Here is a 288,358-nt window from a genome sequence, read left to right as displayed (position 1 = left end):
GGCTCTATAGCTAACTCGCAAATGTCAAGGAAAAGATCTAGCAGTGATAGTGCGTCCAATGGTCCCTTGTGTTCATCTTCATTAATCATGCATTCACAGATTCATGATCGTGACAGTTCTTTAGTTCTGTATTCAGACTACCTCCAGCAAAAAGCAGGCAGAAATGGTGCTGGTAAGGTAAGTTTGTTATGTTCACTTCGAAACAAAATTTCACATGAAAATTCATTTGAAATGTAAGCATGCATAATGATGTGGACTCTATAACTTAAAGAGCAAACATCCCGGGGGAACATTGTGCAGCAATCATGGCAGTTGACCTCTTAAGGGACTACTTTAACTTTGTTAGCACAAATCAGTATGAAAAGCAATCCTGAAGTTACCACACTTCTCTGCTTCTTGATAGTTGAGATACAGACTGCATGGAGAACTAACATAACTAATTGAACTTGAGGCCAAAGAACACAATCAAGTAATTTGGTTATTTTTTAAAGGTTCTTGATATATTCTGCTCCTAGTTGCCTGCTTCTCTAGAAATAGAAAGCTTGCGGAAAATCATCTAGGCGCCACTGCTATGCATGTGTTTTCGTTACGCATATACTCTTTCACTGCTTCTATATCTTCAGATCTTAGATGCCAATTCCACATGGGCCTCAGTGATTTGTGAATTTTAGCTATCGCTTTATTTCACAATAGCTCTGTACACCTGTACCACCTTTGAAATTCTTCAAAATTAATAGCATTTGGTCAAGGGAAAACCTTGACAGATAAAGAGAACTCCTTACCCTTCTTTAAATTTAAAGTAAATTTCACAAAACTACAACTATTTGCATCCAACTAAGAAAACCAACAACTATTGTGACCAATTGTAATTGTGTGTTGCTAGGGCACAATTTTAGTTTTGTGAAACTGATTCAGTAGTTATAGATGTCTGATAGTTGGTGATGAGTAGTTTTAGTGTTGTGAAATTAGTTGTAAATTTAATCAACCACCTAGAGCACATAACATCAGCCTCTGATTTAAACATTTATAGCACATGCGAGATGCATTTCGTATGTTTATGCATGGATGATTCCATCCTATACACCTAACCTGATTATATGCATGTGTAAACATTACTTTTTAGGAGAATGGTATTTGCACTCCTATAGGCATATATCCAACTTAATCACTCTTTGCAGGTTGAAGATAATGACAGTGAAGATAGTGGTGCGAGTATCTCTAGGCCATCCAAGAGAGCTGCTTAGCAGTAACGTGTGTGACAACGGAATTGTAAATCTGTAATGAGAAATCTTTGCTGTCACAAGTTTACAATTAGCATGACACTTGATACCTTTATACAGCTGTAGCACGCAACTTTTTGTTCAGTGATAGTACTTGAGCTGGAGGACATGGCAAGTTTTGGGTCAGTGTATGTGTGAGTTCTGGGGTTGTGATGAAAGGGTTTCTTCTGCTGGTGTCGGTAGTATTCCAAATCTATTAGGGACTCTTCAGAATGCATGATTGTCAAAACAAAGGAATCATAAAAACATAGGATTTGAGGGTGCAAGCAATTGGAATCCTACAGGATCTTGAGTACATGAAAGACACAAAACATGTGTTTGGAAGTTGCACAGGGAGAAACACAGGAATCCTAAGACATAACTTGTGCTCATTTCCCCCAAAAATTGTTGTGGAAGTTCAAAGGAATCGGTAGGATTCAATCTTTGGTTCCAAAGTTATCGTAGGAACATTTCCTATTGGCCCCGTTTGGAACGAAGGTTTCTCATAGGAATTCACAGGAAAGTGCTTCCTTCATTTTGCTGACGTCACATGCCGTTTGGAACAAAGGAACGATTCCTTTGGTTCCGGCGGAACAGCTGGCGTTCCTCCGTAAAACACAGGAACGAAAACATCTAGTCCGACTCAAATTTTTCGCTGAGGCCCGAAGCACACGGGTGACAGAAACGAGAGCGAGCTCAGGCACAGAAGCTGGACGAAATCGCCAGATGCAGTCATGCAAGCCGGCATGGTAGTTGCCACCGCCATTGCTCAAGCTATTGCTGCTGGGATGCCGCACGGACGAGCGCGGGCCTGCACTAGTGCCCTGCACCTCTTTTCATCCGAGCAAGCCCTGCTGCAGGATGCAGCACATGGCTCTAGTAGCCCCATGAAGGAGATGAGCGGGTGGAGTATCAAACCTCAGCAGCGAATCGCAGAACAGATAGAGCATGCAAGAGAGGAAGAAGATAAGCAGTATTTGGGTGCCTGGCCAGTGGCCCCATGTCTCTGGTTGGCCTACCCATCAATGAACTTAATTGGTTCTGTTATAATACTGTATTTTTTCTAATTTCTTTTTACTCATATTTTCATTCATGTGTTCCAAAAACCACTTCATGTATCTTTCCTGTGTTTTCACATTCCTCTGTTTTGCTACGTCAATCCTTCCTCTTTCCTGTGTTTCCTACCTTCCATAATTCTTCTACTTCCCTTCAATCTATGGGTATCTTTGGAACCTAAGATTCTCATAACGTAGAATAGGGAAAACATAGGACTGGAGTTGCACGAAACATAATATCCTACGTGAATTCAAAATACAGGAAAGTTTGTAAAGTAGCCCGTGGATGCAACACGGGAAAGGCATAGGAATTCGAAGAGAGAGATAGACATAAAGGAAAGTTTCCATGAGATCCAACCTCATGTTAATTTTACTAAAAAAATTTATGGATTCATAAATCCCTTAGGAATCCTAAGGAATTTCATAAGGGGCAATCCTTTGTTCCAAAGGTTCACATAGGAATTTTTCTACAATATTTGAATGGTCCAAAAATCAGATGATCTTCCTTTGTTTCAAAGGGGGCGTAAGGCTTTGTCCTAAGTCAAATATCTCTAACTTTGATCAAGCTTGTAGAAAAATATATTAATTTAGACAATATTAAATAAATACACTATCAATACATGGATTTAATAAACAACTAATTTGATATTGTAGATGTTTTGATTTTACTTGACTAAGAATATCTCCAAAAGGCTCCTTAAAACTTTCGACTCGGTAAAGAAAAAACGTCTGTCAATCCCCGTTCCGATGGGACTCGCCTTCTTTCGACCAAAGGCAGTATGCCCCACTTTATTGAAAGCGTAACGAGCATATTACAAACGGTCGAAGGCTGGGAAAGTACCAGCAACGTTTCCACGGGGTCACTGAAATAACCCAGCACAGAACCCAGCGAAGGAGGGTTTAGCCAAGAACAAGGTCAACCCAGGACCTGACAGACTCTACCAAGACGACAGAAGACTCTAACCACAATAGGGGACGCAGACTCCACCAATAACCCAAAAAGAAACGCAAAAAGACGGGGGATCACATGCCCTGACCACACGCCTGACTAAGCTCCAGGATCATCCGCTCCACCTGGTCTCTCTGGTTTTCACCCAGCAGTATTGTCCAGCTCTTCAGAAGGGCCACCAGCTTGTACACCACCACCAACGGGGACGGGATCAACTTGTTATTAAACACGAAGTTGTTTCTTGTCTTCCAAAAGTACACATCACCCCTGCACACACAAAAAGGAGGTTGGTTTTGATCGCCCCTTTCATTTTAAACAACACCAAGTTTAGTAACTCTGCTCTCGATGAGAAGGCCTTTGCCAGCCCAGTGTCTCTTTAAGGAAGACCCACACAAACACTGCAATTGGGCAACTAAACAAAATGTGATCCGTTGTCTCTAATGAGGAACGAGAGTACTCTATCCTGCCTGTGATGAGTGAATTGTCAATCGTGCGGTGTGATCGTGCGCTTGGTCTTTGGATTGCAGGTACATGGGCGTCGAGTGTCGACGGGGAGCTGCCGTGGAGGTGCTGTGGCCGATGGACCGTACGGTGGACGGCGGTGAAGTGCAGCCAGGGCCGGAGCTTGGACCGGGCGGCAGCTGTGGCGTCACTCCTGAATCGAGGGCGCAAGCGGCGACGGAAGGCGGGTTTCTTGGTTTGCGCCACAAAACCAAGGAGGCGGACGGCGGTTGAAGACGCCAAGTCGTGGAGGTGACGGGCATCGGTCTCAGGACTGACGGAGGCGACGGGCGTCGACGGCGTCTAGGGCCTCACTGCGGGCGAGGAGGTGACGGGTGTCGGGCGGCGTCTAGGGCCGTCAGAAGGCCGAGGCGGGAACGGCGTCTAGGGCCACGGCGTGGAGGCGGGAATCTATTTCCTGCGAGATAACCATGAGAGAGGACACATAGACTTGATCCATGTCCCTTCAGAGAGGCAAACCGCAGATATTCTAACCAAACTGCTAGAGCAGGACACCTTTGCTCGCTTGCGAGGGGAGTTTGGGTTTGTTACCCCTTTTGATCACTGACTTTTCTTTGGTTAGCTTTGTAGGTCTTGTTTGCTCTTCTTTTTGTTTTCTAGGTTTGGTAGTTGCATTGTGCATATGTATTGTAGATGTTTGCATTTTGCATTGTCTCACTTGCACTAGCATTCTTGTATACATTGCTATGATCTTCTAGTGCCTGCTAGTGTGAGTTGATAAACTTGATCATGTATAGCTTGCTCCACTGTGTATATGACATCATCTGAGTTAAGCTATTTTGATTTGAAAAATCTGAAAACATGATCACCCTGTCTTGGCTACTAGCATGTTAGGGCGTGTTGATGTGCTTTGCTATCTTATTCATGCTAGTGTAGCCTTTCGTTTAGCAATTCATACTTGAAATGATCTAAATCTGATAAAATTGCTTGAACTGTTCTTGAAATGGATTGAAAAGATCCAGGTGGGATTGCTTGTCGCACTGATCGAGCTTTCGGGACGGCTCACTTTGCACTTGTGAGAACCTGGGCAAGGCTGTGCATGACTGAAACGATTGCTTTAAGCTTCTGATTGTCTTTGACATAGGCTTGGCCTCGTTGCTAAGTAAAGCATGACAAACTTTCAACCCCTGGCATTAAGAATTAATTGCTATAATTTTAATTGAAAAATGGATGTTGGCAACTTGTTTTGGCTGCTTTGGATCACCTGTATGAGTTTGAGTAGCACTGCTTTCTATTCCCTACTTGTTAGTGCTAGATCATGGGTGATGCTTTTATTTCTCCTAAACTGAACTTGCCTAGCTCTAAACTGAGTTGATATACCCTGTTGAGTTAGATGCAGGTCCTGTTTATGGATGCACACGTGCTTGAGACTAGATGTTGCTCATATCATTGTATCCCTGAATGCTTTCACTTACACCTCCTGCATTGCATTCTTTGCATAGCATCTGTTTAGGGGGAGTCTCAGCTTCAGGGGGAGCTTTATGTCTTTTTAGGCTTGATGTGTGCATGTGCCAACAAGGGGGAGAATTTTGAGAGAAGTGATCGAACAAGGGGGAGACTTGTTTGATTTTAGAAAAACCTGTTGTTGATTTTTGAAAAACCTGTTGTGCACAGGGCTTTGAGAGTGCATCATTTTGGGAGAGTTGCACTTGTGAGAGGGAAAAGGTTTGCTTGGGGAGTTTCTGCTTTGTTCTTGGCTCCTGGTTTTGGTTTTCCTCGTTTTCCCTCTGCTTCTTGCATGACTGCGTCGAGCGTTACCTCTGTCTTTGAGGAGTCATGTTTTGGCTTTTAATCGATTGCGTCGAGCCGTTGCCCTTGTCTTAGGGAATCGATCTGTGCTTGAGTAAGTGACTATTCTTGACTTTCAGAGCTTTTCTGGCACTTGCTTGAGTTCTTCGCTTTCTTGTTACTCTTTTTATCACTTCTCTGCTTTCAGGTGGTGTGTTGACAATGCACTCATCAAGGGGGAGATTGAGGAACGAGAGTACTCTATCCTGCCTGTGATGAGTGAATTGTCAACCGTGCGGTGTGATCGTGCGCTTGGTCTTTGGATTGCAGGTACACGGGCGTCGAGTGTCGACGGGGAGCTGCCGTGGAGGTGCTGTGGCCGATGGACCGTGCAGTGGACGGCGGTGAAGGGCAGCCCGGACCGGAGCTCGGACCGGGCGGCAGCTGTGGCGTCCACTCCTGGATCGAGGGCGCAAGCGGCGACGGAAGGCGGGTTTCTTGGTTTGCTCCACAAAACCAAGGAGGCGGACGGCGGTTGAAGACGCCAAGTCGGGGAGGTGACGGGCGTCAGTCTCGGGACTGACAGAGGCGACGGGCGTCGACGACGTCTAGGCCTCACTGCGGGCGAGGAGGTGACGGGCGTCGGGCAGCGTCTAGGGCCGTCAGAAGGCCGAGGCGGGAACGGCATCTAGGGCCATGGCGTGGAGGCGGGAATCTTCCTGCGCGTGAGGTTTTGGCGGTTTTCTCAAAATCGGCCACCTACCCGGGTTTCGCGGACCCCTCAAAACCGCAGACCTGATCTTCATCAAGATGGCGGCATCGCGGAGAAGACTTTGTTTCGAAGAAAGAACCTCGGCCGTCGGATGAGATCGTGTACAGGGGGTGCTGCAGGCCAACCGGTCTGACCGGTCCCTGGCACCGGTCTGACTGGTCTAACCAACCGGTCTGACCGGTCCAGCGTACCGGTCTGACCGGTCCCGCGGGTATAAATACCCCTTCACTTGTGTTAGGTTAAGAGTGGCTTTTGTAATCTATTCTTGGACTCCTCTGTTCTCCAGGCCGCTGCCCCTGCATCTCCCTCCCTCTGTTCTTCTCTTTAGAGTAGATTTGTTATGGAATTGTGAGACTTTGTATTGGATTTGATTGGGAAAGGAGGCCCCATCCTCCTTGTGCCCTCTGGGCTTTTTGAATCAATCCAATCCCCTCGTTTTGTGCCCTTGTGTGATGGATTTCGATTTCGTTTTTGGTGCACATGATTGCGAGGATTCCACGAGCTCTTTGTTGTGATTCTCGTGCTTCTAATCCTGTCCCAAACCCTCTGGAATCACGAGCTCTTTTGAATTGGATTTATTGAGTTTTTGAGAAAACCCCAATCCTTCTTGATCTCTCCTCGAATTCTCAAGATTTGTTGATCTTTAGGACGAGGTCTCTTAGGGATATGTTCACGGGGTAGTGGCGAAGCTATCCCCCAAGTTTCATCGATTTTCGTGGTCGTTTGGTTGAGATTCATCGTTTGAATCCAAGTTTTCGGGGGTTTTCTGGGTGCCACCGGTCAGACCGGTAGGCAATACCGGTCAGACCGGTCTGCTAGTTTTTGAACAGCCGCGACCGGTCAGACCGGTCCAGTGCACCGATCAGACCGGTCCTGACAGATCAATTCTGCAGTTTTCCCGATTCGCTTCCGATCTGCTTCGTGGTTTTGCTCGCTCGTTCGAGGCCTTTTGTGTTGGTTTAGCTTTTCCATAGCTAATCCAAACTCTGGTCAGAACGCTTGAGGGCTTGGGTGATTTTCGGGAGTTAGGCCGACGATTCGAATTTCGAAGAAATTTTGATCGGCTCCCATTCACCCCCCCTCTGGTCGCCGGCTTCGGTCCCTCAATTGGTATCAGAGCTCGGTTGAGGTTTTCAGTACCTTAATCAGTTCGAAAACCACTCGGCGACCATGGCGAGTCTTGGTAAGATCCCGGTGTTTTCCGGCGAGGACTATGCCTACTGGAAGGTTCGCATGAGAGCCTTCCTGCAGAGCATGGGAGCCGATGTCTGGGAGATTACCACAAACCAACTTTACGAGGTGCTTGCTGTTCGGACCACACCTCTCCAGGTGACCCTGCACGAGCCTAACGCCAAGGTCGTCAATGCCTTGTTCGCTGGTGTTTCTCGTGCGGAGTTCTCACGCGTCCAGGGTTTTCAGGAAGCCCACAAAATTTGGACGTGCCTTGAGAACTACCACGAGGGTACACCTCAGGTGAAGGCCAGACTGTTCGAGACTCACCGGCGTGAGTACGAGAACTTCACACAGGAGCCGGGTGAGAGCATTGACTTGATGTTCAGTCGTTTTCAGTCGATTGTGAACAAAGTCAATGCGAACAGATCTGCTGGTGCCCTTGAGTACACTGAGCACGAGAAGGCTCTCAAGTTGCTCTACGCACTTGACCGCTCTGTGTGGGATCTCAAGGTGAACACGATCATTGAGTCTGCAGGTTATGAGACTCTGACCGTGAACGAGCTTTTCAGCAAGCTCAAGGCCACGGAGGTGGATAACCAGACACGAGCCAAGCTCAATGGTGCCCCTCCTTCCAAGAGCGTCGCTCTTGTGACTGGCCTAGGTGGATCGAGCTCTAACGCTAACTCTGCTCTTGGCTTTTCTCTTGCCTCTTTGCCTTCTGTTTCAGATGAGCAGCTGGAGACGCTGGGCGACGACGACTTGTGCATCCTGATCAGCAAGTTCCAGCGCGTCTACCACAACAGGCAGAGGAAGAAGAACCCCGGGTGCTACAACTGCGGCGATCTGAACCACTTCGTCGCCGATTGCCCCAAGAAGTCCGGCGGTGGCTAGAACAACTCCTTCGACTACTACCGCCACCGCGACCGCGACGAGGGAGGCTCCAACAAGGAGCGTCGGCGCCACAAGCACCGCAGTCATGACCGGGGAGGACGCTTCGACAAGAAGTCGCTCAAGAAGCGCTTCCAGTACAAGGCCAAGAAGCGGGAGAAGGCCTTCCTGGCGCATCTCAGCGACCTCGACAAGAGCTCCGACACCGACCGCTCTTATTCACCGACCTCCGACGACGACGACAAGAAGAAGAAGAAGTGGGACAAGGAAGCTACCGGCTTCATCGGCCTTTGCTTGACGGCCGGTCGGCGCAAGAGCTTCTGCACCATGGCGGGCGAAGCCGATGGTGCTCGTGCGTCTTCGGGTGGATATGCTACACCGACACACTCCAGCTCTTCTCCTGGATCCGAGAGCGATTCAGAGGTGAACTCCACGATCGACCTGCTTGATACAGAGGTTAGGGAGTTGTACGCCACTCTCGACAACCAGAAGAGGCTGCTTAAGGAAGCAGCTAGAAAGCGTAGAAAGCTTAGGGCTGAGCTGGCTTGTGCTAGGGAGAAATCTAGTAAGGATGAGTGCGCTGGCTGCATATCTCACATGAATGATCTTGTTGCTCTCCGTGCCAAGCATGATGAGAACGTCGCGAACTTAGATGTTGCTAAGACTTCGCTTTCTGACGTGTCTCACGAGCTAGCCAAGGCCAAGCATGAGCTTGAACTTGTCAAGGACACTCCCATTGTTAGTGATGTGCTTGAATGCGATGAGTATCCTATCTTCAAGTCTGATCTAGCTTCTTTGCAGTCCAAGTTTGCTACTGTTGTTTGTGAACTAGAGGAGCTTAGATCTAGGCCTGCTTTGCTTGGTGCTTGTAAGCTTTGTCCCACGCTTAGGTTGGAGCTAGAGGAGAAGAACACTTTGATCAAGTCTTTTGGAAAGACTAAGGTCATAGAGTCTAGCCCACCTATTGACTGCTCTGTTTTCCCTAGTTTGATCTCTGATTTAGATAATCTTGCGGTAGAGAAAGCCAACTTGGAGAATGAGAACACATACCTTAGGGCGATTCTGAGTTGGGTTTCTAGCAGTGAGCCGCAGTTGGGCATGATGATTGAGCAGTTCAAGCGTGGTGATGGGTTTGGGGTCGGTTACACATACATGAAGTCAGACTTTGACAGGTTGTATAGTAAGATTGGTAAGGCTGTTGGAAACACTGCTAGCACGAGCACGCAGCCTTCGCTTATTGATCCCGGGGATGGTGTGCTTAAAGAACCACCGAAAGCACCTCCGCAGAAGCAGGTTTGGGTTCCAAAGCCCAATGCGCTGAGGAATCCCCTCGACACGCTCCCTGCTGCCACAGCCTAGGTTGCCCAGAAGAAGAGGGCTGCTCCTCCTCGTCCGCAGGCTAGGCCTCCACCTCCAAGCATGAGGTGAGGTACCACTGCGGGTTCTGTGACAGGGAAGGTCACCTGGAGGAGTTTTGCTTCAGGAGGAAGCGGGCTGTGAGGAGAGAGCAGGAGAGACGGAACGCGGACATGTACTCTGCTCGGGTGCATGGTCCTTCTCGGTGTGGTGGTAGGCAAGATGCGAGGGCGCGCCGTGTAGGTGGAGGTCAGGGAGACGGTGGTGGTTACCGTGCTCCAGCGGGTGGTCGCTTTGCCGGCCGTGCTCCTGGTCGTTTTCAGTACGGCTATGGACCACGTGACCGAGGCTTTGGAAGAGGTTTTGAGGCTCCACGCTTTCCTCGCGGTGGTGTTCGTCAGTCCCGCGGTAGACAGGACGGGGGATACACTTTGTCTGGTTTTGCTAACCCTTCTGTAGAGCAAATGGCTCGACACTGGTTTGCTTCTCACTTTGCTAACCCCAGTGTTGAGACATTTGCTCACCCTTTGTCTCACTACTAATGTGCAGGTCGGAGGCTTGGAGAACAGGTGGATCATGGACTCCGGTTGTTCGCGCCACATGACCGGAAATGACAAATGGTTCTCCAGCCTCACCCCGATGCGCTCAAAGGAGTACATTGTGTTCGGGGATAATGGAAGAGGAAAGGTACGTGGACTTGGCGCTGTTCGAGTTTCTGATCGCTTTACCCTGAGAGAAGTTGCTTTGGTTTCGAATCTTGGCTTTAATTTGCTCTCTGTTTCGCAACTTCTTGATGAGGGGTTTGAGGTTCGCTTCAAGGAGGGCTGTTCGCGTGTTCTTGATTCCAGAGGAGATTTGGTTTGTCGGATTATACCTCGCGATCGGGTTTTCTTGGTTGACTTCTCTGGAACTCCTCCTGGCCCTTCTCGTTGCTTGTTGGCTGGTCCTTCTTCTGATCTGTGGAAGTGGAATAGGAGACTTGGACATTTGAGCTTTGACTTGTTGTCGAGACTGAGCTTACTTGGCCTGATCCGAGGATTGCCCAAATTGAAGTTTGAAAAGGACCTTGTTTGCCATCCGTGTCGCCACGGGAAGATGATTGCCACTCCACATCCGCCTGTTAATCAGGTGATGACCTCTCACCCTGGAGAGTTGTTACACATGGACACTGTCGGTCCTTCTCGGGTGATGTCTGTTGGTGGGAAGTGGTACGTTCTTGTGATTGTGGACGACTTTTCTCGCTATTCTTGGGTCTTTTTCATGAGAACCAAGGATGAGGCTTTCGAGTTTGTTCGAGACTTGATCTTGAGGTTGAAAAACGAGTTACCCCAGGCCATGAGAGCGATCCGCAGTGACAATGGCACAGAATTCAAAAACGCTCGTTTTGACGCCTTTTGCAGTGATCAAGGGCTTAAACACCAGTATTCTTCTCCGTACACTCCACAGCAGAATGGAGTTGTAGAGCGGAAGAATCGGACGTTGGTTGAGATGGCGAGGACGATGCTCGATGAGCATAGGACTCCTCGCAAATACTGGGCTGAGGCGGTTAACACCGCTTGTTACGTGTCCAACCGCATTTTCTTGCGTGCTTTCATGCACAGGACTTCTTATGAGTTGCGGTTTGGACGCCAGCCCCGTGTTGACCATCTCAGAGTTTTCGGTTGCCGGTGCTTTGTGCTGAAAGATGGAAATCTTGATAAGTTTGAGTCTCGCTCGTCTGACGGTATTTTTCTCGGTTATGCTTCTCACTCTAGAGTGTATCGTGTGCTGATTATTGATACTAACATCGTCAGAGAGACTTGTGAAGTCACTTTCGACGAGACTGCACCGTGCAATTCTTCTGTCTTTGATGTTGCAGGAGATGATGAGCTCGGCACCTCCATCTTTGAAGATGAGGAGGAAGAAGCTGCAGATGGCGACGCTGAGGCTACCACGCGTGCTGTGGACCCAGTTATCTCTGCCACGAGCTCGGATGATGACGACGGCCCCGACCCGACTACGTCTACTTCCCGGGGGCTGTTCGAGGAGGTGACTCAGGCTTCACCAGCTGCACCTGAGGAGACACTAGCTTTGGTTGAGGAGGAGGCGACTTCGACACGGGAAGCACCGCGACACATTCAGCGTCGCCATCCACCTCAACAGATGCTAGGTGATCTCAACGAGCGAGTCACCAAGTCCAAGGTAACAAGTATCGCTGGCTTTGCTCATTCAGCATTTGTTGCCTCTTTTGAGCCCAAAGATATTGGACACGCTCTTTCTGGTTCTAATTGGGTCAATGCCATGCATGAGGAACTTGAAAATTTTGAAAGAAACCAAGTTTGGGTCTTAGTCGAGCCTCCACCTGCTTGTAATCCCATCGGAACGAAGTGGGTTTTCAAAAACAAGCAGGGTGAGGATGGTTTGGTTGTTCAAAACAAGGCTCGTCTTGTTGCCCAGGGGTTTTGCCAAAAAGAGGGTATTGATTTTGAGGAGATTTTTGCCCATGTTACTCGTTTGGAAGATATTTGAATCTTTCTTGCATTTGCTGCTTCCAAGGGTTTTAAAGTTTTCCAAATGGATGTTAAATCTGCCTTCTTGAATGGTTTTATTGAAGAAGAGGTTTATGTGAAGCAACCCCCTGGTTTCGAAAATCCCAAGTTTCCAAATCGTGTTTATAAACATCAAAAAGCTCTTTACGGTTTGAAACAGGCACCTAGAGCTTGGTATGATAGATTGAAAACCTTTTTGCTGGCTCAGGGCTTTAAAATGGGATGTGTTGATAAAACTTTGTTCCTCATGCGATCTGGCACTGATTTTCTTTTAGTTCAGATATATGTCGATGATATTATCTTTGGTGGCTCTTCTCACGCTCTTGTCTCCAAGTTTTCTGAGCAGATGTCCAGGGAGTTCGAGATGAGCATGATGGGTGAGTTGCAGTTCTTCCTCGGGCTGCAGATCAAGCAAACTCCTCAGGGCACTTTTGTCCATCAAGCCAAGTACACTAGAGACTTGCTACGGAAGTTCGACATGAGTGACTTGTCTCCTCAGCCGACTCCGATAAGCACATCTACGGTGCTTGATGAGGACTTGGACGGCGAGGCGGTGGACCAGAAGGAGTACAGGAGCATGATCGGCTCTCTCCTGTACCTGACGGTGACGCGACCGGACATCTAGTTCGGCGTCTGCCTCTATGCGCGGTATCAGGCTTCGCCGCGCACCTCCCACAGGTAGGTGGTGAAACGCATCTTCAGGTATCTGAAATTCACCCCTGAATTTGGTCTTTGGTACTCTGCGGACTCTTCTCTGGTTTTGGTGGGCTTTTCTGATGCCGATTTCGGTGGGTGTCGGTTGGATCGCAAGTCGACATCCGACACTTGTCAATTTCTCGGTACATCTTTGGTGTCTTGGTCCTCTCGCAAGCAGGCTAGCGTAGCGCTTTCCTCCATAGAAGCTGAGTATGTTCCCGCTGCTAGCTGCTGCTCCCAGATACTTTGGATGAAACAAACCTTGCAGGATTATGGCTTGAGTTTCGGTAGGGTTCCCATCTTTGTAGACAACATGTCTGCTATTAGCATTGCAAAGAACCATGTCCTACACTCCAGAACCAAACACATAGATATCTGATTCCATTTCCTGCGAGATAACCATGAGAGAGGACACATAGACTTGATCCATGTCCCTTCAGAGAGGCAAACCGCAGATATTCTAACCAAACTGCTAGAGCAGGACACCTTTGCTCGCTTGCGAGGGGAGTTTGGGTTTGTTACCCCTTTTGATCGCTGACTTTTCTTTGGTTAGCTTTGTAGGTCTTGTTTGCTCTTCTTTTTGTTTTCTAGGTTTGGTAGTTGCATTGTGCATATGTATTGTACATGTTTGCATTTTGCATTGTCTCACTTGCACTAGCATTCTTGTATACATTGCTATGATCTTCTAGTGCCTGCTAGTGTGAGTTGATAAACTTGATCATGTATAGCTTGCTCCACTGTGTATATGACATCATCTGAGTTAAGCTATTTTGATTTGAAAAATCTGAAAACATGATCACCCTGTCTTGGCTACTAGCATGTTAGGGCGTGTTGATGTGCTTTGCTATCTTATTCATGCTAGTGTAGCCTTTCATTCAGCAATTCATACTTGAAATGATCTAAATCTGATAAAATTGCTTGAACTGTTCTTGAAATGGATTGAAAAGATCCAGGTGGGATTGCTTGTCGCACTGATCGAGCTTTCGGGACGGCTCACTTTGCACTTGTGAGAACCTGGGCAAGGCTGTGCATGACTGAAACGATTGCTTTAAGCTTCTGATTGTCTTTGACATAGGCTTGGCCTCGTTGCTAAGTAAAGCATGATAAACTTTCAACCCCTGGCATTAAGAATTAATTGCTATAATTTTAATTGAAAAATGGATGTTGGCAACTTGTTTTGGCTGCTTTGGATCACCTGTATGAGTTTGAGTAGCACTGCTTTCTATTCCCTACTTGTTAGTGCTAGATCATGGGTGATGCTTTTATTTATCCTAAACTGAACTTGCCTAGCTCTAGACTGAGTTGATATACCCTGTTGAGTTAGATGCAGGTCCTGTTTATGGATGCACACGTGCTTGAGACTAGATGTTGCTCATATCATTGTATCCCTGAATGCTTTCACTTACACCTCCTGCATTGCATTCTTTGCATAGCATCTGTTCAGGGGGAGTCTCAGCTTCAGGGGGAGTTTTAGGTCTTTTTAGGCTTGATGTGTGCATGTGGCAACAAGGGGGAGAATTTTGAGAGAAGTGATTGAACAAGGGGGAGACTTGTTTGATTTTAGAAAAACCTGTTGTTGATTTTTGAAAAACTTGTTGTGCACAGGGCTTTGAGAGTGCATCATTTTGGGAGAGTTGCAGTTGTGAGATAGAAAAGCTTTGCTTGGGGAGTTTCTGCTTTGTTCTTGGCTCCTGGTTTTGGTTTTCCTCGTTTTCCCTCTGCTTCTTGCATGACTGCGTCGAGCGTTACCTCTGTCTTTGAGGAGTTTTGGCTTTTAATCGATTGCGTCGAGCCGTTGCCCTTGTCTTAGGGAATCGATCTGTGCTTGAGTAAGTGACTATTCTTGACTTTCAGAGCTTTTCTGTCACTTGCTTGAGTTCTTCGCTTTCTTGTTTCTCTTTTTATCACTTCTCTGCTTTCAGGTGGTGTGTTGACAATGCACTCATCAAGGGGGAGACTGAGGAACGAGAGTACTCTATCCTGCCTGTAATGAGTGAATTGTCAACCGTGCGGTGTGATCGTGCGCTTGGTCTTTGGATTGTAGGTACATGGGCGTCGAGTGTCGACGGGGAGCTGCCGTGGAGGTGCTGTGGCCAATGGACCGTGCGGTGGACGGCGGTGAAGGGTAGCCGGGACCGGAGCTCGGACCGGGCGGCAGCTGTGGCGTCCACTCCTGGATCGAGGGCGCAAGCGGCGATGGAAGGTGGGTTTCTTGGTTTGCTCCACAAAACCAAGGAGGCGGACGGCGGTTGAAGACGCCAAGTCGTGGAGGTGACGGGCGTCGGTCTCGGGACTGACAGAGGCGACGGGCGTCGACGGCGTCTAGGGCCTCGCTGTGGGCGAGGAGGTGACGGGCGTCAGGTGGCGTCTAGGGCCATCAGAAGGCCGAGGCGGGAACGGCGTCTAGGGCCACGGCGTGGAGGCGGGAATCTTCCTGCGCGTGAGGTTTTGGCGGTTTTCTCAAAACCGGCCACCTACCCGGGTTTCGCGGACCCCTCAAAACCGCAGACCTGATCTTCATCAAGATGGCGGCATCGCGGAGAAGACTTCGTTTCGAAGAAAGAACCTCGGCCGTCGGATGAGATCGTGTATAGGGGGTGCTGCAGGCCAACCGGTCTGACCGGTCCCTGGCTCCGGTCTGACCGGTCTAACCAATCGGTCTGACCGGTCCAGCGTACCGGTCTGACCGGTCCCGCGGGTATAAATACCCCTTCACTTGTGTTAGGTTAAGAGTGGCTTTTGTAATCTATTCTTGGACTCCTCTGTTCTCCAGGCCGCCGCCCCTGCATCTCCCTCCCTCTGTTCTTCTCTTGTATTGGATTTGATTGGGAAAGGAGGCCCCATCCTCTTTGTGCCCTCTGGGCTTTTTGAATCAATCCAATCCCCTCGTTTTGTGCCCTTGTGTGATGGATTTCGATTTCGTTTTTGGTGCACATGATTGCGAGGATTCCACGAGCTCTTTGTTATGATTCTCGTGCTTCTAATCCTGTCCCAAACCCTCTGGAATCACGACCTCTTTTGAATTGGATTTATTGAGTTTTTGAGAAAACCCCAATCCTTCTTGATCTCTCCTCGAATTCTCAAGATTTGTTGATCTTTAGGACTAGATCTCTTAGGGATGTGTTCACGGGGTAGTGGCGAAGCTATCCCCCAAGTTTCATCGATTTTCGTGGTCGTTTGGTTGAGATTCATCGTTTGAATCCAAGTTTTCGGGGGTTTTCTGGGTGCCACCGGTCAGACCGGTAGGCAATACCGGTCAGACCGGTCTACTAGTTTTTGAACAGCCACGACCGGTCAGACCGGTCCAGTGCACCGGTCAGACCGGTCCTGACATATCAATTCTGCAGTTTTCCCGATTCGCTTCCGATCTGCTTCGTGGTTTTGCTCGCTCGTTCGAGGCCTTTTGTGTTGGTTTAGCTTTTCCATAGCTAATCCAAACTCTGGTCAGAATGCTTGAGGGCTTGGGTGATTTTCGGGACTTAGGCCGACGATTCGAATTTCGAAGAAATTTTGATCGGCTCCCATTCACCCCCCCTCTGGTCGCCGGCTTCGGTCCCTCATCTAACTCTCTACATAGTTTACAATCAGGGTCCCCGGCCCATTTTCTCTTCTTCAGTTGAACCGGAGATTGGATACGGTCTTGAAATGCCATCCAAAGGAAAATTTGAACTTTGAGGGGGATTTTGCATTTCCATATATCTGACATAGCTGAGTCCACAACACCCCCAAAGGTCAACGATCTGGTTAGAGATTTCATAGTAAAAGTCTTATTGTTCTCTAGAGCCCATATCATCTTATCACGACAATCCACTAAGTGTATTTCTGTCAACAGTAGGGAAATGTTCTTGTTGACGCCTACCAACGTCACCACTGGAAATCAGCAATGGCATCCGCAGACGTCAATGGGGTGGCAGGTATTGCATGGGCCACGAATAAATCCGCAAGCGCACGGAGTACCGCCGTAGCATTTTACCCGAGAGTAACCCGGGGTGTCATTTATATTTCCGCAGGGAAGGCGACGGTGTGTAGAATTTAGTTAAGTTAAGAGAAACCACTATGGATTAATGTCAATGATCCGAACAGAGAGATAATGTTTATGATAAAAGGGGTAGTGAACACACAAGCAAACTGGATAACCTGTCTAGGACATCGGAGAAGAAAGAGCAAGATCAAGGGCAACTAGAGCTATAATCTATCGTACTCTCATGAGCAAGCTGGAATGAGTCGTTCATACACAAAGGGAAAAGCTTGATCGATGGACTAGGGAGACCGCATCCAGATGAACAGGAGGAGCCTGAACATCCGATGGCTTTATGTACCTCCTAGTCCTCTATCCGAACGTGGAGGATTACTAGGGCTCGAACAGGGCTGTCACCACCTGCTAGCTACCTCTACAAACCGTGGGATAGAGTTGCATTCAAATGTGATTATCAACCCAGGCACCACGCCTGCACTAACAAGCACCACTCTAGCCTTGCGCAAGGACACACCCTTGTCTATCCGGGGCCTTAGTTCTAGAGCGCCCAAATAAGGAAGATGAAACAAAGCCATGATATACGAACTAGTCTACGCATATGAATCACACCAGGCAAGCATAAATCACGAGAAGGATCACATACACAACATGAGCAAATGAAACAAAGTACTGAATAAATAAATAAGCATCTAGTGCAAACTCAGAGTATTACATAAAGAGAAGGTAAAAGACATACCAGACTCTCCATGAAGGCTCTAAGACCTTGAACTACGACTCGAACCCGAACTCCTTGTCAGACCCGGGGCGACAGGACTGCTCACGGGCGCAGAATATTCTAGAGTAGGGAGTACCACATGGGTACATCCTACCTCTACTGTAACTACTCATACAACGATAGGACTAGCCTAAGTAGAAGGAAACTACCCGACCCACTCGGAGTAGGACTCTAAACGTACTCGGCTAGGACTTTCCATGTAACACTGTTCCCCGGGACTATATAAGGGCGAACAGGGACCCCTCCAAAACATCGAACAATACTAGAGGGAATACAAACCACAACATAGGACGTAGGGTATTATGCTCCGGCGGCCCGAACCTGTCTAAATCCTTGTGTTCCTTGCACCATCGCATTCTGATCTCTGCGAGTCCCTACTCATAACCACTCTCCTCGGGATACCCCTCGGAGAACCCGACGGTAAAACACCGACAGCTGGCGCCCACCGTGGGGCATCTCGCCAAAGATGAACAGAAGAATTCGATGGCTTCCTTCGAATTCAGCTTCCCGGCGATCGACACCGGCAAGCCATCTGATCAACCCCGCGAGCACAGAGACGCCCCGGCAAGAACAACTCGGCGAGATCACTTCCGCCGAAATCATTCTCCCCGGAAATGCTAAGGGAATCGAGAACTTGTCCTTTTCGGACTCAACACCAACTCGATTCCCCTTCGGACTGAAGAATTCGGCCATGTCGTATTCAACACTTTCCCGCCAATGGGACCAGACTGGGACTCGGACTCCTCCCCTGTTCGACGCCTACCCAGATTCAGACGATGACTTCGATCTCGATTCGGATTCTCTCGATTGCCAAAGTCTGACCATCATGGCTACACCTCAAAGCCGAGTCATCTTCTGGAAGAACTCTGAATCCACCGATGACGTCAACAATGCACGGATGGTAGCTTGCCTACGGGATTTGCCCTATCAGCCAGGCAGACCTCTTTCTCCAGCTAGAGGAGAGGAAGTCGGCGACACTGCTCTGGTCGATTACAGCATGACTCACTCGACCCCAGACAGACAAGTGTACGTTTCACTTCATGGAGATGAAAGTGCACTTGGCTCTCAGGCTGATTGGTACGCCAACGAGAGTCTAGATCAAATTTCAGACGACGAGCTGTCAGTCAACGCTCCGCAAGACGAGTCCCAACAAGACAAGGAAAGCCGGCGACAATGCAACCGCCGCCTGCCACTCGCAGAAAAAACGCGACTACTCAAGCTCAGCGCACTCCGGCTCCGCACGGACCGCGAAACCTACAGCAAGACCTGGACGAAGCAGCCGACAATGTTTTTGATAGTCCTCTGATCAACCTAGCTGAGGCAGCTATATTGATGCAAGCCTTGCCAGACACTCCTCAAATTCGCGAAATTCAGCACTTGACCAGAAATGCCTTGCGTCAGATTGGGAGACAAAACTCGGCTCCATCGGTTTCCCACAACAGCCGGACCCCTGCCAAACAGAAGGGACATCAGGAATCAAACCAAGGCAACCACCCGCGTGGCCAACCCCGGCTAGGTACCAGGATGAGAGCTGTCATACCGGTCCTTCAAGAAGCCATGATCGATACCCTAATGACGCTTGGGACATCATTAACGCCAAACAACATGGACGACCTGCGGATGAAACTGATCAATTCCCAGCCTTCAGCCAGAACATAAATTACGCCGAGTACCCGATTGGTTTCAACCCGGTAAACATGCAAAATCTGAAAAAGTACGACGGCAAGCAGGATCCCAAACAATGATTACGGATCTACTCGACTGCTATCGAAGTAGCAGGAAGCACAAATTCTACTAAAGTCATATACTTCCCTATGGCTCTGGAATCCACCCCCCTGACATGGCTCGAAAGCTTAAGACACAACTCGATCCACTCGTGGGAGGACTTGAAAAAGATCTTCATCGACAACTTCCAAGGCTCAATCCATCGCCCAGCCACTCGCCATGACTTACGACTGTTCAAACAGGAGTGAGGTGAAGCCCTGAGGACATACATAAAGAGATTTTTCGATACCCGAGCCACCATCGCCAACATAGCAGACGACGACATGATCGACTGTTTGCACAATGGTCTCGCCGCGCAACAGCTATACCGAGACTTCGGGTGAAACAGACCCCGTTCGGTTGTAGCATTGCGAGACATGATGCTTGCATGGGCCGACCAAGAAGAAGAAGAACGCGATTGCTTCCCCCGACGCGAGGATAACAATCAGAAACGCAACGGAGACTCGCGGACAGATAAGGGGCAGTGCAACTTCAACAAGAAGCGAAAGACGGAGGGTACAGTAGCTACAATGGAACGGGGACAGAAAGGCAAGAAAGGAAACCTGCGAGACAATTTCTAGAAACTACTTGATAGACCTTGCCCTTTACATCCTAAAGGAAACACACAATCCTCGAATGTGTCAGCCTTCGCAAGTCTCTCCAACAACGTCAATTAGAAGAATACAAAAAGAAGAAAGATAAACAAGACGATGAAGATGGCGACAAAGATGGAACCATGGGATTCCAGCAACCCGCCAACAGGGTCAACATGATCTATGGAGGAAACTCTTCTTTCAACAGGAGAAACCAGAAACTGATCTGGCGTGAAATACTGAAGATGGAACCAGCAGTCCAGAAACCACTAAGGCACAGTGAAACACCCATAACCTTCTCAAGAGAGGATCAATGGATCAGCTTTTCTGAACCCAGAAAATTTCCACTCGTACTGGACTCAGTGGTAGCCGGTTCCATTCTTACTCGGGTACTAATCGACGGAGGCAGTGGACTAAACCTCATCTTCATGAGTACAATCACTAAGATGGGACTTGATATATCCGACAAACTGAAACCAAGCAAAGCACCCTTCTACGGCATCGTCCCAGGGACGCTTCTTTCCCAGTTGGAACCGTGGTGCTCCCAGTCACCTTCGGTATACCAGATAACTACTGAATGGAACTCATCAAGTTCGAGGTAGCAGACTTTGAGTATTCATATCATTCCATTCTCGGACGGCCAGCATTGGACAAATTCATGGCAGTTCCCCACTACGTCTACCTTCTGCTGAAGTTGCCGGGTAAAACAGGAGTCCTCACCTTCCGCGGAGACCTTCAAAGATCCTTTGAATGTGAAAAGGAAGCTATAACTTATACCTCCACAAATTGACTTCCGAATACCACAGGAGAAGTACTGGCAGCAGCCCAGCAGTACTCGGCGTCCGGATAAGAGATCCCAACAAAGAAGACAAACCGCTCTGCCCCAAAGCCACCCGACAATGTCAGGGTCAAGACAATTCAACTGCAAAAAGACGACCCGTCGAAGACAGCCTTGATCGGGATAGGGCTTTCTGACAAATAGGAAAGCGCACTCGTCAACTTCCTTAGGGCCAACCACGACATATTTGCATGGAAACCAGCCGACATGCCCGGTGTCCCAAAGGAGTTGATCGAGCACTCCCTGAACGTCAACCCTACCGCTACTCCAAAGAAGCAAAGGCTACGAAGATTCTCAGCAGAGAAAAGAGAAGCCATCAAGAAAGAACTCGCCAAGCTGCTCGCGGTCGGATTCATCAAAGAAATTTACCACCCCGAATGGCTGACGAATCCAGTATTCGTTCTCAAAAAGAACAATGAGTGGAGGATGTGCGTCGACTACATAGACCTCAACAAGCATTGCCCTAAGGATCCCTTTGGGCTCCCTCGCATCGACCAAGTCATCGACTCGATGGCCAGATGCGTACTGCTATCCTTCCTGGACTGTTACTCGGGCTATCATCAAATAGCTCTCAAGGAAGAAGACCAGATCAAAACGGCGTTCATCACTCCATTTGGCGCATACGCTTATAAGACTATGTCCTTTGGACTGAAGAATGCTGGAGCGACTTATCAGCACGCCATACAGTTATGCTTCACCAAACAGCTTCATCGCAATGTGGAAGCCTACGTCGATGATGTGGTCATGAAAACAAAAGAATTCGACTCCTTTATCCCCGACCTAGAAGAAACCTTCAACAATTTGCGAAGCTTAAGGTGGAAATTGAACCCGACCAAGTGCATTTTCGGTGTACCATCCGGAAAACTACTCGGCTTCATTGTCAGCCACCGAGGAATCGAAGCAAACCCGGAGAAAATTAACGCCATCTTGAACATGGAAGCTCCAGTGTCCATCAAAGATGTTCAAAAGCTCACAGGATGCATGGCTGCTCTAAACAGATTCTTATCAAGACTCGGAGAAAGAGCCTTCCTTTATTTAAGCTGCTCAAGAAACAAGACAAATTCAAATGGTCTCAAGAAGCAGCCGACGCTCTCAAAGATCTCAAGCAGTACCTCCAGTCTCCTCCCACCCTCACTTTTCCTCTATATTGCAGCCACCACACACGTTGTCAGCGCGGCAATTGTGGTAGAATGCAAAGAAGAAGGTCACGCCTATGGTGTCCAAAGACCAGTCTACTTCATAAGTGAAGTACTCTCTGAATCAAAGGTGCGATACCCACCGATTTAGAAACTACTCTACGCGATACTGATCACCTCAAGGAAGCTGCGACATTACTTCGACGAGTACAAGATATCGATCATCAGGGATTTCCCACTGGGAGAAATCTTACACAACCGAGACACGATTGGTCGCATCTCAAAGTGGGCAGTCGAACTAGGGGCACTCGAGCTGAAATTCACGCCAAGAATAGCAATCAAGTCCCAGGCTCTAGTCAACTTCCTAGCTAAATGGAGAGAAAACCAAGTACCTACCCCACCATCCATATCACATCACTGGACCATGTACTTCGACGGCTCATTGAAATTGGGTGGAGGAGGAGCAAGCGTACTTTTCATCTCTCCAAAAGGCGAGCAACTCAAGTATGTTTTCCAAATCCTCTTTGAAGTATCCAACAACGAAGTAGAATATGAAGCCCTCCTACATGGCCTCCGACTGGCCATCTCACTTGGCATCAAGCGACTACTCGTCTACGGAGACTCCCTCCTTGTGGTTCAACAAGTAAACAAGGAATGTGACATCAACAAAGAGACCATGGATGCCTACATTGTAGAGATCAGGAAACTTGAAAACAAGTTTACAGGACTAGAAATCGACCACGTTGTCCGCGACAACAATGTGGCTACAGACGTCCTCTCAAAACTTGGCTCTGACCGAGCAGAAGTCCTTCCAGGAATCTTCGTCCATGAGCTTCATCACCCCTCAATCAATATCTCCACCCCAATGGAAGTCGACCCGGTTCCCCAAGAAACCAGTCGAGAGGTAATGATGTTTGAAGCTGATTGGCGCACCACGTTTATCGACTACATCAAGGACAAAGTACTCCCACCGGGAATAAAAAAAGACGACACAGAAGCAGTTCGCGTCATGCGCCGCAGCAAGAATTACGTCCTCGTCGACAACAAACTCTACAAGTGAGGCGCAGGATCAGGAATCCTAATTAAGTGCGTCACAACAGAAGAAGGAAAAGGAATCCTATAGGAAGCTCATGAAGGCACATGTGGAAACCACGCGGCTTCACACACGCTGGTCGGAAAAGTCTTCAGATCAGTATTCTATTGGTCCACAGCATTATCAGACACAGAATTACTCGTCAAACGATGCCCAGGATGCAATTACTTCACCAAACAGAGTCACTTGCCTGCTCACAACTTGATAACCATACCTCCATCGTGGCCGTTCACTTGCTGGAGCCTTGACATGATAGGACCACTCCCAACAGCGCCAGGAGGATTCACACACATCCTGGTGGCAGTCGACAAGTTTACCAAATGGGTCGAAGTCAAACCAATCAAGAAGATCTCATCAGATCGTGCAGTCGAGTTCGTAAGTGAAATACTCCACAGATTCGGTTTCCCCAATACAATCATAACCGATCTTGGATCAAACTTCACTTCGCAAGAATTCTGGGATTACTGCGAGAACTCCTGCATCGACATCAAATATGTATCAGTCACACACCCAAGAGCTAATGGCCAAGTGGAATGCATCAACGGACTGATTATTGACGGCTTAAAAAGGATCTTCGATTCCACAAGCAAGAAAGGAGGCAAATGGCTAGCCGAAATACCAATGGTAATCTGGGGGCTACGCACCCAACCCAGCAAGGCAACAGGACAAACTCCTTTCTTCTTGGTATACGGTTCCGAAGCAATACTACCGGCAGACATCATGTGGAAGTCACCTCGACTAGAGATGCATGATCTAGTAGTAGCTGATGGAAGCTGACAACTAGAACTGGACTCACTCGATGAGATGAGATGCAATGCACTCCTATGATCAACTCGGTATCTCCAAAACATGCGAAGATATCACGATCGCAACATCCAGTCAAGATCTTTCAACATCGGAGACATGGTCCTTCGCAGAATACAAGACGAGACAGGCCTCCACAAACTCAACTCAAGATGGGAAGGACCCTTCATTGTCACCAAAGTCACAGGACCAGGATCCTATCGACTAATCTACACGGATGGACTAGAAGTCCCCAACTCTTGGAACATCGAGTATCTTCGGAAGTTTTACTCATAAGCTGTCAGAAGGCCTCCTCCCGGATTTCAAATTTCAATAAAGAAACATGGTCCTTCGGAGTTCAATTCGAGCACCCAAGACAGCTTCAGGAGTCGTTACTCCATCGGCTACCTCGAATACCAACCTTTCTTTGTTCACTCAAAGGCACGGCGAATCGAGTAGTCGGGGCTAAGAGCCATGAGCCTTGCGGCCCTAGAGACAAGTTCTCTGCCTTCTTCAGGAGTCGTTACTCCATCGGCTACCTCGAATACCAACCTTTCTTTGTTCACTCAAAGTCAAAGGCATGGCGAATCGAGTAGTCGGGGCTAGGGGCCATGAGCCTTGCGGCCCTAGAGACAAGTTCTTTGCCTTCTTCAGGAATCGATACTCCATCAGGCTACCTCGAGTACCAACCTTTCTTTATTGACTCAAAGTCAAAGGCACGGAAAATCGAGTAGTCGGGGCTAAGGGCCATGAGCCTTGTGGCCCTAGAGACAAGTTCTCTACTCTTTCATCCATGAGACGATGAATTATTCGACTACTGCGGTACTCGATCTCCGGATGGGACATGCTCCCTATTTTTCCCATCCATGAGACGACAACTTATTCGACTACTGTGGTACTCGATCTCCGAATGGGAAATTCTCCCTATTTTTCACGTCCACGAGATGACAACTATCGACTACTACGGTACTCGATCTGAAAAGAGACATCTCAAGAAGGGTTACTCATCCACAAGGTGGAAGTCAAGGAAGAGACAAGATCTCTACATCCACACAAGACTGTCAATCCAAAAAAAAGTTCTCACAAAAAGAACTTACCAACTCATTGACCAAAAAAGTTACATTTACATGGCAAAGAGAAGATACAGTACATCCTACTGATCTATCAGCTTTACAATCTGGTCGCCCACAGGTTCCGCCTCCTCTACAAACTTGACAAATTGGTCATGATCACAAGTCTAACACATGCCATCGCCAAGGACACCTATCTTGGCTCGAGGCTAGTACGATTTGACAAGACCAAGGGCCTGCGCTACACAATTCCTAGAAGCTTCGGCCAAGTACTCGGCAAACTTCTGAGGAACCTTCTGCAGCCGGTTAGCCAAACTGCCATCAGACTCTCCGGCGGAACCTAAAGACTCGACAACAGTCTGAGCAGCCACCCGAAGTTCTTTCAACTCCTTCTGGTGTTCCTCAGCACCGTTTGCAGCAACAACAAAAAGACATAAGCACATGTATGATCAAAAAGGAAAGCATCCGAACTCAAGACAAGAGATCACCTCGGTTCTTCTGGATCGCCTCCTTCGGCATCCTGACCCTCTGCTCGAGCGCGGCTTTGTCTTTCTTCAAAGTAGCATTCTCCGCTTCCAGCAGAGAAATCTTCTGGTGATCCACCTCAGTCTCTTTCAGCTTCTGAGACTTCAGATATGACGGATTGGCCATTTGCTGCAACAACAAAGTCAACCCACAGAAAATTCTGCACAAGGAAAAAGTACTCGACAATAGTACTTACCAAAGAGAACATGGTGAATTCCCGCACAACAGCCTGGAACTTCTTCATATTTCCAGCCGTCAACTGCGGATCATCCTCAAGCTGCTCGCCATGATAACTTTCCAAGGGAGAAGGAGACGCCCTAATCTCCTCCAGTAGGCTATCACTCGACTCCTCCACCCCCTCAGCATCTGGCGAGACACCTATTGTCGTACCCGCGTGAAGCAGTTGAGCAACTGGAAGAACCTTCGAACCATTGTAAGGAGGAACGATGGGCTCACCAACTGGAATCTCCTCCGAAGACTGCAACCCCACCCCACCATCCCTCCTCGAAGACTCCGCCACATCATAAGGAATAGCAGCGGCAGGAGCCCTCTCCTCAACGACTCGCCTGTGCTTAGGCACATGATCAGGGCTAAAATCAGAGGCAAAGATGTCAGGCAGCAAAAATCAAGAGTGAGACAAAAACCACCCGACTGGTTACCTGACATCGTCGCTAGCCCTTCTCTTCCGCATAGTTGTCCTCGGCTTCTTAGGATAACTAATGTCGGCTTCGGGTCCCGGACTCCCCTCACGAGCCAAAAGCTCAACTCCTCCCATCTTACCCTTCATCAAGTCGGCAAGTGTAGCACGATCATCAGAGTTAGAACTTGACAGAGTCTCCGAAACAGTTGGATCCAAATCCGGACGATAATCATGGGGCTGCAAATGAGCACTAGGCATCATATGGCTCGGCCGATGAACCTCTGGCAACGGGGGATCACTCCGATAAATCAACAAATCATCCTACAAAAGACAGAGTCAGCCAAAGCACAAAAGGATAGTTCAGAAAACCACTCGATGATAGAGAACCATACCTGTTTCGGAGGATTACTCGCTCGAAATAAATCCGGAAGCTCAGGCAGGGAAGTAACACCCTCAAAGAGATTATAAAGAAGGACCATAGCCTCATCTCGACGGGTTTTCTCCGAAGAAAACCGAGAGGGATCGTGCAATCCCGTATACTCGAATCTAGGACGAGTGCGGCACTGCAAGGGCTGAATCTGCCTCCTAAGCCAGGACGAGACAACTGTAGCCCCAGTCACCCCCTCCCTTCGTAGCCTAGCAATTCGCTTCAGAAGCTCCCCCACCTGATCAGCATTACCAGCAGGCACACACCACTCGTGATGCGGCGTCGGTGGTCCAGGAGTCCTCTCCGGAAGAGCAGGAGCATGGTTATCGATATAAAACCACTCTGCTTTCCAATCCCCAATCTGACGGCGCAGAGAATACGTGATATACTTCTCCGCCATGCTAGAACGGAACTAGAGATCAAGACCCCCACCCTGGCAATACTCCTAAGATTGGGGTACGGATTCAAGGAAAAGAGACTTTTGAAGAGATCAAAATGGGGATAAATCCCAAGAAACGCCTCACATAGCTGAACAAAAATAGCTATATGGAGGATCGAGTCAGGGGTTATGTGATGAAGCTGAATATCCCAGAAGAAAAGGAGACCCCACAAAAAGTCGCAGGCCGGAATGGCAAGGCCACGCTCAACAAAGGCTTTGAAAGGAACAATTTCAGAAGTTTTTTCAAATGGCCTCCCATGACCTTCGGCTGGCTGCCACTGGATCAAAGTTCTGGATTGCAAAAGACAGCGGCTAACAAGAGACAAGATCGCAGCTTCAAACAACTTACTCTTCTTCCACCCATCAGCCATAGTTGCCTCCTTCTCCAACATTTGGCGCTTGGACTTCTTCGGCGCCATCCGGAAGGTCACGAGCCTCTTCTCACACATATGCTCGGGGATTGAGAAATCAAAGGAAGATAGAAGACGAAACCTAAAACAAAAAGGCTATGGAAAGGGCAGGAGGCAAGAGGAGATGAAAACACAGATCGGATCTCTGCTGATCAAATAAACAGGAAAATGGCATTTCTGGAATTACTGGGAAAACCAAAGGTCACATAGAACGCCTCAGTTTGGGAACCTTAACCCCAAATTGAGGGATTTTAAGTCAAGGCTCGGGGGCTGCGAGACATGTGTCATAAACAGCAAACTTTTTTCAAAAACAGACCTGAAGACAGAAATGACCCTCAGCCTGATCCACCGGTTCAACCTAAGGCTCGGGGGCTACTCCATATGGAGCGCGAGTACGTCGCGCACCATATCAGAAGGAGAAATTCAGGGCTAGAGCACCTCATAGCCTCGATGTAGCCAGGGAAGTACTCAGAAGACTACTCGAGGCTCTTGAAGAATTCCAAGCCTGAGCAATGGATTCCAAAAGCACTCGATGATCGTCTTCAGAAGCACTCGACGCCTGCGGGACTCGCCTACGAAGAGCTCGGGGGCTTGTCAGACCCGGGGTGATAGGACTGCTCACCGGCGCGGAATATTCTAGAGTAGGGAGTACCACATGGGTACATCCTACCTCTACTATAACTACTCATACTGTGATAGGACTAGCCTAAGTACAAGGAAACTACCCGACCCACTTGGAGTAGGACTCTAAACGTACTCGGCTAGGACTTTCCATGTAACCCTTTTCCCCCGGACTATATAAGGGTGAACAGGGACCCCTCCAAAACATCGAACAATACCAGAGGGAATATAAACCACCACACAGGACGTAGGGTATTATGCTCCGACGGCCCGAACCTGTCTAAATCCTTGTGTTCCTTGCACCATCGCGTTCTGATCTCGGCGAGTCCATACTCATAACCACTCTCCTTGGGATACCCCTCGGAGAACCCGACGATAAAACTTACACTCCTCTAGTCCTAAGACCTCTACAAATGGAGACAAACTACATCTTGTGAGAGTAGCGCTTTCATCCATCTCCATCACATCGTGAAATGGAGTCCCTCCCCTCATATTTATAGAGGGGAGCCACCCTTTGCTCGGCCAGAAAATGGGCATGGAACCCCTTGAACCGACTTCATCATCCAATGAGGAGCTGTCACATCAAAACCGGAAGGCGGTGGGGCCCATGGGCTGGTCGACCGACCACCCCACTGGGCCCACCGACCTTCTCCTTCTTCGGTTGGGCTGCTCTTGGGGTCCACTTGTCAATGGTCGAAGTTTGGGTCCTTGTTATGTTGAATTTCTTCTTTGGTGGGCCTTTCGATCCATGTGAAGCTCATGTGATGGTGTTTGATCGGACAGCGTCTTGCTCTTTAGCTGAAAAGGGTATGATTGCCCTTCATTTCCAGCTAAAACCTGCACTCATAGAAATCTAGAGTGACATGTGGAATTCGGTGATTTATTAGTAGCATGAGTGTAAGAAATGCAAGTTCATCCATTTGTTGTGGTTATATTGACGCTCAGAAATGGTCGTTAGTGAGCGTCAACAGTTCCTCCACTCTTCCAACTCGGCCGGAGTAAGCAATCTTCTGAAAGGAATATACCACTCACCGTTTCTGCAAGCTTGAGACACACACATCTCTTGATCTCTATAAAAACTATAGAGTTGACGGAATGTTATCTTCAGAGGGCATTCACCAAGCCAGACATCTAACTAGAATCGAGTTTGTTGCCCACTTTTCACCTTCGTAACTCTACCCCACTGGAACCACTGTCTTGTCGAGAGCAAGCCTCTCCAAAACAGCGACTCAGAGATCCTCTTTATCTGGAAGATACTTTTGTTGCAAAGATATTTTTTCCTTAACAACTCACAACAAATACTAAGGTCATTGGCCTCCAATCTGGCAAACCATTTGACCACCAGGCAAGTATTCATCACTCTAACGTCTGTGAATCCGAGACCACCAAAATCTTTTGGCCTATTTAGGGCTTCCCACTTCACCATGTGGTACTTCCTTTTCTTGCTCGTCCCTTGCCAGAAAAATTTGGACCTAGCAGAATCCAAAGCTTGATAAATACCTTCATACAAGATGTACACCCCCACAGTGTACATAGGAATACTCGAAAGGCGAGAGTTGATGAGCACTGTTTTTCCCCCCAGAGGAGAGGTTATCGCATTGCCACAGACTCAGCCTTTTTTTGACTCTATCAGCTACATAGCTCAACTGGGCTTTTGATAGTTTACAGTCACTAACAGGAAGGCCCAAGTATGTGATGGGGAAAGAGCAGGTTTTGCATCCAAAAATCTCAGCGACCCTTTGCTGCTCTGGAGGCTCTAATCCTACAGAGAAAACTTCACTCTTCTCATAATTAATTTTCAGCCCTGACATAGCCTCAAAGCAGTATAGGATGAATTTCATATTCCTAATATTGAGGTCATAGTGTACCAGGAAGATAATTGTGTCATCCACGTATTGTAGGTGTGTAAGACCTCCTTCAACCAAGTCTGGCATAACACCCTGGATATCCCCAACTCTACTAGCAGAATTCAGCATGGTTGATAGGGCGTCGGCAACTAGGTTGAACAGGATAGGTGATAGGGGGTCACCCTGCCTGAGCCCTTTGAAACTTCTGAAGAATTCGCCTCTCACACCATTTATGTCAATGGCTACTCTGCCCCCTTTTACAGCTTGCACTATCCACTTAACCCAAGTTGGGGCAAAATTTCTAGTGGTCATGACTTCTTCCAAGAAAGACCAGCTCACTCTGTCATATGCTTTCTCAAAGTCCAGTTTGAGGATGATTCCTTTTTCTTTCTTGTGCTTGAAAGAATGCAGGACTTCGTGGAGGATCACCACCCCATCTAAGATATTTCTACCAGGGATAAAGGCTATCTGATGCTGGCTAATAACTCTACTTGCAACTTTGGTCATCCTTAGTGTGAGGACCTTGGTAATGATCTTATAGATAATGTTCAACAAACATATTGGCCTAAATTGTTTGATGTTATTTGGCAGTTTCAGCTTGGGAAGTAAGATAATCACCCCATAGTTGAGCCTCCACAAATCCAAGTTTCCTGCATGTAGTTCATCCAGCATCTCTTTGACAACATTTTTGATTTGTGGCCAGAATTCCTTGAAAAACTCAATCGAAAGACCATCTGGTCCAGGAGCAGTGCCGCTCTTCATATCCTTTATTGCTATGTCAGACCCGGGGTAGCGAGACTGCTCACAGGCGTGGAATATTCTAGAGTAGGGAATAGCACATGGATATGCCTTACCTCTACTGTAACTACTCGTACAGAAGTAGAACTAGCCGGAGTATAAGGAAACTACCCGACCTACTCGGAGTAGGACTCTACTGGTACTCGGCTAGGACTTTCCATGTAACCCTATCCCCCTGGACAATTTAAGGGCGGGCAGGGATCCCTTCAAAACATCGAACAACACCTAAGGCAATACAAACCACCACCCAGGATGTAGGGAATTATGCTCCGGCGGCCTGAACCTGTCTAAATCTTTGTGTTCCTTGTACCATCGCGTTCTGATCTCGGCGAGTCTCTGCCTACAATCAATCTCCTCGGGTTATACCTCAGAGAGCTTGCCGGTAAAACCCCGATGGCTGGTGCGCCAGGTAGGGGAGCTCGCCAACGATCAACAGAAGAATTCGATGGCCTCCTTCAATTTCAACGTCCCGGCAATAAACGCCGGAACCACCTTCGTCTTCGGCTCATGGGTCTGCACCACTGTTGGGAATTTTGGCGTCACGAATAAATCCGCAAGCGCACGGATACCGTTGTAGCTTTTATCTCAGAGTATTCCAAGGGTTATCAACTCCATAGGGAATGCATGTGCACTCTCTTCTATTCTAATCGATCCAAGGACACACCAAGAGAGGTAGAAGGGTAAAGAGGATTCCTAAGATAGCGCTACTGCTGTGTTAAAGGTCGATCTCTCGGGCACAATACTCACTTCGGGCACTGGCTTACAACTGGTCTGCCAGTCGACTCCGGCCAACAGCTCTACGCTATATCCAAACGTGGAGGATTACGAAGGACCAATAGGGCTGTCACCTCCTACGACCTACCTCTAGTAAACCGTGGGATATAAGGCAAACGAAGGATAACCCCTAGCCTTGACACCACGTCTACGCTATTGATTACTACTGCAATCTAACTACGTGTATGAATACAGAGCGACAAACCCGCGAGTAAGAGAACTGATCTCACTCAACTACAAGCACTACTAGCATACACTAAATCAAGTATTATACTAGAGATAGGAACCACAAATACTTACTAAACACTGAAGAATGTAGCAGCATCCGTAGAGGTACAAGCTGGGGCAGAGTGCCGACACCCCGGCATTTCTTCGAACTACTCTCTCACTCTCGTAGAGGTACAAAATAGAGAAGAGCGCCGAAGACCGGCGCCCCTCCTGAGTACCTCTACCCTCTCCCTACTCTAAGACAACTCTAAACCAGAGAAGGCTTGAGAGAGCACTAGGATGGATGTGTTCTTCATTTAAGCCCCCTCCCCTCATTTATATAGGGGGGAACCACCAGCCTCTTGCCCGGGAATTGAGTCAAACCGCCATGGAGCACCAACCACAAGACTCCACGTGTCATCTGAGAGTCGGTGGGGCCCGTGGGCCACCACCACATGGTCGGCCGGCCATACAAGGTGTCCGTTCAGCCCAAATCTTGGTCTGGACACTGCTAGATGGGCCCTCATGTTATGTATGTGGGTCATGGCTTGTCTTGAGGTGGTTTGGATGCTCTGGTGTGCCCGTAGATCCTCGTGAACGCGCTTGATTCATCGAGAAGATTTTACTTCGGATCGATGATGTGTCACCTTGCTTGTGGGTTGCATTCCTTCTCATGTGAGGCTATCTAGTGGGCCATTTGATCCTTGTACGTAGTGGTGCATTTTGCCTTAATCTATGGAGTGTGTTTCCCTGCTCATGAAGTGTGTTTTCTCTATTAATTCACCTACATACAAATATTTACCAACACTCGCGGAAATGGTCAGTAATATGCCCCTACCACTATGTTGATGTTTACATTTTATGTATTTATACAGGAGTTGACGGCCGAAAATTGGTACTTAGCAGCCGTCAACAACACCCCCACACTTAGCCTTTGCTCGTCCTCGAGTAAAGGAGAAAGGACTAAGGTGGAACTTGACTTCCAAAGATATGAAGCGAGCATAAGAGATATTCCAACCCATACCTTGCACTTGTGAATTTTGACGTGTCTATCATGCCATCTTGGGTAGTTGAGGAATGGAATGGTCTTGAATCAAATCACTTCTGCTCCTCATGTCAAGTAGCTTGGGATTTTTCAATAAGTTTGCAAAACAAACCTTACTTAGCTCCACATTTGATTCTCTCGGATCGCTCAATGTGTACATGTCCTCGCCAAGTGTTGACGCTCACTAACGATCATTTCTAGGCATCAACTTGATCAGAAAATAATGAGAGTTTGCATTTCTTACACGTACTTATATTCAATAAAGTCCCTAAACAACACTTTACCTTCTAGAATATGCAAGTTGTGTTTTTGAGCTAATATGCAGGTTGCAAGCACACTTTGTCCCAGCAGAAAATCACAGAAAATATCAGAGTACCGATTCAGGCTCAAATGGACCAAGTGTAGCCCAAGAACCGAAGCAAAACAAGTCAAGACAGGCCAACCCCAGCGTGGATCAGACAAAGAGGCCCAGACAGGCCCAACCCCAAGCAGTTGGGGGCGGTTGGCGGCCAGGGCAGGCCGGCCGACCTATAGGTAGGCCGACCAGACCCATGGGTCCCACCGCCTCACCTTTGGCACATGGCGCCTCCCTATTGCTCCTTTAGGTCGGTTTGGGGTGCTGCGGCCGGTGGCTCCCTCCTATAAATACAAGGGAGGGGGTAGAGAATAGGACACACACACACACACACCCCACACTTCACTCACCTCTCAAGTTCCTTCTTGCATAGTCTTTAGGCTTAGTGGAGTTTAGGAGAAGTCTAGGAGTCATCGAGTCGCCGGTGTTGCTCGAGAGTCTGGTATGGGTTCATCTCTAGTTCTCTCTTGTAATATTCGGTTGTTTGTAATAGAATTAGACTATGGTTACCTACATCTGCTTGAAGTATATTCTGAGTTATCGAGTATATGCTTCTTGTCATGGTTGCGTTATCATTCTATGCTTGCATTGTATGATTGCCCTGTGCTGGAGATGGTTAGTCTTTTGTTATTAGAACTCTATCAAATGCTCCAGTATTCGTATGACTGCTCTAGTGTGATGTCTGTCCATCCGAAGCGTGGGGGCTCCACGCTGGACACTAGAGTATCCCTTACTACTGTAGACATGGTGTCTAGATTAGCTAAGTGTTGCTCGATGTCAACTATACCCATGGTTTGTAGATGTAGCCGGCAGGTGGTGACAGCCCTGTCCGAGCCTTTTAGTAATCCTCCACGTTCAGTATGGGAGGTAGGAGGTACATAAAGTCGCCGGGGTGTACGGGCTCCTCCTGTCGCTTCGATACCGATTTCCCTGTTGTGTAGTTTAATCTCTGACGAGCTAACTAATGAGAAAGTGTAGATATAGCTAGCCTAGCACAGCTGACTCGAGCTCTGACTTTTTTCTTGCTCCCGGCCTAAAGCAATCTTTATCTTTTATTTATCCGAGAGGGTAGTTTGTGTGTGTGTCACACTACCTCCTACCACGTTATTATCTTACCCCTATTTATGCATGAGAATATCCAATATAGATAGAGTTCACCCACTAATCTATATATTCTCTCACTCACCGCCTTCCCTACGGAAATATAAATGACACCCCGGTATACTCCCGGGTAAAATGCTACAGCGGTATTTCGTGCGCTTGCGGATTTATTCGTGGTTCATGAAATACTTCTACCCCAAATTGGTGTCTGCGGGCATCATCGCTGGTGACGTTGGTAGGTGCCAGCAAGCATTTTTTGCGCCATTGCCGGGGAAGGCACAGAGTGAAATATATAGATAAAAGTTGTGAACAAAATCGAAATTGGTATTCGCTTGCTATACAGGCTAACTTGGCTTTGTTTTCTTGTCTTTGTTGATATGAAAACAGGGTAGTGTATGACCGGTTTCGATCTGCCGCAAAACTTTCATTCCGATCCAGAGTCACTTTTGAGGAGGGCGCGAGCTCGTGTCATATCACCTCGGAGATCACTCTCGGCAGTCAATCCAGTCATCGCATCATCGTCAGCTCCTAGAGCTATGGCCCAGAAGACACTCCGTGATTATTCTGCTCCGTCTGCTAATCAGGTCCCTACCGGGCCCGAGGTTAACACCGGAGGAGAAAATTCCGAGATCAAGACGGGTCTCATTACGATGGTGCAGGCCAGCCCATTCTGTGGCAAGGCCCATGAGGATGCTAGCGCTCATCTCCAGCAGTTCCTAGAGCTCTGCAGTACTTTTGTTATCAAGAGTGTATCGCAATATGCTATCTGGCTCCGTCTGTTTCCGTTCTCTCTCTTGGGGAGAGCGAAGCAATGGTTTTATGCTAACAAAGCTGCTGTGGATACTTGGAACAAATGTGCCAAAGCATTCCTCTCGAAGTTCTTCCCAACGGGCAAAACCAATGCTCTTCGTGGTCGGATTTCGAACTTCCAGCAGGCATCAAATGAGTCAATTCCGGAAGCTTGGGAGAGGCTTCAGGAGTACATTTTTGCGTGTCCGTACCATGGAAGGGATAATTGGCTCATTCTACAGAACTTCTACAACGGGTTGACACAGTCATTCCGTGATCATGTGGATGCCGCTGCGGGTGGAGCTTTCTTCTCGCTAACCATTGAAAGAGCTACATCATTGATCGAGAAGATGGTTTCCAACCAAGGTTGGAGTGATGATCGCTTCCAACCGCGCCAGTGAGGTATGCACTTCGTTAAGGAGGCCGACATGCTCGCTATGAAGATTGATCTCCTCCTCAAGAAATTTGAGGATTATTCCCAAGATAAGGCTCAATTGCAAACACTTGAAGCCTTGGAGACTCGCATGACGTGCGAGGTCTGCGGGAATGTTGGACATTCGGGCGATAATTGCCCAGAAACCCAAGAAGAAGCTCTATTCCTCAATGGTAGCAATGGGTTTCGTCCACAAGGAGGTCAGGGGTGGAATCAACCATGCCCATACTACCAAGGAGGTAATGGGAATTCGAATTCTTTCGGTCCTAACCAGCCTACCTTGAGAGATCTTGTCTACGGCCAAGTGAAGATCAATGAGTTCCTTCAAAAGAAGTTGGCCATTATAGACAAATCTATGGAGACTATCCATGCCAAGATGGATGGATTCTCCACTGCCATCAAGAACCAGTTGAGTTTCAAGAAGATGATTGAGACTCAACTAGCTCAAGTGGCTGCTACCATGCCCCCTGATTTGGAGAACGTTAAGGCGATAACCACACGAGGAGGTAAAACTACTCAAGACCCACCTTATCATAACCATGTTAATAGGAAGAAGGCAAGCCCGGTGGCAGAAGAACCACCTCGGGAGGAGGAACCCGAGAAGGGTCATGAAGGGAAGACGGCTCCGCATGAATTCTATGACACTCAAGTATTGCCATTCCCTATGAGGGCAAAGAAGTCAAGTACAGACGAGCAGTTCAGCCGCTTTGTTGAGATAATACAACAAGTGAACATCAATGTACCCTTGATGGATGCGATGAAGGTTCCGACCTATGCTCGCTATATCAAGGACATAATCAACAACAAGCGACCGCTGCCAACTACCGAAGTAATCAAGCTCACTGAGGCATGCAGTGCAGCTATACTTCAATAATTGCCCGAGAAGAAAAATGATCCAGGATTCCCCACTATCAGATGTTCAATAGGGACACAGAACTTCGACAAAGCCTTATGTGATTTGGGGGCCAGTGTTAGTGTGATGCCGAAGGCGGTATTTGACCAACTCAACTATACAGAGTTGACACCAACACCCATGCAATTGCAATTGGCTGATTCTTCAGTTCGGCACCCAGATGGAATCGCTGAGGATGTCCCAGTGAGAGTTCGGGATTGTTTCGTCCCAGTCGACTTTGTGGTACTTGATATGGATAATCAGAAAGAGACTACTCTTATTCTAGGACGGCTACTTGATATGGATAATCAGAAAGAGACTACTCTTATTCTAGGACGGCCATTCCTCAATACAGCAGATGCACATATTGATGTTGGGGCCGGAGAAATCCGACTCCATATCAATGGTAAAGAGGAGAAATTTGACTTCCGACCCAAGAGAGAGCAATGCTTGATAATCCGAGTCAAATTTGGGCCAAACCCTCAGAAAATCAAAGAAGTCAAAGTCACACCCTCTCAGAAAGATAGTCTTATACCTTTTATGAAGACACTTATGAAAGAAGATCCAACGAGCTCAAACAGGTCTAAGAAGAAGGGTAAACCAAGGGCTACTACGCTCGAGGATCCTGTTTCTGCGCCGCCTACGCCACCAAAGAAGACCAAGAAGGTGTGGCGCAAGAAGAACAAGATGTCATCGACCGCTACTACTTCTCCAGGTATGGACGAAACGACCTCAACCTGATCAGGTATGGAGAAAGGTCCCGCTTTTCGACCCTAACCAAGAGCTAGCTTGGGGGAGGTTCCCTCCCCTAAGTCAACTGTATCCCTTTATTTGCTTTTAATAAAATTTGATAAAAAACTTTTGAAGACTAAATAAAAATTTATTGCTTTATTTCCCTTTTTCATGATGCGCGGTAAGAATGTTTTAACTCCTTTTGATAAGTTGAAAGGATGAGTTTTACTTTGCTCTATCATGTCTGTTGTGCCTAGTTTGAAAATAAGACTTCTCTTGAGTTTTAATCTGCTGGTTATGTAAATATCTTGTCAATGAACCTGAAAGTTCCGTGGGTTGCATATGTTTGATTCAAGTCTAAGTTGTTGCGAGTTCAGATATGGTAAATAAGGTTGTGCAAGCTTGTTCTAGTGATGCTTGAAGTCTGGAGTTGTTTTCAAAAATTCTAAAAGAGGCAAGTTCCCCAGCGATATGTAATGTCCTACCAAAGCCATATGTCATGTTCCATGAAAAACCCTTTACACATATGCTGCTTGATATTCTGTTGAGTTTTGTCAAATTGTGTGACCCTAGTGAGATGCTTTTTATGTTTTCTCGATCATAAGCACGTACATGTCCCATCCAATTACTACATTCCTACACTGGGAATTGGCACCACCACCTATTCATTCCACATAATAAGTGCTCCATGTCTTGGTGATCTCTCTCGTAGAACATCCCTGAAATAAAATAAAGTCAGATTATGGTTGCCCCAAAAAGAGAAAAGATGGCATGCCAAAGAAGCATGACCCAAAAAAAAGAGAAAAAAGGGGTAGCCATGTCTCAAAAAAAGAGAGAGAAGAGACATAGGGATGATTCGAGAGAGAAAAGCCATTACCTCAAGGAGTAAGTCATATCCATCCATCCATCCACTCATACACTTGCACCTTTTGATCGAGATTGCATGACTTGTTTCTCCATGGATCCTCTCTTTGACTTTACAATAAATAGAATACAAGTGTGCCCTGTTCTTATCCTACCTTGAGCTCCATAAAGGCTTGTAGTAGTAGGGAAGATCAAAGGCAGATACTGCCCTGGTAAGGAAATACAAGATGAGTGCCTCGAGAGAGTTATCCTGGGAGTTTTGCCATGTTTTCAAAAATTCTTTCAAAAAAAAAGTATCTCCAGATGGATTGCGGATCTATGAACAAGTATCACTCTATGCACCATTCTGACTTTCAACAGCCCAAGACAAGGAGATAGCTAAAAAGCCCCATGAAGGAGTAAGGTAATTGAGCAAGGTATGCTAACCGACTTATTTAAGCTTATAGATGAATCCCTTTGCTTCAGACTATGACATGACAGGTAAGGTACGAGTCAAAGTGATTTTTCTGATCAACAACCTGATTTGTCCTACTTTGCTCAGGACGAGCAAAGAACAGCATGGGGGATCTTGTCGACGCTCACTAACAATCATTTCTAGGTGTCAACTTGATCAGAAAATCATGAGAGCTTGCATTTCTTACACGTACTTATATTCAATAAAGTCCCTAAACAACACTTTACCTTCTAGAATATGCAAGTTGTGTTTTTGAGCTAATATGCAGGTTGCAAGCACACTTTGGCCCAGTAGAAAATCAAAGAAAATATCAAAGTACCGATTCAGGCTCAAATGGACCAAGTGTAGCCCAAGAACCAAAGCAAAACAAGTCAAGATAGGCCAACCCTAGCGTGGATCAGACAAAGAGGCCCAGACAAGCCCAACCCCCAGCAGTTGGGGGCGGTTGGCAGCCAGGGCAGGCCGGCCGACCTATAGGTCGGCCGACCAGGCCCATGGGTCTCACCGCCTCACCTTTGCCACGTGGCGCCTCCCTATTGCTCCTTTAGGTCGGTTTGGGGTGCTGCGGCCGGTGGCTCCCTCCTATAAATACAAGGGAGGAGTAGAGAATAGGACACACACACACACACCACACTTCACTCACCTCTCAAGTTCCTTCTTGCATAGTCTTTAGGCTTAGTGGAGTTTAGGAGAAGTCTAGGAGTCATCGAGTCGCCGGTGTTGCTCGAGAGTTTGGTATGGGTTAATCTCTAGTTCTCTCTTGTAATATTCGGTTGTTTGTAATAGAATTAGACTATGATTACCGATATCTGCTTAAAGTATATTCTGAGTTATCAAGTATATGCTTCTTGTCATGGTTGCGTTATCATTCTATGCTTGCATTGTATGATTGCCCTGTGCTGGAGATGGTTAGTCTTTTGTTATTAGAACTCTATCAAATGCTCCAGTATTCGTATGACTGCTCTAGTGTGATGTCTGTCCATCCGAAGCGTGGGGGCTCCACGCTGGACACTAGAGTATCCCTTACTACTGTAGACATGGTGTCTAGATTAGCTAAGTGTTGCTCGATGTCAACTATACCCATGGTTTGTAGATGTAGCCGGCAGGTGGTGACAGCCCTGTCCGAGCCTTTTAGTAATCCTCCACGTTCAGTATGGGGGCTAGGAGGTACATAAAGTCGCCGGTGTGTACGGGCTCCACCTGTAGCTTCGATAGCGATCTCCCTGTTGTGTAGTTTAATCTCTGACGAGCTAACTAATGAGAAAGTGTAGATATAGCTAGCCTAGCACAGCTGACTCGAGCTCTGACTTTTTCCTTGCTCCCGGCCTAAAGCAATCTTTATCTTTTATTTATCCGAGAGGGTAGTTTGTGTGTGTGTCACACTACCTCCTACCATGTTATTATCTTACCCATGTTTATGCATGAGAATATCCAATCTAGATAGAGTTCACCCACTAATCTATATATTCTCTCACTCACCACCTTCCCTGCGGAAATATAAATGACACCCCGGTATACTCCCGGGTAAAATGCTACAGCGGTATTCCGTGCGCTTGCGGATTTATTCGTGGTTCATGAAATACTGCCACCCCAAATTGGCGTCTGCGGGCGTCATCGCTGGTGATGTTGGTAGGCGCCAACACCAAGGCATTTGACTTGCCTTTTCTTCATCCTACTTCTACAGATGGATATATGTGGAGCTCAAGGTAGGGTATGGAAGATACGACATACTTGTATCACATATATTGCAAAGTCAAAGACCGGATCCAAAGAGAAAAAAACAAGTCATACAATCAGATCAAGATGTGCACGTGTATGGATTGTGGTGGATGGAATGGAAACTCCTTTTGTATGATCTCTCTCCCTATATAAATTCTTTTGAGAGCATGGCTATTTTTTTCTTTTTTTTTCATTGGCCTTCATGTGCCCACATTTTTTTTCTTTTTTTCAATACTTGGACCTTTATGCGTCCATATTTTTTTTTCTCGATAGCCCATGCCTCTCTTTTTTTAACAAAAACTCGGGAGAGAGACCAACACATATAGTGGAGCATTTATTTTGTGGAATGAGTGGATGGTACAATGCTAACTTCTCAAAGAAGCATAGCAAGGGGGTATATTGTATGCACGTGAATCTTGATCATGAAAGCATGAAAAAGAATTCTCTCAAGGGTCACAATAATTTGACAAAGCTCAATGCAAAAACAAGCAGCATATGTGTATATGGTTTTCAAGAAGTATCATCATATGGCTTTCGTAGGACTTTGGCATATCAAAGAGGAGCTTTGCAAGGGTTTTAAAAAATTTCAAAATAAATTTCCCAAGCACTTAAACAATAAAGACCGAAGATCATATCATTCAAACCATATCTCAAACGTCAAGTGCTTAGATAAGCATGCTTTCCTAATGATTTTTTTGTTCAAAAGCATCAAGGTGATAAGCATGGAATAAAACATATGGAAGCCAACCATAGGAAACATGTAGAGCAGGCGAATACACTGTTTCATTTTGAGTGTGATTTAATGAGTCAGATTTAAAAGTCATTCAAACTCATGAATCAAAGAGAGTTGAGAGGTAGAGGATGCACATACTATCGCTCTTTAAGAAGGTAGGGATCAAGGCGGTGATGATTCTGCCAAACCACTAGGTGGCTGGCTGAATTTGGTGTCCTTGCCTTGTCTCTTTTCATGTTGGTGCAGACGATGTTGTGCGATGCATCTATGGGAGATCTCGAATGTGTTTGACAATGATGATCTTGAGAGATCTCCCCCACACTTGTACTTGTACCTGGTGCTGTATTCAACAAGATAGTGGAAACAAAATAATGGCTCTGTTGGTTTTAAGAACCAGGGAGCTCTAGAATTTATTCAAACTAAACTTTACTCTCACCATGAGACTTACTCTGGCGATCCTCGGGCGACCTCTCGGCAGGACTTTGTTTAATGTCAAAAGCAGGACAATGAGAGTACTTACCATGGCGTTTTGTTGATGAGAACTCAATATTACCACCATGGCAACTCCTCTCATATTTTTTTGAATTTTATGTATTTTTTAAGGAGCAAGATGCGAGGACTAGAACCAATTCAAAAATAAGATATGGATTGAGAAAGAACTTACTTGGGGGCACTCACATACCTCCCCCACACTTCTATAGTTTCCTTCTGTATCGAGGGGTTGTAGTTGGTGTAGCTCTCATGTTCGTAGGTGTTACTTGTCCGTCATTCTTCTTGATCTTCCCCTGGAAAGGTTAGCGACCAAAAATACCCGAAGGAAAAATACATCCTAGAACATGCTCTTGCTTTTATTGAAGGGAAATAAATAAATGATAGTCCGGGCTATCTCCCGGCAGTGCTTTGTTTTTGTGGTCATAAGCTCGACCATGAGAACCCTTGTAGCCATTATTGGTGATGGGTCATTGTTTCACCACCAATTGTTGCAGCTAGCTACCAAATTAGTGCCACGGTGCACCCGCGAAATCTGCAATGTTTCCGATAAACATATACATCTAAAACCAACCTCCTGAAAGTTTTACAGAAGAGGACCATAAGGTGGTTGTAGTCCTCGTGTGTGCATGGTGCACTAAGCATGTCTGACTCTGGAGTTGCATTGAATGAGCATGGTATTTCAAAGATGACGGTCCCATGCTCATTTGTGGAATCCTTTTCATTAGACTCCAGAGTCGGTGGCTCAAAAAATTCCATGGCCCAATGATTCTCCATCTCAAGAGATTCATCGTGGGAAATCATAGTTGAATCTCGATCATGGTCGAGAACAACTTCCTCGGGGCCAGAGGGAAGAGGCTCAAACTCGCTCAAGGGAGATAATAATCGTTCATCTTCACAAAAGTGAAGAGTAATTTTTGAGTCGTACTCTTCGGAAGTAGCAGATTTTGCAACCTCAAAGAGAATGGACTCAGATGGTATGAATGGAGATTCATGCATCATTTCCTTGAGCTGGTTTGGCTAGGAAAAATGCTTCGCCATAGAATTTTCTAAGCAAGAGACAGTGGCAGAAGCGGTTTTTCTAAGCTTTTTATCTAGACTCCCTTGAGATGTGAGAAGTTTTTCAAACGGGAAGCCTAGGAGAAGATCAAAATCGAGGATATCGAAGATATGGAAATCTAAATCGACCTCAATTTTGTCTATTATGAGCGGTATGGCACATGCAACCCCATGACATTTAAGGATGTGTCCCGAGGGACAACTCTTTAAGAGCGTGTCGGATGGTCTTAGCATAACATTGCCCAAAAGTGTGTATGCTAAGTGCCATGGAAAAACATTAATCTCCATGATGGGGTTAATGTGGGCTTCTACGGTAGTTCCCCTTATAGAACAAGGAGTGATCATGGAGGGTGAACTAATCCAAATTTCTTCAGAAAAGCATTTCTCTCCATCTAACCATTCCTCCTTCATGGCTTCCTCGAGGGGTGCTTCATTACGGGGATTAGGAGGAGAAGGAGATACCATAGGCCTAAGGGAAGGTTCTGTCAAGAGATCTCTAGATTGATCGGTGTGGACAGAGGAAGGTTCCTTCCCTAAATGGGCATCTATGAGATTCGAGGTGTTTCTATGGTTTCCCGTTGATTCATCCTCAAATCTAGAAGAGAACTTCGGGGGGTGAATCTCTTCTCCCTCCGATGTTCCTGGTTCGGGCGAGGTTTCTAGAGCTGAATCTAAGGATGTGGAAGATGAAAGATTGGATTTAACTGCTAGAAGATCCTCTGGGTTCAACTTGCATATTTTCCGGAGGACTTCGGGCATGATTGTGAAGGTGATAGAATCTATGATATCATACAAGAATTTCCTACCTTCAGCTAGAGTCATACGGGAAAATGGTCCTCCAGAAACAACGTCGAGATGAAAGGCGGAGTACTTGTCGAGGCCCTCATAAAAGTTGCGAAGTAACAAGGATTCGGGTATCGATAGTACATTCCTGATTCTATCAAACTCAAGAATCTGTACCAGGCCGCTCTAATGCATTCCCTCTCATTATGTTGGAAAGAGCGGATATCCCTATGTAAAGCAATGATACGGGACATCAGGAAGAACTCAAGACAAAACTTGTGTTTAAGCTCATCCCAGTTGTCGTGTTCAGCCTTCCCTATAAGAGAGAAAGGGAACAATTTCCACTTAAGGGTATATTGTGTCATGCCTGCAATGGCAAACAATGAATACACATGCTCAAAATCCGACAAACGGTGGTATGGGTTTTCACTTTCTAACCCAGAGAAGGAAGGCTTCCAAACCAGAGTGATAAGATCGGGAAAGAGTTCACAGTCGGATGTGAGAATTATTCGTGTAGATAATGGTGGGTCTAGGAGCTCCTCCCTAGGGGCAGAGAGGCTGTGAAAGGATGGCTTCTCCATGGGTAGCGGGGGTAAAGATAGCAGGAAGAAAAGTAAAAATGATACGGGATAAATCCCGTAATGTAGAGAAGCTTTCTAAAGGATAGCTCCTCTATGGCTAGCGGGGGTCAAGGTAGAAGAAAAGAAAAGCAGAGTATACGAGGACAACTAGGTTCGAAGAAAGATACAACAACCGTTCCCCGACAACGGCGCCAGAAAGCTTGTTGGGTATTTTAGCGTCACGAATAAATCTGCGAGCGCACGGATACCATTGTAGCTTTCACCTCAGAGTATTCCAAGGATTATCGAATCCACAGGGAACGTGTGTGCACTCTCTTCTATTCTAATCGATCCAAGGACACACCAAGAGTGGTAGAAGGGTAGAGAGGATTCCTAAGATAGCGCTACTGCTGAGTTAAAGGTCGATCTCTCAGGCACAATACTCGCTTCGGGCACCGGCTTACAACTGGTCTGCCAGTCGACTCCGGCCAACAGCGCTACGCTATATCCGAACGTGGAGGATTACGAAGGACCAATAGAGCTGTCACCACCAACGGCCTACCTCTAACAAACTGTGGAATATAAGGCAAACGAAGGATAACCCCTAGCCTAGACACCACGTATACGCTAATGATTACTACTGCAATCTAACTACGTATGTCGACCCGTAGCAAACTACAGCACTCTGTATGAATACAGAGCGACAAACCCGCGAGTAAGAGAACTGATCTCACTCAACTACAAGCATTACTAGCGTACACTATACCAAGTATAATACTAGGGATAGGAACCACGAATACTTACTAAACACTTTAGAATGTAGCAGCATCCGTAGAGGTACAAGCTGGGGCAGAGTGCCGACACCCCGGCACTTCTCCAAACTACTCTCTCACTCTCGTAGAGGTACAAAATGGAGAAGAACACCGAAGACCGGTGCCCCTCCTGAGTACCTCTACCCTCTCCCTACTCTAAGACAACTCTAAATCAAGAGAAGGCTTGAGAGAGCACTTGGATGGATGTGTTCTTCATTTGAGCCCCCTCCCCTCATATATATAGGGGGGAACCACCAGCCTCTTGCCCGGGAATTGAGCCAAATTGCCATGGAGCACCAACCACAAGATGCCACAAGTCATCTGAGAGTCGGTGGGGTCCGTGGGCCACCACCACATGGTCGGCCGGCCATACAAGGTGTTCGTTCGGCCCAAATCTTGGTCTGGACGCTGCTAGGTGGGCCCTCATGTTATGTATGTGGGTCATGGCTTGTCTTGATGTGGTTTGGATGCTCTAGTGGGCCCGTAGATCCTCGTGAACACGCCTGATTCGTCGAGAATATTTTACTTCGGATCGATGACGTGTCACCTTGCTTGTGGGCTGCATTCCTTCTCATTTGAGGCTATCTAGTGGGCCATTTGATCCTTGTACGTAGTGGCACATTTTCCTTGATTTGTGGAGTGTGTTTCCCTGCTCATGAAGTGTTTTTTCTCCGTTAATTCACCTGCATACAAATATTTACCAACACTCGTGGAAATGGTCAGTAATAAGCCCCTACCACTATGTTGATGTTTACATTTTATGTATTTATACAGGAGTTGACGGCATAAAATTGGTACTTAGCAGCCATCAACAACCGCCGATGGATCGGGAGGCTTCTCTAGCCACTTGACCGACGCCACAAGCATGAAGACGCTTCGACAGGAGCAACTCGGCGAAACCACTCCCGCCGAGATCCTTTTTCCGCAAGTCGCAGAAGAAATCGAAAGCTTGTCCCTCTCAGATATGTCTTCGACTCGTCTTCCTCTCGGATTTGGAAATTCGGCTGCATCATACTCCGCGATTTTCCACCAAAAAATCTTGCTCAAAATTGTCATGACTCGGACTGCTCCACAGTTTGACTCCTATCCGGGCTCAGATGATGACTTCGAATTGGACTTGCTCAACTTTCCAAGTCTGACCATCATGGCAACACCACAAAGTCGAGTCGTATACTGGAAGAACTAGGAATCTACCAACTACGCTCGCCTAGTAGCATGTCTTCGGGACCTGCCCTACCGGTCGGGCAGACCACTATCTCCAATCGGGGAAGAAGAGATCGGCGACATCGCACTAGTCGATTACAGCACGACTCACTCGACCCCGATCAGACAAGTGTATGTTTCACTCCATGGAGAGGACAGTGCACTCGGATCTCAGGCTGATCAAAACGCCAACAAGAACCTGGACCAGATTTCAGATGATGAGCTATCGGTTAATGCTCCACATGACAAGTCTCAACAAGATAGGGAAAGCCGACGGCGACGAAACCGTCATCGCGCCACTCGCAGAAAGAATGCGGCTGCACGAGCTCAGCATGCTCCAGCACCCCATGGACCACATAACCTGCGACGAGACTTCGATGAAGCAGCCGACCCTGCTTTTTGCAGTCCGTCGATCAACCTAGCTGAAGCAGCCATATTAGTGCAAGATTTACCGGATACACCCGAAATTCGCCAAATTCAGCATTTGACCAGAGACGCCTTGCATCAGATTGGTAGGCAGAACCCAGCTCCCTCTACTTCCCACAACAGTCATACCCCTGCATGACAGCAAGACAACCAGGAAGCGGACCAAGATGCTCGCCCGCGTGGTCCACACCGGCCTAGATATCAAGATGAAAGTCATCACACCGGCCCTTCAAGAAGTCACGACCACAATCGTGGCAACTTCAGCGACGCACGAGATATCACCAATGCTAGGCGTCACAGACGCCCTACAGACAAAACCGATCGGTTCTTAGCCTTCAGTCAGAACATAAACTACGCTGAGTACCTGATCGACTTCAACCCAATCAACATGCAGAATTTGAAGAAATATGACGGCAAACAAGATCCTTGCCAGTGGCTATGCATCTACTCGACTTCTATCGAAGTTGCGGGAGGGACAAATTCTACAAAAGTCATATACTTCCCGATGGCTTTGGAATCAGTCCCCCTCACATGGCTCGAGAGGTTGAGGCATGACTCTATCCACTCATGGGAAGATTTGAAGAAGCTCTTCATCGACAACTTTCAAGGCTCCATTCATCGTCCAGCCACTCGCCATGACATGCGCCTGTGCAAACAGGAACGCGACGAGGCCTTGAGATCATACATCATGAGGTTCTTCGACACGCGTGCTACCATCGCCAACATCGCAGATGACAATGTTATCGACTGCTTTCACAATGGCCTAGCTATCCAGCATTTATAGCGCGATCACTTCCCCGCCGCGATGACAACAATCAGAAGCGCAACGGAGATTCACGTTCCGACAAGAATCAGTGCAATTTCAACAAAAAACGAAAGCTGTAAAACATAGTAGCAACAATGGATCAGAGTCACCGAGGCAAAAAGGGGAATCAGCAAGATGATTTCTAGAAACTACTCGCTAGACCTTGCCCTCTCCACCCAAAGGGAAAGCATATGATCCTCGAGTGCATAAACCTACGTAAGTCTCTCCAAGAGCGCCAGATGGAAGAAGACAAGAAGAAAAAGGACAAGCAAGTTGACGAAGTTAATGATAAAAATGGAACCATGGGATTTCAAGAACCTATCAATATGGTCAACATGATCTACAGAGGAGACTCTTCCTTCAACAAAAGAAGTCAGAAACTGGTCTGGCGGGAAATATTAAAGATGGAACCGGCCGTTCAGAAACCACTCAGGCACAGTGAGGTCCCGATTACCTTCTCAAGAGAAGATCAGTGAACCAGCTTCTCTGAGCCAGGAAAATTCCCACTTGTTCTAGATCCAGTGGTGGCAGGTTCCATACTTACTCAAGTGCTTATTGATGGAGGCAGTGGCTTGAATCTCATCTTCATGAGTACAATTACAAAGATGGGACTAGATATTTCGGACAAACTGAAACCAAGCAAAGCACCGTTCTACGGCATTGTGCCAGGAAACGCTTCCATCCCAATCGGCACTGTGGTACTTCCAGTAATTTTCGATACCCCAGATAATTACCGAAGAGTGCTCATCAAGTTCGAAGTAGCAGACTTCGAGTCTTCGTATCACGCCATACTCGGACGACCGACTTATGTCTACCTACTCCTCAAGATGCCAGGAAAGACAAGAGTCCTCACTTTCTGCGGAGATCTCCAGAAGTCGTTTGAATGTGAAATGAGGCTATCACCTACGCTTCCACAAATCGACTACCAGACACCGCAGGAGAAGTACTCGCAACTGCTCAACAGTACTCCGCATCAGGGATGGAAATCCCTACGAAGAAGACAAATCGTTCTGTGCCAAAACCACCAGACAACGTGGGAGTGAAGACAATCCAACTGCAAGATGGGGACCCATCAAAAACAGCATTGATTGGAACAGGGCTCACTAACAAATAGGAAAACACGCTCGTCATCTTCCTTAGAGCCAACTGTGACGTATTTGCTTGGAAACTAGCCGATATGCCCGGTGTCCCTAAGGAGTTGATCGAGCACTCCCTAAATGTCAACTCGACCACTACTCCTAAAAAGCAACGTTTATGGATGTTTTCAGCAGAAAAGAGAGAAGCAATCAAGAAAGAACTTGCCAAACTACTCACGGCAGGATTCATCAAAGAAGTTTATCACCCCGAGTGGCTGGCGAATCCTGTACTTGTTCTCAAGGAAAACAACAACGAGTGGAGGATGTGTGTAGACAACATATATCTCAACAAACATTGTCCGAAGGATCCTTTTGGGCTCCCTCGCATCGACCAAGTCATCGAATTGACGGCCGACTGCGTTCTCCTATCCTTCCTTGATTGCTACTCGGGTTATCATCAAATAGCCCTCAAAGAGGAAGATCAAATCAAGTTGTGTTCATCAATCCATTCGGGGCATATGCATACAAGACCATATCCCTCGGATTAAAGAACGCCGGAGCGACATATCAGCGTGCTATATAGCTATGCTTCACTAATCAGCTTTATCACAACGTGAAAGCTTATTTTGATGATGTGGTCGTGAAGACAGGAATACGACTCCTTTATTCCCGACCTAGAAGAAACCTTCAACAGTTTCCGAAGCTTCAGGTGGAAGCTGAACCCGACCAAGTGCGTTTTCAGCGTGCCATCCGGCAAACTACTTGGCTTCATCGTCAGTCACAGAGAGATTGAGGCGAATCCCGAAAAGATAAATGCAATTATGAATATTTACGTTCCGTCCTCTATAAAAGACGTCCAAAAGCTTACGGGATACATGGCAGCCCTAAACAGATTCCTTTCGAAGCTTGGAGAAAGAGGAGTTCCCTTTTTCAAACTACTTAAGAAGCAAGACAAGTTTAGATGGTCTCAAGAAGCAGCCGATGCACTCGAAGACCTCAAGCAACACCTCCAGTCGCCTTCAATCCTCACGGCCCCAATGCTAGGAGAGGAGCTACTCCTTTACATCGCAGCTACCACTCACGTTGTCAGTACGGCAATTACGGTAGAGCGCAAAGAAGAAGGGCACGCTTACGGCGTCCAGCGTCCTGTATACTTCATCAGTGAAGTACTCTCTGAATCGAAAGTGCGATATACTCCGATCCAGAAACAACTCTACGCAATACTCATCACCTCAATGAAGCTACGACACTACTTCGACGAGTACAACATCTCAGTTATCACCGACTTCCCATTGGGTGATATCCTCCACAACCGGGATGCAACCGGTCGCATCTCCAAATGGGCAGTGGAACTAGGAGCACTCGATCTACACTTCAAGCCAAGAACACAATCAAGTCTCAAGAACTAGTCGATTTCCTCGCTGAATGGAGAGAGAATCAAGTCCCAACCCCAACATCTATTCCAGAACACTGAACCATGTACTTCGATGGATCACTCAAGTTAGGCGGAGGGGGAGCAAGCATACTTTTCATTTCTCCAAGAGGTGAACAACTCAAGTATGTCTTCCAAATCCTCTTCGAAGTATCCAACAATGTAGAAGAATATGAGGCCCTCCTGCATGGCTTTCGACTAGCCATATCCCTTGGCATCAAGCGACTACTCGTCTATGGAGATTCCCTCCTTGTGGTCCAGCAAGTAAACAAGGAGTGGGATATAAACAAAGAAACCATGGATGCTTACGTCGCGGAAATCAGGAAGCTTGAAAACAAGTTTTCAAGACTGGAGATCCATCATGTCATCCGTGACAACAATGTTGTAGCTGATGTCCTGTCAAAACTTGGTTCCGACAGAGCAGAGGTCCCTCCGGGAATCTTTGTCCATAAGCTACATCACCCTTCAATCAATACTTCCATCTCAATGGAAGTCAACTCAACTCCTCAAGAAACTAGTTGTGGGGTCATGATGATCGAAGTTGACTGGCGTGCTACATTCATCGACTACATCAAAGACCAAGTTCAACCTCCGGGAATGAAAAGGACGACGCAGAAGCAATACGCATCATGCGTCGCAGCAAGAACTACGTCCTCGTTGACGATAAGCTCTACAAACAAGGCACAGGATCTGGTGTCCTCATGAAATATCTCACAGCAGAAGAAGGTAAAGAGATTCGACAAGAAGCTCATGAAGGCACATGTGGAAACCATGCAGCTTCAAGTTCCTTGGTCGGTAAAGTCTTCAGATCGGGATTTTACTAGCCAGCAGCATTATCAGATGCAGAAGCACTCGTCAGATGGTGTCAAGGATGCTAGTACTTCGCCAAACAGAATCACTTGTCCGCTCACAACTTAATCACCATACCTCCGTCTTGGTCGTTCGCCTGCTGGAGCCTGGACATGATCGGACCACTCCCCACAACGCCAGGAGGTTTTACACACATATTGGTGGCAGTCGACAAGTTTACTAAATGGATTGAAGTCAAGCCAATCACAAAAAAATTGTCAGATCGGGCAGTAGAGTTCATCAGTGAAATTCTCCACAGATTTGGATTTCCCAATACCTTTATAACCGATCTAGGATCAAATTACACTTCGCAAAAATTCTGGGATTATTGCGAGAACTCCTGCATTAACGTCAAATATGTATCAGTCGCACATCCAAGAGCCAACGTCCAAGTAAGGCGCATCAACGGACTGATAATTGATGGACTAAAGAAAAGTTTCTTCGATTCCACAAGCAAAAAGGGAGGCAAATGGCTTGCAGAACTACCAATGGTAATCTGGGGGCTACGCACTCAACCTAGCAAGGCTACTGGACAAACTCCTTTCTTCTTAGTATATGGCTCTGAAGCAATACTGCCAGCCGACATCATGTGGAAGTCACCTCGATTAGAGATGTATGACACAGCAGAAGCAGATGGCAGTTGTCAAATAGAGCTAGACTCACTCGACGAGATGAGATGTAATGCTTTACTACGATCTACTCGATATCTCCAAAACATGCGACGATATCACGATCGTAACATCCAAACAAGATCTTTCAACACTGGAGATATGGTCCTTCACAGAATCCAATATGAAACAGGCCTGCACTGTTGATGCAAAAATCAACACACTGGAATCCGAGGGCAAGTGTTCGCCAAGCACGGAAAAGTCAACCAAGCGTCCAAGTCAATTTGACCTGAAATTGACAAGGGAGAAAACAAAGTCAAATTCAAGAGCGTATCGGCTGGGATTCCGAATATCTCTCAGATGGGCATATCGGCAAGCTCTGCCGATACTATAGACGACAAAAAGATATTAAATGCAAGCGCGTAGTAAAAGAGCACATCGGCAGGATCAGCCGATGCACTAAACGACAAAACCGGCTTTGAACAGCCGATCGTGTATGTATGACAAGATCTAAGCTACGAATGTGTAACTCAGATGATGTGAGCTAAAAATAGATCTAAACCGGCTCTTGAGATAACAAAAGTGTTACTCCAAAACCTAAAGCCGATCTAGTATATTTTTAGATATGATAATGGCCAAAAGCATAGGAAAACCTACAAATCTAGCCGATATCGATAATTGGTGAATAAATCAAGACGAGACGGCAACGATGCGCCTGAAAGTCAAAGCCTATATAAACTCGATAACTTTTGAATAGATTTGAACGAAGCCACAGCGATGCGCCCGGTAGCTAAAGCTCAAATATACTCGGTAAAATGAAAACTCACCAGCAAATCAAGTCGCTCGAATGTGAGGTGTCCTTGATCAACTTGAAAGAACTCATCGAAAAAAGAAAAGAAAAAGGCGAAGTCGACGAAAAAGTGCAAAGGAATTGTAAAGTTTGTTGTATTGGATGTGTATCAAGTCTTTTCGGTCCCTTACAACCCATATTTATAGCCTAGCGCTATCAAGTCCTAGCCGATTACGGCGAATATTACTTGACTTAAAAGAAAAGACTATCTAAAGATAAACTACTTTAAACATCACAACCGAATCATCAAGATTCTTGTAGAGTCTGGATCCTCTCCTCCTTCCTTGACTTCATCAGCAACTATCCATCAGTCGAACAACAGAACGGACAAATTAGCATCTTCACGGCATATATCTCTGGTCCATCGGACGGAGTCCATCGACCGATTCCAACACTATACATCATTTGGTTTCTTCCAAATCGGCCACCTTCTCTTCACAAAAATCACCTTCTTTGACACGTGTCAAAAAACGGTGCCAACACAAGCCCCCCAATTTCGGAATAATTTATTTTGTTCCGAAACTACTCCAACCAGCATTTAAAGCCATTCCTCGTACCCCGTGCATACGGCTTATCCCATACGATCGGGTAAAACTCTTCTTTGCCCCTGGCCTTTCACCTTCCGTCCGCACAAACCTAACGCGCTGATTCACCTTTCATCTTTTCACTTACCCAGACTGGGCCATAAATATCACCTTCCGTCCTTGTATCGGCAACAAGTCTCCATTAGCTACAGAGCCTCCTCTCTTCTTTCTTCCGAAAAAACCCTAGGTCTTCATGTAGCAATGGCGGGCTCCAAGCGCCCCGATGAGGGTCCCTCCAATGCCCTGCCGGTGATCCGTCGCCGCGTGGAGTAAGCCCCTCTTTCTTCCGTCTTCAGATTGCCATGCTTTTGTTCAACTTCGATCTCTAATTTATTTGCCCCTTTTCTGTAAAGTGATGATGCCTCTTCTGGTTCCTCCAACTCGGAGGGACCCCCTTTTCCTGGTGTTCCCGAGAGCACCAAGGAGTACATTCACCAGCTCCTTCACGAGAAGGATGAAGCTCGGCAGAATTATTCCCAGGAGACTATCTGGTCTCAGTACCTTGCCGCCGAACTGGAGGCGGCGCAATCCGATCGGGCAATCCTCCAGGCCTAGCTCACCGCCGCCGACTCTAGGGTCACTTGTAAGTTGCACCTTCCGAAGCATTGCTCTCTCCTATTTTTCTGACTCTTTTTCTAACATCTTGCTTCAGTCCTGGAATCGCATGTCCAAACCCTCCATGCCGCAGCTGCCACCGCGACCGGGTCGGTGAACGCTCGCGGTGACACCGTCGCTGTCCGTCTACAGGACATCCCCAACCGCGTCCGGGAGGTCGTCGGACATGGGGTCCGCCGCGGCGCCGCTGTAGCCCTCGCCACTGCCCAGTTTCAGACTGGTCACGACCTCCTGTAGATCAAACCGGTCCACCTTCCACTGGGCAGCGAGGACTGGTGGGTCTTCGAAGAGCTCGCCGACGACATGGAGATGGCAGCCGCCGCCATCTCCGAAGATGTCAGTATAGAGGCGGTCATCGGCAACGTCTTTGCCGATGATTAGATTTCTAGGAGTAGCATCTTCCTAGAAACAATCTTTTGCTGTATCGACCAGATCCTCAGATCGGCCCCTTTGTTAACAGTATTATGAAGTATTTCCCTTTTCTTGCCAATTCCCATTGCAATTTCCCAATTGACGTTGCAAAAAACCAACTCTAACCCGAATTTGAACAATCTGGATTGCGTAGATTTTTTGCACTAAGGACGACACATATCGTGTCGGCCATAATAATTCAACCGATAACTCAATTAATCGGCTATCCATCCACCCAAACGCTAGGGTAATACTTCTTCAAATATTTTCTGTTAAGAGCTCTAGAATACTCCTCCCCTTCGAGTGTCTCTAAAATATAAGCATTGCCAGAAACACATCTGTTTACTCCGAATGGTCCCTCTCACGTTGGCGACCATTTGCCGAATTTTGAACTGTTCCTATCGGCAGTATCAATTTCCAAACCAATTCGCCTTGCTCAAAAGTTTTGGCTTTTACCTTCTTATCATACCATCGGCTAACTCTGGCTTTATTCGCTTCAACATTTATAAGAGCCTTCAGCCGATGGCCAGCCAAATCCTATAATTCATCTTTCATCAAAGCAGAATATTCCTCGGTCGTCAATTGATTCTGAAACGAGACACGCCGTGAATCAAATTTCAACTCCCATGGGAGAACAGCTTCATGTCTGTATACCAAATGATATAGAGACACCTTTATAGCGCCATGACAAGCCATTCTGTATGTCCATAAAGCTTCATGAAGCACAGTATGCCATTTTCTAAGATAGTCATCAATCTTTCTCTTGATCAATTTGATGACCCCTTTATTAGATGCTTCTGCCAGACCGTTAGCTTGGGCATAATATGGAGAAGAATTCAGCAATTTAATCCACATTCCAGTAGCAAATTCCTCAAATTCATCTGACGTAAACATAGTACCCTGATCGGTTGTAATGGTCTGTGGAATACCAAACCAATAGATAATATGTTCTTTTACGAATTCAATCATCTCTTTCGACGTCATATTTTTCAGAGGAATTGCTTCAACCCGCTTGGTGAAATAATCAGTTGCCACCAAGATAAACTTATGATTTTTACTGGATGGAGGATATATCTGGCCGATCAAATCAATTCCCCATCCTCTAAACGGCCACGGCTTGATTATGGGATTCATGGCTGACGCAGGAACTCTTTGCACGCTCCCAAACTTCTGACATTCTTGGCAACCTCTGTAATATGTAAAGCAATCTTCCAGCATCGTCGGCCAAAAATATCCGTTCCTCCTGATCACCCATTTTATCTTATAGGCCGATTGATGGGATCTGATTTATCAATGCATTTGAGCAAAACCCCATCAATTGTCCGATAATATAAATCTTCCTCCAACAATACATACTTGATTGCTTGGAATCTGATTTTTCTGTTCACTTTCTTGGATGGATCTTTCAGATAATCAATAATCTCTTTCCTCCAATCATCGGTTGTTAACTCCGAGGCCATTATTCCTTCCATCGGCCGATATCCTGAAGCATGCTAAGCTAGCCGATTTGCATCACTGTTATGAAATTTGGGAACATGCTCGATGGTTACCTTTTGAATTTTTTCAGTAGCCGGAGACATTCTTCATGATATAATTGTAAAATATCATCCTTGCATTCATACTCCCCAACTAACTGATTGATTACCAGCATAGAATGTCCAAAAATCTCAACAGCATCGGCTTTGATTTCTCGAAGTAATTGAATCCCCTTGAGAATAGCACGATACTCAGCTTGATTATTGGTTGCAGAGGCTTCAATTGGAAATGAGAACTCAAAATTTGCTCCCCGAGGGGAAATTAGCACCACACGAATTCCAGAACCGTTACCACACGAAGATCCATCAAAGAATAAAGTCCAAGAAACAAGATCTACCATGCTTAGCTCTGGTCCACAATGTTCCACAACAAAATCGGCTACGGCTTGACCCTTAACTGCTTTAGCCGATTCATATCTCAAATCAAATTATGATAATGCCAAAATCCACTTTTCTATTCTCCCTTTTAAAATCGGCAATGAGAGCATATATCTAACAACATCATCTTTGCTCACAACAACACATTCAGCCGATAATAAATAATGTCTAAGCTTGTTACAGGAGAAGTATAAGCAAAGACATAATCTCTCGACAGGAGAATACTTGGTCTCAGCATCCAGCAACCTTCTGCTCACAAAATAGATAGCTCTTTCTTTTCCTTCAAATTCTTGAATAAGGGCCGATCCGATAGCACGCTCATTAGTCGATAAATACAATTTAAACGGCTTGTACTTTTGGGGAGGAACCAACACCGGAGCATTTACCAGATAATGTTTGATTTCATCCAATGCCTTCTGATGTTCCTCTCTCCATACAAATTCCTGATCGGCCTTCAACTTCAGTAAAGAACTGAACGGCTGAATTTTTCCCGACAGATTAGATATAAATCTTCGAATAAAATTGATCTTGCCGATCAATGACTGAAGTTCAACTTTCGTTGTAGGGGCTTCAACTTTGTCGATGGCTGATATAGTCTTCTGACTAATTTCAATCCCTCGCTCATGTACCATAAAACCCAAGAATTGGCTAGCTGATACACCAAAAGCGAACTTGTTTAGATTCATCTTTATACCATGCCTTCTGGTGCATTCCAAAGCTATACGCAGATCGGCCAAATGTTCTTGGTGCCCCTTTAACTTCACAACCACATCATCAATGTATATCTCCATAATTTTGCCGATGAGTTCGTGAAATATATAATTCATGGCTCGCTGGTACGTAGCACCGGCATTTTTTAGTCCGAAGGTCATAACTACCCACTCGAATAAACCGAGATGTCCCGGACATCTGAACGCAGTTTTGTGGATGTCTTCTTCCGCCATAAAGATTTGGTTGTACCCAGCATTACCATCCATAAAACTGATCACCTTGTGCCCAGCAGCAGCATCTACCAACATATCAGCTATCGGCATGGGGTAACCATCCATCAGCGTGGCCTTGTTGAGATCCCTGAAATCAATGCATACCCGCAACTTGCCATTTTTCTTGTAAACAGGAACCATGTTAGAAATCCATTCGGCATAACGACACTGCCGAATAAAATTAGCTTCAATTAACCATGTAATCTCGGCCTTTATATCTGGCAAAATCTTAGGATTACATCGCCTCGCTCCTTGTTTATATGGCCGATATCCCGGTTTTATAGGCAAAAGATGTTCCACAATAGATCTATCCAAGACAGGCATTTCATAATATTCCCAAGTAAAGCAATCTTTGTACTCTCTTAATAAACTTTTCAGTTCCTGCTTGTATTTGGGATCCAAGTTGGTGCTAATAAACGTCGGCCTCGGTCTATCACCATCTCCGATGTCAATTTCCTCTAGTAAATTGGCCGACGTAAACCCATGCCCCAACTTCCTTTCTTCCTCTAGGAACTCATCCATCAGGAACTTTCTGAAGAACCGACTGCTTGGATCGGTGTAGAATTGTCACTGGCCGATTCATCATCGGCCTTAGCCTTAACATGTCAAACTTGTGATTTGACTCCTTTCTTGTTCAGAGTTTGTTCTTGTTCTTCCTCAATGATCTCTAGCTGGCGTAACCTCTGAACACGTCGCTTCTGAAACCAGGTCAAACCCCTAGGCACCATTGTGATTGATCCGTGCGATCAGGCTCACGTTCTGGATCTCTCCGCATCGGCTGATCATCTTGCACTCTGTCATCGGCCACCTGTTCTAGCTGATCGTGTACAGGCACTCTTCTTCCAGTAGGATCATGTAGCATTGTCCTACCCCCCCAGTCGATCATGCACCGATACTCTTTTTCCTAGCCGATCGTGCACAGGAGTGCGCTCACGCCGATAGGGCTCATGACGTGACCTTTCATATGATCAGCTGCCTTGACCATTGCATTCGGTACAATCATATGCCGATGGCAATGTCAACCCTTCTTCCCAGTAGTAGACAAAGAAAGGACACCTCCAATGATCTTGCTCATGTTGTTCCTCTTCTTCTCTACGTTGCCGCCTTTCACGATCATGCTAGAACTTGTTTAACGGCATTTGAGACGTTACACATCTACGTGGTGCCGATGAACGTTCAGCATCCTTCATTGGACCCTTTCCTTTGACCTCATCGGCCACTATCTGCACTTTAGGATCTGCAGCCCCAGATCTCTTGGCCGATGATGACATCAGAAACTTAGCTTGAGGAGAACCCACATCTCTGGCCATATCAACCATGTTCGTGGCGAAAGGATGTCCGTCAATCTTCATCATCTTCTTGGAAGCCTCAAACTTCAATCTCCCTTGTTCGAAAGCCGTCTGAATCTGCTATCGAAAGACCTTGCACTCATTTGTATCATGCGATGTGGCGTTGTGCCACTTGCAGTACTTCATATTCTTGAGCTCGTCCTCCAATGGAATACTGTGATATGGCTTCAACTTGATCAACCCTTCCGACAATAACAAGTCAAAGATCTTGTCGGCTTTGATGATGTCAAACCCATACGACTCAGGCTCTTTCTTTCCAAATGCACACGTCACCGGCTTCTTGCTGTTCTGTATCCACTCAGCCGATGCGACCGTTTCTTGCTCCTCTTCAGACTCATCATTAGCAGAATATTCCACATAGTTGATCTTCTTCTGAAAAGGCTTCTTGGACTCGTAGGATCGAGTCTCTCCTGTCATCCAACTCGTGATCTGGCTAATACTTTCAAACTCCTGCGATGCATATTTATCTTTAATGTGTGGCAAGAGCCCATTGAATGCTGCATCGGCCAACTGCTGATCGGACAGAATCAAACTGTAACATCAGTTCTTGACATCTCTGAACCTTTGGATAAAAGCAGCAATAGATTCATCATTTCTTTGTCTTAAGCCGGTCAAATCGGTCAACTTTAACTCAGTAATCCCAGAGAAAAAGAACTGATGAAATTATCTCTCTAGATCGGCCCAATGTAATATGGAATTTGCTGGCAAAGTAGTGAACCAAGCAAAGGCCGATCCAGACAAAGACAAGGAGAACAAACGGACTCTGAGTGCATCATAGTTGCCCGCTTCTCCCAACTGTAGAAGGAACCTGTTAACGTGCTCCATCGTAGAAACTTCTCCCTGCCCTGAGAACTTCGTGAAGTCAGGCATCATGTACTTGTGGGGGAGAGGAATTTGATTGTAAGCCGGAGGATAGGGAGCCTTGTACATAACAGATTGTTGCTTTGGTCTTAAGCCAAACTCTCCCTCATCACTTCAGCTATCTTCATGCTCCAATCAACTTGTGTTTCAACATTTGGCGTCTGTTGGGGAGAAGCTACGCTCGCTGCATTGGTCATCATTGCAAGTTGTTGAGCTACATGATTCATCGGCTGTTGAGCCGATTGCATCTGTTGTGCTTGCTGAGCTATCCGATTGGGTGTCTGCTGAATCATCATCGGCTGTGGAGCCGATAGACTAGCCGACTGTTGCCCAGTAGCCTCCATGTATGGTACACTAACACACCGTATCTGTCCGGTTGCTTGAATGTGGAATACCCAGTTGACCCCTTCTGATGCGGAGATTGCGACAACAACACTTCTGAAGGAGACTGGGGTTAGAGCAGGATAGCAAGACGCTGCTGTGGGGTCATCGGTGATGGCGCCGATGCATTAGCTTGTGCCATCTGTTGTGGACTCCATGCGCCTTGTGCATTCAGCTGTGTTGCCGATGCATCCTGCTGAGTACCCATCGGCTGAACGACCGATGGATCAGGCTGAGAGGCTATTGGCTGAGAAGCCGACGCATCAAACTGCATCTTGGGTGGCGTAGAAAAGAAATCCGGATGCATACCATACCCAGTAGCAGGATTCCATCCTTTAGAAAATACGGACGCAAATCCATCTTGCACAGTTGTAGCAATTGGCGGCATGGTTGAGTAGATAGGATCTGATGTACCCGCCGATGCTGCAGTAGTCATCTAGGGTGGAATTTGACTGTTGCTTGTTCCTGCATGGCTATCTTGAGCCGACAGGGCTGCTGCCATAGACACCTCCAAGGGAGTATATTGCATCTGATCTAGTTGTATATAGCAAGGACCCATGCACCCTGGAAATGTACCTTCAGCAAAAGTCTTGACCACTGCATTGTGCATCGTGTTGCTCATGACTATTGCACTCTTGATGAAGGCTTGTGCCACAGCTTGGCCAACTGCGTCTATCATCTTGCTTTCATGTTGAGCCTCTGTCAATGGCTAGAAAGATGGAAGATTAAACTTTTTGATCACCTCACCAGATTTGTTGACGCTGTACGACTTGAGGCATTCATGTTTGAATCTCTCAACCAGCTCTTCATATTCCTTCTTTTGTTCTTCTTTGAGCTTGTCTTCAGGAACAGGAATCTGGTTCTCTTCACTGACCGCAGATTTATCAGTAATGTCCACCATGTTGAAGCTTTCGGTCCCGCCGAGCGTGCCAAAAGATGTGTTGACGCAAAAATCAACACACTGGAATCCGAGGGCAAGTGTTCGCCAAGCACAGAAACGTCAAACAAGCATGCCAGTCAATTTGACTTGAAATTGACAAGGGAGAAAACAAAGTCAAATTCGAGAGCATATCGGCTAGGATTTCGAATATCTCTCAGCTGGGCGTATCGGCAAGCTCTGCCGATACTATAGATGACAAAAAGATATTAAATGCAAGTGCATAGTAAAAGAGCGCATCAGTAGGATCAGCCGATGCACTAAACGACAAAACTGGCTTTGAACAGCCGATCGTGTATGTATGACAAGATCTAAGCTACGAATGTGTAACTCAGATGATGTGAGCTAAAAACAGATTTAAACCGGCTCTTGAGATAACAAAAGTGTTACTCCAAAATCTAAAGCCGATCTAGTATGTTTTTAGATGTGATAATGGCCAAAAGCATAGGAAAACCTACAAATCTAGCCGATATCGATAATTAGTGAATAAATCTAGACGAGACGACAGCGATGCGCCCGGAAGTCAAAGCTTAGATAAACTCGATAACTTTTGAATATATTTGAACGAAGCCACAACGATGTGCCCGGTAGCTAAAGCTCAAATATACTCGGTAAAACAAAAACTCACCAGCAAATCAAGTCGCTCGAATGTGAGGCGTCCTTGATCAACTTGAAAAAACTCATCAAAAAAAGAAAAGAAAAAGGCGAAGTCGTCGAAAAAGTGCAAAGGAAGTGTAAAGTTTGTTGTATTGGATGTGTATCAAGTTTTTCCGGTCCCTTACAACCCATATTTATAGCCTAGCACTATCAAGTCCTAGCCGATTACGGTGAATATTACTTGACTTAAAAGAAAAGACTATCTAAAGATAAACTAATTTAAACATCACAACCGAATCATCAAGATTCTCGTAGAGTCCGGATCCTCTCCTCCTTCCTTGACTTCATCGGCAACTATCCATCGGCCGAACACCAGAACGAACAAATCAGCATCTTCATGGCATATTTCTCTGGTCCATTGGACGGACTCCATCGGCCGATTCCAACAAGGTACATCTTTTTGTTTCTTCCAAATCGGCCACCTTCTCTTCATAAAAATCACCTTCTTTGACACGTGTCAAAAAATGGTGCCAACATGCACAAACTCAAGTCGCGATGTGAAGGACCTTTCATCATCTCCAAGGTCACAAGACTAGGCTCCTATCAATTGATCTACCCGGACAGACTAGAAGTCCCTAACTCATGGAACATCGAGCATCTGTGGAAGTTCTATCCATAAGCTGTTAGCAAGCACTTCTCTGAATTTGAAATTTCAATAAAGAGACACAGTTTTGGAATTCAGATCAAAGACGTCCGTCAGCTCCGGCTTCATCGCCTACATCGACTACCAACCTTTCTTTGTTAAGTCAAAGTCAAAGGCATGGCTTATCGAGTAGTCGAGCTAAGAGACATGCTCTCTGCGGCCCTAGAGACAAGTTCTCTACCTCCTTCTGGAGTCATCACTCCATCAGCTACCTCGACTACCAACCTTTCTTTGTTAAGTCAAAGTCAAAGGCTCGGCTTATCGAGTAGTTGGGCTAAGAGACATGCTCTCTGTGGCCCTAGAGAAAAGCTCTCTACCTCCTCCAGGAGTCATCACTCCATCGGCTACCTCAACTATCAACCTTTCTTTGTCAAGTCAAAGTCAAAGGCACGGCTTATCGAGTAGTCGGGCTAAGAGACATGCTCTCCGCGGCCCTAGAGACAAGTTCTCTACCTTCTTCAGGAGTCATCACTCCATCGGCTACCTCGACTACCAACCTTTCTTTATTAAGTTAAAGTCAAAGGCATGGCCTATCGAGTAGTCGGGCTAAGAGACATGCTCTCCACGGCCCTAGAGACAAGCTCTCTACCTCCTTCAGGAGTCATCACTCCATCGGCTACCTCAACTACCAACCTTTCTTTGTTAAGACAAAGTCAAAGGCACGGCCTATCGAGTAATCGGCCTAAGAGACATGATCTCTGCGCCCGCCCCTACAGACAAGTTCTCTAACTTCTACACGAGTTGATATACGAAACATCCACTTCGCGATTCCTTATCGCTCAGGCAAGGTTTCAAGAAAAATGGATAAACTCGTATACAAATATGTCATATTTACATGACAATCAGAAGACACGGTACATCCTACTGTTCTATCATCTTTACAATCTGATCAGCTACAGGCTCGGCTTCCTCAACATATTTGATGAACTAGCCATGGTCACATTTGGCACACATGCCATCACCAAGAAGGGAGATCTTTGTCGAAGGCCAATACGACTTAACATGTCCAAGAGCCAGTGCGACATAGCTTCTATAACTCTCGGCCAAGTAGTCGATGATCTTCTAAGGAACCTTCCGCAGCTGCTCAACTAAGCTTCCGCTAGAGCCCTCGGCTAGATCGATTGATTCGACTATAGCCTGAGCAGCTGTCCTGAACTCCTGCAGCTCCTTCTGATGGTTCTTGGTCCCATCTATTGATTACACAAATCAAAACATCAATATCTAGGCGACCAAACAAGAGAAAGATACAAGACAAAAAGGAGGTTACCTCGATTCTTATGAATCACTTCCTTCAACAACTTCACCTTCTGCTCGAGAGCTGCTTTTTCCTTCTTCAGGACAATATTCTCCTTCTCGAGCAGAGTGATCTTTTGATGACCCGCAGCCATCTCCTTTAGCTTCTGTGACTTCAGATATGAGCAATTGGCCATTTGCTGCAACAATTCACAATCAGCTCCAAATCTATAAGCACTTAACAGAAGAGATAAGTACTCGAATCCAGTACTTACCACGGAGAATCTGGTGAATTTACGAACATTCGCTTGAAATTTCTTTATATTCTCAAGCATCAACTGCGGATCATCTTCAAGATCTTCGCCATGATAATATTTAAAAGGAGGAGGGGATGCTGTAATTTCATCCACAAAGTCACCACTTGACTCCCCCTCCTCTTCAAGCTCTACCGATGCACCTGCTGTCCTCTCTTCATGAAGCAGTTGAGCAACCGTAAGAATCTTTGAACCATTATAAGGCGGCATGATTGGCTCACCAGTCGGGATTTCTTCCAAAGGACGAGTCGCCATTCCATCAGAAGCTGCATCAGTAGGACCCTCATTGGCTACTCGCCTTTGCTTAGGCGCGGGTCTAGGACTACACCAGAAACAAAGATATCAGATAGCAAGCTCAAACACATCAAAAAAACTAGACCAAAACCACTCGATTGGTTACCTGACATCACCGCCAGCCCTCCTCTTTCGCACAGTTGTTCTCAGCTTCTTGGGACAACTAGTGCCGGCTTCGGGCTCAAGACTTCCTTCATGGTCCAAGGATTCGACTCCTCCCATCTTACTATTCATTAGCTCTGCAAGGGTAACACGATCATCGGAATCAGAATTTGACAACGCTTCCGAGACGTGATCCAAATCAGGCCTGAACTCGTGAGGCTGCTGATGAGCACTGGGCGTCAAATGGCCCGGCTGAAAAACTTCAAGCAATGGAGGGTCACTTCGAAAGACTAAAAAATTGTTCTAAGCGCAAAAAGGTCCAGATCAGCTTTAAAAGCATAAGGGCAAACCAGAAAAGCACTCGATGATTCAGATCTTTACGTGTTTCGGCGGATTTCTCACATGGAATAACTCCGGAAGATGTGGGACGAAACTGACACCTTCAAAAAGACTTTGAAGAAGCACCATAGCCTCATCTTGGTAAGTTCTCTCCGACGAAAATTGAGAAGGATCATACAAACCAGTGTATTCAAACCGCAGGTGGCTGCGACACTGCAATGGCTGAAATAGCCTCCTGAGCCAAGACAACACAACTGTCGCCCCAGTCACCCCCTCTTTCCGCTGGGCAGCAATTATTTCAAGTAGTTCATCCACCTGATCCACATTCTCAGCATGAGCATACCACTCGTTACGCTTTTGCGGAGGCCCAGGAGTCATCTCCGGGAGAGCAGGAGCATGATTGCCAATATAAAACCACTCGGCCCTCCAATCCCCAATCTAACGACGCAGAGTATATGGAATATACTTCTCCGCCATGCCAGGACAAAATTGAAGATCAGCACCTCCTAATCTAGCAATATTCTTCAGATTGGGAAATGGATTCAAGGAAAAGATACTTTTGAAAAGATCAAAATGGGGATAGATCCCAAGGAAAGTTTCGCACAGATGAACAAAAATTGCTATGTGCAAGATAGAATCAGGGGTCAGATGATGAAGCTGAATCCCCCAAAAGAAAAGAAGACCTCATAGAAAATCACAAACTGGAATTGCAAGGCCATGCTCAACAAAGGCCTTGAACAGAACAATTTCGGAAATCTTTTCAAAAGGCCGCTCCGGCTGCAAAAGATGGCGACTGACAAGAGACGAGATCCCAGATTCTGACAACTTACTTTTCCTCCAACCATCGGCCATTGTCGCCTCCTTCTCGGATCCCTGATGCTTCGACTTCTTCGGCGCCATCCAGAATGTCATGAGCCTCTTCTCACGCATAAGCTCGGGGCATAGGATTTGAGGAGAAAACAAAGGACAAACCCTAACAAGGAAGACTAATGAAATTAGCAGAAGCAACAGCAAGTGAAAAGACCTAGATCGGTCCGGCACAGTTAAATAACCCAGTCAGTGGCATTTCTAAAAATATTGGGAGGTTCAAAGGTCACAAAGAACACCTCGATCCAGGAACCTTAACCCTAAATCAAGGAATTTCAAGTCAAGGCTCGGGGGCTGTAGGATACATGTCATAAATGGCAACTTATTTTAGAGACCGATTTGAATTTCAAACGAAGATTTGAAAGACCCTGAAGACAGAGATGACCCTCAGCCTGATCCTTCAGTTCAACCTAAGGATCGGGGGCTACTCCATATGGAGCGTGAGTACATCACGCACCATATATGAAAGAAAGATTCGGGGCTTGAGCACCTCATAGCCTCGACGCTGCCAAGGAAAAGTACTCAGAAGACTACTCGATGGACTCCAAGCCTGAGCAACAGACTCCAGAAAGCGCTCGAGACACTACATGCTAGGGCCGTAGAGTTCAGAAGTACTCGAAGCACTCGACAAAACACCTTCAGAAGTACTCGACGCCTGCAAGACTCGACTACGAAGAGCTCGGGGGCTTGTCAGACCCGGGGCAGCGGGACTGCTCACAGGCATGGAATATTCTAGAGTAGGGAATAGCACATGGAAATGCCTTACCTCTACTGTAACTACTCGTTAGAAGTAGAACTAGCGGGAGTACAAGGAAACTACCCGACCTACTCGGAGTAGGACTCTACTGGTACTCGGCTAGGATTTTCCATGTAATCATGTCCCCCGAACTATATAAGGGCGGGCAGGGACCCCTTCAAAACATCGAACAACACCTAAGGCAATACAAACCACCACCCAGGACCTAGGGTCTTGTTGACGGCCATTATTTCACATTCTGACCATCAACTTCTCGGGAATAAATTGTGCTTTACACTATGTCCCATTCATATTTTATTTAATTCTAATAAGTTCCACAAGTTTTGGATGAGTTTTGATTTCAGGTGAACACATGCCAAAAATGGACGAAATTGGGCAAAATCCCAGGCCGGCCGGCCTGTCCTAGGCCGGCCGGCTTGGCACATCCACACACAGTTCCACGTCTTCGATCTAGGGGCAATGTGATGCACTCAAGAGCTTCTGAGTCGTGGATTGGATGTTGGTTCAATCGAATGGATCGAAAGGCTTGCACAAGGATCAAAGGACCCACAATCCAGTGAAACGACATGTCCACATCAGCGATCCAACACCCTAGAGTAATCACAAGTGTCAAGTCGCAACGTCAGTGGAACGGAGGGCCAGCACACGCCAGAGAGAGGTCGGCCAGCCTCCCTTAAGCCGGCCGGCCTGGCCTTGTCTGCGTTCAAGCTACGCAAGCTACACCGACTCTAGGTGAAGATCACAAACGTCCACGCAAAGGCGCTAGACATATGGCCACACCCCCAGGCCGGCCAGCCTAGGGGAGGCCGGCCGGCCCCACTTTGCAACCACTCTGGCTTCGGCTTAGCATGGAAGTTAAGTTCAACTGCCACAACTGCTTTCAACCGACGGCACATGCTTCACCTGCTCAGAACCGACCCTGGAAGACTATAAATAGAACAATCATCCCTCACTTGTAACACAAACCATTGGAGCTCATTCTCTCTTCCACTTTCTAGAGTAGGTTAGTAGTTTGGGAGTTAGAGTCGAGTCGAGCTTGCTCGGGATTCCGGAGTCATCGGAAGTCTGGTATAGCTCTTGTATCTTTCTTTTGACTTTATTAATATAAGTTATCTTCTCTACTTTTCTGAGTCAGTTTTACTTTCTGCCTTCTTTTATCTTCTCGAGTCTGAGTGTTCAGCTCGAGCGCGGAAGTTGTATCCTTTGGCTTAGGCTAAGTTATCTCTCTGATAGTCAGGATTCTATCTTACGGGTTTTCTCGCCCAGACTAGAGTATCTCAAGTTGGTGCTCTAGGTTGAGGGGGATTTCTCTCGAAGGCCTCGAGAGAAATCCTAACACCGAGTGCAGACGTGGTGTCTAAGCTTAGTGTAAGCTATAAAGTGTGTTCCAGCCCATGGAACCGTTGTGGTAGGTGGCAGGTGGTGACAGCCCTGTCCGTCCCTCGTAGTCCACCACGTTCGGGTGCTTTCATAGCAGTAGTGCCGACTGCCGTTGGACTCCCTTCTCATCCGAGTCTGAGTCCTTCCCGGAGGCCGCTGTTGACGGTTACTAACAACCCATTTTGACAGTCAACTATCATGCAAAAGTCGAGCATCAGAAGGAATAAATGTTAGCATAGGATGTTTATTTGACGAATTCCACAGATGCCGGTCTGAGAATGTGTGCAGGTAAATTTGGGCCAAAATTGCATGTGACATGCATATTATCCAAGGCATAAATTCCTGGGCCAAGCACAAGCAAGGCCAAAGGCCAAAAGGGCCCACTTGGCAGCTCCACATGAGAGAGAGAGAGACGCAGCCCATACGCAAGGAGACACATCATCGATCCGAGGCAACGCCCTCTCGACGAATCAGGCGCGTTCACGAGGATCCACGGACCCACCAGAGCACCAAAACCGACTCAAGATAGGCCCTTACACATATACATGACATGGGAGCCCACCTAGCAGTCTTCTGACCAAAGACCGGGGCAAATTGGGCCAGCCCAAGGCCGGCCGACCAACCAGGTCGCCCGACCTAGTGGTGGCATCCCACGGGCCCCACCGCCTCTCAGATGACACATGGCGAGGTGTGGTTGGTCCCCAATGGCGGTTTGGCTCAATCTTCGGGCGAATGGCTGGTGGTTCCCTCCTATAAATACAAGGGGAGGGGATCCAAATGAAGACACTCACTCACCTCCAAGTGTAGAGCCTCTCTAGCTTGTGTTTAGTAGGAGTTAGAAGTAGAGGTACTCAGGAGGGGCGCCGGCAACGGCGCTCTTCTCTAAATTGTACCTCTACAAGAGTGAGGGAGATAGTCGAGGGATGTGCCGGGCTTGTCGGCACTCTTCTCCGCTTGTACCTCGACGGATGCTTATTCGGTTGTAAGTGTTCGAGACTTTCTTTGCTTATTTAGAATTAGAGTTTAGATCACAAGTTATTATCTCTGTCTTATATTAGTTGATGTGTATGCTAGCGAGTAGCATTTGACTCTAGAGTTGGGCTCCGGATAGAAAAAGGATAACCCTGTACGCCTCTAGAGTTAGTAGGAAAAGGCGTAGACGTGGTGTCTAGGCTGGACTATACCACTCAGTTGTCTGATAGTCCCACGGTTTGTAGAGGAAGCCGGCAGGTGGTGACAGCCCTGTTCGAGCCTTTTAGTAATCCTCCTCGTTTGAATATTGGATAGAGCACATATTGGAACTACCGGCTTGTATAAGTCGGTCGATACCTTCAGCTCGAAGTATAACGACGACGTGATCTCTTCTTCTAGGCATAGATTCTAGATATAGAAAGTCCTCTCTTTCCTATCCTTCCTTCCCACACCTCTGTGTGTGTCCTTGGACACCTGAACCTGTAGATAGTGTACTCACATTCCCTAGTGGATACGATACCCTAGAGTACTCTTGGGTGAAAGCTACAGCGGTATCCGTGTGCTTGCAGATTTTATTCGTGACGTTACAAAATACCAACAAGCTTTCTGGCGCCGTTGCCGGGGAACGACAGCTACGTTATCTTCGGACTCAGTCGTCCTCGTATCTTTTTCATTTTCTTTCCTTCTACCTTTACACCCGCTACCCTTGGAGCAGCTATCCTTTCCCTAGCTCTCTACCCCAATGGGCGAGTTCTTTGAGCCATCACCATCTTCCTCATATAACCATGAACTCGACCCTGGCTTTATAGCCATGGTTCGGAAGCGACCCTTCTCGGTAGAAATTCATGAAGATCCCTATGAGCATTTCTAAGAATTCAAGGAACTGTGTTCGGGTCTAGAAACCCTAGGCATGACACAGGAAGCCTTGCGGTGGAAATTGTTTCCCTTCTCTCTTATAGAGAGGGCGGAGCAATGGTACACCCGCACGATAGGAAATATGAGCGGTGATTGGGAGGAGCTTCGAGATGACTTTTGTTACTCTTTCTCTCTCATCGAACTCTTAGACTCCCTATCGACCGACATCCTCGATTTTGAGCAATTAGAGGAGTCCTTAGGTGCAGCATGGGCTAGATTCTCACGCCTTTTGGCATCTATCCCAGACATGTCTATACCCGATGAAGTATCGTTGGAAGTTTTCTACTTGGGTTTAGACATGGAAACTGCCCTAGAGCTTGACGACACCAGCAGAGGATGGTTCTTACACACAACTCTGGAAGAAGTAAGAGACATCCTAGATAGTTTCTCAGACGACTCTTTCTTCTCTACCGACCATAGTGAACCCCACCGGGAGGAATCCACGTCGAGCCATGAGAGTCTCTCAACACCCGAATCTGAGCCTTCATCTTTCACATCCCAATATTCGTCTGTTGAGCCCTCTCCCGAACCACGAACACCGAAGGAAGAAGACATTCAACCTTCGGAGTTCTCTTCCCGATTCGAGGATGATCCTTTAGGAAATATCCAGAACACCTCGAATCTCCACGACGCCCAATTAAGGGAGGAACTTTCTTCTGTCAGTATCGATCAATTACCCAATCTCTTGACAGAACCTTCCGTTAGTCCTACGGTACCTCCTTCTTCTCCCGATCCTCTTCACGAACAATTTCTTGAGGAGGTCGTAGAGGTGGAACAGTCAGATGGAGCGAGATGCTTTTCCGAAGACGTTTGGATGAGTATACCCTCTATGATCCTTCCATGATCTATAGGAGGAATTACCGTAGAAGCCCATGTTAACCCCATCATGGAGGTTAACATCATGCCATGGCACTTAGCGTATACATTGTTGGGCGATGTTACGCTAAGACCATCTAACAAGCTACTCAAATGTTGTCCCTTTGGACACATTATTGAATGTCGGGGGTCGCAAGTGCTGTGCTGCTAACCTTAGACAAAATCGAGGTGCACTTGGATTTCTATATCTTTGATGTCCTCGATTTTGATCTTCTCATAGGCTACCCACTTGAAATTTCACTCACATCTCATCAAGGGAGCCTAGCTGGACTACTTAGGGAAACTGCTTTTGCCACTGCTACTCCTTGCTTAGAAAATCTTCTGGCAAAGCCCCTTCCCAAGCAAAACTCACTCGAGGAGATGAAACATACATCTCTGTTCATATCATCCGAGCCTGTTCTCCTGGGAGTTCTAGAATCCTCTGAAGAATACGACTCGGAAGATAGCCTTCGCTCTCATGATGATGAATGATCATCATCATCCTTAACTGAGTTTGAGCCTCTTCCTGATGGCCCGGAATCTGTTGTTCTCGACCTTGATCGAGATACAACTATGATCTTTCATGATGAATCTCTTGAGATGGAGAATCAATGGGCCATGAAACATTGTGAGGCGCCGACTCTGGAGTCCAATGAAAAGGATTCCTCAAATGAGCATGAGAATTTCACTTTTGACATACCACGTAAACCATGCTCATTCAATGCAACTCCAGAGTCAGGCATGCTTAGAGCACCGTGCACACATGAGGACAACAACCACCTTATGGTCCTCTTCTGCAAAATCTTCAGAAGGTTGGTTGTAGATGTATATGTTTATCGTAAACATTGCAGATTTCGTGGGTGCACCATGGCACTAACCTTGTAGCTTGCTTCAACAATTGGTGATGAAACAATGACTCATCACCAATGATGGCTACAAGAGTTATCCTGGTCGAGCTTATGACTAGAAACAAAGCACTGCCGGGAGATAGCCCGGACTACTATCATTTATTTACTTTCAATAAAAAGCAAGAGCATGTTCTAGGATATAGTTTCCCTTCGGGTATTTTTGGTCGCTAACCTTTTCAGGGGAAGATCAAAAAGAATGACGGGCAAGCAACACCTACGGACATGAGAGCAACACCGACTACAACACCTAGATATGCCTTGATAAAGGAACAACTACAGAAGGAGATTTGAACTCCATACACTTGGAATTTTGCAAACTCCAAGTGTGGGGGAGGTATGTGAGTACCCCAAAGTAAGTTTCTTTCTCAATCCATATCTTGTCTTGGAATTGGTGTATGTCCTCGTATCTTGCTCTATAAAAAATGAAAAAAATGAGAGGAATTGCCGTGGTGACAACATTGAGTCTTCATCAACAAGACACCATGGTAAGTGCTCTCAGTGTCCTGCTTTTGACATTAAACAAAGCCCTGCCGGGAGGTCGCCCGAGGATCACCAGGTTCGTGCTCATGCCTATCTCTTTTTGAATAAAGCTCAATCATGCTTCATGCTTTCTTTATCTGTTCGTTTATGCTCTAGTTTGAATGTATGTCTAGAAACACATTCATAGGCCTTTTAAATCAAGCATGGTATTTGGGTTAAAATGTCCTCTTCAGTCAAACTAGACCTTGCGTCAAGTTTGATTGACGTTCTAGAGTTAATACTTGTATAGATATTGGCTGCATGTATGGACTAACCCCTGCAGAAATCTCCAAATCCAATTGGGTGAGTCAGTGAGCTGAATTCAAATAGAAAGATAAGCCAAGGTTTTGGATTAATGTTGCACAACATATGCATGTTGATGCAATCTTGATTTAGCCTTGCATGAGTAAGTATCATGGTGAGATTAAATTTTAGTTTCAATAAATTTTAGGAGCTCCCTGGTTCTTAAAACCGGTAGAGCTATTAGTTTGTTTCCACCTTTTTGTCTTTTGAATAAGTACCAGGTACAAGAACAAGTGTGGGGGAGATCTCTCGGAACATTCAAGCATATACACTCGAGATCTCCCACAACACGTGCACAATACCGAATGAACCAGCACGTAGAAAGCAAAGACGAACTAGTGCTAGCAAGGTTTGGCCAACCGATAATACCACTATTCATTCTTCATCGCGACGGTTTGTGCACCCTACCCCTCATACTCTCCCCAACCTATGAGTTTAAATGAAATCTTTGATCCATCATTAAAATTAAACTCAAGGTATGCTCTGGTTCTTGTGCTTCTCAATGATTGTCTTGCATACCTTTTATTCTTTGCTAAACCTGAGCTTGTGAATCATATTTTAGGGAACCCATAATTGTTAAGTTGTTGACTAGTGAGATATGGTTTGATGGAAGAATTCTTGCTTTATCCGCTTATGTGTCTGGGAAATTTTTATCAAAAAGAAAACTTCCATAGCTTTACAACTCCACGTGTTTGTCCTACCAAAGCCATATGTTGACCTTCATGATACAAATCTTTACACATATGTGCCTTGTTGTTGCTTTGAGCTTCTTCAAGCTTTGTGACCCTAGTGAGATGTCTTTTATACTAGCTTGATCAAGATCATGTGCACTCCACCAGCTGAACTTCTACACTGGAAGTCAGTTATGCCATTCCATCCATCCACAAAATAAAACTCCATATTTAGTGATCTCTCTCTAGTATCCTTCAAGTGAGGCATGGACTATAAAAAAAAGAGAAAGAAAGATGGCATGCCCAAGAAGCATGACCCAAAAAAAAAGAAAAAAATGGACAATCAATGTCCATGAAAAAAAGAAGAGAGAAAAAGATATATATATATATAGCCATGTCCTCATGATATCCAAATAAAGGAGAGAGAGATTCATAAAAGGAGTATTTCATTCCATTTCCACCATCCACCTTCCACATATGTGCACGATATTGATCAGCTTGTGTGATTTGTCATCTCCATGGATCCTTTGTTTGATTTTGCAATATATGTGACTCAAGTGCATGCTTCCATTCCTCCTACCCTGAGCTCCACATAAGCCATCTTTAGAAGTAGGGTGAAAAGAAGCAAAGCCTTGGTGAGGATATATACACAGTGAGTGACATGAGAGATCCTATGAAGAAGTAAAGCTATGGTTGGTCTTTGCAAAAATATTTTCAAAACCCCGGTCATATAGCAGGAAAGTGGAGGAGCCTGAAGTCAATATCGTTCTGCTCTTCAACTTCCCAAACATTTATGGTAGACAAATCAAAATTCACAGGCAAAGGTAAGGCTTAGAATAATTTGTATGCAGGTATCATATCATATGAAGACAAGTCCGCCTTAGTTCTTGCCTTTACTCGAGGACGAGCAAAGAACTAAGTGTGGGGGATCTTTTTGACGGTCACTAACAACCCATTTTGACCGTCAACTATCATGCAAAAGTCGAGCATCAGAAGGAATAAATGTTACCATAGGATGTTTATTTGACGAATTCCACAGATGCTGGTCTGAGAATGTGTGCAAGTGAATTTGGGCCAAAATTGCATGTGACAAGCATATTATCCAACGCATAAATTCCTGGGCCAAGCACAAGCAAGGCCAAAGGCCAAAAGGGCCCACTTGGCAGCTGCACATGAGAGAGACGCAGCCCATACACAAGGAGACACGTCATCGATCCGAGGCAATGCCCTCTCGACGAATCAGGCGCGTTCACGAGGATCCACGGAACCACCAGAGCACCAAAACTGACTCAAGACAGACCCTTACACATATACATTACATGGGGGCCCACCTAGCAGTCTTCTGACCAAAGACCGGGGTAAACTGGGCCAGCCCAAGGCCGGCCGACCAACCAGGTCGCCCGACCTGGTGGTGGCAGCCCACGGGCCCCACCGCCTCTCAAATGACACATGGCGAGGTGTGGTTGGTCCCCAATGGCGGTTTGGCTCAATCTCCGGGCGAATGGCTGGTGGTTCCCTCCTATAAATACAAGGGGAGGGGGTCCAAATGAAGACACTCACTCACCTCCAAGTGAAGAGCCTCTTAGCTTGTGTTTAGTGTAGAAAGAGAGGGTAGAGGTACTCAGGAGGGGCGCCCACTACTAGAAAACCCCCCTGTAGATACGCTTTAGTAGTAACACCGCTTCAAAGCGTCTCTACATCGGCTCGTAAATACGTTTCGTGAAACATTTTCGAAAACGTGTCAAATTGTCATGATATTAAATACGGTTGTAGTGTCAATAGTACTGTAAACACATTTCTTAACATGCTATTTGAAATCGTCTCAAAATGACACGGAGTTAGACACACCTCTTAGCGTCGTTAATCTATAGACACATTATAAAGCGTATCAGACATTTGTCTATATGCATGTAAAGACATTTTTTGACATGAGTAGAAAATCATGTAAAATTTATACGAATTTAGACACGTTTTCAAATGTGAGTAGCATGTCGACACGTCGTAAAGCGTATCAAACAGTTATCTATAGGAACGTACAGATGTTTTTTTGATGAAGATTGAAAACATCCCAAAGTGATACTCAATCGGAAGAGGAGGACGAGAAATATTTATACATGATTGAAAGTGTAATTCAAAGGATCGATCATCATCATTGATACAAGTTTGTATATGAGCCCATCTATAGGATTATAGTACAAGTATATCTTACAAATATAGATATATTTTATAGTCAAACCATATATCTACCTATATTGCATATATTACCGCTTGGAATAAATAGTGAAGGCTAAAAATAATCAACCTTGTTGCTTATATATATATATATATATATATATATCACTTTTTAGCAGATTCAATAATGAAGATTTATATAAAAAACATCTCTTAAAGATAAAAAATATATTATGATCCAATATGGAATTGGACTCTAACCTCTATGCTACAAAACTAGAGAGAAATCATTGCACTACCCATTTAATTTAAGTAGACAAATAAGTAAAATTTTATTAAATAGCAGATTGAAAAAAGGAAAAATTCAAGAAAGGGAAAAAATTTTGCTACACCAAAGAATCGAACCATTGCCTTGAAGGCTAAAAGCTGCTGCCAAACCATTGAACCAACGTATGTACTGTGTAATTGTTATCTACATCATTTTATATATACAAGTTTGCGCCTCCAATAATATTTACCCTAACCAAAGCAAGTCTGGATACATTATCGTCACTCCAAATCACCGCCGAGGACCGCCGCCACCGCAACGATGCACACCGAGGCACAACGCGCCTGTTTCCCCGTGCGGGCAGCAGCGGCTCAGGGAGCCCTAAGGCTCCCTATCCAGGCTCTTGCGGCAGATCGAACTCCAAGTAATCCTCCATCGAGGCTCCCTATCCAGGCTCCAGCACGGCGGGTCAAGCTCCAAGTAATCCTCCATCGCGGCTCCATGTCTAGGCTCCAGTGCAGTAGGTCGAGCTCCAAGTAATCCTCCTTCGAGGCTCCCTATCCAAGCTCCAGCGCTGTCCAAGTAATCCTTCCTCTCCGTTGGTCACATTGCAGTATTCTCCCATACATAGCTCTGAATCTTGTAAAGAGTACAGACATTGTTTATTTTGAATCTGTGTTGATTAGGTACATAAGGTTTATGTATATAGAAAGATAAATTTTAGAACTGGCAGTAGAGATAATAGTGCTGAAACTCAATTCCGAATAAAGGCACACGTTAATTTTATTGGATCAAGTACTGTTCAATCTTTTTCTAGTGGTGTCCATGCTCGTGTCACCTCCTAATTGAGGTAGCTATTAGAGAGTTTTGGATTCTATTTTTGATTCTCCTATAGCAACAATAACTTAGGATTATATTTTTATTTGAATATTGAATATCAACTTTAGTTAATATCCATCCCTGGGAGAAATCTGTATTAGAAATTACAGCTGATTGTTTTTATTTAATCTGCATGGGTTATTTTATATAGGGTGATGGACCGAAGTTGGATGAGAAAAGCAAAACAGGACACTGCATATAAAGATGGTGTTGAGCACTTTTTGGCTTTTGCTTACCGCGACATTCCACAAGATAGTGAGATACTTTGTCCATGCAAAAATAGATTAAACCTGAGTCAAGATGAAGTCAGGACGCATCTGAGATGTGATGGTATTCTTCAAGGTTATACTACATGGGTTCATCATGGTGAGCATTATGAAAGACCAACAAATGCATTTGTTGATGTACCAAATATGACTAGAATTTTGGGTACTTCGGGTCCCGTACAAGATGGCTAGCATGGTGAATCAGATAGCATGCAAGAATTGTTACAGGCTGCATTGGGAAGGGATGCAAGTATGTCTGAAGGTGGAATAGATGATTTTAATTCAGGATATGCAGATATGGAACATAATGTCTCCGAGAATCATGTGAATGCAGCAGAAGGTGATGCATCCGGGAAGGAACAGAATATATATGCGAAGTTCTTGGAGGATGCACACACAAGGTTATACCCTGGATGTAAATATTCTAGGCTGTCATTTTTGGTCCACTTATATCACTTGAAGTGCTTACATGGCTGGTCACAAGAATCATTTACAGCTCTAATGGGGCTACTATCTGCTTCCCTGCCTCCTGAAGCAAATCTTCCAAAGACATATTATCAAGCGAAGAAAATCATCAGTGAGCTAGGTCTTGATTATGTGAAAATCCATGCTTGCCCCAAGGATTGCATGCTTTTTCGAGGTGATTATGAAAAAAAATGATTTTTGTCATGTGTGCAAGAGCTCTCGTTGGAAAGTTGATGAGAAGAAGGCCTATAAAGGTAAACGGAAGGAAAGAAGACCGGCAAAAGTGTTGCGTTATTTTCCATTGGTACCTAGGATCCAAAGGTTATTTTCAACCACCATAACTTCAGATGACATGAGATGGCATGAAGAGGGTCGTGTCAAGGATGGAAAACTACGACATCCTACAGATGGTGAAGCTTGGAAAGACTTTGATGGTAGACATGATGATTTTGCTAAGGATGCTCGAAATGTACGCCTTGGTCTTGCAAGTGATGGATTTAACACTTTTGGGAACAAGAATTTGAAGCACAGTACATGGCCAGTAATGCTCGTTCCCTACAACCTACCACCTTGGATCTGCATGAAGCAAACATCTTTAATGTTGTCAATGATCATCCCTGGACCAGATTCTCCAGGTAATGATATTGATGTATATTTGGAGTTGTGGAAGGGAGTGGAAACATTTGATGCCTCATCAAAAAAGGAATTTCCACTGCGAGCTGCACTATTGTGGACTATAAATGACTTTCCTGTATTAGCTTACCTATATGGATGGAGCACAGGTGGTACATATGCATGTCCTTCTTGTGGTCCAGCGACAAAATCGTTTCACCTGAAGAAAGGTAAAAAGATGTGCTATATGGGCCATCGTCGATGTCTGCCACAAGATCACCAAATACCGAAGGCAAAGGAAACAGTTTGATGGCATGGTAGAGACTGGACTTGCACTAGAAACAATGAGTGGCACTACTGTATTGGGAATGTTGGAAGGCAAAGAGTTTGTGTTAGGGAAAAAGGTACCCACAACGAAGCAGTCCAACAAGGAAGTGGAAGTCGAAAGTGTTAAGAAACGCAAGTGTAGTAGTGGAGAGAAAAAGAACCAACCAAATGGGAGCAGTGGTAAGGAGAAGAAGCCAGAGGATTGGTTGAAAAAGAGGTCAATTTTCTTTAAGCTACCATACTGGGAACACAACAAACTAAGACACAATCTTGATGTAATGCATTTAGAGAAAAATGTGTGTGAGAACTTTATCGGTACGTTACTGGATATTCTTGGTAAAACAAAGGATGGACTTAATGCACGACTTGATTTAGTTGAACTTGGAGTTCGAGAGAATCTTCACCCTATTGTAGATAGTGAAGGAAAGCAATCAACTCCTGATGCACCGTTTACCATGACTAGAGCACAAAAGGAGATTCTTTGCTCAGTAATACAAAATCTAGGACCTGCTCCTCTGATTTGTTGGATCTGTTCTTCCTTTTGTGTTGTCCTCCCACCTCCGATTGCACTTCCTATCTGCAGATTGCGGCCACCATCCATCCTCCCACGCGCTCCCCCTACTCTTGCTATGTAGAACACCTGCGCACATCGACAGCCCCTCAGTTCACCATTGTGAGCATCTTCCCTTCAACCCATCGATTTTTTCTCACATTTTCTTGTTTTGATTCTGAGATGCACTAGATCAGGGGTTTGGCTTCGAAATCTCCTATCACCTTACTTACATTGAATTATGTTTCTCTAATCAGATGATGCTCTTAAATAATATCTGATGGTACATAGCTTTAGACGGTACATTAGGTTAGTTCCTAGAGATTTATCTGCTCATGCTTGGAGGTTGTACACTCTCTGCATTTACTTATTCATTAGCTTGGTACATGACAATCATATATCAAACTACCAATGCAATAAGATTGTGCTTTATAAGACTTCTACAATTTATAGTCCTGATTCGTCTATTTGGTCGAATCCAAATTCCTTCCTCGCTACTAAGTATAAATCTTAAATTTAAATGAATCCTGAATGAATTTATTAACGAGTAGTACCTTAAAATATTTTTTATTCTAGTTTACATTACTCAATTCCATGGTCTACTCTATGTATTGCTTTCTGATTAATCTGCTTGCAATGTTTCTACAATTTAGAAATAACTTTTCTATTGCACAGCTAGATACATACTATATTATATCAGGTTGGTTTGTATATTGATCATGCTGTCACCTATGAATCTATCTCAATCCGTCCCACAGGACTGTCAAGGACCCCCCCCCCCCCCCCCCCCCCCCGCGAACAGCAGCCGAACTTCGGTTAGTCAAGTGTGCCGCTGCAGTTCTGCTCCCAAATCAGTATCGACACTTTGATCTTGCACATGTTCCCTGATCTACAACGCTTGGTTTAGCATTCTAACTTATCGAATTCTCCCTGAATATTAAGAGAAAGTATGCTACAAGTTATTGTGAAATTGAAATATTTCTTTCAGCATACTATTTGGCATTATGACTTATTTTTCATTCCATGATTCATGCTGCCACTGGAGCCGATCCTTCAGTAAAGGAGCAACTTTCATCATTAGCATAGAATTTCCATTTCAAAACTCTGTTTATCCCTCCCCATGGCAGCTCCAGAACCCTTCTTTGCTCACATCATTGCAAAATAGCATTGCATATTTTAATTCTAGATAAGTGCTCATATGGAGAATAAGACTAAATGAGATTAAAACATGCAGCGAGGGTAGTAAATCAGAGGTCATGCATATTTCTTCTAAATTCATAGGTCAAGTAAATCATCCAAAGAATTTTGATCTTTCAGCTGGGTAGTCAAGTAAATCATCCAAAGCGCTCTAATCTTTCAGAAGGGTAAGGCCTTCTAAAGGTGTATAGTTTCTGAATTTATATGTGTGCACTCAGCTTACACTAAACTGTCAAGTGCTGATTTATGTTTCTCTTGAGCTCCCATGTATATGCAGAAAAATCATGGCAACAAGACCTCGAAGAATAAGGAACTTGAACCTCCCGCAAGTAGAGGACGTAGAACCTGCTAAGGATGAGCATGACAATTCAGTGGAGAATGATAGCAATGAAAATGTACAGGGTCCTCCTGATATTGATGGTTTATTGGCTCGCATGCCACGCTACCATCCTCGAAGTCCAATTAAGATAATATGTAAGTTCCATGATTTTTTTTCCTTTAATATTCAAATGCAATGTGAAAACAAACATTTCCATATATGCAGGGCCAAATGGAGAGGTGCGGCAAGTTTTAGGTGATTTCACAATTTCAAATCTATTGCAATTAGAAGGAGGAAAGGTAATTGTAGGGACTGATGAAAATGGAGTCCCAAATGAAAGGTCAGCCTCCATCCTAGGTCAGCACCTTGGACAAATAGCAGAAAAGCCATCATTAGCTCCTTTACACATTCAAAGATGGGACAATGCTCTGTTCAAGACACACAAGGAACAAATGATCAAGGATGTTGAGGTAAATTTATCTTACCAGTGCAAGCAACTACATCCATGTTTCATCCATCCACTAACATTTACCTTTCCTTTGTATAGGAAAAGTTTGACTTCCCTCGATCAACTATACAGCTCACAAGGGATTGGATCCTAAGGACAGTTAACAATAGATGGAGAGCCTACAAATCTAAGTTGAAGAAACAATATTTCAATCCTGAAGAGAGATCTCTAGATGAAATCATAAAAGGGAAACCACCAACTGTGAATGAACATCAATGGAGAGCTCTTGTTGGATTTTGGTGCCAGGAAGCACATAAGCTGACCTCAGTTTACACAACAATGATATCAAATTCCAAAGCAACATAAGAAATAGTGCTTCATGACTCTTCTATCTTTGCAGAAATTATGTGTCACAAACTCCCGATGTGCAAAAGAACAGAAGAATACCCACACAACAGGGCGAAAAAGCCATGCTAGGCTGAAAAAAGAGATGGTGAAAATAATCATCCTATGTTATTTGTTATATTCACTATCATCTAATTGAGATTTAAAATGATCCTCAAGTTACAATGTTGTGCAGGAAGATAACAATAAAAGAAAGATTCATAGGCTAGAATTGTGGGAGGCTGCTCATAAAAAAAAGAATGGTAGATACACTACTGACACAGTAGAGACATTAATGGTACATTTTCTGCTCCTAATCATTTGTGTTTGATCTGCAATTCAGTTTAGCAATCTATGACCTTCCAATATATTTATATATTTTAATAGGAAGCATCTTTTGAGGAATTACCAAAAAGGCAACAGAACAACAATGGTAATCTTTCAGCTCAAGATTTTGATGAGGTATTCAATGAGATAGTTGCCAAGGACTTAAAAGCACGTGGGTACTATGATGACAAGTATTGGAGTCAAATGCGAGTTTCTCGAGGTGTAACCTTTGTTACTCCATCTGAGGAAGAAACAAGGTACCAAGAGAAAGTAAATGCAATGGAGAATAAGATGCACCGCATGACTGGTCTGATGAAGCACTGGCTTGCTTTCATGTCAAAAAAGTTTCCAGAAGAGGATTTCATAAATGAAATGGAAGGAGCCCTACAGGATGATGAAGTAGGGATCTAATGGACCATCTCTCTCTTTCAAAGATCTGATTTTTTTTTTACTATGTGATAATTTGTTGCTGCTACATGCTATCAACTGCCTGCTAGTGTTCATGACTTGGTGTGTTAGACTACAACCTGCTGCTATTAACATGTTTTCTCCCTCTTTTGCTGTCCTATAACATGTACATGACTAAACTAGCTTCAAGCCATGCAACACTAGTTACGTTCGGCAAGATAAACTCTTATTGTGTTATTATCTAAACAAATACAAGAATAATGACTATACGTCTAATTTCTGAACAAGGGAGTTGATAGCAACCCCTTCCTCTCTGCATTGTGATGTAATCATTCTAGAACTAATATGTTACAACTGATTTGTCATGCACCAAAGAATAGCATATCAGTTCAGCACATGCAAGCAATTTGAAACATTGGTTTGCTTAATTTATTGTAGGATGGTCTTATGGAAAGAGAATGTGATACTGAAAGAAATTCTGAACACTCAAGTGGTAATGACTACTCTCCATCAATTGATGTGCAGGTAATAGGGTGCCTACTTTATTTCTAATATACTTGGCTACTAGAATAATTTACTAAGTTCTTGCTCATGCTATTTAACATGGTTGATGGCACTTTATAGCAAGCACCTATCAAGATAAATAAGTGAGCCATTGAATACCACACATCTTTATCAAATGAGCAGACAATTGCCGAGATAGGCTTTTGTCACTCAGATCATAGTGATTAGGAATAGCATAAACAAGTAGACAGGCATCTACACTTCCCTATATACCAGCTCTATTTTTCTCTAAGTTTTTCTTACAAATGGCACAAATAATTTGAGACCAGCATGTAAGTAAATGAAAATGGTAATTGTGCTTGACTATTATGTTGTGCTGCACACCACAAGGAACTCCAGCTTGTTGGCTGCTGTGTTGTGCTACTGGTTGGCTGCTGTGTTGTGCTGTTGTTTTCATGGCCCTGCAGCTATGCTGCTAGCTCGTTGGCTGCTATATGGGCTAATGCAGCTGTTTGACTAATTGTTTTTGTTAACTCTGAGATAAACTAATCTATGCTATGCTTATAGGAGGGTCATGCAGATAAGGGTGATCCAGCCACTAACTTGTGATCTAATACTGTACAGACCAACATGGTATGACTAAGCTGTCATTGCAATTTTGTTTCATATACATATTATGCTTGAACTTCCTAGAGCAATGTGATGTTTAGACTATGAAAATTATATCTATTGTAGAGATCTCGAAGAGTTAAAGCCCCCAGTTCAAACCAATCTGAATCGGTATGCATCTGTTTCTCTTGTTTCACTAAAATAAAATTAGTTAAAAGGCTCAAATATCACATCTTCATGTTTGCAAAATGTTAGTGCGAAACGGAAGTCTATCTTATTTCACTGAGAAACAAAGGGAGAGTGGCGGCGAAAGGAATGTTAAAGACTACTGATAGCAAACGAGTTATTGGTGGAAGCATGCTTGGAACCGAATTTGTTGGTGTTTATGTTGATGGAATTGAAAATAAGGGAGATGAGCAGTTACCTCGGCCACTCTATAGTATTCATACACTAATAGATGCTATTGGCTTTATCATTTATTGGCCCAAATCACATGTAAGTGTTCTATTTTATTCACTTCTTTACAGATTTCTATTATGTTCACTTATAGTGCTGCTCCTCATACCCCCACCCCGTTGCAGGTGAAAAAAGCTACGAGTTCAAATCATACTTGAACCAACTTGGAAAGAAGTTCAAGCCATGAGTGGAAAGGAGAAAGAAAGGGCAAAGCAAGATATATTTTAGTTGTTAGAAAATTCTAGAAATATTTGTATGATACTGCTACTTTCTATGTTTCTTTAAGAACAAATTTGTTTTGTCCAGTGTACTTTAATTAATGGATGAGTTGGTTCTAGAATTACTCAGTTTGTTGTTTTGTGAAGGCAATGAATTGATTGCAAATACAATTCCATTGATTAGTTACTTTTCCATTATTGTCCTAACAAATTACAAACAAGAGAATATATGAATTATAAATATAAATAAAAGAATCTTAATATACTAATTCACGTGAAATATAAATGTACGTATGAAATCATCTTTACTTTTCTTAATACGCAATTTGGTGTACTATAGAACGTGTCTATATCTATAGATGCATAATAAAAATGTGGCTACGATATTGTTTCTTTATTTGTTTAGACACAGTTAGGTGTTACAATAAAGTGTATCACATGCCACATCACCTGACACGTCAGCTGCCACGTTGTCCATCATGTCAAACGCGTAGTATAAAATGTATCTACTAAATCATCGCTATGCTACTAAATACGCAACGTGGCATGTCTAATAACGTGTCTGCATTATTAGACATGTTTTATAAGCATAGCTATGAGATTGTCTCAACATTTCTTGACATGACATGAAGTGTTACTATACTACGTAACGACACCAGTACACACGCTGAGAAGAGTGCCTACAAAATTGTATTAATGTGTGTACACATGCATCTAACGTGTCTACGAAATGTCTTATTTCCCATAGATACACTTCAAGAATTCGTCTCTATAAAGCCTGACACGGTCCATACGAAGACGCTCCTAACACGCTTTATGAAACTGTGTCTACATCGTTGTAGAGATGAAATAAAGCGTGTCTAGGTCCAAATTTAGCGTACCTACAAGGGGTGTATCCTAGTAGTGGCTGGCAACGGCACTCTTCTCCAATTTGTATCTCTACACGAGAGTGAGGAGGAGTCGGGGGATGTGATGGGTTTGTCGGCACTCTTCTCAGCTTGTACCTCGACGGATGCTTATTCGGTTGTAAGTGTTCGAGACTTTCTTTGTTTGTTTATTTAGAATTAGGGTCTAGATTGTAAGTTATCATCTCTGCCTTATATTAGTTGATGTGTATGCTAGCGAGTAGCATTTGACTCTAGAGTGGGCTCCGGATAGAAAAGGATAACCCTGTACGCCTCTAGAGTTAGTAGGGAAAGGCGTAGACGTGGTGTCTAGGCTGGACTATACCACTCAGTTGTCTAATAGTCCCATGGTTTGTAGAGGTAGCCGGCAGGTGGTGACAGCCCTGTTCGAGCCTTTTAGTAATCCTCCACGTTTGGATATTGGACAGAGCACATATTGGAACTACCGGCTTGTATAAGTCGGTCGATACCTTTAGCTCGAAGTATAACGGCGACGTGATCTCTTCTTCTAGGCATAGATTCTAGATATAGAAAGTCCTCTCTTTCCTATCCTTCCCACACCTGTGTGTGTGTGTCCTTGCACACCTGAACACGTAGATAGTGTACTCACATTCCCTAATGCATACGATACCCTGGAATACTCTTGGGTGAAAGCTACAGCGGTATCCGTGCGCTTGCGGATTTTATTCGTGACGTTACAAAATACCAACAGTTGCTCGAGAGTTCTGGTATGGGTTCATCTCTAGCTCTCTCTTGTAATATTCGGTTGTTTGTAATAGAATTAGACTATGGTTACCGATATCTGCTCGAACTATGTTCTGAGTTATCGGATATATGCTTCTTGATATGGTTGCATTATTGTTCAATGCTTGCGTTGCATGATCGCCCTGTGCTTGCGATGGTTAACATATCGGCCTTAGAACTCTATCAACTGCTCCAGTATTCGTATGTTTGCTCTAGTGTGATGTCTGTCCATCCGGAGGGTGGGGGCTCCGCGCGGGACACTAGAGTATCCCTTACTAGTGTAGACATGGTGTCTAGATTAGCTAAAAGTTGCTGGATGTCAACTATACCCACGGTTTGTAGAGGTAGCCGGCAGGTGATGACAGCCCTATTCGAGCCCTAGTAATCCTCCACGTTCGGTATAGGGGGTAGGAGGTGCATAAAGCCGCCGGGGTGTACGGGCTCTTCCCGTTGCTTCGATAGCGGTCTCCCTGTTGTGTAGTTTAATCTCTGACGATCTAACCATAAGATGGCATAGATATAGCTAGCCTAGCACAGTTGACTCGAGCTCTAACTTCTGCCTTGCTCCCGGCCTAGAGCATCTTTTATCTTTTCTTTTGTTTATTTATCCAGAGGGTAGTTTGTGTGTGTGTCACACTACCTCCTACCATATTATATATCTTACCCCTGTTTATGCATGATAATATCCAATCTAGATAAAGTTCATCAACTAGTCTATATCTCTTCACTCACCGCCTTCCCTGCGGAAATATAAATGACACCCCGGTATACTCCCGGGTAAAATGCTACAGCGGTATTCCGTGCGCTTGCGGATTTATTCGTGGTTCATGAAATACTGTCACCCCAAATTGGTGTCTGCGGGCGTCATCGCTGCTTTTCCGGTGGTGACGTTGGTAGGCGCCAACAGCAGTCAGGTCAATCATGTCATTGAAAGCTTGCATCCAGTTCAGGTCTACATTCCCTTAGGATTTGTCCTCCACTCTTTTGATCATATTAAAATCACCACCCATAAGACAAGGAAAATGGCTGTGCAAAATCATGTCACTAAGTTCAGAGAGAAACTCAGCTTTCCTCTCTGTTTGCACTGGTCCATACACATTGACTAGTCTCCACTCAAAACCATCTTTGACTTTCCTGAGATCAAGAAAGTGTTGGAAAGACCCCTTTCTTTCCTGGGTAACCTCCACAACATCCTTATCCACCCCCATCAGAAGATCACCAGAGTGACCATTTGAGGCAACCCAGCTCCAAAACATGTCCATACCTCTACTTAAATAATCCAGCTCCCTCGCTTTATAGGAGTCCTTGATTGTTTCCTGAAGGCAAATAAAATGAAAACTATGTTGCTTGCATAACTCTACTAATTGTTTTCTTCTGCCTATTCCCCTCAGTCCTCTAATGTTCCAGAAGAGAGCCTTCATGGTTTAACTGATTTCTTTTGTCTCCTCCCCCTCCTCTTTAGAGGGGAGGATCTATCTCTACTGTCATTTACCATCCCTCCACTGTTTGCATCTAACTCTACTGGGCTCTCAGGAGGTACCTCAGCTATTTGAATTGAAACATCTAAATTATGATCCAAGCTCTTCTTGTAAACCTCAGCAGCTTTTTGGATGGCAGCTTGAGCTATTTCTTTGGCTTTGAGCAAGGATATACTCTCAGAGTTTGAAGTTGCATCTCTTCCCAGAGAAAGGCCACAGTTTACAGCTACATTACTCAGCTCCTCTTCATCAATGTCATGTAGAATAGAAAAGGGGTTATGAGGTTGTGTACCTAGGATTTCAAGGTTCTTTTTGCAGACCCTGTCTTCAGCAACCTCCAGTGTTGGTGCTCCAGTCCTTGAGATTCTTTTGCTGAAGCGTTGAGCTTGGACTGGGCCCTCTTCCACAGTCTGAAGTTGGTTAGCAACTAGCTCTGCTTCCATTAACTCATCTGCCTCACTCCAATCCTCCACTGTCACAATTTCTTGGGTACTGACATGATTTTTAGGCAGGACATCTGACTCCGCAGTAGGAGAGATGTTGATCTCATCTGTTGAGATGGAGTCAACACAACCAACCCATTCTCCTCTTCACCCTCACCCGGTGTCTGATCTGTGCCAAGAGGCTTCCAATTTTCTGCTCCCTCTACAATATCCCCGGGCCATCCTGGTGACCAAGTGGTTACTGTATCCTACCCTTCTTGGGGAATCATAGTAGAAACATCTCTTAAAAGTGCAGTGTCATCAGTAACAGAGATAGCATCCTTGGGTTTATCACCATCGGGGTCTTTTTTTGCAATAGTCCTCACACCAGCTTTCTGCTCAGGTGGGGCCCCCCTTTTAGAATTTCATTGGCTAACTCATCATAGTTATCTTGGGAACCTGGATCCTCCTCATCAGTATCTTCATCTCTATCCTCCTTCTTGTCAGAGGTGACTTATCCTAATTTTGGAGGCCCCTTGTCAGAAGTAAACCAAGTGATCCTGTAACCTTGTTTGTTGATGTAGACATCAGATGTTTCATTGATAGTAGTTGGATTCTTGCAAGCAATTTTGAGCCAGACCTCTTTCCAATTCAGAGATTCAGCATACACCTCTTCTGGGTCCCCTACTAAGTAGGCTAGTTCCATCACAAATTGGGATTCCTAGTGCCCTCACCCAAACTTCTTTCAGGACATCAAAGGATTCTGGGCACATGTTGGTCTCCTCCACAGTCCCCACTAGGTCATAGCATGTAAACCTGATAGGCCCCATTTTTTGTAACAGCTTCATCACAGCAATGGAAGGAATAGTTACCAGAAATTGTGTATCATATAGCCTTCTCACCTGCTAGTTCCACTCAGTATCAACCAAGAACTTCAACTCAGTGTCGATTCTGAATCTGGTACCTCTCCCCTCAGTGATTGTTACAATAGCTCTAATGGCCTTATCCTCCTCTGCTGGTTCACCAGGGATATTCAAACTATAGAACAGGTGACCAGGCATTTCGAAGCCACATAGCTTCAGACCCTTGTTGATTTTTGCATTGGGACATTTTGGAGCAATATGGCTATACAGTTTGCAATTGTAGCAGAAGGATGGATTGGGGCACTGCGATTTGTGATGGCCTATTTGGTGGCAGTTGTAGCAAGTCATACCCCCCTTAGCAGGACCATCTCTTCCTGTTCTTCGTAGCTCTTCCCACCTTAGTTGTTCATTTCTTGGGGCTTGGGGCTGGGGGGGAATTGCTGAACTCTGCGCTTGTCATCATGTTCTCTATTCATCCTATGCCTCAGATCTTCATCCGTCATCTGCCTAACATCCCTGCCTTCAGCATCCTCCCCACTCTGTTTCAGACCACCAGGCCCTCTCCTGTCTTGAAAACCTTCCCCTCGATTATCCCTAGCCTCCCACTGCCCCTTGAACTGAGATCCAGCATACTCCCTACTAGGATTGAAAACTCTGGTTCTCAGATCTCTACTGTCCCAACTATCTCTACCATCTCACGTACCTTGGAAGCGTCGATCCATCGCTCCAGTTTTTAGAACTTGCACGAAAGATCTAGAATCTGTAGTTGGGTGATCCAACTTCTTTAAGAGCTTCGTTGTGCTTCCAAATTGCCTCACCTCCTCCTGCCTCGCTGGGAAGCGCTCAGCGTCCTTGTCCCAAACCCTAGCCGCCTCCACCCAGAGCCATTTGGATTTCACCGGGTTGGTTTGCTTAGTTGGTGGAGAGCATTAGTGGGTCGTCGTCAACCTCAGGCCCGCAATCCCCATCCTGGCCAGCCATTGGTCTTAGCTACGACATCTGTATTGTGTCCAAAATCTGCGAATTATCTCGGCGCAACTCATCATTCAGCGTTTGTCCCTGACAAATGTTAGTATCTCCCCAGGGTGTCCAACTCTTCCATACAAACTAGATTAGCGTTTGGGACAATTGCAGCGCATTTTCTTCCCAAACAATAGGTGGGAGATCCAAATGCTTGATTCGGCAGTCCCTAGTGTTGGAATAAAGAAAATAAATGCTTTGGTAACCCGATTGACACTGACGTGTTTCGCGAGCCAAGCACCACTACATCTCTGAAACTATCTCTGCTCAAGGGGAAAAACTCTCGCTGACCAAAACTTTTAGTATCGATAGGAGCCAAACTCTTCTGCGATGGATACCTCTGCGCAAAAACCATCTCACCCGATTCAACATTTGAAGTCGAGGCCCCCGGATGCAGGCTCAGAGTACGTAGCTGAGGATTCTCCATCGTGAGTCGACAGCTTCCCATCGCGGCCAAGCGAGAGCACTTCGATGAGAAAACCACCGGAGCAGCGAGGACGCCCCCTCACGATGCCCCCGAGGTGGGGCATAGATGATCCAGAGAGTTTGATGTGGATGCGCGCCGCCGATCAACCGGGCAGGCACCGGCGATCACCAGACTTTTTCTCTCACCTCAGGTTCATTCTCTCTGTGAAATTCCTCCCTTACACCGCCTCACGGGCCACGCTCGGCTTGGAAAAGTAGGAGAGATTGATGCGGAGGTGAAGCGGGGGAGGCGTGCCGCCGAGGCGCGGCGATTGACAGGACGAATGCCGGTGATCGCCGGACTTTCTCTCTCTTCCCTCCTTTCACATAACCGTGGGTCTCAGCTCAAGGAAGGTTCACGGTGGATCTGATGAAGCTCAACGCAGGTGAAATCTTTGATGGCCTAGCCGCTTAATTAGCCTCCCGTTTCTTTAGGAGAGAGTTCAGGGGAGCTCCCCATGGGACTCGCCTTCTACCTCATCTCCGCATCAACTCTCCGCTAGGAATCTTTGCAGAGTGCTTGGGGCTCTCCATCCCCCTCGCGTGCGTCCTCCCACCCTTCCACTCGCCTAGAGTAGTAGCCAGCCACTCACCGAAGAAGCTGCTACCCTAGCCTCCACCGCCTCCATGGTTGCTTGGAGGCGAGCTCCGCCCCCATCTCCAATACTCCTTCCACGAGCAAAATTTATCCAATTCCTCCCAGGGATAGCAGCTCCATAACCTCCTCCCTTGATCCCCTACCCTAGCCGGCCAAATCCCCGCTGAAGATACCTCGCGCTGTCACACCATGGTCGCCTAGAACAGCCAACCTCGACCTCTTCGGTGAGCCCCCTCTCAATCTCTAAACCAAAGCCCACAAACTACCAAATTGGAATCATCTGGTCACACGGATCATGGTGCTCTCGCTCTAACTCTTCGCATTTGCAGCTCGTTTGATGAGGAACGCGAAGTTGCTACAGCAGGCACTAGTGGCCCTTGAGAGTGGTCGGGTGCTCGTATCCCAAGAGTGGGAGGAGGTGAACTAGGCAACTTAAACCTATGGCTCCAACTAATTTGCACAACAAATTAAACTATTGCATGCTAACTAGATGTGCAATTATGATTTTTCTAGTGTGAAACCCTCATCCCAAAAGAGTTTTGCAACATATAGTCATCCTAGTTTAATCTACTTTAAGAAAGTAAGGCACACAAATTGCAATATGAATGTGGAATCTTAAATAGGGGATGAGAGAAAGCAAACTCTTGACGCAAGATTTATCACGTGGTTCGGTTAGGCAAAGCCACTCCTACTCCACGTTGTTGAAGCACTCAATCAAGAGTATCGCTTCTCGGCCATCAAATCTCTTTCGGGGACACATTGACTTGCCACTGAGGCAATGCCACCAAGGTTTACCCAATTTCCCGGTCAGTTTGGCCCTGTTTTCCACTAAGGAGCTTCTCCATGAAGGATGGGGGCCTCCACATCGCCCGCACAATATCGTCGACACCGCTCCACACCAAGCCGGAGGGTCGAAGATGTGCTGACGAGCCACCAAGACTCCAAGGATGGACGGCACACCGAGATAGAAGTTGGTTCACTCTAGAACCAGCACACATGGTTCAACACCTTGCTCTCACACTCTATCAAGAGCTAATCCTAGAACTAACACTCATAAAGCTTGTGCTAAGCCTAAGTATTTGATCACTAAGCACTTTGGTTGGCTTGGAGGTGTTCTTCAATGTGTATGGGGTCTCACTCAACTCCAGTAACTTCAAAATGGTCGGGAGATGCCATATGTATAGCCCACAAACTTGAAGTAGACATTTGTAGTCGTTGGGCATTTTTCTTCGTAGGCGCGGTTCATCCGGTGGTAAGGCGTCAGTTCAACTGGTCACACACAGATTGATACTAGCCGTTGGCCTTCTGACGTGTTGCCTGCTGCTGATTCAACACTATCGATTTAACTGATGCAATGCACCGATGCCCATCGGTTTAACCGGTGCTGAAGAGATTGCCTCGACTTTCCTCCAGCCCTGGCATCATTGCACTGACGCTATCCGATGATTGTCGGTTCAACTGGTGCTGAAGGCATGGCTCTTGTGCGCTTGACATGTCCTTTGAGTAATAGCACGGTGAATGCACCGACGCTTGTTTATTGACTGTCGGTTTAACCGATGCTTCCTGGTTTTCTTCAGTTGGCCTCCACAAGCTCTCTTGGTATATATAGGAGTCTCATTTGTAGAGGTAGGTGGGGCCCAGCCCGCCCCTAAAAATGTATTTGTAGGGGCAGGTGGGGGGCCGGTCCGCGCCTACAAATCTATTTTCAAATTACTCAGAAAATGAAAATACATGATGAAATTGTAAAAATTTTACCGTAGGCATATTGTGATATGTGTAGCATGGAAAAAACATCAAAATCGTATGTTAGAGTATATAATGAATAAAAGTGTTGAAACAACAATGTATACCTATGTCACACTACTATCTCATACAACTTAAGGCTAATTTTGTATTTTCAACACTTTTTAACACAAAACGTGTTGAATTATATTTTTGATATTTTTTTCAGTTTTACATGTCACTACATGCTTATGGTAAAAATTAACATTTTTGAACTATTTTGCTGCTCTATTTGAATTAAATATATTTCGGGGAAATTTTGAAAATGATTTTTAGGGGCGGTCCGGGGCCCACTCGCCTCTGATAATGAGGGCATTTTTAGGGTCGGGTGGGGGTTGAGATTGCCCCAAAAATAGAATTTGTAGGGGTGGCTAAGGGGGTGAGCCGCCCCTACAAATGCCATGTTTAGGGGCGGCTCAGTGAATGGATGACTTTTTGGTCCACCTCTAAAAAAATCGAGGCATTGCTACAAATCATTTTTGTAGTAGTGTCTATTTGTTTCCTTCTCATTTTTATTTTCATTCCCTTTTCCGATGCAATCCTTTGTTATTTTTTCATTTATTCTCTTTTCTTCTTTTTCATTTTAAAGCTCATGTAATATTCCTTATTCAAGATGTAATTTTTATTTTTTTTAGTAATTCATTTCACCCATCCTTATTTCTTGTCTAATTCAAGTGAACCTATTTTGTTTCAAAGTCAGTGTATATTGATTTATTTGCATTACAAACTTATTAGTTGGTGATGTAAACTAATTTATTAAATTCATACTAGCGTCTACTACGTGCGTATCTATGCACGTTGTATAGATTTTTATTTTCCTTTTCTTCTACTTTTAAACAATCATTGGAGGTATTATTTTGATTGTTTTATAATTTTTCTTCTACGCAATTTATATAATATATTGATATTTCTAATAACTGATCTTTTGTGATAATTTATTTGTTAAGTGGAAGTGTTTGTTCCAAGTGTATTATTTATTCTTTCAGTCCATACAATTTATTCTCGGGATATAATTTTTTGTTCGTTGAGTTCAAATAATTTGTTCTATGCGTAAAATAATTTGTTCTCTAAGTTAGTATAATTGTTCCAGGTTTATATATATTTGTTTTGTGAATTGATATAATTTGTTCGATAATAAAACTATTTTGTTCGTGAGTGTTTATATTTTGTTCTGTATATACATATCTTGTAATAAAAACCTTCAAGCTTGTTCTCTACATTTAATTTTTTTGTTTGTTAGAATTATTATTTGTTCGAGTTGTTAAATTATTTGTTCCAACAATCCGATACTAATTATTTAATATTGACAAATATTTAAAAAAAATCATGCAAACTTAGTCAAGTGTGGTCATATTTTGAAGATTTTTTTAAAAGAAAGATAATTGTGCAACCCAAATTTAATCTGGATATTTGGTTTAGTAGTTATAGATTTTTTTATTTTTAGATTTTTTATGCGTGTGAGTGATGTCAACGTTGTCTATTTTGTGCATGCATGTATGAATTCTCTTTCCTATTAGCCGGCCTAATGGGCCTAATGAACGGCCCAAATCACACCCCTTCAGGTGATGGATGGTGGAACCACCTCAGGTGATGACAAATCGCGCCCCTCGGACCCGTGCACTTTTCCCAAATTGTAGGTCATCCTACATCCCGCAGTTGATTTCACTTTTACCATTTTACGTCTTCCGAACATACCTTTGCACTCTCCGCCTCCCACTCGCTGCTCCATTCCCCATCCAGAACTCCAACTCAGGCACCACCACCAGGGCCTCGTAATCCACCACTGAGGACTACCTAGGGGTGATAAAGGGTTTTGAAGTTTGGCCTAAAGAATCTAAAGGTCAGGTTTTAAAAGAGTCGAGCTCTAATTTTATACAATTTTAAGTTAAAAAATTTAAAAATCATGTTAGACTACGAAGAGACCATTAGAGCCATGATCTATTACCATCCCTAATATCATCTCATCAACCATAGGCACCACTGGTGTTGCCGAGGCTGAGGAGGCCAACACCGCCTGCCTCCACAGCTTTGCCACTAAAAGTGAGGGCACCCCGCGAGCGCGCTGGCCCCTCACCGCCGCTAACAGAGCCATAACCACTTCCTCATGTAAGGGCGGCACAGCTCGTCGGGTTCCCTCCCTCTTCCTGCATCTACACCAAAAGCGTGGGAGCAGCCAGGCACCGAGACGAGGAGCGCATGACCAGTGTTGGAATTTATGGGCTTGGCTCATTCAATTTCATTTGAGATTAAATTATTAAAGCTCACTAATAAATGCTAGAGAATTAAGTGTTTAATTTGGTATGTATATTTGAGGAGTATCTCAACCGACTTAAATGGTGGACCTTGTGTACACCTCTTGTGAAGTTGGTAAAAGAAAATTGGCGAGCCACACGCGTGCACGCTTGCTCGCCTCGCCGGGCTGCGGGCGTGGGCGGGCCGCGGCTCGGCCAGGCGTAGCGGTGCTGTGAGAAATTATTTTGATGTTGAATACAATTATTCTAAGGCATTAAGCGTTTGACGGTTGCGGGTGAATCATGGCAATAACTCTCATCAAGGCCCCATGATTCATGACAGTAATTGACTCTCATCAAGGTCATTAGAACGTCTAGATTCGTTGAACATGAGTCACCTTCACACCTATATAAACCAACCAGCCCCTCTCAGATTGGGATTCAGATCCTCTGCAGTCGGGGTTTGCGACGTTGCTCTGCAGTCACAAAAATCTGGCCGTCCACTCACAATCCTACAATGATGGCTGGTTCGTGCGGTTCTCCTGCCAGATGCTGGCTCGATCACGGCTCCACCGCTCCTGCTCAACGCTGGCTCGGCTGGTCGGCCATGGAGTGGACGGCGCCAGGCTCGTGCTCCCGTGGTGCGACACAGGCCCCCGACGCATGCAGCGCCCATGCTCGCCAGCTCCGCGCCCATGGTGGAGGTGGCGGTGGCACTGCGGTGCATGCTCAGGCGCGGCAGCGGAGCTCGAGCAGACCATCTTCTCCAATGAAATTCTCTCGATTCCGACCATGGATTACAAATCCACTGCACTCGAAGCTTGCACACATCCCTAGGTCCCTCCCCAACCCCTCATAGCCGAGCTCCATCTGTTGCATCGCCGGGAATCGAGGATTCCCCAGCCGCCAACCTTCCTATACCGCCCGAGCTACGCCCCTATGTCGACGACCCCTGTCCGGCCCTCCTCCTCGCCCACCCACCGCGAAAACAGAAACCAATGAGCACGTGAATCTCCTCGGCCCTTTTCCCCTTCGTTTCTACCTCCGCCGGCGCCGGACCGCCGCCGCGTCGCCGCTCCGACCTGTGCCGCCACCGCGCGCAAGCCGTGCGCCGCCCCTGCGTCGTGCTGCCGGGCACGCTGGCCCCTACTGGGCACGCCGGCCGCGGGCCCGCCTCGCCACGCTGTAGCTTGGCCTAGTGCTGGCGGGAACGGCGCCGCCGCCACGCGCCGGCCATGGCCATGGCGAGGCTGCTGGCCAGGCTGCCTCTCTGTTGCTCTGTTTCCCAAAAACACGAGCGAGCCGAGCTTCAGGCAGCCGAGAATCGAGCTAGCGTCGGGCAAGACCATCCGCACGCGAGCCATCTAGGAGGTGTCGTAGGATTGCTGGTGGACGGTGGATTAGCATGACTGCAGAGCGACGTCGCGGCACCCGACTGCAGAGGATCTGAATTCCTCAGATTTTGGGGAGCGTCTTTGGGCACATCCACACCTATATATATGCTCGAAATTAGTGTTCTCGTAGAAAATCTTATAGATACATATATCTGGCTCACGGCTGGCAAGGATACATCGGATGCTCTTGAGGCTCAATATAGAGTTTTTTATGCCGGCAGTGAGTTGTATATCATGGAATAGTTCCTTGACTACAGGATGATTGAAGACCGTTATATGGTAGAACATGCTCATGAGATACATACGCTAGCAAAAGATCTTAAAATTTGTAGCAAAGAGATTCTATGAGTGTTACCCGACAAGTTTGTGGCTGGATGTATTATCTCTAAGTTGCCACCTTTTTAGAGGAATTTTGCGAAATACAAAAGAGAGGAGTTCATCATGGATGGAATCATTGGGATTCTTGATTTTGAAAACAGGAATCCGCCTGTCCTGTCCACATAGGTACATAGGAGCAAACAGGAATCCGCCTGTCCTGTCCAGCGTCCACATCGTGAGTCTCCATTCCCTCCCTCCCTCGCCCAAGTCGCCGATGCCGGTCGGTCTCCGGCCGGCGGACGGACGGTTCAAAGATGTGCTGCGTGGTCTACCGCAGCAGGGGTTGGACCGGGCGCCGTCGAGGAGGAGGAGAGGCATCCGGCAGCGATCCCCGAGCATATTCGGCTCCCGGTCCACGCCCTTCCAAATAATCTACGATTAATCTACGATTATTCTATACATACGCCCTGCATTTGCCTGATGCTTCGCTCACCTGCTCCTGACGCCTGATATGTGCTGTATTATTCCTCGTTTCTTCTCCTCAACACAGTCCCTGACGTGTCCCGGCGTTGGAAACCATCTTGCAATGATACCCTTTTCTTTCTTGAGTAAGTACAGAAAGTGGCGGAGCCAAGGCCCCCTAAGTTTGGTATAATTCTACTATAATACATATATAATAATGATTGTATAAATATAAAATTAAAAGAATACACTAATCTAGTGTAGATATAGAAAACTGATTTTTATTTATTATTTGTGTCAATATATTTTAATTATATATTTCACAAAGTATGATCTTTGAGTAATCATGATTATTTTTAGGCTTTTAGCTAATATAATTTATTTGTATCTAACTTTTTAGATATGATGGATAGTATAATAAATATATTCTTATGCGAACTTAACTCTGGTTTCTAAATATTTAACTCTAGATTACTTTCGCCGCCCCCTACTCCTGCGTCGACGCCCCAAACCTTGCCACCCGACGCTCGACACGTGGCTCCACCCTGACCCTATCTTGCGGCGTCCCCTTACCTTGTTAGGAATATAGCACCCATGTAGCGCCCCTCACTCCTAGCCAACAATCATCACTTAATAATATCAACACTTAAGACTGGCTCCACACGACAAGAGTTTGCACCAAAATTATTTTTCGAGCAAACAAGGAATCTAAGTCATGATCGATATCTTACCCACCTACGAACCTATTATCCTAAAAAAAGAGTTTATTGTTACACTACAAGCATGTTCATTTTATCTTATCACATGTCTCCCCTATCATTAAATTCTGGCTCCGCCACTGCACGGAACAGATCGAGGTCAATTCACCAGTTCATTCATTTTTACTGCCTAGAGAGAAGGTCTGAAGGTGCTGTGACTAGCTAGCTAGCTTTGCACACTCCCCCCGTGTGTCCTACGACTGCAGGAACAAGGACTTCTCTGGCCATCTAGAATTCTAGGAGCCGGCCGGCCAGGAAAAAAACCATCCGGCCCTCTACACTGAACACGCCCGCAGCCGAGCATTGTTACTGTTTGGCCAGCCCTGCTACGTCTGCAACCATGGAGTAGCATTTCAAAGTGTTGTTTAGAAGACCGTGTCATGTTCCACCATACCTTATAAACGGGGAAGGAGGGAGTAGCAGCAAAGCCTAACCCCAGCCATTTCAAAAAAAAAAACTAACCCCAGCAATATTATTTCCCTCGAAAATGTCAAACTAGAAGAAATCAAGACACCGCCACTTGATTGATTTCTTGCCACCAAACAGAGCTCCCCGCCATCAAGACACACTGGCACGAGGCGCCGCCGACGCCGGCCTCGCTCCTACTCGGCTACTCTCCACATTATTCTCCCTCCGCGCCTCCGTACGTCGGTGACGCCGAGCTAGCTAGCTAGCTAGGCACGCGCGCGCGTACACGATGGCCGAGGCCGAGGCGGCTGATGCCACCCAGCATCTGGACGGCCGGGACGGCGGCGGCGGCCAGCCGAGCCACAGCAACGGCGGCACGTGGGAGATCGAGGAGCTGGAGCCGGATGAGGAGGCGCGGCAGGCGGGCGGAGGCGCGGCCCGCGGCGACGCGCAGGGCCAGCAGGGCGGCGGAGCGGCGGCCTCCTCCGGCGGCGGCGGCGGCGGTGCCGACGACGTGTACGTGGCGGTCGGCAAGGGCGGGTCCAGCATGGCGGCGCTGTCGTGGGCGCTGCGCCGGCTCACCAGGCCCCGGAGCTTCGTCTACCTCGTGCACGTCTTCCCGGTCGTCAACAGCATCCCCACACCATGTGAGCGATGATCTCCACTACACTACTGCTCTTATCCTCCCCATCTGCTGCTTCTCCTGACCTCACATCGTCTGGTTCAATTCACTATCACAACACTGCTCCGATTTGCTCGAGTTATTTAAATAGCATGGTGCCGTTTGGAACACGAGAATTTTTCTTTCTAGGCTCATGTAGGAATGGTTCGAATCAGGTCAAATTGTTTCCTGCGAAAATCCTTGCCAACATCGGTCATTCCAATGTTTACAATATAACCCACTCTTCCTTGCGACGAACTCGAACAGAAATCATGCTCGATCTTGGCAATTGGAGGTTAATTAGGACTACCACCGTAACAACCAGTAAGAGGACAATGTTGCAATTTGCAAACAACAAGTCTTATTTCGGGTCACCATTAATTGGGGGCCCAGAAAGCCCGGCTTTCGCGTACTAGTAGAACCTAGATGATGATCGTGATGGAAGGATCGAGGGTCAAGTTCTTGGACTTTCAAAGTTGTCGTCTTCATGCGCCGGAGTTTCCTTGGAGCCTTGTAAACATCTTTGCGCCTAAGAATGGGTTTGGCACCGTCGCAAAGCTGCAACAGCAAAATTCCAAGCGGCTGATGCTGACCTTGTAGAGGATCCAACAAATATGAGAACAAAGCCACCCATCAATCATGCGTTAGTTGTGACCTGTGCCTCTTAAATGTTTTTTTTCTTTTATATATAAGCTGTATTTTCAGCAACCAAACATGATCTTTCCTTCAGTGAAGCTCGTAGAATCTATTCTCAAAGGTCACATACATCCTTTGAGCTCCAGGTAGCGAATGCTAGCAAGATACGTGTACCATCAAAAAGTAGATCGTGAGATGCCGGGTAGAGTAGGGCGCATCCTAGTATGCAATGTCAATTGTGATGCTAGACTGCCACTAAAGTGTGAACAAGATCAGCACCGTGGGATTCCATTCTCCAAGCTTCTAGTCTTAGACACAATGACACTGACAAGATGAAAATAGACTAGCAGGTTGAGCAAATTAACAGAAGGAAAAGAACAAAAACATGGATTTGTTTCTGAAGGAGTTGAATTTTCTGAATGTGTTGCTGTCCATGTGTTGTATCCGATCACCTTTTTCAGCAATATTCAGTTTAGTGTTTTGTGAGGAACCTGACACATCGTCAATTTCTGAAATAGTAGGAATGATGCCTAAAAGCCGAGCGAGCCCAGAGCAGATTGAAACCTACCTGAACCAAGAGAGATCGAAGAGGCGAGAAATGCTGCAGAAATTCCTGGATCAGTGCCGCAAATTTCAGGTAAGCAGCTGGACCAGTTCATTAACAGTTCTGAGCACTGAACGAGTTTTTCAGTCCTGGGACGAAACAGAAGACTCACATATCATTCTTTTGATACATTCAGGTTACCGTTGATGTTTACCTCATCGAGAGCGATCAAATCGCTAACGCTATCATTGAACTTGTTCCTGTCTTGCACATAAAACAGCTAGTGCTGGGAATTTCGAAGTCCAGTGTCCGGTAAGGCTTATACCATATAGCATGGAATTAATAGGAGTGCAAAATCATTTGCCTGCGCTTCTGCTAATATATGCTGAATTTGTTGCGACGAGTGCAGGAAGCTCAGGAGAGGAAGCACAATTGCAGGACAGGTACAGAAGAGCGCACCTATCTATTGCGAAGTCAAGATCATCTGCGATGGCAAAGAGGTGATGACAGAGACGATTGCTGATCCAACACCACCACTATCACCTTCTCCTGTAGATAACAGAAGATCTAACATAACACCACCATCTTCTACTCCTAATCATGATAAAGAAGCTGCAAATTGTGAAGAAAAAGACGGTGAATGCAGAGAACGAAAGAAAATCACAAAGTTTCTAAAATGCTTCTCGTTTTGATTATCATTTGATTGCTGTTTCAGTCACTTTTCACAGCTAGCACATTGTAATTTCATCATGATTGGAGAGCGTATATATGTTTGTGGTTACAAGTTTTGCCAACATTTTTGTTTTTAGAAATTATTGATTTATTGTGTACAAAAGGAGATCTCCATGTAATGTCGAAACTTTTTAGCATTTTGCTAAAATGTTTTGTGATTTAAGAGGTCCTTATCTGCTTTTTAAGGAGATGAATTGAATCCTTATGCATGACTAGTAAATTATTGAAAACCACATTGAGGTAACATGGTAAGAGTAAGATATGCATAAAAATAAAAGGTACTCCCCCTTTGAAGAAAGCTTACTATTTTGGGTCAATCATAATAGCAAGCAGAAGCAACACGAATACACAACAGTTTTCTGCCAGATGAATGGTACACTATTTATTCATGTGTCCAGATGACCACATAATAAAGAAAGAGACAAGTTATTCTAGTTAGAAACCTAATGGAGTCAACCCATTCTTTAGCATAATCACATTCTTTTTGTTGGCATCTGCTGCTCAGAGATTAGGACAAATCAGTAAGTTACATTGAGATGTGAATGCTAGTTCTGTCATCGTATCTGGTCAACTTAGTAAAGTATTTGAAGTCATCAGTCCCAAGACATAAAGTGCAAGATTTGTTACCCTGTGGTTCAGACCTAGCACATGATTAAACTTTAATTTCTAATGCATTGGCTCATTAGCTGAACGTACAGCTAATAACAGAGCACTATTTTTTCTTCTTAATATATTGATGCGCAGCTCTCCTGCATGTTCGAGAAAAAAAATAACAGAGCACTATTAACTTGAGTATGAAATTTAGCTGCTGTGAGAATTCGTGATGATAACCCGCAAAAAAAAAAGAGAATTCGTGATGATAAATACAAGTTGTATAGAACAGAAATTAGACCTTCATATCACACTAAAGGATTTTGATTCGTTGGAAGATTAACCTACACTGTACAACTTGTTGAGGAACACAAATTTAAATAAATCTATTCTCAAAGATCATGTACAACCTTTGAGAGCTCCAGGAAGCGAATGATAGCAGGATACATGTACCATATAGGATGCCGAGAAGTAGATTTGTGAGATGACGGGGGTAGAGTATGGCGTAAACTAGGATGCGATGTGATGTTTGTTAGACTGCAACTGAAGTGTCAACAAAATCAGCACACTAGGATTCCATTCTACCAGATTTTCTAGTCTTCGACACAATGACACTATACCACTTCATGAAAATAGACTTTCAGGTCATTCAGCAATCTACAGAAGGAAAATTAGATATTTTTCTGAAGCTCTACAGTCATGGCCTGGGCAGTGGAACTTTCTGAATGTTTTGCTGCAACTAAAGCTCTAAACAGTACACGGCGCATGTTGTGGGGAACCTGACATACCTAGCATTTCAATTTCTGAAATAGTAGTAATGATGCCTAAGATCCAAGCAAGCACAGAGAAGATTGAATCTTATTTGAACCAATGAGATACAAGAGGCAAGAGATGCTGTAGAAATTCCTAGACCAGTGCCACAAATTTCAGGTAAGCAGCTGGACCACTTGTTGAACAGCTCCAAGTTCTCATCACACTTATTTAGTTAATAATGTGTAGCTGTAGGACAACATCGAAGAGTCAAATATCATTCTTTTGATATATTCAGGCTACCATCAATGTTCATCTCATCGAGAACAACCAAATCACTGACACAATCCACAAACTTTTTTTTTCGAAAAGATCACAATCCACAAACTTATTCCTGTCCTGCACATAAACAGCTAGGACAGGTAGCTGAAGAGAGGAAACAAAATAGCAGGACAGAGAAGAGCACACCTCTACTGTGAAGTCAAGATCATCTGCGATAGCAAAGAGGTGACGGCAGAGACGATGCTGATCCAACACCACCACTATAACCTTCACCTGTAAACAAAGACAGCAGATTCGACAACCTGACACCACCATCATCTATTCCAAATCATGATAACGCAGCTGCAAATGGTGACAGAAAAGACAGTGAACCCAGAGAAAGAACATCACAAAGTTTTTGAGATGCTAAACATGATTGAACGGCATATGTTTGGTATTAACATTTTGCACTGTTTTCGTTTTTGAAGGTATTGATTTAGTGCGTACAAAGAGATGTTCTGTATATGTGGAAACTTTTCAGCATTTTGCTGATTCTTCTTGTGATTGAAGAGTTCTTTTTTTTAAGAAATGAAGAGTGGTACCTGATGACTGAAAAATTTAGAAAGACATCACATGTGATACGTAAAAGACATAAGAAGCACAGAGTATGCTTTCCCTGAAGAAAGCTTAGTAGTTTCAGCTGGTCCAAATATCAAATAAAAGAAACATACCATTTATCGTATGGCCAGAGGAATGGTGCACATATCCTCATTGTTAGGGATGTAAACGGATCGGATACGGATGGATATTACTAATATCGTATTTGTTTTCGTATTTTTTTGTTCGAATACGGAGTCGGATACGGATAGTGTTAGTTTTGCCGGATAAGATTGTAATGGATATCGACATCATAAAAATATAACTTTTGAGTATTCGAATACAGATCGGTTACGGATATTGAATACTCGGAATCAAATACGGATGGATAAAAACTCTTTCAGATTGGATCGAATTCGAAAACAGTCAGAAAATATCCGTACCATTTACATCCCTACTCATTGTGGACAAAAGACCCAAGTAATAAAGTGGGGGGGAAAGAGAGGAGAAACATCCTAGAAAGAAACCTGATTGAAAGAAATGAAATGGGACATTTTGGCAAACATCAATATACTAGCATAGAATTTTTGCCGACATCTGTTATTTAAGATTAGGATGATTCCATAAATTTTACTGAGATTATCATTATATGAATGCAACTTCTTTGAGGACAAGTATATGAAGTCATCTGTGCCAAAACTAGTGCAAATTGATCTGCAGTATTAGTTTATTCAGGGAATTACTTCAATCAAACACTACTCAGCAAAGATTTGTCATAGAATGTAATTGATACCAAGCACACTATAATACATCCATCAAATATACAACAAAATTGTTGAGCAGCATTAACTTCAAAACGAAATGCTGCCATGAGAAAAAAAAATAACTGCGGTGGGAGTTTGCATGACAAATATAAGTTGCATAGAACTGAAATTAGAATTTCCGCTGCACTACAGAAGTTGTTGAGGAACAGAAATCTGAACATTAATCGTTCACTTTGAAAGCCAAGAAACAATTTCACGGGGACAAAAAAATCTACCTACCATTCATCTGCAAACACGCAGATGCAAGGATCCTAATTTATCAAATTGCTACAAAAAAAGCAAAATCATCCTATTCTCCTAAAAGAATCCAAACTCTAAATATTTATCAGAACCTTTCTGGGCAGCACCAGTAGAAGCAGCAGTCTCTGAGGTCAACGTGGACTGCTTCGGGGGCCTCCCAATCTCGAAAGGCCTAGGTACCTCTGGAGGGCTTGCACAGCGTATCAATGCCCAATTCACTCCCTCAAAAAACGGGTGTTGTTTTATCTCTGTTGCACCACGCTTATAACCCAATCGTTGTTGGGGTTCCTTGGCAAGAAGACCCCTTATTAGATCCCTGGCTGGGAAGCTCACAACTGGGTACTCAGGGAAACGCAACGGCTGACCAATGACATTGAACAGTGTAGCTCGGTTGCCTGAACCTTTGAATGGTGTTTTTCCAAACAGAAGCTCATATAAGAAAATACCAAAGGTCCACCAGTCAACAGCGCTACCATGACCATCACCCTTGATAATCTCGGGTGCCAAGTACTCATGTGTACCGACAAATGACATCGATCTTGCATCACTAGGTTCTGCTATGAGCTCAGGCCATGGGCTGACCTGGTTGACAACTTCAGGCTTTGGTTTTCGATCTTTCTTTGACTTAGTGAAGAATCGTGGGCCAAAGCATGTCGTGGGAGCTGTACATGACGGCTGCATCATGCAGGATGGCTCGACACAAGCTCGTTGCGCACTGTGAGCTTGGTTGTTCTTCCTAAGTAATTCTGTGTCAGGGTTAGACGACCTGATCAGCGTTGGGCTCACTGCACAGCGAAGGGAAAGGTCGAAGTCCGTAAGCATGATGTGTCCATCCTCTCGGATAAGGATATTTTCTGGCTTGAGATCACGATATATGATGCCAAGCATGTGCAAGTACTCCAACGCAAGGAGAATTTCAGCTACATAGAATCTGTAAATCACAAGCAGATATAATATAAGTAAAGATGCTCAATAGTGCAGCAAGAGCAAGCATTACACATAGCATAAATAAATAAGTTGCAAAATAGACAAATTCAAGAAGTATAATATATTGGATTTGTTCTATGCTGCTTGGTGCCTTTACGAAGGTATATGGATGCAAGCTGCAGTAAATTAATTAATTATATCAATTCATATTCATGCATTTTAACTTTGCATATCTATTTCTTATTAGCTGACTTCACAAGATTATGCAGCCCAATGGATAACAAACAGACCATATTCCACCACAAATTACTCAAAATAAGCCATAATGTCTCCTCTATGCCACCTATTTATCATTTGCATGGGGTTAAAACATAATAAATGATACATACTTGACAGCTTGTTCTGGAAAATACTTGCCACGCTGCTTTTGCCGAAGGGTATGCATGTCTCCTCCAGGGCAAAACTCCATAACCAGACATGTAAACTTATCAGTCTCAAAGTGGGTATACAATGTAGGAAGAAAGGGGTGGTCCAGGCACTGCAAGATGTCCTTCTCAGTCTGGGATCGAAGTAACTTTTTACGACTTGCAAGCGATGCCTTGTCCATGACCTTCATTGCAAAATAGCTCTTTGTTCCACTTAATTCTGAAAGATACACACTGCCAATGTCACCACAGCCTAGCTTCTTCAACAGCTTAAAATGGCTCAACCCAAGGATCCCATCTCTGGTCCTGATCATCTGAATTGCCTCCCAGCGTGAATCATTTGCCTTATGAGGCTTGGTGATGCTACTGATGCTGCTACACGAGCTCTCATCACTGATATCACTGCTATTGCTTGGCCTGTATCTGCTACTGATTCCTCTTTCTCCTGTCTCAGATCTTTTGATCAGCCTGCCACTTTCATTTGCCTTTGTTAGACTACACTCTTTATCCAATATTGAAGATGATTTCAAGCTTCTGCTTGTATTATCATGCTCCACAATTTTCTTCTCTTCATCCACAGGGCACACTGAAACCATTTTATCTTGGATGAGCTCTGCAGAAATCTTGTTTGAAGTAGTATGATCAACTGACTCATTTGGCAGGTGGTTTGGTTTTTGCTCCTTGGACTCCACTTTAGAACTTGATTTGCTCAAGTTATCTAGTTCAGGCAGCTTTCTTGGCACCGATGCACTGGGTTTATTCAGCCTAGCACCCTCCAAAGAGGAACCAATCTGAGAATGCAGCTTCAGAGTTTGAATGTCAGGGACTGCTGGGAGTGCCTGAGGCAATGCCTCTGTAGCCATTGTATCTCACAGACCAAATTATATGCTGAATCAGTGTGCAGAGTACAAAAGATCTTCTACAAGCACAGTTCAATAAGAGATTCAAGCTTGGCACTGGCCTGGATAATTGAACTGCAGCCTTCGATTCAGAAAAACCTGCACGGAAGAACAAAGATTCAATAAGTCTTGACATACAAAGAACAGAAATTAATAAAGTCCATGAGCAAAAAAAAGAAAACACAAACCTAATACCCAAAACGAAATCAAGAAATATCCTCCAGCCCGTCCACCCTCCAACACGGCGAGACTTCTCAGCTCTCACAACCTGATGCACACTGTACACCCACACTTGCAGAGTTCATCCCCCCATACTGAAAAAGTCGGTTGATGTCTGACTCCTATGGCCTTAATAAACCGCCGAGCCTGCCCAACCTCCCACTAACCGCAATCATACATCCCTACAGATCCAGCACTCACCCACACTGCGAATAAACAAAGCGCTTGGGATCAGCAAAGATGGCTTGTCCTGTCAAAGGCGCCATCTTTTGCTCTGAAAGGGGAGCACGGTGGCTCCCATCCGCCATCACCCACACCAGAATTAGGCCCTCTGCTTAGTTTCCTGCGGGCGCATTGCCGCCGGTGAAACACGTAAGCAGAGAGCTCTGCACATCAATGGCGCGCCCCTTTGGCGCGGCAAGGGGTGCTATTGTACTGATGGCTTCGGTCACATCAAGAGGCGAGCTTTTGTTGGCGGAAAGGGCGAGGAACGAAAGCGAGAAAAATTAAAGGACGCCCCGAAAGCGGATGGCGCCCTTTCCTCTTTCTGCGAAATGCTGGAGCGCGAAAATCTTTGCAGCTCGTATCGTACGGAGGAGGGAGGGAAGGACCGAAGGAAGGGGGAGAGGCACGAACCCGCCCAGTCCAGGCGACGCAGATCTGCTGGGCGGCGAAATCGCATTGTAAGAACAGCATAGAGGGGAATGAAAAATGAATGAAATGGTCAAATGGGCGGCGAATCCTAGTGAAAGAACTAGCCTGGAGAAGAAATCTCACCTGAATGGATCGAAGCATTCAACCAGAGGAGCGGAGTCCGGCGACACCGGCGCGGGCGGATAGATCGAGTCAGCGTTGAACACGAGGAGGGGGGCTGCTATTTGGAAAGGAAAAGTAAAAAGGAAAAGGCAACGTGCCAAGTTCGGAAAGGCCACAGCTTTCGCTCTCACCTCTCTCTCCCTCTCTCTCTCAAACTGCTGTGGAATCCTTCAGGGATACCGCACAATGGTCGGTTCCGCAACAAATCTAGTGCGCAGGCTTGCCAGAAAAAAAAAATCTCACATACATAAAGCACTAAATAAAGTCTATTTGTAAAACTTTTTTAAAAATAGATATAACTTTTCACGAGGAATCTAATGACGGTAATTAATCGATGATTTGCTACAGTGATGCTACAGGAGTTCTAATGAGGCCTTTGACCGCGTGATTAGAGAATGATTATTGTAGCATCACTATAGCAAATCATCAATTAATTACCGTCATTAGATTCGTCTCAAAAAGTTACTCTCATCCCTGAAAAGTTTTTGCAAATAGACTTCATTTAGTACTCCATACATGCGAGATTCTCTTCTCGAAAAATGTGCACGAAAAATTTACTTTAGGCCTTGTTTAGTTTAGGGGAGGTGTAAACACAAAATTTTTTTGCGAAAGAATCTTCTCAATTTGAAGTATTAAATAAAGTCTATTTACAAAACTTTTTGCACAGATGTGTTGTAAATTGCAAGACGAATCTAATGATGCTTATTAATCCATGATTAATCAATAATTAGCGGATGGTTACTGTAGCATTACTGTTGCAAAATCATAGATTAAGTAGGCTCATTAGATTCGTCTCGCGATTTACAGCCCAACCATACAAAAAATTTTGTAAATAGACTTCATTTAGTACTTCAAATTAGCAAGATTCATTTTCACTTTAATACATTTATGGTTTTTTTGCGTTTACGAGTGGGAACTTAAACATGGCTATCCAAACACGGGCATTGTCCAGTTACGCCTTCCCTGACGGTGCCCAAGTGCACTGGACAAGCAGCAGGCAGGGCAGCTGAACCGAGGCAGCAGCTCTGGTAGGCAACGAGTTGCAGGCTCGTGTCGTGCCGGGATGAATTTGGCCGGGCATCGTCAGAACTTTTTGCAGGCAGCAGGCTCGTTCTCGTTTGCTAGTAGATTTTTTACTATTCCCTGTCCGGATCCGTTACACGCCTTCGAAATTTCAAAACTTCAGAAGATTTCTCATCATATCAATGTTTCAACATGAAATATTAAATATAGCTAAATAAAATAACTAATTATACAGTTTGTCTATAATTTGCGAGACGAATCTTTTAAACCTAATTAAACTATGACGGGATAATAATTACCAAATACAAACAAAAATATTACAATACTTTACACCTAAAAATTTAGGTATCTAAATAAGGCCCTAATTTGACTGCATGGACCGAGTACAACTACAGTACAGCACAGGCCCTCCCATTCAGTACTCTATGGTTTATTTTGTTCTTCCCTTTGTGTTGATTTTTAAATTCAAACTAGGGGGTTCAAATGCAGTGTTTTCCCACAAAATTTTTGAAGTCGCGGACCCCGACTATTTGTGGAAATAAAAGGAGCAGCGCTGGGCAGCCGCGCTTAGAGGTAGCAAAGGTCCCAAAATTTTGAATTAGAAAATTTAAGGACCGGACCATAAAAGAGCCAGGCTCTAATCTTATATAATTTTGAACTAAAATATTTAAGGACCTTATTAGGCTATGAAGAGACCACTAGAGTCATAGCACATTACCACCCCTAGCCGCGCTTGAAATCTCTCCAGCGTGCTCTCAACCAGTCCCTCCTGTTACAAAACATATTCATTTTATTTCATAAAATGCAGCCACCATGGATTCAAGACCATGGTAACAACCATGGTAAAGGATGGATTGAAAAACCATGGTAAAGGATGGATTGAAAAACCATGTAACAGCCATGGTTAATGATATAAATTGCTAGACTATGAATCAAAGTTATTGTTGCATGAGAAACTGATGTAATCTCCCTATATAAGAGAACCTTGAGATCAATGAGAAAATTTGCCAATTTCACTATTACATTGTCTCCACAACTTTACTTCTAACATGTATAAATTAGCCAATGAGAAGGGAAAGTTTTGTCCATCGCAGGATGCGATGCTATGATCGTTGGTTCCAGCAGGGCCATTTTCATACTTCCAATAGGTACATAAATAAATATCGAAGAGTCATTATTGTATCTCGATTCAACACGTACACAAATAATGTATTGCTTACGGACTACTTTTGTCCGATATTATGGCATACCAATGTATATGTACCAAGTAGTCCTTAGTGGTGGACTCCATTCACAGTAGACTATAGCTATTGCATAGCCCACAATGTTCATTATAAAAGTAGTAGTGGGGTGACAATGTGAAAGAGAAACAAGGAGAGAGAGAGGGAGAGAAAGATGATCGAGGTGGGAGTGACATAAATTGAGATTTTATTTTCTATGGGCAGCACATAAGCTTATGAAGTGCCTTTAGCTATAGACTACTATATGGACCATCTTTACAATGGTTGAGATAGGTTGAATGGAATATTTTAATCCTTATGGACTGGTTTTGGAGCACATTGTGGTTGCCCTTATAAGGAGTAAATCGGAGTCTCGAAGGACAAATATTCTTTGTCTAGAAGCCTCACGTGCCTGTAGTCTTATACTGTGACAGATCACTCTCATCCAAAGTGCCAGCCGCAGTTAGACTGTCTCCAACAGAATAGGCCATACCCAAAATGGGTGACTGTCTCCAATAGAATAGTCATAGGAAGACCCATACCCAAAATGGGTGACGCACGATGAAAAAATAGCCTCCCACAGAGTAGGAAAACACAGCACCTATTTTGCGTCGGAGGCAACGCGGAACGCAAAAATGTGTCGTGCCTTGGTCTCTTTGGGTCGTCCCTGCAACGCGGGGCCCACCACCACGAGGAAAGGGGACAACCAGATCCGGCAACTCGGCGGCCGCGCGACTGCTCCCAACCAGCATAGAGGGGGGGGCTACGCCTCGCAACCCTAGATCCGTGTCGCGCCCACACCGCCGCACACCGCCGCATTGGATCTCCGCATGCTGCTGCTCGGAGATGGGGCTGGCGAGCTCAGTCGCCGGAGGAGGCCTGCCCGCGGCGAGCCAGGTTCGCGGCGGGGCATGGCGGCTCTGCAACGCCTTCCCTGCGGCGTGGAGCAGCTGGCACGGCGAGTAGCAGGGAGCGCGCGTGACACCCGGGCGCGGCGATGTAGGGCCCGAGGAGGCTGCGGGCATCGACCGGGTGGGGAGAGAATTTGCATTCTCCTGATTTCCCTTCACTGTTGGAGAAGGGTAAATTTTGGGCGAGGATCCTTTCACTGTGCACGACCCAATAATTTTAGGTGATAAGACAACACAAGTGCAGCGTGGTACACGGCTCCGCGTTGCAACTCTGAAAGTTGGACATGTGCTGATGTGCAATAAATTCCTAGCAGAGCAAGCCTAATTTGTCACTATCTAGGCCCCGTTTGGTTGCGCAGTGTAAAATTTTTGAAAAGACATCGTTCTACATTTGAAGTACTAAACATAGACTAATCACAAAAATAATTACAGAACTCGTCTGTAAATCGCGAGACGAATCTAACGAGCATAATTAATCCGTCATTAGAGGTTGTTTACTGTAGCATCACTGTAGCAATTTAGCGTCTGATTACAGCCTAGTTAGGTTCATTAGATTCGTCTCGCCATTTACAGACAGCAGTCGCAATGCGTTTTTTATTTCGTCTAGATTTAAGTCTCCATGCGAGTGCCGAAAAAAAAATTTGGAATTTTGGTTTTTGGAACTGAACACGGGCCTAAATACGTTGCTACTACTGCACCTAAATATGCCCATTCTACACTGTTTCGTAAGCTAAAAATCTGTCCTCCTGACTATTCAAAGCAAGAGTTGCTACGGTACACCGAAGTGACTGTGGACCATTGATCTAATAAAATATTACTACCTTCGTCTTAAAATGTAACAACTTTTTCAAAGTCAAACATTTTCATCTTTGACCAATAATATCTCAAAAAATAATTAATTTTAAATAGAAAATATTACATTTTACGATAGTTGGTTTCATTACGAATAGACTAATATCACTTTTATGTTGTCAATCTTTATATCTTTTTTACCATCTACGGTCAAAGATAAAAAGTTTGACTTTGAAAAGTCAAAAAAATGTTATATTTTGGGACGGAGGTAGTACCTCTTAGGTGGTATTAGCTTTAATATTTATTTTATACTCTCTCCATACTCAGAAAACCTGACGTTTAGGATAAGGTTTGAGTCAAACCTTGAGAATATAAATCATGAATAACTCTCAAGTTGTTGAGTTTGAAAATGTAAAAATTATATGAATAGATTTGTCTTGAAAAATACTTTTATGAAAGTATACATATATCACTTTTTGATAAATATTTTTAGAGGAATAAGAAGTCAAAGTTGTGTTTTGGGGACCGTGTCGCTGTCCTAAACCTCAGGTTTTTTGGGTATGGAGGGAGTATATTTTAATCAGAAAATAGAGAATTAGAACTAACTTGCATGCAGATTAGTTAAGATCTTAGATTTCTGTTTTTTTCCACATGAGGTTCCGGCCATAGGAATTAGTTGATGAGATCCCATATTTGTATCATAACGTGAACAAAAGCAAATGTGAGGTGTGCTGTTTCTTCGGAAAAAAAACATGTTCGTGACAATAACATGTATACGTGACAAACTTGACCAGAAAAAAATATATTTAGAACCATATTATGGCAGGTGCCTATCTTTAAACTTTTGTAGCATGACAGGTGCATATATATATATATATATATATATATATATATATATATATATATATATATCAATGACATAATCTAGTGGTAGGACTTGGTCTAGCTGTAACGAAGGACTTGGTCTCCATAGTGTGGCATAAATACACACGTGCACATGTTACTGTTATTTTTGTGTGAGAGCTGCTATGTATTTTAACTGTGTACAGAACTTTTTTTTTTCTAAACTCACTAAAATTGCTACATTTTTTAATGTAGATACATGAGGGTGTCTGGGAGAGCTCTGCTTCACAAAATTTGGCTCCACTCCATAAAAAAAATACTCAAATACCTCAGCTAACTCCACTCCACTCCACTAAATATTGGCTCCACTCTATTTTTTTAGAGCTCCTAAAAAGGTGCTAAAAAAAACTGAAGCCGGCGGAGTTGCAGATTATTAGCAACCTGCTACTGGTTACACAGTTCTCAACCCGGTTCGAACCCCCAAAAAAGAAAAGTCTACGGCCTTCGTCTCCCACGCCGCTCCTTTCCCACCGAGAACTCGCCGCAGCCGAACTCTGGGCCCCCGCCGGCGCCGAGCTCCAGCCTCCCTGCCGCCGACCAGTCCTCCTCCGCCGCCGCCTCCGCGAGATTCTGTCTCCGCCTCCACGAGATCCCATCCTGCCAGCCCCTGCCCCCATGCGCCACCATGGCGCTGCCATGGCCGCCGTCCGCTGGCTGCCATGGAGCCTCCGTTGGCCCAGCTAAGCCCCAAAGTCGAATCCCCACACTCACACGTGCTCCCCAGCGTTTCAATTGCATGCCAAATCGGCCCTATGGAAAACCCTCAAATTGGCTTGTCTCTTTAACCAACTCCGGCCGCGAGGAGTCCTCGAGCTAGCCCCTATACGTAGCTCGCGGCCGGCGGCGGCCGCGCGCGTCGCGGAGGTCGCCCCGCGCTTGGTGCTGGTTCAGCAAGAGGGAGGGGCGGTGCAGGGGCCTCCTTCCTGACATCTTCTTCTCTGGGGCGGTGAAGGGGCCTCCTTCCGCTCCCCTCGCCGGCGGCCAGATGGCCGAGCAAGGCGCTGCGGCGGGAGGCCGTGGGGCAGAGCGAGCCACGTACGCCTGCGCCGGTCCCGGCGCTGGCGACGGAGGCACTAGCGGCGACGCCATTTCTGACGAAGATGTGTTTTGGGGGAGCAGGTTGCAGCACGCACACAGGAAGAGGAAGAGGTCTCGGTGTCTATGACAATCTGGGCCCACAAGAATTGGTAGAGTGGAGTGCAGCCAAACATGATGGGAAAAAATTGTTAGAGTGGAGCTGGAAGGTGGAGTGGAGTTTGTGAAGTAGTGCTGGTTTTTTTGGAAGTGGAGTGCTCCCAACAGGCCCGTAAACCGCCTGCATGCATGATTAGAAAACGAGATTTAGTGCAGTTACATGATTTTCGGATCTGCATGCAAGATAATTAAGCACATATGTTTTTTTAATTTTTAAGATGGATTTAATCCTTGAAAATTGAATGGCTCAGATTCATTTGAACTCTTACCTCTTCAGAGGTAAATGGAGTACCGTAGCATTGCCTTGAAAGTGCGGCCGTACAGACAATAATCGTACTCGTCATCCCTCAAATCGTGAAACTCGATCTTTAGCTCAAATTGGGCTACCACGTTTGTATTACGAAGAACTGGTGTCAGAGCACTCGCCATTTGTATAGCGTCAATTGTTAAACACACAAAATCTATGCCTATACAAAATGCAGGGAACATCTTTTGCATAACCATACAAACCAAATTGAACAGCACAAGATCAGAAGTGAAGTAGGTACTTGATTCTTTTTGCCATAAAAGAAGTGTCAGTTTAATGAATTGATATTAAGTCATATTGCAAACACACTGTCGGATTCACTCCATGTGGGCAATGGTAAGGAGTTAGCAAATTTAAAATCCAGATGCCCTGTGGAGTGTGGAGTCAAAGCCTCAAAGGGGTGGACTACCATAGCCGAACTGTTGAACATGATGCCGATGCTAATCACTGCTGCTCTGTTGCCAGATGATCATGGTGGTGGCAGCGACGGTGCTCGTTCGGTGCCGTCTTAGTTACCCGCTTGCAACTAGCTTGGATCCTAAGACCCTTTTTTTATCAACTAATACTTAATAATGAAAGTAAGATAACTAGACAATCATATTCCATAACTAGAAAAGGTTGCACAACCTGGTTGTGACACTCTCCTCTTTTAGCATCTTATCTGCAATGAGGAGAAGCAGGGACGGAGAACGTTCAAGACATTGGTCAAAATTCATAAAATATTTTGAGAATACAACCGGTGAACTGGCACAGTATTATCAAATATCTCTACCAGTTGAAACCAAGTGTGATCTCTGTTTCTAATGCAGAATAAAGCTTCAGACTTTGAGAAATTATGATAGGCCTTTCTGCATCTTGCACTCTGTGTTGCCATGTAGGAAAAAAAAATGAATGCAGAAACATACTTAGCACATGGTTTCATCAGTATAGCAGATTACATGAATGCTTAGCACACATGAAGCCAGTGCTTAATCCGGACATTACCAGCTTTCATAATAATGTGAGTCCAGAAATAATGGTGAGAACTGAAACACTGATTGTTTGCACTGTATTACAAAAGGATTCCTCGAATTTGCTCCCTTTGTACCTATGTATTTCTTCTTGAAACTTGATCAAGATGCCCTGGGCAGACAAAGCCCACTTCTCTTCAATTTTCTCAGACATTTTGCAATGGCACTGGTCAAAAATATTATAAACACCAGAGCAATCACCACGCCAGCTACTAGCACAAAGACATATATTGAAGTCCTGAATTTCCGGCAGCTTCCAGCAGCAAAAGCTATCATGAGAGCCAGCAGGTCTAGTATCATAACCAAGCAAAGCAGTACCTCGATGGGAATAGATTTCTTCCTTACAGATTTACTAAGCAGCAGCATGATCACAACAATAGAGGCCATGAAGGAGAACGAAATGAAGCAGAAGAATGTCATATAGCGTCGGTTATTAATATCATGAAGGAGAGGATCGCCTGCAACATGGCCATTGTCATCAGACCAGAAGCCATCAGGTGGATTCAGACCAGCTTGATATGTGATTGAGGCAGCTAAAATTGCAATAAACATGAGATACTTGTGCATTTTATTTTTCTCATCACAATCTGAAGTTTCTGAAGAGTTGGAAGAAACTTCTGGCTCAGTCTTCTTGGTAAGAAAAACCCACTTCTGAAGAAATTCGACAAATGCATCCAATAGTTTTCCTAGTGTATCATGCATTGGAGGTAGAAGGGCTTGAATCACAAGTGATAATAGAACAGCCACAGCAATGATGATAACAAAAATAGATTGTATTTTATTCCTGCAGCTTCCAGCAGCATAAGCAATCAGGAGGCCAAGCAAGCCCAGCACCAAACACAGTCGCAGAGCATAGGACTTGACTCCATGCTCAAAGGATTCCTTATTCACAAGTAAGATTGTGATAACTACAGAGGACACAAATGATACTGAATTTGAGTAGTAGAACACATCGTATCGTCCTTGATTGTTATCCTGAAGAATTGGGTTGCCTGGTGTGCCACTGACATCGCTGTCATCAGACCATACACCTCCTGGAGGGTTTATACCAGCTTGGTATGTAACTGTTGCAGCCACTATAGCAAGCATTAATAATAGATTATGCCTCCTTTCTAACTCCTGTTCCAATTCGTTCTCACTAGCAATATTCCCTGTCTCATTGGCACATAGCTGAGACAATGCTGACCAAAAGTGCTTCAGTTTTTCTGACACCCAATTCTTGCAATGTATAGGAATTACATGAATAGATAGTAGAACATGAAAGCCAACATAAGTGAGCACAATACATACTAGCACTGATATGTAAATGGATTTCTTTGCTTCCCTGCAGCTTCCCATGACAAATGCCCCTGTTAAGGAAAGCAGATCCACTATCATAGCAATTTGCAACTCACGGCGTTTTGTAAAACTCTCGCTCAAACTCTGGCTCAGAATTACAAGGATCATGACAAAAGATGCCACAAATGCAACTGCATTGAGATAGAAGAATGCAATGAAGCGTGGATGATTATTGTCCTCAAGAATACGATCGCCTGCTGAATGATTATTTTCACGTCTTGACCAGAAACCGCCTGGTGGATTCAGACCTGATTGATATGTCAAAGATACTGCAAGAATGGCAAGAAGAAGCAGACAGGTACGGGTCTTCTTCAGGTGCTTCTCACTTTGTTTGCGATGAGAATTTTGGTCTGATACATCTTCACTGGTGTGAGCATGGCCATTCTCAATATCTTCTGCATCATTATCTACTTTGAGATTGTCCCTGGATTTATTGTGGTCAGAAGAGCCCTCCACTGGAATATCAGTAGTTCTGAAGTCATCAGTTGAAGATTGCTCTGTGCTGAGCAGAGCCTCCTTTGTGTTTACATCTAGCTGGCAATCTGTAGATTGGTTCTCCTGGTTGGACATGAAATCCTTGGTATTTTCTGACTTTGATGGATGCCAAGAACTAGGCAAATGCTCCTTAGTACTAGTTTCTTTATCTTTGTCGGCAGGCGGACACTCTCCACTGGACTCTCCTTCTGTGGTATTTGGTACTTGCTGATTGCTTGCACTGTCTTCTGGTGGTACAACAGAAGTGTGGACTGAGTCTTGATGATGACTTGCAAAAGAGAGTCCTCTAACCACTTTACCAACATACCATGCAGTGCCTTCATTTATCTTTTGTAGCCGCTCTGCTACAGGTTTGTAAGAAAAGATCCTTGCTAAAACTGCAATGCAGAGCAACACTATGACAATAATAAACATGACATATAATGATGTTGCCAAATCCCGAGAGCATCCTGCAGCATAGGCACCAATTAAGCACAATATGTCAGCCACCACACAAACAGAGACTGCTTTGGATCTTATTCCATGCCTGCTCAGTTCTGGGCTCAGAAGGAGTATAATTGTGACCAAAGATGCCACAAAGGAGGTTGAGTTGCAACTGACAAATATGTTATAACGGCGTAGGTAGTGACTGCGAAGAACAGAAGTAGCTGGACGATTCTTGTAAGGAGGAGAAGATCCTGAGGCATAATCATTTTCAGCCCAAAAGCCACCAGGTGGACTCAGCCCCGCTTGGTATGTAACAGTAGCAGCAAAAGTTACAAGCATCAAAATAAACTTGCGAGCCTCCACCGTGTCTTTCTCTTGAGGGCTGCTCGCTTGCCCAACATTGAAGACGTATTTGGGTAGAATTTGATTTGCCACCTTCTTCAATTCCTTTTTTAGTTTTTCTGGAACTACCCTTGTGGATACTAAGATATGAATCCAAAGGTATACGAATACAGCGAAGACTAGAACCCATGTGTAGATGGATGACTTAAGTGCCCTGCAGCTTCCGGCAGCATAGGCCCCCATTAGACTGAATAGGTCAACCAGCATTGTAAATTGCATCAAACGAAGCCATAACTCCTGCCTGGTCACACTCTTGCTTAGAAGCAAGATGATTAAGACAAGAGATGCAGCAAAGGCTGTTGCGTTGCAGTAAAAGAATACCTCGTACCGCTTGGAGAACTCAGCTTGAAGGGCAGGGTCACCAGCTTTATGGCCATCCTTGTTTTTATACCAAAATCCCCCGGGTGGTGTTAGTCCAGAATTGTATGTCACACTAACTGCTAAGGTTCCCAGCAGTACCAAATACTTCCTCAGTTTCCACAGGTGCTCATAACCAATTTGGGTGCTGCCTGTCTCATTGTTGGCGCCATTGCCTAGTCCTGGTGAGTGTTGCACGATTGCCATATGGCAGGCTCCCAACTAAGTGCAAGTCCCAGCTGCCCTTTCTATACATGCACTTGCAGTAGAGGAAAAAATAGCTCTTTTGATGCGAGAAGGTATCTGAAAGGTTATTCAAGGTCTGTTATGACTCCTGGACAAGTAGGACGGCTCACAAAGTGAAGGATGGCGAAAGAAGAGCATCTGACAATAAAAGGAAAGAAAATAGTGGCAATGAATTATTGTGTATGCTTCCGCTGGCTGAGGAACGAATAGAGTCAGAGTAGTAATAAATTCTTGTACTAGATAAATCCCATCGTATATATTAAAACAGGTCAAAAACAACTGCGCTTCAGTTACTTTTTAGCACCATTTGCAGATCAATTTGCAGATATTTTTTATTCAGCAAGGAACATTTTTCTTACTAGTACAACATACAAATACAATGACTGATGAATAAATATATACGAAATATCTCAGTCCAATTATCGCTTGGCATGAGATAAATCTGAAAAAAAACAACAGTGAAAGCATGGATACCTTAGTTCCAGAAAAGAACGTATAAAATATGGGCACGAGTTAGTAGTGGTGAGTACTTATCTTCTTATTACGGGGATAGGCAATGCGGAGGCGCCACCAGGAGATCGGATCGGCACACACCAGCAGCACGGCATCGCGACAAACCATCGGCGGACCGGCCGACTGGCTGGTGCGCGACGGCCAGGCATCTATCGCTGGTCGTCACACTTGTTGGCTACGGCAAGCGCAGGACGCCCTGCTGCGGCGTGCCGTGCGGCGCCTTGACATTTCTGCTGCGCAACATGGGACCGCGGCTGCTTGATCAGGGTGGAGCACCTGGCCTGGTGTGCACGGACGGGGCGAGGAGATTCCCCGGGACCCGGGCCGGCATTCCGGCGAACACCGGGCGGGCAGGAAGAGTTGGCGATTCGATCTCCTGGTAGGGGGTCACCGCGCGAGCCACCGGGTCAGAGACCAAGGCCACAGCGCCCTCGGCAGGAAAAAAAGAGAGTAAAATGCCGATCCAGAAGGTGTCACTTAACTCCATCAATTTCGAAATTGTATTTCTGGGTCCATAAACTTATAATTTATATTATTTTGGTCCACAAATTCTGAAAGTTAATTTCTAGATCTATAAATTTGTAATTTGTATCACCTAAGTCCATAACCCACCATCTAACTTTCATGCACTGATATCACGCCAACATGAATGTACGTGATGCCCGCACGTTGCTGGAGTTCCATCAGAAGGGTAAAATTTGAGCTCTGATTTCGAATTAAGTGCATAAGAAGAGGAGATAGGAGGGGTGAAAGACTTACTTTGGAGATTATTAATAACTACTGGGATTCAAAGAGGGGCTTACAGACTATCATTGGTGTGTTCTGGAGCTTAGATCTTACCCTATAATATAGGTGATGAGATAGGGGTGATGTATTCGGAAAGGTGGAGCAGGTTACAGAGGTACACAAATAATATGTGTGCTGTGGTAGCCTGGTAGGGGATATTACGTCCTCCGTGGCGCAGGTGGTCGGATACATGGTGCCAGGTGTTGTGGTGAAAATTTTCGTGATGAGATTAGACTTGGGTCAATCTACAGTGGTTTTTGGTGAGAGGTTGAAAGATATTAATGGAGAACGATATCGGGGCGACCTTTGTGGGGCACGTTTGTAGCAACACAAGTGCTCATAAATGAAATTTATGGACCTAAAATTGTATTTTCAGAGTTTATGGACCCGAGTGACACAAATTACAAGTTTATGGACCTAAAAATACACTTTCAAAGTTTATGAATCTATGTTTTTAAAGTTTATAGATCTAAGTGACACAAATTACAAGTTGATGGACTTAAAAATACACTTTTGGAGTTCGTGGATCTAAATGACACACACTTACGAAGTTGATAGACCTTTGGTGCATTTTGCTCTAGAAAAAATATTGAATTTACAACAAACACGGACTTCGTAGACTCAAAAATGTTAAACTATCTAACCACGAGTTCTTTTGAACATCACAATGCCAGAAGAAAAAGGGAATGTCTCCTTGTAAAAACAATACTGCATGTTCTTTAACAACCCAAAAAGCATGGAGCAAAGCTAGTTTCAGAAAGTTAATGCAGGTTCTTCTATAATTAAAAGGTAAAATAGGTATTTTTGGTCTCTCAACTTTGATTTAAGGGTCAACTTCATCACTTAACTTATAGGCCAATATAGTCTCTTAGCTTTCGTTTTTGGGTCAAATTCATCCTTGTGTTGTATTATACCCTATAATAACATGAGATTTATGTAAAAAGTCTTTTTTACCCTTGTCTCCTTCCCCTTCTAAATTACTCAACAATTTATTATTACTAAAAATATTTAGCCAATCCAAGCAAATTAGTGTAGTGGCATGAACATCAGTGCATTTAGGAGCTGAACATCACGAGTGTTTAATTTATAGCATAGAATTTTATTTATCCATGCATTGCATTGTATTGCGGATGCATGAAGAGTGGAAATTAAAGAGAGTAAGAAAAAACTAAGAGTGAAAGAACTTTCTCCACTTATATAATGTTACTATAGAGTATAGAATCAGCATAAGGACATCTAAAATGAAAGTTGAGGTACTATATTGGCCAAAAAGTTGAGAGGCGACTTTGACCCTTACAATAAAGTTGAGGGACCAAATTGGTTATTTTGCCTAATTAAAAGTTGTTCAGCTGCAGCCAGGGATTTAGAGTAACTTCTATAGTAGTGGTAGTTTCATATATACTCTCATGTCAGGTATGCAATGCAAACCCTACATCTTCTTCATGTATGATGGTGAGTAATGAAGCAGATATGTTTACAGTTTGTTTTGGAAACAAGTATGAATAATGCAACAAAAAACCTTTGTTGTCAGAGAAACAAATGGCGCTAGAACGTTAGTTGAGAATGTATTGTATGAGTTTCTAAAGCCACTATAAGACTGAGTCCAACAACAACATGCAAACCCTTTTTGCGTCTCATCGCGGCTACTGTAGCACATGCATCAGTCTCCAACAGCACAGGCAAACGAGGGACGCAAAATGCGTCGGAGGAGAGAGGCGATGCAAAAATGCGCTCCCTCTCTCCTCCGACGCATTTTCCTGCGCCGCAGAGCCCACGCCGCCGGTCCTCCTCTGTCAGCCCCCTTCGTCCTTCCTCCTCTCCGCCGGTCCTCTTCCGCCGTGGAGCTTGGCCGCCCCTGCTCCTGCTTCGCCGCCACGGTGCCGTGTCCCTGCTCCACTCCGCGCACGCGCCCTTGCTCCGTCGTTGACGCATGCCGCCGCCCCGGACGCCGCCGCGCGCGCACGCCGCCTCGCCCCCGCCGCTCCACATCCACTCGAGGAGACGCGGATCCACGCCGGGGAGGGAGGCCCGCTGCCGGAGATGATGGAGGCGGCCGGCGTGCTTGAGGAGGCGGAGCTCGAGGACGCGCCATGGACCCGCGCGGCGGCGAGCTTGAGGAGGCGGAGCTCGAGGACGCGCCATGGACCCGCGCGGCGGCGAGCTCGAGGCCGGCGCACCCGAGGCCGAGCCATGGACCAGCCGTCGAGGCCGCGCCGCCCGCTGGAGCCCCGGACCAAGGGAGAGAGGGACGCGCGGCGAGGTCCCGCGCGGATCTGGCCGGAGAGGCCTCCCTGTGCTGCGCGCCGGGAGGAGGAGGAAGCCGCGGAGGGAGGGGGCGGCGCCGGCATCTCGACGGGCCGCTGGCCGGTGAGGTCGATCTTGCCGCTCGCGGTGGTGCGGAGCTCGGCCGGCCCGCGGTGGAGCGGAGCTCGCCCACCCGCGGCGGCGCATGGATCCGCGAACGGAAGGAGCCGCGGACCGAGGCCGGAGGAGGAGGAAGCCACGGAGGGAGGGGCGGCGGCGGCGCCTCCGTGTCGGTCGCGCGGCCGTGGCCACCGGCGGGAGGAGGGGAGGGGGCGGGGGCGGCCACCGGCAGGAGGAGAAGAGGAGGCCGGGGGCGGCCACTGGCGGGAAGGGGTGGCGGCGGGAGGAGAGTGCGCTGCGCTGTTGGAGACCGGCGTTTTTGCGTGTGCGAGGCAAACACTGTAGGGAATGCAAACTGCCGAATGCCTTCCTCGTTTTCCATTGCGTTGTTGAAGTCAGTCTAAACCTTTCTCAGTATCTTGGTGATCTGTCTTTACTTTACCATAGGGAAAAAAACACATAAAACACAAAAACATATAATGAAAAAAGAGTAAAATACACTACCAGTCCTTAAACTTGTTACGATGTGTCATTCAGGTTCACAAATTTTTAAAATGCATTTTTGACTCCTTAAACTTGTCAAGTGATGCACCGGAGGTCCATAACTGTTCACGTAGGATCTAAATGCTGATGTGGCATGCTGATTGGGTTCAACTCAGCATTTCCCTATTGGCGCATTTCGTCGAGCAGGTCATGGGCAGGCCTCGCTCGCAGCACCCCTCTTGTTCGCCATCCTGCAGGCCTGCACCGTCGACCTTGGCGTTGATCTTGCGCGTCAGGTCGTGGGCAGGGCCAGCCATGAGGTGCCAGGAGAAAACGGCAGAAGGGTGCGACATCGATGAAGGCAGCAAGTTCCTTTTTCACTTCTTGATTCGCCCTGTTCCAGAAAAATTGCGTTTAGCAAGTGCCAAGAGAGTGAAACAAGAACACTGCCGCGGTGCACCGGGTTACCGGCTTACCGCCGTGCTGCACGACGTGTGGCGGCGGGGCGGTTCCGCGGCAACGCCGCTGCCGTGGCTAGCTCGGCCGCGGAGGTACACCGCGATGGGCGAGGAACACTTGCTCTTCATGCTCGTCAGCATGGTCTTTGCCTCGCCAGTCCTCATCTTCCTCTTCGCAGCGTTGCAAGAGTCCGCGGCATCCGTCTCGACCACAGCGTGAGCTAGAACGGCGAACAAGAGGGACGCTACTTCTGTCTGGACCGCATCCCCCACCGCCTGCTCGACGGAATGTGCCAAAGGATGTACTGAGTTGAGCCCAGTCCGCATGCCACATCAGCTTTATGAGTCCACCTGGAGTGTTATGGACCTCCGGTGCACCATCTAACAAGTTTAAGGAGCTAAAAAATGTATTTTGAGAGTTAATGGACTTATATGGCATAACATGACAAGTTCAAGGACCGCCAGTGTATTTTACTCATGAAAAAAAAATCCACGGTCTTTCACGAGTTATCTAGCGGATTACATGATACTTGCAAAAATATCAACATGGTTTAGTCCAAATTCAACTTTCGTAAACGACAGTTTAGTAACATACAACATCACCATCTGACCATCCTGCAAGTAAAATTGAACACAAACAGTGGTGAGTTTTTTTTGCGCTCTGCTACAGAAAAGGAAGATGACGAGGACGAAGAAGATATACTGACTTCAGAAGAGCAGGGAGGGTTTCTTCAAACTCGCTCTGTTTGTACCCTTGTGCTTGAAACACGAACAGTATATCTTGAACAGAAAATCTCACATGTCTTCCACTTTCTCAGATATTTTTTAATAGCCCTTGACATAACAATAAGAACCACAAAACATACCACTACGCCAGCTACTACCATAAAGACATAGACTGAAGTGTTAGAATCTTTAGGACCTCTAGGAGTAGATCGGCGGGTTGTACTCCCTTTCTGTAGAAGAAATACCTCGCTGGTAGCCTCTACAGGTTCGTCGGTGGCGTTCTGCGATAGGGCAGCGACACGCAGTGCAGGGTTGGCGGTGTTGTAGTCGACGGCGAGCCAGTGGCGGCGACGGCGCGGCACGGTGGAGCTTCCCGTCGCTGACAGTCCCCCTCTCTAGATCGGGTTAGGGTTTAGGATGGTAGGAACTGTAGCTGCGGCGAACCTCGTGCCTTGTGCCGCTGGTCCTCACCTCCTTTTATGGGGCTGCGCGACGGGGGCCCACCAGCCTTCCATGGGCTGAGCGCCCCCGATCAGGGCGCGAGTCAGGGTCCATTTGGTCCGTTGGGCCCAAATGGTGGAGATTAATACTAACATTCTCCCCCTTGTTCTCATCTTGTCTTTTAACTTATCTCAATCTTTACTTTCAACATTCTTTATTCTTTGTTTACCTACTCCATCACGGATTAGTGCATATGAGCATGCCTCATCGTCACGGTCAATAACCGATAGACTTAACAGCTACAACACACATCTCGGTTCTGAAATAGGTACTTTAACTTTGGGCCCTTTATCGTCCGGAAAACATAGACTATACCATGAACCCATGTCGACTGTGTGTTCTCTGTACACACTGGGCGGCAAGCCTTTAGCAAGCGGATCCGCAGACACTTTCTGTCACTTATACTCACAATGCATTTCATCATGATTCCGGACTTTCTCCTTTACAACGTATAACTTTGTGTCAATGTGTTTGGCACCACACTTGACTCGTTGTCATAGGAGCAAACTACTTTAATGGTTATTGCTGTTGTCAACCATTATCAACTCTGGGTACAGGTTCACTTAAGCATTTTGCCTGTCCCTCGGACTCGTATCATGCTATACTATATCTTTGCATCACATTGATCATAATTGCTTTGTTTTGGAGCTTTTCCACACAAAACCTCCAAATGTGAAAGTTAGCGACAATTGTGAATTTCGCTACACATTTCACAAGTTCTACTTTTGTACTCACAACCTTTTGAGAGTACTTGTTCTTTCCAACTTAGCATGAGGCCGACATTCTCAATTTCATTCCAGTGATCTATATCTGGATTGAACTTTTGCCAAAAGAACCCGGATACACAAAACTATGTCAGGGTAAGTTCTTTACTTGCGCGCTTATAAAGCTTCTAACAGCTGAAGCATATGGGACTATTTCTGTTTCACATTGGTTCCTATAACACTAAGGTTCCCAAAACTATTACCCTTGACGATAGGAACATGCGTATGTTTACTCATTCGCATACTTCATTTCTTTAGAATCTTTTCTAAGTATGCCTTTGTTGTAACCATAATACCCCTTTCTTTTTATCTCAATGAGTTTCAATTCTTAGAACGAAAACCAACCACTGAGATCAAAAACTTGAGGACAAGAATTCTTTATCTGAAATAGCATATTAACACCACCACTAGTGGGTAGGGTGTTATCTTTAAGTTGTGGAAATAAAATTTCCCATTCTTTAACTTTCTTTTAAAACTTTCCTTAAAAACTATTGTCCTCCTCAATCTCTTTAAACCCAAATTTTTTTTCTTACTATTTCTATGAACTTTAGATACCACCATCTCAAGGCTTTAAATGTGTTTTTTCTTGTGGTATCTCATATATTCTTTCTTTCCATGACAAAACGTCAAGTAGTGTCATGTAAATATTTCTTCACTTTGTGTGAAACTTTTGTCACAAGCCTTGCGTTATATCTTTCACCATTCCCTCTAGAGTCACATTTTTCTTTGTAGGTCCATTACAACATACTGTGGTGACTCTTTTAGGAATTATTTTCCTTTTCCACGGACTTAGCCCATAGAATTCTCGTGACTTCTTCAAATGAGGTGGAATCAACCTCCATTTCTTTTCTTGGTACATTGTTTTCTATATGGGGCTGTTGTTGGTCTTTGCCAAAAGCAATAGACTCTATAGACTCTTGCATAACAAGACCCTTCTTTACATTATTCATCTTTTTTGAAAAGCTAACAACAGGTGTTGTATGCAACATCAACAAGTATGAGAAATTTATTGCTCCTGAATCATCGAAGTGGACACGCATTTCTACTTCTCTTCAAGGCTTAGGTCTCTACATACCATGCTCCCCAGATTATTCTATCTTTTGTAAAGATGGCATATCAGTAAATCTCTTGTTTTGGTTCAATCTGTTAAAAACTTTATATCTATTAAAAACTTTATATGTGCTTTGTAAACACCATCTTACTATCTTTGAGGGTCGTCCAGCATGAATGCCCGAATTTAGCCATTTCTTTACATAGGGGTATCACTATAGTGACCGTTGTACTCCCCCTGACGGTCATATTCATTCTTTAATAGATCATCTCTTGCTTTCAATGCACATTACAGGGGAGTACTTTTCTTAACTGTCTCATATTTCTCCCCCTCGAAATGTGGCTTGAACTTTTCTGCCACAATTTCGAAAACTATTCACAACTTTGTGAATGAGAAAACTTTTATTACTTCATCCACATGATTATGTCATGCAGAACAAAGTATTTTCTTAATTCGTATGGGAGTACCTTTTATTCACTTTATTTTGATAACTCAATAGAGTTCTTTATTCGATATGACAGTATTTTTTTTTATTTCACTTCACGAACTCAACAGAGTCTATTACCAATACTTTAGAAAGTCACGCTCGCAAATCTTTCTTATCTTGAGGTTCATATGTAACTTTCCATTCTTCATTAAACTCAATGAGTGCTTAATCTCTGTGACACAATAGAAGTGCCCAATCAATTCTAGAATAGCAAAGGTACTCCAAACTTTTTCTTCCAGTGTGGGATAAACCAGTACATAAGTCACCACAACTTTCTCCCGCCATGCAGGATTAGCACTATGCCAACTTTATCCCGTCATGCGGGTTATTTCATACTTTTCCAAACAAAAATGTTAGGTTCGGTTCATATCAAATTCAGAAATAAATCTGAATATTTCATGACACACATGCTTAATCCGACGTTGGTCAAATTAAATATGTATGACTTATCACAACTTTAAATGAACTCAAAATGAAATCTTCTTGATAGATAGTACACAAGAGGTATTTCTCAAAAATGATCTCTTACTGCTCTATCTTCTTTTCTTGGATCAACATCCATAAGTACTTTTCTTTTCAAGTCATTCTTTAAAGAAAATACACTTTATCATGCGATGACCTTCTTTCTTTCTGAGTCACAGGTACTCAGTTCATTTTCCTTTGTCCCGTCAAAAAGGACTACATGTAAATCTTTGTCTGAAAAGACAACAACTAAAACTTTAAGTTCTATTCTATATCACCGTTGGGCAGAAATAGAATAATCTTTTACATTAATTCCATATCACCGTTGGGCAGAAACGGAATTAACGTATGGAAAAACTCAATGAACTTTAAAACCATAATCTGCTCCTCAAAATTAAATTCTCTCGTTGGTTCGAATTTAATTAGAGAATAATCAAATTTATTGCAGCGAAAACTAGAAAAATACATTTCTCTAGTTTAAGAGCAGTTCTTTATCTATTCTCTAAAAAAAATCACTATAATGCAACATTTACCATGGACTTTAAACTTTAAACTATAACTCATAAAAATTATAATATTGTTATCATCAACGTTGGTCAGAAAATAACAATACTATAATTAACTTTAGATTTCTCTCCTTTGAGAATTATCTTTATAATTTCAATGATGCTCAACTTTGAGACTTTAAATGGCATAAAAATGCCAAAACTTTACTTTGACTTTAAACAGCAGAAGCTTTTCTAAATATTAAACCTTAAAATGTAGCTTTTACCCATGGGGAAAAACTCATTTAAGACTTTTGGACTATTTTTTCAATTAAATCTTCTCGTTGGTTCCGACTTAATTGAAATATAGCATTGTATGACAACAGAAATATTTTCATTTCTTTGTGGCAGCGGAAAACTTTTCTTTCTTTTCAGAAACAATACTTTGTACTCATTTTCTCTCTAAACAAATTATCTCGTTGGTTCAAAATTGATTAGAGATAAAACTGTACAAAACTTACTCAAAGTAAGTTCTTTAATCATGCTCTCAAAAGTAATTCTCCCGTTGCTTTCAATTAAAATTAAGAGCAACAACTTTCAAACTTTACAGCAAACACATGTAAAACTTTTAAGCATTACTGTACTCATTCTAATCTCTAAACAAAATTACACGTTGGTGCAAAATTGAATGGAGATCAAACCATCTAATATTTCATCAAAATTTGCCTGAAAATAAGAAAACTATTGACAAAAAAAACTTACTGTGCTATACTCTGCCTCCAGCCCAAACGGCAAAGGCTGTCTACGCCCGCAGCATGGCAGCGCTCGGCCCGCTCGCGACGCGCTAAGCCGGCCCATGGCCCAGCTCGCATGCCTGGAGCCGGTCCGGCCGCCAGCCGCTGTCGGATGGGATCGAACGGCCACCCGCCGATTTCAGCGAGGCAAAACCGGCGGCCTGTGCATCCTCCCCAAAACCCTAGCGCACTTTTCTCCATCCCTTAGCTCTCCCGACTCCCGAGCCGGGTCCGGCGGCGGCCCTCGCCAGCGCGTCGCGACAGGCCGGCCCCCTCGCCATGGTCGCGCGCAAGGGCCCGGCGCCTACCTTTCTCGGAGCTGCACGGCGGCGGCCGCCCATGGCGACCGGCCACCTTGGCCGTCGGCGCCAGCGTGGGACGCCACCGCTGGATCCAGTCCAGCCGCCCCCGCGCCATTCTTTCTTTTCCTTCTCTTTTCTGAGCACCGAGCAGCGGTGGCCCTTGGCAGGGAGGAGGTGGCGCCGCCGCTGCACGCCCCCTTGCCGGCTCCGTGGCCTAGCAGGTGCCAGGACCCCTTCATTTCTCCCCCTCCCCCGGGCCGGTACCATGCAGAGGCGAGCCATGGTCGCCCGGAGTGACGGCGCCGCTGTAGGGCCTCTCGCTGGTGCGCGCGTTCGCCAAAGGATGAACGCGCCGCCGTCGAGCGGCCTTGCAGTAGTGCTCGAGCCCGAGCACCGGCGAGGCGGCCCGGAGCGGCGCCTGTGTTCTTTCCCGCACGGCGTCGAGTGACTACCGGCGGTGGTGACCAACACGACCGACGGCCGGCGGTGGTGGCGCAGCAGGTATGTCCCACGGCCCTTTCTTGGCTAGGGTTTGTGATCCTTTCTGTCGATCCAATTCGAATCGAAATCTTTTCTTCTTCTTTTCATTCTGATTTCTTTACCCAAAACTCGATCTACTCGCTAGATCGGCTAACTGATACCATTGTTAGAATCTTTAGGACCTCTAGGAGTAGATCGGCGGGTTGTACTCCCTTTCTGTAGAAGAAATACCTCGCTGGTAGCCTCTACAGGTTCGTCGGTGGCGTTCTGCGATAGGGCAGCGACGCGCAGTGCAGGGTTGGCGGTGTTGTAGTCGACGGCGAGCCAGTGGCGGCGACGGCGCGGCACGGTGGAGCTTCCCGTCGCTGACAGTCCCCCTCTCTAGATCGGGTTAGGGTTTAGGATGGTAGGAACTGTAGCTGCGGCGAACCTCGTGCCTTGTGCCGCTGGTCCTCACCTCCTTTTATGGGGCTGCGCGACGGGGGCCCACCAGCCTTCCAGGGGCTGAGCGCCCCCGATCAGGGCGCGAGTCAGGGTCCATTTGATCCGTTGGGCCCAAATGGTGGAGATCAATACTAACATGAAGTGCTTAGTTTCCTGCAGCTTCCCGCAGCAAAAGCTGTCATGAGAGACTGCAGGTCCAGTATCACAATCAAGAGCAATACCTCAAGCGGGACAGCTTTTTTCCGAATGGATTTACTCAGCAGAAGCAAAATAACAACAATAGATGCCATGAATGAGATAGCATTGAAGCAGAAGAATATCTTGTAGCGTTGGCGATTAATATCATGAAGGAGCGGGTTGCCTGCATAATGGCTTCCGTCGTCAGACCAGAAGCCACCAGGCGGGTTCAGACCAGCTTGGTATGTGATGGAGGCTGCTAAAGTGGCAATAAGCATGAGATACTTATGCCTCTTTCTTGCTTTCTGCTCATCACAATCTTTAGTTTCCAGTGACTTGGGAGTAATTTCTCGTCTAACAGTCTCAGTTCCAAAAACCCAGTTCTGGAGACATTCCACAAGTTTCTGCAGACGTTCCATAAGTTTAGCCAATGGTCTTCTTCGAGTTTCATACATTGAAGATAGCAGGACTTGAATCACAAGGGATATGAGAACAGCCACGGCAATGATGATGACAAAGATGGATTGCTTTCTATTTCTGCAGCTTCCTGCAGTATATGCAATCAACAGGCCAAGTAAACCCACCACCAAACACACTCGCAGTGCATAAGATTTGATTCCATGCTCACAGGATTCCTTATTCACAAGTAATATTGTGATAGCAACAGATGACACAAATGAGATTGAATTTGAGTAGTAGAACAAATCATATCTCTTTCGATGGTTGTCCTGAAGGACTGGGTTTCCTGGTGCGCCACTGACATCTTTGTCATCAGACCAGACACTACCTGGAGGGTTGATGCCAGCTTGGTATGTGACAGTTGCAGCTAGAATAGCAAGTGTCAGTAGTAGATTACGCCTGCGTTCCAATTCCTTTGGAGCAGTTTCCTTCCCTGTCTGCTTCTGGCATAACCAGGGTTCACCTTACCGACGGTAAAGCGATTTTCGCCAACTAGCGGTATCGGTAAACCGGCGGTAAATCGCCGGAAACCGCTAGAAACAGCTCGAAATGACAATTCAAATTCAAAAAACCGGTAACCGTTGTTTATCGACCGGTAATCGCTGCTTACCGACCGGTAACCGTCGGTTTTAACCGGTAAACACTGTATGACTTTGGAAAATTAAAAATTTTGGCAGCATTTTGTGGCAGAACCGTCCGAATTAATCCGGCTCAAGTGCGCTAAACATCACCATAAAGGTAATCCCGGCTAACACGCACTTCAAACGGAGTAATCCGACAGTACAAGTCAAGCTAGCTATTTGATCTTCAAACGTATCAGCTGAAAATAAAGTTGAGCCACAAGCAAGGCTGAGTATACTAATACTCAGCAAGACTTACCCGACTAAGGGTATATACTTAGCCCTTTTATCTAGACATGCACGACTTTTGGCTGGAGGGGTTTGTTTTGCCGAAAAGCATTAAGAGTATATCCTTAATTTTCGGTTTTAGCTTTCAGGTTCTAATTCAATTAGCCATTCTAAATGAGCATCTATCCAATAGCATACATTGGTGGACAAATGGATCCATATAGCTAATATGAACACATGTTTTTGAATATAGCTACACAACAAACATCTAAAAATCAATGTAAAATCAAGAAATACTCACAATGCAGTGGTTTCCAGTCCAAACGCGCCGATTTCCGCTCGGAAAACGCCGAATACCGCTCGGAAAACGGGCCTTAATGGGTTCCGAAAGTTTTTTTATTTTTTTGAGTGCCCAAACAGTCAAATATTTGAACATGTTCTATATTAGAATGATGTATGTCATCTCTACTTTCTTACCATATTTTTTCCTTTTTTATTTCAATTTTTTTTGAAAATTTTAAATCTGAGCGAAATTTTTCAAAATTTACCGCCGGTTTGTGTTACCGGCTATTACCGGTATCGGTAAAAATCGGCGGTAACCGCCGGTTACCGATCGGTAAGGAAAACACTGGGCATAACTGAGGCAACGCTGACCATACATTTCCACAGGAGAAGTTCGTTACTTTATCTGAAACCTGGCTTTTGCACTCTGGAGGGATCACATGAATTGCTATGAGAACATGAAGAGCAACATAAGCAATAACAAGACACAATAACACTGATGTGGAAATAGACTTCTTTGCATCCCTGCAGCTCCCCATGACAAAGGCCCCGGTTAGGGAAAGTAAGTCCACTATCATAACTATCTGCAAGACACGATATTTTGTAACCTTCTTGCTCATACTCTTGTTCAGTAGCATAAGGATGATCACAATAGATGCCACAAATGCAACCGCATTGAGATAGAAGAATGCAATGAAGCGTGGATGGTCACTGTCCTCAAGGATGTGATCACCAGCTGAGTGATTATTCTCACTTCTTGACCAGAAGCCACCTGGTGGGTTCAAACCTGATTGATGTCAGAGATATTGCAAGAATGGCAAGGAGGAGCAAATATGTGCGGGTCTTCTCCAGATGCTCTTCCATTGAATTGCGAGGATAGTTTGGTTCAGGTGCTTCTTGATTGCAGTCTGTACGGCCATTCTCATGTTCTTCATTGTTATCAATGCCACTATTTTCCATGTCACGGTTATTATGTCTAATCAAATTGTGTTCTTCTGCAGATTCCACAGTATCACTGACTTCCGCAGGTAGAGAATGCCTTCCCTCCTCAATATAGTCACTAGCTAACACATTTGGTTCAGATGAAGATTGCTCCGGTGACATCCCGGAAAAATCACCAAAATAAATCACTCGCTAAAAATAATTTTCAAAACCATTTTCGTCGTTGAGCTAAATCTTTTTTCGTCCGAGTTCCTAATCTCCCAAAATCTTTCCCGACGACCCGCCATCTCGACACCCGTACCGATTACCGTCCCGTCTTTCTGTTTCCTTTCCTCGTTCTACGTGCGCGTCGCTTCCCGCCAAAGCCACGCAGCGCGCTGACGGCCAACCGACCGCCGCGCGTGCTCGACCGGTCCCGCGGTAGTCGCCGCGACCTCCGCTGCCGCGAATCGCGCCGACAGCTCTCTCCCTTTCCCTCTCTCCCTTTTCTTTTCTTTTTTTTTCCTTTTTCCCTTTTTCATTTTCCCTTTTCTTTTTTCTCCCTCCTTCCCTTTCTTCCTTCTCCCTCCTCCTTTCCTCCCCCGCGAGCAGCGCCGCATAGCAGAGCCGAGCTCGAGCCTGCGCCGGCCACCACCCCTCCTCCACTTGCGGCCGTCCTCCCTGCCACCCCGTCCCGTCCAGCTATGCGTCGTACCCCCTCGCCCACCTCGACGCTCGCGCCACCCCGGCGAGCCCCGCCAAGCAGCACAACTGTAAGGATCACCGGGGTGTCCGACCCTAGAGGGGGAGGGGGTGAATAGGGTCGCTAATCGCTTTTTAACCTAGGGCTCAAAACTGCTTGCATAAGATAAACCTAACACGTCCTACGCATGCTAGTTATGACTAAGGTTTATCTATGCTACTCTCTACTTACCCCTAAAAAGACTTGCAACCTAGCTAGTCCTAATCAAACTAACTAGGAAAGTAAAGGTATGCAAGGTAGAGTAAGTGCGGAAACGTAATGCGGTAAGTAAAGAGGTAAGTGCAAGAGGGATGCAAACTCCCGAGTAGACACGGTCATGTAACGTGGTTCGGCATAAACGCCTACGTCCACGGGACACCGAGGCTCTTCCGATCACCGTCTTGCACTACGCCACCAATGGCGATGCCGGCAAGCAAAGGCAAGTGCCCACAAGACACCGAGTCTCGTGCACCGCCACCGTCTCTCTCGGTCACCCGGCCGAAATCCACTACGGAGCTTCTCCACCAAGGAGGGGGCCTCCTCTTCCCCCGCACAAAGTGTCGTTGCCACTCCACACCAAGACGGAGGGTCACACGACGGATCACAAGTTGCTTGCCGCAGCAAGACTTCTCTCAAGGGAGCTCTCGCAAGAACTAATCCCTATAACAAGAACTAAGCACTCTCACAAGTGTGCTTAAGCCTATATGATGTACAATGAAGCTCTATGGTGGTTGGAGATGATCTTTAGCTCTTGTATACTTCCTTGAACTCCAGCACACTCAAATGGTGCGGCCTTGGGGGTATATATAGGCAGCACAAGCAAATATAGCCGTTGGAGAAAAGCTGCCAGAAATGTGCTTAACACCGGTTAATCCGATGCTCCCCAAATTTCCATCGTCGGTTTAACCGGTGATACTAAACTGCCCACTGAAAACTAGCCGTTACGTGTACGGGCAATCAACCGACGCAATCGACCGGTGTATGTAATATTAGCGTCGGTTTAACCGGTGAGTGCAACTGTCCTCTGATCCTTGAAAAACAAACTCTCTGGACAACTGCACCGACGCCATTAACCGGTGCATCATCGGTTCATCCGATGTATGCATTTTTCTTGGTCTGCTTCTGCCATTGCACCGACGTATTCAAACTTCCTATCGTCGGTTCATCCGGTGCCAAACCCTAGCCCGCAGGCCATCTCTGTCATTGCACCGATGAGTACATTTTGCCTTACGTCGGTTCAACCGGTGACTTGATTTCTTTTAGGTTGCCACACCACCGGTTTAACCGTTCAAGTGTTGCGTGTGTCATCAATCGCCAAAACATTATATTGAAATATGGCATGAGAGGCCATTTTCGCTACAACAACGCCGAGCTCGGGCGGCACGCCGAGCCTGGAGCCGCCCACCCCACTTGGCCGCCGCCCCCCTCCACTTGCTCGTCCTCCCCTGCCCGCCCGTCGCTTCACCTCCACTACGTGCCACTGCCCAACGTCGCCTAAGCTCCACCGCCGGCCCCGCCGCCATTAATCGTCGTCCTCGGAGCTCACCAGCCGGCCACCGCTCCCCGCCCCTCCCCTGCCTCGCTTGGCCTATAAATAGGGCCTTCGCGCAGCTCATCACCCCCACAAGCTCGCCCACCGCCGCTAGCCCCCTCCCTCGCCTCGCAGTGCCGCCTCCAAGCCCACCGCCGGCCACCTCCGCCCGCCCTCGCGGCGAGGCTGCCTCGCGCCACTCCAGCTTGAGGTGAGAGGGAGGATCGAATGCCCTCGCCCTCCTCTCCATTTCCCCCCGCTCCCCGGCCGCCGCCATGCCTCGCAGCGCCGGCAATCGGCGCCGCCGCCATGCGCCTCCCCCTCCTCTGTTCCCTGCCGACGGGAGGACGAAGAAGGGGCAAATTTGCCCCTAGGCCCTCCCCTTCCTTCCTATTCCATTAAGAGCCCCCCTCCTCTCTAATACCTTTTCAAATAAACCGCTCCATTCTTATCTTACTGAAAACAAGCCCTTCATTTATACAAAATAATTATAACTAGACCCTACCTATTTTCTAAAATAGCCCTCATAAATTCTAGAATTCTAATCAAGCCCTTCTCTCTCAAAAATATTTACAAGGAAGCCCCTCTCTTTTTTATTTTAATGAATAAGCCCGTCCACTATATAAAATATTTATGAGTAGATCCCTGCCTAATTTCCAGAGTAGCCCGAATGTTTTCCAAAATTCTATTCAAGTCCTGTCACTCCGAGAAATAATTACAAATAGGCCCCCAGATCCTTATTTAGCCCCTAATCTCCTCTTCGGCCTATCATTTCATGCGCCAAAAATCCTCCGTTTGCCCCGAAACTTTACCACGCCATTTCTAACATAACTTCGGCCATGCCATTAGAAAACCACCTAAAAATATTACTCCCATCTCCATATCTTAATTTCTTCCGATTCGAGCTCAACGATAAAATGTTTATTTCTTTTTATTTATTGTGTGTTTGTTTGTGTGCGCCGTAGATCACGGTGTGAATGAGGGAGAACCCGTCGACAAGCAGTACCGCGAACAGGTGTGCGAGGATCAGTACCGTGACCCCGAACCCGAAGGACAGTACCTCGATCAGGACCTCCCGGAAGGCTTTGAGGACGGCAAGTTCAATCTCATCCTTTGATTGCATATTTCGACCCAGTTTTATAAACACCTATTGGCCTATTTTACAAAATTGTATATACTTTTACTGCTGAAATATGGTTGGATAGCCACCCCTTGATTTGTTATTACCACTCCTTGACCACCTAGATTAACGTCTATATATGATTTATTCTTTATGGATGTTAATCACTGCTAAAGCGCCGCTTAGGACCCGGTACTCGTTTTATTACACTCAAAATGGTTACAACATGCTTTATAAAAGGAAAAATGTGTGAGTATTAAGAAAAGGGAAATTAGGTTGTAAATAATAAAATATTAAGATGGGATGAATGAATGGCATCCCGGGGTGGTTTGTCATGAGTTGGAGGCTCGTACCATTGTGGTAGAGCAAGGAGGTTGGGAGATAGCCATTCTGTCACAATTAAGGACCGAGTTGATGTGTCATCTTGCCTGACTCAACTATCGTGCAAATCACTCGACCGTTGTATGTGGCAACGACTTAGCATAAACCCCACTAGTTAGTCTGATAGCCATCAGGAGAGCTGAGAGCAACATGTGACCAAGGAGAAGGGATAAGGTCGTGGTGACTTATGCCCCGGTTAAACCTCAGTGTTAGGTCAATGGCCCCTTGGTGAAGTCCGTGTTGGCTAGTCAGGTCTAACTAAGGTGGGTAATGGTTTTGATGGGATTTGCACCGACACTAAGGTGATCGTGCTGTGGTACCCCACTTGTGGGTAAAGTTGCACACCTCTGTAGAGTGTAGAACCTATTCGAATAGCCGTGCTCACGGTATTGAGCGAGTTACGATTCGGTCACACAACTAGACTTTTGGGACGGATGTTTTCATGGAGTGCGTTGCTTTTGGAAGGTGTCCGGCAGTTGTGCCGTGAGCTACTGCGGATGGGGAGTCCGGTAGCATTTAAACTTGGATCCTTTGTGTAGAATCAACCCCACTCATTATTCGGTTAAGTGAGAAATTGCTTTAAGAAAACCTTTTTCAAAACTAAACCCCTGCATGTGTAAAATCTAGCTTTACCGCAAATAAACCTCAGCCCTATCCTTGATTTATCCTGCGCATATCTGTGTTACCCCCCTCCGTGGATGGGGTTGGACTTGTTGAGTACTTTTGTACTCACCCGATATATATTTATGGTTTTCTTCAGAGGAAGATCCGGACTACGCTGTTGAAGACGTCGAGTAGAGGTTGCGTCCGAACCCCAACCTTGCCTGTGGTGTTGGCCCTCTGCAAGATGATTCTACTAGCGCATCACTCTGAGCCCGAGCTGGAGACTGTCTGGGTCGTGCTTTGTGTATCACCGTAGCTGTGTTTTTACTTATTATCGTTTGTATCGAGTGTTCGCCTCCTCGAAGGTTTGGACGGTGACTGTACCATCTGTTGAATAAATGTGTATCAGCCTCCTGGGACTGATATTTGTATCACATTTAAGTCACCTCGTATGAGGGGACGCTTCAGCTCCGTACCTGAAACTATCTGTATGTCTGCAAACATACCATCCCTTTGCTGGCAGCTTGATGATGGATGTTCTGTGCTAGACAGAGATTCTGTCGTGGTTGCAACTAGCTTGCAGTCGGTTAATTCACACTCCGGATTGGACACAGGATCCTTGCTGTTTATTGATTGTGAACTATTGTCTGATGGATTCTGAGAGTTGGAGAGTGATTCAGTATTTTCTATCTTCTGATTGTCTTCAGGTGGATACTCCCCACTGGATTCCACTTCTGTGGCATTTGAAACTTGCTGATTGCCTGCAGTCTGGAGTTCTGGTTCACATGCACTGTCTTCTGCTGGTACAACAGATACATGGATTGATTCTTTCTGATGATTTCCATGAGAACTCTCTGGCTTTGAATTGATTGATCTGTTACTCCTAGATTTCAGTGACAGTGCTCGACTCAGCACACCCATGCACCGCATAATGTGGGCTTCGATATTCTCTAGCCAGTCTGCTACAGGTTTGTAAACAAATATCCCAACTAAAAACCCAATGCAGATCAAAACTATGACTATATTAAACATGACAAAGAATGATGTTGCTACATCCCTACAGCATCCAGCAGCATAGGCACCAATTAGGCATAACAGGTCAGCCACCACGCAAACAAGCACTGCTTTGGTCCTTATTCCATGCCTGCTCAGTTCTGGACTCAGAAGCAATATCATTGTAACCAAAGATGCCACAAAGGAGGTTGAATTGCAACTAACAAAGATATTATAACGGCGCAGGTAGTGACTGCGAAGAACAGGAGTAGCTGGACGGTGCACTGAGATATGATCATTTTCAGCCCAAAAGCCACCTGGTGGACTCAACCCTGCTTGGTATGTGACACTGGCAGCAAAAGTTACAAGCATCAGAATAAACTTGTGAGCTTCCTCAAGGTTCCTTTTCTCTTGATGACTACTTGTTTCCACATCACATATGCCCAACTTGGATAGAGTTTGATTTACCATCGCCTTCATTGTCGTTTTGAATGTTTCTGGAACAAACCTTGTGGATACTAGGATATGAATCAAAACATATGCAAAAACAATAATGACTAGAACCCATGTGTAGACGGATGACTTAAGAGCCCTGCAGCTCCCAGAAGCATAGGCCCCCATCAGACTAAATAGGTCCAATAGCATTGTAAATTGCATTGAACGAAGCCATAACTTCTGCCTTGTGACATTCTTGCTTAGAAGCAAGATTATTAAGACAAGAGATGCAGCAAAGGCTGTTGCATTACAGTAGAAGAATATCTCATACCGTTGGGAGAACTCAACATGAAGGACAGGATCACCAGCTTTATGGCCATCCTTGTTTTTATTCCAAAATCCCCCAGGTGGTGTTAATCCAGAATTGTATGTCACACCAACAGCTAAGATTCCAAGAAGTACCAAATACTTCCGCAGTTTCCACAAGAAATCAAAATCATCATCGGTTCTATCAACTAACAAAAACCTCCTGGATGAATCATCCATGGAATCCTGCCCCTTGCCACTGCCACCACCAAGGCCAGTGACCATGGAATTCGAACTATTGTTATTTCCATGGGCGTTGCTGTCTTCAATCTCATCATTGCCTGCTCCTGGAGTAATTGTGGTGCCAGTTGGAGCAACAGCATGCCCTGTTTGCACAGCAGTAGCCATATGGCACTTCCCATTAGTAGCAGCATGATACAACTCTTTGGATGTGAGAAGATATCTGGAAGATTCAGAGTCACAGATTACTCAAGAGTTGTTCTGATATATGGAAGAACAATTGTAAAAGAATGGGTACGGGAAAAAGAGAAGACTTGGTGAAGGGTAAAGTCACTCACTCACTCTTACCAACATAAAGACACTAAACAGTAGCTATGAATTATTTTGTATGCTTCGGTGGCTAAGAAACAAAAGAGTGAGATTAATAACAAGGGAGGCCCAGTCCATAATTAGAATCCGCAGCAAAAAAAATATTTAGAAGTTCTACAGTGTATATATACCACAATAGTTCTCAAATAGCATGTTGCAAGCAAAAATGTCAGAAGTTTTACAGTACATACCACAATCATGAAAGATGTTAACCGGAAACCGTAAGCTACTGGCAATGCTAAGCTACATCCAGGTTCACAACTCAAATCAAATTAAGTAAAACACACAGGAAGGAAAAGGAAGACACACCTACGGGGAAGACATTGCATTGCCCATCAAGAAGTTCCATGGACACATCCCAGCAGCTATATGATATGATCACTTCGTAGCCCAGGTTGCAAATTTAAGATCGCATATAGAGTGACAGATGGCTGCTCGGACTGGCGAACACACCTGTAAGGGCTCCAAGAAGCTTAGCCATTGAAGAACCGTGGAAGGTGTGAACAAGAGGAAGCAGAGAAAAGAATATGGCAAAGGAAGAAGACCAGGTGAAGTCAATGCCCCCATACAGTGACCCAAAAGGGAAGGGTGCTCCCTAGACCCCACGGTGACCAGCCACCAACCATGCCATTTATTGATTTGCAAGTGTGTTTTTCCTTGAAAGGACAAATGATGCTACTGCCCCAGCTAAAATCTAAGAGCACTGAAGAAGAGACAACAAGTTGGTGACATGGAGCTAGACTAGTCAAATTCAGAGTTGATTTGTTTCGAGTTTCTAATATGAAATATTGTAGGAGCGCCTGAGTTTTTTTTTTTACTTCCTCCATCACCAGTACTCACCAGTCGCCAGAATAGTATAGGAAGGAAGGCTGCGACGAAGTCCAACCAGGCAGGCTGGCTGAATCTGCACGTCGCGCCGAGCCAAGTCCACCGCAAGTTGGAGCGACTGACTGGTGGCGGCGTGGCGCCCGACGACGGACGGAGGACCTCCGCGTCCCGTGCACCGCGTGGCGTCGCAGACCGGACATCCACCACAGACCACTGGGCTCCGCCGTGTCTCCGCGCCTGCCGTGGGCGGGCATTTCCTTGACGATTCCGCTGCGCGTCGAGGCTCCGCTCCGCTCCGCTCGTCTCGTCCGGCGCGGAGAAATCGTGACGTCGCCGTCGCGCTCTCCTCCAAGGCTCCAACGGAGGGCGAAGGCGTCGGTGCACGTGGGGTGGGGCACAAGGCCAGCCCCCGAGTCCGTGTCCCGGTGCTGCGACTCGGGCGGGGGCGCCGTGGCCGCAACGCCTACCGCCACGGCATTCGCTCGAACGGCTCGAGCACCTGGCGAGCGCGGTTGGGACGGCGAACCACCACACCACGGCCCCGCCGCCCCGGTCCGGCATTTCGTCGAGCACCCACCGAGCGGGCACACGCAGCGCTGGGGCCCCTCGCTCGCGGCATCTAGCCCGAGTCGCCCGGCCAGAATACCACGAAGGCCGAGCCGGCGCGTGGGGAGTAAACAGAGGACTCGCGAGTCCGCTCAAGTGTAAACAGACTAGGAATTGGAACGGGGAACAGAACACACCTTGGTTGGATCTTCTTTCTTTGTCTGTCATGATCATAGAGTTAACATTAGAATAATTACTAGGTTTATGCCCGTGCGTTGCTACGGGACTTAAAAATTATTAGTACAATACGCAAAGCATAGGCAAATGATGCGTATCTTACTACCTTATTAGCAACATATATACTGTTTTACGACACATTAGGATCTACAAATGTCGGTATCCTGACGCGGCGGTCCGGACCCAACTAATGATAATACTGTGTGTTCCTCGTCCCAGATGTTGATGCAAGAGGCAACACAGTCACGCACGGATTTATCCTGGTTCCGGCCGTGGGGCCGTACGTCCAGCAAAGGGGTGTGCGAGAGCACTGTACTGTCTTGCACGGGGGGTGCCTGTAGTAGGGGTACAAGCGAGGCAAGAGAGGGAGGGAAGCTCCCAGGTCTATGCTAGAGGAAGAGTTGATTGGGGCTAGTGCCAATACCGGGGCTCAGAAGAGCGTATGTGCTCTGTAAGTAGTGCCGAGAGTTGCGTTCTACCGAATGAGCCGGCCTCCTTAAGGGAAAGTCCACCACCTCCTTTTATAGACACAAGGAGGGACGGTGTACATGCACAGTGGATCGTGGAAGTCGTCGTCTTCTCCCCGAATCGCGGGGGTGCAGTGGTCAAGCACTGTGGGAAGTACACTGTGGGGTATGGCGCCGGACGTGGCAGTCGTCTTGGGCATCGTCCTTGGCCTTGCAGAGATCACGCCGGCATCCTTATAGCTCCAGCGGGCGGCGTGGTCGTTTCTGTAGGGGCTACCGTCCTCCAAGCGTGGCGTGGCGGCGTTCCAAGGGTCCTACGGGCCAGGGTCTTATCCTGGTCAAAGCAAGAGCCGCTCCCGAGGGTTGTGCCCATGCCGTTCTAGGGCTCCACGGAGGGGAAAGGCTGAAGGAGGTATGGAGAGTTGGCAGTACAGTAGCTGGAGCAGTACCGAGCATGTTTTGCATTGCGTCGCAGGTTCCCACAATGTCGCCACAGCGTCCGGAATGGCGGAGCAGTGACCGAAGTTGGCGGACGGGACCCCGGTCACAGCCACTGTGAGGAATGGAGGACTGACGCCGTCTGACCTGGGTGCTGTGGAGGAGTGGTTGGAATTTAAGGCCTCCATATGGCGGGCGGGTGAGCGGAAGGGTCGTTTGTCCTTTTCCGTTGAGGGGTGGCCTCGAGCGAGACGGAGACGTTCTGCTCTCTCGAGGGCAGGTTCGCTACCCTCGAGCGAGGCGGAGACGATCCGCTCCCCCGAGGGTAGGCTCACTACCCTCGAGCGAGGCGGAGGCGCGGGGCGCAGTCGTGGGCTTCGGCGGGGAGGCCTCGAGCGAGGCGGAGATCGCCTCGCGGGTCCGAGGGTGTGCGGATGGGCCGCACTGCGAACGTGGGCCGCGTGTTGAGCTTCTTTGAGTCCTTTCCTTTCTTTCAGATTGGAAGGAAGCTGTAGGCCTTCGTGGGCCCGGTTGCCTAACACGTGTTTGCGTTTTTAGGGCAATTTTAGTCCCCTGATTAGGGTGCCCCTAATCATGGTACCCGACAGTAGCCCCCGAGCCTTTGGTCGAGTCAGGGGACTCGGCCAAAGGGTATTTTGGCGATTTTCCCCTTGATATGACCGATCGGCGTCGCGTTCCCGCCGGGCGCGTCCGTGCGCTTGCCTGGTGGACGTGACAACTCGTCGGTCGGGGTAGTGCGCCTGCAAAAAATGTACTCCGAGGCGCGCGCCCCTACTTGTTTTGTTTTTGCGATGAGACGCGTCAGCGCACTGAGCAGGCCAGGGTCATTACGGCGCCTGCTGCTCTGCAGCCGGTGCTATTGCTGCGCTGTCCCATGTTCAGAGTCTCAGCCCTGCTTTCCCTGGTTGCCTTGCGGCGCGTCGTTCGAGAGCAGTCGGTCAGCGCCGATGCTGCGCTGCTCAGCGTCCAGGGGCTCGGCTTTGCCCTGTCTAGTCACATCTCAGCACGGTAACCGAGGGCAGCTTTCGCTCGTGGGGTGCCGCACCATCACGGGCGGTCCAAGCCTTCCCCTTGCGACAGGCTTAAAGCTTGGCATCCGGCGCAGCTATAAATAGGGGTCGTGGGACTCCTTTTCCTCTCCAACTTCCCCGCTCTTACTTCTAGCTTCGCCTAAGTTTCGTAATGTGTCCCTTTGCCTTTCACGGCCGTCCCCCGGACGGGGTGGCCTGGCTTCTTTAGGCTTTGATGTTAGAAGAATGCTTGCGAGCGGCGGGGGAAAGCTGGAGAGGACGTGCTCACCGTCCCTCGGCTTCAGTGGGATTAGCAGAAGAACATTGGGTCTGTGGGGTCCTGCTTCTGCGATGTCCCTCAACCTGAAGGGACGTTGAGACGCCTGACCATGGCATCGGCGCCAGGTTTGGTGGCCGTTCTTCGCATCGTCCCTCTTGGCGACAATGTCGCTCTCGGGGAGATGGTGCAGAGGGTGCTGTCCGCCAGCTTGACCCCCCGCAAGGTCTTCGGTGGAGGAGACGTTAGAAGAAAGCTTGCGAGGAGGGCATCCCGCCGGACCTGTGTGGTCTGGGGGCTGCTCCTCACAATCCCGAGCAGCCTTGTTGTAATGTCGGCCAAGGACTCGGTGCTCTTCATCGGTGCCCGCTCCTCCCCAAGACAGGAAAAATTGCCATGCAGGTGGCAATGCGTTTGTACCTTTCGACGGCTTCGAGCCGGTGACCCTTTGTAATCTTTGTTTGCAAAGAGCAATGAAGTCTCCTTGTTCCTCGCGGAGAGGATGACCGAGGGTGTAAAGGTGAGCATCAGCCCTGCAGAGGCTTAACCCTTCGAGGGTGTGACTCGGGTACTAACCTCGGCAGTCTTGGTTTGCCCGGCGGGGGCGCAACGGTGCTCCGGGGAGCATTGTTTGAGCAGTCTGATCCAGGGTCGGGGTTTGTCGCTGGAGAAGCAGTGAGGTGGCCACTCCGAGTTGCCTATGCAGGTCGTAGTCGCCTCGAGCACCATGGTGCCGCCGCTGGGCATGTCGACGTCGTGCTACTGAGGGCGTCCAAGCAGGCCTGCAGAGGATTTTGGTCTTCGAATGTGTGAAGTTCCCTTCGTGGGGGCGCGTCAGCGCACCCGCGGGTGGAGCCCCTGAGGCCTTGGAGGAGTGTTCGCACTCGTCCAAGGGCTATAAACGTCATCCTGCTTGGTTGCTTTACTGGGGTGGCCGTGCAGCGTCTTTTTCAGCCGGCATTGGCATTCCTTTCAGCCGGCCTCAGCGTTTTTCATGCTGGCGTAGCGACTCGGAGTCATGCTGAACCATCTGGCAGGTGCGCGTTAAGAGTGGGGGTTTTGGTTAAACACATGGAACTTCACAATCGATGGTTGTCGATCCATTCGAGGGTGCGGCCTAGGCCGCGGTGTGCGAGGAGCCCCCGAGCCTTGGCCTGCGTGAAGGCGTTCAGGGGACCCTCGACTTTTATTATGACCCTCGTCGCCCTTCCGCAGGGAGGAGGGGTGAAGCGCACCATGCTCCCCATGCCCGGGCCGCGAGCTATGGCTGCTTCAGTGAGCTGTTATCGGGTAGTTCAAGTGGACGTCTGTGCCCCATTCGATAAGGGTCGGCTCGTGGTCCGTGGACACATCACATAAAGCGCTTGCAAAGGTTCGCTAGGCGGGGCTCGGACCCTCGATAGAGTCTGAGGGCTCGATGCTCTCCCTCGATGGGATCCCCCTGCTAGGCACCCTCGACTGGCCTTGAACACTGCGTAGGATGTCTCGAACTCCGCGTTCGAGGGTTGCTTGTATGGCCCATCCATGCAGCCCCTGTCTCTAGTGATCTGGGGCGCCTGTCGAACCCTCGACGGGCCAGGCTTCGAACCCCTGATCAGTAAGGCCTCGGAATAAGGTTCCTTCGAGGGTGAAGAGCCCCCGAAGGGAATATTCCGTCACGGTTTGCAAACGGCGTGGAGTCGCAGGTCGTGCGCGCGGGTCTTCCGCTAGTCATGGGCGACGTGGCCTGGGACGTGCGGTGCAGTGCGGGCGTGCCTTTTCAGGCGGCTGCCTCGGGTAGGCGAAGAGGCGTGGGCGGCGGCTGACGGATGGAACAGTGCTACAGTTGCGTCGTGCCCGTCGGTTACCGCGCCGTAATTATTGCCAAGTGCGCGCGTGGGAGACTCCGCAGTCGTGGGGCCCAGCTATCAGTGACAGCAAAATCTATCGCATTCAATGCAGTGGATTCAGGCTGCGGCGGCGAATCCGCCCATCTTGATGGATAAAAGCGAGGAAGGGGTTTGTTTGGGCTCACCTGGCCACTTTGCCTTCGTCTCCCCTGCCTTCTCCGCCTCCCCTGCATCCTGAGCCCAAAGCCGAGAGCGAGAGGAGGAAGAAGGAGAGAGTGAAGAGCGCACCTTAGCCCTCGTAGAGCTCACTTCCTCACGTTCCCCTGTAGTTCGCAGTGATGTCGGATGTCCAGGAGCCGTTGTCGTGGGGGAAGTCCACCGCCACCACGACAGTCTTGGAGCAGCTGGTCGCCGACAGGCTGCTGCCGGTGAACATCAACTCGGAGCGGCCGGCGTGGATTCCCCTGTGGCCGGAGGAGACCGAGCCGAATCCCCCCGAGGGCTACGTCGTGAGCCTCGTGCGACTCCACGTGCGGGGATTCGGCGTCCCCGTCGGCAGATTCATGCGGGCGCTATGCGAGTACTACGGGGTGGAGCTGCACAACTTCGGCCCCAACTCCATCTCGCAGGCGGCAGTCTTCGTCGCTGTCTGCGATGGGTATCTGGGGATCAAGGTGCACTGGGATCTATGGATCCATTTGTTCCGCGGCGAGCTCTTCATCGAGAACGTGCGGGGCCAGCCGAAGAGGTTCGCCCGCACCGGCGGTCTGATGCTCCACTTGCGCCCAACCTGGAGGAATTTGTACATCCCCAACAGGATGATGACGAACAATGCCGGGTGGACCCGAGGGTGGTTCTACCTGCGCAACTTCGGCAACCGGCTCCCGGCGTTCACCAACAAGGTGCTCCGGGAGATGCCGGAGAAGTGGGACTGGGGGGTATCGCCCCCACTACATCAGGCCAGGATCGAGGTGCTCACCAAAGCGTTGCGGCATCTGGCGAAGAGGGGGTTGACGGCGGCAGCCGTAATCACAAACTTTCATCGGCAGAGGGTGATTCCTCTCACGGAGAGGAGCCTGTCAATTTTCGAGCTCACCCCCGAGGCCTCGAGCGTGGGCTCAAGGACGTCGTACGTGCTACTCCCCCACGACGTCGCTGCCCGGAGGGCGAAGAACACGGTGGCGGAGTTCCTCGACAACCCAAACGATCTCTGGGAGATCAAGATGCGCCCCGAGATGGGGTACCTTTCTGTGGTAAGTTCTAGTTTCAATTTGTGCTACTCCTCTCCCCACTCCCTGATTCTGACTTGGTTGCGTTTTGCAGGGGGTGAGCCGCAGGGGCTACACCTCGAAGCCCCCGGTCCCGGAGGAACGCGAAGTCAACCGCCTGCACGCAGAGGCGATGAAGAAGCAGAAGGACACGGCGGAAGCGGCTGCCGCCAGGAAGAGGAAGAGGAAGGAGAAGCACGAGAAGGCGTGCAAGATTGCACACGTAGAGGGGAAGCCGCGGCCCGCCACGCCCGAGTCCACCGAGGAGGAGGAGGACTCCTCGGACTCCGAGCTCAACTTCTCGGACGACGACGAGGCGGCAACAGGCGCGGATTCCCCGCCGGTCTATCGAGGGGCTGGTGACGAGGATGTGCCAGTGACGCTGGGTGAGGCGAGGCTCACATCGGGGTCATTGGTGGATCCGCCCCTCATAGGGGCGGGGCAGAGGTCGCCCACGCCAGCGGCGGGACGAAGATCGCCCACGCCGGCAGCAGGCGGGAGATCGTCTGCTCCCGTGATAGGGTAGAGGTCGCCCCTGCCGGTGATCAGGCCCGAAAGAGCGGCTCGGGCAAGCGCAGCATGAGCGCCCGGTCAGGGTAAGTGATCTTGATTTCATCCTTCAGATTCATTTAATCTACCCCCCAATCCTACTGACTTCAGCGTTTCTTCCCCGATTACCAGCTCCGGGGCCATCGCCAGGGATGCAGCCCAGCTAGCGCTGACTAAGGCCCTCAAGACCGGGGCCCGCACAACACCGCACACGGCGCCGCAGCCCCTGCCCGTCATGGACATAGTGGAGGAGGCCGCGAAGCTCTAGGAGGCGATGGCTCGATCGGCTCAGAAGGCCAAACAGGCTCGAGCGCTGGAGAATGGGGGCGACGTCGGCCAGAGCGGCGTTGTAACAGCCGCTCAGGCTGACGCCGAGGGGGAGGTCGGCCGGGGCAGCGCGAATGACGCCACCTAGCCAGACGTCAAAATCGAGGCTGGTCGGGACGACGCGGACAGCACCGCCCAGCCGGTCACAGGAGGAGGAGCTGGTGGGGACGCACCGGAGTGCCCCGCCAGCCAAATGGAGGTAGAAACCCTCGTCCTCGAGCCCCTGAGGGCTGGGGTCGAGGGCGTCACGGAGGAGGAGTCGGCGCCAAGGGCGCCGGCAGTGGAGGAAACCTGCGCCCCGGAGCCTACAAGGGGTGGGGGCGAGGGTGTTGTTGCAGCGGCGACGTCGCAAACGGTGCCGAGGAATGTGGTGCCGGTGGTGTAGCTGCCGGAGAGCAGCGACGAGTTCGGGGACTCGAGGGACATCGACTGTGCTGCTGCTGCTAGCGCCACCGACCGGTTCGCCGAGTTCGTGTCGGCCTCCGAGGAGCTACTCAGCGCGGGGACGTCCGAGGGGCCCATCACGGGGCGATCATCCAGTCCGGGGTCCCCTTGGAGTTTCTCCGCAATGAGCAGGAGGAGGAAGCCGTCTGGAAGGCGCAGTTCGAGGCTGGCTCTCAGATTCTGAACCACCTCGACCGCGCCATGGAGCTCCATAGAACGACGGATTTCCAGATCAGTCAGGTAGGTGGCTCCCTCCCCGGAATCATTCCTATTTGGCCTTGATTTTGTGCATTTCACTCACGCTCTTCCACTTGCAGCGGCTGAGGGACATTTCACGCAAAAAGAGCGCCGAGCTGACCTGGCTGTACTCCCAAATGCGCTGGCTTGGGCAGCACAACGCCGACTTGGTGCTCCGGAACATTGACGCCAACACCAAGATGACAGATCTGGGGGAGCGTTAGATGGCGCAGACCGCCGGCAAGCGCGACGCCCAGAGGGCCACGGCGGAGCAGAAGACTCAGGAGGCCGAGGCGCAGACTGCCGAGCTACAACGCGTTAGGACGGCGCTCGAGCAGAAAGAGGCCGAGCTCTAGCGCAAGGAGGCCAAGCTCCAAGGCAAGGAGGCCGAGCTCCAGCGCGAGAAAACGACCATCGCCGCGCTCTCCGGGACCCTCGAGGAGAAGGGGAAAGCCGTCGAGGCGAAGGAATCGGCAGTGCGTAACGCCGAGACCGCCCCAAGGAGAAGGAGGACTCCCTGTCCGCGCACCAGGAAGCCGCAAGGATCCAGCAAGAAGAGGCGCAAAGGTTAATCGCGGGTAAGTACTCGAGATTTCGCTATTGTTTGATTCTAATTTATCGCAGTTTATCTTGATTCCTCTGGTCAGAGCTGAGGCAGAGAGTGGCGGATGAGACTGCGGCGAAGGAGGCTGTCAACACCGCGCTCATGGCGGCGCAGGCTAAATACGCTGACCTGAAGCGGACCGCTGTGAGCGTGTGCCGGGAGCTCGAGGGGGACGGCGCCGTGTCTGGTAGCTCGGTGATCAGCCGCCTGCGAGCGCTAGGTGGCCGGATCGCCGAGCACGCTAAGAGCACCTTCCGCCTCGGTGTCCTACGAGCCCTTTCCGTGGCCTCGACGCACTACATCATGGACCTCCAGAGGGTGTCGTCGGGGTACGTGGTCCCAAACGACGTCAGCCCGGACACTGCGTCGACCATCATGAACGATGCCGAGGCCACCATCGAGGGGTTCGCCACCGTCCTGGCCGCGAAGCTTGAAGCTGACATCCCCCCATAGCCGAATTCGATGATGTTGAAGACCCGCAAGGGGGGGATGTTAACTTGTAGTAAGTTTGGGCCTTGAAGCCCGTGTAATAAATTAGTACTTTATCGTATTAGTACTTGTGGATGTAGGAAATTGGTTATTGTAAATCGACAGTGTGGCCTATCGAGGCCTTGTGCGTTCGAGCCCTCGTTTTCTTTACTCTATTTCTGTGTTCTCGTATGCGACTTAGGTAAAAAACTGCGAGGAATTTCACGTTCATAAGCGACTTTGGCGTTGGGTGGTGAGGGGGATGCCATATCCCGGATGCGTAGGCGATCCCGCTACTCGGCCGGCCCCGTACCGTAGTTGCTTATGCCTCGTGTCTGTTTTTTCCAAGTATACGAGAAACTTAGATACTGAAATTTTTCGAAAAAACATTGGCGATTTTTTGGGGATGTTCGGGGGTTCCCCCCGTAGTTGCCCCCGAGGGAGGCTCGGCTTTGCCGAGGGTAAAGCCGAGCGTACCTCAGTGTTCGTGCACATCCGAGCCCCCGAGGGTCCGGAAAGTTCCCAAAAAATAAACAAGTAAAGCATACTCCTTTATTGTTTTAGGAAATCATAAATACGAGTACAAATGATGTACAAATAGCTTGGAACTCTAAGGATAGAATCGACGTAGCTGATGTATGTTCCAAGCATTGGTGAGGACTTCGCCGCTTTCGTTCGCCAGCTTGTACGTGCCAGGCTTGAGCACTTCGGCGATGATGTATGGGCCTTCCCACGGTGGTGAGAGCTTGTGGCGGCCCCTGTTGTCCTGTCGAAGCCTCAACACCAAGTCCCCTTTGTTGAGGTCTCGGCGCCGAACTCTCTGCACTTGATACCTTCGCAGGGACTGCTGGTAACGCACAGAGTGTAGGAGCGCCACGATTTGGTACTTGATCGCCTTGCGAGGGGCGTAGGTGAGAGTTTCTCCCATCAGCTCCACGAACCACTTGGCAATTCTACCCTCGGCTTCCATGTTGCGGACTATCTCTCCTAGAGGGAAAGACGAGACCACGGTAACGGGATGGGCCTCGAAGTAGTGGCGCAGCTTGCGCCGAGCCAAAACCACTGCGTATAGTAGCTTCTGGATCTGCGGATAGCGTGTCTTGGTTTCAGACAACACTTCGCTGATGTAGTACACCGGCCATTGGACAGGAAGAGCATGGCCCTCCTCTTGTCTTTCGACAACGATCACCGCACTGACCACTTGGGTCGTCGCAGCTATGTATAGATAGAGGGGCTCGCCGTCTATGGGTGGTGTGAGAATGGGGGCATGAGTGAGCGATGCCTTCAGCCTGTCGAGAGATTCTTGAGCCTCGGGGGTCCACGTTGTAACATCCCAGTTTTCATCACGATTAAGGGGGAGTGTTGAAATTTATAATGCAAAATTCTAGAAGGTTCTATAAAAATATGAATAAACCATGGCGTAATTTTGTTCACCATGACAAGGTTCTAGAATGTTCCACAAGAATCATAAGAAGACAAGAAGCTTGGATATTTTCTTGTCATGGTAAAATTTAGAATTTTCTAGAATTAGATATTTGTAGGAAACTTAGATATTTGTAGGGAGCTTCCTAGATTGTGACAAGTGTCACTCATCCAAGAGGGTATGGGTGCCTATATAAGGAGGGTGCCACCCCTTGCCATGCCATACTACTCCACTCCATCCCACACACATCCAAGGGTATGGTAGAAGTGAGCATAGGTAGAGTGTGCTAGGTGCGTGTTCTTTTGTTGCTCCAATAAGGTAAGCGTCCTTATAAGTGCTAGTCTTCCAGTTAAGCTTAGTACTTAGTGTATAAGTTGTGATCCATCGAAGGTTGGCTCTGCCACCCGGGATCACAAAAGGGTCTGGGCTTCATCGAAGGTTGGCTCTGCCACCCGGAAGCCAGCTTCATCTGTTGGTAGGCTCTGCCTCCCGGAAGCAAAAGGCGGCTCTGCCGTCCAAAGGACCCGGTACACTAAGTAACTAGAAGCTGACCGACTCTGAAGTGAGTTGGTGTAGATCCTCAACTTAGTAGGGCCACCTCAATTTCCAACAATCACTAAAATAAAACTTATGTTGCAATTAAACTAGTAATGTAAAATAATATTAACGTTATATGAGGTATTACATAACTACTAGGTAAACTATTTTATACTCTTGCCTTGCGTTAGTACATTCATTCCTTCCAGTAACCAGCATACGCATGCTTGCACCTACGACAAAAATCATCTCGTCTCTTTCCATAAAAGCCTCTCAAGTCACCGTACCATGCCATAATTCCCAGACAATCATGACAGCGCCTACCTCCTTTGCCATAACTTCATCATTCCTTGGAAGCCACAGAGTACCCACACCATTGACCTTGAAAAGACCCGTCATGGCAGCACCCACCTCGCTAAAAAAATCGGGGTCGCCACGCACAGTGCCGGCCGAGATTTTTCCGCCGAACCGCCTCACCCGCTCGCTCTCGCTCTTGCTCGCGCACGCGCGACATGCCGGCCCCACGATGGGACCGCGCACTGCTGCCGGCATCACGCCGTGCCGCCCACTTCCGCGTCCCCACCTCGCCCACGCCGTTGCAGCGCCCTCGCCGGCTTTGCCGCCTCGGCGCTCATGCCTTCAGTGCTGCCACTGTTCGCGTTGATGACGAGCTGCCGCAGCCCACGCCGTCGCCCGTCCTTGCGCAACGCCGCTGCTGCTCTCCTCGCCTATAAAAGGAGCAAGGCCGTGACGAGCCCCGTCACCAGCCCAAGCACACCGAGCCGCTTCGCTCCACCAGCTGAACCACTCCTTCCGAGCCCAGCTCACTCACGAGACGAAGCTCCAACAGTTGACACTCTTCCTCGAGCTGTTCCGCGCCAAGGTGAGATGACAGGCAGCTTCCCCGACCATTAACTCCACAACAAAGGCCCAAAACACCCACCAGGCCGTGAGCACTTAATCCAAATCATTTTACCAACCAAAAACTCAATATCTCCTTCATATCAACTCCTTTTTACGTAGCTCTTTTTCCTAAACTCTCCTCAAATCATATACTATCTATTCCTCCTATTTTCATCTCTATTTGAGCTTATTTTATTGCTTGCTTGTGTTTGTTTGCCGGTTGTGTCGTTTTCGCCCGTAGATCACGGAGTGACCGAGGAGGAGCCTTCCAAGGAGCCAGAAGACCCGTACCACGAGCAGGAAGCCGCTGCCAACGACGCGTACGCAAGCGAAGGCAAGTTTCATCGACCCCTACGTGAGCGGTTGCATCCATGTGAGGACGTTTAGCTATAGCTTGGGTCTAGGATCGATTACATATACCAGTACTTGAGTGATTGAGTGTGCTCATGCATGCATCTGAGTAGTCATGCATATCCAGAACTGAGAATAGGATATGAAGGGATCTGGCTGAGACCAGGGCAGCTGGGTATGCTGGAGCCGGCGCTACCATGGTGGTAGACTGGCGGGTGAGTGCTACCGTGGTGGTAGGCTCGAGTTGGTATGTTGAGAGATGGTTGCTGCCTTGGTGAACCATAAGGACCGAGTTGTTTTGACATCTCACCTAGCTTACTTTAGTACAACCACAGGTTCCGGTATGGGCCGGACTTAGCCTAATCCCACTGGTTAGCCTGACGGTCGCAGGGATGGTTTACGGGCATAGACCATTGGGGTCAGGGCCCGAGGGTTGTGCGGCCGGGCTGGGGCGTGACCACGGCTGGGTGTCGGCTATGTCGGTTGTCCGTTCGGGCAGCCGAGCGTGTGGGTACAGTGTACGACCTCTGCAGAGTGTATAATCCATTCGAATGGTCCGTGCCCACGGTATGGGCAGGCTACGGTGTGGTCCTGACAACTAGTGAGCTACCTATTGTGGGTTGTGTCGGGAAGAGTTGCATACCATTAGTTGCATTGCTAATGCATGGTGCTCAATGTGTGTCGTGCATGTCATTTCCCCTCCCGTAGGGTGAGGTGGAGCTTGCTGAGTACTTTTGTACTCACCCCTGTTGATTTTTCCTCCAGAGGATCCAGACTTTGTGCCGGAAGACTACGAGTAGATCGTGTCCGCACCCAAGCTGATCGAGTGGAGCCGTGATGGATGAAGAGCTAGTCATGCATGTCGCTATGCTAGTTGTTATCCTGTGGTTGTTCTGTGTAGCTTTGTGTTGTCACTTTACTCCTCATGTACGTGTTAAATAAAGCTCTGTATGACTCTGGACTCCACTTGATGTAACATGTATTATGCCGGAGACCTTATTCGGTATTTAATACATGGTTTAGCCTTGATCTTCGGGTCGGGGCGCTTCACACGTGAAGCGCTCAGTTTTCCTCAGGAGTCGATAAAGGGGCAAACCTTTCTCGCCGAGACGCGAGATGAATCGGCTGAGGGACGCTAGGCATCCCATGACCCTCTGTATCCCCTTTAGGTCTCGGATCGGTCCCATCCGAGTGATGGCCGAGACTTTCTCAGGGTTGGGTTCGATGCCCCGCTGGGAGACAATGAAGCCCAAGAGCATACCTCGAGGGACTCCGAACACGCACTTCTCGGGGTTGAGTTTTACCCCTTTGGCCCTTAGGCAATCGAACACGATCTTGAGATCGGCTACCAGGTCGTCCGCCTTTCTGGATTTTACAACGATGTCATCGACATATGCTTCTACGTTCCGCCCGAGATGGTCCCCGAATATGTGGAGCATACACCACTGGTATGTAGCTACGGCATTTCTGAGGCCAAAAGGCATCGTGACGTAGCAGTACATGCCGAAAGGTGTGATAAAAGAGGTCGCGAGCTGGTCGGACTCTTTCATCTTGATTTGGTGGTAACTGGAATAAGCATCAAGAAAGGATAAAAGTTCGCATCCCGCAGCTGAATCAACGATTTGATCAATGCGCGGCAAAGGAAAGGGAACCTTCGGACATGCTTTATTTAAACTAGTGTAGTCTACGCACATCCTCCAACTCCATTCTTTTTCTTTACTAATATAGGATTAGCTAGCCACTCGGGATGGAATACCTCCTTGATGAATCCAGCCGCCAGAAGTTTCTGCAGCTCCTCGCCGATCGCTCGGCGCTTGAGCTCGTCAAAGCGTCGCAGGCGCTGCTTCGTCGGCTTGGAGTTGGGTCGGATATCAAGGGAGTGCTCGGCGACCTCCCTCGGTATGCCAGGCATGTCCGAGGGGCTCCACGCAAAGATGTCTGCATTGGCGCAGAGAAAGTTGACGAGCACCACTTCCTATTTGCTGTCGAGGGTGGCGCTGACCTGCAATGCCTTGTCATCAGGGTGATTCGGGTTGAGGGGCACCTTCTTGATACCTTCGGCGGGTTCGAAGCTGCCCGCGTGACGGTGTGTGGAGTCCAAGGCCTCGCTTGCCATCTTGTCGAGGGTGGCTGCGAGGGCCTCGTCCTCCGCTTGAGCCTCCGCGTGTTCAACGCACTCGACGTCGCACTCGTAGGCGTGCTCGAACGAAGAGCCGACGGTGATGACACCCCTTGGACCCGGCATCTTCAGCTTGAGGTAGGTGTAGTTGGGGATGTCCATGAACTTGGCGTAACAGGGACGCCCAAGGATGGCATGGTAGGCTCCCCGAAACCCCACCACCTCGAAGGTGAGCACTTCTTTGTGGAAGTTGGCTGCCGTGCCGAAACAGACGGGTAGGTCGATCTGGCCGAGGGGTTGGACTCGCTTCCCCGGCACAACGCCATGGAATGGCAACTTGCTGGGGCGGAGTTTGTTCAATCCAATCCCCATGAGCTCCCAGGCGTGGGCGTACATGATGTTGAGGTTGCTGCCTCCGTCCATGAGCACATTGGAGAAGTGGGTGTTGCCGATGATGGGGTCGACAACAAGTGGATACCGTCGCGGGTGCGGGACGAAGTCGGGGTGATCCTCGTGGCCGAAGGAAATGGTGTCCTCTGACCAGTCGAGGTAGGATGGCATGGCCTTGGTGACGGAGAAGACTTCCAGGTGCTCTCGCTTGCGCTGCCGAGAGGTCATGTTCGTTGTCGGCCCTCCAAAGATGAAGAAGGCGTTCTCCACCGGGGGGAACTCGTCGTCTTCACCTTTGTCGCCAGCATCCTACTTCTTGTCCTCATCGTGAAGCCCGACACGGTTGTAGTACTTTCGGAGCATCTCGCACTGCTCGAGGGTGTGGTTGACCGAGCCCTTGTGGTAAGGGCACGGCTTCTTGAGCATGTCGTCGAACAGGCCGCCACCGCCTCGAGGGGGGCCTCGAGGTCCTTTGCGGTCCGGGGCAGCGATGAAGGCCTCGTCGGAGTCCTCTGCCTATCCCGGTCCGCGCTGGTTCGGTGGGGCTGGCTTCTTCCCTTTCTTCCCCCGCTTTTGCTTCTTGGCGGGGGCGTTAGTCTTAGTGTTGCTGTTGCCCTCTACGGGCGCATCTTCCTTGCGCTTGTTCGCTTTGCCGTCAAAGATGGCACCAACTGCCTCCTCGCCGGCGGCGTAGTTGGTGGCGGCATCGAACAGCTCGTTGGTACTGGCGGGACGGCTTCGCGCAAGCTTGTGCATCAGGTTCCTGCACGTCGTGCCCTCGAGGAAGGCGTTGATGACCTCGACGTGGGTGACACTGGGGAGCTCGGTGCATTGCTTGGAGAAGCGCCGCACGTAGTTGAGCAGGGACTCATTGGGCTTCTGCCGGCACCCTTTGAGGTCCCAAGAGTTCCCAGGGCGCACGTACGTGCCCTGGAAGTTGCCTTCGAAGATCTTGACTAGGTCGGCCGAGTTGTGGATTTGGTCCGCGGGCAAGTGCTCGAGCCACGTCTGTGTGGCGTCAGCGAGGTGAAGGGGGAGGTTATGGATGATGACCGCGTTGTCCGTCGCACTGCCCAGCTGGCATGCTAGGCGGTAGTCGTTGAGCCAGATCACGGGATCGGTCTCACCCGAGTATTTGACGAGGGTGGTGGGCTGTCGAAAGCGCGGGGGAAAGGGAGCGGTACGAATCTCCCGGCTAAACACTCGGGTGCTCGGAGGCTCCGGTGACTCGCCCCTGTCGTGCTCGGGGACGAAGCATCCACCCCATCGAGGGGTGTACTTCCTGCCATTGATGATGTTGCGGGCGTCGCCGTCGCCGGCGTGTCCGCGCGTGTCGTGGAGTCGCTCCCTTGCGGGAGTCTTTCCGATGTGGTCGTGCACCAAGGGTGCTTTCGCACTGTGCGCTGCGACTGCCTTTCCCTTCCCTCCTGGTGGAGTGTGCACCGAAACCTCGTGGTCCTGCTGTGCAATCCCACCGGCTTGCTTCGGGACTATCGAGCGCATGGGAGACGCAGAGCTCTCGACCTGCTGCACAGCAGCTTGCTCGATGAGCACCTGTGCCTCGCGGCGCAGGTTGCGACCCAAAGTCATTGATGGCTCGGGCATTGCTTGGAGTAGGTAGGCCGCAGCGACGAGTTTTTCGCCGGCCGTCTTCAGTTCTGGAGATTTGTCGACGTTGTCGTTGGCTAGGATCCGCTCCCGGGCGACGCGCGCTGCCGCCTGGGCATGTGCGCCACGCGCGGTGTGCTGCTGCTCGAGTGCGGTGCGCAGCTCCTGTGTCTACTGACGCTTCTCGTCGAGTTTGGCTTGACGCTCCTTGAGTTGCGCCAGCTGTGCTTGCCGCGCCGCCGAGCTTGACGAAGAAGAAGGGGTCACGACAGGCACCACTGCTTGGTTTGCCGGCGCGTCTGCCCCACCGTTCCCGTCATTTCCCGGAGCGTTGTCGTTCTGTTGATCCGCGAGCTCGGCCATGAAGCACTCCCGAGTGGGATCGTAATCCCCCTCGCTGGAGTCCTCGGAGCAGGTGAGGCAGTAAGCCGCCGTGAGCTGGAATGAGCGGAAAGCGTAGAGGTCACGGACCCCGGAGTAGTCGTCGGCCTCCTCGGCCGTGAAGTTGTCCATGTAGAAGCTAATGTTGTCGGCGATCGATCCCGCCGTCTCGGGGTAGGAGTCATCAGGAGATGACGCGTTGAGGTTGCGGATCGAGAGGAGGTGATGATCCTGCAGATCCTCGTACTCGGTGAAGTTGGTGCTGGATGAAGAGGCGTAGGCGGCAGCGTTGCGCATCCCGAAGGGAAAGTGCGATGGCGCAGTCGCGCCCTACCTGGGAGGCACTGGAGCTGCAGTTGATGATGGTGCCTGCGCAGACGGCGCCGGGGCACGTAATGACGAAGTGGTGGCGCCGTCGGCCGCGACGCTGAGCTGCGACATGCCAACCTCAACCCACGTGGGGGAGCTGAGGCGTGTCGCCCTGCACCGCTCCATGCGCGCTTGTCGCGAGTGCTGGCCCGAGCGCCTGTTACGCCGGGCTGGTGAAGTCGGAGTGTCGGGGTTGCGTCTGGGCGAGAGGAGCTCCATGAGGTAACCATTACCGGTTGCCCTGAACTCATGACTCCCGAACCAAATCACGTATCCCGCTGGGAGCGGATCCGAGGCGCCCATGGGAAATGGGTTGGATCTGCTCGCCATCCCTGGAGATCAAATGGGAACAAAATAGAAATGCCACGCAGCTACCCCTACATGGCGCGCCAACTGTCGGTGTCCTGACCCGGCGGTTCGGACCCAACTAGTGATAATGCTGCATGTTCCTCGTCCCAGATGTTGATGCAAGAGGCAACACAATCACACACAGTCACGCATTGTACTGTCTTGCACCAGGGGTGCCTGTAGTAGGGGGTGCAAGCGAGGCGAGAGAGGGAGGGAATCTCCCAGGTCTCTGCTAGAGGAGGAGTTGATTGAGGCTAGTGCCAATATCGGGGCTTAGAAGAGCGTATGTGCTCTGTAAGTAGTGCCGAGCGTTGTGTTCTACCGAATGGGCCGGCCCCCTTAAGGGAAAGCCCGCCTCCTCCTTTTATAGACACAAGGAGGGACGGTGTACATGCACAGGGAATCGTGGAAGTCGTCGTCTTCTCCCCGAATCGCGGGGATGCAGTGGTCGAGCACTGTGGGAAGTACACTGTGGGATATGGCGCCGGGCGTGGCAGTCGTCTTGGCATCGTCCTTGGCCTTGCGGAGATCGCGCCGGCACCTTATAGCTCCAGCGGGCGGCGTGGTCGTTGCTGTAGGGGGTACCGACCTCCAAGCGTGGCGTGGCGGCGTTCCGAGGGTCCTACTAGCCAGGGTCTTGTCCTGGTCAAAGCCAGAGCCTCTCCCGAGGGTTGTGCCCATGCTGTTCGAGGGCTCCACGGAGGGGAAACTCTGAAGGAGGTATGGGGAGTTGGCAGTTCAGTAGCTGGAGCAGTGCCGAGCACGTTTTGCACTGCGTTGCAGGTTCCCACAGTATCGCCACAGCGTCCGGAATAGCGGAGCAGTGACTGAAGTTGGCGGACGGGACTCCGGTCACAGCCACTGTGAGGAATGGCGGCCAAACACCGTCTGACCCGGGTGCTGTGGAGGAGTGGTTGGAATTTAAGGCCTCCGTACGGCGGGCGGGTGAGCGGAAGGCCCATTTGTCCTTTCCGTCGAGGGGTGGCCTCGAGCGAGGCGGAGACGTTCTGCTCTCTCGAGGGCAAGCTCGCTACCCTCGAGCGAGGCGGAGGCGCGGGGCGCGGTCGAGGGCTTCGGCAGGGAGCCCTCGAGCGAGGCGAAGATCGCCCCGCGGGTCCGAGGGGGGTGCGGATGGGCCGCACTGCGTACGTGGACCACGTGTTGGGCTTCTTTGAGCCCTTTTTTTTCTTCCAGATTGGAAGGAGGCTGTAGGCCTTCGTGGGCCCGGTTGCCTAACACATGTTTGCGTTTTTAGGACAATTTTAGTCCCCTGATTAGGGTGCCCCTAATCATGGTATCCGACAACAAACATCAATAAGGCATTAACATTGTGCAAGCAAGCACGAGAGTAACACAAGAAAATAGTTAATTCAATAATGTTTTTTTCAAACTAAACAAAGTTATATACACCACAATATCCATGTCCAACCAACTCTATTTTATATCTCTTATAAGTATATGATGCATTTAAAATATAGTTTTTTTCCTTTTACGCTGTCAATATGTATATTATCCGATATGCATTCATGTTAGATCCATACATCTCACCCAAAAAAAAAGGAAATAGACCCACAAAAAGAAAGCTAACACATAAATATAAATGCAGATGAATGATCCCTACCATGTAACAAAATGATAACATAATATGCGTACGTAACATGTCAAACTTTAAAGTTAAATTAAATTAAATGGGACATCAAGGTAAAATAAACATTTTCATCTATTTCATTGTACAGATAAACGCTTGCAAGATCATAACATGAGAGCTGTGGGAACACAAAAAAAATGGTATGCTTAATTTTTTTTCTAGAATAATAAATCCATTATGAGAAGGATGAAGGATGACCTCAGACGACATGTCATAGCTCCCATTGCCCCTGTAAATTCTTAGCTACCAAATTTTGTTTGGGTGATCTTGACTTACATATCTTGATGAAACAGCTATTTTGAAACATGGACCACTACAGTAACACAACGCATTGATTGACCAACAACCACTGCGTTTGGCAGGCTGGAGCTGGAATGGTGTGAGAAAAAAATACTGTTGTGCTGGCTGGAGCTGGTGGCTGAAGTGGTGTGAGAAGAAAATACTATTGGAGCTAGCTGGAACGCAGTGAACATGAGCAAAGAAACCAGAAGCAACAATGAGAAGGTTCCAGAGCCTAAACCAGTGGTGGGAAGCACCTGTCTGCAAGCCGGCACGTGAGCTGCTCATCTCCATTTGCAGCCGATGGCGTCACCTCACCGGCTCACCCTCCTCCCGTCCTATGTCCTTCAGATGTTTCAGTAACTCTGCCTCGACCATGTCGTGAGGGCCGACGGCGTCGTGCTCCTCCTGTCTTGCATAGCTCGCAAGTGCTGTCAGCATCGGGCCGGGCTCTTCCGTTGCTTGAGAGGGCTCTTCCAGACGGCACGTACAGTGGCGGAGTTACCGGCTCACGGCCCCATCCTTCTCCAAGACTCCAACCTAGTGCTCGTCGGCGACCAAGCTCCACGGCGGATGTCTAGCTCCGGCATGCCAATCTGACGATTTGATCTGTGTCATGGATTCTTCCAATTTGTTCATCCATCTGATATTTAATTGTTTTCTTTATTGAAACTCTAGGGATTTCACCGGACCTGGCTTTGCGACGAGTGGTGCCCTGTAGATCTGGTGTGGCTCGGTTCTGTTCTCCCTCGCCAACATCATCAGCAGCCAGAGCTCCCCGGTACGGCAGCTCGGCGACCCTCGTGGTGGTCGTGAACTCGTGATTCTTAACCCACAAAGAATCAAGGCAAGGGGATCAAGACCGGCCGTCGAGGATGACGGAGCGACGGCGCCGTTCCTGCACAAGAATCATTTCATCGGACGGCTGCTGGCTCTGCGAGGCAGACTGACGAGGGGGAGGCGGACGGGGGGCGTCGGACGAGTCGTCAATTGAAACTTTTTAGGAGTAGATAGAGATGACTGTATTAGAATTGTCATAATTCATATATTTTATGGAAACTAAATGTATTGTAAATACTGAGAAACTATAATTTTTATTTTGATAAACTCTATTAAAGTTTCGTAAGATTGAGTTTACTTATCCTTATTTTTTCCATTCACCATTAAATTTGGAAAGTATCTAGGGATTGTAAGGCCCTGTTTAGTTCTCAAAAAAATTTCTACAGTACCCATCACATCGAATGTTTAGACACATGCATGGAGTATTAATATAGTTTAAAAAATAATTAATTACACAGTCTAACTGATTAGCACGAGATGAATCTTTTAAATTTAATTAATTTATGATTGAACATTATTTGTCAAGTAACAACGAAACGTGCTACAGCACCAAAATCCAAACTTTTTCACGGACTAAACACACCCTAAATAGAAACATTCAGAATGGTGAAAGAGAAGAGGAGAGGGGCTTAGAACAACTCCAACAATAGCTAGTTGATGGTTATATTCACATCCGACGGCTCAGCTTGCCAATTGAAAAAAAATTGATAATCACAGGTAAATGAGCAATAGCATCATCCTGATTATATTATTGTTCAACACATTGCAGTATGCAAAGAGTAGAAACGTGTGTGTCAAACACCAGGTATGACAAAATGGCATAAACATCAGATCCACCAAACACCAACATTTTCAGATGCAGTGAACATCCACTACCAGCAATTCAGCAAACCGTCAGGCCTTTCAAGCATTTAATTTAAAAAGCAGCAAAGGGTTTTCTCCCCTGGCCACTACTTGATTTTCTACTCACTTCACCAGCATCAATTCAATTCACTCTTGAGCAGATATTGGCGCAATAGATGCACAGAGTGCAGACAACGCATCCCAATCAAAGGAACTGATCTCATGTGAAACCCACCTCCAATACGACACTGAAATGACGATAACAATAGACACAATTTCCAGAGAATCGGAACAAAAGAAGGAACGAGTTGATAATTTCATCCGGAATGGCAAAAGCCTTATTATTAACTTACATTAGATGTCTGAACAAACCTAAGGGAACATGTAAACCAAATGCAGCCACTACATTCAGATAATACTGCAAAACAGATCTTCAAACTTCTTGTTCAATTATCAGGGGTTCTGTTCCCGACGCACCATTAGTATGTCTCTGAGAGGAACTACCACTTGTATCCCCTGGCTTAGTATGTCTCTGAGAGGAACTACCACTTGTATCCCCTGGCTTTAGAAAGTCAGCAATGCTCTTGGACAGCAAAACTACAATCACAAGGTATATTACAACAGCGAGAACTAGTCCATAGACATAGAATGAAGTTCTGAATTTCCGGCAGCTTCCAGCAGCAAAAGCTGTCACGAGGGCCAACAGGTCTAATATCATGATCAAGTGTAGTACTTCAAGTGGTACATCCATCTTCCAGATAGATGTATTCAAGAGATACAAGATGACGACAATGGAGGCCATGAAAGAGATAGAGTTCAACCAGAAGAATGTTTTGTAGCGCCGAGGATGAATATCAAGAAGGACCGGGTTGCCAGCTGCCATATGGCTTTTGTTATACCACCAGAAGTCAGCATGGGGGTTTAGGACAGGATTGCTTCTTGTATGGATGCCATCATCGTCAGACCAGAAGCCACCAGGTGGGCTTAGGCCAGCTTGGTACGTGATAGAAGCTGCGACAATTGCAAGCAGCAGCAGATACTTATGCCTCTTCCGAGCCTTTTTTGCACGATGATCTGAACTTTCTTGCTTGTTAGAATTACTTTCTTGCACAGCCTCAGTCGCACCAAAAAACCACTCAAGTAGACATTTCATGCATCTGCCAAATGGCCCTCCCAGTGTACTATGTGTCGAAGAGAGCAGAAACACTTGAATCACAACAGAGAGCAGAACTGCAACGGCAATGATGATAAGATAAATAGATTGTTTTGCTTTCCTGCAGGTTCCTGAAGCATAGGCAATCAAGAGGGCAACCAAGCCCACCACTGAGCATACTTGCAACGCATAAAACTTGATACCATGCTCACAGGATTGCCTGTTCACAAGTAGTATTGTGATAGCTACAGATGACACAAACGAGACTGAATTTGAGTAGTAGAAAACATCATAGCGTTTCAAATTGTTGTCCTGAAGGATTGGATAGCCAGGTTTGCCACTGACACCCTTGTTATCAGACCATACACCTCCTGGAGGGCTCATGCCAGCTTGGTATGTGATAGTCGCTGATAGAACAGCAAGCATCAATAGTAGCTTACGTCTCCTCTCCCAGTTCTTCTCATTACCTTCACCTCCCTGGTTGTGTCCAGGCTCAATTCTTGGCCATAAATGCTTGCAGGACAGGTGCTCAAGCTTTTCTGACACAAGCTGTTTCCACCCTTTAGGGATTACATGTATTGCTATCAAAACATGGATGAGAACATAAGCAAATACAAGGCATAACAACAGCAAGATGTAGATGGAATTCTTCATCTTCCTACAGCTCCCCGTAAGATAAGACCCAGTTAGAGAAAGAAGATCCACTATCATTGCTGTCTGCAGTGCGTATCGTTTCATAACCTTGTCACTCATCCTCCGGTTCAGGAGCATAATGATCATGACAACAGATGCAACAAAGGCGATGGCATTTAAATAGAAGAATGCAATATACCGTTGATGGTTATTATCCTCAAGGATGGGATCACCAGGTAAATGGTATGACCGATGAAGAGTGTCCTTAGTGATGAAACCACCAGTTAAATTATTGTTCTCTTGTTTTGACCAGAAACCACCGGGTGGATTCAAACCAGATTGGTATGTCAGAGATATTGCAAGAATGGCAAGTAGTAGTAGATATGTGCGGGATTTCTTGAGATGTTTATCAGTTACATTGCCTCTAGCATTTTGTTTACTGTCAGCCTGTCTGGGAGCTCCTTCATAGTTGTCAGTGTAGCCATTCTCATTTGGTCTAATATCTTCATTAGTTCTGACAATTTCTATCTCATTGGTTTTCATCGGCACATCAGAGGACTCTTTTTCCGTAGTGAGGTTATTGGTGGCTCCACTATGATCCCTGGACAATGTTATGTGTTTGGAAAACTCTTCAACTGGCATGACTGTAGGCTCTTGAACATCAATAGATGAAGATTGCCCCATCATATTTGCAATTTTCTGGGTATCTATAGATTTATGATCAGGGGACATGCCAACTATATTTGAAGTCTTGAGATCATCTATGGATGAAAACTGTTTCTTCATATCTGCAAATTGAAGGTTTTCTGTAGGTTGATAATCAGGATAAGACATACTGTTATTAGTGTTTGTAGCTTGCTGACATTTCATTGACGGATTACCTGCTTTGGACGAAGCCACTTTAGCAACTGACTGGTATGCAGATTGGCCTTCTTGGTTGTACAGGATATCTGCATTTTTGGATTGTTGGTCATTCGCCAATGTATGCCCAGTGCCAGACACAACCTCTTCAGTAGTTGCAGTTTGTTCTTGTTCATCACCAGTAGATTGAAGCTCTCTGGGGGGCTCACCTTCTTTGACATTTGGAACTTGCTGATGGTATGCAGACTGATGTTCTGGTTCAAGAGCACTAACTTGTTCTGCTGAATCTGTTACACGCACTGCAGTTTGCTGATGACTTGAAACTGAATTCTCCTCCATTGTATTTGTTGATCTATTCCTACCATATTCCAGTGAAAAGACCCGGCCAACTCTATACATGCAGCTCACTTTGATGTTTCTAAGACAGTCTGCAACAGGTTTGATAACAAAAGACCCAGCCAGAAGTGCAATGAAGATCCACACCAATATAGCAATGAAAACAACAAAGAAAGATTGTACCACAGTTCTACAGCTTCCTGCAGCATATGCTCCCATCAGGCCCAATAGGTCAGCTACAACACAGACACTCACTGCTCTGGACCTTATGCCATGCCTGCTCAATTCTGGGCTCAGAAGCAGTATGATGGTGACCAGAGAAGCAACAAAGGAAGTTGAGTTGCAACTAACAAAAAAATTGTAACGAGCAAGGTTTTTGCTGCGAAGCATCGAAGTAGCTGGATCCTGATTTTCCTCATTTTCAGCCCAAAAACCACCCGGCGGACTCAACCCTGCCTGGTATGTGATAGTTGCACAAAAAGTCACAAGCATCAACATGAACTTGCGAGCCTCCTCAACATCTTCGATTTGAGGGATGCTCCTTTGGTCCTCATGGACACCCCACTTGCGTAGAATCTGGCGCAGTGCAGATTGCACCCTATTTTTCAGCCATTTTGGAACAACTCTTATGTATAAGAGTATATGAATCACAATATATACGAAAACAGCAAGGACCAGAACCCAGATGTAAATGGATGACTTTACTGCTCTGCAGCTTCCAGCAGCATAGGCCCCCATCAAGCTGAATAGGTCTAGTATCATAGTGAATTGCATTGAACGGAGCCACAACTTCTGCCTGGTCACATGCTTACTAAGAAGCAAGATGATTAACACAAGAGATGCAGCAAATGCTGTTGCATTGCAGTAAAAAAATACCTCATGCCGCAGGAAGAACCTAGCGCGAAGGATAGGGTCACCGGCATCATGCCCGTCCTTCTTCTGTGTCCAGAATCCCCCTGGTGGCGTTAACCCAGCATTGTATGTCACACTAACAGCTAAGGTTCCAAGGAGCACCAGATACTTCCGCAGTCTCCACAACAGCTCAAAATCAACAGCTGCTTTGTATTCAGGGCTACGCACTAACAAATTTGTGGTGGACGAACCATGGATGGATTCTTGCCTGGTGCTGCCCGTGGCCATTCCAAGCTCCCCTGTACTGCCTTCATGGGTGCTGCTGTCTTCACTGCGATCAGTGCCTCGTTTCGGAGTAGGAGCTATGCTGGGCAGAGCAATGACAAGCTCGGGCTGCTTGCCATTTGCCATATGACTGCTTGCTCTTCAACACAGGTTGTTAACCTCAGCCTCCCAGGTTAATTGCCCCTAACCTTACATCCAAGGCAGAGGGATTCTTTGGTTGGAGAAGATGTCTGGATGATTCAAGGATTATTAAAGGATGTTTCTGAACAAGAAAGGCAGCTGGCAGCTGGCGATAAGGAAGACGAAGACTTGGGTGAGGTCAATGCAGCAAAGGAAGATGACAAGGAGACGATGTATTGAAGGCTCACTTGATTGGCTGACTGCCGACTCCACCAACGACAACGAGAAACCCCATTTGAGCATGCATATATGACTTGTCAACGTACCCCGAAGGACTTGTACCAAGTGGGACTCAGTCAACTCTGAGAGTTCACACTAGTTGTGGCTCAAAAGAACAGCAAAGTATAAAGATAAACCGTACTGTTTATGCCATTGTAAGGTAAAAATATTAGCAGCCACAGCCAAATTACAGTTTACTTTCAACTAAAAAAAGGCGGCCACGTTACACAGTGGCAGGTGGATTTGATTGTTTGTCTTATGGAGATGCCTATAAATAAATACCTCACATAGTAAAATGGAAAGTATTGCATTCAGAACAAAAAACAACGTATTAGATGAAGATTGCTCAGACTCGTAAGATTCGAAGTCATATCAGTTGCTCACTCACTGTCATGGGTGATGTGAACAGGTAGAAAAGAAGAATATTGCAAGGAGGAAAGACTAATTTAATAAAACCTCTTTTCCAAAAGGCAGCACCACAACGATGGAGTGGTCTCGCTAGATCCCCACGACAATGCCCACGTGACTTGTATTAAACAAAAGCAATGAATTGATGCTCATGGCCTTAAGAAGCCTAATACAAGCTTGTCAACAAGTATCAAGTCAAATCCAGACTCGATGGAGTATCAGTATGTAGATTTTGAATAGCTTACCGCAGCAGCAGCTTGACATGGAGAGCCATAAAGAACGGCGTACCAAGCACCAGTCAGTATTCTCGAAAATAAAAAAGCACCAGTCAGTCAGTAGTGGAGTCACGAGCCAGGCACGTTCAGATTCAACAAAAGACATGCCCAATTGTTAATAGAAAATTGATCTGGGTTGTGTGTGCCAGTGCTCAGATCTCTCACTGCCGTTGCCAAGTTGTTACGAAATGAATTGATGCACAGATACGCAAAAGACAAGTCGCTCGAATTTTTGCAGTACCTGGATGGCAATGGCTCGCAGGTGGGTAACCGGAGGCGCCAAAGTGGAATCCGAGTTCACACCACTGGTAATCTTGGTAATGAACCGTGCACAAATCACCGGAATCATGGTCGAAGTTGCCTTGCGCCGTTCCTGGCAGCCTAGGATGTCCCTGTCGCGCGTACTCCCGCCGTGGCCGCGGAGGGCCGCGTTCAGGCATCGCGTCGAACACCTGGCGGGTATGGCCGGGTGAGCGGCGCTGGTATACGGTCGTCCATTGAGGGCCGGCCAAACGGTAAACCGGCGTTGCCTACCCCGGCCAAGTGGTGACGCACGGAAGGGAAGGTTCCGTCGGGCGACTCCGGCGAGAGTCCCGTCCCGCCGACGTCCAGCCGGAAATTTTTCTCTCAACCATGTTTTTTTGCTGCGGGTAATTCTTTCTCCCGAGTAGAGACGTAAATAGTATGGAATTCGATCCGATCTGGAAGAGGTTTTATCCGTCCGTATTCGATTCCGAGTATCTAATATCCGTAACTGATACGTATCCGAATGCTCAAAAATTATATTTTTATGATGTCGATATCCATTACAATTTTATCCGACAAAAACTAATATTATTCATATCCGACTCCGTATTCGAACACAAATATGAAAACAAATACGATATTAGTGATATCCGTTCGTATCCGATCCGTTTACATCCCTACTTCCAAGAATGCGGCTCGAGCATTCATTTTGAGTGCTGCGGTGCCTAGTCCATTAGCATTTGATTTTTGTTTTGCGAAAATTAGCATTTGAAATTTGAAGATACGTTGCGGTTGCGTACATATTTTAGAAATTCTTTTATTTTTTTTGCGTAACCACATTTTAGAACTTGGACCACTTTAATTTGCATTACAAGTCCATCAGCATACAATTTTTGTTTGTGAAATGACTCTGATTTAATTAGGACTTAAACGGTGTCTGATGTGCATAAGTTGAAAATAGGCCTTTCTTTTTTGCGAATGTCCACGTTTTACCATATTCCTCCAATGAATCAGAGTCGTGAGTTCCCCCCTGTTTTTTCCCCCTCGTGTTCACAATATTCATCATATATGTGTGTGGCCATCTACAACAGAAATTTTTCATTTTTCTTAGTTTGATCTCCGCATCTCACCATGAAAGTAGACCTTATTATGAGCCGGGCATGGACCAACCTTTATAGCAGGGCTGACTTTTTTTATCGGAAACCTAAAAGAAATCCGATCAAACCCAAAAGTATACATCTAAAATTAAGTTTTACTCGAACCCAACCTGACCCGACCACGTGGCAGGTCAGGCTCGGGCTGAAAAATTTAGCCTGATGGTCAGGTCGGGTTTGGAGAAAAAACAATAGATTTTTTTACCTGACTTAAAATGATCATGTCCACAGGAAATTGCAGGGAGATGTAAAATTAATTTTAAATGGATAAGGAATAATGAAAAGTAGCGGCACTTTGGTAAACATCATTTAAATGGTAGGCATCATAATTTAGAGGCAGATATTTGGGTTCTTTGGGTTAACTTTTTTCTAATGGTAGAAGTGGGTAATTCGTAACTAGATATTGAAAGTACTTTAATTTTTTCATAATGGCATAAATGAATACTTTTAGAAGTGAATATGAGCAATTGTAGACTTAGGATTAAAATTCTCATAGTGATAGATGTGAGGAATTTAGAGACAAGTATTTGGGATACATTTGAGTTAAATTTTTATAATGACAAAGATGGGTATTTTTGAAACATGTTCAACCGATGACTACTTTCATAGGTGATTAAAATTGCCCAAATCAATGTTCTGATGTTTTATTATTATTTTTATTTCTAGGCCTCTTTTCTATAGCCTTTAGCAAAACTACCTTCAATTTATTGAAAAGGAAGATATATTTTACCCTAGAACACTTATAAAAGTGCAATCTTTTAAGCAAACACTTTCAAAAAATGTTCTTTTACTGCAGCAGTGCCATATTGAAACTTTTCTTTTCCTGAGGGAAAAACTTTTTTAAGGAAATCACTTCTATTGATACGATCTAAAAAATCACTTTGTAAATTTTACTCTTGAATATTAATTTCTACGTTTTCTGCTATGAGCGTCCCAAACTCAAAAAGAAGCCGAAAGAAAATGAGCCTCCCGCTGGAGACACCGACAGGTGAACTACAATGACGGCCGGGAATAATGAGCCCGGATTAGTCAATTCCTTCTTTGGTGATAAAACCAGACTAATACGGTCGCTGCCTATGCGATCGGCATGAAGAATTGCAATGCCATCACTCACCAGGCTACCTCCGGTGATCTGCGTGAAGCCAATCTTCCAACCATGGACTTTGTTCGGTTGGCTGTGATTGGTGGCCGGTGCTGATTTATTGTGAGAGAAAAATACTGCTGGCTAGCTATTGGTTGATATTAATTTGGTGTGAGAGAAAAGTATTGCTGGCTGGTTGACTGACAAGCCAGCCAAATAAAGTCTTTGTATGATACGGATAGGAGAAAGCATGATCATAATCAAAAGTTAATACTATTGCATTTTCGTGATAATTTTCTCAGGTTGAGAACATCATAGACCGGTTAAAATTTGGAGATCGTATTTTTGTTGCGGTGGCCAGCGACTTGGCTGGTTCGCAAGTTTAATGGAGCTTGATGGTTCCTTAAAAAAACATCTTACGTGGCGCCCATTTAATGCGTACAGTCCACTAGTATAGCCCAAAAAGTTATTTGAATATAGGGCCTAAACTTTAAACCATGTCACCTCAAAGAAAATATTAATATTTAGAAGTATTAAATGAAGTCTAATTATAAAATTAATTGTAGAATTCTACGGCTAAACTGCGAGATGAATCTAATGAAGTATACTAATTCATAATTAGTGGATGATTATTGTAGATCACTATAGTAAATTATAGATTAATTAGACTCATTAGATTCGTCTCGCGAATTATCACATATCTGTCAAAAAAAATTATAAACATATTTTATTTTATAATCCTAAATAGTAAGATTCGTTTTGATGTGATGGAGCTAAAAAAAATATTGGTGGAACCAAACAACCCCTAAACTATTTCCGGCAACTATTATCAACCTGTTCCTCGTTCCTTACGTCTTCCCTGTTTTCTCCCTGCTGCTCGGCAACTACTCCAATGGACCACCGGAGGTGAGCACCTGTTCGTTAGTTGCACAATTGAGGCGACTCTGCCTCGAAGGATTCTTCGGTTAACTGTGGACTCTGCATCATCTGGTATTACAGCGTGGATCCGTGATGACAGACCTTCCGCTTCCATGCGTGTCTTATTCAGGGCTCGGGGTGGTCGCTGGTCCGCCCGGTAGTTGTTCGATGAATTGCCGCAATGGTGCTGCACGGCACATGTTCGACTAAACGCCTCTTGAAGACGCGTTCAAGCTGTTAGCCTGGTTGCATGTTGTCTCGTGGAGTGCGGTCTGGTGGCTCTTGGCTACGATGGCCCGAACTAGATACGTGGCTGGTGTTTCAGTGCTGGATGCCAGGTATGTCTCTGGCCAAGTGTTTCACTGTTTGTCCTCTTCTATACATGTATTGCCCATTGTGGGGGTTGCTTGACCATGTACGCGTTGAGTGTCTTAGTTACAAGGGAAGATTAGACTCCAGATTACACTATTGCAATTGGCCTCAAAGGTACTGGAAATGGAAGTGAACTAGAGCAAATAGTTCTAGTACTTATATGAACAACCGAACGGGAAACAAATAACAAGGAGCACTAATTATGTGGAAAATTTGTCTTGCTGTCTAGCCAATCTGGTGGAACGAGTTGGATAGAGCCACAAGGTAGAGTAATTTTTTCATGAGTTCTATAGATGCTTATGGAATAATTTAATTGATTCTACAAATTACAGTGAAAGTAATCAATGACCAAAGTGATGTGTGCATGAAATACCTTTCGGAGAATGCTAGAGGATAATTTCAGTGTATTCCTCCAAACCCTAGAAGGGTGGGCAATATAGTAGCTATACATGGGTCTCTATACGGGCCTCACACAAGGGCCATATAGGCTTTACATATATACACCAACAACCCCCCGCAGTCTGAACTACCAGCGCAGCGGAGTTCAAGACTGGACAACAAAAAAAGCACACACAAGGACAACACCCCCCTAGTCACAACTAGTCACCTGCTACGTTGAGGCTGGAGTGAAACTCCGAGAAAGTCGAGGAGTGGAGACCCTTAGTGAAGATGTCAACAAACTGGGAGGTGGTCGGGACATGGAGGACCCGAACATCGCCGATAGCGACCCTGTCGCGAACGAAGTGCAAGTCGATCTCCACATGCTTCGTCCACTGATGCAGAACGGGGTTGGTGGAGAGATATACGGCGCTGACGTTGTCGCAGTAGACGAGCGTGCTCTCGGTGAGCGGGCTATGGAGCTCTGTCAAGAGCTGTCGAAGCCAGGACGCCTCCGCCACGCCGTTAGCGACAGCAAGGTACTCCGCCTCGTCACTGAATCAGGAGACAACCGGCTGCCGCTTGGACGACCAGGAGACAAGGTTGCCGCCCAGGAAGACGGCATAGACGGAAGTGGAGCGGCGAGTGTCCGGACAGCCAGCCCAGTCAGCGTCGGTATAGACAACCAGCTCAGCAGAGGGGGATCGGTGAAGAACCAGGCTGAAGTCAACAGTGCCACGGATGTAGTGGAGGAGTCACTTCAGCGCAACAAGATGTGACTCCCGGGGATCATCCATATGAAGGAAGACCTGCTGAAGGGCATAAGTGAGGTCCGGCCTGGTGAAAGTGAGGTATGCAAGGCTCCAGCAAAACTCCGGTAGGCAGTAGGATCAGCCATGGGATCACCCATATCAGCAGATAGCTTCGCCTGAGTGTCGACAGGAGTGGAGCATGGCTTGCAATCAGTCATCGCAGCCCGCTCCAGAATATCAAGTGCATATTGCCGCTGGTGAAGGAGAAGAGCAGAAGGGCGAGGCTCAATAGTAACACCCAGGAAGTGATGGAGCTAACTAAGATCTTTCATAGCAAACTCCTACTGCAGAGAGGAGATGATGCGCTGAAGCAACTACTGACTGGAGGCTGTGAGCACAATACAACAACAACAACATAGCTTTTTTTCCCAAGCAAGTTGGGGTAGGCTAAGGCTGTGAACACAATGTCATCAACATAGAGCAGGTAGGCAGTCTCATCCCCACGGCAGTAGATGAACAGAGAAGTGTCAGACTTGGCCTCGGTGAACCCCAATGTCAGCAAGAACGTGGCGAACCGTGAATAGCAAGCCCGAGGAGTCTGCTTTAGACCATAGAGAGACTTGTTGAGCCGGCAGACCATGTCCGGATGACTGAAGTCCACAAATCCCGCTGGCTGAGTACAGTAGGCTGTCTCTGACAAAGTGCCATGGAGAAACACATTCTTCACATCCAGCTGGTGCACAGGCCAAGAGCGAGAGAGAGCGAGCGAGAGCACCGTGCGCACTATTGCGAGCCTTGCAGCGATCCAGTGTGCCATCAGCCCGACGCTTATGCGTCCAGATCCACTTGCCAGTGACCACATTACAACCAGACGGACGTGGCATGAGGTCCCACGTCTGGTTGGCAAGAAGATCCGCGTACTCCTCTTCCATCGTGCGACGCTAGTGAGGATCTGCCAGGGCGTCGCGGACAGAGGAGGGTACCGGAGAGATCTGCGACTCTCCCTCGGTGGCGGAGAGAGTCGCGGACTGAGAAACCATCCGCCGAGTCACCATGAGATGAATATGACTAGGGTCCCGATGGATGACGGGCGGGTGGTACACCGCCGGCTTGACACGAGAGCGAGACGGTGGAGGCGGCGGTGGCGACGGCTCCGGTGTAGGTGGCGGCGGCGACGGCTTCGGTGTAGGTGACGCTGGAGCCTCCGGAGCCAGAGTCGGCGCCGATGCCGGCATCGAACGACGCCGGTACACCTGCACCGGCTGAGCGTAGCGCGCAGGTGCAGAAGGAGGCATCGGGGCCACGCGTGGTGCTGTAGGGGACACCGGAGCCGCGCGTGGCGCGATAGAAGGCACCGGGGCTGCGCGAGGCGCAGCAGAGATCACCGGAGACGGTGCCAGTGTACCAGAAAAACCTACAGGGAAAGGACAGACATACAAAGGTGGCTGAACCACTGGGTCAGGCGAAAACAGGGACCCCTTGTGGTCAGGGGAAGGTGTAGAGGAGGTGGAGTAGGGGAAATCCGACTCGTCAAACACAACGTGTCGGGAGATGAGGACCCGGCGAGAGGTGAGGTCAAAGCATCGGTACCTCTTGTGGTCAGAGGAGTAACCAAGAAACACACAATGAGTCGAGCAGGGCGTCAGCTTGTGAGGAGCAGTGGCGGAAATGTTAGGATAACAAGCACACCCGAAGACACGAAGGTGGTCGTAGCGAGGAGGGGTACCGAAAAGAGCGTGGTGTGGAGTGGGAGAAGGGGAAGCCGTGGACGGAAGACGGTTGAGCAAGTAGGAGGCGGTATGGAGACTCTCAGCCCAGAAGCGGGGAGGCAGAGATGCCTCGATCAGAAGAGTGCGCATGACGTCGTTCGTCGTGCGAATCATCCGCTCAGCCTTGCCGTTCTATGGAGAGGTATACGGACAAGACATACGCAGCTGAACACCCCGAGAGAGGAAGAAAGAACGGGTGGTGGAGTTGTCGAACTCACGCTCGTTGTCACACTGGACGGCCTTAATGGTGAGGCCGAACTGAGTGGACACCCAGGCAAAGAAGTGGAGGAGGGTGGGAAATGTCTCAGACTTGGCGCGCAAAGGAAAAGTCCAAGAGTAATGAGAGAAATAATTAACCACCACTAGATAGTATTTATAACTAGAAATGCTGAGTACAGGAGTGGTTCACAGGTCACAGTGAACAAGATCAAAGACATGCGTCGCATGCGAAGAAGAAGAAAAAAAAGGAAGTCTAACATGACGATCTAGCTGGCACGCTTGACAGAGGTGCTCAGCAGGAGCCCTAGTACAAGTAACATCGGTACTACGACTGAGCTGAGCCAAAACGTCGCGGCCGGGGTGACCAAGCCGGCGGTGCCATGTGGTGGAAGGCGGCGTTGTTGGAAATATGCCCTAGAGGCAATTATATTTTCTTGTATTCATGGTTAATAAAGTGTTCCTTGAATATTCATGGATGACAACTTGTATTGATTAATGTTTATGTGAAGTATTTGTGAAACTCTATACTTGTATGAATATTCTAAAATGTTCCTAGTCGGAGTTCATGTGAGGACACACATGAATATTAGACTAGCACATGTATTAGTTGATTGACTACGTTTCACAAGTCATGGACATGTGGATGTCAAACTAATAATGTGGGCTCATGCGAGACATGAGACTGAACTGACCCAAACAAGATGATGACTTCTCATTACACAATATGTACGCTGTGTCCTAAGACCTGAGATCGTCGTATGTACTCAAGATGTGAACCGACTTACTTAGGAGCCATCAAACGCTGCACCGTAATAGGGTAGTCATAAAGGTGACTTTCGGGTCTGTCAAGAAGCATGCTGTGAGACATAGTCGGTCAAGATGGAATTTGCCCCTCTCTACAAGAGAGATCTCTGGGCCCCTCGAGTGATTCGAATCAGGAAATGCATGGCCATGCTGAGGTTAAGAGTTAACCAAGTATTCCGAATCACAGGATCGAGAAAGAGTGGTCGGCTTTAAACTAGACTAAATATCGTGAGGCAAAGGGAACAACATGTATATGATATTGTGGCGGCTCGTCTGATATGATTTTTGTGTGCGTATAGGAGTTGACATGTTTTTGCTAGAGGCCACTGTCTACTATTGGGCCGAGTAAGAGTACTCGGGTCATGTCTATTCGCATATGAGCCCATAGGGTCACACACTTAAGGGAAAGAAGTCAGATAAGGATGAGATCCGAATTTGACTGGGTTTAGGTGCACTAATGGGCCTTTTCGGCCCAAAAGGGGGCGCCCAAGGTGGGGCCCAAGGCAGCCCACCTAAGGTGCTATATAAACAGAGGGAAGGGGGGCGCCTTAACCCTAGACCTTCTACTATTCACGGTACTGTTCACGTGAACAGTTGCCGACGTGAACAGTAGCCGCCCGTTCCTTCGCGCCCAAGCCCTAGGTCGCCTTCACGGATCTAGCAATCCGGATCGCGACGCTTCTTCCTGTACGTGTGGATACCTTGGAGGTGCCGCATCTGCTGCACAAGGACGAGCCGCACGTGAGGAGGTTCTCGCAACTGCACTGCCGGCTTCTATCTGTTCGACTACATCGACGCGCGACAGAAGTTTCGCATCCGCACGTCTAGTGGTAATCCCGTGATCTATAACTGCAGTAATCCTAGTTTATGCGGTAGAAATTTTTTTGTTTTTGCTACCCCATATTCCTACAGCGGTATCAAGAGCCAGTGCTGTCTCGTTATAGATTCGGATATGTGCATATGGAGATATGCGTAGTTTCAGATCGATCTATGACCTAATTTCGTAAACTAGCTACGAAGGTTGTGCAACGACATACTCCTACCGGTCGGTTTTCCGCCATCGGAGTTAAGTGATGCACATAAACCCGTTCGCTGCGGTTGGAGATCAATGTGATTGGTCGAATCGAAACTTAGGGCATAAGCCATGAGATGCATAGGGCAGTAGATTGGATCTACTGCGAATTCCATTTTGTTGCAAAAGCGTGTTTTACAGTAAAACAATCATAACTTTTGCATACGAACTCGGATTTAGGCGAACTTTATATCGATTTGTATCTATAGAAAAAGTTAGACTTGGTTCAGAACAGCGTTGCTTTTTTCGCGATATTTAGATTTGCGAAATTCGTCCCAGAAGATAGAGTTTTCGGCGATTTAAATTCGAACGTCAGAATCGCATAACTCTGTTTTGCAGGTTTTGTGATCGGTATGGCCCCTATGTGTATGTGATGCATGCGTGTAATTATTTCATGACCTGCGTGTCGTGATTATGACAATTCGGCCGGAGCCATATGAATTGTTGCATTTGATGTAATGGCCTGCGTGCCAATCTGTGATGATCCAAGTCGTGAATGTAATTTTATTTACTAGCTATTAGGTGTAATAGCAAGTTCTAGTTCTTGGAGTTTTCATCACATGAAAAATGATGCACATATACATGGAGATGGAGATCAACATGATGAACAAGTTCCATGAAGATGGAGATCTACATGGCGAACAAGTTCTATGGAGATGGAGATCACCATGAGAACAAGGGCCATACTGATTGACAATTATGTGCTTGCCGTTCTTGACGTTTTACTACTACGTGCGTCATAGTAGAAGTAGAACGACCCCTCACAAATTTGGAGCTATCATGCCCTACCAACTAAACCTTGCACTGTCCCATGTCTTGTACGATTGGTGGTGGGTCTATGAAATTAGGGCGCCACTGGTTTTCCTTGACTAGACAGGCTGTATCGGATACATGCACGCATAAAGGGTTGGTGAGCTTGACAAGGTCATCTTAACGGTTAAGGACCTTGGGGCATAAAGGTTGGGAGCGAGACATGGAGATGTCACCCAACAACAAGAGTCATATGAGATATGATTAGCAAAGAGTTGCTTACCGATCTATCTAGTCTTCTAGCGGTGATGCTAAAGCTCACTAGTCGACTTGATAGTTGTGGGTCTTGAATTGCTAAGAATCAATAGAGGGATATTGATTTTAGTGGGAGTAAATTCTGTTAATTGCTTAATATCGTTTACTCCATCATGAATACGTTTGTCTTAGTATTTTGCATTATTATTTTGTTGTAGATCATGGTCCGCAATAACACCCAATCCTTTTCATTGCGTTCGGTCCTTGAGAAGGACAAACTGAATGGGACTAACTATGCAGATTGGATCCGCAACCTGAGAATTGTTCTCAGGGCAGAGAAAAAGGAAGATGTTCTAGATACCCCATTATCAGAAGAGCCTGCTGATGATGCACCTGCTGAGGAAAAGACTGCTTACAGAAAGGCTTGTGACAACAACCTTGAAATAAGCTGCCTTATGCTCGCTTGCATGGAACCTAACATACAGATGCAGTTCGAGACAAATCATGAGGCACACGATATGATCATGGCGCTTCAGGACATGTTTCAAACTTAGGCCAGGACTGAAAGGTTCAATTTGTCCAAAGCCTTTGTCGAGAGCAAGCTGGCAGAAGGTGCTGCAGTGGGTCCGCATGTAATCAAGATGGTTGGTTACACACAGAGGTTGGAGAAGCTGGGCTTCCCACTTGGCCAAGAGTTGGCCACTGATTTCATTCTCGCCTCTTTACCGCCAAGCTATGGGAACTTCATCTCGAACTACCTTATGCATGGGGCTGAAAAGGGCCTGACTGAACTGTGTGGCATGCTCAAGATAGCAGAGAGTGACATCAAGAAGAGCACAAGCGGCGGCCATGTGATGACTGTCCAGAACAAGCCTGCTTTCAAGAAGAAAGGTTCTTCTTGGAAGAAGAAGGGCAAGGCTAAGGTTGCGAACCCTAAGCCAAACCTTGCACCCAAGGCTAAACCTGGACCAGCTGCAGATAATGAGTGCTTTCATTGTCACGAGAAGGGACACTGGAAGAGGAATTGCAAGCTGTACCTCGCCTCGTTGAAGAACCGTTCTTCCACCTCGGGTACGCTTGTTGTTCATATTACAGAAATATTTCTCGCTGACTCTCATGTTAATTCTTGGGTATTTGATACCGGATCGGTTGCTCATATATGCAATTCGATGCAGGGAATGACAAAGAGTAGAAGCGTTGAAAGAGGAGAAGTTGACTTCCGCGTCGGCAATAATGCAAGAGTTGCTGCTGTGGCCGTCAGGACGATGCAACTTCACCTACCATCAGGATTTATCTTGGAACTTAGTAATTGTTATTTTGTTCCTAGTTTGAGTCGAAACATTGTCTCCTTCATGTTTGATGAAGGATGATTATTCTTTTGCGAGTGAAAACAATGGTTGTGCTATCTCTAAGAATAATATGTTTGCGGCTTTTGCGTCCATTGTGAATGGGCTATTTGTTTTAAATCTTGATGATTCACCTATCTGTAATATTAATGCTAAAAGGCCTCGGCTTGCTGATTTGAATCCTACCTATATGTGGCATTGTCGTCTCGGTCATATAAGCGAGAAACACATGAAGAAGCTCCATTCGGATGGACTTCTAACTTCGTTTGATTGAGTCATACGAGACATGCGAAGCTTGTTTGCTAGGCAAGATGACCAAGACGCCATTCACAGGTTTTCCAGAGAGAGCATCAGACTTACTGGAACTTATACATACTGATGTATGTGGACCAATGAGCTCGATTGCTAGAGGTGGATTCCAATACTTCATAACTTTCACTGATGACTTGAGTATATATGGCTATGTCTACTTGATGAAGCATAAGTCTGAAACTTTTGAAAAGTTCAAAGAATTTCAGAGTGAAGTTGAAAATCAGTGTGACAAGAAAATTAAAGCTTTACGATTTGATCGTGGAGGCGAATATTTGAGCCACGAGTTTAGCAATCATCTAAAGAGTTGCGGAATTGTTCTACAATTTACGCCGCCTGGAACACCTCAGAGAAATGGTGTGTCTGAGCTACGTAATCGAACTCTATTGGACATGGTTCGATCAATGATGAGGCAGTCGGACCTACCGTTATCGTTTTGGGGTTACGCTCTAGAAACAATAGCTTTCACATTAAATAGGGTGCCATCAAAATCCGTAGATAAGACACCATATGAGATATGGACTGGCAACACTCCCAGTTTGTCTTTTCTAAAGATTTGGGGTTGTGAAGTATATGTCAAACGACTCCAGTCTGACAAGCTTGCACCCAAATCGGATAAGTCCATATTCGTGGGATACCGAAAGGAGACCTTAGGGTATTACTTCTACAATCGATCTGAGGGCAAAGTGTTTGTCGCTCGGAACGGAGTTTTCCTAGAGAAAGAGTTTCTCAAAGGAGAGAAAAGTAGAAGAACGGTGCAACTCGAAGAAGTTAGAGATGAGCCAATAGGACAAGACTCTACAAGTGACGCTAATATAGCTGAACAAGTTGAGATGCCTATGGCAACAGAAGCACCTCCGCAACCACGAAGGTCAGCAAGGCTCCGCGCAGTACGGGAATTATTATTGTTAGACAATGATGAGCCTGCGACATATGCAGAGGTGATGGCAGACCCTGACTCCGAGAGATGGCAAGATGCCATGAAATCCGAAATAGAATCCATGAAGGAAAATCAAGTTTGGAACTTGATAGACCCGCCTGATGGTTCTATAAGAAGAAGAAAGATATGGATGGAAATATTCACATCTATAAAGCTCGACTTGTCGCAAAAGGTTTTCGACAAGTTCAAGGAGTTGACTACGATGAGACTTTCTCGCCCGTAGCGATGCTTAAATCTGTTCGGAATATTTTAGCTATTGCTGCATATTTCGATTACGAAATATGGCAGATGGATGTCAAAACAGCTTTCCTCAATGGAAATCTGACCGTGGACGTGTATATGATGCAGCCCGAAGGTTTTGTCGATCCGACCAATGCTGGAAAGATATGCAAGCTTCAAAAATCCATTTATGGATTAAAGCAAGCATCTCGGAGTTGGAATATTTGTTTTGATGAAGTAGTCCAAGGGTTTGGCTTCATTAAAAATGAAGAAGAAGCTTGTGTTTACAAGAAGGAAAGTGGGAGCTCTGTTGCATTTCTAATCTTGTATGTAGATGACATACTGCTGATTGGAAATAATATTCATATGCTTGAGTACATAAAGACTTCACTGAAAAATAGTTTTTCGATGAAGGATTTAGGAGAAGCAGCATACATACTGGGCATCAAGATCTATAGAGATAGATCAAGGAGGCTTATAGGATTAAGCCAAGATACTTACATTGACAAAGTGTTGAAGCGGTTCAACATGGAAGAGGCAAAGAAAGGGTTCTTGCCTATGTCACATGGCGTACATCTTAGCAAGACTCAGTGTCCTACGACGACTGATGAGCGAGAGCGCATGAGCAAAGTTCCATATGCCTCAACAATTGGATCTATCATGTATCCAATGATAAGTACACGCCCAGATGTTTCTTATGCTCTAAGTGTTACGAGCAGATACCAGTCTGATCCGGGTGAGAGTCACTGGACAGCTGTGAAGAACATTCTTAAGTACTTAAGAAGAACTAAGAATGCGTTTTTGGTCTATGGAGGTGAGGAAGAGCTCGTTGTAACGGGTTACACCGACGCTAGATTCCAAACTGACAAAGATGATTCAAAGTCCCAATCAGGTTACGTGTTCACAATAAATGGTGGTGCTGTTAGCTGGAAGAGTTCCAAGCAGGAGACGGTGGCCGATTCTACGACAGAGGCCGAGTACATTGCAGCTTCGGAAGCTGCGAAGGAAGGTGTTTGGATAAGGAAGTTCCTTATTGAGCTTGGTATGTTCCCTAATGCCTCTAGCCCGCTGGATCTCTACTGTGACAACAGTGGAGCCATTGCGCAAGCCAAGGAGCCAAGGAATCACCAGAAGAGTAAACACGTTATGTGGCGATTTCATCTCATTCGAGAGTTCATCGATCGGGGTGAGATCAAGATATGCAAAATACACACAGACCTGAACATTTCAGATCCGTTGACAAAACCCCTTCCACAACCCAAGCATGAGAGGCACACAAGAGCAATGTGTATTAGATACATTCTGGATTGACTCTAGTGCAAGTGGGAGACTGTTGGAAATATGCCCTAGAGGCAATCATATTTCCTTGTATTCATGGTTAATAAAGTGTTCCTTGAATATTCATGGATGACAACTTGTATTGATTAATGCTTATGTGAAGTATTTGTGAAACTCTATACTTGTGTGAATATTCTAAAATGTTCCTAGTCGGAGTTCATGTGATGACACACATGAATATTAGACTAGCACATGTATTAGTTGATTGACTACGTTTCACAAGTCATGGACATGTGGATGTCAAACTAATAATGTGGGCTCATGTGAGACATGAGACTGAACTGACCCAAACGAGATGATGACTTCTCATTACACAATATGTACGCTGTGTCCGAAGACCTGAGATCGTCGTATGTACTCAAGATGTGAACCGACTTACTTAGGAGCCATCAAACGCTGCACCGTAACAGGGTAGTCATAAAAGTGTCTTTCGGGTCTGTCAAGGAGCATAATGTGAGACATAGTCGGTCAAGATGGAATTTGCCCCTCTCTACAAGAAAGAGATATCTCTGGGCCCTCGAGTGATTCGAATCAGGAAATGCATGGCCATACTGAGGTTAAGAGTTAATCAATTATTCCGAATCACAGGATCGAGAAAGAGTGGTCGGCTTTAAACTAGACCAAATATCGTGAGGCAAAGGGAACATCATGTATATGATATTGTGGCGGCTCGTCTGATATGATCTTTGTGTGCATATAGGAGTTGACATGTCTTGCTAGAGGCCACTGTCTACTATTGGGCCGAGTAAGAGTACTCGGGTCATGTCTATTCGCATATGAGCCCATAGGGTCACACACTTAAGGGAAAGAAGCCTGATAAGGATAAGATCCGAATTAGACTGGGCTTAGGTGCACTAATGGGCCTTTTCGGCCCAAAAGGGGGCGCCCAAGGCAGCCCACCTAAGGGGCTATATAAACAGAGGGAAGGGGGGCGCCTTAACCCTAGACCTTCTACTATTCACGGTACTGTTCACGTGAACAGTAGCCGCCCGCTCTTTCTCGCCCAAGCCCTAGGTCGCCTTCGCGGATCTAGCAATCTGGATCGCGACGCTTCTTCCCGTACGTGTGGATATCTTGGAGATGCCGCATCTGCTGCACAAGGGCGAGCTGCACGTGAGGAGGTTCTCGCAACTGCACTGCCGGCTTCCATCTGTTCGACTACATCGACGCGCGACAGAAGTTCCGCATCCGCGCGTCTAGTGGTAATCCCGTGATCTATAACTGCAGTAATCCTGGTTTATGCGGTTGAAATTTTTTTGTTTTTGCTGCCCCATATTCCTACAGGCGTCACGGCAAAGGCAGTAGACGAAGAAGAAGTCGAATGCGGAGCATCAGAAGCAGGAAGACGAAGGGTGTAAAGGGGCCCCGAGCTGTCACATCGGAGGAGCGGACGCCAGGAAGCCGAATCCTTCACAGTAAGACCAAAAGAGTCAAATTCGATGGAACAAGAATTGTTAGCAGTAAACTGGCGAATGGAAAAAAGATTATGAATCATCTGAGGAGCAACAAGAACATTGAGAAGACGGAAAGAACCAGGAGAAGAACCCACGGCGGTGACAGGAAGACAAGACCCATCGCCAATCATGATGGAAGAAGGACAAAAGGAATGTGGGGGTCGGACAGAAGAGAGGATACCGACATCAGGGGTGGTGTGGAAGGAGGCACCCGAGTCGGCGATCCACTCGGTGCTGACCGGCGGTGTCAGCCCCATGGTGCTGAAGGACTGCGCCAATGCGGCCTGGTCCCACCACCTAGGCCAGGTCGGTGGCTGGCTGGGCTGAGCAGGTGGAGTCCAGGACAGCGCGAACTGGGGAGCTGCACCGGTGAACATGGCCGCCGCCTGGAGCTGACGACGAGGCCCCCCACCCTGACCCTGAAACGGCCACATCGAGATGCGCCCTGACCATGGGTTGCTGAAGGATGGCCAGGGCGTACCTCCAGGGGCAGGGGTAGAAGCAGGAGCCGGAGCTGAAGTCGGCGTGCCCCGACGACCCCCACCAGCACCATCGGTGCCAGCACCACCAGGAGCAGTGCCACCAGCACCACCACCACCACGTCCCCGCCGACGACGTCCACCACGGCCCCCCACCCTAGGTCTGCCCGGTGGGAGGAGCACCAAGGAGGGAGGTGGCAGGAGAGGCGGAGGAGGCCGGTGGAGCAGCCACGGGCGCGGTGGAGGAGGACGAGGACGAGCCGGTCGCGGGACCCCTGGTGATCTCCTCGAGAACGAGGTCGTCCTGGACCTGCAGGAAGGAGAGGAAGGGCCTCTAGCAGGTGATCCATGTCCGCAGGTGGTCATAGGTGCTATTGAGACCCTGTAGGACATTGAGCACCAAGACCCGGTCAGGCACCGGACACCCGAGGTCGTGAAGAGCATCAGCCATGCCCTTCATCCTCCTGCAGAACTCACCAACGGAGAAGTCCCCCTGCTCGAAGGTGCGGAAGGGGGCATCGAGCTGGAGAGCGCGGAACTCGGCGTTGCCGAGGAACTACCCCTCGAGCACCAGCCAGGCTTGTCGTGCAATGCCGCCGTGAGTCCTGACGATGTCCTGAAGATCTAGGGAGATGGTCCCAAAGATCCAGAACATGACGACACTGTCGAGGCGCAGCCACACCACATTCCGCGCCTCGGCCGGCGTGTCGAGGAGGATGTGGTCGTCAAGGGCGTAGCGGCGGAGGGCGAGGAGGACCTGGTCCCGCTAGCGCCCGTAGGAGGAGGACGTAGGGTCGAGGAGGACGGAGACCAAGGCCTTGATGTTCTGGACGCCGGCGGCCTGAAGGTGGAGCTAGGCGACCATGGGATCGATCGGGTCGAGCCGGGGTCCAGAACCAGAGGGCGAAGCCTAGTGGGAAGAAGAGGCGCCGTGCTCGGTGAAGGGGACGACGGGCTGCTGGCCGGAGGAGACAAGGAAGTAGTGCTACGCCTCGACGACCCGATGAGTGAGAGCATCGGCCGCGGAGCGCTCGCGCTCCCAAGCGAGGGCAGCCGCGCGGACGCGCTCCTGAGCCACCGCAGCCTCGGACTTGGCGGCGAGGAGGGCCGCGGCGAGAGCAGCGTCGGCCGTAGCAGCTCCGGCGACGATGGTCTGCTGCCCGCGGTAGGCCGCGGCGGCGGCGCGTCCGCGGGGGGCATACCCAGCCCGCGCCAAGAAGGAGGAGGGCCCATGGCGGCTGCAGCGGCAACAGCAGCGGCAGCGCCCGGCCCCCCGCGCCCGTGCCCAGGGTGGCGGCGGCGGCGGCCGGAGGTGGAGCGCCGGGGGGGACCGCGCCCCCCGCGCCCGCGCCCAGGGTGGCGGACGGCGGCGGCCGGAGGGGGAGCGCCGGGGGGAGCCCCGACGGCGGCAAGAGCAGCGGCGGCAGAGGCAGGCCACGCGCACGGCGCCTGCAACAGAGGAGCAGAGGCAAAAGCGCCGGGAGCAGAGGAGCCTGTAACAGAGGAGAGGGGTGGTGCCGGCTGCGCCGGCGGCCGGCCGGCCATGGAGGCGGCGGCGGCAGGAGAGAGGAAAAGAGAAGCTAGTCTGATACCATGCTTGAGGATAATTTCAGTGTATTCCTCCAAACCCTAGAAGAGTCGGTAATATAGTAGTTATACATGAGCCTCTAGATGCCTCACACAAGGGCCATATAGGCTGTACATATATACACCAACAGAGAACACATGGATAAACAGCTCAACATCTTAATAGAAGTTACAAACACAGTACTCACTACTCAGTTGAAAAAAGAAAGTAGAAATCATAGACTTTCATCACTTTTGATATTCATCATCGCCAGATAACTGATGCTCATCAGACTTCCTCTTGTGAGTTGTGACATTGCCTTCTTTTGCGGAAGAGTGACACTGCTGCATAGGCTGCAATATAGGCTAGGACAGGGATGACCAAATAGATGACATTCTTGGACGTCTCCCAGTCCCTGGTACTGCCTGCTGCATAAGCCCCCAGGAGGCCGAGCATGTCCAGCAAAATAGCTGTGTGCATTGGCCAGAGTGGCAGTTGATGTTTGTGCAGGGTCCATGGTAGCAGCAAGATGACGACGACAATGGAAGCCATGAAGGAAGTGGAGTTGCTATAGAAGAAAGCATAGTACCGGCCTTTGTTGACGTCGTGCAGGATTGGGTTACCGGAAGAGTGACCATAATTGCTGTCCTGCCACAGGCCACCTGGTGGTTTAAGGCCACTCTGATAGGTAACGCTCGCAGCCAGAACTCCTAGCAGCATCAAGTATTCACGCATGTTCTTCTCCTTCTGTGCTTCTGGCGTCTTTCCTGTAGTTTCACTTCGAGGACCCGTCTTCTGTTCTGTGATGCTGCCGGAGGATCCATTTTCCGTGTTAACGCCTCTTGATAGAAGTTTCTTTAGGTACGGGTAAACCCAGAAAATGACTACCTCCAAGGCTACAAAGGCAAATACAGCAACAACCAATGTTAACACATAGATGGAGGTGCGCAAATCCCGTGAGCTCCCAGCAGCGTAGGCTCCCATGAGTCCAAACATGCCCACCACCATGCATACATATAGTGCGTAGCACCGTATGCCTGGCCTGTACAGGTTTGGGTTCACAAGGAGAACAATGACAGCTACGGAAGCCATGAAGCTTGCCGCGTTGCAGTAGAAGAATGCGCTGTAACGTGGGCGATAGTTATCGTAGAGGACTGGGTACCCTGCACGGTGCCCACCAGCTTTGTCATCCGACCAGAAGCCACCTGGTGGTGTCAACCCAGCTTGGTAAGTGAGCGTCGCAGCCAAGATCGCAAGGAGCAGCAGCACCTCGCGCCTGTTCTCCAACTTCTCAGCATCTCGATGGTTGTCCTCATGGTCTAGGGTGAAGAAGATGATATGAATCACCACATATACAAGGACAACCCCTGCCAGGGCGACAACATAGATGGAGGTGATCTCATCTCTGCAACTCCCTGCAGCATATGCAGCTATTAGACCGAACAAATCCAGTAGCATGGCTGCCTCCAGCGTGTGGCGCTTAAGAAGAAATCTGCTCTGGACCATTATGATGACGATCAGGGATGCCACAAAGGCTGCAGAGTTGCTGTAAAAGAACACCTTGTACCGGGTAGGGTGGGTTGTGAGGAGTATTGGGTCACCATTCTTATAATCAGGTCCATCGGTAGGCCAGAGGCCACCAGGTGGATCAAATCCTGCTTGGTATGTGATGCTCACAACTAGAGTAGCAAGCAACATAACAAGAGAGCGGGCCTTTTCCACCGCTTCCTCGCGTTGTGTGTTCCTAGGAATTGTGCAGGGGTACAATGAGTTAAATCGCAAGTTAGAATTGAGGAAGCTGAGGTGGCGGTGAAGTTGTTAATACATACCTGCTGCTGGTCTGATGATCTCGTTGAGGTTGGCACTTTGATCCGAAGAAACTCATTATTGCATTCAGTTTCAGACATTCAGAAGCAGATTTATGCGTGTGACCCTCCTTTTTTACCGCTTTGGTAAGAGCCGCTTGGAGGAAGATGTAGGCAAGAACTGCACCAATGAGACAGACAACATAGGTGGTGTCGTCGACCTCCCTGCAGCTCCCAGCAGCATATGCGCCCATGAGGCCAAAGAGTGCTGTGATGATGAGCCCGTGCAGAGCAACAAACCGTACAGATTTGTTGCTGCTCAGCTTCTTGTCCACGAGCAGGATGATGATTAGTAGGGATGCTATGAATGCAGTGGTGTTGCAGACGAAGAATGCCTGGTAGCGGCTGCGGTAGTGTTCCTGCAGAACCGGGTCGCTCATCTTGTGGTTACCCTTGGAGTCGCCCCAGAAGCCACCTGGTGGATTCAGCCCGGCCACATATGTGATGGCAACTGCAAAGGTCGCCAGCAACATCAAGACCTCACGCAGTTCTTCTTCGTGCTCAAGCGTGCCAGTATCCTTGCCTGCTTGCTTCTGGGTTTCCTCGCCATGATTGCCGCCTTGCTTCTCGGTGTCCTCCCCTTGCTTCTTTTGCATCACCATCGCCAGCACCGATTTGTCGGAGATGACATAGGCAGAGAAAGCTATGACGATGTAGGCAAAGACAGCACAGACCAGCAAGGCAGAGTAGATGGTGGTGAACATATCCCGGCAGCTACCAGCAGCATAGGCCCCCATGAGGCCCAGTAAATCGAGCACCATGACCACACGCAGCAAAGCCTCCCAGCCCGTGTTAGTCCCGTCCAGGACGAGGAGGAGGAGGCTGACCACGAGCGATGCAGCGAACGCAGTCGCGTTGCAGTAGTAGAAGGCGAGGTAGCGTCTGTGGTGGGCCTGCTGGAGGATCGGGTCGCCTGCATGATGGCCATCCTCCGTCTCCTGCCAGGCTCCCCCTGGCAGGTTTAGTCCGGCGACGTACGTCACCGTCGCCACCAGTGTGGCCAGCAGGAGGAGGTACTTCCTCAGCTGGAACTCCGTGGATTGACATGAAGACTTGTTGCCTGCAAGTTGGTCGGAAGCCTTTTGATCGTCATTCTCCGTTGGATTGCTGGGAGCTACTTCGTTGCTGGACGCCATTGGCTTAACTGTGGTGGAAGTGGCACAAGGTGAACAAGGCACCTTGAGGCAGCGCTAATGCCCAGGCATGGAGGGTGGAGCTTCTTGTTAAAGAGCTGAGCCGGCAGAGCATAGCATCACCAAACCTTGGGCCCGGCAGAATTGGGTCCTCCTGGCATCTGCTTGTCTCACAGTCGTTGGAAGATTTATCAAGTCTTCCTATCTAAAGTTGATTCCATTCCTTTTTCTCTGGCTTATCTTCCAATTTAACAGGTATCAATGGTCCTTTCAGTTCTGTTTGTGTCCATGACGACTTATATTCAGATTTTTGCAACAAGCAACATATTTTGTTTGCATATCAGCTTTCAGTTTGCCATGTTGATTTCTGCGACTTCTTTTTAACCTCATTTACATCAAGCTGCAATACTTGTTTCATTCCATATTTTTCTATCCGAAAGAATGCTCTGAACTATCATTCTCCAAGCAACATGGAAGCTTCTTAATGGTTTTTTTTTAAAGTAAAGAAGCTTCTTAATGTTATGGAGAATAGAAATACTCAGACCCAATTCAGAGTGTTGTCCTGTGAACTGGATTATTTCTTATTCTTTTTTTATAAGGATTATTGCTTATTCTATGTGACCACTGATCAAGAAAAGCTTTTCCTATTTTATTCACAGTTTTTAATACAACTCTGGGAGATGCTTGTTTCAAGTCACCGCATGTACACAAATTACCTACACCCAAATTGCAATTGGGAAAGAATTAAGGCATTTTCACCTTCCAGTTGTTAAGCTTCAATCATTCATACCAACTGCCCTAAACATGCTATTCTGTGATATGCATGAGATCATCTGCACATGTCATGATGCAGACGCATCGAGTATGTTACGTACACCAGTGAGCTGTCGTCTGTGAGCTGTCTGCAGAAGGCTCAAGATAGGCTGCCGTCTGTGAGCTGGAACACCAGTGAGAAATTGATTGGCTGTGCGTCGTTTAATGAGATGCCACGTACACTTGGTCCATATTGGGGTAAATGCCCTGTTTCCTGGAGAGGATGCAGGGCTGCACAGAGTACAGGGCCCACGTTTGGTAAACCATCACATCAAGATTTCACAAAAAGACGAACTTTCGCATGGAGTACTAAATGTAGTCTATTTGTAAAAAATTTTTAAGAATGAGTGTAACTTTTCGAGATGAATCTAATTACGGTAATTAATTGATGATTTGCTATAGTGATGCTACATTACCATCATCTAATCGCGCGGTCAAAGGCCTCATTAGATTCGTCTCGCGATTTACACGGGGAGTTGTGGAAGTAGTTTTGTAATTAGACTTCGTTTACTACTCTAAATTTTTGGTCAAGAATTTTTTTTAAATCTTTGACCAAACACGGCCCAGGTGGTCATGCTGCCAGTGTATACGGCGAAATTCAAAGCTTCAGAGCAGCTATGGCCTATGGTTGGTGAAAATCGGGAATTCTGTAGTGTGCTGGAAGTATGGTCGAGGCCGCCTGGTAAGTCTTCTGTTTTGCCCCGTTTCCTCATGATGTGGCCTGAGCATCTTTCTTTTTAATATACTTGATTTGACAAGTTTGATAAAGTTAAGTGCCCATGGCTCTCATCATTTGTTCCTGGGAAGTGACCTAATTAGATAATCAGGACTTCATTGTCATGCAGTTGCAAAGTTATGCGATAATGCATGGAGGATCATTATAACCACTGAAGTGATTCATGTGTCTTTTCGTAAGGCAGTTTGTCTTGTGTGCCTCATGCGAAGTTATGCAAAAACACATCTTGGATTTTTCAGGACATCCCAAGAGAAGACTTTGTAGAAATAATTGTGTTACTGTTCCAACAAGCAGTTGAAATGATTTGTTGACAAATATAATCGGGTTTATGTCCTAAAATAGTTACAATACAGGGCAGAGGCACTAAACATTTTTTTCTTTTGGAAAAGAACGCACGAGTCTCGTAAAAGTTGTAGCATGATGGGCGCCATCAAGAATTGGTAGTGACCTCTTCTCTTAATGAAAAATGCGCTCAGTCGTGGTTGCTAAAAAGAATTGGTAGTGACCTGATCAATTCAGAATTCATATCAATTGAGGCAGAAGGCATGAAGTTCAGATTTTTTTTTGCCAGTTGGAGTACTATGAATTTATGAAACAACCTTTCAAATTAGCTCATCCCCAAGTGTATGAAATAATTGATCACCTTTATGATGTCATATGGCAGCATGTCATGATACGACGTCATGGCATCTTTTTTTTTTTGAGAGCGACGTCATGGCATCTTTGAACCATCATGGGGGAGCATTTAGATATGGACGAGCACAAAGTGGAATAGGCAAAGCGAGCCCCAGCGATGGGCAAAGCGAATAACTTTGGTCCTCTATTTCCTCAAAGTGGACGCAAAGAATGGAACCAGGTCCCAGAGGATAAAATAGCTACACGAGGAAAACGCCTAGGTACTCCTGTCTCTGATTGAACAACATCAATCTCGCGTTCACATTTGGCCAGGCTGATTGAGTTTCAGATGGTCGCGAGGGGTAAGGCATTTATCCTAGGCATTACCCCTGAAGTCCTGAACTGTTAGCCGTGAAACAAGAGTGCTGCTCTTGACGGCTTGATGCTTTGCGAGTTCCTCTGCAGGATGCTTAGGGAACATGTGTGTATTTGTTTGTACAGATGGAGGCAGATGGCGTACGAGTTGAGCCCCTAAACCATACGCCAGCGGCGCACACGGTTGTTGGCCTCTTGCTGCTGCTGCCTGCCTAACTCTGCAGTCCTGTTGCTGTTTCTGTTGCTGCTGATCCGACAGCCGCTACCAATCGACCAATGAACTTCGCCACGCCAATCTGGCACCAGAGGTTGGGCGAAAATGTAATAAATGTTGGGAAACGTACAAATTCGGTCAAAGACAAGCGAATGACTATGGATAGTTCTTGCTATAAGTTTGTATATGTCATTTAAAGACTATGCTAAGTTAATCGGGTAACTGGTAACCGGTGATGCCGCTAAATTAACAATAGTCGTGATAAATTCTATCAATAAAATATATCCTAACAAAAGTCCATCGAACCCCAATCTCTAGTAGAAATCCAAAACGTATAACCATTTAGAATAATCCTCCTTTTGATTGGATTCAGATCCTCCATTTGGAATATAATAGAATGTGGTGACAAATCAGGCAGCAGATAGGAACACATTGAAGACTCGGCCCCCGCGTCGCTCCTAGGGCGACTCGGGCGGCGCCGCCGCCACCCCCAGCAAGTCCGCCCCTTCCTCCCCAACGCCGCGCCGCTGCCGGAGCTCGCCAATGGAAGTCCATCCGGCCGCGATGAGGGTGGCGGCGGGCGCTTCTCCCCCCTGAGGTTTTCCTCCCGCATCCCCCCTCCCTCTCTCTCTTCTCACCGGAGTTGATCCGACCGGTGGCCGCCGTCGCCGCTTTTATCCGCCAACGCGTAGATCCGGTGATGGTGGTCCTCAATATGACGCCTGCTGACCCTTCTTGGGTCTGCCCCTTGCGGATCGACCGCGGGGTCCCGACTGGTAGGTGCCGCTCGTCGAGCGGCGCGGCTGGACGGCACCTCTGCCACTCTGCTGTCGACGCCCCTGTGCGGCTGCTTGTGGCGGCGGCGTCTCGGCTGGATCCTTGCGGTGGCCGGGCTCCCTCGCCGTGGCGAGGCGAGGTCTGCGTGTCCAGGGCCCGTAGTCCTCCCTTCTCCGACGAGATCCCGGGCTCGGCCGAGGTGCTGGCGAAAGCCTGGACGACGATGTCTGCGGACGCCTCTACCTTCTTGAAGGCGTCCTTTTGCACCTCTCCGCTTCTCCATACCGGATGGAGCCTCCTCTTTGTTGCTGCTGTTTGCTCCTCGTCAGCTCGCCGGCGTCGGTGAGGCCCTACCACCGCTCTGTGTCTGTCTGCGGCGCCCATGGGTGAGTAGCCTTGGCTGTCCAGGGGCGCAGAGGTGCGGGATCTTGGTCTCCGGCGTGGAGCTTTGCAGCGTTCTTCTCCTTAGCCTTGGTCTTTGATCAACGTTTGTTGATGGCATTCATGGTTCAAATTGTGCCCGTTTCTGGCACCTCTTCTTCGTCGCTACTCTCCTTGTTGGTGGTCTCTTCAAATCAAATGCCGGGCGCTCCTTGTTGCCGGCCCTCCCTCCTTCGAGGCTTCCTCCCCTTGTTGGGCGTCGGATGGCGGTAGATGGGAACCCGGATGTGTTGTGAAAGGTGTTGCCATTACCTTGAAGGGAGATCGGGGTTTCCGGTGAAGCTATGATCAGTGTTCTCCCCCATCTTTAGTCCCCTTCCGTTGTGGCGGTCCCTCATTCCTTTGAGGCTTCCTTCCCTTTTTGGACGGTGGAGGGCGGCAACGGCGAGGCGTAGCTACGAGGGGTGGTGGGTAGCGCATTTGGTTCTTGCCAAGCCGGCAAGTATGTTACTTGGTTGCGGTGCTCAGTGGAGATCGGTGGTTTGCCTTCGACCAGTGCAGGTCTTAGTCTTTGATTGTTCTGGAGAGTTGTGTTCCTCCTCCTGTAGTCTCTCCTTTCTCCTCAGTCCTTCTGTAGTCTTTCTCCTTTCTGTTGTATCGAGATTACTAAGTTGTGTCTTCGGTTTTTTTTCCTCTTGTGTTGTGTTGCGATAGCAGTTGCAGCTGTAATCCGTGGTTTGCCACACCTTATACATCGTTCAGGCTGGCAGCTTGCCCGCCGTAGTTCCCCTCAATTTCAGGGGGAGTCAAAAAAATATAATAGAATGCACAAGTCATTAGAAGAAATTCTACCAAAAAAAAAGATGTAGTATACCACCTAACAATGTGGGCTACATACTATGGAATATATGGGCCAAATTCCATGGTTGTCCTACTGTCCTATGCCTACTTGGACTATCTTGGGATCCACCACTATGTGAAAATTTTCATCTTTTTTTAAGACACTCATGAATGTTTTAATTTTCTGTTTATACAAATTTGCACAATTTTTAATGTTTATGCCAATTTCATTGATATGCATTCCGAGAGTTGGAGAGTGAAGGTTGCCAAAATCCGAATTCAATGTTTAAATGAATTTTTAGGAGCATAATTTCTAGCATGGGGATCGAAGTGTGCACACATACAACGATTATGACACACAAATAATTAACTGGAAATAGACATGGACTGTAACTGGGTCTACACTTCCATATAGATGGTGCTAAATGGACACTGATGTAATGAATAACAAAGCATACTCTCTCTGTCCCAAAAAACAAGTCACTCTAGGATTCAAAATTTGTCCCAAAAAACAAGTCATCCTATCTTATTTAAAAAGTGTATGTGCATGCAAAAATTAATTAGTTCCAAATATAGATAATGAATAAGGGCAAATATAGTCATTTATCTTCTTGTTAATTTGTCCTAGAATTCCTAAGATGACTTATTTTTTGAGACAGAGGGAGTAGCTTCGATATTTAGCCTAGAGTCGGCGTGGCGTAAAGTGAAGATTGGGGGGAATCGAGCGAAATCCCCCAGGCTCGCTCATCGTTGGGTAGTTTCCGATAGTTGTATCACCATTCCACACTCTCCGCATATAGAGAACTCGAAGGTGGTCGATGTAATAAAGCAGGCCTGAGGCCGTTAGGAACCAAATATTCAGTTTCATCATCCAGTGGCTACTTGCTGTGACAGAGCAAGTCGGCAGCCAAGATAACGCTTCGTCGATTTCATTGGACGTATCGATCATTCATCCAACGGCTCACGGCTCACAGCTCACGACCACGACATTCACGTTTACTTCTTCACTTTCCTTAGTTAAACTGTAATTTCGCCACTTTTATTTACCCTGGTCATGGGCTGGTCGCTTCTTCATTCTAGAAGGAGAAGAACGAACCTAATGTAGTTGTTAAGTTTGAAATGGGTGATCTCATCCATTGTTCAAACAAACTTGAAGACCAAACTGTTCCCGCCTACAAGCCACCCTCACGTTCTCATGTTCACGCAGGACGTGGGTGATAGGCCACGATCTAAGGTCGTGGAGGAGTGGAAGCTTTGAGCGGGAAATAGAATGAAGTTTGAATCTCCTTTGTAATCTATAAATAGCACCAAATGATCAATGAAAGATGCTGCTCATTCCCACTACATTTGTGTTCATTTACATTCACACACACTCTTAACACGTTATCAGTACTTGGCTCCGGCCAACTGAGAAGAAGAAGCGAGAAGAACTCCGACGAGCTTGGTGAGCATGCCTTACCTCTCGCCATTCATGTTCGACTCCGCCATTGCTGTTCCTCGCCATGTGCGCGCTCGCCGCATCCGCCGCTTCCACCGGGAGCAGATCAACGACCTCACGAGGGCTCCATGCTGCCGCAGTGCCTCCACCTCCGGCCGCCGTCGTTCACGCCTCGCCGGAGAGGCTGCACGCCGTGCCGAGCCCGCTGGAAGCCCTGCACGAAGCAGCGACCTCGACGTGGTCCTCTTGTGCCGCCGGACCACTGCACCGTGGAGGGGCGCATCCTCGTGAGCTCCCCGCGCCACTGTCTGTCCCATGGATGGATAGCCAAGGTGCGGGTTGAGCACGGAGGATCGCCGGCAGCGTCAGCCATCCAAGGCATCGCTTCGCCGCGCCGGTCTCCTTTGCCGATCTACACGCCGATCCACTCTGCTTCGCCCACGTACTCGCCGGTGACGCCGCAGTACACCCCGATGCCCCTGGAGCCGCCGAGCTTCGAGCTCCCGCGCACCAGGGCCGTGCACCGTGGTGCCCTCCCGTTCTACGACGAGGGGGAGAGCTCCTACGTGGCTGACCAGGTGGTCTTCAGCGAGCCGGAGCTCGCCCCTCCACCTCCACCCCAGGCGCCAGCTGTCGTCGACGAGCTCGGCCATGGCGCCTTCGCTCCCAATCCCGCCCCTACCCCCGGTCCAGGCGCGCCACAACGCGACGGCGGCGGCCAATCGCCACCCGGGCCTGCGCGGGTTCATCCCGACCGGGCATGTCTTGACCGGGGCATCCCTGCACGGCCCCGAGGCATGCCCACCTCGCTCCGGCGAGGGGGAGGCCTAGGCCGGCCAGACCACTGTGTTACTTTTCATACATAAATGTTTCTTTCTGTGGACTGTATTTCTTTTGTTACCCTGTGTTTCTTTTCCTTCTCAGGTGTTTTTTCGTTTCCCGCACTGTGTTGCTTTTGTTAGCATATTCATGTACCAAGGGCGAGAACGGATGGCCTGCGTCCGTTATGGCGTGATGCGTGCGGGCAGGGGTTTCGATTACTTCGCCTTTGGTAGATGAATATCGTGGACTGATGTTTTTTGTTTCTCTACGTGTGTTTCCTTCAAAGATTTATGTTTTATTTCCCCCATTGTGTTGCTTTTCATGCATAACTGTTTCTTTCGGTGGACTGTATTTCTTTGGTTACCGTGTGTTTCTTTTCCTTCTCAAGTGTTTTTTCGTTTCCCGCCCTGTGTTGCTTTTGCTAGCATATTCATGTACCAAAGGTGAGAACGGATGGCGTGAGTCCGTTCTGGCGTGATGCGTGCGGGCATGGGTTTCGATTACTTCACCATTGGTAGATGAATATCGTGGACAGGTGTTTCTCTGCGTTTGTTTCCTTCAAAGATTTATGTTTCGTTTCCCCCCACTGTGTTGCTTTGCATACATAACTGTTTCTTTCGGACAGATGTTTCTCTATGTTTGTTTCCTTCAAAGACTTATGTTTCGTTTTCCACACAGTGTTGCTTTTGTTAGCATATTCATGTACTAAAGGCGAGAACGGATGGCGTGAGTCCGTTCTGGCGTGATGCGTGCGGGCAGGGGTTTCGATTACTTCGCCTTTGGTAGATGAATATCGTGGACAGGTGTTTTTTGTTTCTCTACGTGTGTTTCCTTCAAAGATTTATGTTTCGTTTCCCCCACTGTGTTGCTTTTCATACATAACTGTTTCTTTTGTTACACTGTGTTTCTTTTCCTTCTCAGGTGTTTTTTCGTTTCCCTCACTGTGTTGCTTTTGTTAGCATATTCATGTACCAAAGGCGAGAACGGATGGCCCGCGTCCGTTCTGGCGTGATTCGTGCGGGTAGGGGTTTCGATTACTTCGCCTTTGGTAGATGAATATCGTGGACAGCTGTTTTTTTGTTTCTCTACATGTGTTTCCTTCAAAGATTTATGTTTCATTTCCCCCACTATGTTGCTTTTCATACATAACTGTTTCTTTCGGTGGAGTGTGTTTCTTTTGTTACCCTGTGTTTCTTTTCCTTCTCAGGTGTTTTTTCGTTTCTTGCACTGTGTTGCTTTTGTTAGTATATTCATGTACCAAGGGCGCGAACGGATAGCCTGCGTCCGTTATGGCATGATGCGTGCGGGCAGGGGTTTCGATTACTTCGCCTTTGATAGATGAATATCGTGGACAGATGTTTCTCTATGTTTGTTTCCTTCAAAGATTTATGTTTCGTTTCCCCCCACTGTGTTGCTTTGCATACATAACTGTTTCTTTCGGACAGCTGTTTCTCTACGTTTGTTTCCTTCAAAGACTTATGTTTCGTTTCCCGCACTGTGTTGCTTTTGTTAGCATATTCATGTACCGAAGGTGAGAACGGACGACGTCAGTCCGTTCTGGCGTGATGCGTGCGGGCAGGGGTTTCGATTACTTCGCCTTTGGTAGATGAATATCATGGACATGTGTTTTTTGTTTCTCTACATGTGTTTCCTTCAAAGGTTTATGTGTTGTTTCCCCCACTGTGTTGCTTTTCATACATAACTGTTTCTTTTTGTTACCCTGTGTTTCTTTTCCTTCTCAGGTATTTTTTCGTTTCCCGTACTGTGTTGCTTTTGTTAGCATATTCATGTATCAAAGGCGAGAACGGATGGCTTGTGTCCGTTCTGGCGTGATGCGTGCGGGCAGGGCTTTCGATTACTTCGCCTTTGGTAGATGAATATCGTGGACATGTGTTTTTTGTTTCTCTATGTTTATTTCCTTCAAAGATTTATGTTTCGTTTCCCCCACTGTGTTGCTTTTCATACATAACTGCTTCTTTTGGTGGACTGTATTTCTTTTGTTACCCTGTGTTTCTTTTTCTTCTTAGGTGTTTTTTCGTTTCCCCCACTGTGCTGTGTTGCTTTTGTTGGCATTTTCATGTACCAAAGGCGAGAACGGATGGCTTGTGTCCATTTTGGAGTGATGCGTGTGGGCATGGGTACTTCGCCTTTGGAGATGAATATCGTGGACAGATGTTTCTCTGCGTTTGTTGCCTTCAAAGATTTATGTTTCGTTTCCCCCCACTGTGTTGCTTTGCATACATAACTGTTTCTTTCGGACAGATGTTTCTCTACGTTTGTTTCCTTCAAAGACTTATGTTTCGTTTCCCGCACTATGTTGCTTTTGTTAGCATATTCATGTACCAAAGGCGAGAACGGATGGCTTGAGTCCGTTCTAGCGTGATGCGTGCGGGCAGGGGTTTCGATTACTTCGCCTTTGGTAGATGAATATCGTGGACAGGTGTTTTTTTTGTTTCTCTATGTTTGTTTCCTTCAAAGATTTATGTTTCGTTTCCCCCACTGTGTTGCTTTTCATACATAATTGTTTCTTTCGGTGGACTATATTTCTTTTGTTACCCAGTGTTTCTTTTCCTTCTTAGGTGTTTTTTCGTTTCCCGCACTGTGTTGCTTTTGTTAGCATATTCATGTACCAAGGGCGAGAACGGATGGTCTGCGTCCATTATGGCGTGATGCGTGCGGTAAGAGGTTTCGATTACTTCGCCTTTGGTAGATGAATATCGTGGACAAGTGTTTTTTTGTTTCTCTACGTGTGTTTCCTTCAAAGATTTATGTTTCGTTTCCCCCACTGTGTTACTTTTCATGCATAACTGTTTCTTTCGGTGGACTGTATTTCTTTTGTTACCCTGTGTTTCTTTTCCTTCTCAGGTGTTTTTTCGTTTCCCGCACTGTGTTGCTTTTGCTAGCATATTCATGTACCAAAGGCGAGAACAGATGGCTTGAGTCCGTTCTAGTGTGTGCGGGCAGTGGTTTCGATTACTTCGCCTTTGGTAGATGAATATCGTGGACAGGTGTTTTTTGTTTCTCTACGTTTGTTTTCTTCAAAGATTTATGTTTCGTTTCCCCCACTGTGTTGCTTTTCATACATAACTGTTTCTTTCGGTCCCCTGTGTTTCTTTTCCTTCTCAGGTGTTTTTTCGTTTCCCGCACTGTGTTGCTTTTGTTAGCATATTCATGTACCAAGGGCGAGAACGGATGGCCTGCGTCCATTATGGCATGATGCGTGCGTGCAGGGGTTTCGATTACTTCGCCATTGGTAGATGAATATCGTGGACATGTGTTTTTTGTTTCTCTACGTGTGTTTCCTTCAAAGATTTATGTTTCGTTTCCCCCACTGTGTTGCTTTTCATACATAATTGTTTCTTTTGGAGGACTGTATTTCTTTTGTTACCCTGTTGAAAGGATCGATGGACCAAGAGGGGGGGTGAATTGGGCCTTTTTCAATTTCTAAAACACAATTAAGCAACCTTAACCTATGCAATGCTAGTAAGGCACCAATTCACCAACCGGATAACTAAGCTACCTACACAAGCTATGAGAGATAAAACAAGAAGTAAAGCCTAGCAAGGTAGAGCTAAGTTATGATCTCTAAGTCAAGCACATGAATAAATTGCATGAAAGAAAATGCTTGAATAAATTGAGTGGACAAGAGACGGCCGGATTTTTTCCGTGGTATCGATGTGTTGGCACACACCCCTAATCCACGTTGTGACACTCACAAAGAGTCTTGTCACCTCCCAAGTCACGGAGACGAGGGCGCTCACTAAGAGTCTCCGTTCACCATCCCGGCGTGGTGGAGATCAAGCCACGTACAATCTTCTTCTCCGGGCTCCCACAATCCTTGGCAAGCTCCACGAGAAACACCTCGATCACCAAGATCGCCTAGGTGATGCCAATCACCAAGAGTAACAAGCTAAGGCCTTCACTTGAGCAAGAACCGATCACCAAGAACGGATGCACACAAGCTTCTCTCTACTCAAGTCCTTAATCTTACTTCTTGATTGATTGAATGAACAAGTATGTGAAAGATGAAGCTCAAGGTGGCTCTTGACTATAGTATGAGTGTTTGGATGTTGCCTGGTGTCAAGAGTGGCAAAATGACCCATTGGAGGGGTATATATAGGCAGCTCACACGAATAGAGCCGTTGGAGAAAAGCTGCCAGAAAACTGCGTAGCGCCGGTTAATCCGACGTACCTCCAATAGTCATCGTCGGTTTAACCGATGAATGTAAACTGCCCCTTCTGAAAACTAGCCGTTACAACTTGGGCAGATTAACCGACGTATCATCGGTTTAACCGGTGAGTGTAGTTGTCCACTGATCAACTGAAAAACCAAGTCTCTGGACAACTGCACCGACGTTAACTCAAAAACATCGTCGGTTTAACCGGTGAGTACAACTTCAGAAATCCATGGAAAAACCATCTCACTGGTCAATTGCACCGACGTCTCATTTCAAACAGCGTCGGTTTAACCGGTGTATAGAACTTGAATTACCCTAGAAAAACCAACTCTGGACTAATGCACCGATGTTAAATTCAAACACGTCGGTTTAACCAGTGTAATGACTTGTCCAGACTCTGCTGACTTCGTTTAACCGACGTATAGAAAAGGGAGAGCGTCGGTTAAACCGGTGTTAAAGACTTTTTCTGATTTTGCCTTTTCTGATTTGAGTCTTGAATGAAATCCAAATATTCTTGAGATATAAGTTGAAAGCCACTTATTTGAACTTCTAGGAACCTGAGTGACCATAGTGTGCATCCATTTTTGATTGACCATGTCCATGCTCAAGTTACTTGGCCTTAACCCCTCTTAATAGTGCGATCACTACAAAACTATAAAACCTATACTAACCTAAGTGTCCTTCTCAACCTTATGACACTTAGGACTAGAAAGATCCTTTGTCTTGACATATAATTGAGTTGAATACCGAGATCGCCTTTTTGAATAATGAAATTTTGGGGCCTCTTTTGACATATGACCAAATGAGCGATAATGATCTATTAAGCTGCACAAACTCAGTAGTCACAATAATGGTTGTCATTAATCACCGAAACATACCTTGAGGGCCTAGATGCTTACACCTGTGTTTCTTTTCCTTCTCAGGTGTTTTTTTGTTTCCCCCACTGTGTTGCTTTTCATACATAACTGTTTCTTTCGGTGGACTGTATTTCTTTTGTTGCCCTGTGTTTCTTTTCCTTCTCAGGTGTTTTTTCGTTTCCCACACTGTGTTGCTTTTGTTAGCATATTCATATACCAAAGGCGAGAACGGATGGCGTGCGTCCGTGCTGGCGTGATGCGTGCGGGCAGGGGTTTTGATTACTTCGCCTTTGGTTGATGAATATCGTGGACATATGTTTCTCTGCATTTGTTTCCTTCAAAGATTTATGTTTTGTTTCCCCCCTCTATGTTGCTTTGCATACATAACTGTTTCTTTCGGACAGATGTTTCTCTATGTTTATTTCCTTCAAAGACTTATGTTTCGTTTCCCGCACTGTGTTGCTTTTGTTAGCATATTCATGTATCAAAAACGAGAATGGATGGCCTGCGTCCGTTCTGGCGTGATGTGTGAGCGCGGGGGTTTCGATTACTTCGCCTTTGGTAGATGAATATCGTGGATAGGTGTTTTTTGTTTCTCTACGTGTGTTTCCTTCAAAGATTTATGTTTCGTTTCCCCCACTGTGTTGCTTTTCATACATAACTGTGTTGACACCGGATTTTGAAAAATCCGATGTAATCTGAATTATGAAGATCATCGGCTATTGGCATACGTGTGCAGAAGTCACAGGAAACCAGAAGGTCAATGTGTACATATGAAGCTGATCAGGAATAAGAAAAAACAATCGGCTATCAAGTCCACGTGGAGTACACTATCGGATTACATGCGCGAAGGAGGCAAAGGGAATAAAAAAGGGGATTATTTAGCCGATTAAGATAAATGGAAGGAGCAAGGCCGTAGGTGTTGATAGGATTCCCGTGCAAAAATAGGCTTCATCTAATTGGCCGGCAAGAAAGGAATATTTAAAAGATAAGTTAATAGCTGGTCACGTGAAGGCAAGATTGATTAAATAAACAAGGAGCGTGGAAGCTGGCACGTATACAGCGTACGTGGGGGTCTGGGACGAACGGATCGGCAAGAGGTTTCATTAGCAAGGATTCTAGAGAAAAGGAAAATAGAGTCCATGTATTTTGGTATTTCTTTTTAAGTTAGATTTTGCTTGTCAGTCAAGTTAGCCTAGGCTATAAATATGTGTCCTCGTCCATTATAAAAGTTTTATCACACGATCAACATACAAACTCTACTTTTTACATGCAATTTACTTTTCAGCGACTTTGCCACTTTTCATCATGAATTTTCCAACGGAGATGTTCGACCAGGCTATGAAACAAGCGATGATCAACTGGACTTACAGCCTGGCGAGCACGGTGAATAATACGATCAAAGGTGTGAATACTGATAAAATTGTTCATTAGTTTGATTATCACACCTCACAGCCGATGGTTTATCAGCATCAAACATCGGCTCAGACAGGTGGTTATCAATATTATGCATCGGTTCCGCAGCCGATGACTTGTCAGCAACCATGGCCGATGGTTTATCAGCATCAAACATCGGCTCAGACAGGCGGCTATCAATATTATGCATCGGCTCCACAGTCGATAGCTTATCAGCAACCATGGTCGACGGTCCAGCCGCTACAGCCAATCACTCATCAACAACAGTGGTTAGGTAGCTGTTGGCCGCAAGCATCAGTTCTTCAGCCTATGGAATGTCAGTTGCACAAAGTAGTTCAGCCATCCATGACCTGGCAGACAGTCGTTCAGCCATCAATTCGTCATCAGGTCCAATCGGCTATTAGGCAAGAAAAAACTCAATGGGAGGAGTTTGTACAGGCGATGAGGGTCAACGAAGATTTGTTTCCATCCTGCATGGCCAAAGTGGACAACGAAAATAAATGTGTCGAGTCTGAAAAGTTGAATTCCCGAATGACTGATAAATCAGGAGACACAGATTATAAAATACAAAATTCGGTTAGCAGATCCAAAGATGGAGACCAATGTAGAGAAAAATATAGCTTTGAAAAGCTTCACGAAGAAGAAGCTCCAGCAATTAAGAAGGAAGAGGCTAAAATCAGCTTGACTGAATGGGTAAAGAATATAAAGCTGACTTTATGCCCATATGTCAAAGAAAAACCTGAGATATCAGGATCAATGGAAATTGTTATGCTTGATGGCCGTCTGCTAAGGATGGCCAATATTTTATTCTTCCAGCCTGAAGTGGTCGATGGATGGATGGAGGTTGCAGAAGCACAGAAGAAGATGGTTTCTTGGAATAATTATTGCCCACCTCCCAAAAATATTATTCAGAAATATCGGCTGCTTGGAATTTGTTTCCCGTGGAAGCCAGGTGATCAAGAGCAAAAAATTATTGCTCAGAATTATCGGCTACTTGGAGATTATTTTCCTTGGGATCCAGGTGGACAGAGTTGCAAGTGCATTAAATACTGTAGCCGATGAAGATTGATCGGCTGGTTAGATGAAGTGCATATGAGATTGCCGATCTGGAGAATAGATATAATATTGAATGAATATTGGTCCAACGGCAAAAAAAAGTAAAATATTGTTGCATGGGCAGATAGACATTCAGGAGAGGTGTGCTGATAACTATAGAGTAGTTGGTGTATCTATCGGCTACGTGTTACTCAGATGAGTTCGATACCAGATTAATCGTGGAAAAGGCGGACACGCAATGATGAGTTGCATGCAAACTTGTTTGTTGAACCAGATCAGTGGAATCAATGTTCGACCTGACATGTACATGCGTGTATTGGAATATGGTCTATGATACGATAGATAATGAAGGGATTTATTTGAGATGATCTGGTGGTAGAGCATCAACTCAGTTCGGTGCACCGGTTGTCTTTGGTTCAGAGATTATTGCCTTTAAGTTCGAATGTGTCCCTCGGAATTGCCGATGTGGCTGTGTTTGCAGGAGTGTTGGCCGATGCATTCAAAATAATAGTTGGATATTCAGGTCAGTGTGAAGTGTGGAAGATTAGTTGATAATTGGAGCCCATACGACCGGAATAATTAATGGAAATAATGAAGCCAATAGCTTAAACTGCTGTGTACATCGGCTGGGAGAATCATTGATGTATTTATGGTGGCTTTTCCTTCCATATATTGGCCAATGCATCCAGTGTATCTTGGAGGGTATCTGAAAATCAATTTTAAAGCAATTGATTGATGAGATATTTAGCCGCCAGACCACAACACCGCGCGTCAGCTCGTCGGCACAGTTACGCTGGATTGGCACGGTGCATAAATGCGTGGTGTAGATCGGCATCGGCGAGGCGACATATCGGCACGTCGCTCGTGTTGGAGGCCAGCACATGCGCCTCGGACTACTTCTTGACCGATGCGTTCAGGTACTCAGTTTCAAATATGAAGGTACTTCCTCCAATATGAATTACAGCTGCGACCAGTCGGCAAACACAAGGCCGATATTTTAGAGAGCAGATGTTAATGTCAATCGGCTACATGGCGTAAAGAGCCGATGCCAATATCCGATGATGTAAACGGCATTATTCCTGACTGACAATAGGGGCTTGATTTCTTTGTGATGCCTTGAGGTCAAGGATGGACATATCAGCTGTTTATGAGCTTGTCTCGAGTGTGCTAGTCGACCGGATGATTATTTAATTCAGCTAGTTAAAGTGATCAAAACATTGAAATCCGGCTGTTCTCATCGGCTAGCTGTTCTCATCTCCATCGGCTCCAAGACGTTCCATCGGCCAATAGAAAATAAACTGGAGAGAAAGAAGTCGGAAGATGGTAAGCATTGTCATTACGAATATGTGGTCGATGGCCGATTTCAGGATAGAATATTTCAAATGAAAGAAGCAAGCTAGCAGCGGCAAAAGTGTGGGCATGCGTCTTGCACATGTACGTGCATGCATATCCGCGAGCCCAAATTGGACATGACGATGCTGTGATGCTCAAGGAGCCGGCACACCACCGATGAAGATGATACCGCCGCTGGGATATCAGACCAGATCACAGGATGGAGCTGCCGAAGGTGGGCTATCGATGGCACAAGCGGCGGGCGTGACACAGCTTAGTATTGACAGCACAGTTGGTGTCAAATGCATCAGTGGCTCTGATTGCATCGGCCTTGATGATTGAACAAGTCACTTATTGGCTGGATTTCGATGCTGATGAGTTGGTTACCGAGTCTACCCCAGCAGAGCACTATTATAATATTGAAAGTTGGTGAGCTGTTTCAATTGGCTAAGGATTAATCTGTTGAGTCTGAGGGTGTTGGCTGATTGGTGCTGGCATTATCATCAAAAGCCAATAAAGTTACTAGTGAAGCCGATGGTTTCGGAGAACATGAAATATCAAGTGATCGTACTGTTGTCAGCTCGCATGATTGTCAATGGGGTATTAATTCTTTAATGGTAATTGAAGATCACGGCTGTTATATATGCGAGCTTGAATATCATCGGCTTGGTGTTTCATAACGTAAGATAGAATATTTTAAATGGCCGATGGACTCACTAGCCGGCATTTAAGGAGTATCGGCTCTTGCAAAATATTAAGCCGATGAAGATGAAGCTAGCAAGGAGATATCAGATATATGGAGTCTTCGTTGCTGCGAAGAGCCAGTGGCTGATATATATTTTATATTGCATCGATGGCAGTAGCTACAGCGATTGGAAGATTGCCAATGGCTTCTTGATCGATGGGTCCAGAATCTTTCACCAAATCACCAATGATGATCGGCAAAGAGACGATGGCCCAAATAACAGAAGCCGATCGTGCGGGAGTCGGCTAGCAGGAATTATCTTGCGCACGACGAAGCCGTCAGGGGTGTGTACGTGGCCGATATCCAAGCTATGCTACGTAGGAGGAGGTATATATATATCATGTATACAGAGGCGCCGACCAGTGGAAGTCTCTTTTATTATCGGCTAATGAGGCAAGGTCAGGAAGCTACAGACACAGTAGGTTTTGTTAGGTCCGAATTCTGCAAAAATAACATGCATATCGTGAGAAAAGATGAAAATATTATTTCTGATCGGATCAACATTCGGAGAATAACCTGACGGCAGCCTGTTGAAGATGACTTCATCCTCATCAAATGAGGGTTTCATGATGAAACGGAAAGAAAAGCTGATGATGCAGTAAGTGAGGCAATCGGCTAATTAGCTTTTGAAGTTTCTATTCATCGGCTCATCCTGAATGATCCATGTAGCCGATGAAACTGTGATTTGAGACGGCTGCAAGATTGGAGTCCAATACGAGCAAGTCAATACTTGTGTGGTGGCATGTACATACACTCCACGAAGCGAGAAGCATTGTGGCTAGTAGCTTACTCTAACCCAGCTCGGGTAAGCCGATGGGATCGCCTGATGAACCGACGCTCGTCACTCGGCTGATCGACCACAATATTGTGCGAGATCGGGGTCGATGATTACAACTAAGGAAGGGGTCCAGGGTTCAGACATCAGCCAACGGGGATACAAGAAGCCGATGATCAGCCGGTGCTCTAGTGATGCTGCAGCCAATAATTATTGAGCATCAGAGACTGATTATGATGCTGCCGCCCCACTGCCGATGTTGGTAAGATCAAATAAACCTTACTTCTTGCTGCAAAGATACTTGGGGATTTTATCTTGCGAAAATAAAAATAGCTTAGCTCCTCAATGATATGAAATTGCTACCAGAGCCATATATTGATATGAAAGCCTTATACGTATGCTACTTGTTTTGCATTGAGTTTTGTCAAATTGTTTGTGACCCTTGTGAGATTCGTTTCATACTTCTAAGATTGAGATCACGTACACTCCATATATACATGCTAACTTCTACATTGGAAGTTACGCAGAAATATGCCTCCCATCCACACAAAAATGCTCCATCTCTTTGACATGACTCTTCATATTCATTATGGTAAAAATATGGGCTATGCAAAAGAAAAGAAAATAAAAAGTGTGTCCGTGCCCAGAAGCATGGGAAAAAGAAAAAAAAGGGAGAGATAGCCCATATTTCAAAATAAAAGATAGAGTCATGCGGAAAGGGGTGCGAGCTCCATCCAGAAAGATTCCACACACATGCACATCTTAATCTGATTGTATGGCCTGTTTTCTCTATTGGGTCCGGTTTTTGACTTTGTAATATATGCAAGATATGTATGCTTCTTTTCATTCCCTACCCTGAGCTCCACAAAAAGCCTTATTAGAAATAGGAAGGAGAAAGGTGATCCAGTGCCTTGGCGAGGAATCATACACATTGAGCGATTTGAGAGAGTCATTTGAGGAGAAAAGTTTTATTCTGATTTGAAAATCTTTCAAAAGACCCAAGTTATTTAGTAGAAGAAGTAAAGTTGGTTTGACTCTTCATGTTGGCTTAAATTGTTATACACATCATGGAGAGGATTATCGGCTATGAAAAAGGATTACCAGAAAAGTTCATCACAGTCTCCAGTTCGCTATGATCTTCATCTGTCAGGGGCATCAGCTAAATTTTGGTAAGGAACATGAAGTAAGATATCGGCTATAAAAGAGCAACATTAGAAAAGCCGAGGTCTCCTATCCATGAAATGATTGAGCAGATTGAGCCACTGGATTTATAGAGTTTCAAAGCATGAGCCTTTCATACTCCGAAACTGGGGGGCCTGTGTTGACACCGGATTTTGACAAATCGGATGTAATCTGAATTATGAAGATCATCGGCTATTGGCATACGTGCGCAGAAGTCACAAGAAACAAGAAGGTCAATGTGTACATATGAAGCTGATCAGGAATAAGAAGAAACAAACGGCTATCAAGTCCACGTGGAGTACACTATCGGATTACATGCGCGAAGAAGGAGGCAAAGGGAATCAAAAAGGGGATTATTTAGCCAATTAAGATAAATGGAAGGAGCAAGGCCGTATGTGTTGATAGGATTCCCGTGCAAAAATGGGCTTCATCTAATTAGCCGGCAAAAAAGGAATATTTAAAAGATACTCCCTCCTTCCCCGTTTATAAGGCATGGTGGAACATGACACGGTCTTCTAAACAACACTTTGACCATTTATTTATCATATATTATATCACTTTTGATTATAAGCTTATAATCATTGTAAACTATATTTGATTATGAATCCAATCATATGAAATTTGCATTATAAAAACAAAAATTTAATAGTCAAATTATTGGTCAAAGATGAGAAGGTTTGAATCTTGATATACGTGTATGCCTTATAAACTGGGAAGGAGGGAGTAAGTTAATAGCTGGTCACGTGAAGGCAAGATTGATTAAATAAAGGAGCGTGGAAACTGGCACGTATACAGCGTACGTGGGGGTCTGGGGTACGTGGGGGTCTGGGACGAACGGATCGGCAAGAGGTTTCATTAGCAAGGATTCTAGAGAAAAGGAAAATAGAGTCAGTGTATTTTGGTATTTCTTTTTAAGTTAGATTTTGCTTATCAGTCAAGTTAGCCTAGGCTATAAATATGTGTCCTCGTCCATTGTAAAAGTTTTATCACACGATCAACAAACAAACTCTACTTTTTACCTGTAGTTTACTTTTCGGCGACTTTGCCACTTATCTTTTCTTTTCGGCGAGTTCTTTCGAGTTGATCAATGATGCATCACATTCGAGCAACTTGATCTGCTGGTAAGTTTTCGTTTACCGAGTAAATCTGAGCTTTAGCTTCCGAACGCATCACTGTGGCTTCGTTCAGATCTATTCAAAAGTTATCGAGTTTATCTAGCCTTTGATTTCCGGGCGTATCGCTGTCGTCTCGTCTAGATTTATTCACCAATTATCGATATCGGTTAGATTTGTAGGTTTTCCTATGCTTTTTGGCCATTATCACACCTAAAAACATATTAGATCGGCTTTAGGTTTTGCAGTAACACCTTTGTTATCTCAAGAGCCGGTTTAGATCTGTTTTTAGTTTACATCTTCTGAGTTACACATTCGTAGCTTAGATCTTGTTACACATGCATAATCGGCTACTCAAAGCCGGTTTTGTCGTCTAGTGCATCGGCTGATCCTGCCGACGCACTCGTTTATTACACGCTTGCATTTAAATATTCTTTTGTCGTGTGCTGTATCGGCAAAGCTTGACGATACACCTATCTGAGGGATAATCGGAACTCCAGCCGATACACCCTCGAATTTAACGTTTACTCTGTATCCTTATCAATCAACATGTCAGATTGACTGGCACGCTTGGTTCACTTTTCGTGCTTGGCGAACACTTGCCCTCGGATTTCAGTGTGTTGATTTTTGCGTCAATAAACTGTTTCTTTTGTTACCCTGTGTTTCTTTTCCTTCTCAGGTGTTTTTTCGTTTCCTGCACTGTGTTGCTTTTGTTAGCATATTCATGTACCAAAGGCGAGAACGAATGGCCTGCATCCGTTCTGGCGTGATGCGTGCGGGTAGGGGTTTCGATTACTTCGCCTTTGGTAGATGAATATCGTGGACAGATGTTTCTCTACGTTTGTTTCCTTCAAAGACTTATGTTTCGTTTCCCGCACTGTGTTGTGTTGCTTTTTGTGGACTGTGTTTCTTTTCTTTCCTAGGTGAGTTATTACAGCGGATGCGAATGCAGGTGGAAAAGAAACATTCAAGGATCAAAAGAAATGAACGTGAAGGGACTAAGTAACATTCACGGATCAAAAGAAACATGACTGGATCAGATCGGACCAGGGCGAAGAGGAGCATCGTCTGGATCGGACCGGAACGATGAAGACATCCATAAGAAAAAAGAAGAGTAAAATGCACTGTGGGTACATGAACTTGTAGTGCTGTGTCAAATAGGTCCATAAACTTAGAAACCAGACATCTAGCCCCTCGAACTTGCGAACCCGTTCACCCCAGATCCAGTCCGGTTTTGCATGGCTTGCATGGCACTGTGCGCCCGCGATTTGCTACAGTAAACCCGGATTTGCTACAGTTACCGCGGTTTTGTTTTTCCTTTTCTAATTTATTTCGGCTGAATTCTTGAAAAATCATAACTCTTCGATACAACATCGGATGAAGATGATTTTTATATGAAAATTGTAGCCCTCGACGAGATCTACAACTATCTAGTTTTGAGTTTTTTCATTTGATGAAGTTAAGTTACCCAAAAAAATTATACAAAAGTACAGCACCATAATAATCACGTACTTCTGCTTGTCGCACTAGAAAATTAATATATTTTTCTGTTTGTTGTCAAATGAAGACACTTGTATACTAAAATTTTAGTACTCTAAAAGATCTAGATTCTTAGAGTTTTAAGTTTTTATATTTGAAGTTGTTAAAATGTCGATAAAACAGTATAAAGCAGCATATTAAGTACGCAAAAGACGATGATGCTTTATACTATTTTATCAACATCTTAACAACTTTAAATGTAAAAACTCAAAACTCTAAGAATCTAGATCGTTAAAAGTGTTAAAATTTTGGTATATAAAGTGTCTTCATTTGACAACAAACAGAAAAATATATTAATTTTCTAGTGTGACAAGCAGAAGTACGTGATTATTATGGTGCTGTACTTTTGTATAATTTTTTGGCAACTTAACTTCATCAAATGAAAAAACTCAAAACTAGATAGTTGTAGATCTCGTCGAGGGCTATAATTTTCATATAAAAATCATATTCATCCGATGTTGTATCGAAGAGTTATGATTTTTCAAAGATTCAGCCGAAATAAATTAGAAAAAGAAAAACAAAACCGCGGTAACTGTAGCAAATCCGGGTTTACTGTAGCAAATCGCGGGCGCACAGTGCCATGCAAGCCATGCAAAACCGGACTGGACCTGGGGTGAACGGGTTCGCAAGTTCGAGGGGCTAGATATCCGGTTTCTAAGTTTATGGACCTATTTGACACAGCACTACAAGTTCATGTACCCACAGTGCATTTTACTCAAAAAAGAAACATGCTATGTCAAAAGAAACATGAAGGTAAAGTACGTAATACGATCGGAGGAAAGCAACATTCTGTGTTTCTTTTCATACGTATCTATTTCTTTTCGTGGACTGTGTTCCTTTTACTACCCTGTTTTTCTTTTCCTTCCCAGGTGAGTGGTGACAGCGGATGCGATGATGGAGAAAGCTGAACAAGCGGAATCAAACTCTACCTCTGTGTTCTTTTCCTCCCTGTGTTTCTTTTCATACTAAGATGTTTCTTTTCGAAGACATGTGATTGTGTGTATGATATATGTTCAATGAAGATAAAATAACTATGTTTCTTTTCCTCCCCGTGTATCTTGTTTCGGTCCAGGGTACAGTTGTGTGGTTTTTCTTGCCATGTCATCATTTTTGCCTATGTGGCACCTCATTTAATGTGCATGAAGTCTCCCTCTCCGGACTATGTTTCTTTGCGGACATATCTGTTTCTTTTCCTGGACTGTAAACTTGGAACATTCTTAACTGGAATATTAGCGGCATCAACTCTGAAGATAAATGTAATGCCGTAAGACTCAAACTGGATGAGTCCCATATACTGCATACAAGAAACCAAACGAGAGAACTTTGATCACTCATTCATTAGGAAATTTGCTCCAAAAAGATTTGCTCTGTTTGCTTAGAGCACCACTCACCTGGGAAGGAAAAGAAACACACTCCACCAAAAGAAACTCTGTCTAGATTTCTAGGAGAGCTGTTTTTGAACAAGTTAGCGCTGGATTCAAGAAAAGCGAATAACATAAAAAAGGTAGCTTGATGAACCCTCTACAACTTTTATTTTGACAGATTTCAATGTTCGGTGATGAAATTTGGAAATCTTTGGACTCAAAGATGGCAGGTTCGAGCAAATACAGTGAAACTCTGAATGGAAAAATAAATAAAGCTATTTTTGATCGGGATCGAAGCAGAATTATGAAAAATATTCAACATGAAAGTTGTAGAGTGATGTTTCATCTACAAATGTTCTTTTGGTCGAATTCCATGTTCACATGCGAAGTTTGGAGAAAAACAATGATCAATTCTCGGGTTCAGAGCTGGAAAAGGAAAAGGAGAGAGGGCAGGTTATCTGCTCCATCCAACCGCCATTCATTTTCCCGGGCGAATTCAATGTACTCCACGCGGCAAATCGCAGCATGGACAGCACATATCAACTTATCAAGCAGTACTTCAGTTTATATAATGAGAAAAACGGGAGGGCAGCAGAAGTGAGAGCTAACTTTGATAAATCCTAGAAAAATCAGAAAAATGTGAAATTAATTTTGTTGCGTTCTTTTAATTAACTTTATCATCTGGTGTGATGAGTTTGAAAAATTTTCTTATGTAATTAATTCTAAAAATAAGGCTAAGTATTAGCTCTTTTTAATTATAACTATTGCTCTAAAGCTATACTTTAAATGATCTTTGAACCCTATGTTCTTTAAAGTGTACCTAGCTTCTTAAAAATTTTGTAAACTTTTTTCCAAACTTTAGCTCATACTTCTGAAAATTCTCTTGTATTTTGTGTATGGTCTTACAAATTTAATTAAAACTTTTTTGTGGATTGTTTAATTGGTTAAATTCCAACTTTATAGTGAAGGAAAGCTATACTCAAGCACTTCACTAATTTTTAATTATTGCATTGCATATAGAAACAACACCGTTAGCCGAAGGAACCTACGAGCTCATCCAAGAGCCAGACGGGGAATTTTCTGAAGCTCAAACCAACATCGTTGAACTAACTAAAGCTCCGAACTCCGATTCGGAAGAACCCCAACATACTGACTCTATAGACACCTCTTTAGGCAAGTCCCGGTGCATAATCCTATTATTTTAAATTATGCAACTTATGTTATTATTTATTTGTGCATTTAAGTTATTGGAGTTGAATGAAAACCTTAGATGTATAATTCTAGGTTCCTATTGATTGAACACTAGATCTGAGTCCGAAATAGTTGCTATGCTAATAGGATCGGTAAAAGTCGAGTGATTGCCTGTCACTCGCGAGCTTTATATGAGTTGATTGTTTACTTCTTGCAATCACTATAAGGATCATGGGCGGTTTTTGTTGAAGTCCGTCTGTGTTGATGAACTTGATAAGGCCGCAGTGTGTAGTAGCAGTGGTTAAGCATTTGAAAGTACTAGCCACATGCCGTAAATATATTATGCGGCAAGCCTAGTAACTGATCGCCCGGCAAATGGACATACCCACCCACTCTCTCGTAGAGATAGGAATTTTAAATTTATGTTGCAACAACCACGACTGCAGAGAGGGTCGGGCTCTCTATAGTCGGGGAGAGTGGCGCTGATCCATGAACCGGAATGAGAAGCAAACGGTTGCTTGGGAGTGACTCGTCAGTGCTCCAAGCGTGTGTGTTAGGTTTACCCTTGCAAGGTTGGAAATTCGATTCAGAATTGTCCGTTTCTCGCGGATATTGAGACTGTTTGATCCCTTTACCACATAGAGTAAGAAGTGGAACAATTATGATGCTTAGTCTTGTTGGATGCAATTAAATCCTCTACCATGTTTGTATGGATAGGTGCTTACCTAGATTGGTTAATCCAACTAGAATTTGAAAACTAAAATTTGAAATTAAGGATCTACTCTTTGTTGCTTTTCAGCAAAAGAAACCCCAGAGCCTTCACAAGCTTTGCATGTCTAGCTAAAGGGCTATGTTATACCCTTAGACGGGTCAGCCTTACTGAGTATTAGTATACTCAGACTTTCTTTTGACATTGATTTCAGAAATGCCTTCTGATGATCAAAACACTAGTATGACTTGACCTAGTGCTTCTTTACCTGCTGACTGGTCTATGGAATGGGAAGCATCTACCAGCTATGTTTCGGATGAACGATGTCATGCTCGGGCTTACCATGACATTTACCTCATGACGGTTGTGCATAGTTATGTTTTCCTTTCCGCTGCAGAACTTCTCTCTTATACTTAGCTTCTGTGAAACTTCTCTAGTTTCCTTTGGAATAAAACTTGTAAAAGCTAGAGCTTCGGCTTGCTAGCCTCAAAACTCTGATGTAATTTATACTCCTTATTTATGTGATGTAAAATATTGTGGAATTGTTGTATCTCTGACTCACCTTCGTGCGAGATGTATACTTGTGTTACGATCCGATATCAAGTGGTTTCATCGGGATATTACCCGACAGACCAATGATTATACCGGTTAAGGTGCGTTTAGGTGTTTAATGCACTCAAACTGGTGTAATTCAAACTGGTTCTGCCACACGAGTGCAATAATCTTGTTGTACTAAGTTACAATGAATGAAGATTTGAGTTCCCAAATAGAGTTGTTCTTCCATACTGGTGTCTAGATGGTCTATAATGAAGATCTTCTTGGTATAGCATGGGTATAGAAGTGTCATTAGCATCAATTGAATGAACCGACACACATGTTGGAAAAGCAACTCCCCTGTGAGACATTTCATTGCTTGTAAAAACAAATAATAGCAAGTAAGCGACTTAACAATAATGTAAAAAGAAGCAAAGATAATGAAAGAAGAAAAAAAATCTTACGCATTGATAGTATTATCGCCTTTCTCACATAAATGAACAATTTTAGGAGGCCAAGCGGCTTTGACTCCGATGGCGCCTGCGCCTGCATTGCCCGCCGCGCGGGGCACAATGCTGTGGCGCTTTCTCCCGACGACGAGGCCTCCACCACCTTCTCCGACGGCAGCAACAGCTCCTTCAGCACCTCCTCCCATTGGGACTTGGAGCCCGTAAGCCTCCATGCCCTCCACATCCGCTCCTGAGCTCGCGACGTTTTTTGCAACATCTCTTAACATTTCATTCGGCAATGCAGCAGCCGGACTCCCGGACGGACCGCGGCCTGCTGGTGCGGTGCAGGAAGCTCCTGAGCAGCATCCAGGCATTCACCGGCGGCGACGTGGCGGGACTCACGGGAGGAATGGGAAGGCTGGATGGGGACGGGGTAAAAACTGGTGAGGGCTGTTTGGGAGGAGGGTATTTTTGTCTTGTCCCCATACCCTTTAACAGATTATTAGTGCATTTTTTACATTAATGGAATGTAGAGAATGAAAAATTATAAATAATGGTATAAAAGGGATATGGTAATTTTCAGTGGCACATGGAGCATGAGCTATATTTTCTAATGAAATAGAGGGAATTGGCTACATATAAACAAACATTTAATTAATATAAGAACGCATGAGAGAATTGAGGAGATATAGACCCTAGGGCCCACGGAAGTGGATGGGGGAGAGATTTTTTAGATAATGGGAAAGAGCATCCAGCTTTGACCTCAAAAGAGGATACAACCGATTATTACAAAATTTGCAACTCTTTTGTCTGCAGTCACAATGACAAAATTAAACAAAAGGTGATAAGACTATATCCCAAAAGTTCGATAAAGACACTTATTAAGGACCAATCCTATTACTAAACCTCCATCCATAGTTGGCAAATAACTGCATGACCACGACCTCCGTGATTTGACATGCCTTCTATAACATACGCCCGTATGCCCGTGCTGTGCGTTAGCTCGAGAGTGCTGAACGCACGCAGCCAATGGATAGAGGTGTGGGAAATTAAAGCAGCTGTGCGTGGAGGAGCTAGCAGTCGCACTATACCACAGCCCTGATACACCGACTGATGGTTAGTCAGCAAAAGCTATTGTACCGACGGACCATTAGTCGGTATAGATGTATGCTGACACCACATATCTGTCTTTGTAAGTGGCGTCGGTATAACCTATACTGACTGACATAGATATATTGACAGACAGTCTGACGCCATAGAAAAATATACCGACTGACACATATGCCCGACCAATGATCTGTTACAATGTTTTTGCCGACTGACAGCAAGCTGCTAAATTTATTTACCAACCAACAATCCAACGGTAATAATACATAGAAAATAATATAGTTAATCTCTCATTGACCATACATCACCAATCTTTTGAATGGCGGGGCGGGCGGCCTAGGGGTGAATGGCGGGCGCTCCAGGCATAGAGGAGAGCGAGGCGTAGGTATGGCGGGCGGACGAGGCTGATAGGAGAGCGAGCGGGCAGGTTGTGGATTTGGGGGAGAGTCCAGTGCGCACAGGAATTTAGGGAGAAAGCGGAGCGCACGTGGATGAGATTTGGGAGAGGGGGCGCGTGCGCGGCGGGGAGATTTGGTGAAGATGGGGGCGAGCACGTGGCGGCAGGGAGAAGATGAAACCTGTGAGCGAACTAGGATTCCCCAAGGCTAACTGCTGGGCTCAAAAATTGCGCGCCACAGTTGGCCCAAAGCGCGAGGAGGAAAATGGGCCTGATGCATGTGTGCCGACGGATGGTTTGATGCCCATATTACCTATTGCCTGACGGTTCGATGGTATACGTAAATAGAAATACCGACTGACGGTCGCTTGATGAAACTTGAATTACCGACTGACGGTCTATTACATACCTTTACCGACCGACAGCTTGTCGCTATTCTTCTACTTTTGCCGACACACATCCGACAGGATTTCTGGGTTGTGGTATATATAGTGTCTTTAACAAACCCCGATTGGCTTGCGATGGATGAGGTGTTAATTGATCAAGGTAACGATGATGATTGATGAACCACTCTATTGCTCAGATCAAATGACACTTATACGAAAGATAACCACACCAAGCGAAGGGTTTCAGCCTTAATGCACAAGCGAAGGGTTTGGGCCTAATTTTTTTTCATAAATTTCTAATACCCATGTTTCTCAAAATTATTAGCCCGTGTGGGCTAATGTCTTGATGGACGAGATGTGTTAACCAGTTTTCAAATGCCATAATGTGCATATAATCATTGACGGAGGTACCCGGTACCTCCCTACCGAGCAGGGTCCGGCTCTTCAGGAGACAACCATGCATAACCACATGGCGGACAGTGCAAGCACTCGGTTGGACGATGGAAGGATATAAGCCGGATCATGATATCTCGATATTGTGTATCTTAACTGATTTGATTCCTTGTAGACAACCCGGATAGGATTAGGTCCAAACCTAATTTATAACCCACTGCATACGGGCTACGTAATTATGGAGGCAATGGGGTACCCATAGCACATCTCTCGAAGACGAACCAATCTCTCCCAAGATACCCTAGACATTCAATACAATCTCGAGCACAGGACGTAGGGGTGTTATGCTCTCGGTGGCTCGAACCTGTTCAAACTCTTGAGTCTTTGTGTTATCATCAAACTCTTGGCTTCAAAATCTCCCTCACCTCAAATCTACTACCTGGGCATACCGCTAGTGGAGTTGCCGGAATATCAATCAACAGTCATATATACATTTATTATTGGCCTCTTTGTTACCATAGTTTAATGCTTAGTATTATCATTTAACATACAATTATTGCGGAGACCAAGAGCTGGATTTATTAACAACCGAAGCAGTGTGTGTCGCCCGTGCAATCCCTGAAGCAGCAGCAGTAGCCGCCGCCACCTTTCGGGAGGCCAAGCCGCCGCAGCCGCCTTTCGGGAGGCCAAGCCGCCGCAGCCGCCTATCGGGAGGCCAAGCCTCCGCGCCCGCATTGCCCACCGCGCGGGGCACAATGTCGTGGCGCTTTCTCCCAATGATGACGCCTCCACCACCTTCTCCGACGGCGGCAGCAGCAGCAGCTCCTTCAGCACCTTCTCCTGTTGATACTTGGAGTCCGTAAGCCTCCATGCCCTCCACACCCGCTCCTGACTCCCGGACTTTTGGCAACGTCTCTTAACATTTCATTCGGCAATGCAGCTGCCGGACTCCCGGACGGACCGCGGCCTGCTGGTGCGGTGCAGGAAGCTCCTGAGCAGCATCCAGGCGTTCACCGGCGGCGACGTCGTGGGGCTCGCGGGAGGAATGGGATGGCTGGATGGGGACGGGGTAAAAACTGGTGAGAGCTGTTTGGGAGGTGGGTATTTTTGTCTTGTCCCCATACCCTTTAACAGATTATTAGTGCATTTTTGACGGTAATGGAATGTATAGAATGGAAGATTATAAACAATGGTATAAAAGGGATATGGTAATTTTCAATTGCACATGGGGGCATGAGCTATATTTTCCAATGGTATAGAGGGAATTGGCTACATATAAACAAACATTTAATATAAGAACACGTGAGAGGATTGAGGAGATATAGACCGTAGGGCTCACGCAAGTGGATGGGGGGAGAGATTTTTTAGATAATGGGAAAGAGCATCCAGTTTTGACCTCAAAAGAGGATGCAACCAATTATTACAAAATTTGCAACTCTTCCATCTGTAATCACAATGACAAAATTAAACAAAAGGTGATAAGACTATCCCAAAAGTTCAATGAAGACGCTTATTAAGGATCAATCCTATTACTAAACCTCGATTCATAGTTGGCAAATAACTGCATGACCACGGTCGACCTCCGTGGTTTGACATGCCTTCTGTACCATATGCCCGCATGCCCGTATGCCCGTGCTCTCCGGCTGTGCGGCACCGCTCCATCCATTGGCTGCGCGCGCTTAGTGATAATTTTATCAAATGACACTTATACGAAACATAACCACCAAGCGAAGGGTTCAGCCTTCATGCACAAGTGATAATTTTATATATAAAAATGAAATATTGTTTGATTTCTTCCGAGTCACAAAAGGAGAGAAAGGAGACTATTATTCCATGCAGCTTAATTGGTACGGTTAATCGCATATAAGTAAGCTACAGTTGAAGACTTTGCACAAGCATATATGGGCCACCATGCGCCACCGCATTAAGAATATCATCATCGCACGGCATGAATTAGCTCTCTCTAATCAAGGTATATATGCTCCGCCGGCCATTGCTCGCCTATATAAACAGCAACATCATCATGCATGGATCAGTCATCAGTGTGCGAGCTGCAGGTAGCAGCTAGCTAACCTACTGTTCTGTGTTGTCATCACACAAAGAAACGATGCCAAGCAACGCCCCCATAAGCCCAGCAGGTCCTGGAGAAAATCCGCAGGGGACAAGCAACAATGAGAGAGCCGCCAGTGCGACCTCAGACCCCACCCCACAAACTGGCAAAGAGGGAACCGGCAAGGTGAACTCGAAGGCCACCAAAACTGACGGCCCAGCCAGCACCGGCAGTAACATTCCATCTGGAGTCGGCATACTACCCGGCCGCGATGACAACAAGGGGAACCTGGCCGCCGAGAAGGTGCTGTCGGTGTCGGCGAACCTGGCGAAGCTGCTACCGTCGGGCGCTGTGCTGGTGTTCCAGACGCTGTCGGCGTCCTTCACCAACCAGGGCTCCTGCAACACCGCCAACAAGTGGCTCAGCGCGCTGCTAGTCGGCTTCCTCACCGCCGCCTGCATCTTCCTCACCTTCACCGACAGCATCGTCCACGCCAACAGGATCTACTACGGCGTGGCGCTCCCGAGGCGGCTCAAGATCTTCGCCCTGTCCCAGGCGGAGGAGCGGCGGCTGCTCAAGGTCCTCAAGAAGGACCTCGTGGAGCGCCGCCTCAAGACGCTGGACTGGGTCCACGCCTTCTTCACGGCCATCGTGTTCCTCTCCATCGCCATGGGTGACGTCGGGCTCCAGAAGTGCTTCTTCCCGAACCTGGACAGCCCCAACATGAACAACGTCAAGGAGCTGCTGAGGAACGCGCCGCTGGGGCTGGCCCTCCTGTCCAGCTTCGTGTTCATGATCTTTCCCACCACAAGGCACGGCGTCGGCTTCGACAACAGTAGCCGCCAACCTGCAGACGACAAGCAACAGAAAAAGGATGATGATCAGAAGGCCGCTGATAAGTCGGCTGATGATCGGAAGGCCACTGATAAGTCGTCTAAACCCGGGGACGACATAGAGAAAGGAGAAGCAGGCAAGGCTTGAAACTGAACACGCGTTGCGGATTCACTCAGCTCCTTCAAAGGAAAACGGTGAAACATGTGTTGTGTGCTTGTTTCTTTTTTCTTTTTATTACTCTACTTCCGTGCAATAATCAGTGTGTTTCACACACAAGTAATAACATGTAAAACCTGTTTTGTTTGATTTAATTTTTACCACAATGAATGAAGGATATATTTTATCCATAATTGTAGGCAAAGTACACACAGATGAAATCGATATATGAGTGTTATCCCTGTCTATTATTCTCTGACCGTGGAAATTATTTTCCCATTTGACAGTAATTTGCCTGTCGGTGTGTTCAACCCTGCCCGTTACCGAATTATAAAACACCGATAGAAAAATGGGGAAATAATTTCCGTGTGGATGTGTTCAACCTCAGGAAAATTCCATTTTCCAGTAGTGGTTCCTATGAAGCCTTGCCGGACATGGAAAGAACAGCGGTGCCAAAAGGATTTCCCTACATTGGCCGATTTCAGGTCCCTAAATATAGCAAATCCCTCTAACTAATTTATCCGCAACCAAGTTGCTCTGATAATTTTGAACACCGGTCGGTTGGGCAGTGCCTACATAGTGCCGGGCATGGACCAGAGCATCTCAAGCAGCATATCCATATTCTCTAATCCAAATACCGTTGTTTGTGTAAAAATAGTGCTCTAGCAGATCCTTTGCATCCTTTTTTTTAAAAACAATATATGCTGTGACAATGGTTTTCTGCAACATTAACAGCAACAATGGATACGATTGGCTGCAGCTAGCTACCCAGTGTAATGTCGGTGATAAGAAATGGGGTGCTACAGCATCGCAGAAAGGCACACAGCGGCCCATCTGCAACTTGTCCCCACCACCGCCGCTTCTTCCATCTCCAGCGGTGGGGCCGCCATGCTGCCCGCCCACCCACCGCCGTGCCCAGTGGCAGAGAAAAGGCTGAAGCAACTAGCTAGGGCCATGGCCCTAGATGTGGGCCGAAATTTTCCATACTATATATATACTACTGTTGCAAAGAGGCCCATCATAATTAGCCTAATCAGCCCCTGGAGTGGCCCAAGTCGCTAGAATTGCCCAGCTTCGCTCCTGGCCGTGCCACCGGCCGTCGACCCCAGCCTTCTTCTTGCCCCCACTGCCGGCCACCGTCTACCGGGAGTCCAATCATGCCCGGCTGGCGGCGCTCCCGCACCGCTTCACCTTCGCCACCGACTGAACTGCCACCAATGTCGGGCCGCCACCACCCCCGACCTCCCCTCTATAGCCGCCGGTCATTAAGCCGCGCCCACCCCCGTAAACCCCAAACCCTAAAGCCGCCACCTCGAGCACCACCCCAGCCGGCGGTGATCTCGCCGGCGGTGATCTCACCGCCGGACGCTCCACCACCTCCCACCCCTCACCCCCACCTCCTACCCTAACTTGCCGGCTTCACAAGGAGAAAGAAGCTGCCGGCATTGCGATGAGGAAGAAACACAGTAGCTGGGCTCACCGGTCACCGAGCAATAGCGCTCTTGTGCGATGCGACACAATAACATGCGCGACTGCAATAATTTCCACAAGAAATGGGACGGAGACAGCCAACAAGGCGAAAGCCAAGGCTCTGCTTCCGTAGAATTACCTTGAATTTTTTGCCCAAATGCTTTTGTACTTCACTATCATAGCCCAAAATGAAGAATTGGCCCAACAGGCCGACGCATACGCCAATCCTATGTATCGTCCCGAGTTTTTTTTCTCTTCCCCACCTTCCAGTGTTTGAGATTAATGAAAACAATCACAACTGTTAGATCATACTCAAACCCTAGCTTCCTCTCTGTCCCACATCGCCGTCTCACATGCCTGCAGAAGCCTGGGCCCTGCGTCGCCCGCGCCCGAAGCTGCCTGCTCGCCGTGCGCCCAGCTCACTGGAGAAGAAGGCACCCAAGCTCGCCGGAGAAGAAGCTCCATATTCAACAATTCAATTTTATTATTTTCAATATTTTATGCTTCCAATTTTAACATTTCATCTTTTACAGTTTCAAAATTTTGAAAGTCAAATGTTGAACCTGTTTAAAGAAATGTTGAGTTAATCTTATCAAAATGTTAAACATATTTCAGCGGCTAATTGGTCTAAAGCAGCCTTTAAAAATAGATGGCTTATCTATCTTCCACAAAATATATAGGATCCCCTACCCCCACACACATATGGGACCTGCTCGGGTCACCCGCCCGACGCCCGACGCGCCACCGCCGCCAGCCAGTCTGCTGTCCAGCCAGTCTCCATCTTTATCTACCCAGCCCTAGCCCTGGACGTCGGTGTCTTGCCATTGCCGTGCGACACCCCGGCCGGTGACCTACCGACTCCCGACGTCGCGAGGCACGAGCCCGCGTCGGGTCCCAACGGGCAACGCCGGCACCGTGGCACTTGAGCATGTTAAATAATTAAGCAATTGTATGATTAAATTCTAAAATAAATAAATCATGAACATGAATAAATCTAGCATGAACAGCTTTATCATACTAGTAGGAAGACTCAGCAGGATCATGATCTCAGAAAATATGATTAATAAACAGATCAAATAACAGTGTACGTACTGAGTCTTGGCCTTCAGGGAGATGAACGGCGCCGACTGGATGAAGACGGTCTTGCGGACGGAGTGCAGCAGACAACGATACACCGCAGCACCAGACTTGGACAGAGGACGAGCCGTGACAAAGATCTTTGAGTAGTTGCGCCGGACGCTTCCCAAAAACCTTATTCGCCTTCTCCCGGTGCAGGATCCCAAAGGCGAGAGGTTCTGGAGAAGACTATGGTGGCGGCGCAGCAGCGAGAAGAGGCAAAACCCAAACTCATATTAGATTGATTTTAGTGAAGGCCGATAGGTTGTTTATATAGGAGCTCCCACGACCTCGCGTCATGATAGGATCCGTAATTAGATTAGGAAACCGATTAGACCTTCCATATCTCATAAACTAGCCGTGCCCCCACAAGGTGAGGAGCCGGATTTCGGCGGAACATTCACACGCATGTTGCGCGCCCGCGCCCATCGCCCCGGCCCGTGCCCATGCCCGATGAGGCGAGCGAGTGCGCACGTGTGGAGCTTTCTTTCTCTCCCACACACATAGCTTGGAGAGGCATGAATAGCTTCACTATTTAAGTTAGTCATTCTCACTTTCCACAAGGAAGGTGGGACTAAAGACTTCCACCACTAGCTCCCTCATGCACACACACATGGGCCTTAGCTTTGAGATTTATTTGGAATTTTTAAAATTCATAATGGGCCAAGCCCAAAATTCCATCAATCCCCCGCCAGATCTCAAATGCCCATTTAGAGATTTGCCAGTTTTTCACTGCTATTTGATATACCAGCATTTCGGTGAGGACAGCTAAGTTGAACTCTCACCTAGAGCTTCAAGCTACACTTATCCACAACTTGAACAATAGACTATGCCTTGAATTGCAAGTTTGGTGCGAACAAGTTTCACTTAAAATCATAATCAATACATGGCTGCCAGTAAGCCTACTCCGCAGGTGGAGCATATAGGTCATACTCCCTAGTCTCTTCATGAGCTTGCTAGAGATTACCCAAGTCTCATAGACTGCGACGTTCAACAATCAGGCTCATATAGGTGTGTGTCTTTCAAGAATGCTCTATAGGACAGCATCTTTGCTTAACCAAGCCAATAGAAACACATTAAGACACATAGCCAACCTACCATACAGCATCTGAGAGTATTGCATCTTGACCTAGAGAGGGTTTATAAAGAAATTACTCTCCTCAGTTAACCAATAGCTTGTTCTTTCTAGATCCTAATTCACAGGATCTCCGATCACATAGGTTGGGTTGCTACTATGGCAATTATACGGGTCGCAAACCCATCTCCCTCGATGCACCTTCTATCATATTATGTGATAGCCCTTTTGTAAAAGGATCTCCCAGGTTTCTGTATGTTTGAATATAAGTCACACTTATTACTCCGGAGTTTCTCATCTTCCTGACAGACTTCAGTCGTCTTTTAACATGTCTTGATTACTTTGCATTATCCTTTGCATTGTTCACTTTGACTATCATCGTTTGATTGTCACAGTTCATAATGATAGCCGGCACTGGTTTTTCAACCATAGGAAAGTCCATCAAGAGCTCACGCAGCCATTCTGCCTCTACAGTGGCTGTATCTAAAGTAGTAACTTCTACTTCCATGGTTGACCTCTTCAAGATGGTCTATTTGCAAGACCTCCATGATATCGCACCACTTCCAATGGTAAACATATACCTACTCGTGGCAAGCTCATCAACATCAGAAATCCAGTTCGAATCACTATATCCCTTATGCACAGCAGGGTGCCCAAAATAGTGAATACCATAACTCATAGTACCAACTAGATAGCGCATAACCCTTTCAAGTGCATGCCAATGATTAGTACCCGGGTTGGACATGAACCTGCTCAATTTGCTCATAGCAAAGATATGTCGGGTCTCGTTGTGCTAGCTAAGTACATGAGTGAACCAATTATCTGAGAGTATCTCAGCTGATCTTTTGCAATCTTCTTGTTCTTCCGGAGTATCACACTGAGATCATAAGGGGTTGGAGAAGGCTTGCTATCCATGTAGCCAAAGCGGCTCTAGATATTCTCCACATAATCAGATTGCAAAAGAGTAATCCCATTCTCACCCTTAATCAGCTTGATGTTCAGAATCACATCAACTTTTCCTAGATCTTTCATATCAAAACTCTTTGATAAAAAAGACTTGACCTCATTGATCGCATCAATGTTCGTGCCAAAAATCAGTATGTCGTCCACATACAAGCATAATATAACTCCTGCATCCCCACCATAGCGATAGTACACACATCTATCAGCCTCATTTATGACAAAGCCCGCAGAAGTTAAAGTTCTTTCAAACTTCTCATGCCATTGCTTAGGCGCTTGTTTTAGACCATACAAAGACTTCAACAATTTGCATACCTTGCTCTCTTGACCCTTCACTATAAACCCATCAGGCTGATCCTTATAGATCTCCTCATCTAACTCTCCATTCAGGAAAGCTATCTTTACGTCCATCTGATGAACGATAAGACCATATGAGGCAGCTAGGGAAAGGAGAGCTCGAATAGTAGTCAGTCTAGCAACAGGTGAGTCCGTGAGTACGTGTCGAAGAAATCTTAGCCTTCTTTTTGTGTATAACCTTTGGCTACAAGCCGTACCTTGTACTTCTCAATAGTACCATCAGACCTAAGTTTCTTCTTGACACCCATTTGCAACCCACAAGTTTGCAACCATAGGGTCGCTCAGTGAGTTCCCATGTACTATTGGAAAGAATTGAGTCCATCTCACTTTGGACAGCTTCTTTCCAATCATCTGCATCTGGAGATACATGTCTCAGCAATAGTAGTGGGTGTGTCATCCACAAGGTATACAGTGAAGTCATCACCAAAGGATTTTGCAACCCTTTGTCTCTTGCTCCTTCGATGAGCTTCATTGTCATCCTTCTCAAGGATTTCCTCATGCTCAGCTGGTTGTTCAGAAGACTCAGAAATAGTAGGGGCAACAAGTTCAGGAGTTATCTCAAAAAAAAATCTAGAAGTGCTACGCATATCTTTCATAGGAAATATGTTCTCAAAAAATATTGCATCACGAGATTCCATAATACTATCAACATGCATATCAGGTGCCTCAGATTTAACTACTAAAAATCTGTAAGCTATACTCCTCTGAGCATATCTTAGAAAGACACAATCTACTGTTTTAGGTCCCAACTTGCACTTCTTGTTAATTGGTACATTGACTTTCGCCAAGCATCCCCATGTGCGCAAGTAAGAAAGTAATGGTTTTCTCCCATCCATATCTCATATAGAGTCTGTTCTTTATTTCTATTTGGAACTCTATTCAGGACATGACTCGCAGTAAAAAAAGCCTCTCCCCACCATGCTTTAGATAAACCAGCAGTGTCTAACATGGCATTAATCAAGTCAGTCAACGTGCGGTTTTTTCTCTGGGCAACCCCGTTTGACTCGGGTGAGTAGGGAGGCGCGTCCTCTCATGAACAATACCATGTTCCTCACAGAATTCATCAAAAAATTTGGGAAAATATTCGCCACCACGATCTGACCTTAAATGTTTGATCTTTCTCTCTAGTTGATTTTCAACTTCGGTCTTATAGATTTTAAAGTAGTCTAACGCTTCATCTTTAGTTTGCAACAAATAAACATAGCAAAATCTAGACGCATCATCTATCAAAGTCATGAAGTATCTCTTTCCACCCTTTGTCAACACACCATTCATCTCACACAGATCAGAATGTATGAGTTCGAGAGGTGCCAAGTTTCTCTCCTCGGCTGCCTTGTGAGACTTTCGAGGTTGCTTCGATTGCACACAACTATAGCACTTTGAACCTTTGGCAATGGTGAAATTCAGAATTAAACATACGCTCGATAATTGAGACATTAATCCAAAATTAATGTGACATAAATGAGAGTGCCAAACACTTGCATCATCATTAGCAGCACTGCAAATATGGTTCACTGACTTATTACAAAAATCTGCAAGGGAAAGGCAGAACAAGCCTCCGCAATCATAGCTTTACCAATGAATTGTCCATGTTTCGACATGACTAATTTATTGGACTCTTACACTACCTTAAATCCATCCTTGCACAAAAGGGAGCCGCTCACTAGATTCTTGTTCATAGTTGGGACATGCTGCACGTTCTTCATCTGCACGATCTTCCCCGAAGTAAACTTCAGATCTATCGTACCAACACCACAAACAGAAGCATGTGACCCTTTCTCCATCAGCACGCTTGAACCTTAGATGGCCTGATAAGAAGAAAACAAAGAGATGTCAGCACACACATGAACATTAGCACCCGTATCAAATCACCAACTCATGGATTGAAATACAAAAAGAACAGTAGACAGATTACCGTACCCATCCTCAGTGGTGCCTAGAGTTGTCATGTTGACATCCTTGGATCCTGCTGATCCATGACTCGCCTTTGCCTTGCGATCTGCACGGTTAGGACAATCTCTCGAGTAGTGTCCTCCTTCACCGCACGTGTAGCAAGCTCCTTTGGCGCTTGTAGTCTTCTTCTTCTTCAAGGTAGCAGTCTTGATAGGCTTGTGGGTTGCCTTTTTTTTCTTGTTGTGTGGGTGGTTCTTCTGCACCATGTTGGTGCTAGAGGTACCCTCACCTCCTTTCTTAGAAGCATCCTTAGCCCGAGCTTTATCCTCAACATCAAGAGATGCTATCAGGTTTTCAACTGATATTTCATGTCTCTTGTTTTTAGAGTAGTAGCGAAATTCCTCCATGAGGAAGGTAACTTGGCAATTATGCACCTAGCCACAAACTTGTTAGGTAACGGACACTTCAGGAGTTCGAGCTCTTTGACAAGAACCTGTACCTCATGAGCCTATTCTATAACAGAACAGTTGTCCACCATCCTAAAGTCATAAAAGCTCTCCATGGTATATAGTTCACCGCCCGCATCAGTTGCATCATACTTAGCAACCAGAGCATCCCACAACTCTTTTGCATCTGTTATGTGCATGTACACATCAACCAGACAATCATGCAGAACACTTATCACGCATCCCACGAAGAGATTATTGGCATCCGTGAACTTTCTCCTCTCCTCAGGAGAACGATCACCTGCTGGAATACCAAGCCTCGCTTCCCATGCATGCAGCACAGTAAGCCAGAGACGACACTTGACTTGCCATCTCTTAAAGTGCACACCAGTAAACTTGTCTAGCCTTAGTGCATTAGCAAAACCAGCCATAGTAAAATCAACATATTTCCTATCATAAGGTTTTTGGATTGTTAAACAATTAGGCAATTGTATGATTAAATTCTGAAATAAATAAATCATGAACATGAATAGATCTAGCATGAACAGCTTTATCATACTAGTAGCAAGACGCAGCAGGATCATGATCTCAGAAAACATGATTAATAAACAGATCAAATAACAATATACGTACTGAGTCTTGGCCTTCGGGAAGACGAACGGCGCTGACTGGACGAAGACGGTCTTGCGGACGGAGTGCAGCAGACGACGTCGCAGATGATGATACGCCGTAGCACAAGACTTGGAAGGAGGACGAGCTGTGATGAAGATCTTTGAGCAGTCGCACTGGGCGCTTGCCAAAAACCTTATTCGCCTTCTCCCGGTGTAGGATCCCAAAGGCGAGTGGTTCTGGAGAAGACTACGGTGGTGGCGCAGCAGTGAGAAGAGGCAAAACCCTAACTCAAATTAGATTGATTTTGGTGAAGGCCAATAGGTTGTTTATAGGTCGTGATCGGATCCGTAATCAGATTAGAAAACTGATTAGACCTTCTTTATCTCAAAAACTTATTGGCCAAGCAACCAAAAGATAAAACTGCAAAAGGAAGCCGCGCCCCCGCAAGTTGAGGAGCCGAATTTTGGCAGACCATTCACGCGCATGTCGTGCGCCCGGCGAGGCGAGCGAGTGTGCATGTGCAGCTTCCTTTCTCGCCCACACACATAGCTTGGAGAGGTAAGAATAGCTTCACTATTTAAGTTAGTCATTCTCACTTTCCATAAGCAAGGTGGGACTAAAGGTTTCCACCACTAGCTCCCTCATGCACACATATACGAGCCTTTGAGATTTATTTGGAATTTCTGAAATTCGTAATGTGCCAAGCCCAAAATTCCGTCAGAGCATTCCGCGGGAAATCCCCTCACGGCCACAGGTAACTGGTGTCTACTCTAGTCCATCTCAATCCAGCTTTCAAATTGCTAATTACAACAACTTCTGATACACCAGTTCGGCAGTTCATCTGTTATTATTTGGTCTATCCATAGTCCATTGGCATGCGTTTCAATTGTCAAGGATTGCTTAGCCTAGTCTGACTCCATATCAAATTCTCAATGCCGTTTCGAATTGCAACTTGCAACTGTAGACTTACTAATTCAGTGATTATTTTACTTTGGTTATTTTAAATTTGTATACCGAATTGTCAGAGTTTTATAGTTGTGTAACTTCTCTTACCGAATTGTGCATTGTAGTATACCGTATTGCATATATATGAAAATTTTGGCAATACATAATGAAGGTGCTTTATTAAGAAAGTAGGGAGGGTCTAAAAAAGAAAAGATTTGAGAGATGAATTTAGTGTGTCGCTCTCAAGTTCTTTTTTTTTGCGAAGGGGGAAATTCATTAAAACATTAGCACAGTACATCCCCGGTTCTTTATAGAACGCACCCTGAAAAGAACAGAAATTACAATGCAACCCACTCTCCTTCCAGAGGCGTCCCATCGTCTTCGATTCCGGCCACCAACAGAACCTGCCAGCGCCAAGCAAGAGCCACCTCCCATCTTCATGTGCGACTTCCAAGCATGGATCTGCTGCAAGAGCCATCGCCCAGACCTCCCAGCGCAAATCGATTTCGTTGAAAGAGCATCAGCCATCGACGCATAAAGAACAGCAGGAGCACAGGAATCTGCCCCCGCAGGCCAAACAACCGACGGTTGGAAGAAGCGTCCGCCGTCGCCGACCACATCGACGATCCAGACAAAGAAGTCACCAACAGGGATGACAAGAGGTCCCTCCCCTCGGCAAAAAGGTGGCTAACCTCACGGATTGGCAGACGGATTTGAAGGAACACCCGCCGACGCCGCAATGGAGGACCAAAAGCTTCACCTTATAGCACGCGGATGGATCTGGCTTCCCCGCCCTCTCCGACGCCGATGAGGCCGCCGGAGAGGAGGGGGAAGCCGGAGGATCAAGCTCCAGGCTGAAAACGCCTTTTTCCGCCGCTCTCTACTGTAACAGAAAGAAGGGGAAAATCCTATATCTCAAGTTCTATTGTTAGGTATCAAGACTTGTGAAACTGTTATAAATTCATCACAACCGGGTAATATGTTGAGCAACATAAAGTCATTTCGAAGTGTTAGAGTGCGCAGCGGAATCCGGCCCATGTGATCTCATGGAAGACGTTCTCCAGGCCCCAAGTCTAACTCTCCAGCCACATAGAGTCTTCCGGAGACGTTCACGGGCTCCCCTGTCACCATATAATCCTGCAGATATTCCAGATTTTTCCACCTTTGGCTTTGCTACCAAGTGCGCAGTGGAATCCGGCCCAACCCGCTATACCCTTAAGCCAGCGCCCTACCAGGCCCAGGTCCATTGGAGCCCAACCAACCAAGACCTCAGGCCTAACTCAACACAAAAGACTAACCTTATGGGTGAGGACTGCCCAACTTATATGTTGTATTCTCATACCATCAATTCCTGATGTAAGACTAAATCTACCAGAAAGTGATTAGATATGTGTAACACCCAAATTTAAAATTTGTTTGAATTCCAAAATGAACTTTATTCAAATGATGTTTGTGTTTTAAAAAAAACATTCTTTATCTTCCTCTCTTTCTCTTTCTGGCCCGAACCTCCCTCTTCTTTCCCTCTCCATCCTTTCTTTCTTCCCCCGCACGGCCTGCTCGACCCATCTGTCAGCGCCGGCCCACCTCACCTCCTCCCTCCCTCTCTCTCACCGCCAAGCGGGCCCCGCTTGTCAGTTCCTTCTCCCACCTCTCGCTGGCCTCCCTCTCCACTGTGTCGAGCCCGGCCAGGCCGCGACTGCCTGAGTTCCCACGCCCGCTCGCGTTCCTCTCCACTTCGCCCCGTCTTGAATGCCCCACAGTCCCCATGCCTCCCCTTTTCTTGCTGGTAACGGCCGCCGCCATTAGGGCCATCATGGCCGATTGCCCGAGCTTCGCCCCCTCCCTTTCCCGGCCTTCCCTCTTCCTCCCTCGGCCTATAAATTGTGCACCCGAGCCACTGCTCCTCCCTTTTCCACTCTCGCTCCTCATCTTCTACTCCTCTATAGCGTAGAGCTGCCGCTAGTCATCAATGGAGGACCGCCACCATCGATCTCCTTCATCGACACCCCTCCCCGACGACAAACCGCCACCGGAGCTCCGCACCGTGGTGAGGATGCCCCCGGTGTTGTTTCCCCTCTCTCTCACCCTCCCTTGCTCTGGATTGCTCACCGAAGCAGGACGCCGCCGCTCGCCATTGAGGCTTGAGCACCACCTCACCGACCCCGAGCGCCCTCGTCGACCCCTTCATCATGTGCACCGTCGTCCCCTTGTACTCCTCGGTTTTCCCGCGCGTGAAGCCGAGCACCTGAGCGCCGGTCCCAGCGAGCTCGACGTCCACCGCTGCCATGTGCCATGACATGCCCCCTTCACGGGCCCGCACGACCTCGCCATCGACGCCATCGGCATCCCCGTCGCTCGCGCTAGCTCCTCGGATAAACCCCATCGCGAACCGTGCACCGGAGCACCAATTTCGGCATTCTCCGGTGAGGCGCCGCCGCCTCTACTTGCCACCGGCGACCAACGCCGCCCGCCCGAGCTGCCTTTGTCGCGCAGCCGAGCGGAATTGCTCCAAGCTGCCAAGCCTAGCCAGCCGCTCGCCTGAGCCGAGCCGTCGAGCCATCACCGAAGACCCGAGCCATCGGATCTCGATCCGATGGATCCAATTCGTTTGAACCAAGTCAAACCAGAGCTGCATACTGTAGTTTTGCAAAAGAGACCCTACAGTTTTCATAAATCAACCCGCAGTCCGCTATGGTTCAAAAGTAATTCCAGAAAGGCCCTTTTCTTTCTGTTTTAGCCCCTGAGCTTTCTAAAAATAGAAGCCGCCATCTAGCCCTCTCTTTTTGCAAGTCTAGCCCCTATTCTTTAGGTTTAATTATGTTTTAGTCCTGGTTTCTTTTAGTTTAACCCCTGAAAGTTTTGTTTCTTCACATATAAGCCCCTGAACCTTGTTTTAGCCATATCTTTTTTGTTCTAACTCCGTTTTCAGCGATTCTTGCACTCACGCGATCCTTGCAATGCGTACAACATCTTTATCACAATATCTCTCTGTTTTTACTGTTTGTTGTGTTGTTTCTTATTTATTGTGTGTTTTGCTTGCGTGATCGTGTAGATAACGTGCCGTTCGAGGGAAATCAACAGCAACAGTACGAGGAAAAGACATAGTAGTTTGGCAAGGAAGGCAAGTGGACTTCTCCCCCTACATATTCTATTTGTCCTAATAATAGTATGATAATTCACTTTACTTTATTGTTGTATTGCATAAATTTGAGGGGACACATATTAAGGATTTACCTAGTCTTTTACTCTGAAACCTTGAACACCGGGTTTAATAAATCTTGTTGGGTAGAAATGCTTAGATGCTTTATCTTGGGTTGGTTATGTTATAATCTTTGAAAAATGTTAAACAAGTTTTTTGTTGTTATTCTTGAATAATTTACAATATCACTTTGTTTAAATGGAACATGGAGAACCACCCAAGAAAACCGTACAACGACAAAACCACATGGCTCTGGTCTTGGCTAATTAATTAGAAACACCAGCTTATGACGATCTTACTGAAAGGGCAAGAGGGGAAGCATCGACGGGGTATAGCTCGGTCCTCTTGGGGCTTGGATAAGTGGTCCTTTTGGAGGCACTTCGTCATTAGGGAGGGTTATGACCATTTTGACTTGAAACCTTAGCAGGTTGTCATAGGCTGGTGAATCTTTGTAAATGCCTCGTAGTGGACCCCTCGCCACTCACCAAAGGAAGTGTTTAAGGGCCTTGCAAACTCGGGCGACTCAGGAGAACACGATTTGTGGTGAAATTATACAACCTCTTCAGAGTGTAAAACTGTTATAACAGCCGTGCTCGCGGTCATGAGCGACTTGGACCCTCACATGATAATTGAACTTGAAGAATAATTAACTTGTGGTTCTTGGTTTTAAAATGTTGGATCCTTTATGCTTATGTTTAAGTTGGTTGGTATATACTTATACCTAGATAATAGGCGCTTGCTAATAAAATTTGACCAACTAAAATGCTAACTGCAATTAAACCTTAGCCTTTCCTTGATGGCCTTTTATTTTCCCCCACTTGCTGAGTACCAACCATAAGAGTACTCACCCTTGCCTAAATGATGTTCAGAAGAGAATGTTGAAGTGGAGAACTATGATGACTTCGAGGAGTTCTAGGCGTGCGTTCACCAGTCAACTGTCTGTGGAGGAAGCTGCTGCTGCAGTACTCATTTAGGATATTGGTGAAACGATTAAAGACCTTTGTGTCTATGTATCGGAGTGTAATAAAGTTATTTACATTGTCTTTTGTTTACGTTTTAAACACTGTCTTTTGATGTATTCACTTATGACGTCTATCATATGTGTGTAAACTTGATCCTGGCGCACATATGAGATACATTCGATTTTGTTTTTAAAACTGGGTGTGACAGAGATAGTATCAGAGCTGTGTTGACTGTAGGATGCTTGCCTAGATAGAAATGGTCGAAATTAAGGACTCATTTTCTAGAAAACCAAGTCAGCTTCCAAAAAAAACATCTAATTCTCTCGTAAAAATCTATTTCATTCTTCTTGTCCTTTGTCTCCTTTTTGTTTTCAAACTCTTCTAAGTTTTGGATTCTTGCTGTGGACCAAGCAGACTGCTCCCAAAAGCTTTGGAGGCTGTCAGGTTCACCTCGCACCTCTTGGCCAGCTTCCCCAGCTCAACCCGTGGAAGAGGAAGAACCAGAAGAGGTCTACTTCAACGTCGTGATAGAGGATGGCTGCATCATGGAACATAGCCCAGATGGGAACTTTGTGGCCCTAGCAGCATCATGCATCCCAAACTTCCCTGCACTAGGAGATGAAGCATCGTTGTCACCACTGCCACCTTTGGTGGAGACCCAGACAACGCCGAGGATGATAGAAATGATGAAGATGAGGAGAAAACCCTCCTGAAGAGACAGACGAGCCCCTCTACCTTTTTGTGAAGCTAATCTGGAAGGAACTCCACTACGTCATACCAGGATCCCCCACCGTTGTTCTGCACTAGGTTCTTAGGCTGGTTATCCTTCTAAGTTTGTCTCATTAGAACCGATCTTGTGAGGACGTGCGATGTGTTAATGCTTGTTGTGTGGACAAGTGCTTGTTTTATTTTGTTTTGGTTCTTTAATGTTAAAACCTGTTTTGGGTTCATATCTTGTTTCTCTTCTACTTTATCTGCCTCATCAGTTCAATCCTCTCATATGAAACTCATTCCTCTAACAATCAGATGGTAAACACCAAGACAGGAGGAGGACAAGACGTTCCAAGCACAAGGCGTGCTCATAGAATCAATCAACAGAACCAAGCACCACCTCCACCACCAAATCTAGCAATGGAGCAATTTCTGGCAGCTTAGATGCAGCTTTTGCAGAATCTCACCGCCACTGTTCAGAACCTGCAAGCTCAGCAAAACCAGCAACCACAACGAATGCATCAACAACCAAGAGATAAGCATCGCACATTTATGAGTCACCACCCCCCCCCAACATACTCTCACTCAGTGGATCCCTTGGATGCTGATGATTGGTTGAAGATCATTAGTAAGAAGCTAGAGATAACACAGTGCAACGACTGTGAGAAGGTCTTGTACGCCTCAGGACATTTGGAAGGGTCTGCAGCCGATTGGTGGGATGCTTACACCGCTGCACACACCGACGCCAATGCCATGACTTGGGAGGAATTCAGAAATAGTTTCCGTGAACACCACATTCTAGTTGGTGTGATGAAGCTCAAGCAGAAGGAGTTCTTGGCAGTCAAGCAAGGCAACATGTCAGTCAGGGAGTACCGGGATAAGTTCACTCAATTGTCCCGTTACACGCCCAATGATGTCGACACAGATGCGAAGAGACAAGATCATTTCCTGGATGGCCTGATAGGACCGCTCAATTATCAATTGTAGAGTCACACATTCCCGAACTTTCAAAAGCTACTGGACAAAGCTATAGGTTTGGAAAGCAAACGCAATGAGCTTGGTGACGAAAAGCGAAAGTTTCAATCTCAAGGACAATCCAGCCGCAACACTCGCCCCCGCTACAACTCGCCACAGGGAATTCTGTCTCACTCTGGAGGACAAGGTGGAGGCTATCAACAGAATCAAGCAATCTCCCCATACCCCCTCAACAATCCCCGCACTTCAACCAGCAGACGCAGAGCAACCCCAACCAGCAACAAAATCGTTCAGGCAATGCAACAGGAGCACCAGTGCGTACCAACAACCCAATCACGCCAATTCTTCCCAATGGTTGTTTTAGGTGTGGTGAATTGGGGCACTATGCCAACATATGCCCGACGCGCAACATGCAGACTCCTCAACACTAGAAGAACAGTGGTCAGAGAACTAGTCAGCAATCAATGCAGGTACGTAATGGGAATCCCAACTCTCAAGGCAACAAGGGTCAACAGAACTACATGCGTGGTCGAGTGAATCATGTGATAGCGGAGACAGCTCAAGATGCTCCAAATGTTGTGCTCGATACGTTCCTTGTCAATTCCGAACCTGCATGAGTTTTATTTGAATCCGGAGCAAAGTAATAAAAATGTGTAATGTACCGTGGAATCATCACTCAGAGGATGAAACTACTTGGTAACAAGAAGATGAGCTTGTAGCACAGTTCTGTAAGTTGTTCTCCAATCTTCCTGAATCTCGAGGACGAGATTCTTTTTAAGGGGGTAGAGTTTGTAACACCCAAATTTAAATTTTGTTTGAATTCCAAAATGAACTTTATTCAAATGATGTTTGTGTTTTTTTAAAAAAAAATTCTCTATCTTCCTCTCTTTCTCTTTCTAGCCCAAACCTCCCTCTTTCTTTCTCTCTCCATCCTTTCTTTCTTCCCCCGCACGGCCTGCTCGGCTGTCTGGACCGGCCCACCTCACCTCCTCCCTCCCTCTCTCTCACTGCTAAGCGGGCCCTGCTTGTCAGGTCCTTCTCCCACCTCTCGCTGGCCTCCTTTTCCACCGTGTCGAGCCCGGCCAGGCCGCGCCCGCCTGAGTTTCCGCGCCCGCTCGCGTTCCTCTCCACCTCACCCCATCTTAAATGCCACCGCAGTCCCCTCGCCTCCCCTTCTCTCACTGGTAACGGCCGCCGCCATTATGGCCATCATGGCCGGTTGCCTGAGCTTCGCCCCCTCCCTTTCCCGGCCTTCCCTCTTTCTTCCTCGGCCTATAAATTGTGCACCCAAGCCGCTACTCCTCCCTTTTCCACTCTCGCTCCTCGTCTCCTACTCCTCTATAGCGCAGAGCCGCCGTTCGTCGTCAACGGAGGACCGCCACCATCGATCCATGATGACAAACCGCCACCGGAGCTCCGCACCGTGGTGAGGATGCCACCGGTTTCGTTTCGCCTCTCTCTTTCACCCTCCCTTGGTCTGGATTGCTCACCAGAGCAAGATGCCGCCACTCGCTATTGAGGCTGGAGCACCACCTCGCCGACCCCGCACGCCCTTGTCGACCCCTTCATCATGTGCGCCATCGTCCCCTTGTACTCCTCGGTTTCCCCACGCGCGAAGCCGAGCACCCGAGCGCCACTCCCGGCGAGCTCGCGTTCACTGCCGCCGTGTGCCATGGCGTGCCCCCTTCCCGAGCCCGCGCAACCTCGCCGTCGACGCCATCGTCTTCCCCGTCGCTCACGCTAGCTCCTCGGCCAAACCCCATCGCGAACCGCTTGAGGAATTAAAGCGGCGTGCATATTGGAAATTTCATAATTCACATTCTCATGCGACTAATGATTGTAATGTCTTCCGTCGCCAGGTTCAATCGGCCATGAATGAAGGACGATTGATCTTTCCTGAGATGAAGATTGACAAAACACCTTTCCCTGTGAACACCAACACTCACACCATTGATCTGAATAATGCAAAGGTGTTGCTTCGGCCTGAACAAGCCGAAGGTGCAAAAGGCAAAAATGTGGTTATCGGCGAGGAAAGGCCAAAAGACGTCGATGACAAGATTTTGGCCAGGGAAGTGGTGCTGGAGAAAGCTCCTGATGGCAAGGAGCTGATAAAAATTACTGTCAAAGCTCATGTACCTAGGGTGTAAGAGGGTGCTTCTTCTTCTATCAGCGGGCCTGCTGTCCAGGAGTGACCGGTCAGACCGGTTTCGCCGACCGGTCAGACTGGTCAGCCCCAGGGCCGACCAAAGACCTTCAAGCCCAAGCACCCGAAAGTGGGTACATGGAAAAGTAATGAGCCAAAAGTTCAGGGGAAGTTTGCTAATCAGAAACCTACTTTTGGCCAGCTTCTGAACAAGTATTCAAAGGCCGTTCAACAAGATCAGCCACTAAAAAAGAGATCTTGGTCACCTCCGCAGAGTGGTTCTCCTATTCTGAGGGGAGGGCCCAGCAAGCGCAGGGGTGATGTGCACGCCATGTTCCCACCACAGAAGGTATATGCAGCTATGCCATGGGCGCCGCCGGCGTCAAATGCTACTAACCCGGTGTGGGAGCGTGAAGGGGTGTGGATGCAGTACTTTCCCATGCCGTATCTGCCAGATTATCATGGGGAAGGTTCCAGGACACCGGCCAATCTGGTCAGCAGCAGCACGCTGAACCGGTCAAACCGGTCCAACCTAACTGGTCAGACCGGTCTCAGCAGAGACCGGCCCAATCTCATCCTCCGAAGCAAGTATACCGTATCAACCAAAAGGAGGATGAAGTACAGCCCATGCAGGTTGATTTTGGGGAGACCGCGGCCGAGGATGTTGTAAAGGTCGGCAATGTGAATGTGGTCCTCAAGGATGTTGGAAAGCAGCCGATGGTGTTTGGCAAATCGGCTAAATCTGATCCTCAGACACCTACGTTGGCTAATGATCATGAGGCCAGTAGCAGCAGCTCGGCAAACAAGTACCATCAACCTAGGTGGTGCCCGCCAGGTTTGAGCGACTCCCAAAAGAGGAGGTTACAGCGGCTGCGGCATCAGGAGCAGAAGGAGTAGGAGGCCGAGAAGCTCAGGGATGAGCATTTCAACAAATACAGGCCGATGGTTCCTCAAGGCAAGGAGTGGTGGGACAAGCCCTCTAGACAGTCATCAGGACCGGTCAAACCGCCCCAGGCGACCGGTCCGACCGGTGCTGAAGACTAGTCCGACCGCCAAGAGCAACCGGTCAGACCAGTCGAGCCTATGGTTGAAGAGATAGCCGAAGTTGTTACTTCGGCTTCGTGTAATGAAGTTCCAACAGTTCCTGCAGCTTCTGGTGAGGAGGAACTGGTGGATTATGAGGCTTCTCCGGAACGCAGCAACATGGAGATCAACATTATGCATTTTTCTGAAGATTATTATGCCATTTCGGAAGAGGAGGAGGTGGCTCATCTAGATTTCGGGCCACGTGAGGCTGTATTCCAGAAGCCAAAGGAATTGGATAATCACTTGAATGCCTTTTACATGAGAGGTCACATCAATGGGAAGCCGATTTCTCGCATGCTTGTTGATGGAGGGGCGATTGTAAACTTGATGCCCTATTCATTATACAAGAAGCTTGGGAGGACGGATGAAGAGCTGATCAAGACGAACATGACGGTCAGTGGCGTTGGTGGAGACGATCCCATTGGTGCTAAAGGGGTGGCTTCCATGGAGTTGACCGTGGGGAGCAAGACACTTGCGACAGCCTTCTTCGTCTCCGAGGTGCAAGGTAATTTTAGCTTGATACTTGGACGTGATTGGATTCATGCCATCAATATGTGCCTTCTCCCTTGCATCAAGTTCTCATTCAGTGGATCGGCGATGAGATCGAAGTGGTACATGGTGACACTTCATCCTTCATTGCAACCGCCGATTCCAACACGCTTGGTGTACATGATGATATTAAATGTCTATCGGGTTTGGATCTGTCCGATTATGAGTTGATCAGTTGCACCAAGGATGGATTTGTGCCTGCCACTCTAAAGCTAAGGGAGAATCGGCTACATTATTGCAAATAAAACGAGTGCATCAGGCAGCTCAGGCGAGACCGGTCAGATCGGATGTCCAGACCGGTCCGATCGGCTACCAGATCGGCGCACAGAGCCAACCGGTCAGACCGGTCAATATAACAGGTCAGACCGGTCAGATGCAGACTGGTTGCAGGAAAGGATTGAACACTATCGGTCACAGACGAACGATATGTGTGAGGCCATTGAAGATCTGGAAGACATGGATAAGTTAGGCTAGGGATTTACGTTGGTTGATCCTTTAGAAAAGGTAGATATTGGAGATGGTAGTGTTCCTCGGCCGACTTTTGTAAATGCAAATTTATCGGTTGAATATAAAGCCGATTTGATAAAGTTATTAATCGAGTATGTTCATTGCTTTGCATGGAGCTATTCTAAAATACCTAGTTTGAGTCGTGATTTGGTTGAATATCGGCTGCCGATTAAAGCCAGTTTTACACCTTATAAACAACCTTCTAGGCGGTTCAACCTGTCCCGATTAAAGAAGAGATTAATCATTTGTTGGATGCTGAGTTTATTCGGTCTTGTCGTTATGTGGAGTGGATCTCTAATATTGTGCCTGTTGAGAAGAAGGATTCGGGCAAGATTAGAGTGTACATTGATTTTAGAAATCTTAATAAAGCTACTCCTAAATATGAGTATCCTATGCCTATTGCCGATATGTTTATCAATGAAGCTTTGAGACATCGTGTTATTAGTTTTCTTGATGGTAATGCGGGTTACAATCAAATACTTATGGCCGAAGAAGATATGTCTAAAACGGCCTTTAGATGTCCGGGTTTTGTTGGTTTGTTTGAATGGATTGTCATGACTTTTGGATTGAAGAATGCTGGCGCTACTTATCAAAGAGCTATGAATTTGATCTTCCATGATTTGCTTGGTGTAATATTGGAAGTTTATATTGATGATATTGTAATTAAATTGGCTGGCTTGGGTAATAATTTGGCTGATTTGAGATTGGCTCTTGAGAGGATGCGTCGGTATGGTTTGAAGATGAATCCACTTAAATATGTTTTTGGAGTATCTGCTGGAAAGTTTTTGGGTTTTATTATTTGTGAGAAAGGTATAGAGATTGATCCAAAGCGAGTTGAAGCCATGAAGCAAGTTGAGTCTCCTACTTACAAGAAAGATTTACAGAAGTTTCTGGACAAGGTGAATTACTTGAGAAGATTTATATTCAACTTATCTGGGAAGATTGATTCTTTTACTCCTATTCTTCGGTTAAAGAATGAAACCGAATTTACTTGGGGGGAAGAACAGCAAGAGTCATGTGAGAAGATCAAGAATTATTTGGTGCCTAGGAGAGGGGTTCCTTTCAGGCTTTATGTGGCTGCAGAAAATAGGATTATTGTGTTGTTTTGACTTAAGAGACCAAAAGAAAAGAGTACATTATTACTTATCTAAGCCGACGACTTATTGATGTAGAAACAAGGTATACGTTTATTAAAAAATTGTGCTTATCCTTATACTATGCATGTACTAAATTGAGGCATTGTTTATTATCTAGTACATGCATAGTTATTTGCCAAGCCGATGTTATTAAGCATATGTTACAAAAGCCGATTTTAAGTGGAAGAATCGGCAAGTGGGCTTATGCGCTTGTGGAATATGATTTGGCCTATGAATCATTAAAATCTATGAAAGGCCAAATTGTAGCAGATTTTATTGTTGAACATCAGATTAATGATGAGCATGATTTAGAAGTCGGTTATATTACTTGCACACCATGAAAATTATATTTTGATGGATCGGTTTGTGACGATGGGAGACGAGTTGGTATTGGTAATGTTCTTGTCTCTCCAAGTGGTGCTATTTTTGAGTTCACAAACCGATTGGAAGAATTTTGCCACAAACAATCAAGTTGAATACGAGACACTTCTATTTAGCTTGGAGTTTTTGCAATCCATGGGCGTGAAGTATGTTGAAGCCTTTGGAGATTCACTTTTGGTGGTGCAGCAAGTATCCAAGGTATGCCAATGTTATAATGGAGCTTTAAATACATATCTTGATAAATGCCTTGATATTATCTCTTGCTTTGATAAATTTTTGATTCGACATATTCCAAGGGAAGATAATAAAAAGGCTAACGCTCTGGCTCAACAAGCATCTGGCTATAATGTTGCAAGAAAATATTTCAGCATTAGAAAGCCGATGCGAATTAAAGCCAAGTCACTGGTCCTGGACGAACCGGTCCGACCGGTTGCAGAGACCGGTCTGACCGCCCAGACCAGTCTGATCGGTCAGGAGACCGGTCTGACCGCTGAGGGTGGTAAGAGCAGCAGTTCGGCTGAAAATTCTGATCAAAAGGTCGAAGCCGAAGTGCGAGATTGGAGGGTGCCTATCATATAATATTTAAAGAATCCTGGTCATGGTGCAGAGAGGAATATATTCTGGTTAACGATGAACTTTATCGTCGAACCGCCAATGATATACTTATCAAGTGTTTGGGTACCGATCAGGCCCATGTTGCTATGGGAGAAGTTCATGAGGGCATTTGTGGCACGCATCAATCGGCTCCTAAAATTAAATGGTTGCTTAGGAGGCCCGGTTTTTATTGGCCAAGTTTGATTTCGGATTGTTTCAGATATTATAAGGGGTGCGAAGAATGGTGCGAAGAATGTCAGCGGTTTGGTGATATTCAATTGGTGCCTGCTGCATTGTTGCATCCTATTGTTAAACCTTAGCCGTTCATAGGATGGGATTTGGATTTTATTGGTCAAATTAATCCTCCTTCTTCAAAGGGACATCACTTCGTGTTAGTTGCAACGGATTATTTTACTAACTGGGCCGAAGTGGTTCCTTTGAAGAACATGACACATAGAGAGGTAATTGAGTTCATTACGGAGCATATTATTCATAGATTCGGCATTCCTCAAACTTTGACAATGGATCAAAGTTTATCATTTATATCAAGAGAGGTACGAGAATTTGCTAAATGTTACAAGATTAAGATACTCAATTCATCTCCATATTATGCTCAGGCTAATTGTCAGGCTGAGTCTAGCAATAAGATTTTGATAAAGCTCATCAAGAAGAAGATAGAGAAAAATCTTAGGAGGCGGCATGAGATTTTATCCGAGGCTTTATGGACTCATCGCATATCTAGACATGGTGCTACTGAAGTTACTCCTTTTGAGCTTATTTATGGTCAAGAGGCCGTTTTGCCCGTTGAGATGAATCTGGACGCTTATAGATTGGCTAAACAAAATGACATTTCCACTGTTGATTATCATAACTTGATGATAGATAATATTGATGAGGTGAGCGATAAGCGGTTGCAAGCTTTGAAGGAAATTGAGAAAGACAAACTTCGGGTGGCTAGGGCTTACAACAAGAAGGTAAGAGCCAAATCTTTTCAGGTAGGTGAGCAGGTTTGGAAGATGATTTTGCCTCTTGGGATGAAGAGCAATAAGCTTGGCAAGTGGTCGCCAAGTTGGGAAGGACCGTACAAGATTGTCAAAGTTATCTTCGAGAATTCTTATATGGTGGAGACCCTGCAAGGTGAACATCTACCAAGGGCGTTGAATGGAAGGTACCTGAAGAAGTATTATCCAAGTGTTTGGCAAGACGCTTGAAGACAGAGATGGCCGATATTTGAATATCGTACATAGCATTATTTTTAGACCAGTGCTTGATCTTGTAATTCTGTATTCTTAGAGCATGTTTAGGTACTTGCTTTTTTGGCTTGCAAAGCTCATCAAAAAGGCAGGGGGGCATATGTTGGCAGCCAAAATTGGCAACACCGTGGCCGACCGGTCTGACTGGTCGACCGGTCTGACCAGTTGGGTCGATCGGTCAGATCGATCTGGGCCTGTAATCCAAGTAGGGTTAGGGTTTGAGGTTTAGAGTCCTATTGTAACCCAATTTAAAAGGGGTACGTCCTCCCCGGCCTATAAATATAAAGGATGTGGCTGATTGAGGGTTTTCTAACCACAATCGAATCAAAATTATTCTCTTTACTCAATTTCCCAAACCCTAGCTTTTTCAATCCCTTTGCTGTTCTTTTCTCGTCTCTACGGCATTCAAGGGTGTCTTGGGTGGCCTGCCAACCTCAAGACAACCCTAGATCTCCGAGCTTCGACGGGGTCCCTCCCGAGTTTGAGGTTCTAGGTCTTTGCGTGTTTCTGCGTCCAACCGGTCTGACCGGTTGGCGTGACCGGTCTGACCGGACGCCATTTGAAGCTCGCTAGTGAAGATCGTATGCGATCTACGCATTCTAGCGCTCGGGTGTGTTGACCATATCAGCGTCAACAACCACGACCCACGTCAGTCCCTACCACGTCACTCCAGCGTATGGCCACTCGCCACATCATCTCCTTCCCCAGTAACGCCCTGCGCCACCCCTCCGTGTACGCTGCTGTCTCGCTCTTAGAATGTGTTTGGTTGAGGAGTGAGGTAGAATGGAGTGGTTCCATTCCTGATTTTAGGAATGAGATAGCTCTACGCTTTATGTTTGGTTAGAGAACGGAGCCACTCCATTTCTTGTTTGGTTGGAGGCATGGGGATAAGAAGCGTTATTGTTCTGCTAACCGCCGTTATATGGGACCCGCATGTCGGTCACCCAATTCTCCCCCTCTCTCTTCCACTGAGCTCGAGCTCCACCGCCCTCGGCCATAGCTCCGCCCGGAGCTGCGCTCGATCCGCCCTTGTGTTGAGCTGGGCCGCCGCCGGCGCTCCGCCCTCACGTTGAGCCGCCGCCGCCGGCGCTCTGTCCACTCCTCGCCTCCTCCCTCGCGTCGAGTCGGGCCGCCGCCGGTTCTCCGCACGCTCCGCCCTCGCGCCGAGTCGGGCCGCCGCCGGCGCGCCACCCGCTCCACCCCTCGCGCCGAGCTCTGCCGCCGCTGAAGCTCCACCCGAGCAGCCCCTCCACGCCGAGCGCCATCCGCCCCTCGGGCCAAGCTCTGCCGCCACCAACGCTCCGCCGAGCAGCTACTCCAAGCCGAGCGCCATCCTTGCCGCGCCACATTCCTCCGTCTGTGGGAGCGACGCCATCGAGGTGGGATGGCTCGGTTCGGTCGATTTTGTGGAACCGAGCCATCCCGCATCTGGAGCGAATATTCACTCAGGGGAGTGGTTCCATCCCCAAGCTCGAGAACCAAACATAGAATGGAACGGCTCCATTCCGTTCCGCTCCTCAACCAAACGCATCCTTAAGCTCCGCCACAGACGCCCGGCCCGCTCGCCTTTGTGAAGAACTTTGCGCACTTAAGTAAAATCGCATCTCTCCTCACCCGATTTTTTGGACCACTGGATTAAAATTTAAGGGCGCTCTTTCATCTTCTGACCTCCAATTCATCTTCTACATCCTGCCTTCCTGCCCTTCCTAAGTCGGCCCGCCACCCGCCGCCCAGCCCCGCCACCATCCCTCCGGCGTGGGCAGGCTCGGGCTGTGCATCTCCGCTACGGCCCCGCCCAACCACCATCCTCCACCGCCCCCGCGCCCAACAGTACCGCCGGGCCAGCCCGCCGCCGCTGGCCCTCCTTCTAAGGCCGGCGGTGAGCAGCGCCCCCCCCCCCCTCCCCCGCGCAACTCTGAACCTTAATCTCTCCGGAGCTGCTACCTGGAGTTGGAAAAGAAGGTGTAAATGGGAAAGAAGAAAATAAGTGAGGAGAGCCTCCAAATCACTAATGTGAGGTACAGCTTTTCCCTTTTATTTAGTACTAGGGCCACGCAAATCCATTTTGACATACGCATACGTAGGGCATGTCTAATTTTACTGGGCTTCAAGCTTCATGTGCACCGCCTACCTGCTCGACCACCGCCGGGACCCAGATGACACTGAGCTTAGTGAGGAAGTGGCACGCTGTCGCGTCACCTGGCTCGTCGCCGTGCGCCCGCGACCTGTCGAGGTGGCACACGGCCAGCGCCTCCATCACCGGCGCCTCGTTGCCGTCCTCGGCTGCGAGCGTCACCGCGTACGCGGCCGTCGGGCTGGCCGTGTGGCAGAAGAAGACCGCGTAGGGGTATGTCGTGTCGTGGCACGTGACTAGCTCCGGCGACTCCGTGATCCTCCTCACGGCCGTCACGTTGTACCTCCCGCGCCGCGCCGGCGTGCCCGCGACGTCGGTGGGCATGTCGGGCGAGAAGGCGCGGACGTCGCGCGTCCGGAGAAGGGCCATCGGGAGCTCGGCGAGTGATTCGAGGGAGGTGGCGCACCCGGCGGCACGGTAGCCTGGGAGCACTACTCCCGGATGCTCACAGGCTTCGAGCATCCACTGCATCTCGCCGGCTATGGCGTGGGACTCCGGAGCGAACATGGCGAGGATGTCGGCGAAGTGCTCCGTGGAGAACGGGATGGAGTCGGCGACGCGGCGACGCAGCAGGGGCGGCAAGGTTGTGGTTGGGGGAATGGTCGGCGTGATCACCGATCCTGGCCGTAGGACATCGTGACGGAAGAAGAAAATATTGCCCTCTGGTGTGCTTTTTCCAGTTTTGTGTGTGCCGACATGGTTCTCGCCTGAAAGATTTTTCAGATATAGAAATCAGAAATGCAGTAAGGGTTACAGTTACAGTAAATTCATTGTGTTGCCTAGTTATGTAGAAGTAATACGATTACCTTTGGTTGGTGCACTGTCAGCTATGGACATCTTCTCTTCATCTCGTGGCATAGATCCTGAAATTTTAGGCAGGTCCTCTTCCTCTTGGTTCCACATATTATCTCCGACATGTTCACTTTGACGCTGAAACTTCTTTATATCTTCTTCAGAGCTTCCAAATCTAAACCAAAACGGTTGCTTTTTAAAATCCTTGGTGTTTTCCACCCCGAATTTCTTCAAACCATGGTCATTTTTAGATCCATACCAAAACGGGTATTTCTTTAAATCCCTGGTGCTTCCAGACCCATACCAGAATGGGTATCTGCTTAGATCATCTGAGCTTTGTGGCCTATGTTCAACCGACAATGTTTTGACAACCTCATTACTTTCCAACCCAGACCAAAACGGATATGTCTTCATGTCTTCAGTGCGACCGGACCCATACCAGAATGGGTATTTCTTAAGATCCTTGGTGCTTCCTCGCCCATGGGAAAATAGCTTTTCCTTAAGATCCTTGGTGGTGCTTTCCGCCGCATACCAAAATGGATATTTCTTGAGATCCTTTGTGCTACCGGACTCATACCAAAATGGGTATTTCTTGTGATCTCCGGTGTTTGCCAACCCATACCAAAATGGGTATTTATTTAGATCAGTTCTTGCCCTCTCTTCCGCAGAATTTGGGCCGATTTTTCGTACTCCTTTGGCAAACAAGTTCATGTGAAGCCTTTGTACATGGTTGTCCTTGACTGCATAAACGTGAACAAGGTCATAAGGAGAGCTGAGCCCTGATGCATGTATGATAATGGTTATTGAGTGCGCTGAACAATATATTTATTACACCTAAAGAAATGACTCAGGAGACGACCCTGAGAACTAGCCGGTAAGATACTGAGGGAGTAGTTTTCACGGCTTGCACACATATATATAGACTTGTTCAACCAATCTTTCTTTGCCTTTGGTCAACTGTCAGTCAATTAAATCAAAATGACCAATTAGTACTTCCTCCCATAACAAACCGAAATAGTTGAGATAAGATACGGAGATACTGACGATGAAATGGCAATATTTCCCTTAATAAATTTATCTAAAGTGCATTTCAAAATGAGATACTGGACAAGAGCAACTCCAACAGACACTCTAAACAGCCCCTTTCATAAGTTTAGAGGGTTAAACAAAAATGATGCACTCCAGCAGACTGTCTACTAGGCCCTCTATTTTGGGGAGAGGCATCCAAATCCCCTTCTCCACCTTCCATTCCTAGTGGGTCTCTAGGGGGCTCTCAATTATAAGTTAGAATTGAGGGTTATTACTGAAGTTAAAGCAAATTTTGAGGTCCCTGTAAAATAGAGGCAGCTACAATTTAGCATTTAGAAGGTCTAATTTAGGGGGCTATTGCTGGAGATGCTTTAATAAGTTAATGATATTAAGATGTAAGGAGCTGTAAGACCTAAATGAATGAGGTAAAGTTGCCTAAAGTTACAGAGAAATGCTCCACGAAGTACAAAAAAAGTAAAAATGTAGAACCACTAAATTTGAAGGCCAACTTTGATTTTGTGTAATGTAATTAAATTTCGAACCAGTGCAGACCCGAAGATACAAAGAAATAAACACCTTCAGATTTTGTGAACAGGCCATGTATGGCTGGTGGCATTGGCGTCTCGGGAAGAACTGCCTTCCAATACTCCATGGGCGACAAGTTCTCAGCCGCCACATTTGTGAAGCTGCCTTCTGCTAAAACAACCTGCAACCATCATACAACTCATATTTTGCAGAACCACATTATGGCACGCACAACGCTACTAATTCATAGTACTCACCAGGACGAGTAAGACGAGCGGTACAATGGCATCTATGTTAGGCATTGCGTTGGTTTGATCCATAACTATTCGCGGAAGATTCCTATTTATAAGCCCAAAGAAGGGTCAGTACAAAAAAAAGATATTTCGTACGGGGCAACCCCTCCTGTTTCTTCAAAAAAAAAAGAAGGGTCAGTACAAGATTAGCGTCCGGACATATTTTGTAGATCTAGATGCCCTGCCATATTCTTAAAAAATTGCCACTATTGATTATGCTAATCTGTCAGATAGTTGTTGTATACCTACTAATAATAACTAAACAAAGGAGGTGTCAAAAGATGACACGTCGCCATGAGTGATGCACTGTTATTCATAAGTATAGTGTAGTAGGTGTGCAGAATCTATTGGGAAGAAAAAAACATAATAAACCTTTAATTTTTGTACATAATAGTCTATCAATTTGTGCTTCCAAACGCGAAAGGGCCCGTAGCCTAGTGCTTACAAGAGACTCGGTAGCACATGAGGTCCCGGGTTCGACTCCTCCTATAGGAGCGAATATTCTGAGATTTAACAGCATTGCGTATTTAACTTCGTCAATCTCGAGAATTTGTGGACTCGGTTTTCAAAAATGTTAATAGAAGTAAGGTTTGTGTACGTGTGCTCATAAGAGTGTGAGTGTTTGAATTGTACCGTGTAATCTAAAAAAAATCTGTACTTCTAAACTCGGTAATACTTTTGAGAGAAATATCCATTAGAAATTCATGGATAAATGTGAGGCACACAGCTATCGATAATACATTCTCTCTCATTTTTTTAAAAAAAATACAACAGCTGCTCTATATGATTTTCCTTCCATTTATTAGTTTTTTCTCCTTTTAATTTGTATCGCACTTTTCATGTGTCTTTGACGCGAAGGTACGATGACACACTTGAAATCTTAGCTTAAACTGCGTGTATCCTGAGTTAACTTTTTTCTATACTAATAATATATAAACAATTGTAGGATTGAATAATTTAGAAACGTATATTGAAAGGAATATGATCCTCGTGGTTTAAAAGGAGAGGGATGAATTAGGCAATCTAAAATTTTAATATATGGATCCAACTAATTTGCACATAAACTTAACCTATAATATACTATCTAGATATGCAACTACAGTTATTCTAGTGTGAAATTCTTATCCCAAAAGAGTTTTGAAACCTATAGTCAATTCTACCAAAATACTACTCGAAAAATATAAAGGCACACAAATTATAAGTATAAAATACGGAAACGTAAAGAGGGGATGAGAGGAAATAAACTTTCGACATGAAGATTTATCATGTTGTATCAGTAGGCACTAAGCTACCCATAGTCCACGTTGTTGAAACACTCAATTGAGAGTATTGCTTCTCGGCAATCAAGTCTCTTCTGGGGACACCTTAACTTGTCACGAAGGTTAGGCCACCAAGGCTCACGCCAAGTTCTCGGTCACCTTGATCACGCTTTCTAATAAGGAGCTTCTCCATGAAAGATGGGGTCTTCATGTCCCCCACACAAAGCTGTCAATGCCGCTCTACACCAAGCGGGAGGGTCGATGACTTGCCGGTGAGTCTTCGCAACTCCAAGGGTTAGGCACACTTAGATACAACTTGGATTCACTTAAGAACCATGTACAAAGCTCAGCACCTTGCTCTCTCGCACTCTCTCTAGATCTAACCTAACACTCACTCACAAGGATGTGCTAAGGACTAAGGATGTGATCAACTTGCACTCATATGGCTTGGAGGTGTTCTCTGGTGTGTATGGGACTTCTCTCAACTCCAGCAACCTTAAAAGACCTAGGGTGAGGCATATATATAGCCCTCCAACTCGAAATAGCTATTGCAAGCCGTTATGCTGAAACTACACTTATCGTCGGTTCAACCAGTTTGATGCATCGGTTCAACCGGTCCCACATAGCTCAAGCTAGCCGTTGATCCTCTGACATCTACATGCTACTGATGTGGATGCGCTGTCGATTGTACCGACCTTGTGTCGGGACGACCGGTCCTTAAGGGTCCACTAAAGCGCAGCAAACATGCTCTCTCGATAATGGTTCGGCCATTGCACCGATGCCTCTGATTTCCGACGTTGATTTAACCAGTCACACTGGGTCTTCTTCACTTGGCCTTCACTTGGGCGGTGCAATGCACCGACACGTTCTTTTTCTATAGGATCGGTTCAACCAGTGCTTTAGCTCATTCTTTACTTGACTCAGCAATGCAAAGTCCAATGCACCAACCCGTTCATTTCCAGTACCATCAGTTTAACTGATCGCCTGATTTCTGCTGATGCTTGTCCAACTAGTCTCGGCTGTCATTTGGACACCTTGACAGTGAATTGGATATCTTGGATATAGTTTGGACTTCATCCAAGAGACCTAGAAATCTTACAAATATGAACTCAGAAATTTGTTAGTCTCCCAATGATTATGTTGTCACACAGTCACCAAAATCATAAACTATGGTCCAATAAGACCTTGTTCCTTACAATATGTACATATATAGTTATTTTTTTAATGAAATAGGAGGGGGAGCACCCCTGCTGGTTATAAATATATTAAAGAAAAACAGTTGTTCACAGAATTATTTACAAGAGGGCAGATTACATAACATCATCTAGCCATATCTTCACGAGGGGAGAAAATTTACTCTTTCTCTATGGATAACCATAGCAAAGTCACTCACAAAACCAGCTTTTGTATTTTGAACTCAGCAAGGCATCCCTTCGAAGATGAGGATGTTTCTTGTAGTCCAGATATTCCAAGCCATAAGAACGATCTCGATGAAGAAACGTGCTGCTCAAGCGCCTTGAAAGGTGACCATAGAAGTAATATATGAAGATTAATAGAATTTCAGCATTGCTGAGCAAAAGGGCACCTTAAGCATCTCCAAAAGTTTGCCATATTCTACTTGGCAAATCTTGTGATTTGCCAACTTTCAGAACTATTTTTCAAGTAAAAAAAATAGTTCTTCTCCGATAGTTTGCTATTTCGGACTTGGCAAAATGAAAAAAAAAAGGCAATAGGCAGCATGCAAGCAAGGAGAAGAAATTAGTGCCTTGTTTCTGCCTCATACACTTTAAGAGAGAAGAAATTATTAATAGGCAATAGGCAATAGATGTTCTCGCATACATAGTATGCGCATAAATTAGTGCCTTGTTTCTGCCTCATACACTTTAAGAGAGAAGAAATTATCAAGTATTTACATGAATATATAATAAAACTAATGAACCATGCAACGAATCATCCAAGTGCGTACCGCAAAATCTGTCTTGATCTTCAATTCCTTGTCCAATTTGTCTGGATGATTTTTAGCGACTTGTTTCCAAACCCTATGCATGATTAGAACAATTATAGTCAAGTAACAAAGTGATTCAAATTATCGGTCATCGACGGAGTAGTGGTAGAATTACTTTTTCATCATATTAAGAAGATCTTCGTATTGTTCTGGATTTCTCCTCAATGAGTCCATAACCACGAGTAGGCTCTTCTCGGGAATTATGACAATTAGGATCCAGTGTTCACTGCAAGATTATACGGAGGCAGTTCTTGGTAGTTAAGGTTTAAACAATTCGATTACAGAATAGAAAGAGTTAGACGGAAGGAATCACTCATGTAAAGTTGTAAGGAAACAATATCATTTGCTTGTTGTGATGAACGCTTATGTACTTGAACAAGTTTTGGAATATCTCATCGGAATTGTCGCGTAGAAGCCTCCAATTACAAGTAATTGGGTCGATGAAGCCGAGGTGAGAGTATCTCTTTCTCCTGCAAGTTTGTATCTCCATTCTACATGATACCGAATAAATCAAGGGATCAGTATATTGAGATCATGCAAAACAATACACAAGGAGAGTAAAATACTTACAGAACCCACAAGCCGACCATAGAGATGTCGAGATCCTCCTGATGGAATAGTTGGTAAACTTCTTCCTAGTTTATCCATATAATGGCCTCCCCCCATAAGAAATCGTCATCTTTAATCTTTGCGCCCTGCATGAAGATGCAATCGGCCATCGCACGCATGTAGTGCTGGTGCAGCTTATACATTTGCGTTGGAAGCATGGACACTACTTCGGGGGGTATAAGAGATTTGCTCAGTTCATACGTCCATTTGACGACCACATCGGCCTTTGGAATATCTTCTCCCCCTGCAATCTGAGCTGCCGTCAGGTTTGATTCTTTCAAAAATATAACAAAGTCTTGTTGTTGCGTCGTCTGTCCCACTACGAGAGGCTCTATTGATTGTTTCTTTTGGGCTCCGAGCTGTGGAACGTCGGACGACGACGACTTTGATTGTCTCTTCTTTTTCTCAGTAGTTTTGATAATTGTGCGGTCGTAGTCTGAAGGGGATCTCTCGGAATGAATTTTCTTTTATTTGCTTCGCACATTCCCTTAAAAAATTTCAAATCTCCGGGATTTATCACTTTCTCGGGCTCCAGCTTCGGCTTCGGCTTGAAGTGATCTTTAACTCTTTCTTGAGTTATCCGATCGCATTATTTAAGGCTCATGTCCCAGGGTTTAATAGGAGCCTCCTTGGTTTTTTTCTTCTTTTCCTTTTTCTTTGGAGGCTCCTTAGCCGGTGCAGCTACCTTCTTTGCCGGCGGCTGTTTCTGCTTCTTTGCCGGCGGCGGAGGGGGTGACCATGGAGGCGACGGTGACGCTTGAGTGTTCATCGGCACATGATATGATGGTGATGGAGAATGTACCGGTGAACCTTGTCGAGACAGTGCTGGGCTTAGGGAGTTTTGCGGAGATGACGGCCTAGGAAAGGCATGCTGAGATGCCGGTCTTGGTGTTCGATCATCCGACTTTAGGACAATGTAGCACTTATCCCATAGGATGTAGCCATGAATGGCTTCTGCTAGTGTCCTCTCCCCATTGCCTCCAGGAATATCAAGCTCGAGTGTCTCCCAACCCTAGCACACCTGCTCCACGCCAACTCTTAATGCCGGAATTTGCTGCCCGTGGAACACGTCACCTGGTTGGGTTGGCATGGCGGTACCGTACGCAAAAGTGAACATTAAGTTCTTAATGGCAGTCTGCAGGTCACAAGGTGTCAGCTAGGTGATCTCATCCACTGGAAATCGCTGCGGGGCCGTTGCTTCAACTGCGGCCTGGATCCCCGTTGGCTCAACAGCGACGTCTGTGGAAGCGCCGCTGCTTTTCTGCTGAGACAGATGATCGGCTGCGACATTAGGCTCTAGAGGCACCGGTTGCACTTGCTGTTGCTGGCTCATTGCTATGGCCACTTGGCGTTGAACCTCTTCCTCCAATCTTTGATCATGTGACATGAGCCGTTCCTCTAGCCTTCGCAAGTGCTCCCGCTCATCATTCTTTCTTCTTTGCCGGCTTCTATATGATTCAATGTAATCCCCGAACCCATACTTCCACGGAACCACGCCTTTGCCTCTTGTGTGGCCCGGATGCTCTGGATTCCCAAGGGCGTAAGTCAGCTCGCCCCTCTCTCTATCCGGCTGGAATGTTCCCTCGGCCGCTGCTTGTATTGCCTCCTGTAGTCTCTGGGCTGCTAGCTGGAAGTTTGGCCCATAGATGCAGGCCCCAGTCAATGGGTCCAAGCTTACCCCGTGACCATAAAACTAGGTCCTTGACCTTTCAGGCTAGTTCATGGTCGCAGGTTGGATGCCTCTGTCAAGCAGATCCTGCTCCATCTTCTCCCATTTGGGTATTGCAAGCTTGTAGCCTCCTTGGCCTAGAGTGTGATGGTACACTTTCTTCGAGGCGTTGTCTTTGGCCTTCTACACCTTCTAAAGCCCAAGCTCTGAAGACTTGTATTGCACAAATGCATCCCAGTGACCCCTGAGCTTTTCGAGCTCGCCGGTAAACACGGGCGTGGACCCGGTCTTGATATATTTCTTCGTCAAAATTTTCTTGAATGATTGCAGCTGTTCGGCCATCTTGCTCAGGGTCCAGCGCTTGCATATATCTTCGGATTCAGCTGGAACTGTGAAGTTTTTCTTAAGCTCTCGCTAGCACCATTCTTTTTCTCTTTCGGGAACCGCATCCCGTTCCTCGCTTGGATTGGAAGCTTTCCATAGCCTGAATCTGATCGGGATGTGGTCCCTGACAATACATCCGGATTGTCTTATGAATTTTTTGGCGGCAGCTTCTCGAGCGATCGGTTTACCATCTGGACCAACTTCCGTTATAATGAACCTCCCTTCTAGTTTTTTTGTCGGGCCTCGCTTCGTCTTTTTCTGCTGCGACGATGATCCAGACGGCTATAAAAAAACATTCATAGTATTCATATAGATTCAAATGAAAATATAATTTTCAATACAAATAAGTACAGTTGTGATATGTACATTAGCACTTTGTTCACCAGCAGCGTCATCCTGAATAGATGGTGGCTCAATTCCATCACCGGACATATTCAAATATATGTCGGTATTGTTGCCATCATCAGCTTGTTCAGGGGCATCTCCTTGACCTTCGGCAATCATATTCAACAGGAACTGTTCGTCTTCCGCATCTGTCTGTCGCTGGTCCATCGTAACTAAAATATGAATACAAATAAAACCCTTAAGAAAATTCTCTAAATAATCCACATATTTAGATCGGTAACGATCGGAAACGATTTGGTCGATATCAGTAACGATCGGAAACTATCGGAAACGATTTGGTCGGTATCGGTAACGATTGGAAACTATCGGAAACGATTCGGTCGGTATCGGTAACGATCGGAAACTATCGTAAACGATTGTGTGTTAGCGCGAGTTTGCGAGCTCGAGAAGTAATATAAATGACATAATTAAATAATAAATACATGATACATTAAAGTATTTGAATGACATAATTAAAGAATAAATACATGATAAATTGAACTCTTTGAATGACATAAAAAAATAATAACTACATAATAAATTAAAGTCTTTGAATGACATAATTAAATAATGAATACATCATAATAGAAATTCTCTCTAATTCTATATTTTTCTCTCTATTTCTCTCTAAATTCTCTCTAATAATATATCCATAATTTGTCGCTAATAATATATCCAAAATTGAATTCTAATAATATATCCAAAATTCAATTCTAAAAATATTTCTATAATTGAATTCTAATAATATATCTATAAATCAATTCTACCTAATATATAATAAATAAAATTTTCCAACTATTTTTCATGATTCTACGTTTTTTCTAACTATTTTCTACAAACTCCTATCTATTTCTAACATAATAAAAAAAAGCTGACGTCAGCACATAGTATTGCTGACGTCAGCAAAGGGCTTACGTCCTTGGGCGCCGGCCGGCGTCAGCGGTGGTGCGTCGGGTTGGCGAGCTGAGGCGGCGGCCAAGGGGTGCAGCGCGCCAGCGGTCAAGGTCGGGCCGGCGGCGGTGGAGGTCGCTCGAGGCGGGGGGCCGGCACGGGAGCAGGCGACGTCGGGGCCGGCGGCGGGTTGAGGTCGAGGGCGGGGTCCGGGACGACGGTGCGGGGCCGGCGAGCTACGGGGGCGCGCACAGGTTTAGGGCGAGGTCGGGGCCAGCACAGGAGCAGTGGTCGGCGACGACGGCGCTCGGGGATGACGGCGCGATGGGGCGGCGAAGCTCGAGCGGCGCGTCCTCTGGCGGCAGTGGACGGCGGCGCTCGGGGACGATGACGATGGCGAGAAGGAGGCGTCGGATCGAGCAGTGTGACGACGGCTCATCGGTGGAAATCAAGAAAATCGTGAAGTGTTGGGGGATCAAGGGGCGAGGAAGAAGGAGAGTTATATAGGGGGGCTTTTGTCCCGGGTGGAGCAACGACCCGGGACAAAAGGGGGGGCCTTTTGTCCCGGGTGCAGCCACCACCCGGGACAAAAGGGCCTTTTGTCCCGGGTGCAGCCACCACCCGGGACAAAAGGGCCTTTTGTCTCGGGTCGTGGCTCCACCCGGGACAAAAGGTGTTTTTGGGCGGGCCGGGAAAATTCCCCACCCGCAGCCCACCTTTAATCCCGGGTGGATCTACCACCCGGGACAAAAGGGGCCCGTTTTCCTTCATTCCCACCAAATCTTATGTTTGTTTTTGTTTCTTTTTACTTCTCTTTTAAAATAGGCTTTTATTTGTTAATTCAGTTAATAAAATTATGATTCCAAAAATTATGGAACAAAATTTCTTATCTCTATATAAACTTGATACACACAAAAAAAAACAATTAATTTTCATTCAAGTGATTGGGTCAACGAAATATCTAACTTTTTTGAAATCATATTTGTTATTTTGACCATACAAAAATATATTAGGTGAACAAATTTTTTCAAACTGTTGCTTTTCGACAGAAAGTGGATTCTATCACGATATTAACGTTTAAAAAGTGAATTTTACATAAAATTAAGCAATTTCATGATATTAATGAGTAGTGTGTGAGTTTGAGAGATAGTGTGTGTTAGTGAGATTGTGTGTGTTAGTGAGAGAGTATAGTGTGTTAATATGAATGTAATTTTATGAAATAAATAAAATTAGTTGAGTAATCCATATTATTGTATGAAAATTATACTTGGGTCTGATAATTAACTGAAAATTATAAAAAATAATATATATATATATATAACACATAAAGGATAAAGGTACAGTACATATATAATAAAACTATTCGAATTGTCATTACTTTTGTATATAATAATAGAAACTGATTCAAGTACATGAAAGATTAGCGGTAACAGACTTTTTCTTAACAAATGTCCCTTTATTATGATCACGGCGCAAGTATAGAGCATCATTATTGGCTAGCAGGATGCATGGATCAGCATTTACTTCGAAAGGTGGAATGGCAACAAAGTTATTATATTCTTCTGATAAGTCTGTCTTGTCCTCCACTCCAACGATGTTTCTCTTCCCTGATAGAACTATGTGTCGCTTAGGCTCATGATCCTTTTGCTGGTTTGTCCCCTTCTTTGGCTTGCTGGACATCTCTTTAATGTAGAAAACCTAAGCGACATCCTGAGTTAGGACAAACGGCTCGTCTCTATACCCAAGATTGTTAAGATCAACTATTGTCATCCCATACTCATCTTTTGTTACCCCTCCTCCAGATAGCTTAACCCATTGGCAACGAAATAGAGGCACCTTTAAATTGGGACTGTAATCCAGCTCCCATATCTCTTCAATGTAGTCGTAATATGTGTCCTTTTTTTATTATTGTCCGTGGCATCCATACGAACACCGCTATTTTAGTTGGTACTCTTTTTATCTTGGGCTATCATATAAAATATGTTTCCATTTATCTCGTACCTTTGGTATGTTAAGATATTCTAAGATGGTCCCCTAGCCAATAAGAACAGTTGTTCACTTATATCCATATTATGCATTAGATGCTTCCTCAACCAGCTGCAGAAAGTGTTCATGTGCCCACGTGTAATCCATGCCTCATACTTTTTCGGGAATTCGGAGAGCAGAATTTTCTTGTGTTCCTCGATATACGGGTCAACCAAGGATGATTTTTGAAGAACCGCATAATGCGCTTTCTTGAATGAGAAATCATCTGTGCAGACATAAGATTTCTTTCCTATTGTACCCTTTCCAGTTAGTCTCCCCTCATATCGCGATTCACGGACTCCAATCGGTTTAAAGTCATCAATAAAATCAACACAAAAGTCAATGACCTCCTCAGTTCCGTAGGCACTGGCGATGCTTCCTTCTGGACGAGCTCGATTACGAACACATTTCTTGAGTACCTCATGAACCTTTCGAATGGGAACATGTTGTGTAGAAATACTAGTTCGAGGATATCAATCTCTCACAAGGTGCACTAGAAAATGTGTCATGATGTTGAAGAAAGATGATGGAAATATCAGCTCAAAGCCAACAAGGCATTACACCACATCGTTTTGCAGCTTTATCAAATTCTCCGAGTCAATTACCTTCTGAGAAACTGCGTTGAGGAAGGCACATAGCTTCACGATGGTTAACCGGATGTTATCAAGCAGAATCCCCCACAGCACAACCGAAAGAAGTTCGGTCATAAGCACATGACAGTCATGGGACTTGAGATTTGTAAATTTCTTCTCTGCCAAATTTAAGATTCCTTTTATATTGGATGAGTATCCAGATGGAACATTTATACTGCTCAAGCAGTCAAACATGGTTTCCTTCTCTTCCTTGCTAAGAGTATAGCTGGCAGGACTTAAGTATTCTTGTCCATTATCTCGCTGTTGTGGATGTAAGGCATCTCGTTCTTCTATACGTTGCAATTCTTGACGTGCTTCTACTGTATCTTTTGTCTTTCCATAAACTCCCAAGAATGCTATCAGGTTGACATAAAGATTCTTTGTGAGGTGCATCACATCAATTGCATGACGAACATCTAAGACTTCCCAATATGTTAGCTCCCAAAATATAGATTTCTTCTTCCACATGGGCGCCATTCCGTTTTCGTTCGGAACAGATTGGCTACCAGGTCCCTTTTCAAAAATAACTTCTAGATCTTTTACCATGTTGAAGACGTGTTTACCATTACGGTGCATCGGTTTTGTTCGGTGGTCTGCTTGGCCTTTGAAATGCTTGCCCTTCTTTCGTACCGCATGCCTGATGGGAAGAAACCGACGATGACCCATGTATACAACCTTCTTACAGTGAGTCAACCATATATTATCTGTATCATCTAAACATGTGAGCATGCTTTGTATCCCTTGTTCGAATGTCCTGATAAGTTACTAAGAGCAGGCCAGTCATTGATCGTTACGAACAGCAATGCTCGTAGGTTAAAGTTTTCTTGTTTGTATTCATCCCACATCCGTACACCTTAATCGCCCCAAAGCAATAAGAGTTCTTCGATCAATGGTCTTAGGTACACATCAATATCATTTCCGGGCTGCTTTGGGCCCGTGATAAGCACTGGCATCATGATGAACTTTCGTTTCATGCAGAGCCATGGTGGAAGATTGTACATACAAAGAGTCACAGGCCAAGTGCTATGACCACTTCTCATCTCACCAAAAGGATTCATGCCATCCATACTCAAACCGAACCTTATGTTTCTCGCATCCAAATCAAATTCAGGGTACGTTCTATCTATTTTTCTCCACTGCGACCCATCAGCGGGGTGTCTCAACATCGAGTCTTTCTTGCGTTCCTCTTTGTGCCATCGCATCAATTTAGCAATATCTTTATTTCTAAACAGACGCTTCAAACGTGATTTTATAGGCGAATACCACATGACCTTCGCAGGAACTCTCTTCCGGGGAGGCTCCCCCTCGACATCTCCAGGATCATCTTTTCTAATCTTGTAACGCAATGCACTGCATACGGGACATGCATCCAAATTCTCGTACTCTCCTCGGTAGAGGATGCAGTCGTTGGGGCATGCATGTATCTTTTGCACTTCCAATCCTAGAGGGCAAAAAAATTGTTTGGCTTCATACGTTGTAGTAGGCAATTCATTGTCCTTAGGAAGTATTTTTTTAACAAGTTTGAGTAATTCACCAAATCCCTTGTTGGATACACCATTTGTCGCCTTCCATTGCAGCAACTCTAAGGTGGTGCTAAGTTTTTTCAATCCATTTTCACAATCTGGGTACAACAACTTACGGTGGTCCTCTAACATCTTCTGGAACTTCAACCTCTCTGTTTCACTCTCACAGTCTGTCTGCACATTGTGCAATGCCTGCCCCAGATCGTCGCTGGGATCATTTTCTGCTACATCTACTTCGAGCTCTTCCATGGGAATATCGTCATCGAATGCACCGAATCCAGCATTCCCGGGAAAGTGGTCGTCAAAATCTTCTTCTTTATTGTCTTCCATGGTAACCCCCTGTTTTCCGTGCTTCGTCCAACAAACATACTTCTCCATGAAACCATTTGCAAAAATGTGGCTGTGTAGGATTCTTGAAGATGAGTAATTCTTGTTATTGTTGCAATGAACACACGGGCATCACATAAAACCATTCTGCTTGTTTGCCTCAGCCACAGACAAAAAATAATGCAGGACTTCAATGAATTCGTTCGAACGTCGGTCAGCATTGTACATCCATTGCCGGTCAATCTGTATTTTAAAGAAATCGATTTGAATTCTTTACACGTATCGAATAAATAAAATATATCAAACCTAAATTAAACAAAATGTAAGATAACATGAATAATTAAAAGATCTGCAATATCCATCATACATCTTGATTAATTAAAAAGAATATTTAATCCATTACAGACCTTAACAAAGGAGTACTCAACATGAAACTTAAAAATTCGGATAACACATAGGTTTTCAACCGTCCTTGCGTGGGAACGCAGAATGCTATAACGGATTTATTGCTGGCACAGAAGAAGATGGCAGAGCTGAAACCTCCGAGTTTGGTGGTGACGAAGCCGTAATAAATCCTCAAGATCAAACGGAGGTTCCTCGCCCCTTGCCACACATTCTCTATATTCTTTTTCCAAATAACGGAGCGCTGCCCTATGAAAAACACTAGGTTTTTTGGACCGACGACCTACTCGAGTTGTGCCCTTCTCTCCAAAAGGACAATGATCACCCCCACCGGCGCCACTCTCTCCAGCTGCTGAAGCCATATTTTACTGGAAAATACCTTTATTTTTCACAATATTATTTACTATTACAATTACAATGATCAAATTAATAACTCTTGCAAATAACAATGAAATCATATAAAAAAGACGAAATCTCTATAACTCCTAATTATTTTGACACCCTTCAGTTCCAGAAGAACACTCTTTTCAATATCCAGAAACCCTCTAGAAGAAAAAAAACTTTATTTCAGAAAATGTATATGTCGGTAACCTCAACCCTGTGGTGATGACACTGCCTTTCGCGGGGACACGGTGCTGTACAAGTATGTCACAAATAGGCCAGTCACAACACCAACATTTACGGTTGATAGAAACACAGCACTTGGCACAGGCAGCATGCTCGTTGATATGCTCTCAGTACAACAACGGCCACGCTGACTGTGCCAAATGCTATGTTCGTATTAACCGCAAGTGCTGGTGTTGCGACCAGCCCATTGGCGACGTCCTTATAACGCATCGTGTATCCCCGAAATGTAGTGCCATCACCGTTGAATGGAGATTAACGACGTATACTTGTTTCGAAATAAAGATTTTTTAAGCTTCTAGATGATTTCAGTGTGAGCATGAACGAATACATCACTAGAGTGTCAAAATAATCCATTCATAATAAAAAAATTCTAATATACTCATTTCATTAATTCATTCATAAATACAAAAATCAACTATCCACAATATGGTCATATATACAAGTAAATCACATGAAGTGTCTACACTCATTTTAAAAATTTCTACTATCCACATACTCATCTAAATCTAAAAGAAAATCACATCTACATATGCAATCTAAATGTTCAAGAAATGAGCTACATATTTTCTCTATTTCTAAAGCATGAAATGAGCTACACAAGCAATGGAAGAAGAGAAAAATAAGCTCCAAACCTTTAGAGCCGATGGATGGACAGGGGAATAAAAGATCTTCACAAATGTGGTGAAGAAATGAGCCAAAACTCTCTCTCCTCTCCTGAGCCAAGAACAGCAAAAACAAGAACAAGTGAGCTGAATGGCTTGGGCGGGGGAGAGGGAAGGGGATAAGGGGGCCAAGGGCCTTTTGTCCCGATTGGAGACACCAACCGGTCCAATCGGAACAAAAGGGGTGCCTTTGGTCCCGGTTGGTGCCTCCAACCGGGACAAAAGACCCCTATCCCCCGCATGTCCAGCTAGCCGTTGGACCCGGGACAAAAGTCACCTTTTATCCTGGGCTCAAAGCCAATCAGGACAAATGGACAAATGGCCTGAAAGAAATGCCTGTTCTGTAGTATTCTATAGTAGTAATAAACCTGTCATAGTATGCATGTAATGGGTGCTTGACCATTCTGCGTGCAGCTCTAAGATCACATTACAGCAGATTGGTCGTGTTATGGAAGACTTCCAAACAAGCTGTGAGACGATGGTGAAGGCTGAAATATCTCGACCAAAGTGTGGAAGATTCTTGTTAGCATGATGGTTCACGTTTTTCAGAGACATCCATTTTGTATGCCTTCAATTTGATCCATCCTAACCCTTAGATCATCTCCAGCCCAGTGGCTAAATGGGCATCTATTCCGTTTTTTAGTCTCCTAGGTGGAAAAAACAACTCCAGTCGGACCCCTAAACGGACTACCATTTTGTGCAGGCCACTAAATTTTGGCCCAGAGCCCCTAGAAGTTGAGGCCCTCTATTCCCACCCGACACGTGGGCCCACTTCTATTTTTTCCTCTTTCCCCTCTCCTCTGGTTCGCTCGCGACACGGGGACCTCGCTTTCCCAGCCATGGATGGATCCGCCCCTCTGGGGGACGGACGGCCGGCTTGGGGCACCGACAACGACGGGCTGAGCCGGACCAGGCCGCCGCCGCACCTGGCCGGGGCGCCGCTGAAGCATCGCATGTCACGGCACAACAGCAAGGGCGCCGATGGCGACACCGCACCGCGGCCGCCGCCGCGACTGGGCCACCTACGCCGCCGTCGCGTCCCTGGTCTGGACGTCCGGCGTTCGCGCCAAGAACGCCCTCGACGACGCCACCGCCGACGCCTACCTCATGTTCGCCGCGGACTACCGCGCGCGCCTGCGCCCGCCGCTGTCGGCCGCGTTCTTCGGCAACTGTGCCAAGGCGTGCTACGCGAGGACGGCGGTAGGCGGGCTCCGCGACGCCCCAGTCGGCGAGGCCCTCGCGCGCGCCGCGGCGGCGGTGCGGGAGGCGGTCCGGGAGCAGCTCGCGGACCCGCTGGGCGACGCCGAGCGGTGGACGGAGCGCCGCCGGGCGCTGCCGCCGGGCAGGGTCCTGCAGGTCGGGGCGTCCAAAACGCCATTGTCTGAAATCAGGATTTGGGGAAATTCAGAGTTTTGTGTGCTCCTTATTTAGGTCTACCTGATGCAGTTTTGTACCTGAACATCTATTGTAATGTACTTGCGAGTTATCTGTTTCTGAAATGCTATATGATAATTGAATTCAAGTGGAAAGTTTCGCACACAATCATGGGAGAATTGTGAACCTAGTCATTTGGCATTGGGCTGGCTGGTGCTGACTGTTCTTGTTTTCCTGTCTGCCTTGGGCTCGGACTGATTATTGTTCACTGATTATGATCCTACAGCTGCCGATGGAATAAAGATTTTGTTCTAGTTTCAGCATTGTTTATTCTTGCTTGTAAGTGCCGGTGTCACTAGCAGCAGTTGAAAGGAGCACATGTGCTGCAATGCAACATGTGCTGCAATGCAAGAACTTCCCGTTCGTGCAGCTATTGTTTTTTATCCTTGTATGCTTCCCTGAGTAGCTATTGTTGTCCTCCATCTTAAGTGCACACATGAAAAGTAGCTGACACACATGCCATACACACATTTCTGTTACATCAACAAACACAAATATCGACATAAGTAGCTGACAGTGGGGGCAGCAAAGGGCTGATCCAAATAAGTAACAAGATTCCATTTTATTTGATGCACGGTAGCATCTTATTTGTTTGCTACAAGTACAACACTGGAGGCAATGCTATGTTTGCTACAACAGAAATATCAACATTGTTAACTGAAGCAGTCTCAGCATCTCCTTTGGGCTGCTAAAAGACCTAAATGTCCGCACACATCCTTTGGCTTGGGGATCCAACCAGAAGAACAAAAATAATAGAATGAAACAAGAAGCTCATGACAAGCTGTCTGGCCCTCAGATCGATCCATCTTCATTGTCTCGCTGATCCCATGCCTGTGGCTTCATTGTCTCGCTGATCCCAGGCCTGTGGCTTCAGATCGAACCATGCAAGTGCTAGTGAACATCCTGCAGAAATATAGCAAAGACGGCCATCAGCACAGAAATAACTGAAGAAATTGTTCATTCGATATCGACATTGTTATGCAATACTGACAGTGTCGCCTTTTCACATTCAGAAGCCAGGCCAAGCTATATTTCTACTTGTAGTTTGGACAGGACATGACAGACAATAGTGCAGTTTTGACAGTTTTGTGCAGGGGTATCTACCTGAGCCAATGACAGTAAGTGCTTGCATGGAGGAAGATTCAGAGTTGAAAATTTCTCAACTATACTACAGTAAGTGCTTGCAAAGGATACAAGGTATACTAATATACAAACAATCATTTTATTAATGCCAGAATCGTATCAGGTACAAATATAAAGTTTCATTCCAGCAGAACAATTGTAGCCCAAAATATTGCTTCCAAGATTCTAGCAGAACAAGGTACAAATATCTTAATGCCAGAATGATTACAAGGTGTCATCTAAAGTTTTATTCATCTATCTTAATACAAAACTGGTCACAAAAGTGTTTTCCTCAACGCCTCTTTCTTCTGCCTCCCTTCTGTTTTCCCTTCCCCTTGTGCTTGCCCTTTCTCATCTTTGGCTCCGGAAAAGATGTTGGCAAAGAGAACTGGAGTTGTAACCATTTGGTTCTGACTTCTGTCTTGAATTGATAGTAGATAAATCATCTGTTAATTTCTAGTTCCTCGTATATGCAGAAGGCAATGTGAAACTCCAGAGACAATACAATGTTATGAGCAGATTTGCTACTCCATGGAACAAGTACACCATAAAAAACAATCACAGCTAGTGAAAGTGTTACAAAGTAGAATAGGAAGAACCATCCATAGCTGAATGCACTATTTTCGTTTGACTATTAGCAAGTGTTCACTACTGATGCAGAATGAAAACAAGAAACGGCATTATCTTCTTTCCTCCAGAATGAAAAGGAACATCAAATCTGGTGCCACTACACCAGCACTCAAAATTGAAAAGAATTGCATGAACAAGTTGGAGTCCAACCAAGGTTTGATAAAAATAGACGGCAAATTAATTTAGATGCACTAGTTTGCTGCTTCAGGGTCAGATACAAAACAGCTTGCAGACCAAATTCAGCCATCTCAAATAAGAAATAATACTTTGTTGAACTACTTTAATGCCGCAAGCATAGCACCAAGGAAGACGACATCATCTTCATCGGAATCCTCCTCTTCCTTCCGCCACCGCTGAAGCCTCTCGGACCTCAACATCTGCCGCACCAACAAATTCAATTAGTTTTGTTGAACTACTTTGTTGAACTGAAAATTGAGAACTCAAGGCATGAATTGAAATAGTGTACCTTCAACTATTTGGAGCTATGAATTGCCCAAAGATGCTCCAGAGATCGTCGGCAAGTGCAAGTGCAAGCTGCTTCAGCACCAAGATCTTGGAACTTGGAGTAGCCACAAACTTCAGTGCCATCAGCAAGTGCAAGCTGCTTCTTGACAATATCACAAACCGGCTTCTTGACGCTGAGGCTGAAGCGAGGCGTGCGGCTGGTCGGCCACCGGAAGGGAGGCGGCGCCGGCACCGGCGCGTCGCCGTGCGCGAGCAGCGGGAGGGAGAGGAGGATGTCGGAGTCGTCGTGGAACCGGCACGGCCGCCACGGCCACGGCCACGGAGCTGGAGCTGGATTCCCGCAGACGAGGACGGCCTGGGCGGAGGGGAAGCTGACCGGGAAGGAAAGAGGGCCAGCGAGAGCGACGGGGAAGCGGAAGGGTAGCAGCTTGTAGGGGTCTGGCCGGCGCGGCACGGGCCACGGGGCGAGGCGGGCGCGGCCGCGAGCAGAGGGGGACGGGGTCTTTCGCTGACAGCTGGATCCCACTAGTCAGATGGTCGGGCTCATTGAAGTCTGAAGAAGATTTCAAACCCATAAATTTTATACGCCAGCCCAAAAATATAAAACAAAGACTTATATTTGAGCAGCCGGCAAGAGATGCTCTTATGACTTGACGATGTATTCCAAAGGAATCTTATGCTTGTGCCTGATGCAGGCGAAGGCTGGTGTACACATGTTTCTTCCCTTCACTTGTATGCCAATCACTGTCAAGTTTCTAGATTCACGATCTATAAATTCTTTATGTATACTTTGTTCAGATTGGCACCCACAAGTGGAAATGGCACTTGCATTTAATATATAATCCTGCAAAGTGTCTGCGTGAACTGGTCATTATAGTTAGCTATTTTTATTAGTTGAAGAGTTATTATACTTGAAAATTATCTGAGATTATCACCGTAGCTTGCGTGAACTGGTCATCACAAAATGAATATTTTCAACTTCCAAAATGCTAGCTCTGATGGCCTTTGAGATGTACTCGTTGCGTCAAGACAAATGTACTCAAATTGTAAATTCTATTTTTTTCACGTGGTAGAGATGAGCCAAAAAAAATTGTGTTTGTTGCGGGGCTTACGATTGCTTGCCTCTTCGATCTTCGTGCATGTGCTCCAGAAGTCTTGGTTTGTCACGTGAAGTCAAGCGGCCAACCGGCAACGCGGATAATTTTTTTTTCTCGATAAACAGAAAACCGGGCAGCGCACAGGGGAGGGTGGGACATCCACGACGCAAGGGAAGTTTCCGTGCCGAGGGAACGTGCGCGCGCGGGTCCGATCGATGCGTCGGAAGCGTTGGTTGGCTCGGGTACTGATTAATATTCAGTACCCAGGGTACCCATTAATATTAATGGAGTCGGATTTGCACAATCAAGTATAGTCTTTATACACTTAATGTTGATAAAGTATTATCAACAATTTCGCGGAGGGATAAACATGCCAACATGCCAGAGTGTTTGCTCGATGTCTGCGACATCAATCATTCGGACATGGAAGACTATACTCCCGAATATATCCAGGGAATATCACGTGAAGAAAATTGTGCAGAAGTGGACAAAGCAAAAGGAATAAACAGTAAATTTTACTATAGCCAGGACAATTATTGAAGGCAGCAGTGCCGTCCAGCTGTCCAGGCAATAGTAAAGGAGAATAATTGAAGACGCCAAGTGTCCAGGCGCTTCTTTAAGCCAGAAGGCTCCTCCCGTCAATAAAAGGAGAAGCCAGACGCACACATTCATCGCCGGACCAAGAAGAGGAGAGAAGACACCGACCCCCGAAGACCCAGAACACATCCACCACCACTCCACTTTAATTAGTACCACTCCCATTGTAATATAGAAATAAGGGAGCCTGTTGTGATCGTCAGTAGCCTGTAAGTTAATCTGCCTAGCGGGTGTAAGCGCTTGGGGTTTCCCGAAAGGAAAAATCATATGTAAGCTTGTTTGTGGAAATGGAGCAGTTTTTGCTTTGAAAATCCCTGCTTTGCCGTAGCCTGTTTAAATGGGGAGAGTTTCTATGCTAGGGACCCTGTAGGAGAAACCTCTACATTGAGTTGCTCTCGTTTAGCCTAGGGAGAGGCGTCTAAGAGAGCCCGTGTCCATAGAGAAGTGTTCCTTTCGGGTGGAACTGCCTGGGGAGACGATAGAACCTCGCCTCGTATCACTGTGGCTAGGGTGCTGTTTGGGAAAGAATTAGCTGCTTTCGAAGCAAACTCGCGATGCGTATGGTGAGTACCGAGTAGGACAGACACAACCATCTGCACACACGCCTGCTGAACCCTTGGCCTCGCAAGCCTGCTAAAGATCCTGAGAATCGCACGCATACCCATATTCCGCTAATCACGGTCATAATAATCACGCACTCCACAGTCATAATAATCACGCACTCGTCCACTAGTCACACACCATCCACACACTATAAAGAGCAAGGTGCTTCATCCACCATACTAGTGCCTTCAATAGTAGCAATTTGGGTGCCTAATCCACTCCCTGGTGAGTGCTATTGCACTGTTCATATTCCGAATTTGAATAGTACCTCGTATTTTGAATAGTGCCGCAAATTTTATAGTGTCAGTTGAATTTGAATAGTGCTATGAATAGTAACTCGAGATTTTGAATTTATGGTTTGAAATTTCGAGTTCGTTTTCCCGTTTCCCACCCACTCCTCCGACTACTGTGAGTACTACGGGGGAATATCGAGTTTGTTTTCCCGTTTCCCACCCACGGAATACTGCTGTAGCATTTTACCCGAGAATATACCGGGGTGTCATTTATATTTCCGCAGGGAAGGCGGTGAGTGAAGAGAAATAGACTAGTTGATGAACTTTATCTAGATTGGATATTCTCATGCATAAACAGGGGTAAGATAATAACATGATAGGAGGTAGTGTGACACACACATAAACTACCCTCTTGGATAAATAAATAAAAGAAAGATAGAAGATGCTCTAGGCCGGGAGCAAGACAGAAGTTAGAGCTCGAATCAACTATGCTAGGCTAGCTATATCTATACTTTCTCATTGGTTAGCTCATCAGAGATTAAACTACACAACAGAGATATCGCTATCGAAGCAACGGGAGGAGCCCGTACACCCCGGCGACTTTATGTACCTCCTACCCCCCATACTGAACGTGGAGGATTACTCGGGCTCGGACAGGGCTGTCACCACCTGCCGGCTACCTCTACAAACCGTGGGTATAGTTGACATCTAGCAACTCTTAGCTAATCTAGACACCATGTCTACACTAGTAAGGGATACTCTAGTGTCCTGCGCGGAGTCCCCACCCTCCGGATGGACAGATATAGCACTAGAGCAATCATACAAATACTAGAGCAGTTGATAGAGTTCTAAGAACAAAAGACTAACCATCTCCAGCACAGGGTGATTATACAATGCAAGCATTGAATAATAACTCAACCATATCAAGAAGCATATATCCGATAACTCAGAATATACTTCAAGCAGATATCGGCAACCATAGTCTAATTCTATTACAAACAACCGAATATTACAAGACAGAGCTAGAGATGAACCCATACCAGAACTCTCGAGCAACTCCGGCGACTCGAAGACTCCTATACTTCTCTTAAACTCCACTAAGCCTAAAGACTATGCAAGATGAGCAAGAGAGGAGAGGAAGTGTGGTGTGTGTTCTCATTCTCTACCCTCCCCCCTTGTATTTATAGCAGGGAGCCACGGGTGAGAACCTCTGCAACCGACCTAATGGACCAATGGAGAGACGCCACGTGCCCTGGTTGAGGCGGTGGGGCTCACGGGCTAGGTCGGCCGACCAAGTAGGTCAGTCGTCCTGCCCGGGCCACCAACCGCCCCCAACTTCTTCTGGCAGGCTGTCCTGGGCCTCCTTGTCTGGTCCACATTGGGGTTGGCCTGTCTAGACTTGTCTGAATTGGGTTCTTGGGCTACACTTGGTCCATTTGAGCCTGAATCATCACTCAGATATTTTTTGTGATTTTATGTCGGACCAAAGTGTTCTTGCAATCTGCATATTAGCCCCAAAATACAACTTGCATTTTCTAAAAGGTAAAGTGTGGTTTATGGACTTTATTGGACAAAGATGCGTGTAAAAAATGCAAACTCTCATGATTTTCTGATCAAGTTGATGCCTGAAAATGATTGTTAGTGAGCGTCAACACTCATGACCACGTATATCGTCGAAGGATATTTTAGTAAGTTGCCAAACCCTTTAGGGTCCATGATATTTGAAGAATATAAAAAAATGTAAAGAATATAATATTTCTCAAGCTATAACATTTGTTTTTAAGCAGCTAAGAAAGATATGCACGAATATACAAGTTCAAAGGTCAATGAAACAATCAGATTATAATTTTTGCAATAAGATAGTTCAAATACCATTGACATATAGAGAAGAGCGATCTAGAAATAAGAGATACCCAAAGAATTATAGAAAGGAAAATGTAAAAACCAAGAAGCGATACTTTCTAAGAAGATCAGATAATAGAGCTCCTTTTCTTCATAAAAGAAATGTACAAAGATATAATCCTAGAAAGAATTATGATAGCACATGTAGGTGTTTTATATGTAACTCACCAGATCATTTAAGTAAAACTTGGTCTAATAAAGATAAGAAAAGGTATTCTAGTAAGCAAAAAGAACAAAAAAAATATTAATAATAGATAGTGTGAATGAGAATATTTTAGTATGTGATGATGATATAATGGATGATGAGTCAATATATTCAATTATAGAGACCGACGAAATAGAATATGAGGAAGAAAATGAATCAAGTGAGGAAGAATTAGATTTAATTGATGACTTAGCTGGGTAAAAATAGAAATAATGGATTAAATAATCTGTGAACTTAAATGGGATCATAAAAAGCAAGATTCTAGTATAAATTGTGTATATTGCATATATTATCAAGATTCAGGAGAACGTGCAACATGTGGTCTTTGCTTAAGACAAGCATGTATATTATGTTTAGAACAGCAAAATGATAAAAAGAAAGTTAATAAAGTAACTAAGATAGATTTGGCAGATGAAAACATTTTAGAGAAAGATAAGAAGGTGAACAAATATCTGAGTAATACTTTGCAAGAGTTTCTTCTTCCTAGAATAAGCTTTAAGACTGAGCAAGTGTAACACCCGGTTTATAAAAGGATATAAACCGAGCAATCATATACGTGCCAGGATCAAGTCACACGTATATACAACAGAATGAACAGTATATCATAGCACATATCACGTAAAAAGATATAATAAAGCGAATACGAATGTTATTTATTATATTAATGACAAAAATGTCTGATACAGCGGAAGCGAAGTATAAAATACGATAAAGCTCTCCGAAGCTGAAGCAGGGCGCCACAGGGACGTCGACTGGGAGACGAACACCTAGAAGTCCTCGTAGTCCTGGTAGCGCTGGACGAACTCCCTCGTATCGGCAGGAACTGAGCAGCAGTAGCGTATCCAAGAGGAAAAAGTAGAGAAGAGGCAAGAGTGAGTACACAACTTGTACTCAACAAGTATAACACAAACTATGAGGCTCTAGGCTGGCTGACTGACTGCATTAGCTTTTAAGTCTTGGCAAAATTTTATTAAAGCTATTTACTACGAGTTGATGAATTATCATTAACCCCGTTACATAGTAATTAGTCAAATTTAGTCATGTTACTACTGAGAAACCAAACCAAAGCCAAGCCACCAAGGTAACCCCGAGAGGCACCTCCCTCGTCGGAAGGAGACAACCCCACTAATCAAAAGGAGGATCTGGGCCGCTCATAACCGTGAGCACGGCTAGTATACCAGTTTTACACTCTGCAGAGGTTGCACATCTTTACCCACAAGTCGTGAGCTACGCCAGAGGTTCATCACACTTCCTTAGGTGAGATGACTAGCGACTCACTACGAGGCCGTTACAAAGAATCTCGTTGGTAAGACGTAATCACGAGAGTTAGGTCAGCGACGATGGGGCCCACCTCCAGGGGTACCAGCACCGGAGCGCAATCCTAGCACAGACCAAGCCGGAGGAGCAGGGACCATTGAAGCTTACTACTCTTGCCCCGCAGGTAAGTTACTCCAAACCAAAAAGACCTAATTAGTAAGCCAAGTCTATCCCATTCTAGCCTTGTGGTAGCGCTGTTGTCCCAGGTTGTCGCTCTATGAACCGGTCCTTATGGAGAGTGGCCAACCAGGCAGTAAGCACCGTGCTGGCCCCCTAAACCATGTTTCTACAAAAACCATCTTTTAACGAGAGGTGAGCAACTCATCCACACAGAGGGCCACTCTCAGAATTAAGTTCAAGTAAATCATTGATCAAATTAATTAAAAAGGACCAGAGTGTGTTATAGCGCAGCACCTAGCACAACTAACCAAAATGCAACCCAAAGGTATATATAAAGGATATAAAGTGGCTAGGACAGTCCTTATAGGCATACAGTATTAAATGCAGTATGAAATTGTAATTAAAAGTGATAGGTTGTTCATGTTACACTTGCCTTCCTCGTACTGCTCAGGCTGCTGCTCAAACTGCTCCGAAGACGGCTGCTCCGGGTACTGGTACTGGGGCTCCTCAGATGGATCAACGTCTACTCACGAACGCATGGCCAAAACAATGCACAATAATAAGCATACAAGCAAACACTAATAAAAACTAAGAAACAGTACACCAATACATAAAAACAGCATACTAAACTAGTCTAAAACTATTCTACACGTTACAACGATCGCGTGGACATAAAGAACGCTAAAAACGGAGCTAAAACGCATAAACTATGCCTAAAACTAGTTCTAGGGGTTTATTTGTAATAAAAACAGGGTTTCAGGGACATTTCTGCTAAAACAGAGGGACTAAAATGCAAATAAACATTAACTCCAGGGTCTAACTCGCAAAATCAACAGCAAGGAATGGCGGGTTCTATTTTAAAGAAGCTCAGGGGCTAAAGTGTTAAAATAGGGACCTAACAGGAATTAATTTTGAACTGGGCGGACTGCGGGTTGATTTGGCTAAAACCCGAGGGCTCTTTAACAAAAGGTGCAGGCCGAAGGGGTATGCTTAGATCTGGATCGCCGGATCTGGATCCGAGGGCTAGGAATAGATCGGTGCGGGATCTAATCTAGGCCGTGGACATTGAAACGGACGGCTCAGAAGGGTTGGGGGTGAGGGCGGCGGCGCTGGGTCGCCGGGGTTCGTTTTCCGCGGCGGCGCGCGGCAGGGTCCGCCGGAGTTCGCTCTAATCCCGCACTCCGGGGGTTAATTTGCTGTGGGGAAGGGCCGGGGAGCACAAATGCGGCACGGGTGGTACACTGGGATCCCGAACGCGGGCCAGGGATGGCCGGGCTAGGGCAAACGGCGGTGAGGCGGTTCGGCGGGACATGGCATCGCCGACGATGGCGGTCTAGAGGGTCCCAAGGGCTACGGCTAGCGCTAAGAGGTCCAGAGCAGGTTCGCGAAGCTCACCGGGCTGTGTATTGAAGGAGGTGGCCGGCGTAGGGCGTTCGGCGGCGACGTCCGGCGGTGGCGCACCGGTGGAGCTCGCGGATCGCAGCAGGCCCGGGGAAGCTCCTGGCGGTCCTGTGCAAAGATTATGGGGGTAAGGGGGGGCTCTTGGTCGCCGGCGGCGGAGAATTTGGGCGGCGGAGTTTACCTGCGGCGGCACAAAGCTCTCCTGGCGGCAGAGCAGAGCGGGGGCGGCGCTAGGGTTAGGGTGAGGGGATGTTGGGGGTCGCGGGGCGCTACTTATAGGGCGGCGGGGAACCTAGGCGTGCGTGCTAAGGACGCGGCGCAGCGCGGGGATCACGGCGGGAAGGTCGGGGTCCGTTGGCGCAGCGGAGGGGAAAGGGGAAGGTGACGAGGCTGCCGGGTGGGGCAGGCTTGTCAGCGGGGCGCGGGTGAGCGCGGGGCGCTGAGCGGGTGAGCGCGATGCTGGGCCAGCGAGCGGGAGAAGCAGGCCGGGCCGGTGTTTGGCGAGACGTGGGCTAGGCTGAGGTGAGGTGGAGTGGGCCCGTGGCATGGGGTGTACGCAGCGGGTTGGGCCGGATTCTGGGTTTGGGCTGGGTTGAGGGTCTTGGGTTGGGTTGAGGGTCTTGGGTTGGGTTTCTATTCTTCTCCTTTTCCTTCTCTTTTCTATTCCTTTTTCCTTTCCTCTCAACTCAAAACAATTTGAATTCAAATGAATTTGAATTCAAACTCTTATACAAACAAACAAAACAAAACCATGCACCAGCATGAATGCAACATCAGAATTTAAACCTATGGTAAAATTTTAATTACTTAAGGAACAAAAATTTGGGTTAAATGCCAGACTAACACAGAAAATCCTTAGAAAATTAAATAAAGCCAATTAAATTTATTGATAAATGCTGAAATTTAAATTAGGGTGTTACAGACCCTACCCCCTTAAAGAAATCTCGTCCCCGAGATTTAGCTGGGCTGGCTAGCAAAGAGATCTGGATATGTCTTCTTCAACTCATCTTCTCGCTCCCAAGTAGCCTCAGCTTCACTATGGTGACTCCACTGAACTCTGCACATCTTGATGCGCTTGTTCCGAGTAACCCTCTCTGATGTCTCCAGAATCTTCACCGGATGCTCGGTATAAGTCAGATCTTCCTGAAATCTACTCCATCCAGTGGTGCCTGCTCCTCGGGTACTCGCAAACACCTCTTCAGCTGAGATATATGGAAGACATCATGAACTCCTGAGAGGCTGAGAGGTAACTCCAGGCGATAAGCAACTTCGCCTTTCCGCTCTAGCACCTTGAATGGCCCCACATACCGAGGTGCTAACTTCCCCTTGACATTGAATCTGCGGATTCCTCTCATCGGAGACACCTTCAGGTACACATAATCACCAACACTGAAAGTCAGGTCTCTCCGTTTGCCATCAGCATAGCTCTTCTGTCTGCTCTGTGTAATCCTCAAATTTTCTCGCACAGCCTGAACCATCTGCTCTGCATCATCTATGATCTTAGGGCCGAAGAGTTGCTTCTCACCAATCTGATCCCAGTAGAGAGGAGTCCTGCACTTTCTGCCATACAATGCCTCAAAGGGGGACTTCTTCAGACTGGCCTGATAGCTGTTATTATATGAGAACTCAGCATAAGACAGGCACTTATCCCAACTAGTACCGTACTGAATAGCACAAACTCTCAGCATATCCTCCAACACTTGGTTGGTTCTCTCTGTCTGCCCATCTTTCTGAGGGTGATAGGCCGTACTGAATCGCAGCTTCGTATCCAACGAATCATGGAGCTGCTCCCAGAACCGAGAAGTGAACTGAGACCCTCTGTCAGATATGATCTTCTTAGGCACACCATGCAATCACACAATCCGAGAGATGTACAACTCTGCAAGTTTAGCACCGGAGTAAGTAGTGTTCACTGGAATGAAGTGAGCAACCTTCGTCAGACGTTCCACTACTACCCAAATGGAGTTGTACCCTTTCTGAGTACGAGGCAATCCAACAATGAAATCCATAGTGATTTCCTCCCATTTCCACTCTGGAATCTTCAAAGGCTATAACAGACCTGCTGGCCTCTGATGCTCAGCCTTGACACGCTGACTGGTATCACAAATAGCCACGTACTCTGCCACTTAACGCTTCATCCCATACCACCAGAAATGTTCTTTCAGATCATAGTACATCTTCGTGCTGTCCGGATGAATAGAGTAAGCTGTATCATGGGCCTCACTCAGAATCAACTTCCGGAGATCCTTCACATCTGGCACACAGATCCGGTTATTGTACCACAAAGTACCCTGATCATCCTCTCTGAAATGAGGAGCCTTGCCCTTCTTGAGCAACTCACGAATCTCCTGCAGCTTCTCGTCATCTTTCTGATGCTGCCTGATCTCTAACTCTAGAGTTGGTACCGCCTCAAATGCTGCACTGGAAGTATGATGCAAGAAGCCCAGACTCAACTGCTCAAACTCCTCGCATAACTCTGGAGGCATCTGGAAAGCCATGGCCATGTTGACATAACTTCTTCTGCTCAGAGCATCTGCTACAACATTGGCCTTACCCGGATGATAGTGAATCTCCAGGTCATAATCCTTGACAAACTCTAGCCATCTTCTCTGCCGCATGTTCAGCTCATTCTGCGTGAAAATGTACTTGAGGCTCTTGTGATTTGTGTAGATATCACACCGCTGTCCATACAAGTAATGCCTCCAAATCTTCAGAGCATGCACAACTGCGGCTAACTCAAGATCATGAGTGGGATAATTCAGCTCATGCCGACTTAACTGCCGTGAAGCATAAGCAATCACTCTACCCTCCTGCATCAGAACACACCCAAGACCATCTTTCGAAGCATCACAATATACCATGAACCTCTTGGTCTGGTCTGGCAGAGTCAGGACTGGCGCCGTAGTCAACCTTTTCTTCAGCTCATCAAAGGCCTTCTAACGCTCATCAGTCCATATGAATGCCACATTTTTCTCCAGCAAAGAAGTCAAAGGCTTCGCGATCTTGGAGAAATTCTCAATGAACCTCCGATAATATCTAGCTAATCCCAAGAATGACCTGACTTTCTTTACTGTCTGCGGTGTCTCCCACTCTAGCACATCCTTCACCTTGCTCGGATCAACAGCAATGCCTCCCTGAGAGATAACATGACCGAGGAATGGAACCTCGTCAATCCAGAACTCGCACTTGCTGAACTTGGCATACAACTGATGCTCTCTCAATCTCTGCAATACGAGTCTCAGATGCTCCTCATGCTCTTCTTCTGTCTTGGAGAAGATCAGAATATCATCAATAAAGATCACCACAAAGACATCCAGATAATCCATGAAGACCATGTTCATCAGATGCATGAAGAAAGCCGGGGCATTAGTCAAGCCGAAGGACATGACCGTATACTCATATAGCCCATACTTGCAGGTGAATGCCGTCTTCGGAATATCCCCAGGACGGATCCTCAGCTGAAAATAACCCAAACGAAGATCAATCTTCGAGAATATACGGGCACCTCGAAGCAGATCGAAGAGATCCTCAATACGGAGCAGTGGATGCTTGTTCTTGATAGTGACTGCATTCAGCTCCTGATAATCGACACACATTCTCTTCGAGCCATCCTTCTTATCTACTAGCAATAATGGAAAAGCCCAAGTAGAGAAGCTGCAACGGATATAGCCCTTGGCTAGCAACTCATCAATAGTCTTCTTAACTTCTTCATGCTCTATAGGTGCCATACGGTAGGGCCGCTTTGCAATAGGAGCTGTGCCAGGCAAGAGATCAATACAAAACTCAATGGCGCGTTCAGGCGGCATACCTGGCAGATCATCCGGAAAGACATCCGGGAATTCAGACACCACGCGAATACCGTCCGTGGGTCTAGCCTCCATCTGATGAAGAAATCCAGAAGGCTCTACTGCACTGATAACAACCTCTTGGCCACTGGAAGCTGATAGCAAGACTGTCCTCTGAGCACAATCTATCCGGACTCCCCACTTGGCCAGAGTCTCCAATCCCAGAATGACATCAATTCCCTTGGTGTCTAGCACCATCAGATCAGTACAGAACTCTACTCCCCTCAAGGAAACACTGACTCTCGGGCAGTAAGTGTGAGACCTCAACTGTCCTCCCGGTGAAGATACTAACAGGCACCTCTTTAATGTGCTAGTATGAATACCACGATGCTCGACAAAAGACTGAGTAATGAAGGAATGCGTAGCACCAGTATCGAAAAGCACTGTAGCTGGATATGAATTAACCATGAACGTACCAATAACCACGTTGGGAGCCTCGGCCGCTGACTCGGCCGTCACGTGGTTCACTCTGCCCTGAAGTGGCGCCCTGGGCTGAGCTGGGCGCCCCTGCTGTCCCGCCTGCGCCTTCCGGGGGCAAGCGTTGGCGTAGTGCCCCAGCTGGCCGCAGTGAAAGCAGGTGCGTGTAAGTGTCGAAGCCTGCTGTCCGGTAGGAGCTGCCGGACGTGGAGCCTGCGGTGCTGGTGGAGCTGGTGGAGCACGAGCCGGAGGTGCCGGTAACCTCGGGCCCTGACCTGCCTGCGGCTGTCGAGGCGGGTACTGCTGCGGCCTCTGCTGGTACGACTGGGGAGGCCGATACTGCTGCTGGTACTGCTGAGGCGGCTGGATGCGAGGACGAGTGTTGCTGCCGGAAGCAATGGGGACAATCTTCCTCTTCTGGTCCTCCATCTCCAAGTGCTTGGGCTCAGTGTTGAGCGCGCTGTCAACCAGATGGTTGAAGTCGTCGAAGCGGAGGTTGAGCAGCGCGTACTGGAGGTAGTCCTCAAGGCCCTCCATGAAGTGCTCCTGCTTCTTGCGGTCATCCGCAACATCGGCAGGGGCGTAGCGAGCAAGCTGCAGAAAGCGATCACGATACTCCGTGACCGACATAGTCCCCTGAAGTGACAAAGATAGATAGATATCGAAAGATTAACTCAAGATTCATAAGGATAGAACAAGGGGCATTAGCTCAAAAGAAACCGCTGAATGATTATATCTGAGATTACCTGCTTCAGTGCAAGGAACTCCTTCTGCTTCATCTTCATAATGCCCGCGGGGACGTTGTGGCTGCGGAACCGCTCCCTGAACTGGAGCCAAGTGAGAGCCTCGCGGTCCTGAACTGGGTGGGACTCCCACCAGTCCAAAGCTGCCCCTCGCAGCTGTCCTGCTGCGTACAGAACTCTCTCCTGATCATCGCACTGGGCGATGTCCAGCTGACGCTCCACTGCACGGAGCCAGTCGTCGGCCTGAAGGGGGTCGGACGTGTGAGAAAACATCGGCGGGTGACCCCTCAGGAACTCAGCACGCCTGTCGCGAGGCTGCGGCGGTGGAGGAGGCGGAGGCTGAGTGTGAGCCTGCTGAAGACCCTGAACAGTGTTGTTCAGGGTGGCCATCATCTGCATCTGGAGCTGGAAGTACTGCTCCGGAGTCAAAGGCGGAGGCATCGGGATCCCGGTCCCCTGGGTGTTCTGACCCTGATTGATCTGCCCCTGCTGGTCAGAACCACGCCTGGTGTTCACCATCTGATTTTGGACAAAAGATTTCACGGGTAAGGATATTGCAGGAATAAATTCAGATGGATATGATAACTCTTTGCGGAAAAAGACTCAGCCATGATAAAGTAGACATGATAGAGTGGACTGTTTTACCCCCAACGATCTAACTCATTTTATTAATTAGTTAACTTTAGCATCTGAGTGATTTTCTTTAAACAAATTTAAACTACTAAGCTATGCAATCATTCCAAAAATCCAAATCAAACATGTAGCATAATAACAAGCAGACAATTTTTACAACTTAGTCGAGTTTAGCAAAAGACTCGACTAACACAACGCGTCGCAGAACGTGCTATCGTATTATTATAAAAGGGTCACCTAGCTTACTCATGGTGGTCAGATGACTGATTCAGGCCAAAATCTACGAAAACTATTCTTCAGAGAGAGAAATCAAGGCAAGAAGGGTAAAAGTCATAGAATTCAAGGGGTATAATAGTAAAATAGTTTCAGCAGGCAAGGATTGGAGAGAAGAAGTCCTAAAACTCGACCAGTTCTATCTAGGCTTCGTCCTACAGTCGATATGGCTCTGATACCACTCTGTAACACCCGGTTTATAAAAGGACATAAACCGAGCAATCATATACGTGCCAGGATCAAGTCACACGTATATACAATAGAATGAACAGTATATCATAGCATATATCACGTAAAAAGATATAATAAAGCGAATACGAATGTTATTTATTACATTAATGACAAAAATGTCTGATACAGCGGAAGCGAAGTACAAAATACGATAAAGCTCTCCGAAGCTGAAGCAGGGCGCCACAGGGACGTCGACTGGGAGACGAACACCTAGAAGTCCTCGTAATCCTGGTAGCGCTGGACGAACTCCCTCGTATCGGCAGGAACAGAGCAGCAGTAGCGTATCCAAGAGGAAAAAGTAGAGAAGAGGCAAGAGTGAGTACACAACTTGTACTCAACAAGTATAACACAAACTATGAGACTCTAGGCTGGCTGACTGACTGCATTAGCTTTTAAGTCTTGGCAAAATTTTATTAAAGCTATTGACTATGAGTTGTTGAATTATCATTAACCCCGTTACATAGTAATTAGTCAAATTTAGTCATGTTACTACTGAGAAACCAAACCAAAGCCAAGCCACCAAGGGAACCCCGAGAGGCACCTCCCTCGTCAGAAGGAGACAACCCCACTAATCAAAAGAAGGATCTGGGCCGCTCATAACCGTGAGCACGGCTAGTATACCAGTTTTACACTCTGCAGAGGTTGCACATCTTTACCCACAAGTCGTGAGCTACGCCAGAGGTTCATCACACTTCCTTAGGTGAGATGACTAGCGACTCACTACGAGGCCGTTACAAAGAATCTCGTTGGTAAGGTGTAACCGCGAGAGTTAGGTCAGCGACGATGGGGCCCACCTCCAGGGGTACCAGCACCGGAGCGCAATCCTAGCACAGACCAAGCCGGAGGAGCAGGGACCATTGAAGCTTACTACTCTTGCCCCGCAGGTAAGTTACTCCAAACCAAAAAGACCTAATTAGTAAGCCAAGTCTATCCCATTCTAGCCTTGTGGTAGCGCTGTTGTCCCAGGTTGTCGCTATATGAACCGGTCCTTATGGAGAGTGGCCAACCAGGCAGTAAGCACCGTGCTGGCCCCCTAAACCATGTTTCTACAAAAACCATCTTTTAACGAGACGTGAGCCACTCATCCACACAGAGGGCCACTCTCAGAATTAAGTTCAAGTAAACCATTAATCAAATTAATTAAAACGACCAGAGTGTGTTATAGCGCGGCACCTAGCACAACTAACCAAAATGCAACCCAAAGGTATATATAAAGGATATAAAGTGGCTAGGACAGTCCTTATAGGCATACAGTATTAAATGCAGTATGAAATTGTAATTAAAAGTGATAGGTTGTTCATGTTACACTTGCCTTCCTCGTACTGCTCAGGCTGCTGCTCAAACTTCTCCGAAGACGGCTGCTCCGGGTACTGGTACTGGGGCTCCTCAGATGGATCAACGTCTACTCACGAACACATGGCCAAAACAATGCACAATAATAAGCATACAAGCAAACACTAATAAAAACTAAGAAACAGTACACCAATACATAAAAACAGCATACTAAACTAGTCTAAAACTATTCTACGCGTTACAACGATCGCGTGGACATAAAGAACGCTAAAAACGGAGCTAAAACGCATAAACTATGCCTAAAACAAGTTCTAGGGGTTTATTTGTAATAAAAATAGGGTTCCAGGGACTTTTCTGCTAAAACAGAGGGACTAAAACGCAAATAAACGTTAACTCCAGGGTCTAACTCGCAAAATCAACAGCAAGGGACGGCGGGTTCTATTTTAAAGAAGCTCAGGGGCTAAAGTGTTAAAATAGGGACCTAACAGGAATTAATTTTGAACTGGGCGGACTGCGGGTTGATTTGGCTAAAATCCTAGGGCTCTTTAACAAAAGGTGCAGGCCGAAGGGGTATGCTTAGATCTGGATCGCCGGATCTGGATCCGAGGGCTAGGAATAGATCGGTGCGGGATCTAATCTAGGCCGTGAACATCGAAACGGACGGCTCAGAAGGTTTGGGGGTGAGGGCGGCGGCGCCGGGTCGCCGGGGTTCGTTTTCCGCGGCGGCGCGCGGCAGGGTCCACCGGAGTTCGCTCTAATCCGGCACTCCGGGGGTTAATTTGCTGTGGGGAAGGGCCGGGGAGCACAAATGCGGCACGGGTGATACACTGGGATCCCGAACGCGGGCTAGGGATGGCCGGGCTAGGGCAAACGGTGGTGAGGCGGTTCGGCGGGACATGGCATCGCCGACGATGGCGGTCTAGAGGGTCTCAAGGGCTATGGCTAGCGCCAAGAGGTCCAGAGCAGGTTCGCGAAGCTCACCGGGCTGTGTATTGAAGGAGGTGGCCGGCGTAGGGCGTTCGGCGGTGACGTCCGGCGGTGGCGCACCGGTGGAGCTCGCGGAGGGAGGTCGAACCGGGGTCGGTGTCGATCGCAGCAGGCCCGGGGAAGCTCTTGGCGGTCCTGTGCAAAGATTATGGGGGTAAGGGGGGGCTCTGGGTCGCCGGCGGCGGAGAATTTGGGCAGCGGAGTTTATCTGCGGCGGCGCAAAGCTCTCCTGGCGGCGGAGCAGAGTGGGGGCGGCGCTAGGGTTACGGTGAGGGGATGTTGGGGGTCGTGGGGTGCTACTTATAGGGCGGCGGGGAACCTAGGCGTGCGTGCTAAGGACGCGGCGCAGTGCGGGGATCACGGCGGGAAGGTCGGGGTCCGTTGGCGCAGCGGAGGGGAAAGGGGAAGGTGACGAGGCTGCCGGGTGGGGCAGGCTTATCAGCGGGGCGCGGGTGAGCGCGGGGCGCTGAGCGGGTGAGCGCGATGCTGGGCCAGCGAGCGGGAGAAGCAGGCCGGGCCGGTGTTTGGCGAGACGTGGGCCAGGCTGAGGTGAGGTGGAGTGGGCCCGTGGCATGGGGTGTACGCAGCGGGTTGGGCCGGATTCTGGGTTTGGGCTGGGTTGAGGGTCTTGGGTTGGGTTGAGGGTCTTGGGTTGGGTTTCTATTCTTCTCCTTTTCCTTCTCTTTTCTATTCCTTTTTTCCTTTCCTCTCAACTCAAAACAATTTGAATTCAAATGAATTTGAATTCAAACTCCTATACAAACAAACAAAACAAAACCATGCACCAGCATGAATGCAACATCAGAATTTAAACCTATGGTAAAATTTTAATTACTTAAGGAACAAAAATTTGGGTTAAATGCCCGACTAACACAGAAAATCCTTAGTAAATTAAATAAAGCCAATTAAATTTATTGATAAATGCTGAAATTTAAATTAGGGTGTTACAGCAAGTCCTGTCGCGCCTTACACAAGATATTATAGATCTAATATGGAGCAAATATGCTGAAAGACAATACAAAACCTTTCTTGATATACAAAATTATTTTATAAAATTATATCAAGAAAAAGAAAGGCAACTGGGAATAATTGCCAAGGCAAATATCTTTCCTTTACTCCATATTGATAATAAGTTAATTGTAAAGCATCATCATAAATTTATAATATTCAAGGCTGATATAAATTTAAAATATTTCAAAAGTATACAAAGAAATATTGGTGACGATATCTCTTTACAAACTATTATACATCATGGTTTAGCTCATGATATTTCTGGAACACTTGAAGAAATTTGTCAATCGGACCTTGGAATGGCTATTAAAGAAGCATGTAAAAAATTAGCCTATGTCCAAGGAAGGTATAAAATTAAATTTTGTTCTAATCCACCAAAATTTATACAACCTATAAGACCTACAAGCCATGATATTTATATTACAAAAGGATCATATAAATTTCCTACTACTTGGTCTTCTGATACATGGCAGAATTATGAAGAGTTATTTACCAATAATACAAATCATGACAAGTGGAGGATCTTTACTGAAGCAAAAGAAATAGAAGGAAATACAAAATTTGATCCTGAATATTATATGATGTATCAAAATAAGATATCAAAAACATTCCTACGAGAATATTATGGTAAAAATAGTATCATACAAAGAGAAATGAGAAGACTGATAAAGCCTAATTACGGTACAGAATGTGAACTAAGAAAAGAATATAGAGAATTATTGGCATGGTATGAAATATGGCAGCCGGAAGATGTTGATAATGAAGAAGAGTTAATATTGCAAGAAGCAAATCAGCAAGATTAGCAAATACAGCATTAATAATTTCAGTGTGTTGATAAAGTGTTATCAACAATTTCGCCAAGCGATAAACATGCCAGAGCGTTTGCTTGATGTCTGCGACATCAATCATTCGGGCGTGGAAGACTATACCCCCGAATATCCCTAAGGAATATCACGTCAAGAAAGTTGTGCAGAAGTGGACAAGGCAAAAGGAATAATTAGTAATTAAAACTGTAAATTTTACTGTAGTCAGGACAATTGTTGAAGGCAGCAGCGCCGTCCAGCTGTCCAAGCAATAGTAAAGGAGAATAATTGAAGACGACGGGTGTCAAGGCGCTTCCTTAAGCCAAAAGGCTCCTCCCGTCTATAAAAGGAGAAACCAGACGCACACACTGATGGCCGGACCACGAAGAGGAGAGAAGACACTGACCGCCGAAGACCCAGAACACATCCACCACCACTCCACTTAATTAGTACCACTCCCATTGTAATATAGAAATTGTGGCAGAACCACCTGAATTATCCCGGCTCAAGTGCGCAGGCCATTACCATAAGGGCAACACCAGCTCAAACGCACTTCAAACGGAACAATTTTTGGTCTGTCGGGTAACGTCCCGATACAACCACCGGATCTCGGATCGAACAAGCATACTCCGCACGAAGGCGAGTCCAGAGATATTACAACCACAATTTTACAACACAGGCATAATAATGATTACAAACCAGTTCAAACCATTATTACAAAAACCAACTTAAGTAAAACAGTTATACAAGCCTTAAGAGTAAAACTTCAGAGTTTAAACAGCGGAAGATAAAACACGACGGCTACAACACGTCGCAAAAGTATACCAAGCTAGCCCAAGCAAGGTATCACTCGTCAAGGTCATTGCCGGCCGAAGACGTATCCCACTCTATGGACCAGCCAGGAGGCAAAGAGCAGGGATAGGTCAAGCTAGTGATTTGCTCCTCAAAACTCATACCTGAAAAAGGGTTTCAACAGCAAGGCTGAGTATTCTAATACTCAGCAAGACTTAACCGTCAACGGGTATACGTAGCCCACTTTAGCTAGACTATGCAAGGTTCTGTGAGGCTCTGGTTTTCCTTTTGCTGAAAAGCAATAAAGAGTAGGTCCTTACTTTCAAGTTTTAGCTTACAATATTCTAGTGGATTAACCATTCTATGTAAGCAACTGCTATCCAATCATGGTAGAACTCTAAGCAAACATCAAGATTGATCATAATATTGTTGCTCTTATTACTCTGTGTGGCAAAGAGATCAAGTAGTCCCAAACTGTGGGAAGCAGACGATTCGAATTGAATTTGTTAACCTGGCCAGGCAGACCTAACACACACGTTTGGAACACCGTCGGGTCATTTCCAAACAACCGTTAGCCTTTCTTTCCGGCTTGTGGATAGGAACACTCTCCCCGACTACAGGGCACCAACTTCCTCCCTGCACCCGTGGTGTTGATCAACATAAACATAATTAAAAACCTATTTCTAAGAGAGAGTGTCAGTATATCCACTCCCCGGTCCAATCGGTTATTAGGCTTACCGCGTACCATATTTATGGCATGTGGCTAGTACGTTCAAAAACTTAACCAGCACTACCACACACCGCGACCTTAGCAAGTTCATCAACACAGACAGGGTCTCACATAAAGTCATGATATCGAACACAACCCCGTCCGTCGTCCTTATATTGATAACAGAAAGTAAACAAGCAGTTCCTATAAAGCTCGCGAGTGACAGGCAATCACTCGACTTTTACCGGTCCTATAAGCTTAGCAATTATTCGAACTCAGGTCTAGTGTTCAGTACATAGGTTCCTAGGATCATGCATCTAGGGTTTCAATTCAAATCCTAAGAACTGTAAATGCACAAGTAGGTAATAACAATAAATGGTATTAATTTGAAATATAGGTTATGTCCGGAGCTTGCCTTCTCGGTAGTCACTAACTATTTCAGCCCTAGGCTCTTCCGAACTTTGGTCCGGGGCTTCAGTTAGTACGGCAGTGTTCACTTGAGCTCCGAAATCACCTCCTTCGGAATCAGGGATCAGCTCGTACGTCCCGTCCGATAGAGCAGACGTATCTATATGTAATGCAAGAACAGTATTATAAACACACATGGGCAATCGTTTATAGAGTAGTTAAATAACAATTCCAACTACACAAGGCATCATGATCAATAGCACAAGAAAGCTATATTAACATCATAAACAAGTGGGAGTGGTTTCCTATAGCAAGCAAACTATGGTTTGCTAACAAATTAGTCACTCAGTGCAAATTCAGTAATAAAATCAGAAAAATTACTTTGAACATAAGGTAAACAGAACAAGCTATCCTGCAAATTTCAAGCTAAAACCTGTAGCCAATTATTCATAACAAATCAACCATTCAGACCACACCTAGAACAAGATTGAATTACACAGGTTAAACTAAAGGAAAAAAGAAGCTCAAAATTTAACAGAAGATTGAAACAGATATTACTTAGCTACTGTGAATTTTTCATGATTTTATCTACACAGAAATAATTATGAGAAAATAAACAAAACAGACATTAGATTATCAAGATTTATTTTTAGCTCCTGTTCTAGTCATCAACTGGGGCTCAAACATCATGTACAAGCTAAACTATCCAAAAAGATCACTCAGAAATATTTTCATAATTTAACATCAGCGTAAACTATTTACCATAATTAAAGTCTACTAAACAAACATTAAATCAAAGAAATATCTACACATGAGAACTGAGCACGAAATTTTTATAGCAACACTATATTCATATGATTAATTCACCATAAAAATTGCATTGCAAGATAAGCCTTCAAACAGTAGTTAAGAAAAAGATAAAACAACTAGTATTTATTTACCTAGTGACACAAAACCATTTATACAGCAAAAACTTGCAACAAACATACACTATATTTTGATTCTACTGCAAAGAACTACTCTCAAGGATTCCAAAACATCCAAGTTTACATTTTTTTGAATTTCCTACGATTTTCTATGGAATTTCAAAGTTCACTGCAAAAATTACAAAGAAGTCCTTGGTGGCACTATTCACATGAGTCACGGTCTATTCAAAGAACACCCTGGATTTCTGATTCTTCTCACCCGAGGTCCCTGGCTGGGTCAGAGGTGGGGCGCGGCGGTTGACCGGCCGAATCCCGGCGAGGGGATCACCGGCGGCGAGGGGAAACAGGAGTGGGAGCTAAAGGGGTCCAAGGCGCACCTCTCGGTGGTCTTGGGGTGCGGGGAGGGGCTCGGAGACGGCGGCTCGATGGAGCAGGCCGGTCCGCGGCGGAGGGAACTCATCCTGGCCGGGCCACGACGACGGCGAGGTGGCGACCGGCGGGCTGCTCTGGGCGGCGTGGCACTGCAGGGGAGGCTCCAGCGCGAAGCAAGAAGCGGTGGAGAAGCTCCGGAGCGACGCGTGGGCGCCAACGCGAGCAAGAGGTGGCCGGGAGGGCGTCCCAGAGCGGCGGGAGAGCGGCGCTGTCGGTCGGCGGTGAGAAGCAGAGGAGTTGGCCTGAGGTGGAAGAAAATGGACTGTTTTGCAATTTCTGAAATTTCCAGGGACTCAAATGTAAACAAGTAATAACTTTTAAACTAAAGCTCAAATGAAAAAGTGCCCAACATGAAAGTTCAACTTTCCAAGATAATTTGATCAAAGATTCAAGAGATAATTTTGAAAACATAAAAGGGATTTTGAATTCCAGGAATTTTGTCAAATTCAAAGCAATTTCACTTTAAACTTAGGCTGATTTGAAAAGTTTCCTGCCATATAATGATTACACCACATTTTGCAAAAACACCCTCCACAAAAGTTATAATTACACATTCAATTCAAATTAAACTAAAGAAAGACCCTTGCATAAAATCAATATTACACATATAACCTTTTATAATTACAAAAAGGTCCTTTTTCAAGCAAAACAAGCATATGATGTATAAAAGGTATGCAACACTAATGTGCAGACACCTAGGGTGTCACAGCCTTCCCCCCTAAAAGGAATCTCGCCCAGAGATTACAGGAAGAAAAGGAATGGAACAGATTGGATACCTGAATTGGTCCTAAGAAAGTCAGGAAAGTTTCTTTGGAGAAAATTTTCAGTCTCCCAAGTAGCTTCTTCCTCGGTATGATGTTTCCACTGAATCTTGTACATTTTAACTTTCTCCCTTTTAGTACTTCTTTCTTTGGTGTCAAGAATCTTGATTGGATACTCCGTATAAGATAGATCGGATTCAATCTCGATATCTTGTGGTTCAAGGATCTCAGTAGGTACCCTGGTGCACTTCTGGAGTTGTGATACATGGAAGACATCATGAATGGCGGCCAACCGAGAAGGAAGACGAAGTCGGTAGGCAACGGGTCCACAAGTTTCGATGATTTCAAATGGTCCGATGTATCGGGGTGCTAATTTTCCTTTGATACTGAAGCGTTGAACACCTCTAGTAGGAGACACTCGCAAATATACGAAATCCCCTACCTTGAACTGTAAAGGATCTCTCCTCTTGTCTGCATAACTTTTCTGTCTTGATTGGGCTGCTTTAAGATTAGTCTGGACAACTTTGACTTTCTCCTCTGCCTCATAGACTAAATCTGGCCCAAAGATTTTGCGTTCTCCAGCTTGTGACCAACTCAAAGGAGTTCGACACCTTCAACCGTATAACACTTCAAATAGTGTCATTTGCAAGCTGGATTGATAACTGTTATTATAGGAGAATTCTGCCAGTGCTAGGCACTTATCCCAGTTCTTTCCATATTGAATAGCACATGCCCTCAACATGTCTTCAAGGATTTGATTGATTCGTTCAGTTTGCCCATCTGTTTGTGGATGATAAGCTGAACTACGAATCAATTTTGTTCCAAGGGATTCTTGCAATTGCTCCCAGAAACATGCAATAAACTGAGCCCCACGATCAGAAATGATCGTCTTTGGAACTCCATGCAAACGGACTATTTGATCAAGATAGATCTCTGCATACTTCTTGGCATAATAAGTCGTATGAACCGGAATAAAATGGGCGGTCTTGGTGAGTCTATCAACAATTACCCAAATAGAATCATGTTTCTGAGAAGTGTTGGGTAAACCGACAATAAAATCCATACTGATGTCCTCCCATTTCCAGAATGGGATGGGTAAAGGTTGTAGAGTACCAGCTACTTTCAAGTGACTAGCCTTAACTCTTTGACAAACATCACACTCAGAAACATATCTGGCGATCTCTCTTTTCATTCGAGTCCACCAGAATTCTTGTTTAAGATCTTGGTACATCTTGGTACTACCGGGATGAATCGAAAACTTCGATAGATGTGCTTCATCAAGGATTTGCTTTCTAAGCTGATGATTCTTGGGTACAACAAGTCGAGATTCAAACCATAGAACTCCTCTATGATCCACTCGGAAACACTTGTACTTTGCTTCACCTAGGGATAACTTTTCCTTAGTGATTTTGATACCCTCATCATGTAATTGTGCCATGATGATGCTATCATGAAGTGTAGGCTCAATAGATATATGGTTCAAACTTCCTTGAGGTACCATTTCTAGGTTTAACTTCATCATTTCCTGGCATAGAGTTTCATTGAATGGCTCCACAGATAGACAATGGCATCGTGACTTGTGGCTGAGTGCATCCGCAACCACATTAGCCTTTCCTGGATGATAATGCACTTCTAGATCATAATCCTTTATCAACTCTAGCCAGCGTCTCTGTCTCATGTTGAGATCAGCTTGGGTGAAAATATATTTGAGGCTCTTATGGTCAGTGTAAATATTACAATGAGTTCCCATAAGATGATGTCTCCAAAGCTTGAGGGTGTGTATAACAGCTGCTAACTCCAGATCATGTGTTGGATAATTCTTCTCAAGATTCCGGAGAGCTCTTAATGCATAAGCAATTACTCGATTGTCTTGCATAAGCACACAACCAAGTCCCGTACCAGAAGCATCACAATAGACATCAAAAGGTTTGGTACTGTCCGGTGTAGCTAACACTGGAGCAGTAGTTAATCGTGCTTTGAGAGTTTGAAAAGATTCTTCACATTTATCATTCCAAACAAACTTCACTTCCTTCTTTAATAACTCCGTCATAGGCTTGGCTATTCTGGAGAAATCATGAATGAATCGACGATAGTATCCTACTAAACCAAGAAAACTGTGAATTTGATGAACTGAAGTAGGAGATTCCCAATCCATCACTTCTTGTACTTTAGTTGGATCAACGGATATACCATCATTGGAGATAGTGTGGCCTAAGAATTTTACACTGTCCAACCAAAATTCACACTTGGAGAATTTGGCATAAAGATGATGATCTCGTAATCGTTGAAGAACGATACACAAATGTTGTTCGTGCTCTTCTTCATTCTTGGAGTAGATCAAAATGTCATCAATGAACACCACGACGAATTTATCCAGTTCCGGCATGAAGACTGAATTCATCAGGTACATAAAATATACCGGGGCATTGGTGAGACCAAAAGACATAACCAGATATTCATAGAGTCCATATCTGGTCGAGAAAGCAGTCTTTGGAATATCACAAGGCTTGATCTTTATTTGGTGGTAGCCAGAACAAAGATCAATCTTAGAGAAAACCTTGGCTCTAGCTAACTGATCAAACAGTATATCAATGCGGGGAAGAGGATACTTATTTTTAATAGTAACCGCATTGAGTGGTCGATAATCAACACATAGCCTCAAATTATTGTCTTTCTTCTTCACAAACAGGGCTGGACATCCCCAGGGTGAAGAACTTGGACATATAAAGCACTTGTCAAGAAGGTCTTGGAGTTGGACTTTCAATTCTGCTAACTCATTTGGAGGCATTCGATACGACCTCTTAGAAATAGGGGCGGTACCGGGTTGAAGCTCAATAATAAACTCGATATCTCTATCAGGAGGCATTCTAGGTAAATCATCTGGAAATACGTCCACATACTCACACACAACAGGGATATCTTCAATCTTAATTTCTTTTGCGGCATAAGCACAAGAGTTGAAATACTCTCGTTGTGGCAGATAGAGTATGGTGGCTCCTTGATGTGGTGAATCTATCTCGATAGCTCGAGAAGAGATATCTAACAGTACTTTATGTTTAGTCATCCAATCCATGCCCAAAATAACATCCATGCCTTCTAAGTTCAACAAGATCAAATCTGTCTTTATCACTTTGCTACCCAACATAAGTGGCACATGTGTAGTGATTTGATTGGATGCTATCTTTCCACCAGGAGTTGCTATCATGTAAGATTTCTTGACATGACAAAAATCCAATCCTACCCTTGCTCCAAATTTGGCACTTATAAAACTATGAGTTGCACCAGAATCAAATAATATGACTGCGGGTTTATTGTGGATAGTGAAAGTACCCAACATGACTGGTGCTCCTTCGGGAAGCTCTGCAAGAGTAGTAAGGTTAACTCGTCCCTATCGGACTTGCACCATTTGCCTTTTGCCCTTGCCCTTATTGTTGTTCTGGTTGGAGTTCTGCCCTGGATAATTCTTTCTGGGCTGTGGACAATTCTTGGCATAGTGAGAAGTACTGCCGCAGTTGAAGCATCGATTATTACCATTCCCACTATTGAACTGTGGGGCATTTGGCCTTGGGCTAAACTGCTACTGCTACTGCTGAGGCACTGGAGGTCTGAATCCTCCTTGTTGCTGAGGCGGCCTAAAAACAAGTCTGCCCACTGGGGCATTTCTCTGTGGAGGTCTGGGTGGAGTGTTCTGCACCAGACGATATTTCAGTGGCTGAGCACTCGAGGGTTCTATTGGTGCCTTTCACTTCTTTTCGGCACGATATGCAGCAATACAGTCCTCTTGAGTAATGGCCAGGTTGACCAGCTCATTGTAAGTGTTGGGCTGAACAAGGTTCAGGCGTTCCTTGAGCTTGGTAGTGAGGCCATGACGAAAACGATCCCGTTTCTTGGCATCAGTATCAGCATGATGGCCCGCATACTGGCACAGATGATTGAAGGTCTATTTATACTGAAGAACAGTGCGGGTTCCTTGATTCAGAGCCAAGAACTCATTCAACTTTCTTTCAATCAGTCCCTTAGGAATATGATGTGACCTAAAAGCATTTCGGAATTCCTCCCAAGAGATGACATGTTCAGCAGGCTGCATCGCACAATAATGATCCCACCATATACGTGCAAGACCGCGAAGTTGCTGGGCGGCAAAGTGGGCCTTGTTTGCATCAGCACAAGGTATCGCTAGCAAAGCAAACTTAGAATTGATAGTACGGAGCCAAGCATCGGCGTCCAGTGGGTCATCAGCTCGGCTGAAAAGTGGAGGTTGGGTACCAAAGAATTCCTGGTAACCCGCTGGTTTAGCATCACGTCCTCCGTGCTGCTAGTGTGGTTGATTCTGCTGCCCTTGGACCAGCTGGCAAAACAATTCAGTTTGCATGGCCATTAACTCGGCCAGATTCGGCGGTGGTGGCGGTGGCTGCTGAGATCCACTACCAGTTTCACGGCCGAAGCCATCAGGCATTCTACGAGTATGACCAACCATCTGTAATTATGGAAGACATCCATTAGATGAAATTTTCTTGCTCCCAAAATCATTGGTACTGGTTCATCATTTGAGATTCTATGGAACGAAAGATCATCAAGACATCAAGATGGAACTAGGGATAAAGACATGACTCAAACTCCCTCTCTCAAACCAAGTTTTCATTCAACCCTTTTGTTTAACCACACTAAACATAGTCATGAAAACAAACTCTAGAGATTCCTTAAGAAAACTCAAGTACATTTTCCAATTCTAGGAATCAAAGTAAACATCAACCAAATATGCATGCACGTCCTGACCATCCTCACAAGATAAAACAATTGCCAACTATGGTTGGGCTTACGTGGTTAGCACGGTGGCATACATAAATACGGCTCTCCCTATATAGCTAGTCGATACATTCTAACCGTTCTTAACTTATCGAATCATGGTTAGTGTACCTGCAGAAAATTGACAGAACATATATATATATCCATTGAACCTTTCATGCCAGCAATCATGAAAGCGTCCCCAAACATTACCGCTCACTATAGAAGCGGCAGCCATACAATTTCCGCCGTATGGCCAACGTTAACATACGCTACTCAGTGGCATATTCACGAGTTCCTTTACTCCCAATATAGTCGACCGAGATCAATATATTGGCAGCAGCTCAAGTAGGTCACTGCTTGAGCGCAGCGTTCGGTTCGCATCGCCGACGGGATGGTCAGACTCCCTCAGCTGACTGAGCACACTTTACTTCCAATATAGTCAACTAATAGTCGGTATATTGGAAGCACCTCAAGTAAGCCACTGCTTGAGGGCAGCATTCGGCTCGCATCACCGACGGGAAGGTCAGACTCCCTCAGCTGACTGAGGATCCTTACCTTCTTACCTCAACGTAGGTGCATCGTTACAAGAATTAAAGTTGCTTGTGAGTATGGTTTGACAAAATGTAGAGTGCTGGAAGTCAGATACGTAAACCATACATAAATAGCCACCTAGTAATTCCCGTAAATTCCCTAGGACTTTACGTTCTATGCACAACCCTTAACGATTCCAACATAGTTTTCCGAAATACCTTGTTGTTCCAATTTTATACGGAAAACGATTTTTAAGGTTCCAACACCTCTGGTGTACACTTGTAGCTCTAATACTAGCTGTGGCAGAACCACCTGAATTATCCCGGCTCAAGTGCGCAAGCTATCACCATAAGGGCAACACCAGCTCAAACGCACTTCAAACGGAACAATTCTTGGTCTGTCGGGTAACGTCCCGATACAACCACCGGATCTCGGATCGAACAAGCATACTCTGCACGAAGACGAGTCCAGAGATATTACAACCACAATTTTACAAAACAGGCATAATAATGATTACAAACCAGTTCAAACCATTATTACAAAAACCAACTTAAGTAAAACAGTTATACAAGCCTTAAGAGTAAAACTTCAGAGTTTAAACAGCGGAAGATAAAACACGACGGCTACAACACGTCGCAAAAGTATACCAAGCTAGCCCAAGCAAGGTATCACTCGTTAAGGTCATTGCCGGCCGAAGACGTATCCCACTCTACGGACCAGCCAGGAGGCAAAGAGCAGGGATAGGTCAAGCTAGCGATTTGCTCCTCAAAACTCATACCTGAAAAAGGGTTTCAACAGCAAGGCTGAGTATTCTAATACTCAGCAAGACTTAACCGTCAACGGGTATACGTAGCCCACTTTAGCTAGACTATGCAAGGTTCTGTGAGGCTCTGGTTTTCCTTTTGCTGAAAAGCAATAAAGAGTAGGTCCTTACTTTCAAGTTTCAGCTTACAAGATTCTAGTGGATTAACCATTCTATGTAAGCAACTACTATCCAATCATGGTAGAACTCTAAGCAAACATCAAGATTGATCATAATATTGTTGCTCTTATTACTCTGTGTGGCAAAGAGATCAAGCAGTCCCAAACTGTGGGAAGCAGACGATTCGAATCGAATTTGTTAACCTGGCCAGGCAGACCTAACACACACGTTTGGAACACCATCGGGTCATTTCCAAACAACCGTTAGCCTTTCTTTCCGGCTTGTGGATAGGAACACTCTCCCCGACTACAGGGCACCAACTTCCTCCCTGCACCCGTGGTGTTGATCAACATAAACATAATTAAAAACCTATTTCTAAGAGAGAGTGTCAGTATATCCACTCCCCGGTCCAATCGGTTACTAGGCTTACCGCGTACCATATTTACGGCATGTGGCTAGTACGTTCAAAAACTTAACCAGCACTACCACACACCGCGACCTTAGCAAGTTCATCAACACATATGGGGTCTCACATAAAGTCATGATATCGAACACAACCCCGTCCGTCGTCCTTATATTGATAACAGAAAGTAAACAAGCAGTTCCTATAAAGCTCGCGAGTGACAGGCAATCACTCGACTTTTACCGGTCCTATAAGCTTAGCAATTATTCGAACTCAGGTCTAGTGTTCAGTACATAGGTTCCTAGGATCATGCATCTAGAGTTTCAATTCAAATCCTAAGAACTGTAAATGCACAAGTAGGTAATAACAATAAATGGTATTAATTTGAAATATAGGTTATGTCCGGAGCTTGCCTTCTCGGTAGTCACTAACTATTTCAGCCCTAGGCTCTTCCGAACTTTGGTCCGGGGCTTCAGTTAGTACGGCGGTGTTCACTTGAGCTTCGAAATCACCTCCTTCGGAATTCGGGATCAGCTCGTACGTCCCGTCCGATAGAGCAGACGTATCTATATGTAATGCAAGAACAGTATTATAAACACACATGGGCAATCGTTTATAGAGTAGTTAAATAACAATTCTAACTACACAAGGCATCATGATCAACAGCACAAGAAAGCTATATTAACATCATAAACAAGTGGGAGTGGTTTCCTATAGCAAGCAAACTATGGTTTGCTAACAAATTAGTCACTCAGTGCACATTCAGTAATAAAATCAGCAAAAATTACTTTGAACAGAAGGTAAACAGAACAAGCTATCCTGCAAATTTCATGCTAAAACCTGTAGCCAATTATTCATAACAAATCAACCATTCAGACCACACCTAGAACAAGATTGAATTACATAGGTTAAACTAAAACAAAAAAGAAGCTCAAAATTTAACAGCAGGTTGAAAAAGATATTACTTTAGCTATTGTGAATTTTTCATGATTTTATCTACAAAGAAATAATTATGAGAAAATAAACAAAACAGACATTAGATTAGCAGGATTTATTTTTAGCTCCTGTTCTATTCATGAACTGGGGCTCAAACTTCATGTACAAGCTAAACTATCCAAAAAGATTACTCAGAAAAATTTTCATGATTTAACATCGGCTTAAACTATTTACCATAATTAAAGTCTACTAAACCAACATTAAATCAAAGAAATAGCTACACATGAGAAATGAGCACGAAATTTTTATAGAAACACTATATTCATATGAGTAATTCACCACAAAAATTTCATTGCAATATAAGGCTTCAAACAGTAGTTAAGAAAAAGATAAAACAACTAGTATTTATTTACCTAGTGACACAAAACCATTTATACAGCAAAAACTTGCAACAAACATACACCATATTTTGATTCTACTGCAAAGAACTACTCTCAAGGATTCCAAAACATCCAAGTTTACATTTATCTGAATTTCATACGATTTTCTATGGAATTTCAAAGTTCACTGCAAAAATTACAAAGAAGTCCTTGGTGGCACTATTCACATGAGTCACGGTCTATTCAAAGAACACCCTGGATTTCTGATTCTTCTCACCCGAGGTCCCTGGCCGGGTCAGAGGTGGGGCGCAGTGGTTGACCAACCGAATCCCGGCGAGGGGATCACCGGCGGCGAGGGGAAACAGGAGTGGGAGCTAAAGGGGTCCAAGGCGCACCTCTGGGTGGTCTTGGGGTGCGGGGAGGGGCTCGAAGACGGCGGCTCGATGGAGCAGGCGGGTCCGCGGTGGAGGGAACTCGTCGGCGGTGGTGCTCCGGTCG

At 46.2% G+C, this 288,358-nt stretch overlaps 11 protein-coding genes, 3 long non-coding RNA genes and 2 pseudogenes across 24 annotated transcripts in view; 8 read left to right on the top strand and 8 right to left on the bottom strand.

Moving 5' to 3' along the window:
- LOC120703360 (cryptochrome-1) overlaps positions 1–1,546 on the top strand; it is a 6,297-nt gene extending 4,751 nt beyond the window's left edge. For both annotated transcript variants that reach the window (XM_039987406.1, XM_039987407.1), the window contains exons 5-6: positions 1–177; positions 1,179–1,546. The exon at positions 1–177 is cut by the window's left edge and continues 468 nt beyond it. In XM_039987406.1, the coding sequence (XP_039843340.1) occupies positions 1–177; positions 1,179–1,244 (243 nt within the window). In that variant the 3' untranslated portion in view covers positions 1,245–1,546. The remainder of the gene's footprint in view (positions 178–1,178) is intronic.
- A 76,253-nt stretch (positions 1,547–77,799) lies between these two features.
- Positions 77,800–82,054, top strand: LOC120703359. Of its 2 annotated transcripts, XR_005686913.1 has the most exons (10): positions 77,800–78,684; positions 78,755–78,999; positions 79,077–79,470; positions 79,558–79,659; positions 79,749–80,087; positions 80,535–80,621; positions 81,168–81,233; positions 81,336–81,380; positions 81,465–81,704; positions 81,791–82,054. XR_005686913.1 is itself a non-coding variant. In XM_039987405.1 (3 exons), exons 1-3 carry the CDS (start codon positions 78,495–78,497, stop codon positions 79,341–79,343), a joined length of 702 nt encoding a protein of 233 aa, XP_039843339.1. In that variant the 5' UTR covers positions 77,800–78,494; the 3' UTR covers positions 79,344–79,471. The 2 variants fall into 2 exon arrangements, 1 of the variants encoding a protein (XP_039843339.1); XM_039987405.1 differs by lacking the exons at positions 79,558–79,659; positions 79,749–80,087; positions 80,535–80,621; ... (2 more) ...; positions 81,465–81,704; positions 81,791–82,054 and having other exon boundaries at positions 79,077–79,471.
- Positions 82,055–95,752: 13,698 nt separating this feature from the next.
- Positions 95,753–98,492, top strand: LOC120703357 (U-box domain-containing protein 35-like). Its single transcript, XM_039987404.1, has 4 exons — positions 95,753–96,378; positions 97,547–97,665; positions 97,769–97,884; positions 97,982–98,492. The coding sequence occupies exons 1-4, from the start codon at positions 96,021–96,023 to the stop codon at positions 98,262–98,264; spliced, it is 876 nt and encodes a 291-aa protein (XP_039843338.1). The 5' UTR covers positions 95,753–96,020; the 3' UTR covers positions 98,265–98,492.
- Positions 98,493–99,367: 875 nt separating this feature from the next.
- LOC120705104 lies at positions 99,368–100,336 on the top strand (annotated as a pseudogene).
- Positions 100,337–101,401: 1,065 nt separating this feature from the next.
- Positions 101,402–105,030, bottom strand: LOC120703356 (protein kinase G11A-like). 5 transcript variants are annotated; one of them, XM_039987400.1, is made up of 4 exons: positions 104,815–105,030; positions 104,007–104,700; positions 102,884–103,917; positions 101,402–102,498 (listed from the first exon to the last, which is right to left on the bottom strand). In XM_039987400.1, exons 3-4 carry the CDS (start codon positions 103,780–103,782, stop codon positions 101,625–101,627), a joined length of 1,773 nt encoding a protein of 590 aa, XP_039843334.1. In that variant the 5' UTR covers positions 103,783–103,917; positions 104,007–104,700; positions 104,815–105,030; the 3' UTR covers positions 101,402–101,624. The 5 variants fall into 5 exon arrangements, with proteins under 5 accessions (XP_039843334.1, XP_039843336.1, XP_039843333.1 ...); XM_039987402.1 differs by having other exon boundaries at positions 104,674–104,700; positions 104,815–104,979; XM_039987399.1 differs by having other exon boundaries at positions 104,007–104,697; positions 104,815–104,979.
- Positions 105,031–112,091: 7,061 nt separating this feature from the next.
- Positions 112,092–116,435, bottom strand: LOC120703355. Its single transcript, XM_039987398.1, has one exon. It carries the CDS (start codon positions 115,436–115,438, stop codon positions 112,316–112,318), a length of 3,123 nt encoding a protein of 1,040 aa, XP_039843332.1. The 5' UTR covers positions 115,439–116,435; the 3' UTR covers positions 112,092–112,315.
- A 3,058-nt stretch (positions 116,436–119,493) lies between these two features.
- On the bottom strand, positions 119,494–120,475 carry LOC120705103. Of its 2 annotated transcripts, none has more exons than XM_039989626.1 (2): positions 120,092–120,475; positions 119,494–120,017 (listed from the first exon to the last, which is right to left on the bottom strand). In XM_039989626.1, exons 1-2 carry the CDS (start codon positions 120,406–120,408, stop codon positions 119,807–119,809), a joined length of 528 nt encoding a protein of 175 aa, XP_039845560.1. In that variant the 5' UTR covers positions 120,409–120,475; the 3' UTR covers positions 119,494–119,806. The 2 variants fall into 2 exon arrangements, with proteins under 2 accessions (XP_039845560.1, XP_039845561.1); XM_039989627.1 differs by having other exon boundaries at positions 119,500–120,017; positions 120,100–120,475.
- A 54-nt stretch (positions 120,476–120,529) lies between these two features.
- LOC120701984 lies at positions 120,530–156,956 on the bottom strand (annotated as a pseudogene).
- An 837-nt stretch (positions 156,957–157,793) lies between these two features.
- On the bottom strand, positions 157,794–162,820 carry LOC120703354. Of its 3 annotated transcripts, none has more exons than XM_039987394.1 (2): positions 160,241–162,820; positions 157,794–160,165 (listed from the first exon to the last, which is right to left on the bottom strand). In XM_039987394.1, the coding sequence occupies exons 1-2, from the start codon at positions 161,817–161,819 to the stop codon at positions 158,007–158,009; spliced, it is 3,738 nt and encodes a 1,245-aa protein (XP_039843328.1). In that variant the 5' UTR covers positions 161,820–162,820; the 3' UTR covers positions 157,794–158,006. The 3 variants fall into 3 exon arrangements, with proteins under 3 accessions (XP_039843328.1, XP_039843329.1, XP_039843331.1); XM_039987395.1 differs by having other exon boundaries at positions 157,794–160,147; positions 160,241–162,819; XM_039987397.1 differs by having other exon boundaries at positions 157,794–161,367; positions 161,433–161,624.
- Positions 162,821–166,057: 3,237 nt separating this feature from the next.
- Positions 166,058–184,249, top strand: LOC120703352. Of its 2 annotated transcripts, XR_005686911.1 has the most exons (3): positions 166,058–166,162; positions 166,305–166,512; positions 184,104–184,249. It is a non-coding gene; the product is annotated as an uncharacterized LOC120703352 (long non-coding RNA). The 2 variants fall into 2 exon arrangements; XR_005686910.1 differs by lacking the exon at positions 184,104–184,249 and having other exon boundaries at positions 166,305–166,758.
- Positions 172,860–173,875, top strand: LOC120703350. Its single transcript, XM_039987393.1, has 2 exons — positions 172,860–173,616; positions 173,721–173,875. Exons 1-2 carry the CDS (start codon positions 173,187–173,189, stop codon positions 173,735–173,737), a joined length of 447 nt encoding a protein of 148 aa, XP_039843327.1. The 5' UTR covers positions 172,860–173,186; the 3' UTR covers positions 173,738–173,875.
- LOC120703349 lies at positions 180,304–183,353 on the bottom strand. Its single transcript, XM_039987392.1, has 2 exons — positions 182,027–183,353; positions 180,304–181,941 (listed from the first exon to the last, which is right to left on the bottom strand). Exons 1-2 carry the CDS (start codon positions 183,196–183,198, stop codon positions 180,486–180,488), a joined length of 2,628 nt encoding a protein of 875 aa, XP_039843326.1. The 5' UTR covers positions 183,199–183,353; the 3' UTR covers positions 180,304–180,485.
- Positions 184,250–184,571: 322 nt separating the features above from the next.
- LOC120703353 lies at positions 184,572–185,303 on the top strand. Its single transcript, XR_005686912.1, has 2 exons — positions 184,572–184,690; positions 184,854–185,303. It is a non-coding gene; the product is annotated as an uncharacterized LOC120703353 (long non-coding RNA).
- Positions 185,304–238,324: 53,021 nt separating this feature from the next.
- Positions 238,325–241,120, bottom strand: LOC120703348. The gene is made up of 4 exons (XM_039987391.1): positions 241,076–241,120; positions 240,870–240,999; positions 239,279–240,004; positions 238,325–239,179 (listed from the first exon to the last, which is right to left on the bottom strand). The coding sequence occupies exons 1-4, from the start codon at positions 241,118–241,120 to the stop codon at positions 238,446–238,448; spliced, it is 1,635 nt and encodes a 544-aa protein (XP_039843325.1). The 3' UTR covers positions 238,325–238,445.
- A 14,371-nt stretch (positions 241,121–255,491) lies between these two features.
- LOC120701983 (hydroxycinnamoyltransferase 4-like) lies at positions 255,492–255,941 on the top strand. Its single transcript, XM_039985769.1, has one exon. It carries the CDS (start codon positions 255,492–255,494, stop codon positions 255,939–255,941), a length of 450 nt encoding a protein of 149 aa, XP_039841703.1.
- A 1,206-nt stretch (positions 255,942–257,147) lies between these two features.
- LOC120703347 lies at positions 257,148–258,649 on the bottom strand. Its single transcript, XR_005686909.1, has 2 exons — positions 258,163–258,649; positions 257,148–258,073 (listed from the first exon to the last, which is right to left on the bottom strand). It is a non-coding gene; the product is annotated as an uncharacterized LOC120703347 (long non-coding RNA).
- Between the last annotated feature and the right edge of the window lie 29,709 nt (positions 258,650–288,358).

The sequence above is a fragment of the Panicum virgatum genome, chromosome 4K (genome assembly GCF_016808335.1).
Source record: "Panicum virgatum strain AP13 chromosome 4K, P.virgatum_v5, whole genome shotgun sequence".
Taxonomy (NCBI): domain Eukaryota; kingdom Viridiplantae; phylum Streptophyta; class Magnoliopsida; order Poales; family Poaceae; genus Panicum; species Panicum virgatum.
This window is presented reverse-complemented; position numbering and strand designations above follow the sequence as displayed.

Excerpts from the sequence above, each read along its gene's own strand:
- LOC120703359 (XM_039987405.1), top strand. The coding sequence starts at position 78,495 with ATGGCAACAAGACCTCGAAGAATAAGGAACTTGAACCTCCCGCAAGTA. Across the intron at positions 78,685-78,754 it reads AAGTCCAATTAAGATAATAT|GGCCAAATGGAGAGGTGCGG; the intron begins GTAAGTTCCATG and ends CCATATATGCAG. Across the intron at positions 79,000-79,076 it reads AAATGATCAAGGATGTTGAG|GAAAAGTTTGACTTCCCTCG; the intron begins GTAAATTTATCT and ends TCCTTTGTATAG.
- LOC120703357 (XM_039987404.1), top strand. The coding sequence starts at position 96,021 with ATGGCCGAGGCCGAGGCGGCTGATGCCACCCAGCATCTGGACGGCCGG. Across the intron at positions 96,379-97,546 it reads CAACAGCATCCCCACACCAT|TAGGAATGATGCCTAAAAGC; the intron begins GTGAGCGATGAT and ends TTTCTGAAATAG. Across the intron at positions 97,885-97,981 it reads ATTTCGAAGTCCAGTGTCCG|GAAGCTCAGGAGAGGAAGCA; the intron begins GTAAGGCTTATA and ends CGACGAGTGCAG.
- LOC120703356 (XM_039987400.1), bottom strand. The coding sequence starts at position 103,782 with ATGGCTACAGAGGCATTGCCTCAGGCACTCCCAGCAGTCCCTGACATT. Across the intron at positions 102,499-102,883 it reads TTTCCAGAACAAGCTGTCAA|ATTCTATGTAGCTGAAATTC; the intron begins GTATGTATCATT and ends TGTGATTTACAG.
- LOC120703355 (XM_039987398.1), bottom strand. The coding sequence starts at position 115,438 with ATGGCAATCGTGCAACACTCACCAGGACTAGGCAATGGCGCCAACAAT.
- LOC120705103 (XM_039989626.1), bottom strand. The coding sequence starts at position 120,408 with ATGCGGACTGGGCTCAACTCAGTACATCCTTTGGCACATTCCGTCGAG. Across the intron at positions 120,018-120,091 it reads TGCAGCACGGCGGTAAGCCG|GGCGAATCAAGAAGTGAAAA; the intron begins GTAACCCGGTGC and ends TTTCTGGAACAG.
- LOC120703354 (XM_039987394.1), bottom strand. The coding sequence starts at position 161,819 with ATGGCAAATGGCAAGCAGCCCGAGCTTGTCATTGCTCTGCCCAGCATA. Across the intron at positions 160,166-160,240 it reads AGTGGCTTCGTCCAAAGCAG|AAAACCTTCAATTTGCAGAT; the intron begins GTAATCCGTCAA and ends ATCAACCTACAG.
- LOC120703350 (XM_039987393.1), top strand. The coding sequence starts at position 173,187 with ATGGTTGGTTACACACAGAGGTTGGAGAAGCTGGGCTTCCCACTTGGC.
- LOC120703349 (XM_039987392.1), bottom strand. The coding sequence starts at position 183,198 with ATGGCGTCCAGCAACGAAGTAGCTCCCAGCAATCCAACGGAGAATGAC. Across the intron at positions 181,942-182,026 it reads GATCATCAGACCAGCAGCAG|GAACACACAACGCGAGGAAG; the intron begins GTATGTATTAAC and ends CACAATTCCTAG.
- LOC120703348 (XM_039987391.1), bottom strand. The coding sequence starts at position 241,120 with ATGCCTAACATAGATGCCATTGTACCGCTCGTCTTACTCGTCCTG. Across the intron at positions 241,000-241,075 it reads CGCTCGTCTTACTCGTCCTG|GTTGTTTTAGCAGAAGGCAG; the intron begins GTGAGTACTATG and ends TGATGGTTGCAG. Across the intron at positions 239,180-239,278 it reads TGACAGTGCACCAACCAAAG|GCGAGAACCATGTCGGCACA; the intron begins GTAATCGTATTA and ends AAAATCTTTCAG.
- LOC120701983 (XM_039985769.1), top strand. The coding sequence starts at position 255,492 with ATGGCGACACCGCACCGCGGCCGCCGCCGCGACTGGGCCACCTACGCC.